The sequence below is a fragment of the Ambystoma mexicanum genome, chromosome 12 (genome assembly GCF_040938575.1).
Source record: "Ambystoma mexicanum isolate Mex_15411 chromosome 12, UKY_AmexF1_1, whole genome shotgun sequence".
Classification (NCBI taxonomy): Eukaryota; Metazoa; Chordata; class Amphibia; order Caudata; family Ambystomatidae; genus Ambystoma; species Ambystoma mexicanum.
Window position 1 is genome coordinate 939,859,734 of NC_090936.1, and position 288,358 is coordinate 940,148,091.

Genomic DNA, 288,358 nt, shown 5'->3' on the forward strand with positions numbered 1-288,358 from the left:
ATCAGTAAATACAAGTATCCAATTAAATACGTAGACACAAAGTTATATAATAAATATGTATTTATTTATACACTAAGCTATTTACAGAATATGACTTTCTGTGAGCGAGCAAAATGTCTACTTACATTGCATTTCTTAATAAAAGGAAAGTTCCTAAAAGTGATTGTATCGTAATTATCTACTGATATGAATATATAGTTCGATCTGGTAAGGCAATTAGTATTACTCCTCCATGTAGGTGTTATGCTCACCTGGTCTCTGTAGAGGCATTGGGGCATGGTTGCAGCCCTCCCGAGGGTGAGGTCGCTCGGGTCCAACTCCGCCCTCTGTGCTTATGTGGTGACTGGTGGTAATAGGTGATGCTGCTCGGGACTGCTCCTGTTGATTAGTTTTGGCGAGCACTCCATCCTGCTGCTTCTGGCAGGGGTGCTTGTATGATCAGCACTGAGTTCCTTCACTGGTCCCTTGCACGTGGTAGTCCAGTCCTGCTGCGACTAAGGCACTATACTTCAGGTAAGTGTTCCTGTTTGCCTTTGTCTTTTGTCTCCTCGTCTGTTTTTGTTGTATTGTAAAGTTTGTTGTCTTGCATTGCTGTCCGTTTCATTTTTGATGTTTGCTCTTTTGTTTTCTTCCCTTGCAGGTGATTTTGCCGGCCCAGCAGAAGCTGTGAAGCTCGAGGCAGCAGCCGGAGGGAATGAGGAACGAAGCTGCAGCGGTACAGTAGCTGGTAAGTTGTTAACTAGAGGGTGCACAAGTTGCAAATGCGGCACGGCCCTAGGACGGATGTTCTAACCTTGTCTTTCTTCTTCACAGGGTCTGAGTTCCTGGATGCAGAGTCCGGTTCTGTATCGTTGGGATGAACATCACTGGATGTCAGGAGATGAGTCTGCAGATGAAGCGATGAAGCACCGGTTTCCTGGAGGAGTGTATGCAGGAGAATGCCTGGATTCAAAGGTAAGTAAACTGGTCCAAGCGGCGGTGAGCATCAAGTTGCACGTGAGTGCACATTAACGCGAGGCACCAGCCTTAAGGGTGGAGCAGCTTATATAGCTGAGCTTCTGAAGCCACGCCCACCAGGTTCAGCCTGAATGCCACACCCTGCCACACCTGATGAGTCAGCACATGAAGACCAGGCCTAGGGAGCCCATCTGATGAGTCAGCACATGAAGATGTTCTCTGGAATAAAGGCTTTCAGCTCCTGGAAAGTTCTTGTAAAATAAAAGCACTCCTGCACTGAAATAAAGTAAAAGCACTCCTGCACTGAAATAAAGTGTTCCTGCTCACATCTCTATATGAGCCTGGCGCCAAAGGCACCAGGACTGAGTCCAGCCAGGGCCCCTGTCTTTATGGGTCCCAAAAAGACATAAGTGAGTCAAGTGACCCATTGCCCACATCACTAGATGGTGTGGATTTTGTGTTCTGGGGCCTATTGCCATGACAGTAAGGATATATTTGTGGCCTGAGACCTCCTGTTACTAAAAAAAGGTGTGTTGGGTTTGTATGCATTGACGTCACGTGACCAGTCCCTGATACATAGGTGCTGATTAATACGTTCAAACCCTATCAGCGGGCATCACCTAAATTGTTTGAGGTCAGGAAGCGTCATGCATTGTATTGATCAACCATACACTAATCACATTCCTATCAATTAAGATGCCGAAATAATTGTGGTCACTCTAATAAGGATGATGTACCATTCCTCTGTGAATGTTAGCCTATGATGGTTGGCAACACATTTTGTAATTGTAAGAATGTCACTAGATTGCTACCGTACAAAAAAGACCGATGACTAATCCTGCTATCAGGCACTGTGGGCTTTCAAGTCCTGTTAAATAATTACATCAATGTTGCATATAATATTGTTCATATATTTAGGTTGAGGGCAAAAAGAGCATTGCGAGAGTGCTGAATTACATATCAATGTGTAGTTCAAACTAGGTCAATCTACATTGGTTACCATATTTTAATCCTCCCTAGAATCCTAGGGGCAATGGCATTGTTCGGCTATACATAGTGCACATGTTAAATTCCGAAATCAGTCAGTCAATTTAAGACTGATTCAGTGTATCTTGAATTAGATTCATGAGAGTGGTAAAACGTTTAAGTTTAAATTATGATCGGGACCTTGCGGAAACAGTAATCACATAGTCAAGGAAAAAGTAATAACATAATCAAAGAAAACATGCATCTCATGGTCCTTGTTAAGGCTGTGTGTAATGCATGGCAATTTCAAATCGTCTTCGTTTCCATTTGCTTGCGGTGATCTCCACATCACCACCTCTTTTTCCACATGAAGCTTTCTGTAGGCCAATTTATTGCCCATATGGTGGTTTTCTTGCCAGTGGTTTGCCTAAGCTAATTTATGGTCCTGGCTGTTGAGGTTGAGGCTATACAGAGGCTGTACAGATGCTCTCTAATTCATACTCGAAGTTCCTGTATGGTGCTACCAAAGTAAACCTTATTGCAGATACAGATGATTCCATACACTATGTACTAGGCTCTACAATTAATGAACTCTGTTATATCAGTTTGAATTCCCCCATGACATGTAAACATAGTGGTGTTGCAGTGTTCACATTTGCAGACACAGCACGTTCCACAGTTATGAAAACCTTTGAGTCTCGGTTTTTGCCAATCAGTGCCACTGCCCTTGTGAGTGTTTGGTTTAAAATAGAAAGGACAACGTTTGTTTCTAATTGTGGGGGCATGTGTGTAGTTAAAGCTTGGTTTGTCCTCAATATCATTTTTAATATCTGTGTCTAGTTGTAATAAGTGCCAATTTGTTAGCACCATTCCATACATCAAATTGCTCTAACATGAATACTTAGTGACAAACTTAACCCGTTTCATGCAAATCTGTCCTCTTTCTTTGAACTGTTATCATATCTTCTTGCAAAACAGAATGTGAATAACTGACACTGTGGATAGCTCATGCACATTTACTTATCACATGCAACAAGAACTTTATACCTATAAATCAGTGCAAGCTTTGATATATTAAAAAAGCAACTTACTATCAACAAGGTCAGTTGCTTGAGAGTGGGCAGCCCTAATTTACTTTCTAATAGAGTATTCAAACAAGCACTAGATGTTTGGACCTGCAATCTGTACACCTGCTTTAATCACATGTTATCACAACAGAGGACCATAGACTAAAGGAAGATCGCTCACATAGTCCCGTTCTTCAAAAAAGAGGACAAAACTGACCCTCAAAACTATAGGCCTATCACCCTTCATGATGCAGACAGCAACATGTTTGCGTTGCTAATCATTAGGGAACTGGAGAATTGGCTTTCCTTTACTGGACAAAATACAGGAACCAACATCAATGGATTTGTCATCAATTGTCTACAGGAAGGTCCCTGGGCAAATTGCCTGTTCCCATGTTTATGGCATCACTCGATCTGTCTGCTGCCTTCGAGCTAATAGACAGACACATACTTTGGACAAAATTGTTACAATGGGGAATTCCTGTGGGTCTTAGCTTTCAAAAACATGTATATGTACACTGGGCTAAAACAAGGGTGTGCTTTAGACCTTTGTCTATTTCATTTATATGTATTTGACATTGACGAATTCTACGGCGATCAGTATTCATTTCCCCCATTGTGAGCCTGCACATATTTATGTGGTTAGCACATGCCAAAGATATTATACTGCTAGATTGCACTTAGGTAGGCCTACAATCCCTAGTAAAGCTTTCCATTCATATATGACCAAACATCACCTTAAAATAAATCCATCCCCAAAATAATTCTATGGTTTGGAAAAATAAAAAAGAATCCAAAATGTATAAGGAAGGTTTAGGATGTAAGATTACGGTCGACTGATCCAAAGCCCACATTATTGACTATTTGTGCAAAAATGTTGGCAGCGCAGATGAGAAACATCAATAGAAAATATGGGAGATTGTCCCTACTTCCCTTGATTAAATACAATATGGGAAACATGGTGCACAAAATAACTTATGAACTCAAGGTATTCCCCAATGGATTGCAGAAAGGCTGGATTATTTGGAGGCACTCATGTGGAGGAAAGCACTGTTTTTGCGTAATTGTGTTCTGTTACCCATAATATGCCATGCACTGGGGCTCCAGTCTCTGAAAGGTTGTGTTGAATCGAAATATTTGCTTTTCTTTCGGAAATTTTTAGAACCACTTGCTCATTCCCATTCACTATTCTCACAGAAATTGCAGAAGAGAGCATAGGAAATAGGGTTAGTGCTTATGGATGAATGTGATTTCTTCCAGCATATTTCACCTAATGGAGACTTCACTGAATCCATTTCACCAAAAAACAAAATTAACTTTTTGCTTTTTCATCTTTTATTTATAATGTGGAGGGAGTCCTCCCACCATCCCACTTAACCCCTCCCTACCCTAACCTATACCCTTACCCCACTCCCCACCTATTATGCATTACACATATACCATTTCACCTACCATTTACGGTTAAATCAATTCAGTGAAATCTCATTAGGTGAAATGGTATTCGATGAAATCTATGGCAATGAGTGCTTATATCTCAAATTGTAAAGATTTGATATTGGCCATGTACCACACTCATGATGGACTAATGCAAAACCCTGGCAGGGTGAAGCTGGCTGTGAGATGTAAAGATTGGATAGACACATGTGACACAGTCCAAAATGACACCTTACAGGGCCATTTTGAACTGGAACAAAAATGTGCAGGGGTTCCAGCAATTTATCTTATCAAGTTCCCGAATGTAGCATATCGAAATAAATGTATGTGCTTTAGATTTAACCTATTACAAACCAAAATAGGTTATTTGTATTTAAAGTGTTTTTCTTTTGCAATAATAATATGGGAATTGAAAATCTAAATCATCTACTCTTGTATTGTCCTGCTCTATTTTCTGCACGTAAAACACAATTTAGCTGTTTTTTAAATAATGCGGCCTTTGTTGAAACAGAGATTTTATGGCAGCGTAGTTTGCTTGGAAAGCATGTATCATTGGCTTTGGCTGCACTTATTTTTCTGGGAAAAAAATGATCTGATAAATGTTAAATTCCCCTGCACACATAGCACACTTTACTCGCTCAGTAAATAAGTAACACAGAAAATCTATGACTTGTAGGAACCACTGGTATGGGTAGTATTTCAAACCTTGTGGAATCTTGATCTGCTAAGCGGCCAATTTTATATGTTCTAATTTTAAATTTATGTAATCGTATATTGATCTGTGAAATGATGTGTGGAATGGAAATGTTTATATGAAATGTACTTTTAATCTATAAAAGGATACATTTTTAACCCTATACAAATAAAAAATAAAAGACATGACACATTTCCTAAAATGTTGAGAAGGTTAATATGGGTAGTGGAGGTATTGTTATTGATGAATAGTTGCTGTCAGAGATCACTATCCAAGAGGACCCCAAGTTGCAAGTCTTGAGCAAGGGAAAAGTTCAGGCAGGAAGGAGACAGGAGAGGAGATTGTAGGGATGGAACTGAAACTCAGAAGATAGATGATTTTCATTTTTAAAGTTTTAAACATGAGGTAGCCTAGAAGATCCAGTGATGGATTGCAGTGAGGCAGTTGGCGATTCACTTTGGGAAAGCTGGGGGGAAGAAGGCAAAGGAGTAAAAGATTAGACTATTGTCAGGTGGGACTGAAAGTCAAAGGATGAGTTAAGTCTACCTACAAGAGATGTATAGAGGATGAAGAGCAGAGGCCCAAGGACTGATCATTAAAGGAACACCAACAGGAAGAGGAGTGGGGTCAGAGATGTGTGCGTCCCAACGCATTTTTAGGGTGGTACCTTCTGAGTGAGGCAATTCAGGCCAGAGAAGATGTGCAAAACCCAAGTTCTTGGACAGTGAGGAGGAGGTAGGAGTGTCCAACAGTGTTGAAAGCTTCAAAGAGGTCCAAACGGATGAGTAAAGGCATGATTTAGAAGTAGTGTGTTTCAGAGAGAATGTTAGAGACGTTCATGAGTTCATGTGGATCTTCAAGGCCATTATTATACATGTTTTTAGTGTCTGTTTGAGAATCGAATTCCCCAGGACTTACGAATAATGAAGTATGAGCAAAACATGGTTATAAGTCACAGAGATGTTTTCATCAGAGGTTTTGTTCAAAAGTGGTAGGACAGATTTGAAGGAGGCAGGGAAGAGTCCAGTGGACAGGTAGAGGCTAAAGAGTTTAGAGACATGATTAGGAGTATGTTATTCACCCTCTGTAGAGTACATGGTTCAATCTGATGGGTGATGGTTCAGCAGGAGAGGTAGGTAATAAGTAGTCAAGAGTAAAATGGATATGGGGATATGTTGGACAGAAGAAGGTTAAGGAAAAGAGATGAAGGTTGTAAGAGAGCCACACATTTGAGAGATTTTATAGGAAAAATAGTGAGCACAATTATTGAAGATGATGCAATAGATATTGCAAACAAGGTAGCAGGCACTCCTCTCCAGAAAGAACATGGCATGATAACCTGTTCTGAGATGAGAGTTTGCCGCACACGCATTTTGCTCATAGATATTGGCTTGGAAGGTGGGGTAAAGCTTGATTGGTAAAATACGGTTTGTGGTAGTGATTGCAAAGTAAGGAGATTATGTTTCTGATGTAGGGGGATTTGCCAGGGTCCAGTGCAGAGAAGAGAGCTGCAAGGGACTTTTTGTAGGAGGGAGACGGATCAGGATTTTGCAATTTGCACAAGTATTGCTGGTCACGGCACATGTTTGTTTTCAGGGTTTGAATCTGTGAGGTGATCCAGGGATGAAACAGGGGGAGAAAGGTGTAAACATAGTGCAAGATAGTGTTGGTCAATGGGAGTAACAATTGAATAGTGAAAGTCAGAAAAAGCACAATAGAAGCCCATACAAGGGACATTAATACAGGAGAAAAACAGCCAAGAAGTACACACATCATCAAGATATGGTGCAAGACAGTCCTGCTTGAATGTCCTCTTCATCTTTAAAGATTGGGGAAGAGGAGTAGAATTTGCATGGACTGAAATGTTAAAGTGAACAATTGGGTGATTGGAGGGGGAGTGGTTAATTGAGAGGTCAGAGCAGGAGAGCAAAGCAGAGACAAACACAAGGTCCAGAGTAGGTGGGTAGCCATGGAGGGAAAATATGGAGTAATTAGGTAGTAGAATGTTAATTTCAAGGTGGGTGACAGCAGAAGGCTTGGGAAGGTTAAAGTCCCCCAACATGTCAATGGGAATGTCAGCAGGAAGTCACTCATGAAAAAGAGAAATGTTTGGCCAAACGTAGTTGAACAGGCCAGGCCGTTTATTAGAGAGCCAGAACAGTGAGTGGAATAGATGAATGAGCTGAACATTGCCATATTGAAAAAAAGATGAAGCAGTATAAGGGAGAATCTGTGACAGTGGTTATTGAAAAGGAATCCCACTCCATGCCCTTATCAACAAGTCTGTGTGAGTGGGAGAAGGTAGCAGGGTCAGTGAGGAGATAAGCTGGTGTAGCAGAGTCATGATCCCATGACAGTAAGAAGTGATTTTGAAAGTGATAGGAGTCAAATTCTTCATTGGTTTAGGAACATTTGTTGCTATGGGTTTTTGAATTCAAGAGGCCCGTGAAAGAGTCATAGGAGGTCGGGAGGAAAAGCCAGTGTTGTGCAGTAGGCAAATGAGATGTGTGGCGAATTGACTTCTGCCCTGCCGCAGTAAAAGGATGAGTAGAGGACGCGTTAGCGTCCATGTAGTTATGTTTAAATTGGTGTTTCCATAGGAAGAGCACTTTTTGGGTGGCTTATAACTTCGCTCCGTCTGCAAAAAAAGTATATGGCCCAGTCTGAATTTTTTTGCAAAGTTTGGAGAGGTTTGGTCCAGGGGGGGCAAAGTTATAGGGGGGTCCCAAAACTTGTGTTCTTTCCTATAGACATAATGGGAAAAAACTTTGCGCATGGCTACAGCCCGAACCGCTAGACAGATTTACACCAAATTTGCAGCAGGAGTGGCGGCTTAGTGTAAATCCGTCCAGTAGTTTTTTAAAAAAATGACCAAAATGTAAGGCAAAAAAATTAGTGATATCTGTGTTCGCTTCGCGGACGGACTTCCCTGTTCGCTCCGCGGACAGCGCCTCGATTGGCCCATGGGCTTGCGTCATGTCCGCGGACATGCGACTTGTTCGCTGATTGGACGGTGTGGGGCGTGGAGCGCGTCAGATTTTCCGTGGCGCCCTCCATCTTGTATTCACTGTCGACCGCGTACAGCGCAATTAAACTTGGATTAAAAATTGTATTTAGTGGAGTGTGTTGGTGTGTAAGAGTGTTTGGGGAGGGTGGGGGAGTATGAGATAAGTTCAATGTTTTGTTTTTTATGTGTTATATGCTTTTGTTGTGTTCGATTTGTCCGCGGAGAACAAGGCTGTTCTGACATTTTGTAAATAAACTAAATGGTGGGGTGTTCAGAGGACGGAGTATGTGTCCTGTTTGTTTACAAGGAAGGTAAAATTGAGCTAAAAACACTTGCGGTGTATTTAAATGTTCGTAAATACACAAACTGGGGGTGTCCTGAGGAGGCTGTCCGTATTGTAATCTGTCAAGTTGAATGTGTTCTAAGAACACTCGCGGTGTCCCGAAATGGTTGCAATTACACAAAATGGGGGTGTTCTGAGAACGTTGTTTGTATTGTTCGTTGTCAGGTTGAAAGTGTTCTACGAACCCTCCTTTTGTCCGCTGATAGTACAATTTCCTGTGGGCCTCACCCGACTTTTTGTCCACTAAAGAAACGATAAATCAGGCTGGTGTGCGCCAACATTATGTGATAATCCTATGACTGGCGCTATTGACCTGGCTGACTTGCTTTTGCGACACTAAATCATATCTCCCGCCCCTAAGCCTGATATTATCAAAGGCGGTCTCGGGCGGATAGCTCAGTAGGCAACGTGCTCGCCTTGGAAGCAAGACGATACGGAGCACCACAGGTTCGATCCCTGGGTCCGCGCTTAGAAACCTCTGGGTATTAAGCGCGTTATAAATAACCCATCATAAAGCATTCATATTCCCCGCCTCTCTCCGTGACGTTACAGGGTGCATAATGAAACGCGCCAAGTCGTCTCCAGTACTACGCGACTTTACACAGAACCTGGAAGACAACACACATTATGTCACAACACAGCGCGCCACAATTCGGAATATGAAACTGTGATTTAAAAGCAAACAGCAAGATTGTAAATGTTGTAAAGTACATTTATTTGACATCAAATGTTTAGAGAATATTCAGCAATTTGCATTTGTCTTTGTTGTCGATCCGCAAAAGTTCATGTTGAGACACGCGATGTTCCTTTGCGGTACAGAGAGTGTTAGATCAGCTTACAACTCAGTGCGCCACAATTCGGAATATGAAACTGTGGTTTAAAAGTAAACATCAGAATTGTACATTTGGTAAAGTACATTTATTTCACATGAAATGTTTAGTGAATATTCAGCGATTTGCTATTGTCTCTGTTGTCGATCAGCAAAAGTTTATTTGGAGCCACGCGTTGTTCCTTTGCGGTAGATAGGCTGTTGGTTTATGATAAAAGCAGTAAATGGTCGCTCTGATAATCGGAAGGTTGCTCCAACAACGAGCCATTAGACCACCCTATTGGTTGGTATGTTGTTTGTAGCCGCTAGTACTGCGTAAGGGCATATTGGTCCTTGGCAATTGTCCCATAAAATGGTGAGGGTCATGAAGTTGCATATTTGGACCTGCACCTGGCAGTTGAAGACCCCATCCGCTGGAGTCTGTAAATGGTGACATAGGCAAAATGGAGCCACATACCTGTTTTAAAAAACATAAATTAGTCTCACCAGCCGATCTTCATTAAAAATCATCATTTTATTTATTAGGGCGTGAAAATATTTGCTATTGAAGATAGTGCAACAGAGTAAGTTAATAATAAAATAATAATATTTTCCCATTCATATAGCGCTAAGAACCGTGAGGTATCTAAGCGGTGCTTATTATTAACCACGGTGTGTGGTGCTCATTTATCGACCACAGAAGGATGAAAGGCTGAGTTTGGCCTTGCCGGGATTCAAACTTGCGTTAGCAAGCTGTGCACGGATGTCAAAGCGAGCGCTGTACTCGCTGTGCCACTTGACAGGCTACAGTGAAGTGGCACAGCGAGTAGAGCGCTTGACCGCCTATAGACCGGTTAAATTATTTATATTAACCCACCCTGTGTCGTCTGCCTTTTTCAGAGCCCTCTTAACGACAGGGGATCAATTCGGCGGTGATAGTGCGCGGTAGAAAACATTATGCCACTTTCAACTAACAAGTTCAACTTGAGCGGTCTTTAATGCTACGCTATTGTAATTATATTTGGTATAAAGTAATCTAAAGGGTTACTTACAGTACAATTGCAATTTCCATTGTCCACGAGTGGTGCAGTCCCAAAATACGACTCTGCGTGTGCCAACGATCTTTCGCATAGTGATATAATATATAAAAGTGGTTTCGTTTCAGAAATTTCATCTTTATCTTCTCTTACGTTTTAGCAACACTCCTTCAAGAGAAGTCTTTCATCACAATCTCTGTCTGTCAAGGTCAAAACACAATACAACCTTATAGTCCGCTTCGTGAGCCTCTCCGGGGCCCGAGAAAAAAATGGAAGCAGCTGACCTTCACTGTGAACGAGCATAAATTCTTACTTTGCAACATTCTGTGTAAAGCCATCTGTAGAAGTTGTGGAAGCAGCTGACCTTCACTGTGAACGAGCATAAATTCTTACTTTGCAACATTCTGTGTAAAGCCATCTGTAGAAGTTGGTTTTTGCACGCCATGTTTGTATATTGTTTGCGTGATATTAAAAAAAGTTTGTTTAAAGGACGTTATGGTTCTAAGTACAGCCGAAAGACCCCTGAAAATCGCAAGTTATGGTAAGCTTTGAAAAATAACTGGCGCCACCACCGTGCACTGCTAAGACTAACACTCAGGACATCAAAGATGACATCACAAATGTCATTGATGAAATCACTGATGGCATCACGTGTGTATGTACTTTTCATGGAATTTGTGTACTAGGGATTTTTATTATAATGTTTCGAAAAAAGTGTCAAGGATATTGCAATAAATATCATACCGTTATTAGTGCTTTGAACGATGCATTGATATAAATAGCATTGTATTATGGGATTCTATCTAGTATACTGAGCTACTAATGGAGAAACATAGCATTGTGTGCAGAGTACAAGATGAAAGTATAATATGTGTAATGTTAATATGTTGAATAATGAAATAATAATTGTCCTGAAATGTTTGAAAAATCACAAAATGGGGTTGTTCTGAGGACGTTATTCGTATTGTGTGATTGCTTAGCTATATGCAATGAGAGAATGGCACAGAGAGTAAAGTGGAAACCGTCTGCGGACACCGCGGCTGTTCGTGGACAGGGCGTGCTACATCCGGGTTTTTCCAGGAAATCCAACATGGAAAGAAGACTGTACGGATCAGCCAATCAGATGTCGAGGTTGTGGATTGGTGTTGAAAGAGACTGTGTGTGGTGAAGATGGCAGAAGTGGAGAAAGTCAGGATGTTGGTGCTCGGAGATATGTTTGTGCATGGTTTACAGCAGTACGCTGAATGCAGGCATGTTGCAAAGAACTTTGATGTGAAAGGAGTGGAGGTGGTGTGGAGCAGTGTGCCTGATTGCAATGTACAGGGAATTGTACAAGTTTGTGAGGATATGGCCACCATGAACAATCCGCATGTGGTAGTTTTGCACTATGGTGCTTTCCATTTGGGCAACGTCAGTGCCCCTACTTTGTTGGCTGATTTGGAACGCTTGGTTCAAGCAGTAATGAAGATCCTTCCAAATGCAAAAGTATTTTTTTCTGGATTACTACCTAGGGCAATATGGGACAATAGTTCAGTTTTTTGTCCTCAGCAAAATATTGCTAGGTGTGTCATCAACCGAGGCATGTGTGCCTTCATGCTTAGAGCTGGTATGTTCTTCTGTAACAATGAGAATATTGATGCAAGTAATGCTGTTAATTTTAAAGAAGATGGCATTTCTTTATCTTTTACGGGAAATGCCTTTCTATTTTGGAATGTAAGGGTTGCTTTGGAGAAGGTTATGTGAAGATTTTAGGAGTAAAGTAAGAAAAAAAACAAGAAAAAAAATACAAAATAACAGGTGTCTGTCAAGCATCTGTAAAAAAAAAAAAAAAACACGGCTCTTTTCAGAGCCAACTTCAAAGGGGAAATGGGGTACACTATTTAAATTTACATTCACCACGCTCAGATTTTCGATGTGTCCCCGGACATGGCGGTAGTCCGCGGACATGAAAATCACTACGAAGGGGTTAGTATGTTCTATGTTACATGTATATGAAGTCAGGGATATTATGGTTAAGTTGTGCTACTAAAAACCTATGAAATTCAGTGAAAAACTTTGTTAAAGGGACGTTATGGTTAAGTTGCGCTTCTAAAAACCTATGAAATTCAGTGAAAAAACTTTGTTAAAGGGACGTTATGGCTCAAAGTAAAACCAAAAAACCCCTGAAATTCGGCAGTTATGGTAACATAAGCAACCATAACTTGCGCCACCGTGCACTGCTAACACTAACACCCAGGACATCAAAGATGACATCACAAATGTCATTGATGACATCACTGATGACGTCACATGGCTGGCTCTCCATTTTTATCCTTTACTGACATATCGAAGCCACATAGTTTTCTTCAGTAAAAGTCAGGAAATAAAAATTGAAAAGGTACTATATTTGTAGACTTAGGGTCCAGTCACATCATAAGAAACATATACATAGCGGAAGATACAGGCTTGAAAGAGAGCAATCCTTTCTGTGCATGAAGATAATCATTATGGTTATCAGCACTTTCTCATAGTTTTATTTTTATTACTCTACCTTCCCTCTATATGCTCATATTTGTATACATTATACTCACTCTCCATAGAGTGAATGGGAAAAAAATTTTGCTCGCGCCTACAGCCCAAACCGCTGGACGGATTTCCACCAAATTTGGACCAGGAGCAGCGGCTTGGTCCCGAAAGCGTGCTTTTGCAAATTTGGTGAAAATCCGTCCAGTAGTTTTTTTTAAAATGACCAAAAAGTAGGTAAAAAAAAATTAGTGATATCTGTGTTCGGTTTGCGGACACACTTCCCTGTTCACTCCGCGGAAAGTGTCCTGATTGGCCAATCGTCTTGCGTGATGTTCGCGGACAGGCAAAGTGTTCGCTGATTGGACGGCGTGCAGCGTGAAGCGCGTCAGATTTTTCGGTAGCGCCCGCCATCTTGGATTCGTGGACGTCCCCGGACAGCGCGGTGAAACTTGTGTATTTTGTAGAGTGTGTTGGTGTGTAGGAGTGTTTGGGGAGGGGGGAGTGTATGAGATAGGATGAAAGTTGTGTTTTTTATGTGTTAGACGTTCTTTTTGTGTTCGATTTGTTTGCGGCCATCACGGGTGTTCTGAAATGTTCTAAATAAATTGACTAGGGGGTGTTCTAAGGAGTCAATATGTGTCCGTTTTGTTCGCAAGCAAAGTGAAACTGTTCTAAGAACATTCGCGGTGTCCGGGGAGTGTTCGTAGGTGGTGTCCTGAGGACGCTGTCCGTATTGTTCTCTGTCAAGTTGAATGTGTTCTAAGAACACGCGCGGTGTACTGAAATGTTCGCAAATAAACAAGATGGTGGTGTTCTGAAGACGCTTCTAAGAACACTCGCGGTGTCCCGGGAGTGTTCGTAGGGGGTGTCCTGAAGACGCTGTCCATATTGTTCTCTGTCAAGTTGAATGTGTCCTAAAAACACTTGCGGTGTCCGGAAATGTTCGCAAATAAACAAGATGGTGGTGTTCTGAAGACACCTCTAAGAACACTCGCGGTGTCCTGGAATGTTCGTAGGGGGTGTCCTTAGGACGCTGTCCGTATTGTTCATTGTTAAGTTGAAAGTGTTCTAAGAACTATCGCGTTGTTCTGAAATGTTCGTAGGGGGTGTCCTGAAAACGGTGTCCGTATTGTTCGCTGGCAAGTTCAAAGTGTTCTAAGAACACTCACATTGTTCGCGGACATTAAAAGTTTCCCATAGATCATAGTTGAAATGTTTGACTCTATGGATGTGATATGCTGCGCTGGTTGTTGCCAGGGCATAGAGTCTTGGGTGCATGGCCATTTGGCCATGCATCCAAGATTGTATGCCCTGGCAACAACCACCGCAGCATATCACATTCATATTTGCTTATAACTTTGGGTGAAAAACAAATGTATAAGGAACAAAGGTATTAGATACTATGGATGTGATATGCTGCTATGGTTGTCCTTATTATTGTATACTTACTGTTTGGTCTAGTAATGGGAGTCCCTGTTTTTCTTCTTCATTTCTGTGATAAAAGAAAATAGCATGTTAGTATTAGTATTTTGTAATGACTTATTACATTGTATAAGCAATATACTTTTATTTTTTTTCGACCCTCATATTTAGTAGAGTACAAATCAGAGTACTGTGCAATTTGCTCAGTTTCTGTATTTGTTGCTAAAATCATTGGGTCTGTGGGAGAAGAAAAAATCCATGTTGGATTAAAAAAAAACCTTTTTCTGTTATGCTACAGTTTATTTGTTTGTTTGTTTTCAGTGTTCACTTGTTGTTTCTGGCTAATGCTTTATACTTTGCTTTGCTGTATTTTTTTTGGAGCAGTAACAGATTCTTCATTTGTTTTGATATTATAAAATTTCGGAGCAGTTAGATACCAATTGGCGTATTCTGTCTATTTTTTTAGTATATTTTAGTGGTTTTGATTTATCTATTTTGATATTGTAAAATTTTGGGACAGTTAGATACCAATTGGCGTATTCTAACTGTGTATTTCTTGGCCTAATTTAGTGGTAATCATTTATCTGATTAGTTGTTGTAGAATCTTTGAGCTGTTAGATAGCTTTTGGAGTATTCTAACAGTTTATATTATTTTAACACAAATGTATAATTTTGGGACAGTTAGATACCAATTGGCGTATTCTAACTGTGTATTCTTTGGTCTAATTTAGTGGTATTCATTTATCTGATTAGTTGTTGTAGAATTTTTTAGCAGTTAGATAGCTTTTGGGGTATTCTAACAGTTCATATTTTTTTAACACAAATTTATTTAAAGGTTTAAATACAGTTCATTTATCAAATTTTGGTTTTAAGAACATCAAATAAGCGTTTGTAAGATTTGCTGGTAATCTCTGCTTTAGAGTAATGGTACTATCATTACATTTTTATATATGCAGTGTAGTGCCCTGAATTGGTTGTGGCTCCTGCGTGGTAGATTATACCTATTGTTGTGAAGGTTTTCTTACCAAGTGATATTTGACCATGTGTGAATACAGTCAGCTTGCAGTTGTTTTTGGTACCATCTGCATTGTAACGTAGAAGCATTAGTATTACGTATTTACTATGTGTTTGTATTACTAATGTGGAGCGATTATCTGAATTGCAGGTAGAGCATAATGTACCATGGTTTGCATTTTGTACAAGTTGCTGAAATGGAATGGATTCACAATTTGGTATTGATATATATATGAAGCGTTCATTGGGGATTTCTTCTTGTGTCACATTGTTGCAGAGAGTGCATGTATGTTTCCACATGTATGAAATCGGAAAGATTTCATTTATAGGTATGTTTTTGTTTTCCAGTACTTGTAGTAAGTACATTAGAAATTCTTGTGGATCTTCCTGTGAGTTTATAGTGAATTTCACCATTCCAGCACAGTAGTCCAATTGTCGTCTTATTCCAAAAACACTATATGTGTTGTCAGGATTGTTTGCTGCATTTCTGTGAAGTACTAACATTTGCAAACACAATGGGTCTGTACTGTGTGAGTAAATGTTGTCAACAATTGGTGGTAATTGAAATAGAATATTCATTGCTACATTTGCATAGCAATTTACACCAACTATATTTGAGAATTTAAATGGTCCAGGTAGTTCTGTATCTAACTGCTTTTTTTGGAGTTTGTCTTCCTTCTTTAAAGAAGTACCTGGTTTACTTTCTCTAATTGATTCTTTTTTGTTTGTGGTACTTGATGAAGTATTAGTTTCTTTTACTCTCTTTGGAGGATTTGCAGTGACGTCCTGTTGCATTTCTCTTTGATTAAGTTTTCTTTTACAACGCTTTAGTTTTTGTGGAACAGAATATGTGTTTAGATCGGGAGTGTATAGTGAGCGAAGTCTATTATATTCTAAAATGCAAGGAATATCAGCGTTTACTTTACTTGCATCAAAGTTGATTAGAAATAGACCGTCAAGTGTACGTAAGCGTGAATGTGCTACGTAGCTCATGCCTTCTTTAAAGACTGTGTTACCAATATCTATCATTGCTTTGTCTAGGGTAAGACCTTGTGATTTATGAATCGTGACTGCGTATGCAAGAGTTAGAGAAAATTGTTCTCTGCGTACATACATATCTTTGAAGAGAAGGAATCTAGCTGTTGAGCGTCCTATCCGTTTTACTTCTGAAAGTTTGTCAAAGAGTATATTGACAAACTGAATTTTGTTGTCACGTCGGTATGTTTGAAAGCCAACAACTGTACCCAGTGCTCCATTAACTAGTCCTTGGCCCACGTCAAGGTTACGTTTAAGCATTACTCTGCAATTTAAGGATAATTTTAATATCTTTTCTAAGCCTGCTGTGTTTGAGATTGAGTTTTCTAAATTATTTAGTCTTGTTGTGGCTTGGTCACACATGGGTAGTGTCATACCATGTACATCTAGTTTGTCTGTGGCGCTATTTTCCATTATTGGTTGCATTTCTTTACTTAGCATGATTTCATTAAATTTGAAACAGCTTGCAAGAGTTGGCATTAAGGCCATACAATTGACATTTTTGTGGGCTAATTTTTCCATAACATCTGTAGCACATGCATTATCGCCATAAAGTGCATTAATGTGCCGGGTTTTCAATGTTGCTTCTGCTTCTTTAGAAAGTATACCAACTCTCAAACTTTTTAAAATGTTGGCATAAGTTAGATCTGCAGATTGGCGCATGTTTTCTGTTAATTCTCTGTATTGGAAATGTTGCCAAAGGTTGACATTTCCAATGCTGCCAACAGTTTTACAGCAGAGTTTGTGTCCTAATGTTTTAAAAATAGGTTCACCTTTTACTGGCGTTAATTGAAGCAGATCTCCAAAAACAATAATGTGTTTTCCTGCAAAGAGCTCTTCATAGTCTGTTTTGAGTACTTCTTGTAATCTGAGGTGAATCAAAGCTAACATCAGGTTGGAGACCATGCTCACTTCATCTATTAGTAGCATTTTCATTTGTTTCAATACTCTGCGTAATTCCATTGCAGCTTCTGCAGAACGTTTGTAATAGTATAATTTGTTCTGGTGTTCTACTGGTAATAGTAGTAATCTGTTTAATGTAACACCACCTATGTTGTAGGCAGCCAAACCTGTGGGGACAGTGACAACAGCTGACAGTTTGTTGTTTGTCAATTGTTGAAGGAACTTACTAATGATTTTGATTAGGAATGTTTTGCCAGAACCAGCTTCACCACTGACGTACAGTAGTATAGGTTTATAATTATGGCAGGAACATTCTTTATTTTCATGTTTTACACCATGTGCAATTTGTTTTGTTATTTCTTGAAAAATGCTACTTTGCTCATTGTTTAGTTTTGATTGTAGTATAGTTAAGTCTTCCTTATCTTCATACTGACACATGGTGTTTTCTACTTCTATCATAGCTAATTCTGCCTCATTTGTTATTAGTGGTTCTCCCAGTGGTTCTTGGCTTCCTGTTACAGAAGGTTGACTACTGTCAGGAGTATCCTTATCTAGTTGGGCTTGGAGTTCTTCTTCATGTTGCTGTTCATTGTGCAACATTGTTTTGTACTGTGTAAAGTTTACATCAGTTATAGTGCTTTCATTTGCTTTGAAAGCATCCTCATATGAGTCATAGTTATCTAGTAATTGTTCTTCTTTTCTCCATGGTTTGAAGAGTTGTAGCAGGGACATGTAATATACTTCTTTATGTTGAGGAGTCTTCATGACAATTTGATATGATTAATTAAATTTGGTTTAGTGAGTTTAACTAAGCTGCCTTCACAGTCTGTCACTCTATATTTACCTTTTTTTTCATCAGGTTTCATAATATTTTTGTATGTGTAGTTTTGGGCTATTTGGTATAGACACATGTTTTCCAAAGTATTACTTCTGTTTGGGTAGTATGTGTCCAATAAATTGTTTTTTAAAATGTCTTGGCTGTTGGGATCATGTTTGGCTATTGTTTCTATATGTTCATATGATTTTAGAACTCTTTTTCTAGATTTAGCTGGACCAAGACTTAGCCATACTATATTTTCAGATTTACCATACAATGAAGTACCAGTTAAACGATCAGCTGCTTCATAAAATCCACATTCTCTATGGGTGAGCATTTTTATGCCCAAGCTGTATAATTTCTGAGATACTGTTTTATCTGATGGCAGGTCATTACAGAGGTCTTGGAGCTCTGTCTTTTCTGCTTTAGTTAAGTATGCTGTGACATATCGTGCAACTGCAGTAGAATTGTCTGCAATGTACTGCACATCTATGTTTGCATTCCATAAGTGGGCAATGATTGCATTATAATCATTGATATATTTTTCTTCTTCTTTTCTTTTTATGTAATATGTATTTTTAGGTGACTTACCTTTAACACTATGTCTAACTGAAGACATGAGGTTGTTTACTTGACTTGTATTTGTAACTGGTGTAGGGAAACCAAATCGGCATTTGGTGTAGTATTTGCCTTTGTTTTTGTATTTGCGACGACAATATTTTCCACATTTGTGTCTTTGAAATTGTAAAATTTGTGCACGAAGATCACTATTTGTGGCTTCTGATGGAATTTCACAAGTGACATATTTTTCAATAAACTGTAAAACAGTGGCATCACTGTCTTGACCAAATTTAGGAGTATCTTTAATCCATAAAAGCATGTGGATATGTGGTGCTCCTCTGGCTTGGTATTCTTTTCTCCCAAAGAAGTGTTGCACTTCTCCAAGGGGAGGAACAGTTTTATTACAAATAAAATGTAGCATAGCAATGAAGCGATGGTGAAAATATCTTGAAACATTAACAGGATCCAAAGAACAAAGTTCTCCAGGTGTTAGAATATCTATGTTTGTTTTGTTTTTATTTGATATGCGTAGGAAATCATGTAAATCTTCCCATGCATATTCTGCACAACTTAATGTAACAAACCAAGTGGGTGGGCCAAGGTTTCTGATCATACAACGTACATCTCCATGACGTCGAAACCAGTACTCTTTAGTACCACGCATATTTGCTAATAGATTTGTAATATTTGATTGTAAAACCTCATCCTTTTGTTGCACTTTCTCTAATAATTGTGTAGCTGTCATATTTTGAAAGTGTGATTCTGATTTTAATATGTGTGCAACTCCGTAACATAAAGTTGCTAGTTCACTTTCAAAGAGTAGGTGGAATATGTATTCCACATTTTGTCTAAATCTGGGATCTTCAGAATACATCCGTAATGAGCGGTATTCTGAAGCTGATATTTGAATAGGTCTATCATCATACCTTCCTCCTTTGCCAGTAGGAAAGAGTAAAGGAAAAGCACGTGCTTCTATACCTTTTTTCCCATATACTGATTGGCGATCCTTTTGTTTGACGCATTTGGTAAGTTTCTAGTACATCTTGTACGGTGTCATTACAGTGCAAAGGATGAATTGTATAATGGTCTAAAGTATTTGATATTGTAGCAGGATCTAGTAGCTCAAATTGACCAGCTTCTTGTGTTTCTTGAATTATTTCAGTTGTATCTTTCAAGTTTTCTTCAATATTAATTTCTTTGTAATATTCATTATTCTCTTTAAGATATTGGAAGGCTTGTCTAACTTTATATAAATCTACCAGCTGTTGCCATATTTTTTTGTCTTTTGTAGATACTCCATTTGCTAATATAATTAAAGATTGCTGCATTGGACCTTGCACTCCTAGAGTATGCACATTTTCTTTTAGATTTAACGGTAAATAAACTACTTTTCCACGAATGCCTTTTACCAATTCAGAGGGAGGTAATTTTGCTGTTTTTGGTTGAAGGCGTATTATTGCTTGAAATGGGTGTACTGTTTGAATTATGATGCTCTCATATAAATTAAGTTGTTGTAGAGGTTTTGGTACTGGGTATAATTCCAAATTATTTGTGATAGAACGTGAAGGAGTTTGGTTGTTGTCAAGTTTTGTAGTGCAATAACTGCAAAGTATTAAGGGCTCAGTTATTTCATATTTGTTTTCTGCTAGAAGGTAGAGAGCTAATTCAAACCATTTAGAATCTTCATTGTCTTCTATTTTGTATGATAGGTCCACAGTTTTTGTGTTACTTTTATAAAAAATTTCTACGGCAACATACACATACATGGTTTGGTACTTCAGCTGATGTACTTTTAAATTTTAGTATTTCTTTTTTGTATGTGTTTAGCAAAAGGTTGCCATGTGTAGAATTGTTGCTTAATTGGTTTAAAGCTATTTCATTCTGTAAATGGCTTTCACTTCCAGAATATTTTTTCTGGATATAGTGAATTTCTTCAAGTAGGTCTTTTGCTGTACCATGTAGAAGGATGTTATTTAACTTTGCTAGTGCTAAAGCAGGACTTTTAGCATAGTACAGTTTATAGACTAGATTTCTTATAGTTGAATGATGTGTTGATATCCTTTTGATATCATGGAAAGTGGTTTTACAAGTAGGTCCTGTAATGCAGGCCAATGAATGTCCTTGTAGTCCTGTGTACTTGCGCACTGGACAGGTATCTATATTTTGCAGTAATTTAATTTTGATTTTGTCTTTGCTTTTTACATATTTATTGAGGAATTGGTGTAAAGATTTGAAACATTGTTTGGGAATGTTACACATTGACGTGCATGGCCATTTGTACACTAGACATTCTGATTCAGTTGAATGGAGGGGTAATTCTAAGTTTTCAGGGCATATTTTTGTAAGGAGTACTTCTTGTTCCATTATGGTATTATTCACTTTTTCATAACCTCGACCACTGCTATTTATGGCAATTGTATTCGATTGCTTTTGTTTGTACGCTTCTTCATTAAAATATGGTTCTGTGCTCGTAGTGTGATTCCATTCACCTCCGCAGATACTTAAGAAGTTCTTTCTGTTGACATTTCGCTTATTGAGAAGTCTTTTTTGTAATTTAGTTATTAGTTTTGTTAGTGGTTTCATTTTGTTTAACAGTAAAATAAATACATTTCTTTTGAGAAGAATTGCACTGTCCATCAATGCTTCTAAGATTAATTTCCTACGATAGGTTTTAAGCTTTGAACCTGATTTCTCTCCTGTTTTTATAAGATTTTGAAGGACTTTATGACGGTATATTTTGGCTAAAATACTTTTCTTGGTATACTTACTTTGCACTATATTAAAATTTGAAGAAGTAGTTTTATCTGTACTGATAGCTGATTTTCTGTTAATTGTTTTTTGGTTTGTTTTACATTTTGATACAGGAAGCAAAGTTGTGGTACTTGAAACTTCTTGTGTTTCACTAAAGGATTGTATTAGCTGTTTTGTTTCAACTTTGTTTTACAAATTCTGCTAGAGATGGATGCTTATGTTGGACACCTTTATGTTCATTTGCTCTAATTTTGCGTTGCTTTCTACGGAGTTGTCTTTTGGTAGGCATTTTTTAGGGTCTGTTGAAAAAAATAAAGAAGATATGGGTTGGGGTGTTCTGGAATGTATGTGTGCTGTGTGCATGAGTGTTTGAGTAAGATGATAAAGATGTATGTAATGGTGTGTGATTGTGCATTGGGAACTAAAACTAGTAGGGATAGGTATTCTTGAATGTATGTGTTACTAAACTGGGGTTCAGATGACAAAAAAAAGTAAGCTAGTGGTGTGGAAAAGTACAAATAGTAAATCTAATGTATACAATTAAAACAGTTGTTTGTTCTATAATATGAAAATTGTAGTGGTTCAGTTGGCTAATTTGTGTGTCCAAAAATAGAAATTTGTGGGCCCTTCTGGTTTTAAATCGCTGTTTAAGACATGGAAATTTTTGGACAAAATGGTACAAAATCTCTATTTTAAGAAACCAAAATAGCTCGTATTAATGTTATAGTATATTTGATTAATAATATAAATATTATGGTGATATTTTACTTATTTTTTTTTTAAATTAAAAGGTAACTTCTTAGTTTTTCTTTCTTCTTCGAATTCGGCTGCTTCTTTTCAGGAAACTGGTCTTCACTGCAACTGTAAAAGCTTCAAATTAGTAACTTTGTTTGTATATAGCACTGTTTTTAATTTAGATATTGATTTTTTTAATTGAAATCCTCAGTGCCTTCTGTAAAACCATTAAACTAATTTATTTACATAAGATACATTGCATCAGTTCAGTACATATGATATGTTCTTAATGAACAAATTGTATTGAATGACTAGCAAAAATAAAATATCTTTACTATGTCTTGTGAAATTTATAATATATTAGTGAATACCACTATTTCTGTAAGTAAACTGTTCTAGGTAATAGCGCCTCAATGTCATGTCTAATTTAAAGTAATTAAGTAAATAAATAAATAAAAACAAAAAATATGAAATTGTATACGTATTTTTATAAAGGTTTAAACATAGATTGTGTTTGCATGCAATTTTGTTTGAATATATGTAGTCTATATATTTCATTTAAAACATGTTAGTTTAACATGATTTGAGTGTGTGTATAAAGAAAGTAAAAAGTATAAAGGTGTATAAGTGACAGTTGATTTTAGGAAATTGAAAAAAGTACAGTAAATTCATTTTACAGATTTTACAAGGTAAAAGTCTGTTTGAAAATGTGTTCATCTACCATAGCTCTCAACTCGCACGCTTTTGGCGGGTGTCACACGCCTTGTAAAGGGCAGACTCACCCGCCAAGCCTCCTGCACGCCCATTCATTCCAATGGGCGTCTCACCCGCCAAAAACAAAATCGGGTGATTTCACCCGCCTGTAAAACAAAAATGGTTGAGAGCTATGTCATCTACTATACAGAAAATATGCATACCTGAAGTTTGTGTTCATGCATATGGATATGCATGGAGCTGCAAGTAGAAATCTTGAAGACTTGTACAGTATTTCTGGTAGATGCTGCTTGCCAATGATATGACACTTGTACTCAGAGAGATTCAGATTACATTTGCAGTGCTGATCTATGATGATGCAGTTAGATGTAGAGGTCTTGAATGTGATTGGTGCATGGTCATGTGATTTTTGAGGTACATCCAATGAGGGAATGGCAGAGAGAGTGTAGTGGAAATGGTAGAAGGGCTGTTCATGTTACGATATGTCCGCGGACATGGCGGTAGTTCGCGGACATCGGGAGTTACATCCGGGGATTTTTGGCTTCAGAAGTCATGCAAATGAAAATAAGCACTGAAAGGGATTGGTCAGGAATGTTTGGTGGGTGTGTTGTGCCAGGCGAGATTTTCTCAGATACTCTTTTTGCTGAGAGAACAAAAGATAGCTATGGCTGTGTGTTTCAGAAAACAGATTGTTTGGATTTTAGGAGATTTGTGGATACATTGGTTGAAGGTGCATGCAGAAAGCTGTGGAGTAGCTGTAGATCTTGGATTCCCACATGTGGAAGTACACTGGCATGGAGTACGTGGAATGAAGTGGTTGGACTTGCTACCTCTCTGTGCTACTTTGGAGACAGAGCAACATCCAGACATAATTGTAATTCATTGTGAAGGGAACAGTTTAGGACATGTGACTGGAATTTTTTTGCAATTTGCTATGAAAGAAGGACTGAGGAAGGTTATGGACATGTTTCCTAATTCTCAAGTGACATTTTCACCGATTGCGCAGAGACAAATGTGGCTTTGTTCTTCTTCATTTGGTCCACAAATGGAAAAAGCAAGGCGCAATGTTAATAAGGCTGTTTGTGGCTTTCTAAGAGATTTTGGCATGTCTTCTTTTCACAATGAAAATATTATGTTTTGTAGTACATACATTTTTCGCAGAGATGGAGTCCATCTTACTTATGCTGGCAATCAGATTTTTCTGAGAAATGTACAAAATGCATTGCGACCTTTTTTGGAATTACAACAACGATTTTGAAGTAGATGTTAAGCATTTACAATTTTTGACTTACAAACACCACCCAAAGGCTCTTTTCAGAGCCACCACTTCTTTCCAGAGAAAATTACAATGTTTGTGATGGAGTAGCAACCCAATTTTTTTAATGTTCGCGAACTGTCAGCGGACTTCTAAAAAATACAAAGAGCCCTGCTTCATTTATTTTCACTTCTATTTTTTAACTGGGAAAGGCGGCTCTGAAAAGAGCCTTATTTTTTTTTGATTTTTGTAATTTTGTATTTTTTTTTGGTTTTTCAGACACGACACACTAGGAGAGGAGGGTAAAGGAGGGTAAAGGGGGGGACACCAACCACAGGGATAAGAAAGGGCGAGCTGAGAGAGGAAGATGTAGAGTGGGTTTTATTTGGGTAGTGAGCAGGTCTTCTCGTGCTCTGAGTCTCAAAAGCACTCCGAAGTCGCTCCCCCCTGCAGAGTACTGTGTCACAGTACATACATACAACTGTGACCCTTGAAAGGTAAGGGTCATCAGCATTCTGTATGGCCTGTGAGGCAGCTTGAGAAAGACGCTGTCCCACAGAGGTGGTCCTTGTGGTGACAGGATCAGAAACAGAGGATGAAGTAGAGGAAATCAACCTGCTACGTTCTTCGCAAGGTACAACCCTGCGAATAGCCCCCGAGTGAAATGACCTCAGGTGTCGCTTCATAGTAGTGGTCCCAAAGCTGTAGTTACCGTGCTTCCCGCGACTGAGTATCATTTTGCACTCATTGCAGGTAACATGGTTCGCACGAGCCTTAGGACCATTCCCATGAATGGTAAATAACCGCCACACCCAAGACTCACGCCTAGTGCGGGTAGTAGGGATTTCCTCTACCTCATTCTCATCATCCTCTTCTTCCTCCTCCGCATCCTCAGTCCTGTTCCCCTCTTCAGGCCCTTGGGGAGGTGGTGGTGGTGGAGGGGGTGGTGGTGGTGGTGCTGAAGCAGGTGCAGCACCAAGTGGCAGTTCAGCAGCCAAGGATGCCATGTCGATGATGCTGTAGTCTGAAGGTGGCAGCAAAAATCACTGTGTTCTGAAGAATAGCCAGAAACACAATGGGAATAAGCTCTTGGGCGTGGTCTTTTATAGGGGTGCTTGTGCGAGGTCCGCGGACATGCGCACTGTGCGCGGACAGATCGAACACAAAAAAAGGATCGGAAAGTTTCAAAAGGTATATAGAAACTCAAGATTGCTATGTGGGACTTGTGGCATGGTGAGATTTTATTGAAAAATATTATGGATTAACTGAAAATGCACTTTTAAATTGTTCGGGGACACGAACAGTGTCTGCATTTCAGGACACACGATGAGCGTGGGCGCGGTCATATGATCTGTTTGCGAACTAGTCTGCGAAGGAAGTGCCTGTCCGCAGGACACCAAGTGCACGGAGATTGGTTAGCGCATGCGCATTGATGTCCTACGGACACTGTTCGGGTTCTGAAGTAATTAAAAGTGCGTCACACGTGAAACAAACATTTCAGGACACCGCGTGCGTTCTTAGAACAGTTTAAACTTGGTAGCAAACAGTAAGGACAGATATAGTGTTCTTCAGGACACGTGTAATTTAGTTTATGTACGAACATTTCAGGACACCAATTGTGTTCTTAGAACACTTTCAATTGGGTAGCGAACACTACGAACAGTTGTACTGTTGTTCAGGACACATCATTTTCGTTTATTTACGAACATTTCAGGACACCAATTGTGTTCTTAGGACAGTTTTAAGTTGATAGCGAACATTACGGACAGATATAGTGTTCTTTAGAACACTTTAATTTTTGTTTCTTTACGAACATTTCAGGACACTACGAGTGTTCTTAGAACATTTTGAACTTGCATGAGAACATTACGGACAGATGTAGTGTCCTCAGGACAGTTACATTTTCGTTTCTTTACGAACATTTCCGAACAACCGCGGTGTCCGTGGACACCTAAATTGGTTTTATCACAAGGAACTTAAAGTAATTACAACACAATATAAGAAAAGTAACTTTATTTCATATATATACAATTATGACTGGGAAGGTGGGGCAGAAACGGAAACAAAAACAGGAAAATTAGGGATTTCTAGATAACTGGGATCAGGTGAAGAAGGGAAGGAAATCTCATCGAAACGCTTTGGTCCGTAGACAGGGTTTGGGGTTAACTGCTTGGGATAGGGTGAGGGGGGACAAGTGCAGGTTGGACAATGGTGTGCTGTTGGGGGTTTCACATAATTTTCCACAAAGTTTTTCAAATCCATAAAATTTTGCATAAGGTCGTCCATTTTTTGATTAATCTGCTGTGATCTGATATCCTCTGATTGTTGTTGTGAGATGCTTGGAATTTTTGTATGGTCTGTAATTAAAAAAAATGTATATGTTAAAGGTATACAAAATAATATTTATGAATTGGTTTATATAGTAAAGTGTGTACCATTAGGTGGACTATTTTCTAACATTTCCTCTCCCTCTAGCCAGTCGAGAGTACTACACATTTCTGTGAGAAAACAAAAAAGTAATATGTTTTTTTTTCTAATATAGAAAGTTTATAAATATATGAGTAAAAAGAAGTGCACTTACTATTTCTGGTGAGATATGTAATCAGTAGTGTATACGTCTGGTCTTGCTGTTGGTTGTGGAGCGTCTGTGAGGTAATCATGGTGGAAGCCACTTTATCTTCTTTTGGTATATTCCATTTTAAAACATATTGTATTTACATGAATGGTTAGTGTGTTACATATACGGGTAACATTTTTTAAGTATTACTACATATACTTTGTATGTGTGCTGCTTTGTGAATTTGTTAAATGTTCCTATGTTATGATATAACTATTACATATACCTCCCCAGAGTTTTTAGGTGATGTCATCTTTGATGTCCTGGGTGTTAGTCTTAGCAGTGCACGGTGGTGGTGCGAGTTATGGTTGCTTAGCTTACCATAACTGGCGAATTTCAAGGGTTTTTCGGTTTTACAAAAGTTTTTTCACTGAATTTCATAGGTTTTTAGTAGCGCAACTTAACCATAACGTCCCTTTAACAAAGTTTGTTTACTGAATTTCATAGGTTTTTAGTAGCACAACTTAACCATAACGTCCCTTTAACAAAGTCTTTTTAGTGAATATATATATATATATATATACTTTCATTAGACACACCAGCTACAATAGCAACTAAATAGAAAACCATGTCAAAACCCATCCCTGTAGCCAAATAACAGAATATGTACAGGGTCTAGGGGGGCAGATATCAGTCAAATACCTTCTGCAAATGTCTTGGCGTTTTGACAGTGTTGAATCTGGCTTCTCCGCACTGACCGCAGTGTCGGGTCATGTTGCAGGTGCAGCAGTCAAGATGGTCCAGCGGCAACCTGGTGTCGAGGCAGAGTCGAACGTAGGGGAGCTACATTCTCGAAGCGTCTACTCAAGCTGTGCAGATCACGTGGTTACCAGGTCTGATCCAGCCGTTGAATATCGTCGGCGGTCGGGCTGGTACCAAGTGTAAGGAACTCATAGTGGCAACAGTAAAGACAGACACAAGTGATCACAGTTCAAGGGTGTTTATTAAAACAATAAAATGCAGGGTGGAAAAACACCTAACCTGAACCTAAATCTAAGATGGGAGCAAGTGTAAACCACCAAATGAAAAATCTGGCTGTCCTAGTGGTGTTGTGTCAAATAAAAGGGCCTATACTAAGAAAAAGCTATTTCCAAGTCCTTACAACTAATTAAAGAAAGAGTGTGGGATAGGGATTCAATAAAGAAAGATGTGTCCCCAAATCATAATCAGGATGTGATTGCCAGGTGTCTTGCTTCCCCTGTTTTCATCATGGGACAAGGTGGGACCGAGTAGCACATCACATGCTTGAGCTTTCTCAGCAGTAGCTGACAGTTCCAGACAAGCTATCAGGTTCTTCGATGGTAAAGTATCTTTTCAATAAAAAGTCTCTTGCTTTCGAGGGCCTGATGTATTCCACAACAAACAACCAAACAAAAAGTTTTTTTGCACAGTTCAAAATGGGTGATGGCTTCACCCCTGGGTCACACTCTTCCAGGCGCCGACCCCTCACGTATTGTTTTTAACCAATCAATTAAACAGTTATTTTCTAAATGAACTTTGGGTGATAGCTTTTCACCCCTGGATCTCCCTCGACCAGGCTTGGACCCACTTAACAAGGGGGACAATTCACTTCCCCCGGTCTTCCAATACCTGTTAAATTCACAAGTCTTAATGACTTTTTACACTTTCGGGTTCAGTCTCGCCAACTTTTACAACACACTGTTCATGCTCTCATTTCACCAAGCAGGATTCATTTCCCTTTGTTTCTCAATCGTCTGTAGGTCAAAGACTTTCAACGGTACAGAGGAGTTAACAAGATCCCTGAATGACCACTTTGACCTCTTTTCGCCTCTACCCAAGGGCTTCTGTTTCCAGTAGTTTCTACTATCGGGTAATCACCCAGTGTTTCCTGCATAAGCACCAGCATGGTGCCAGACTTCTCTATTGCTAGTTTTCCTCCTCTTTCCTCAATCATATCTTTTAGTTTTTCACAGTTCAAATTGGCTGTTGGTTAATTTCCATTCAACACAGTTTGGTTTCTTATTGATTCTCCCCTCGACTCACCAGCTGTGATGAACTGCTTGCCTTCTGTTATGCTTGGAGTCAAGGTTGGTACAACCGACAACAGAGTCCTTCCCCTGCTTGGTTATCAGCAGAGGAGGGTCTTGCGTACTGTAGACATCTGTTGCAACAAACGCTGGCTACTGTTCGTGGTCTTATTTTTCTATCTGCAGAGGTTTCACAGGCCTTGATCGGAAAGGGCAAGGTTACTTCTCTCCTTGTCACACTCTCGGTATTCACCGTCTTTTGCCTCCTCTTGAACTGCCGTTCTGAGTTAGCTCTCACGCATACGGTCTGCCTTGCTCCTCTTGTGCTCTGGTGCTCCACCTTTTATACCTGAGGAGAAGGGAAAGGGTCAATCAGGTGTGTGTGATTCTAGTCAATTGGCTAACTTTGCCTGATGCTTGTATTGGTATATGTCAGGTAAACGGCTCTGGTGTTAGTCCGTTGTCTCCTTTGCTGTGTGAAAGTGTTCATGTTGGAAGGGGGGCAGTGTTTTGTAATATCCTATGTGGTAGGATAGGAAAAAGGTGTTCAAAGGAGGGGGATACCACGTCTCACCCGTCAGTGTCCCACTCGGCAAAGACCCCCCCATCCAGGTGATCCTACCTCACTGGTCCACTCCCAGGAAATGGATCCAATAGCGATGTCCATGTCCTGGCCAACTGGATGACAGATCCCCGAGGACTAGCTAGGGAGACACCTTCAGGTTTCTCACATAAGAAGCAAGGCGAGTCGGTTTGATGCAAAGGCTGGGAGGTCGAAGTTCAGGGAACACCAGCATTGGGTCGCTATCTCACAAGAGCAGTGATGAAGAAGCTGATGTTTTTTTGGGACAGTGACTCAGGTAAGGCAGCTGTACTTTGTAGTTTGAGCCAAGGCAACAAAGCTCTTTTGCTAGCACTGTGCAGTGGCGAATAAGGTTGAACCATAGATGGCCGTTCTGAGAACAAAGGACACCAAAGGCAGTGTAGGTGGGTCCTGGTGGATCTCTCTGTGGCAAAGTGTGCTTGAATCACGGTTCGGAGCAGGTCATCATCAACAACAGGGATCTCGGCTGTTCTGGCTTCCAGGTGCTGTGAGACCCACTGCAGGGTCTCGAGGGCCAATGACTGTCCCTCCTCAGGATCCCAACCATGGGGGAGACACTTTTAGGGTACATACAGCACTGTGAGGTCCTAGGCACAGGCTGACTGGCAGATAGGCAGACTTCTGATCCAGCAGCAGTTTTCACCTCCAATGGTCCCTGGGGATGGGTATGGAGCAGATCTTGCTTCTGCCTTTGGAGCCTCTACCTTCACCTAACAACTGGAGGACTTTAGAAATGACTGCTCTCTCAGCAGGGTTTAACAGGATTGTTCAAGGTGAGTGCAGATGATTCAAAGAAGTGGTGAGAGACCCCTTCATTTATTGGTAAAGGTCCCCAGGTGAATGGACTAAAGCTAGTCTGCTTAAGGGGTCCTTTCCCTGCTCTTGTAATGAGTGGGCATTGCCCTTCTGATGTCACATCCAAAGTGCTTTGCTGCAGCGAAATATTGGAGGTGACAAAAAAGAGAAAGGAAGACAGAGAGAATCAAGATGGCAGGATCTTCCAAAAACTGTACAGATCCCTCTCTGTCTATCCTCGCTCTATCCACTCCCTTTTGCAGTGGGATCAATGACCCTTTAGAAATGCATCACCCCGGTGTGAGGCCTGGCTCTCTGTTATTGGGTGTGACTCTTGGTTTCAGTTCCCAGGCCAGCATCCTGTGGAATGACTGTTCTGGAGGAAAGAGTGTTACCTATCCTTACAAAGGAACAAAGAGAAGGAATCCCCCAAGAATGTTCCTGTCAGTGGACAGGAGTTGTGCCTTGTCTGGGCAGAATACACATATTCCTTCTACTGCTGAACTGGGCCTACAGGGCTGATACATGCGAGAAATTAATCTAATGTGGCTGCGATAACTCTGAAAGATGCTGGCTGTCATACACTAACTCAGGTATGGCTTATGTTTACAGTTGTATGTGCCACTGGGACATCTTCAGGGTTATGTCATTTTTGGAACAGGGGTGCATATTTTAAATGCAGCCCATGCACTGCAGAGACTTGGGTGTCACTGCAGCTGTCAAGAGGGCAGCTGTGCCTCTGAACCTGCCCTATGCCACTAGTAGATCAGGTGCTGCAAATCAGAATACTGAGGCAGCAAGGCAGAAAGAGCACACTATGCTTATGGCATGGAGCAAATGAAAGTGGAATATGATTAGCAGATTTCCCTTTCAGAGATGGAATTACCTGCATCATTGAAAGGGTGTCCACACCCTTGACAGTTGGCAATTCATCACTGATGCATGAGGTTGGCAATCCTGTGGAGAATCAGAGCATCAGGTATGAGAGGTGCAGGGGAGAGGAATGAGATAGGGAGCAGGGAGAATGAGGTAGAAGTTTGATTGAGTTGTGCCTGAAAATGGCTGAAATTGTGAGCAGAGGAGTTAGCATGGAAGAAGGGAGCAAAGTCAGGGTGCTTGATGGAAAGAAGTTGTCATGTGAAGACAGTGGAGGAAGGACTCATTCCAAAAGGTATGGGACAGGTGGGTTTGCATTAAGGAAAGAGTAGTGTCTGGCAAGGTTTGGCTAGAAAGGAGCGGGTATAGGTTCAGAGATGGACTAGAATGGGGCTATAGATGACCATTAAAAGCAGTTGCAAAACAGTTTAAAAGTAATAACATCTCCGGGGAGTGTCACTGGGTTGAAGGATCAATATCTCTGAAATCAGGATTCTGGTAAAGTTCTCTCTCAGAGGCAAATAAGTGTTTTTCAAAAAAGAATGCTAGCCTTGGCTTGAGCAGCAGCTCTGTCGCTAGGCCCTTTCAAACCTATAAGGCCCAAATCCAGTTATCTGGACTATTCTCATGGACCTGTGGGATCCAAACAGAATGCTCAAGATAGTTACTATCTTGCATTTGCTGCTGTGTTAGAAAAGGTTCATAGTGATTTGTTCGACAGTTATAGTGTCGAAATACAAAAGTTTTGACACAAAAGGATCGAAAACAATTTTTTTGAATGCATTTTTTTTTTGGGGGGGGGTCCCCCCAAACCCTCATTTTTTGTAAGAAAAACCAATAATTTTACTATACGAATCCAAAAAAATAAATATTTATATTTAAAAAATGCATTCAATTTTTTTTTTATCGTTTTGTTTCAAAACTATTGTATTTCAAAACTATGTTTTCGAAACTTTGACGGGACACCTTTAAAAAAAATAGGCTTTCCCTTTATCTTGGTTCTACCCTCTGTCCTGATAACTCGCTTCTAGGTGTCGTCCTTCCTGCTTTATGATGTAGCCTAGGACTTTTTCCCTCCCTGGACACTTGACTCTTGATTGTTGCATTGCTGTTGATTGGTGTTGTGCTCTGCAGTTCCTACCTCTGTCCCTCTCTCCCCCTCCTTCTCTCCTCACTCTCACTCAATGGTGCTCTTAATCTCCCCTATCTTCGCTAATTTCTATTCTATCACCTATCCTATCCCTCTGACAAAGTCTGGAAGGAAAAAGTTAAAGAAGGATCTCTTGGTCTCCAATCCAGGTCTCCCCATAGCTGACACCTAAGTCAACTCTTCTTCCAGGCAGACTTTCACCAACATCCTCTTTGTCATTCCTTCTCTGGACCTGTGGATTCTCCATATGTTCTCTGCACTCTCCCCTTTCGCTTCCTCCCCCATTAATGTTGGAACCCATTGGAGGTGCTTTTGGCATCCTTCCTCTCCTCTAGGGTCATCATCAATGTCTATCTAAATGGCACTGTCATGGTACAGGCTTCTCAGCCCAACCTCCTCCTTCTTGATAGGCATCTTCCGTCTCTCATCAACGTCCTCCCCTCACCTGCAACTCCTCTTTCTGCCACCCCACTGACCCCTCTGTCACCTCTGATGGGTGTACCACACTCCTCTACAACTCCTCGGAAGACCTCCAAAAGCGGCAACCTGCTTCACATGGCTATCCTCAACTCTCGCTCTGCTGCCAAACACTCCTCTGACCTCTGGCCTCTGCCACCTCCTTGAAGACCTCGAAGTAGACATCCTTGCTCTCACCAAGACTTGATTCATTTGATTAATTTGATTCACTGCCAGCTCTGTCAGCTTTGACACCCACCTCCCTGAGGGTTACAAGATCCTCTCTATGCCCAGGCCTTAATCGGCCCGGGGCAGAATTGACCTGTTCTTCCCTGAGTGTGTCCCTGCTACTATCATACCCACCTTGTCTGCAGGTTTGGTGTCTCTCATGCCCTCTCTCTGACTCTGGCCACCATCTGCAGGTCCCCTGGCCAGGTCTCCAACTTTTTTTCAGAATGGGCTGACCACACCTCTTCTCTACTGACCTCCTTCTCCAGGTTTGCCTCCTCTGAGAATTCAATATACACCTCGACTCCTCTGATGTGGCCTCTGTGACTGTCTTGTCCTTTCCATACTTCCCTCCAGTCTGACACACTCACCCAGACACACCTTGGATGCTCTCATCTCTTCAGACATCCCCATCTCCAACCGTCTAATTACTCCTCTCTTCTGGTCTGATCATGCTATCCTATCCTCTCACCTGGGCCTTCTTTATTCCCCTGACTAAGGCCCCACACTGCCAGTCTCCTTCTCTGTCATTCAATATAGTGAGTGTCAGTTGCCGCTTTTGTTGCCGCTTTTGCCGCCACCTTCATTCTCCTTCCTACACCTGCCACTGACTCTCATTCTGACACAGCCCTTACTAATGTTCAACTCTCCATCTCCAACACTCTAGACATCCTTGCCCCTGTCATGAGGATCCGCATGAAACCTGCCTCCAAGTGCAACTCCTGGTATGACTTCAACCTGGCCGCTCTGAAACACAAGTGCAGAGCAGCTGAGCGGAAGTGGCAGGTTTGAAGCATATCCTCTGACACAATGGCTGGCTGCATCCTCCAAAGGCAATACAGACTCTCCATATGCTCAAAGAAGAGGGCCTACATCCAAGCCTGCATCTCTGCGACCACTAAAAAAACGATTGAACTTTTCAGAATCTGCAAGGAATTCGCCAATCCTACTGCAGCCTCCACTTTTCCTCTGCCTTCCCTGGCCCTCTGCACTTCTCTGGCCTTTCACTTCATTCATAAAACTCAGGACATCTTGTCCCCTCACCTTCCTGAGAGACAAGAAATGTGCTGTCATCATTGACTCCTCTCTCTCCTTCTCTCTTCACATCACAGACCTTGCCAAGAAGACCCACTTTCAGCTCCACCTCCTCAGAGGCATTCTCCCTTTCCTCACCTTCCTCCGAAAACTCACTGTTTCCAGATCTCTGGTTCTCTCCAGACTGGACTACTGCAACAACCTCTTCCTCAATCTGCCTAACTCCTCCCTTCGCTCCCTACAAACAATACAGAACTGGACTGCGAGACTGTGATCCGGGTGGATAGCTCAGGGGCAAAGCGTTTGTCTTGGGAGCAAGACAACGCATAGCAACTCAAGTTTGATTCCCAGTCTTGTGCTAAGAAATCGGTCTCCGGTATCAAGCTAATTATAAAAGAACAAATATAATTAGAATCAATACTTGGCCTCAAGCCCAGGGACTGCATCTCTCTATCCCTAAAAATGATCCACTGGCTCCCAGACGCGGTGTGGATCAATTTCAGGACTATCTGCTTCATTTACAAGGCTTTCTGGAGCTGGGAACCCTCTAACATCCATCTCTCTCTTCCTAGACTCCTCCCAGCTAGAGCACTTCGGTCTTCTAGCTCTAACTCTCTGCAGATCAGACACTTTTCCAAGCAGAGAGTGGGGATATAATGCTGTCCTCAACAGGTGTCTCCCTCTGGAATGACCTGCATGCCCCTCTCAGACTTGAGCCAGATCTCCTTAAGTTGCAGAAGCTTAAGACCTTCCTTTTCTCCTCTTCCTTCCCTCCCTCCCTCAGTTGCAAATGTCCCCACCTGCTCTGTGTGACTTTCTGCCTGGTTCCTTCAGAGTCTTACAAGGCACCAGGTCCCCCTAATCCAGTCCACCGCTGCACTTGGTTTTCTCTGTCTGACCACCCCCTCAACCTGCCCTTCCCCTCCCAGGCGCACTCCCACCACACTAGGCTGGCTGGGCCTGCACCTTTGTAGCCCTTCTAGCCCCTTTTCTCACACTTAGCTCGGGGACCTTCCTTCCCCTGCACTCTCTGCTTCCCCTGGCTCTGTCCACCTGGCCTTCCCTGGCACTAGCTTTTTTCTCTCAGCCCTTCTGCCCTGACGGAACTTCCCCCCCTCACCCCCTCCCCTGCACTTCTCTTGCTGCACTTGCAGGATCCGAATGTCACAAGGCCAAGAAGGATGGTTTTGCTTTGTCCTCCCTGTTCCCCAACCCTCCTGTCTTGTTGCACCTCGAAACACGTTATGTATAGGCACATTATAAATACCTGATAAATAAATAAATAAATAAATAAATAAATAAATACTATCCTTCACTAACATGATACACACAGTCCGTGGGAGCTTTATTTTTTAGGCAGGAACCTATGATGTTGAGCAGAATCCTGTGGATACCTTCCGCTGTGGGGCACATTAGACAGTCGTTATATTGAAGCCATATATTTTTGCAATACATATCTCTTACTAAGCAAGTGAGTAAGATGGGACACGATATTACAGTGGTTTGTGCTAAGCGCAGGGAATGCACCTGCATTTATTTACATAATGATTATTAATTGGATCCTGTACTGTGATTTTGCACCATGTATTGAAGAACCGTTCTTAAGTGCACTGCTAAGCTGAGAAATACATAGTCTGCAGCTTTGGCTTGAGGGTGTAAAATTCTCTATGTGTGACCTTCTTTTAGTTGGCCTTTTTTGGATCCTACAGGTATGACCAGAAACAGCGGTAGGTTGTTGAATAATTAAAATCGGCTCATTGTAACATCTGGCACTAACACCTCGGGACTAAAAGAAATATGTGTGAGCAGGTCAGCACGAGGCACCGTCTGTTTCTTTCTTGCCTTTACTGCATTCTATAAAGTGCTGTAGATTGCAGTAATGGATTCTAAAACCCGGTCCTGCACGTCCACATTTCTCTAGCTGAAATACCGGAAATGCGTGGTGGGGTGAGAAACTCGAGTTACAGGACAGATCATTGCGCCGTTTGGACCCATTCTGAGTGGTTATGCCATGCATGTGAAAGGGGAACTCGGTATTACTTTAGAGGCCCCTGCGCGTGCGACCTCACTGGGGTACGTATTGCCTGTATGTATTATTTTGCCCTGGTGAAGTCTGAAAAGCATTTCAGACTGGACTCTGTGCCCATACATTTAATTTCATATGGCGCTGTTATCAGTAAGTGGTGCCACTTGGATAGTATAACGGCAGAATAATAATGGCGTCAAGCTGGGACACATTATTTCTTCTCATGCCCTTATTTGGTATTCCCCGGAGTCCTGATGAATCAATTGTTGTAGCATATGATTAACAATGGACATGTTCTCTGGGCACATGCGATTTCTGGTGTCCTCTTTATCTCTTGAAACATAAGGTATGATTGGTGTTATTTTACGTTTTTTATCTCTTCACATGGTGCTATTTGACAGGCATATAAGAGAAGATGAGAAATTGTTAGCCATGATTTTTAAGGTAGCAGAAACAATATTCTGGATTGGCTCTGGTCAGGCCCTGCACTGGCAATGAGGGGATCATGAGGGCCATGCATGTGGCTATGCATCAAAGAGATCTTGACAGCTGGGAGCATTCAGCATATTTTTGCATTTCTGTTGTTCTAGTTTGGCCAGGTCCTGACCTCTGGTGATAAACTGACCTCCAAAGACATTGGGCCTCATTACAATTATGGTGGTAAGGCAACAACAGTGACGGTATCGCTACCGGCACCCTTGCTACCATAACGCCATACTAGGAGTTCTGCTCACGGGTGCCCTTGCAGCCACCAGGTCTGACCTGGTGGCTGTACCGGCACCCCCGAGCAGAACATGATGGTTTTTAACGGTACCGGTGCTACCACCCTCCCCATTCCCATTGAGCCCTATGGGGCTCAAATCGGAATGGGATCTAACGGGCCTGGCACCCCCGAAAGGGCAATTACCGGGTCTGTCTGGGCCAGAATAGCCCGGTTATTGGCCATTCGCGTGTGCTGGACCCGGATGCTAGTTTGGAGGAAGCCTTGACGGTAAAACCGGCAAGGCTACCTCAAACCTCGTAATGAGGCCCATTGTCCTTCTCTGCCAAGTAGGCCCGAGCGTGCATGGTGACATCTTTCTATAAGATGCAGCTAACTTTGAAACGTATCCAGTGACAATCTCGTGGCAAAAAATCTGTGGTGGAAAAAAGACGATTTTTAAAAATGCATTTTCTGACACATATATATGTGGGGTTGAGTTATGGTTCTACATATATTAAGGCGATAATGGGGCGGTGATGCAGCGAATCTACCCCCGCGTATAAATGCGTGGAAAAATGCATTTAAAATGGAGGCATTTTCTGCCGCAGCATTTCCGGCCGTGACATTATCACATAGAACCCTTTGAAGGGGGTGTGTGCTTGTATGATTACTACTGTAGATTCCATATCAATAGCTGAATTGATATTATGTTCACTATGTACATTGTTAGCTTTTACACATATACATACATAAGGAAGTATTAGATACTATGGAACGGCTTACAGTTCCAACTAATATACCATGTCTGAAGTAGTCACTGGGCCACCAGCTCAGAGCTGGAGGGAAATCCACCAAAGCCATGATCTGGCGGACCCTTAAATGCGGCAGTAATAGCGCTACTGCCACATTTAAGGGTTACCGCCAGACTCGTGATGAGGCCCAGTATTGACTACTTGCTGGAATTTTTTCTTCATAGAGCCGAAAGTGCATTCATTTATTTAGCAATCAATTCATAAAACATTTTTCGCAAAATTATAAATGCATCATACATTGACCTTATACATTCATCACTATCCGGTTTACACTTCTAAAACATATAAGACAAACATACAATTCTGTGCTCAAACAATTTCCAAATGATTGATAATGGAAAAACATCCATTTGTGGCGTTTAATCCTTGAAGTGTTGCACAGAATTAGTATTGCTTGTCAAGCTAAATTTGGTATAGATGAAACACAAAGGTAGTTATTTCCTTGCTATTATTTCTGGAAATTCTTGTAGGCGGGGCTATACTGTCTTGAAATCACTTTTACATGGAATGCACATCTACCTCAAATAGAACAACATTCACACGAATGCAACTCTATTTTGATCTGTTGACTTTGAATATACCATGCTTTAAAAAAACCTCCTCATGTAAAAGTCCAGAACATTGATTGACTTGTTATCCTTTGTGCGGGTACATTTCAAATGTGGGTTGTGCATAGTGATTCATTATTCAAATTAATTCACAGATGTCCCATCTCTATATGAACATTGTATTGTTTATTTAACCATCTCCACTGAGTGATATGACCTCATGTGTACTTGTCTCTATATAGTTGACCCTATCGTCAAAATTATTATTGTATAGATTTACCACATTGGGAGTTCCCAATGAAATTCCAGTGACAGTGTTGGCTATGATCATGATTGTTTTATTTTTAATTCTTTATTGTGCGCTTAGATTATTTAAACTTTTTATCACATTTCCAAAAATCATGAATGATCCATGCAATGGTCACTTAAATGGTCAAAATGGATTTATCCTGAGAACATGTCAACCATGCTTTGAACAGTTCATGAGGATTCGGATACAATTGTTGTTTTATAGGAAACCAAATTAAATCAGAAAATCCATGATGATCTTAATCTTTGTTCTTCTGACCCACGCAATGGGCCTGTTGGAATTTCAAACAACGCTCCAGGAAACTCAATGAAAACAAGCTATTTAATATTACCACATGTAAATCGCATACAAAAGGAAAGCAAATGCTTGCTAGATTCCATTCCGTGGCATTTCTCTTGCATTAATGTGAACAAGTGTACATTTCTCATTTTAAAAGGGCAACTTAAAGGCTCAAAAATGGATGCCGAATAATCATCCTTCCCCGTTTTCTTGAATTATATATAACACTGGTAACAGGAATCTGCTTAGTGATGTTATGAGAAAATTACTTCAATGGCCTTTTTTCAAGGTATACACACAGGGAGATAGTCTTCTGTGTTTCATCATTATACAGAGAAGAAGTAATCAGATCTCCCAGTATATACACCATGCAACCTACTATATCAAATCTATAATTACAGAATCACACACACACTTCTAAAATATGTATTAATTATTTTTTTTTTATTCAATTGCATTGCAATTTTTGCCAAACATTTTTTTAAGATCTGACTCCTTATCATAAAACCAAGTTCCGATTTAGATAGATAGAGGTGTAATGGAGCAGTAGGTGTCAACAGATTTTCCCTCTCCAAATATATTAATTTCTCAGGATGTATAGTCCATTTATCCTCCATGGCCCCTCAGCACTTTCACTAAAAGAAAGGTCTGGGATTTAATCTATTCCCTTTAGAGTTTCGCTGCTGTAGAGGACTGGGCTGAAGCCTAATTGCTTTGTGCACTGATACACATTTTGTGAAGCTGTGGAAGATGGAGAGGCAGAGGCCCCACCCACTGGGATTTAAAAGTCCCCTCAGCACACATAGAATGTGCGCCTGGAGCAAGTGCTTGCCAAGTACAGTCTGCAGTGTGCAGACAGAAGATTTGGGAAGACCCAGAGAAAACCCTACGGTGAGTCACCATTCGTGGACCAGTAACGGAGCATAGGGTGGTGAAGCATTGGAGTCTGTATATGCATAATGCCTTACATTATACACAGTTCACTGTGGAGAAGCAAAAACAATCCAGGAAAATCAAAGTCTGCTAACAATAGCACCCTGATAGAGGCGTCTGGGAAAATAACATCTTTCTATAAAGTGAATCTGGTGGATTCGTCTTTGCTGCACACCACACCAGAGATAAGCTTGTCGACCGTAGAAAAAGACATAATGGCCATGAATACTTTGGCCACAGGGGTCGAAAATATGGCCCCCTTGGGAGCTGCCAAGGCAAAGGATGAAGAATTAGCAATTGACAATAACTCACTAATAAATCTACGCTACAATCTCCAAAATGAGGTAACCAATGGCAGTAAAGGCACAGGGGGCCAATGACATGGGGACAGGCAGACGTAAAGGTAGGTAAAGTACCCCAAAAAAATAAAAAAATAGCACAACAGTAATCCAATAAAAGAGTGCACAAATTGCAGGAAAAAACATTTTGACACACCCACTCGGGGCTACAATAGTTTAAGCAAGAAACCACAAAATTACCCTATTCTACAAATGCAATATCAATTCTAATTCTACAATTTCCATTGGCTATTCATCATTGAGCCCCTAAAGATGAATATGCATTAAACAATGTGATTGGAAGTTTCCTTTCTCATGATCATCGAATAACACATCTCCTCCAAGACACACATGGTTAAGAAAACTCAGACAGCTTGGTATCAGCTCTTCCTCCTATGAAAAGTCAAGCCCTTCCTCCCTCCTGACAGCTTTAGCTCTACAGTTCAAGCACTGATCCTATTTCACCTGAACGGGGGTGATGCACTTCTCAAAGGCCTCCTTTGATCCTCCCTTGTGCCCCTGAGAAGTGTCCTACACCAGGCTGCATGCCTATTCAAGGGTCTACGCAGATACAACCACTTTACCCCAGCCCTCATCGACTTTCACTGGCTCCCATTGGATGTACAAATCATCTTCAAGTCTCACTCTCAAGTCACCCAGCTACCTTGCAGAGAAACTCAGAATCTCCGGCAGACAGCACAGCAATAGAAGCCGGGACACGTGCAGACTTGAGATCTGCTGCTGCAAAAAGTAAAGGACCAGAAAACAAGTCTTCTCTGCCTACGCCCCAAGACTATGGAACTCCTCCCCATCAGCATCAGAATCTCCCCCATGCTTCTACAATTCTGAAAAGAAATCTAGGCTATCCTCCTGAACACCTCACTCATTAGATGCCGTCCGCACCTCCACTTCCCACCACCTTGTACAGCTGTACCCCTCCTCTGTATCCTACCCCCCACTGTATATCTGTTCTGTTGTTACCACTGAAAAGCACCCTGTTATGCATCTTTAATGTTGTACATCTCTTTAAAGTGTGTTGTTATGTATCTGTGTTGGTGTATGTTAGGGGGAATTCTCAAGAATGGCTAATTTCCCTTACCTACTGAGTCCCTCAGCAGCTTTGCTGGATTTCTAGGATTATTTTTTTTCACCTGGTAAGAGTGTGAGCCCTTTTTCCCACTCTTACATGTCTTTTGCTGTGTGTGTTTAACATTTTTGTGTTCATAGACTGTGGAGCCTCATCTACTCCACAGGCATCATCTTTTAACTGTGTGTTACACAGCACCTTCAGTGCAGTGACACAGGGTTGTCTTTTAGATTTCCCAACTCAGACTCCATGTTCTGGGACTGACTACTGTCTCCCAGACCAGAACATGTAAAGTTGCCATTGACTTTATTAGTCTTTTTTAAATCAACAGACCCAGTACAAACCATTTTACATGGAGTACTGAAAAGGGTTAATATTTTTCTCTTTTTGTCTGTTTCTCTTGGAGCATTGTTTTGCTCCCTTTTCATCAAGACTTGGCTGGTGGCAGTGGTAACTACCCTATTATTCCTACCACGGTTATCTGAAATAACCTTGGTATTGTTTTAGGGTATCTTGGTAGCCTCAAACTTAAACCCGCTGGGCCTTACACGTTTTTATACGGTTCTGGCTGGGTTTATTCACCATTTCTTTTTTAAAATGTCTTTCTTGTGTTTTTCTCTGCGCGCCAAACTAGGTTTGGTTCCTTTGTCCACCGTCTCTTTGCGGGCTTCTACACAGAAGCCCTCCTTATGCGCCTGAAAGTCTGGGTAAGCAGGATGTGAGGGAGGGGTTTTAGGACCCCCGCCATCGGTTCCCTTGGTAACCCAAGTCACACTCCTGTTTGATTGGTTAGGTGACTGTCTGGCCAGGACAGCCACCCTGCTGTGTGATTGACAGCCAGGCTGTGCGAATTTGGGAAAAAATCATAAAAAGCAGGTCTCTGGGCCTGGAAAGGCAGAGACGCCACTGGAACGAAAGAACCATCGAGGAGCTGATGGAAGAGGACCCCTACCATGACTGAACCACCCAGTGAAGCCCTACTGCAGGTCCGAATCCTCGAACACCAAAGACAGAGAAGCACCTCCAGGAAACTTCTTCCCCTGAGCTGGTGGGACCAACCAGTTCACCCAAACTGCGAGCCAGGACTCCCTTCTCTGGTCAAATTTGCTGTACAGATCTACAGTGGGCCGAATAGCCAGGAAGGTTGGACCCTGCTTGGGTTTTAAGGAGCGCACCTTCCATTTGTTGATTTGCTCTCCTGCTGGTTTCTTCCCTGGGCAGGGCAGGACCCTCCAGTCTTCCTACTTAATGTCAGTCCGACAGTCGCTTCAGGAACCGTGAGCCTGCAGGAACTGCCAGGAATGTCTGCCTCAGCTACAGCTTCTTCTCCATTTAAACATACTTTGCAAATCCGGTTGTTCATTTCATCTAGCCGCGGTGAAGGTGTATGAAACCTTTCGACAATCCGAGGGCTTGTTTTTCTCTACTCTTTAAACTAACTTTTCTGCCGACCAACTTCATCCGGAACTCTTATCAAAGACTTAACCGCAAACTACCCTGAACTTGTGATCTTGAGCAAAAGACTTTTGTCCTATTGACTTTGGCCCTAAGCCTATTTGGTTTGATTCCATCACTGTAGTTCTTCTTTGTAGATTGCCCTGATTACTTACCTGTTGGTGCTGAAAGTCCAAGGTTGGATGAGAATGCCAACCAATCAGTGCGTCTATGGGGCAACCTGCTACACAATGATGCATAGACTAATCTGCTGCCATCGTATTCGCTATAATCAGTACTACACGTATTTAGAGGTAGTTTGAGCCAATGAAGTACTACCCATATACATTCTATAAGTGGATAGGTTCCCCTAACCAGTCCCTCCTGCTAATAAGCTTTATGGTCTGTCACGTCACATAGGATGATGTTATAGATGACACATGTTTGGGTATAAGACCTCTGTGTAATCATGTTTGTGTGTGAGTGTGCAAGCATCCGTCTGATGTTTGCCAGTTGACCCTGCTTTATTAAACTGAGAATAAAGTAGTACTTTGCCATATTCCTTGAGTCTGTACGGTTAGCGGGTCTGAGATCTTTATTGGTAGTTCCAGCTAGCACAAGAGACACTTCAAGGTGCTAGAGAAATAATTGTTAATTTTACCACTGGAGTCGTCGGACAATTTTGCTACCAAAATAGAATCTGGATTTAATATAGTGGTTCACAAGCCAGCCCCAAATTGTTATTTATAGCCATCAAAAGTCCTCCTAAGGGGTGGCCTCTTACCTCCCATGTCATTTTCTGTATTGTGGTTGTGAATCAATCAATAATAGGAGATTCACGTAAGCATATTTCCTGTAGGAGCAAAATGTCATACTCATTGCAGAATTCCATCATCTTAACATTTAAAACATGGCTAAAACCTCATGTGTTCAAACATAAGAGACAACAATCGCAAATTAGAAGCCTGGACGGACACTGGGTGATAACATGGGTGGCATCCATGCCCAGTCATTAACATGTCCGATGGCGCAGGTAGTGACAGAGACCTGCCTCCGCCCCGCTGTATTCATTTTACATTGTATAGTAAAAGAGTTAAAATTATGAATACAACTTTTCACTTCTAAATTACTCCCATGCAAATCGATTGGAAGCGTATCATTATAGACCCCAGGTACATAAGTATCATAGCCTCTACGCAATAGATCCTACTAAGCAGCAATTCATCAGGCCCCAGATAAGATGTCGATAAAAGTGCACTGTGCATCTCTTAGTTTGATCAGACATATAGAATTCAATACATTTCAAATCTGCACAAGAGAGTACTGACAAGGAGGTAACACCCTTTGAATAGCATCAACATTCTTGACCTATTGACGGTTACTTCTTGGTCATCATGAAAGATGGCTTTTAACAGAATGCTGACAGGGTGTCTACAGACCACCCCCCCCCGCCCACTCATAGGAATATTTTGCAGACGGTTTGGACCATTCTCCCTCCTAATCAGTTGCTCCATGTTACAACAGGAATCAACTCTTCCCTCAGTCTGCAGCCTGCCTACTCCCCAACTGGCGTATCCTTATTATTCAAAGTTGAGAGTGTATAATTTCCTCTCATAGACTCTTATAGGAATCCAGTGTCACTGTGTTATGTCTCTGAGGAGTTGGCGCTAAAGTACTTGATATGATATGATTGTTTATTTATATAGCGCCTATACACAATGTGTTTCAAAGAGCTTCAAGGCAAGGGAGGGAACAAGGGAAAATACAACCACATTCTTACAGGCCATGAACAGTAAGGATGTGAAATTAACTATCGTACTCGGCCTGACGACATTTCAGATAGTGCAAGAGCTAAAATAAGGAAGGGAGGGGGAGAGTGGGAAGGAAATGGAAACAGACAGGCGACTGCCATACTAGGCCTGACGACCTTTCTGGTAGAGCCGGAGAAAAACAAAAGGTGAGGGAGAGGGGTGCAGAAAGGGAGGGGAGGAACAAAACAAGCAACTATCATACTAGGCCTGACAACATTTCAGATAGTGCTGGAGGCGTAGTGGGGAGGAAATAAACAGTAATGGGAGGGTGGAGGAAACAGACGAGGTTGCTATCATATTAAGTCCAGGGACAATTCTGATAGAGTAAGTGCATAGAAGAAAGTAAGGGGAGGAGATAGGAAAAGGAAGAAGGGAAAGGAGGAGAGAAAAGGGAGTAAGCAGTCAAAAAGAGTCGTGAAGCAAGAGTAGAGAGCGAATACAATTGCAGAAGTCAGTAGTAACACATAATGTTGCAAGCCAGGAAACAAGATGAAGATGGGAACAGCATGATTCAGGGCCACCATGAGTACAAGATGCAAAGGAAGTCCAGCATGAGAGTTGAGAAAGAGTGACGCAACGTGAATGAATGAAGTCCATAAAAGTCAAATCCAGCATGGGTCACAAGACAGTGATGGTGAAGGAAGGCACCAGGTGGGCGGGGAGTGCTAATTGGTAAAAAAGAGCAGCAGGCAGGAAGGTACAAGGTGGGCGGGATTTAGGCCAGGTGACATACTTCCTTATGTCTTTACTTTATTTTCATTTTCTTCTTTTTCTTTTCCTGCTTCCTCCTGTCAGAAGGACAATTTAGGCTCACAGCAGGGTCACAGTTACCTGTGACATGGAATGAGTATTCTGAATTATTATGATCTCTTGTTCCGAGCAATTACTTGAAACAGAGACACAATCACGATATACTTGAGATTGGGAAGCACTTAGGGTACTCCTTAAATTTTTTCTGCATCTCACTCTACTGTAGGATTGGCCCCCTCTTTTGATGTTTTGTTTCCTTTTGTTGTAAAATGGAAGGACTATGGTTTTCCCACCTATCTTTTTTTGTATGGTGGACCACCTTTTCCATAGAGGTTTGAGTATCCAGACTGGGTAGTTCAAATGTACCCATGGCAGTGTTTTGTGCTGTAAAGTCGGCTCATTGCCCCAGTTGGACCAGATAACTAATTACGTCATTTAGAGATGACTAGATGTCCATCAACAATGCTGAATGGGATTTTACTTCAAGCCTGATATTGTCATAGAGTCTGACAAGAACATGGAGAACTAGATTCAGGGCAGAAAGTTAACTGTCCCCCAACACAGAAGAATCAGAATAGGTTGACTCTTCACTGCTAAATGGTACGGAGGGTCCCATGGCTGAGTTAGATCTTTCAGATTTGCTCCCATTCAAGTCCTCCTCAGGAGCCCTTGGTGAGGTTTTGGAACTGCAGGAGGAGGCACAGGCGGCACTAATGTTGGTGGAGGGCATACCTAACTCTAAGATTTCCCCCTCAAGACTCAAGCATGCATTCAGTAGGCATGTATTCGATTGGTTTAGCAAATCTTTTGCTGGCAAAGTCATCAAAGGGTGAGCAGGCTGATCCCTAGCATGGCCTTCAGAGTGATCATCAAAGGCAGGTCTTGCACCAACTGGCTATACAATTTTCGGGTAGTTCATGGGAAGAAGGCTGTGATTTTGGAATGTGAGTCAGTCAGCACTCCAATCGTGGAGTCTGCCTCTTCAAGAACTTGGTTCACTTCTTTATCTCGAGGAGTGACCCCCTTACTTCTCAGATTGTACTGCTTTCTTCTCCCCTTGAAACTGAGAACAAACAAACGAGTAGTCACATATTCTGAAGCCCCTTTTCGCACAAGAGTGAGTTAAACTCCTTATTCTGGATGCCAGGGAACACAATCCAATGTCCATGAGCACAAAACAATGCAGGGCAATCCACCGACCCTCTTTATGAAAATAAATCTTTCACCTACATGCAGCCTGCACGAGACGCGGCAGGGAAAGCAGGGAGAGGAGGCGGCAGGAGAGAATGATATTAAAGTCATTCACGGACTGACCAGTAGCCTACTTTAGTGGCATCAAGATATAAGACCTCAGTCAACGTACTGAGTACGGCAGAAGCGGAGCTCATGTCTCACTAAATTCAAAAGTCACAGGGATCTTATCTATCCAGAACGACGTCCGACATCAAACGAAAGTCAAACTGCACTTTCCTCTGCACTTTGCTCCAGTACGCTGTGCCACTCAGTGATTTGATATCATGGCTCCCCCTCTTCCCCTCCTCATGGTCAGGCAGGCAAACAAATGGGACAACATGTTCGACCGCCAAGTATGCAATCAAACTGCACTTTCCTCTGCACTTCGCGGGGAAAATTAATTACTAGCTTTTTTGCGAAACATGTTTCGACATGCTATGATTTTAATTTTAGTACATCAGTGTAAATACATAATGCCTTCATGAAATCACTTTACTACTTTTTTAAAAATCATTTTCCAGCAAAGATCAACATGAACAAAAGATAGTAGAAGACACGTTTAAGCCATTCTCTCAAACATTGCATAGTCAAGAATTCAAACATATGAAGAAACGAAACACATTACCAAAAAAGCAAGTACACTTGTTGGGCTTATTGTCAGGAAAGCCAATTAAATATTTCCGGATAATAAATGTCTGAACTTCCAGCAGTGGCTGGTCACTGATGTCAGCACTGTCAAGAGCTCGCTTATGAAAACCTGAATTTATTACCAGGTGTCATCTTTCCTGTTGTCACTTGTATTAAATACTTCAACCAGCAGCACAAGCGAAACTATTTTGACTTTATTGACCATTTTTATTGAAGCATTTTTCAGAATGTTGACATCTCTAAATTATTACCTGCTTTTCTCACATAGTATTAAAAGCGCCTGTTTTATGTGATGCTGCTGATGGAATATTTCACTGCCAAAACAATATGTGTGTCGCAATATATAAAGTAAAATGCAATATTATATAGAAGGCTAGGAGGTGCATGAACATCAGAGTTTACATTTATAATGGTTTATTTTCGTTTCTGAAATGTGTTAGAACTCTATTCCATGTTAATGCATACTACATACTCCCTTTGGAGTATTTGCTTGTACATTCTCGACCAAACCCCTTGTAGTTCTTGAAATGAGCCACACAATCAGTTTGCAGCATGTAGACAATACCAGTGGATACTGGTGATAATATATCAGATGAAGGATGGAGGAAAGCACTTGAAAAACCTGTGCCTCCATTGGCACCCTGGTGCGAGTGCTGGGCCAATCAGTAGTGTGGGGGAGGGATATTTTCTTTAACAATCCAAGCCTGCAATCTCCTTCCTCTGAAGGACTTGGCCCCCGTGCGGCATCGCCCCTTGCCTCCATCTCCTTCTCTGCCCCCCTTGACCCGCTGTGCTTGCCTGTACCCATGTTGTCCACTATACCCCTTTACTCACCTGCGCCACTCCACCAGTTGGCAGCCCCACCTTCATGCCCCCACCTCTCCACATTCCTTGTTCGCCATGGAAGGTGAGAAGGCACTCCAGTCCCTCTCACTTCACCCATTAGTGTCATCTTGACTGGAACATCTTTTCCTTTGGTACAATGTTGAGCCCTGTGTGCTACTTCGTATCAAAGGAAACCTTGTCTTAACTGGCCCTTATAGCCCCAGTACAATTTCAAGGGTGCTAATGGTAAAATTGTCTGCCGCTGCATGCTGTACCGATGGGTAATGGGCAATGCCCTCAGTATTTACGCTTGCTTCACTCCTGCCATTACTTTGTGCAGAAGGCCAATGTCAGCCGACACGTCATGCAGTCGCAATAATGGCCATAATCCAGTGACGCTTTATAAAACAACTCTCTCTTTCTATTACTTTTTTATGTGAGGTGGGCATTCTTTAAAGGTCCTATAGACCACATCATTTTACTTATCCTTGCCCAGTCTGTGACATAACAGATATACATGGAGGAGGACTAATGCTACCAGAGGCCTCAATTAATTTTAAGTTATTGCAAACTTAATCAATGTGTACTTCAATCCTGGGAACAGACCATGGGAGAGGACATAACTTGTGCAGATATGCTGTGAAGAGAGTATCCTCTGTTAGCAGTCACTGGAGGTAGACCTAGTTAAAATCACTGGTTGGTGTATTTCCTCTATAGATATGAAGAGAAAAAACTAATTTTAACGAGGTAAGGATGTCTGTGAACCATGAAATGAGCTGGGGGTAGGTCTCTGTCTTCGCTGATGCCTCCCTTTGGAACAGCCTCCCGGCCACCTTGAAACTTGAGGAAAAACATCTTTGGTTCCGGAAGCATCTCAAGACCTTCCTCTTTGCCTCTGCCTTTTCCCCCCTGCTCCCCTGTTGATCTGTTTCTTTTCTTGGCATCATGCACCTGACCACTCTCTGTTCATTCGGGCCCAGGTACCTGCTCACCCTGCCATCCTCCTGCACTGCTTCTAGGCCACCATCTGCACTAGGGTTCTGTATCTGTACCCATACAGTCCCCCTCCCACTTTTCTTCTGCATTTATCAGATGTACCTTTCTGACTAACTTTCACCTGCCACTTGCTAGCTGCACTTCCATGGTTTATCGCCTGTATTTATTTTTTATTCTATTTAATATTTATTTATGTTTTCTTTCCTCTGCCTTGCACATTCCACCCCCCTCTTCCATGCACTTTTCCCCCGTTTTCCTTTTCCATGCACTTGCGCTTTCTTAAATGTCAATGGGCCTAGTAAGATCTCAGTTTTTTCTGTTTTTTTCTCCCTTGTTCCCCTCCCTTTTTTGCCTGGTCGCGCTCTGAAACACTTGTGTACGAGTGCAATATGAATAAAATATCATTTAATTTCACGTAATTTCATTTAATTTCATCATCTAATACAGATAACAAGTAAAGTGTTCGAATAAGCTGTAAAACAAAGAAATATGGAGGTTGATAATGCAGCAGGTGATCGAATGACAAGGGCAATAAGCTCTCATGGTGCCCAATTATTCTGGAAACTAGTTTCTAAGAATACTATGAGAAGACGATGTAGTGGGCATCAATGTGTACATCCATAGAAGTCAGCGGATGGCATATTATTTGTACACCCTCTACAATGGGGAACATTTGGATCAGCTAAGAGAGGGTGGCTTTATAAACGTCAATAGTTCTGTGCCCCTGAGAAATGTGATGGGCGTCTAATACCATTTTATGTCTTTGAAAGTATGATTGTACTCTGACGCGCATCATCAAAAAGAAGTCAGGAATGTGAAGCTTACCAGAAAATTGTTAAAATAAAATGAAATGTTCTGGGGCTCATTCATTGTTGATATTCTTAATGATATAATGCAATTGGGGACACCACCACAGTGGTGGTTGGATAAATGGCTGTGACAATATTCAAAAAATGAGAGAGGAGCAGTCCTTCTAGTTATCTATGTATCCCCATCTTAAACTCACCAGTTCAACTAACTGGGAAACTGAAATGACATCATCGGTTTCTGGGGTAGGTGGATGCCTTTGTCCCTCCTCCAGGGTGGGTTTAGACAGGGCCTCGTACCATCAGGTAACTTTTCAAACCTCATCTCTGGGCAAAAGCTCCTGGGGTAGATGCCCCCTTTTCCCAACTGTAGCCTTCAGTGATATAAATAGGTAACTGTGATGGAACTTTGCGGCACAGATAGGTATGCCTTTGTCTTTATAAAGCTTCTTATCAGATGTGAAAACAGATTTGAAGGCTACTATGAGATTTGGATCGCCAAAGAACATTTCTCCTTTCTTTCCCCCAAACTGAGGACTGCCTGTCTGCTTGCTGGAGCTTGGAGAAAACGAGACTGATTTGAATTATGACCATTGTGGGGTTTTAATTATTAATTCATAGCTTTATTTTGGATTTATCTCTGTAAAAGCTAAACATACAACATAGCGGTAATAAATACAAGTTATAAAACCATTACAATATTAAAAGGTTTCTAGTCACCCAAAAAATTGAAGCATCTGTTTAAATTCTCACATTGTGCAGAAAGATGAAGCATCTCATTATAAGTTGGCCAGTGTGGTAATAAAGTGCCCGTATTAATGTACATCTGTGCGTTACTGCACCAGCCACCAACAAGTTTGCCTTTGGGGCACCTGATTTACCTCCAGAAGTCAGGTGCCTTACCAGCAAAAATCGCTGATATTACCGGCACCGGTATTAACACTACCATTAATACTGGCAAATCCTCCCATGCAGTCGAATAGGACTGCATGGAAAGGGGATTTATATCTGTTTCCAGCACTCGTAATCTGGCAGCAATACCAGAAGACAGAGTGCCAGTAACGGTAATACAGTTTGCTGGTATCCTGACAGATTTACCGCAAGGATGCTAAACTTGCAATAAAGCCTAAGGTTTCTTAAAATGAGGAAATATAATCAATATGGACATCAGAAATGCAATTAACGTGACGTCATCGAAATTCACAGAGCTAGCACATATTAGCGCTCTGGTTTTACATTACTTATCTTCTAGTTCCTTAAGGATACTTCCAAATTTCAGAAGCATTCTGATGGTCTCGGTTGGTACAATCTGAACAACGTAAGCTTTGGGACCCAGTTTTATGCCTGGAGGCTGTAGAAATCTGTGTCTGTTATGCCACAATGAAAATACCATCACCTGTAATGAGACGGAAAGTCACCTACCCGGTCCAGTAGATGATGAGATGAAATGATAATCTTCCTGGTTTCCCCTCTGCGATCCGGCGAAATCAGGATCAGAGAGAGGTTTCCAGGAAAACCCTCCTGGGGAAAATAAAACCTGGGATGAGCTGCTAGGGTGCATAGGATCTGAGCCTCGCACAATGGATCTGATGTATCGGTGCTCGATGTGAAGAACCAATCCCTTAACAACTATCAATCCTACTATGGTAAAATAGATGGGACAGGTTACAAAAGTCCCCGAGAAGCGGGGCTGGAATCAGCTGAAAGGAGGCGAGTCAGTAATAAGGAAAGAAACCCTATAAACAGGCTCAAAGATTTGTGCCATTTTGGTATTCCAGGTAATGGAATACTAATGTGCCAATTTGGTGAAGGCGTCAACTGTGACCATGATACTGTGCGTGTAGGTACTCGCAATAGTGTAGCAAAGCCAAGCTGCTTCTCTGGCTCGCTGGGAAGTACTGTTTCCTGCTTTGGGGCGTGGCTCGCCATGGAAGCAAGACTAGACCATCACTGAATAGACCTGGATCTACCAAGTTGTTGCTTCCTCCAGTCAATGCAGCCAATGCAGTGTGCAGTGTCTTTCGTGTCCTTCGAGGGTGAGGGTGCCGCAAGTACGTTGGTCTCAACACACCCAGATTCGTTTTATACTTACAGTATTCATTGTTCATTTTAGTATTCAGGATTTGTGTTATAGTCATTTTGATATTAAAGTCTAATGCTTCTCATTAGAAGATTTAATTGGTATAGCACATAACATAATTAGGATACATATTACAGTTCAGAATAACATTCAGAATCTGAACAGTTGATACGAGAAGAAGAAAAGAAAGAGAAATAAAATTAATTTCACAACGTTATGCATTGATCTTCCTAGTCAGATATTACATAAGCATGCGGTATGATTATCAGCATAATAGTAGCTTCAGTGTAACGCATAGATGGTCTAAGATGAGAGGCTGATATTTCGGTGATACAGTTTTTATCAGCTGGTTGGAAACAAGTTAACCATATGTCTCCATTAAGGGACTCCAGATTGCTTTGAACGTATCAAGGTCTTCTCTGCATTTGTATACGATCCGTTCAAAAGTAGAGGATCAGCAGGTCTTGAACCCAGTCCTCTATGCTCTTATAGTTCATTGATTTTCAATCAAGTAGAATTATTTTTTTCGGCAGCATGCATCGTCTGAACCCTTAGGCTTTATTTGATTTTGGCACCAGCTTGTCATCACTCATGATGAAAATTGAAGCTTTCATTGAAATATTGGTTTCCAGCACTCTGTTCCTCTCTGGCACCTCATTCCAAAATTCATTTGTCTTAAGACACAACCAGATCATGTGAGCCAACGTGTCCTTTTCTTTTTTTACATTTCCAACATCAGTCACTATCACACAAATGCCTTTGACACATCTGATTAGGTGTCCAGTAAACATGGTGCAAATCGAATATTATTGCGGCACCTTGACAAACGGCCAAGTCTCAAGTTTTCAGCAAGTTCTTTGATACTTAGCGGCAAAACGCCTGTGTTTTTCCTACATGGCGTCGCTAGATGCTGCCATTAAAGTCTATTGCTTGTTCTTTTAACCAGGCACCTATCTTATTTTTAATAGACTCCTCTGATGACCAAACTGTGACTGTATTTAACATTGTGGACATATACCTAACATGGGAACCCAATATAAAGCATTGGCCCTTTTGCATTTTAGGAAGATTACCATGAAACAACAACTAATTTCAAGGAACGGGTTAGACCATCGCCTGTTCCAGTAGAATTAGGGTCCTAGAGTAGCTCCCTGCTCATTGCTGGTCCAGCCAAGTCCTAAGTGCAGATGAGCTCTAGTGGTACAGCTTGGGATGCAGAGTGTCCCCAAACATCAGACCTATAAAGGGCAGCTTGTCATGCTTTAGATTTCTATATCTCTAAACAGGTCTAGTCTTTGGTAATTCTTAATGGACTGTCGGAGTCACACATCTGATGACCACCTCTTGCTTTAGTAAGTGCACCTTTTTGAATTTGGCTACACCAATTGCCTCTCCCATTAATCCTAATTCGTAAGTAATCAAAAGAACCAACTAATTCGATACTATCCTTCAAATACGAGATATGTTTCATGTAATGCTTCTTTCTCATTTTCCCTATGCACATCATTGCTTTGGTTTCCATCTGTTTGATTAACCAACCCATATGCAGTACATAGTTCCTCACAGTTCACATACTGTGTGTGTGAACATGTCAGAGTTTTGGAGATGGTGACTGCATTGTCTGCAAAAAGAAGTATTAATACTTTCTCACCAGCCAAGATAGTAGCATCAGAGGACAGAGCAAATCGGTTTGGCAGTTCCATCAATATAAATTGAAAAGAAGCATGGGGCTAAGATGCATTCTTGCCGGACGCCTTTCTGGATGTTGATATTAGTCATTTTTTCTCCATTCCCATCTCGCAATTGGCGAATTCTCATTGTACAGCATCATTATGTCTCGTAAGAGAGACAGGGAGCGAGGGATGTTCAAAATCAGCAAGCAAGTCAACAATGCTGTTCTATGAACGCCATCAAAGATGTTTTTTTAGATCGATACATACCAGATAGAATGGTTGTTTTTTTAATATTGTAACCTTCTGTAATAGAATGTTAATCAAAAGCCTTGGTCGATAGTACTAGCATTCTTTGGAATCCTTCCTGGTAATGGTCTATGATGTTATTTTCCTGCAGCTATTGTTCAAGACGATTTAAAAGGGCGCTACCGGAGATTTTTCCAGATATTGCTAATAGGGATATCGGTCTGTAATTCCCTGGATCTTTTCTGCGCCTTTCTATAAATAGGTATTATTTTTGCTTAACGTCCTGTCAGATGGTGTTTTATTTATTTGGCAAATTGCATTTATAATGTGAGTCAAGGTTGGAACAATTCTGCTGGAATGGCATCAAGGCCTGCTGCCTTGTTTGGTTTCTGGCTATTTACGGCCGCAGTGATTTCCATATAAGTAAACGCTAAAGTATTTTCTAATGGTATGTTAGCCAACATGGGTTTTATCCCCTCTTCCACATCGATGTAAAGCACTCTCTAATCTTGAAACAAATGGCTGAAATAGTAGGGCCAGTCATTCTCCATAATACACATTTCTGTAGTTTTAGATACTCTGGACATACCACATACAACAGCCATCCAAAAAGTGCTTGTGCTTTTTTGATTAAGTGAGTTAGTATTAATATGAATATGGTATTTATTGTGCACAGATTTATCTTCGGTGGGCAATGGAGTGCTTTACAAGCATGGGGGTAGAACAAACACTTTGAGGGAAGCAGAGAGCAGGGAGAGGGAGGTAACAGCAGGGGAAGGTGGGCAGTTTGCAGTAAGGTATCTGCACAGGTAGTATAGATCAGTGACAATGCTCTTGTCTTGGAAGCAAGACGGCCAGAGCAACACAGGTTTGAATCCCAGGTCTGTGCTTAGAATCCTCTTCGGTATTAAGCATCTTATAAATAACCTATTATATTATATTATATTATATTATATTATATTATATTAAAGTACAAGTAACAAAGCGAGGAATCAGGGAGGAGCAGATCACCAAGTCTCAGGTAGGGTGGAGAAGGGAGGGTGTGCGGAGGACCCAGGTGTTAGAATGGAGCCATTCCATGAAGATGAGGGTTTGAGCTCCTTCCTGAACTGTCAAAGTGACCGGGTGAGCCTGATGTGGATGGGGAGGAGGTTCCAGAGTCTGTGACATGGACAGTCAAGGTCTGTCTTCTTGTTTCCTTCCTGCTCCCATGGAGTTCAAGTTTGAACATGCCCTTACTTTTTGTGGATCACAGGCCTCCAGAGATGCTGCGTTTCTCATTGAGTTAAGGACATCAGAGTGACAGCCTCAGAGATGATGCAACAGGATTTAAAGATTGTACAGGCTTTCAGTGGGAGCCAGTGCAGTTCAATGAGGGTCGGGTGATGTGGTTGAATTTGCAGAGTCCTTTGTTAAGTCATGCTGCTGCATGTAGGACACAGCATAAGGGTGCCAGAGTAGTGGTAAAAAGGACTTCCAAAAGGGCATTGCCACCATCTAGGTGGGAGAGTGCCAAAGTTTGGACAGCAAAACTGATGTTGTTTTTCTGGGATGAAGGGCTTGATGTTCCACATTAGGGAAAGTTGGCACCAAGCCGTTTGTGAGACTTGGCTTATATGGACAGCTGAGGGATGAAGCCCTCAAGGTTCATAACAGAGAGCCAGGTCTGGATTTCAGGGTGTTCAGTGTTGTTGGTCAATAGTACGAAGTCAGTCTTGAAGGGGCTGAGCTTCAGGTAAGCACTGGACATCCATGACTGGATGAATGTGAGGCAGGCCTTGAGCTTGTGGATGTCATCAATCGAGGATATTTTGAGGTAGATCAACGTGTCATCTGCATATTGGTGGATGTGGATGATGTTTGGAGCGAGAACGGTTCAGAGCGGTTCCATGTAAAGATTGAAGATCACAGGGGGCATGATGGATCCTGGCGGGACTCCACAGGTGATTGGTAGAGTTGATGATCCGGAGGATTCCATTTGTATGAACTATTGGTGATTAGCAAGGTAGGCTTTGAACTAGCTGAGGACGATCTCTTTTATCCCTAAGCAACTATGTAGATTATCAGTGAGAGTCTGGTGGTTTACTGTGTCAAATGCTGCTGAGAGGCCATGGAGGACCAGAAGGAAAATATGGCCTACATGAAGGATTTTCAGGTCATCATCGAACACCTTGACTGGCGTTAATGTGTTGGAGGAGTTGACCTTCCTAGGTAACAAAGATGTTACCTAGGAAGGCCAAATGGGTGATGGGGTATGATATTATCTAATATGATGTCATTCATAACGTGTCTGTACACAAGTGTGTCTAGGTGCCACATGACAAGGGAGGGAAGACATAGGGAAGACAAGACAAACAAACCTACTAGGCCTGCTGTCATTCGGATCAATCATGCACGTGTGACAATGAGAAGTGCAGGCGGTAAGGGAGAGGTGGAAAGTGCAAGGTAGAGGGTAGGGGGAAGTGCGGTCAGGGCAGCGTGGCTCTGGGTTAGTGCAAGGTGGCAGGGAGGTGGTAGGGGTTACAGTTACAGCCCATAAGTGCACGGTAGGCCAGACGGCAGTGCAAGGAAGACCGGTCCACCTCACCCAGTGAGAGCCTTAGGGTTCCAAGCAACCGTTTGGTGTAGCAGACAGGTATGTAAGCAAGGAAGCAAGAGAGAGCAGGCAGCAGAGAAAAGGAGGGTGTGAGCTGCTTGCAGAACTTCAGGTGGTCTGGCTCAAGTCTGAGAGGGGTAAGTAGGCCATTCCAGAGAGAGGCACCTGCAGAAGAGAGAGATCTAACCCCGACTCTCTGCCTGGAGAAGCATCAGACCTCAGAGAGTTAAAGGTAGCTGAGCGGAGGGCTCTAGAAGGAAGGTATTTCGGAAGAGAGAGGTGGATATAGTGCAGGCCTGACCCCAGAAAGCATTGTGGGCAAATCCGAGGGTCTTGAACGTAATCCTTACAGCCACTGGGAGCCAGTGGAGAAATTTTAGGGCTGGTCAGATACGGTCCATGTGCTTGAGGCTAAGGATAAGAATCGCAGTCCTGTTCTGGATTAGTTGCAGGGGCCAAAGAGTAGAGGTAAGCAGATTGAGAATGAGGCTGTTACAGTAGTCCAGCCTGGAGAGGACAGGGCTCTGGAGACAGTGAGCTACATGGGGAAAGTGAGAAATTGTAGAATAGAGTGCTGAGGTTGTCATGGTTCAGTGCTGACTTTTTGAGAAGTGCAAGGATTGGTCCGGTCTTGAGGGTCAAGGGGAAAGTGCCTTTAAAAAGGGAACTGTTGATGAATGTCAGTTAATGGGGAAATGCTTCAGTCGGAAGGGTCTTGAGTACGGAGGCAGGGAGGATGTCACCTGAATACTATATGGCCTTAACCAATGCTAGGATGTCAGTGAGGTCTTCCATAGATAATGTCTTGAATGTTTTCCAGGTGGTTGTTGTTTGGTGAGCTGGGATGTGTAGTGTGCTGTCAGTTGTGGCATTGGTGTTTTATGTGTTGGAAGATCATGCTGATCTCAATGACGAAGAAAGAGTCGATGGCTGCGGATTCTTTGATGGAGCATGGTGTGGGTGGGTCAAGCAGAGAGTTGATGCAGTGCTTGATAGCTTTGAAGAGGGCTCTGCTTTCATTGTTGCCCTCAGCTCTGGTGTTTTGGTAGTAGGTGGCCTTAGCAGTGGTGATCAGTTGTTTGCATGTAGCACAGAGTTCTTTGAGCAGGGCGAAGTCAGATTGGCTGCAGAATTTTCACCAATTTCTTTCTTGCTGATGATTTGTATGTATAGGTTCAGTTCTTAAGTGTACCATGCTGCAGAAGGCTTAGGCCTGAAGGTGTGTTGTTTCACTGGTGCATGGAGGTTGATGTTGTTTTTGAGGATGATGTTGAGTTCTTGGAGAAGTGAGTCACTGTCCTGGTTCATTAGAGGTAGATCAGCCCATCTGAGGTGAGGTCTTCCCTGAGTGCCTCCACTGGAAATTCTAGAAGGCTGTGAAGGCTTGTTTTCTTGGTTTTGAATGGGTCTGCTTGAAAGGTGTAGTGTCGCTAATTTCAAATGGGATTGCCAGGAGGTCGGCCAGTTGGGTGTGATAGGATGGCTGTGATGGAGGGTGGGAAAGGTAGTGATCAGAAGGTTGAGGATATTACCTTTCCTGTGAGCTGGGTCTTTTGTATGCTGAGTGAGGTTCAGAGTGTCAAGTAGGCATTGGAGATCTTCCTTTATTGACTTGGTTGCTGGGTTACCAAGGATGTTGAAATCACTGAGGAAGATGTTTGCATGCCTTAGAGACATGGGGGTGATAATGTCTGTGAAATCTTTGATAAAGGAGGTCTTGTGCCTGGGCCATCTGTAGATGAGATGAAAAGTGACTAAATCCATTGGGAAGAGCCGAAAGTGGCAGGATAGGTTTTAGAGTGATCCAATAGTGGTAATATAAATTTGGGTGCATGTCCATTATGTCGAGGCCTCCACCGGTCTTGTTTGTTCAGTCTTGTTGTAGAATTCTGTAGCCGTTGGGGATGAGTATATCTATGATGTGGGTGGAGGTTGATGTCATCCAGGTCTCTGTAATGAAGGTGGCCTCCAAGTCGAGTGTGGTGATGAGGTTGGAAGTCTGCTGCATGGTTGATTGTTGAGCAGACTTTATCGAGCATCAGTTTTCATGTAGTGGTGGATGATGGAGTGCTGATGGGGTGTGTGATGACATGAGTGATGTTGCTGCAATATAGTGCCCATGATGTTTGCTGGTGAGCAGTGTGGTTGGCGATGAATGGTGGTAGTAGGGAGGGCTCACAGAATAAGTGGGTGAAACACATTTTGCAGTGAGCTTTCCTGATGTTAGGGGAGCAGGGGTTCTTGTCCTGTGTTCTTGCAGTTGCAACAGGGTTTCCCCTTTTCTTTGACTGCCCTTCACATTGCACGCCTAGGCAAGAAACACCCTTGATCCTTGTGAATGGAGGATAGCACTGGGGCAACGTGTTGTTCTTGGAAGTAAGACCATGCAAAGCAACACAGATTCGAATCTCAGATCCATGCTTAGGAACCGAATTCAGTTATTAAGCATGTTATAAAAAAACAAATAAATACATACATGAATAAAGTTGAGAAAGTCAAGGAAGCGGCATAGCTAAGAAAGTGGATTGGTCCTAGGTCATGGGACCTAAGTCCACTTCACCTACTCATCAACTGCAAAGGAAAGGAGGCTGGAGAGCTGCTTAAGTAGAGAGCACATGTACCAAAGATAACCATTGGGCTTCATCAAAGGATTTTTACTTGTGGGTCAGCAGAGATTTGTAGGAGCTTCGACGCCTTCTAATTTCCTACCTATTTTTCATCTCTGCTTTTTTAATAGATCTTAACAATGATTTCTTAGCTTTAGAGCACTCAGTATCATACCAGTGTGGGCTCGAACAAATCAGTGGCCTACATTAATCTGTTATCTAGTGATTATCAATTTTATCATTATCATTTATAATAATGTTGTGCTAGAGTGGTGAGTCTTGTCACATGATCACCCAACATCACTTCCACAAAGGGTAAGATCTGTGCACCAACTTTGGTGTATCATTCATTTCAATTATATTTTTCCATCAGCTATATCTTCTGTTATTAGAGAGGGCCACTGGGGATGTTTTAGTTCCACTGGGTGCAAGCCAGAATTTCCATTTTTAATGTTAAACACATTGGATTATAATCACATTTTGGTCTTTTGCAAACACAATCCTTTTCCATCATGTGCCAATGTTCTATATCAAGAATGGCTTGGATGATATGACTATGTATGTCTCTTTTATTATAGGTGGGTTTAGCTGGACTATCATCATTAAAATGGACATCACAAGCCTGGAACCCTAATTTCATCCACATTTCTATGGTCTTCAGAGCTAATTCATGGGGTTTCTTAAGCCAATCCATGACTAGCACAGGAATGTTCCATATGATATCTTCTTCAACAGTGCATCCAGCTAACTCTGTCAGTGGTTCTATTTGCACTTTAAGGTCCTTGTTATTAGCTTTAGGGCTTTCTCATGGCCTTGAAGTTGTGTAAACCATTTAGAAAAATGATCATCCAAGATTGTCATTGATTGCATGGCAGTTTTACTATCAGGCCACTTGTATACATTCACCATTAAAATAGTTGACCCCGAAGGCAAACATATCTTTGAAGCTTGGATCTCTAATGTATTAGTGGTTAGTGGTGTACCTTTCAAATTCAGATTTGTATTCTCCCAGATGGATAATACACCATTAGGTTGACCTCTATCTCCTTCACTGTCAATACATGGTAGTCTGTGAACCTCTCAATTGAAATCTCTTCAGTCACCCATATTTACTGAAACAAAAGTATAGAGAAATCACTAACCAATCTTATCCGGTTTAAGTCATCCACATATTTCTTTAATCCTGTTATATTCCAACAAAAATATGTCACTTGGCCATTGCCATTCATGGTAGCTTGTGGTGATAGAGGGGGTGATAGAGGGTGGAAACTAGTGGTGGATGAAATATGTTAATGGATATCATCTACATCAACCTTTTTTTCATCTTCACCACCTTGATGTCCAAACCATTATTTTACCTGGCTCTGGGAATAACTAAGGGGGGATAGATGGACTGGTCTGATAGCTCTGTATGCACCCTTTCTATGTGTTTATTTCTGATCTAGTTACCACATGTTCCTCTCTCACCCCTTGCTTCACTATATTTCTATTCACTGACAATGGTGGAAATGGTTTCAATTGGATGGCGGTGCCTTTAGTGGGAATTGACCTATACTCAATTCACAACTGGCAAAAGGTCAATTCTAATATTTGAGTTCAGTACGGAGGTGATTTAAATTAGGCTTCATTATTAGGAGAGATATAAATTCATGTGAGCCGGGGGTGCAAGGGTGGTTTCCGTGAACAATTGCCTCCCCCCTGGCTCATGGCTTATAGCAGATTGATGAAATGAGGTGACCGACACTTTGTAAATACTCAGCCTATCTTCATGTATAGTCCACTAGCAGAAGTAACTGTTCTCCGAACGGGTTCTGTAGACCATTACTTTACAGCATGTGTATAGCACAAACCATGGACCCATGGGCATCAGGTTGCAGACAAGACATTGAACAAACAATACAAGAAAGCCTGAGTAGGAATGACCGACATGATAACACTGATCCTGTAGGTCGCTGTTCCAATTCGCTTAATGTGCTTTGCACCCTTAAGTAAACTGCACTGAGAATGGGTATGTGTGGGTGGCTGACAAATCCCGGAGGAGACATTGGGGGGAGGTGAGAGTTGGTGTGTTGCTGAATACTGGGACCTTCTGTGCTCTGTAGCCACCTGTGACCTCACCCTGGAGTGGTGCAGTTTGTTGCGGTGCATTGCAGTGCAAATATCTTGGAAACCGTGCATCCTAGGGCCTGGACCTCGAGTTTTGTTCCTGGTGTCAGAACCGGTCCTACTACGACCACATTGATGTTTTGCCGATTTCAGGCAATCGTCTCATGCGTGAAGGTGAGGTTTCCAAAAGTCATGTACCTTGTAATGTCCAAAGGGTCCTAACAGGTACCTATTCACAATTTGCTGCACATTGGTGAAACAGTGTGGAAGCGTAGAAGGAACAACTCCTCGCCAAGCCACGAACCCAGAAACAAACGTTGACTTCCAGGGACCGGGGTGAGGTGTCCCAGTGTCATGTAGCCAGTAATGTCTGAAGGGTCCTAACAGGTAACTATGCAAATTTTGGTGCAGATTAGTGAAACAGTGTAAAATTGTATTAGGAACAACACTTCGCCAAGCCTCAAACCCACAAACAAGTTCTGACTTGTGCTGAAATCCAGGAAACGGAATGTGGTGTGCAAATATCAGGTAACCGGTAATGTTCAGAGGGTCCTAAAGATAACTATGCAAAATCTGGTGCAGATTTGTGAAATGGTGTGCAATTTTATAAGGAACACATCTTTGCCACAAATCCAGCCACAAACACATTTTGACTTTTGTATATGTATAGATAATGTTTGTATTTTAGTGGCAGGGCCGTTGTTGTTGTAATGCTCTTATTTGAATTTAATTGCATTCCTTTTTCCATTTTCTTTTTTGTCACAAAAGGAAAACGTGCTATTAAATATAACCTAAATCCCTCAATCAGGGTGTGATTTCATACTTGTATTTTTAATTATGTATTAATAACCTGTATGAGACATTACTAATGGTAAACGTTGATTCCCCTGCCTACTGGAGAGCTTCAAATACCAACATGGCTGTCTAATTGCCAGGACCCTGTTGGTATCCAGATACATGGTTGAGCAGTACTTGAAAGTGAACATCTCCAAATCCAACGGCATGCATCTGTCTAACAAGTCAAGCAAGTGCAAATTGGTCTATTACGAGGGAGTGAAGCTCAGTTAGGTGTCTCTGAATAACATCTTTGGTGCATGCTTTGCTAACCCTGGAAGTATTATGCCACTTATGAAACTAGAGTGTTCTCAGAAATGTCCAGGTTAGCCAAAATCGTTGGTGGTTATATGACACTGGTCCTGCCAATTGCTGCGTACTGTGCATCTATGTGTATTTATGTATACATCCTAGGACTTGGTGAGAGCAAACCTGTGTTTACTGACACTTTCCCATATTTACATGCTCCATCCACTGGACTTGAGTCTTCATATCTGACAGACGAAATACATATCAAACCATTGATTCTGTGAATCACTATTTGGAAAAGCCCTTTCCATTCCTATAAACTAATTTCTATAATGATGTATAGTGACGTTTACACTAGCATAACTTGGTTATCATATATGAAAGCATAAGGGGTTAAACTTGGCCTGTCTGCTTGGTTTGTCACTGGAAATAAAATTAAAACGCTACTGACCAAGTCGGTTTTCACTAGTGGGAGATGATTGCACTTGTACAACCTCAAACCTATCCCACTTTCAAAACAGATATTCGTAGAAAATCATATTTGACATGGGGACATACACTTATCGGCTTCTTTTCGTTTCATTTAGTCCCTATAAATACTGCAACAAGAAAATGGAGGGTAAAATACTGCATGTGTGTTTCTATTACTGTGATTGTTTAGCACAGGAAGACTTTGTACACTTACTCTGTTTTGTCCTTAGTATAGTTCCGGAGGAAGAAGCATCATGTTCTCATATTGGAAGCAAGGCAATTGTGTCAACATGAATCACCGTTTGTTTACGTACTGCCAGTAAAAGAACACTTGGTAGACTTATAGTCTTATGGTTGCAATGACTATGAAACAATCAAAAATAAATAATTGGCATTCAAATTGCTGTACGTAGTAACTTTGAATTTGTACTCACTTGAGAGTATACAAGAATGTATAAGCTACGGTGTATGTTGGAATGGCCTTCTTATGCACTTTTGGGGCATGGACAGCGTTGGGGCCCCCTCCAAAAAAAAACAAAGGAATAAAGGGATCTAGAATATCTGTTTGGGCCCCGCTCATCGTGATCATAACCCATAGCTTGATATGTTGCCTCGCAGAGATCAAAATGAGCATGGTGAACTCCATTTCAGTCCCCTTACCCTCTTTAGTCGTGTTGTGATCAGATTGACATTAGCAGTGCATGGCAAGGGTATCCGTGTTCAAGCATAGGTACAGGAAACATTTAATCAGCAGCAGCCACAATTAAGGTATATCGGACATAGTATAAATGTAGGACACAGGGTATGAAAAAGGTGCACATAATTCAGAATAGACAAACAACTCAGATTACCTGCCTCACAGAATGCAAGGCATGGATACAGGCAACTAATTGGCTGCAAACTAAACATTCCATAGCGTAGACAGTGGATGAAAATTAGAAGCTTCTAGGAAAGTGTCAGTATCTAGGCAGTCTGGGATTAGAAGAGGGACATGGTTTTCAAGTAGTGTTGCCATTAGAAAGCAAATAAACAGGGGTCGTGGTGTGCAATATATCAATGCTCGGTAATATTATATATATAGTCAGGGAGACCATGAGCAATTCTTTTTTAAGGACAAAATCACTCAGAACGGCTGACCATTTTGAAGGGTTTAGGGACTGGTATCGTTGACAGGTAAGGCAATACAAGATTAAATGAGATGCCCAGGATCACCCATTGGTTAAGAGGTGAAACTGGGATTCTCACCCACTTTGCAATATCTGAGCTTTAAAACATTACTATTTCTTAACATTAACTAAAATAATCCTATTTCATAGAACTGACTTGGAACATATATAAATCACATAACCCAACATGAACATGTTTTAAAACAAAACAAGCACATGCATATTATGATTCTAGCTCCATTGTCTTCATCATCATGGGAAGCATATAAGTAGCAGCATACTAATTTATGTCCTCTTAAAATATTTAATTTAGTTTTCTCTTTTGTATTTTAAAGCTTTCAGTACACACAGGACACAAGCGTATGAAATGGTTATTTAAAATTGTGCTGAAAAATGATTGAATTGTACAAAAAAGCAAACTGTTTCGGTGTCACATAAGCAGATCTTAAAATATGCTTGCCAGAAGCCTGCAATATCTGGACTGCACTCTTCTGTCTAGAACCCCTTCAACTCAAGTGGCCTACATAATAGGAAATATCAGGTAATGGGCTAAACAATGCCGTCAGCATGTGAGAAGGCAAACCTTTTCACAGAAGACAGCACAGTACTGTCAGTGAAATAAGACGATTTATCCAGGATCACTTTATCATCTGTTGAAAAAGCCAGGATACAAGTATGAATGATGTGGTTACAGGGTGTTGAATTTGAATACATAATCACCTCTCTGCACTAACACATTATGCTCATCATCAGAGGTGCCTGCCTAGGTTTTACAACTCCCCATCTGAACAAACCAATTTCTAGACCATAACCACACTGATGCTATGTTAGTTTTTATAGCAACCACTATCTGGTGCATGTACATTAGGGGCTCAAATGCATCAAAATGCAATTCAACTATGTCTATTGCACATGATCAATATAACCCCCACAGAAAGGTGAGAATGCTAGAGGAGTTGTGTTGTAGTGAACGCACAAACTATGTATACCAGAGTGAACAGAGAATGCATCACAGGATGAATTGATCAGAGCAGAATATATGTGTCAACAACAGACAGGAAACAGGTTTTGAACCTCATCAGCACACCATAACATATCTTGATATGTGTTATTTAAGTTTGGTGACTAATGATCTGACTTCTTTTCATCAGGCTGACTTCGGGCCCCTTTCAAGGTGGGGCCAGGGCCAAATGCCCCTTTTACCCTCCCATAGAGACCTCTCATAATAGCTAGGATCCACTATTGCAACATTATTATTCACACATGCATTGTATTGCACAGCACACATGATTTTATTTTTTTATTATGACTACTAGAGATCATAGTTCTATTGTGGGAGCATTGGTGGAATGGTATTGGACCATTTACAGTTTTAAATGTTTTATATATTTTAAATTGTATGTGTCAGTGCACTTTTATGGAGACGATTTGCTAAAACTATGATACTTATACTTTTGGACAAGAGAAAAGGTCAAACCTGCATAGCCTCCCTCCGAGGTTCATCGAACCTCATGTTGTTTGATCCCTGTGTTCAATGCCAAGGATCTGGACCATGTTGACCCAGAGGCGGTTTGCTGTGTTTTTATTGCATTCTTTTGTGGGGAGGGGCAATCCCTGTGCCCCCTTCTATGCCCCTGAGCCCTCCCACAGCTGCACTCATCAAAGAAAATCATCAATATACAATCCCTTAAGCCGCCCCCACCCCCAAAATGATGTAGCAGAACATGTGGCAAATAGGCCTTTTGACCAAAGGTGGTGAAACGGCTGTGATCAAGTGGGTGAGTCTTTCAGAAAGTTGATTTTTTTAATCTTCGGAAGGTGGCCTGTGGACAATGGTCACGCACCAGTTGAAAATAGGTTATACATACGATGACAAATTGATATTGTTTGATTATAAAAGAGCAATTTGGATTGAAAAGCTGAGATCCTTCTCATGTCACCACCATCTATATAATCTTCTTTATACCATTGCTCGGTAATGTAATTCTCTGTTCAGGTTTATGTTCCTACTAAAGCAAATAGAGATGTATGTGTAACAACCAGGTTTGGTCTGTTTTTCAGAGATGTTATCAGCACCAGCAGAAGAGCAATCATAACTGATAAGGTATATAGATCAGAGTAGCTTGATCATGAAATGCCAGTTCTCAATATGATTAGCATCTCTTTAATGACTGATACTACGATGTTTTGCTTAAGTACCTCACATAAGGAGAGTTCCCATGATCAGACCATCTCAGAGGAGCTGCCCTTCACCACGGAAAACCATTCTACCAATGCAAGAGGCCCTCTTCATTCAAGCTGTGAAGCAATTCTGTTGCTTTCTGCACTTTCCTCAGCAAACCTCAACACCTTGCATGTTGTCTTGTGGGCCTGCTCTGGGCCGGTTGGGTCAGGGACTTGCAGTATGTCACAGGCATTAGGCAACCCCAGGACCAAACACTTCCGGACCCAGTCTGAGCAAATGGCCTTCAGAAGGGTGCAGCTGCTCCGAGCATTTTTTGATTTGAGTCACACATCTTCCTCCACACTCCAATGCTTCCAGGATCCTAGTCCATAATCACCAATGGTCCAGATCTGGTCCACCAGAGAGAGCTTTGTAGGACAGAGGAACACCGTAGCTTTAGGTCCAAGTGTCAATATGGCCAATTGGTTTACTCATAGCCACAGCCCAACACGACATGACATCTGGAGAGAGACTTAAGTAATTCCTACCTGCATTGTAAGACATTAAAAGAACAAAATAGAAGGACAATGTTGACACCATTAGGGCACACCAGGGCTCAGGTGTCATAATCTATAGACATTGTGAGATTTGAAACACTATTGAAACACAAGGGTGTTAAAATGCGGAGACTAACACCCTTTGCTTCCAACATTCCAGAATGCTCTCTCACCATCATAGCCCACTAAAGATTTATCTGGAGGCGATCTACTAGAGAAACATTTCTAGAAGTATCTCAGATGGAGTACGTAGAGCCTGTAAGGGAAAATCAATAGGATTGTTTACTACTACCAAACCAGCACTTCCATAAGCTTCTTTCCAAAATGTACAATATATCCTTAAAGTGGATAATTGTACTTTTTGAATATTATTGGCCATTTGACGAGATTTTGCAAAACATGTTGAATCCCCCTTCCTCTCACTGCCCTTCAGTTTCTGTGTTCTCTGCCTTGCATGCACAGGTAGTGTTTTATCCGATATTACCTGTAACAACCTACAGACGGTTTTATCATTCTTTCTGGGCTCTGATTAAATAAGGGAGATACATAGGTTCTCTTAGTACACTAATTTGGTTAATGAGGCAACTTTCTCAAAGTCCATTTCACATAGTTGTTCATCCGATTTATTAAAAAAATATGTATGTGTGTAAATGTATGTAACATGTATTTACAGAATCAAATATGACAGACCAAGACGACCAAAGATGATTTGCATATGTCTGATCCCATTCTGCATATGCGTAGATAGACTAAAATACAATTAAATGGAAACTGCACAGAGCAATGCAGTGATTATTTTAAGTCATATCTTTCCATTCATCACTATTGTGTGCCTAATGTGAAGGAGACAAGTCTTGGGGCTTGATCGCTGGGCCCTCATTTTTCCACTGTTCTACTTTGTTAACATGAACAAAGTAGTAGAATGGGAAATGTTAAAGGACTGTCAATTTAATTTTTTCGCAATTTCGTGAGACTATAAACAATACTAATAACAGGTTGGATGTCAATATTTTAAATGCCTTTTTACAGTTTAAAAAAAAGTCTTATTTAGAGCATATTCAGTGGAATAGAATGACAGAGACGTATGTCTGGCTTTCCTCTGGGCAACTTATAATTCTGAAGCCTGGCAAAAGAGGTGAAGGCTCAGGGGGCAATCACCTGCCTCTCACATAGTTCCAGCGAGTATCCAGAGACCCAACCAAAGTTGGGGAAGCATGATGCTGATAAAAGCTGCCCCTTGCTCTGCAGTAGGGGCAATTTGCTATGCTCCGCTTGCTGTCCATCAATTTTCAGTGCCTTTGGACGAACACTGCTGTGACAAAAAAGCAGTGTTAAGCAGCCCTCCATTCTGTCTCCTATTACCTATGGGAAGCTCGTATGCCACAACAACAACAACAAAAGTGCACTACTCTTTATCGGGTTAGGATATTATGGCCATGAATCAAAAGGAAAGAAATGACGTATGTACTAATGTTTCTGTTCATTAAGCAATAATACCTGTGCCGGTGGCCTGGATCGACCGGTAATGGGACAGAGCCAAAATTACAAGGCAGAGTGAATCAAGTATTTTAATAATGCGCCCAGGGCCATTGCCTGGCCTATCAAGCCTGCCAGCCTGAGCATTATTGCTATTAACATTCCGGTTTGAGATCCAGGGTGCTGAAAACAATGTATTTGGTTCAATTAACAAGTTGTGTGTTCTCTGCAACTTGTACATTGAAACAAATAGTCAAGATGGGCATCGTGGAAACGGAAGGCGAGGCTCAGCCTGGAGTCCCTTTTGCATTTCCCTTGTGGTCTGGGAGTGAAGGAGGAGCAGTGTGCAGCCCACAGAAAGGAAAGATTAGTTGGTGTTAAGGCGGGAGGTGATGGGTTGTGGTTGCCCACTCGAGCAGAGGGAAGCGGGTGGCAAGATAGAAGGGAGGATGCTCGCAGCTTCCATTTGGCTCGGAACGTGGGCTTCGATCACATGATTCAGCTAACAATCCGAGCAACCTGATTGGCACACACCTCAGGAACTAATTTGGATTGTAATATAATAACCCGTTTGTGTCTTATCCTCCTATATTGTTTTGTGTTGACTTTAGCTTGAGGTAGTGCAAAAGTGTAGCCAGCATGTGGCTCAGTGCAGGTAAAAAAAGAAGTTCAGCCATCAGTGGCTCATAAGTGTAGAGGGAAGGCTCGCAGGATGCATGATAAATTCAATATTTCCATTCCATTTCTACTAGGAAAATTCTAGAGGTGTGTTTGATAAGAATGTGCAACAGTGGTGTACTTCACTCTGGCACTTTTAAAAAAGCATAATTCATTTGAATTTGCAAGAGGAAACCTGCCACTTTCAAACTAATGCTCAAAACTCCTTAATACATTCCTGCAAGACTTTAAAACAGGTTTGTACAGTCTGAATTGAAACATTGTGTGTATGTATCCTGTATGTTCATTATATACAATGGGCTCTCGGAAAAGCAGTTTTCCGGGCAGATGGCACAGCAACTATGACTTATACAAGAAGGAGAAAACATATATGCCATTTGGATCAATCTCGACATACCATCCTGCAAATGAGAGGATTTTTGGGGGAAATGTCCAGCACACTGATGGAAAACAGGTCAACACAATAATATAAAGTGTAACTATTTGGGTATTCATTCTTGAGCAGCTCACACGCCCAGGCGAAGACTAGCTCACAGGTTCATGTGTTGGGTGGGCGGGCATCACAAAGGCTCAAGTGGGGGACGTGGTCAGATGAGTTCACCTCACAGCCACTGGTGGGAGCAGCAGAGATGGTCAGGTGTGGAGCAATTTACTGGGTTTTTTTTAGGTCATAGACCCATCTATTCTAAAGAGAATATTTATCACACCATAAAAAGTGTGGGTGTTGTGACACTCTCACTAAGTTGTTCAGTAGATTGCGCATTAAAAGGCAAGGATATGGTGATGTGTCCAGGGGGTCTGTGCCATCGCTCAGTGTGTCCGCTCCATCACGCTTGATAGGTCACGTTAAGGAAGGATCTTATAATGCAACACTGTTACTATATTAATAGTCACTCCATGTAATAAGTGAGCCACTACAGGACTTCTTTGAAGTCCATGCAATGGAAGGCAGATTGTCCCTGAGGATGCATCAGTTATCCAGAAACACTGGACACACCGTTTTGCCTCATCAATGAAATGTAGAGAGACCACAAACATGATTTTTAAATGCAAATTTGAAGAACTGGAGTGTATTACAGGGGCATCTGTACATTCTGAATGGTGACTGGTGCCATATGGGAGTATCCAGTGAAAGGGAGGATTTCCTTGACATTGAATGGATATTGATTCATGCCCTGGTAGTGCATGGCGTTTACATGAATTATAGTGGCATCCACTATCACATTTGAATGTTAATGGGACGGTCTGAAACCTCAATGTTACTACACTGCAATGGCAATGGGAGGTATGGTGGATGAACGTAGTGGATATACTACTCAGCCTCAATCACTGGTGTGCTCACGATTCAAGAAGCCGCTGAAAGGATAGGGGGAATAGAAACATAACACACAGAATGTCAGAAGATGACTGAATCCCTTGTGATGGATATCCTTAGGTTTTCTAAGGAATTTTGGATGCTCTGCACCTGCATGTGCTCTCAGCCAGAGCAGGCGAGTGCCTCCATCCATTTTACCCCAACTTGGAGCATTAAGTTTCTTCTTAATTAGTAAGTCTTGGCATTTCATTTGAAATCTGCTGCTTTGGACTTTGTGTGCACTCCAGCTGCCTGTCCTGCCTGCCTTCTTTGTCCTTCTCTGCTGTCTGGCCCCCAGCCCGCCCCCGACTGTTGATTGGGCTGCATATCCCAGTTAAGGTGATCTATCAGGGCAGCCTCTGCCTGGGCACTTCTCGGTTAAGGCCCCTGGGTCAAAAGGCTGCTCCTGAAGAAGCAGCTCCAGTCCTTGTTTGCCCATTTTCACCTGAGTAGCCTGTAGCACTCAATAAGCTGCAACGAAGGAGGTAAGTGTGTTCTGGGTGGAGAGTGAAGTCATTCCTGAACTCCAGTAAATCCCCACCACTCGTATTACCAACCAGAACATAGCCCACTCGTGCTAGTGAGCCATATCTCACATTTAGACCATTTGTGCTAGTCAGCAATACCTCACATTTAGACTTTCTGTGTTAGACATCTGTAAAGGAGCCAGTTGATGCATTTGCCCTAGCTCCTGCCCCCTGACTGCTGTCATACTGGAACAGTAGGAGAAGGGGTGTATGTGGGACACCATGTATTGTTCCTATATCACATTGAGATATTATGCACTCACACAGTCATATAGAATGTGCCTTTGCACTGAAAGTGTGGAAGGTTGCCGCATGGAACGATGTCAGCCCGCGTCTATGGACATCATGGAACATTGAAGAGAAATCTGACGAGGACATAGTGATGTCATAAAGAGGATATATGAACCTATGCTGAAACGATATGAAAATACTTAAGAAGTACCAATGTAACTGAAGCACCAAGAGAAATATGTATCTAAAGTTAAAGCAATCATGAATACAGAGAAGATGAATTAACTTTCTGGTCAATAACTGTAAATATGCAGTAACGCAAGGTAGAAAGGAAACATATAGAGGTTTGCTACAGAGGAATATATACCGTTGCAAGGATGGCCATGATAGGAAAATGGATGCTGGCTCATGTTGAATTCAACCAAGCTACCTCAGAGACAGACCAAGGTTGCAGAATCAGGAGAGGCTATAAAGCTCTGCGTGCAAAACAACAGGAAGGCTATGTCAGCCAAGGATGCTTTTTTAAGGAATAAATGCAAGACACCAAGGGAGCTAACCAAGATAAGTTAAGAACAAAGGACATATTTCTCTTAGACTAAAGAAGAAAACATCTGCAATGGCCAAAGTATTGGACAATTAGTATATGAAATCTATACAAGGTAGAGTGTGGAATTCTATAGAGGCCAAGAGGTGTAACAGCACCTTGCATAATTTAATCAAACAGCAAAAAATAGAAGGTTGAAATGGACAAATGTGTGGCCTCTTCACACGTGACTCAAAAGTAAAAAACAAGGGCTATTTATTAGAGTCTCAGACGAAGAAAGCAGCGTGCTCACACTCCCTTGAATGTTCCAGTACAGTGAGCGGGCTTCAAGGTCAACTACAGATGCAAGACGTTCGCTTATGGCCGACCAATGAGTGATGGACTAATTGGGAAGACGGGGAGTAGTCTGACGGGATTTAAACACATAAGTTTGTTTCACGTACATGCTGCTAAAGAGCCAAAAGTCCAAGGTTGGGATAACAAGCCAACCAATCCGTGCTTCTAAGGGGCAACCTAACATACAATGTTGCATAGAGCAATCCACTACCATTTTGTCTGCTATAATTAGTACCATACCTATTTAGAGGAAATTCAAGGTGTGCCTACAGATAACGGCTAGTCAATGATGCACTAATTCATATATGTTCTATACACAGATATGTTCCCTTAACCAATCCCTTCCCTCAATAGTTTTTATAGTTTACCATCTTGAATGATGTCATATATGACACATATTGGGGCATAAGTCCTCTAAGTAATCAAGCTACTGTCTGAGTGTACATGCATCAGTCTGATGTCTGTCAGTTCTCCCTGCTTTATTAAATGAGAATAAAGTAGTACTTCTCCATATTGCTTGAGTCTGTCCTAATATGTGGTCTGAGATTATTATTTGTAATTCCATCTAGCACAAAAGGTGCTTTAAGGTGCTAGAGCACACAGCCATATCTCGCATTTAGCCCATTTGTGTTAGTCAGCCATGTCTCGCATTTAGCCCATTCAACATAGTCAGCCATATCTCGCATTTAGCTATTTCTCTTAGTTAGCCATATCTTGCATTTAGCCTAATTGTATAAGGTAGCCTCGCCTTGCTAGTAGCCCATATCTGTTACTCAGCCATATCTCGTATTTTGCCTAATTGTATAAGGTAGCCTCACCTTGCTACTAGCCCATATGTACTTGTCGGGGGGGAATTCTCCCGGGGTCGGCTGGGCCGTCCGCGGACCTCCGGGCAGGGAGGCCCCAACTCCTCCCGTATATCCCAAAAAGAGATAGAGTATGAGACACACGCCAGAAGCAAGGTGGTTCTGCTGTTTATTAAACAAAACGGCAGGGATGGGTCAAGGATCGTATGCGTCCGTCCTGACACTCTCTCTCATCGTGGGGCTCGCAGGCCCTTTTTACCTTGGTATGACGCGCTACTTGCGTCGCCTGGGAAAGTTAGCAAAAAACCTATCGCCACTCTGGATTGGTTCCCCGAGTGGTAGGGTTAGTATAGCATACGTATAGAGAACGTTGTTAGTGGTTAAGGGTCAGTCAGGTGGTATACTTGGGTTGTCCCTTCAATTTGATACATACAAATTGTTACATGAAGACCCCTGAGGATTGGTCAATGTTAATGGCGTCAGTGATACGAGCCCCATGTTCTGATTGGTCCACCCGCGAGCCCACCAGTCTGGGACCATCGCTGTTCCCAGCTCGCGGTGCACCTGTCATTTGCAACAATGTTTCACTATGGGTATGTGCAGACAATGTGAGGATTTATTCATATGCTGGTAGGCCGACTACTCCCACCGCCGCAGATGTCCATTGAGTCGCTTAATTGTATCTGCCTGTGTCTTGAGACGGGGGATCCAGGCGCCTCCCTTCTCCTGGGCTTGGCACCCTATCAGGTTCAGCTTGGTCACGTGAGGTGGGACCGTGGCTGAGGCAGAATTCTGCACAATTAATATTGCATTTCCCACTGTGTGCCTGGCTTAATTTGCAGGTGTGACCTTGGCGTCGGCTTGCGGTATGCAAGTTTGCAACGTTGTGCCCTTGACTGTCTGCTTTCGCCGGGCTCATTCTGCAAGGTCAGCAACCGAACTCTTGCTCATTCAATGTTCATGGAAGCTTTTGCTTGCGGCCTACTTGGGTCTGGTGCATAGGTGGAGCCATTTGATACACAGGCTCTTTAGGTTATGGTATCATATTGCTTCATCCCCAGTATCGTGTCTTTGTTATATTTCTCATTATGGAGCGTGAGCAAGCTTTTTAGATGAGTTCATTATGCATCTTGCGTTTCTGCATTTTGAAAAGCCTATGTGAAAAATAATAAAGATGCACGTCCGTGGGTGTGTCCGTCGCCTACGTCATAGCACTGAGTATGTTCTTCGTGTGGATTAGTGTGGGAGTGTCCAGTGTGCATGTTTGCACGGGTGTGCTGACCGTTGGCTAGGTCGTCATGGCATCTCTAACGATGTGTTGATTTAGTGCTGGATGGTTCAGTCGAGTCCATCCATGCCGCAGGTGTCGGCATGTGCAGGGCAGGCTGGTGGGCAGGCGGGTGGGCACGCGAGTGGGCACATCCGTATGTTCCTGTACCAGGGTATTTGGTTGTCTGGTAGATGGGCAAACTCCTCTCGTGGCGGATGTCTGGGCCGTGATCCTCTAGGCCAGGGGTGAGAGGGATTGGTGGGAGCCTTTTGTTTACTTTTCCCACTTCAGTCACCCCTCTGGTCGACTTGTCGACCACAAACATATCCTTTTCCTTATCTCCTCTCACTCTCCATCTTTTAGTTACTCCTCCCAAATGCCCATAGTGGTTAACATGGTCTTCAAATGACCAATACATATATACACAGGTTCCTCCAGGTGTGCAGTATACCCATTTCCCTATGTAGCTCCTTGGGTTTCTTGGGTTTTCGAGCTTCACAGATGGTGGGTCCAGGTGGTTGGTGATGATCTGGTTGCGCAACCTCTCTCTCTCTTTTATTATTGTGCCTGTGTGTTGGCCGTCATCTGCTGGCATCAAGGGGTGCATACCGACCATTTCGATCATCTCCTCTGTGGTGCGTGCCTTCCGGGCCTTCCAAAATCTTATTATGATAAGTGCAGCTCCAGCCAAAATAATGCATCCAACTATAATCTTCAGTCCATCTGACAGCCAAGATGGCATCCATGACCATAACATCGAAAACCAGCTCTCATCCTTTTTCACACCTTTACTTTCATCCATCATTTTGAAGTGCATCTGGGCCAATTGTGACACTGCTTCTGTCAGTGTACCATTGTCAGCGTCATTAGCAGGGCTGAATGTGCAGCATGATTGACCTATCTTTGCGCAAACCCCTCCTTCCATTGCTATGAGGAGGTCCAGTACGTATCTTTTCTGTAGTGCTACCATCCTCACTGCTCGCAGTTCCTCTTTTATTGCGTTGAATCCATTTACTGTAGAGTTGATTGTCATCATTAGTTCCCATCTAGTTATCTGGAGCCATTTTGCATTTGCGTAAGCCTGTAGTCCCGGATGTATTATTGAGGAGAAGAACATTGCTGCTCTGCTGAACAGTCTGTGTTCTGGCGGAATTGAAGTGAGTGCTGTTTCCGACCTTCCCAATAGGTAATTTCCTGTCAGAGGTTCTCCTTGTCTTTTCTTCCTATTCAGGACAGTGTTGTTGCCATTGTTTTGGTTCTCTGGCCCCTTCTGAAGCTGTACAGATCTCTTCTTCCTCTTGTTTCCTTCATCCATTTTGGGGATGTTCGTCACATTCACATGTTTCTGGGGCACCACTAGTGATGGTACATTAACGTGTACCATTGTGCATATACCATTCCACAGAGGGGGCAGTGTGTGGTACGCCTTGTCTCCACAGGCCCAGTAATGGCCCATTACTACTGCTGTTCCTGCTCCCCCCTCAGGTAACTCTGTCACGCTTGCACAGTTGGTGTTGTATCCCACGTCCACTTCTCCTTTATGTTGGTAGCATACCTTGGGTGCAGTCATCGGCAGTATTGTTATTGGGTCTTCATCCTTCTCTATCCACGTTAGCATGGGTACGTACTTGACCCAAGTCATCCAACATCTGTTGTTGTGTTCAGCAATAGTTGTAGTATCCTCTCTCATTACCATGTTGCTGCCAACCACTCCTGTGTCCCATTTGTCACCCAGGTACACCTTCCCTGTTATTATTATCAGTGGTCTTTCCCAACATTCTTGTTTACCAGGAACTTCAGCGGCGTACCAATCACATGGTAGGTACTGTAGTGTTACTTTCTTTGTTTCTCCTTTTTCAGGGCCACTTGTTATGTATCTGAATGCTTCAGCATGTAAACTGGGCTTGTGGTAACTCAAATAACCCTTGAGGAAGTTATTTTCGTACGTGTATGTGTCTCGTGTTTTCCATACCAGGTGCACCGTGTTCCCTTGAAATCTCCCTTTCGTTTGGAACAGTGGCAGGTATATTATACATTGTGCTGTTTTTTCATCTATTTCCGTGGCAGCGAAAGTTCGGGAAGCGCTCATGGTGTATGGGATCAATGAGCAGACGTAGCAGCTGTCTTCTGTTGTTTGTTTACCTATTTGAGTCAAGTGTTGGTACCACATGTTGTTCGAGACGTGTGCTGAATTTTGTATGTAGTTGTCAATATCTTTATTGTCTGAGTATGTGCTGCGTTTAACTCTATTTCCCTTGTGTGGAATTTTGCTAGTACCACCTGACGTAACACCTGTTGCAGCCGGGGGTGGGGGTATATTAGGTTTGGGTACAGCAAAAATATTGATAGCATAACTGTTCTGCCATACAGAGGCAGCCAAAAACCCGGTGATCATCAAAATCCCTATCATCTTTATTACAGAGGCTAGTCTCACCGGCATTTTGCTCTTACCTTGCTGCAGTCCGGCAGCTAATTCTTGCGACGTTAAAGTTGCCCGCCTGAAAATTCTCAATATGCTTGTTATTAGTGTTAGTTGTTGTTTTGAAGCTCTCCTTATCAAGTAGTCGTTCAGTGCCCAGGCGAAGAGCTGTTCCCACGCCAATCTTAGCGATCTATCTCTTAGGACAGGCAAGTATGGGTGGAGGTGGGGCATTGATTGTTCTATGGCCAAGAGAAGTGCTGTGTAGTAGACACGTACCCTCCTCCTTTTCAGGTACTTTGGCCTTTTTATGTAATAGACAAATTGGTGTGATAATTCTTCAGGGTAGTTATTGTCTGAGGGTATCATCTACTCCTGGGCAGTGAACTTTGTTAGTTATCTGTTTTCTTAGCAGTACAATAATACCTGCATGTGCGAGAGAAAAAAAAGAGAACATTCAAGTGTTTACATGTGTATGTGCAAAACAATGTCCTTCAGTTGGGTTATTACTGCAGTGGGTAGGGGGTCGATGGGCAGAGGGTTTGGGGCTCAACTGGCAGAGGTCTCTTTACTCTTTTATCGTGTGACCATGGGGTGGGCGGTATGGTAATTACCCCTTTCTATTTCAGTAGTTGTCTCTGGGGAATCAGGGGGGTGGCAATGTGTGGGGACACTTTGGCCGTTAGCTGCGGTAGAAGTCCCTTCCTCCGTTGGTGACGCTGTTGCTGTTCTTCCAAAGGTCCTGTCGGTGACGCTAGGGCGGGTCTGGAGTTTGCAGATCTTTACGTCGTGTAGGTGATTCCAGGCACGTTTGTCCTGTAGTTTTACTGCTCTCGTTGATACTTCCTCTACCAGGTGGGGGCCAGTGAAGCGTGGGCTGTTCCACTTTCTGTTGAAATTGCGGAGTAGTACGTGGTCACCTTTAGCAATTTTGCACAGTTTTCCCTTTTCCAATTCTTCATCCGCGTCTTCTTGTTGATCACTCTTAGACCCGCCCCGCGTGCGCTCGAGCTGTTGAGACACAAACACTACACTAGTAATCAAAGAAGACACATATTGCTACATTTCATCACCAAGGACAGTTGCAGTGTTTTCATAGTCAGTAAATGCTCTTGATGTTGGCGTCAGAGGAAGGCGCATTTGACTTCCGGTCACCACCTCGTGAGGGGTGAGGTGGTGGTCCGAGCCTGGTCTATTCCTTAGCTCAAATAGGGCTAGCGGAAGGCAATACAGCCAACTCTTCTTTGTTGTTTGCTGTATTTTTGCAATTGCCTCCTTTAATAGGCCATTCAGGCGTTCACATATACCGTTGGCCTGCGGGTGGTATGCGCATGCAAATTTATGCTTGATGTTCAGTAAGGATTTGATGTGCTGGAACATTTCATTGGCGAAATGCGGGCCATTATCTGACCGCAGTATTTCGCACACTCCCCACCTGGGGAAGACCTCCCTCACTAGGAATTTAGCTGCTCTGAATGCATCTGGGTGTCAGCTGGGCCCTGCCTCAATCCACCTCGAGAATGGGCATACAACTACAATCATATACCTATTTCCTTGACATACGTTGATCATATCAACATAGTCAATATGGATGTGTCGGAAGGGTCCCTCTGGCTGGGGTATAGTACCTTTTATCACCTTCAGCGTGTGACCGGCCGTGAACTGTTCACATGTGAGACAATTGCTGATAAAATTTGACACATGGGAATTTAACTCGGGGCAGAACCAATCTTCCCTAATTCGTGCTGCAATGACTTCCTTGACTCTGTGTGGGCTGGGTGGTGTAGTTGGCTCAGGGCGGTGTTCAATAGTGCCAGTGGCATTACCATCTTTCCAGTGCTACCCTGGCACCATAGTGCGTCAGTTGGTGACATTGTACATCCTCTTTTTACCCATATTTCTTTTTCTGCCATTGGTGCAGCCGCTTGTAGCTCCATTATCTGTGTGGCTGGGAGATGGGTGTACCCTTCTCTTATCAACATCTCCTTAGCTATTCCCCTCCCTCTCCCTCTCTCTGACTCTGGGGGGTTCCATATCTCGCCAAAGTATGCAGCATACTTCGCGTGTGTGTCTGCTGCTGCATTCCCTTTTGAGATATGATCTTCTCCATTAGTGTGTGTGTCATGATCTCTGATTCCAAAAGATCAGGACTTGCCCGACTCCCTTGGAAGCAGACCCATAACCCCGGTTCCGAGTGCCAGCCAGTCCCAATTGGGACCTTTTGGACCCTGTCCTGGCGCTAGTGGCACCAGGCTCATAAAGATGCCCAGTCCCAGCGCTGGAAGCGCCGGGCTCATAATGCTTGGGTGGACTTACCTGCAGCAGACCATGCTGCTTACTTACCTGCCAATTGAACCCCTGATCCTCTTCTGTTTGGGACTACTTTTCCTGTTGGGTGGGGCAGGAGCCACTCCCTAGGTTCAGAACACTGGAACTCTTCTGGAAAGCAGGGACTCTTTTCTTAGGCGTGGCTGTGGAAGGAGACACCTAAGCACTACAGGAGGCTATTTAAACCACACCCGATGGATGAATCTTGCTTTGCTTTATTCTGCATTCTCTGCAGCAGAACGCTCATCGTGTCTTCTGCTTCTGATCCTGGGCCTAAGGGAACAAAGGCTTACCATCCTGGAATCCAGTCTTCAGCAGCACCTGTAAAGACAAAGAAAGAACAGGTTAGCAGTACGGTCTTCAGTGGCAGCGCATCTCTTACCTGGTCCATCGGCTATCACCAACGCCTCGCGCTGCATTCCGGCATCTGAAAGACAAAGGCTTACCTACTCTTCGCATGCTCCGGAGGTCTTCGCACTGCATTCCGGCATCTGAAAGACAAAAGCTTACCAGCTCTTCGCACGCTCCGGAGGCCTTCGGCGCTGCATCCCGCATCTGAAAGACAAAAGAAGGTGCGTTTAAAGACATTGGGCAACTTTATTACTCACGTGCCATTACTCCTTCCCACGCCGAATCCAGTGGGTATTCCAGCACCCTTCAGCTTCTCTAAAGCTCCGAACTTGTACCTGCAAGATAAAAGGGACAGTTAGTGCGCATCGTGAAGCAGGCTACAAGCGCTTACTTACGTGCTTCCAGGCGCTGCTATTCCTCAAACGGGTTCGATCCTCAACTCTCATCAGCCCGCCATCCGCCATCGCCGGAACCCTGCAAAACAAGAGATATCATTACAAAAGACTTTTAAGACATTTGAAGTGCCCAGAACTTACCGTTCGTGCAGTTAACGACGGACAGCAGTCCTCTGAGGTCAAGAGGCCTGCACACTTATCCAGTGAAGAAACTGGTTACGGCACCCTGCACCGAGGCAGATGGAGAGCTCGGCGTTCACTTACCTAAGGTGAGGGTGTTAACCTTTGGGGTTCTACAGGAGAAGAGAAAGGGAAGAGGAGAGAGGCACCCAATAACCCCAGTTCATTAATCCCATATTTTCTATCTGCAGACATCTTACTCTTCGAGTCAGACATACAGTGCACAGAGGTCCAGCCAAAGAACCAACCGTGTGTTACACATCACCTTTGAAGATACGGCATTCACCCAGTCAAGACCGGTGCCTCTGCGGGAATCAGGTGAGCGTTACAGTGTGCGGTACATTTGACCAAGGCTAATTCTTGGGGGTCATTTATTACTTCAATTAGTTCAGCCAATAAGAGAGCATGTTGCACTGGAGTGCCGTCAGCTCTCCTAAACCCTCTTCTCCTCCATTTGGATAAACCTGAGTGGACAGTAGACGTGACATATGCACTGTCGGAATATATGGTCACTCGTTTGTCAAAGCTTTCCTTCAACGCCAAGATCAGTGCAACTAATTCAGCAGCTTGAGCAGAGTAATGCTTTGGTAATTGTACGCATTTCATCGACACACACACCGGTACCTCCGTCATTTTTACCACTGCTGCCCCAGTTCTCCTTATCCCATCACTTTGGTCAATTGTTGATGACCCATCAATGAACAAGAGCTCAACTCCATCTAGTGCGTTCTCTTCAACCTTTCTAGTACATGAGTACATTTCAGTAGTCTTTGTACAATTGTGTGCATAGTCTCCTTCCTGAATTACTTCTGCTGTAAACCTTGCAGGGGTGACCGTGCTGCATCTAACAATCGATAGTTCAGCTCTAGATAAGATGGTCTCATAACCTGACTCCCTCTGCGTGGTTAGTGTGGACTTAGGCTTGTTCAATATTGCAAATAGTGCATGTTCCACAAATAGTGTGGTTGGGCACCCCATGGTGATTGCTGATGCTTTCTCTACCGCAAAGGCAGTTGCGGCGAGACCTTGTTCGCAAGGGAAATGACCTAACATCACAGGATCCAAGTGGCCGCTGTAAAACGCTACTGGTTTGTAGCCCATGCTTGTTTTTTGAGCCAACACTGCTTTCATTACTGCTGAGTCACAATGTGAAAATATAAAGAATTGTCGTTCATAATCTGGGGTGGCCAGTACCGGAGCAGTTGATATTGCATCTTTCAGTTCATCAAAAGCCTCTTTCATTTCCATTGTCCACCCCAACTTTTTCTCCCCTTTGTTAGCTTCTTTTAACGCCTCAAGTAGGGGTCCTATGTATGAGCTGTAATCAAATACCCATGCTCTGCAGTAGTTGCACAGACCCAGGAACTGCTGTAATTCTTTCACTGTTTGTGGCAATGGCGTTTTTGAAATGGCCTATGCTCTTTGTGGTGCAATCTTTCTTCCATATTGGGATATGAGCTGACCAATGTAAAGTACCTGTTCCTGACAGTACTGTAACTTTTCCTTGTCTACCTTGTAACCTTTTTCAGCTAATATTGTCAGCATCTTTAATGAGTCCTCTCTGCATCTTCTTTCGTTTGTGCTGCAAATTATTATGTCGTCAACATACTGCAACACTGTGCTTTCCACTTCAATGTTTCCCAAATCCATCTGTATTACTCTGTTGAATATTGAGGGTGACTCGCAGTACCCTTGTGGCAATCTGGTGTGTTTCCACTTTGTGTTTCTGTAAGTGAAGCTTGTCAGATCTTGTGAGTCTGGGTGCAGTGGTATTGAGAAAAAGGCACTTTTAAGGTCGATCACTGTAAACCGTGATGCCTCTGCTGGAATGCCGCACAATATTGTGGCCGGGTTTGCTGTTATGGGGTATTCTGCTTCCACTATGTTGTTCAAAGGCCTGAGGTCCTGTAGGAAGCGCCAAGACCCCCCTTTAGCCTTGCGCACTGGGTATACAGCTGTGTTGCATGGTGATTCTGATGGGACCAATATGCCATTATTTATAAGGGCCGTTATTGTTTCATATATGCCCTCATCTGCTTCTTTTGATAGTGGGTACTGTTTCACTCTGGGGAGTATTGCACCCTTTTTCAATTTTATTCTTACTCCCCCTATGCTTTTTATGCACCCCACGTCATAGGGGCTAGTAGTCCATAATGATGTGGGTACTTTTGCCATATCCTCCTCAAAGAAGGGAACTGGGGTGGATGTGGGTGCCTCAAGTGCCATTGCAATTTTCTGTGCCACTTGTTTGTACGTTACCCTTAGCCATATTTCCACACTCATCATAAATACCATTTCACCTTCTTCCTTTTCTCCTGAGAAGATCTCCTCATCTGACACCTGGGTGAGTCTACATCCCTCTGCTAGTGCTATCACTGCCCTCCATGCTCTTCCTTCTCTGTCTTGGGCATGTACTGCAATGTAATCAGCGGTTGCTATAATGCTCTCTATGTCCACTGACATCACCTTTCCTTCTGGTTCATTTGCTGGTGTTTCTGGTCTAAACAAATAGGCTGCTGGCCTCCTCCAGATCTTTCCTTCTACCCCTGGCATCCATGCAAATGCCATGTCTGTCCCGTACTGGAACAGTTCACCATCTACTGGCTCAGCCCTAATCACTGTCTGTCCAGAGTATGCTTGCATAATCTGTCGTGCAGCGAGCATATTAATTCCTGGAGTGGAGCAAATTATGCCGTCCTCCGTAAATGAGATCGTCATATTCAACCTGCACATTATGTCTCTCCCCAGTATATTTACTGGTGAGGCCCTAGAATATAAAGGTGGGACTGACATGTCATAATCCCCTATTGATAAGGGAATGTTATGAGTAAAGGGAACCAACCCCCTAGCCCCAGAGAATCCTTGGGTGTTCATGGCTTCACCTGACATCTTAAATTTACCTTCCCTTATACAAGACCGGGTCGCCCCGGTGTCAACAAGGAACGATATTTTTTTGTCACCTATCGTTACCTCTATGCATGGTTCCTCCGCACTATTAGGTGTTACCGACAGGATGGGACACACCAAGGTCGTTTGTGTGCTGTCCTAATGGGGGTATAATGATTGACCACTTCCTGTGTAAGGGTTGTGTCCCAGGACCGTCACCCTACCCAGTTGTGTTTGCTGTAGTTGGGTATTGGTAGAGGTTATGTTATGGTCTTGGACTGTACTGCAGGTTGCTGTACTTGCTGTGCTTGGGGTTGTTGTGTTATCGCTACCTGTTGTTGAGGCGGTGAATATGTCTGTGGCTGTTGTTGTGTTACTAGTTGTTGCTGTTCATTTCCCTGTTGCAATGTCTGCTGTTGCTGGATGCCCTGCTGTTCCTGTGTGGGCCTTTGTTGTCCCTGTTCACTCCATGATGGTGTGCCTGGTCTCACTCTACACGTGCGTGACATGTGTCCTACTAATCCACAAATCCAACACACCAGAGGTTCCCTGTTCTGCCATGGAAAGCGTCCTGTGTTGTCCTGGTATACTGGTTGCCCGGTGGGGTAGGAATTTCTAAGTCCCCCCACCTGCTGTTGTGTGTTATATCCGTATCCTCTCCCTCTCATTATTCCTCCCCTTCCCCTGTTGTAATTATAATACCCAGCACCTGGCGTTGAGTATCCTCCTCCCATGTTAGTCGTGTATGGTTGGAGTGGCGGCATCTGTTGTGTTACAGTCTGCGATGATTGTATTTGGGAGGGATCTTGTGCAGCCACTACTTGTGTGGGGCTTTGAGTCATTGTTGTAGGTGTAGTTATTAGTGCGCCTTCCATTGTGTATTTAGTAAGTTTTTTCTGTACTAGTTTAGCCTCTTCCGTTTTCCTATCCTCTTCCTTTTTTTCATTTTTTCTTGCCATGTCCTACAATGATGCACTATTGTCAGTTGTATTTCTGGCCATGCTTTTGCTTCCATCCCCACTACCTTCTTCAGTTGCTTCTGAACTGCTTCTGGGAGCCCCTGTACTAGTATATGATAGAATATTGCTGGTGTTTTGTCCCATTGTTCTCTAGTTTCCATACGCCACTTCTCTTGAATTTCCTGGATATAATCAACAGGATCTTCGTTCTCACGCATCTTGCGCAAGGTAATTGCTCCTATGTCTGATGTGTCTGGATACTGTACCCTCAGTGCCTGCCATAATGCATGTCTGCAGTTTGCGAATGGTGCCCCGTCGTGTGATGTGTTTGTTATTGTGACCCCGGGGAAGCCCGCTCTCTTCCAGATGTCATCCGCTGCATCCCCTAATATTGATATTAGAAGGCCCTTTACATCTCCCACTGCCAATTTCTGTCCTGTGGTGTGTTTTTCCATTTCATATATCCATTTACCCGCACCTCCACTTAATGATGGGAGTCTGCACTTTATAGTTTCTTTGTCTGCATGCTTCCAAGGGACGTATTGTGGTCTAACCCCTCCCCTCTCCAGAAGTGGCATTAAGTTGTGTCCCGTTTGACCCCCTGGGTTCCACAAAATCGAGTCCGCACACCCCTCCTCTTTTTCCGTCTCTTCTACATCGTCAATTTCGTCCATATTTCTCCTGCTCTTAACTCTTTCTCCTCCATCACTTCCCCTTCTTTCACCATTTCCTTTATTTAATGTAGGCATGTGTATTCGTTCTCCCTGCCTGCGTCCAGGGAGGTCTCTAAGCCTTCCTGCATAGGGTGTCAGTTCGTTTGTGAAGGGCGCGAGTTTAGATGGGCATGTTGCACGTAATGAGCGTGAGGTGGTGGAGCATGTAGGACGGGATGGTGACGGTGTGGCTTCACGTGTCTGCCTTTCCGCTATTCCTTGCTCTTCCTCCTCACTTCTCTCCAGTTCTTCCTTTCTCCTGCAGATCCATGGGGAGTCTCTATTTGTCCGGGTGGTGTATAATTTATCTAGGCTTTCCCTTTCACTATTTCTTCCTTCCTTCTCCATTCCTTCTTCTTCCTCACTACAAAAGTCATTCATAAATGGCAACCCCCAATCTGTCTTTTTCCCCCTAATCGTTACTGTTCTTAAGTCAATTAGGTCCGTTCCTCCCTTTTCTTCTTTACCAATCGCTCCCCTTTGTGCTGATGTTGTTGCTACTTCTGTACCTCTATATACATGCCTCCTTACTTCACTCTCCCCTCTCCTATCTTCTCTTTCACCTTCATTTCTCTCCGCTATTTCTCTATCAATTTCCTCTCTTTTCTTTTTTTAATTCTTCCATTACTTCACTACTCATCTTTTCCAATATCCTTTCATCTTCTTTCTTCCTTTCCCATCTCTCCCTCTCCCGTTCTAATATACTCTCTATCATCCTCCCTTCTCCGTATTTCCTTGTCGTTTCTGATAGTAGTCTCTTATTCCATATTGCCATTTCTTTTTCTTTCTCCTCTTCCTCTCTTTTCCTGTCACGCAGTGCTGCTCTTGATACCCTTTCTGCTACTGCCTTTACCCTTTCGGCTTCTCTCCTTTGCTCCTCAGTTCGTTCTCTCATTTTTTCCAACTCATTCTTACCTTCTTTCCTTTCCTGTGCTCTCTCTCTTTCCCCCTTCTCGAGCTGCTTGATCAGTGCATTCTGCTCATCCCTTAATTCTGCTAATCGTTCCTCCAAAATCTCTTCCTTTTGTCGTAACAGCTCTTCCCCCTTTCTTTTCCCCTCTTCCCCTTTCATTTCACTCTCCCTGGTATTATCCTCGTCCATTTTCCTTACTACCTCCTTCTCTTCTCCTGTTAATGAACCTCGTAATTTTAATAGTATCTGCGCAGCTACCCACTCATCATGTCCTACGTCCGTAGTCTGCTCTTCTCCAGTTCTCCCCTCCCTTGCTATCATCATCCTATGAGCTGATCCCGTCGTACTAGTCCGCTCCCCTCCCGTGTGGCCACCTGTAGCTGTATATGGAGGCGGTCTGTATGCCGGGTTCGAGTACCCCTCAGCCGCCCTTAATTGTTCTCTTGCTATTTCTCCTAGTTCTCTTAAAGGATACAACCCCCCTCCCTCTGTTTTCACTACCTTCGCTAGGGGTATATCGTCGCTCTGTTCCTTTTTTATTTCATTTTCGTTGGAGTTGTCACTCTTTTCTCCTCCCTTTTGTCCGTTCCCCGTGTTCTGTGTGCCTTCACTCTCTTTTTCCCCATTCTCTCCCTCCTCCTTAATCTCCTTATCTCCCGTTGTTTCCCCCACAATGAACATTCCGTTTTGTCCTGGTCGGGACCCTTGGAACATCCTCCATAAGTTGAACACCTCCACGTGGTGTGTCAACTTCTTCCCCTTGTATGTATTATGCAGGTGGTTTAATAGTGAATGTTGGGTATATGGATCGAAGCTACCATTAGGCGGCCATGGTGTCGTCATTTTGTTGTCCGTCCCCTGTGTCCATTCTATGCTATATTTGATCAGTTTCTCCCTATGGGGTGACAGTGTTTTACATATGTGTTTATGTGTTGCAGCGGGGTAGTGAGTGTGTTCGCCCACCCTCCCGATCCTGCCCCGTATGACATAGTAGCGCTCCACTTGTTATCCTTCCCCTATTTGGTAGCGGTTATCTTACTAACAGTTTACAATTTACAGCCTTATATCTTTATCTGGCCCCGTAAGTTTGGGGACTTGCGATAGTCAGCTAAGGAAAGTTAGTAAAATATAGTATTTACATTTGTATATTCTTTTCTTTCTTTTCTTCCTTTATACAACACCCTTACGGCCCCCTGCGGCCAAGGCGCACGTAGCCCCCTGCGGCTGCGTGCCTCTTGTGACGTTCTTATACAGACGTCTTACTTTCATTTGCTCCTCCTCCCTCTTCTATACCTGCCGTGGCCGGCGTTCTCCGTGCACAGCCACGTCCCCATTTTCGCCTTCCCCCCGATAAACTCATTAACGTTTACTTCTGTTTCCACGCCCTTACCACAGCTCTCCTCCCCACCACTCTCAAAAATAAAGATGCCTTGTGCTCGAGATATCCTATGAAAGCCCTACTGGTGACATCACCGATCTCTTCAAATTACTGGTAAGTTCTTCATATATTCTTTAAGTCCAAAATACACTTGCAATCTACCCCCGTTAACCCCACAGCTGTCTTCCTGTCACTCCTGGAACAAGGTAATCAATAATGTAATCGGACTGCGCACAATGCGTCGCCTCGCGTGTGATACGCCCCTCGACAGGAGGGCTTAACCAGCCAATTATCTTCCGTATTGGGCAACTAGCTAGCTACCGCCTACAGGGAAACGTCATCTATCTATTGAGTTTCCTGCTCGATCAATAGGGATCCTCATCTACTCATTGATCAATAATTGCCAAATCGTAGGAAACCGCGCACACACACACACCCTTACACATGGTCGCGACCTAGGCCAATTAGTGTCTACGAGCGGCCACACATGATGTTTCCGTGCTCCGCCCCCTTCTCTCCCCTAACGTAGCGGACTGCTCTCGCACTCGTCCGGCTACCATTCATTTCATTCCCAACACTAAATTATCAAACCTTCGCCTCGCACCTGTGCAACACCTCCCACCTCCCGTATTCAATTCCTCCCTCCTCCCTCACAATTTCACATTGCTTGTTGGGCATGGCATACTCACCAAGTTCTCTTGATGCGGGGTCGCTTGACTGCGTGCACCCCTCCAAGCGGCTCGCCACCTCCCCTCGTCTGGACTACGTCTGGACACTCACCAACCGCGGGCGGGATACTTCTCAACCGGCTCCCGAGGGCCAATATCCGGATTGCGCTGTCCGGTCGTCTCGCAGTTCTGCAATGGTCCTGTAGTCCTCAAAAGGGGGCAGCGGCAGAGGGGGCTGCGCCGCCGGGCCTCCTCGCAACGGGAGCACTCGGAAAAATAAAATAAAAGCAGATCTTAAACAGATCTCAGCAGTGCCTCCAACTTGTCGGGGGGGAATTCTCCCGGGGTCGGCTGGGCCGTCCGCGGACCTCCGGGCAGGGAGGCCCCAACTCCTCCCGTATATCCCAAAAAGAGATAGAGTATGAGACACACGCAAGAAGCAAGGTGGTTCTGCTGTTTATTAAACAAAATGGCAGGGATGGGTCAAGGATCGCACGCGTCCGTCCTGGCACTCTCTCTCATCGTGGGGCTCGCAGGCCCTTTTTACCTTGGTATGACGCGCTACTTGCGTCACCTGGGAAAGTTAGCAAAAAACACATCGCCACTCTGGATTGGTTCCCCGAGTGGCAGGGTTAGTATAGCATACGTATAGAGAACGTTGTTAGTGGTTAAGGGTCAGTCAGGTGGTATACTTGGGTTGTCCCTTCAATTTGATACATAAAAATTGTTACATGAAGACCCCTGAGGATTGGTCAATGTTAATGGCGTCAGTGATAAGAGCCCCATGTTCTGATTGGTCCACCCGCGAGCCCCCCAGTCTGGGACCATCGCTGTTCCCAGCTCGCGGTGCACCTGTCATTTGCAACAATGTTTCACTATGGGTATGTGCAGACAATGTGAGGATTTATTCATATGCTGGAAGGCCGACTACTCCCACCGCCGCAGATGTCCATTGAGTCGCTTAGTTTTTCTGCCTGTGTCTTGAGACGGGGGATCCAGGCGCCTCCTTTCTCCTGGGCTTGGCACCCTATCAGGTTCGGCTTGGTCACGTGAGGTGGGACCGTGGTTGAGGCAGAATTCTGCACAATTAATATTGCATTTCCCACTTTGTGCCTGGCTTAATTTGCAGGTGTTACCTTGGCGTCGGCTTGCGGTATGCGAGTTTGCAACGTTGTGCCCTTGACTGTCTGCTTTCGCCGGGCTCATTCTGCAGGGTCAGCAACCGAACTCTTGCTCATTCAATGTTCATGGAAGCTTTTGCTTGCGGCCTACTTGGGTCTGGTGCATAGGTGGAGTCATTTGATACACAGGCTCTTTAGGTTATGGTATCATATTGCTTCATCCCCAGTATTGTGTCTTCGTTATATTTCTCATTATGGAGCGTGAGCAAGCTTTTTAGATGAGTTCATTATGCGTCTTGCGTTTCTGCATTTTGTGCATGTGAAAAATAATAAAGATGCACGTCCGTGGGTGTGTCCGTCGCCTAGTTCATAGCACTGAGTATGTTCTTCGTGTGGATTGGTGTGGGAGTGTCCAGTGTGCATGTTTGCACGGGTGTGCTGACCGTTGGCTAAGTCGTCATGGCATCTCTAACGATGTGTTGATTTAGTGCTGGATGGTTCAGTCAAGTCCATCCATGCCGCAGGTGTCGGCATGTGCAAGGCAGGCTGGTTGGCAGGCGGGTGGGCACGCGAGTGGGCACATCCGTATGTTCCTGTACCAGGGTATTTGGTCGTCTGGTAGATGGGCAAACTCCTCTCGTGGCGGATGTCTGGGCCGTGATCCTCTAGGCCAGGGGTGAGAGGGGATTGGTGGGAGCCTTTTGTTCACTTTTCCCACTTCATGTTACTCGGCTATATCTCGCATTTAGCCCATTTGTGTTAGTCAGCCATATCTCATATTTAGCCCATTTATCTTAGCCAGCCATATCTCACATTTAGCCTATTTGTCTTAGTCAGCCATATCTCACATTAAGCCTAATTGTAAAAGGTAGCCCTGCCTTGCTAATAGCCCATTTGTGTTAGTGAGCAATATCACATGCTTAGCTCATTTGTGTTAGTGAGCTATGTCTTGCATTTAGCCTAATTTCATAAGGGAGCCTCTCCTTGTTATTAGGTCATTTGTGTTAGTCAGCCATATCTTGCATTTAGCCCATTTGTGTTAGTCAACCATATCTCACATTTAGCACATTTTTGTTAGTCAGCCATATCTCACATTTAGCCTAATTGTATAGGGCAGTCTCACCTTGCCACCATCCCATTTGTGTTAGTCAGACATACTTTGCATTTAGCCTAATTATAAAAGGTAGCATCACCTTACTACGAGCCCATTTGTGTTAGTCAGCCATACCTTGCGTTTAGCCCATTTGTGTTAGTGAGCTATATATCGCGTACCGCGCAGCGCCCGCAGAGTTGCAGCACAGTTAGTACTGCAGTCTGTGCAGACTGAATGGACCGTGAGGAAGTGAGCGCAAGCTAGGACCCACTGGACATCTTAAATCACTATTATCCTTGCGGTCCTTTGAGAATTGGAATAACATTGACATTTTATTCTCGAGTCTCCTTGCATACCATCTTGGATTTCAAAGTTGTGGCTGCTTTTCGGAAGTGACTGAGGGCTTTGCCTTGGAACTCCCATTCACTGCTGAAACATACTCTCTGCTGCAGTGATTTAACAACTAAGAGTCTTAAACTTGATTATCTCCTTTCCTCCTATTGTGTCTGCTATTTTTAAACACCTTTTACAAAGAACGACTGTGCCTTTGAGCTCCATCTATACACAGTTCCTTTTTTACTGATTTTTATTGTTACTTTGATTTTATCTTATATTTATTGAAGTGATTGTTATGTTTCTATCAATTAACCAATGCTCGAGGAGTACCTTGTATTTGGACTTCTGGTGGCTATTTAGATTGTCTTCTATACAGCAATTTTGAATCATGACCTGTCAAAAGAGACACAAATGCTTGGGTCTGAGGAGTGACATGTCTAGACCCAGCAAGAGAATGAGGAGCACTCTAAAACCAAAGGACATTTTGAAAAATGCCCCAAGATTTAAAAAAGAAGGCCATTGATAATTTGGCTTGCCCCATCACAGGTTTTTTTAGACCGGAGGCTCCACTGATTACTACAGTTTCAGATCACTTTGGAATTAATTTGCAGAACAATACTCCCAGTAATGTAACCATGAATGACACTTTACACTCTTTTACAATTGCTAACAATCGTTCACTCTTAAATGTACATAACAACTTAAAGAGGAACTCCCTAGGACCACCCTACACTGATGTGGATTACATTAAACCAACAATTCCATCTGCAAGTGCCAATATGACTGGTTTAGTATCTGAACCAGATGACACTGACTATGAAACTGAATAGGAGCCAATTAATGAGAGTCTTCAAGCATCAGTAATGAATGATAAGGACAAATTGACTGACTTACATTCAATCATATCATTGATGCCTGTAAAAATTGATGCCTTATTCCAACTGTGCACAAGACTGGTGGAGGACCAGCAGGACTTTAAATCTTTGGCAACCAGAATGGTGGATGGTATGGGCCCAATTGGTGTTTATGTACCTTTAACATCAAATACTGGTAACTTTATTGATGTTCCTGCCAAAGATACCTTTGTAACTAATGATCTCCAGTTCATACAGAATTTAGTCAATTCCAGATAATATGAATTTAATATGTCTGACTGGAATGACTAGGACTGCTGAAGATCAGGTTGTAGTCTATGAAGCCAATGAACTAGATGCCATTGAGATTCTATGTCAGGAAATATCTATGATGGAAAAAGCAAAGTCATATAACCCTAGTATTTCCAATGGGGAAAAAAACGAATTTACCATTGCCCCATAAAAACCTACCTACTTTACAAAGAATGAAATACAGTATGAAAGGTCATGTGGTAGACGAGGCTAGTGATACAGTTGACTCACTAACATCACTGAAATCTTCCAACACAAATATCACACAAGTTAACGATGATGGGGAAATTAGGCAGGTGGACCTTAGGAGCCTTATGGATGAATGGGTTACAAATTATTCTGTGTCTGGTAGATCCACACATCCTTTACAAGGGACAGTGGACAACAGTATATAACAGCAACAGTTGAAAGCTGATCCTAAGTCAACCCCTGCTACCGTTAAAACATCTCTTGCTAAAATAATGCATGTAAGAGAAGATGGTTTTATTAAAACATCTGTAACCAACACTATTAGGTGTACTAATGTCATGTCTGGAATAAGTTGAGCCTGTTTGCTAAACTTGAGGAAATGAATCCCTTTCCTAAACAGAACCCAATTGTTAGCCTTAATGAACTCCATCCATGGTCTCTATAGGCTCAGAAATAATGACATTTTGAGATGGAACAGCCAGAATTGGCCAGTGCTACCAATTGGGATCTAATGGAATTTTCTTCCAAGCCAGTTACAGCGCTATTACACTCATCCTCTGCTTGCTATTGGTCTTTGGTTTTCACCTCTCCACTAGTTATAGCGAATCATGTTATAAGGTGCATTCGAACAACACCAAACTTCATAGTTTAAAACAGAAAGCTGGGGCTACATACAATATAAATATCAAGTATATGGGAGCTTGCCCTCCTCTTTTACTAATTGACCTCTTAGTACTATCAATTGAATCAAATGGTTGAGTCAGAACACTATTGGACATAGGTCATTTCTTAATCAGAAGGAAGGACAGGATCTTATCTTTGCTACAAGAAACATGGGCTACAAATGATTTTATAGTTGATGGTTACATGGTCATATGTCGGCATGCAATCAAAGGCTCTCATGGTAGAGCAATGGCTGGACTTGGCATTGGTGCTCAATAATTTGTATCTATTAGCCCCTATGACTTGGAAGTAAATTCACTATATTTATTATCTGTTGTGTTATGATTTCCTGCATTTTTAAAAGATATTTTGATTATTAATATATACTCTGCTCCTGGTGACGTCAAAGTCAATGAAATCCTGCATATTTTTGATACAATAATTAATGCTTGGCACACGGATCACCCGAGAGATAACATTTTAATTGGAGGTGACGTAAATGTCTCTAGTTTGGAAAAAACATAATTCTATTCAAAACGCACAGCACGACTCCACGAGATCAGTTTCTCCGGTATTGAGGGTGAACGATCACGGGACTAAATGTGCTCAACTTCTTTTACACTTGGGACATTTCATGCCTTAATCATAAAGGAAGTATTCCTAACAATTAGGAATACATGGACCAATGATATCAGCACATCTACTCTGGACTATGCATAAATGGACCAGGAATTATGGAACGGATGTGATCCTATGATGATCTCTTTCAATGCTTTAAGTGACCATGCAGTCTTGACATGGTCATTGGAAATGTCCCAAGAATATAGGATGATTCATTATAATGAACCAATCTATGTCAATTTAGCAGGGAACACCATCAAATGGAATAATTAAAACTTGGAGAAACTGAGTTTGGTTGTTCAGGAGAATAGTACATTGCTTTATTTCTGGCTTCATAATAATCACTGGAACACGAGTGATATGAGGAGGTTATTGAAAACCCATCTCAAACTAAATACAATACAGGGTAGGGGTACTCATGTACAGGATGTGTCTTTTGATAGAGAGATTAAAGTGACTAAGCAGCTCTACCAACGTCAATGTAGAACTATTGACAAGAACCCTTTACTCCCTAGAGAAGCAAAGCAGCAATAAAAAATCTCGCCAATAACGAGATATAAGCATTGGTTGAATCTCCATGAATCTTCTATTAAAAATGCTAACTGGATTTGCATTTTGAAATTGTTTAACCTGAGGGATGAAAATATATTTTGGACTATGATTAGAACTAATAGTCACACCCGGTACAAAATGGAAACTAATTCAATTATCATAAATGACTGGACCCAAACTTTGAGTGAGCTCTATTATACAAATCATCCCATACTTAATAACACTTATCCTTATTCACTGTCTAGTACTTTCATAGAAGGATTTGATACGGACAAAATGATTGCCATTTTAATGGCAATTAATAGCTCACGAGCCCCGGTGTGGATATGATTCCTAATAAGATATTTAAAGATAATCCACACTTTTATGCATCCATATTAGAACAAGTTATTTAAGCAAATATTACGAGAAGGTAATATTCCAGTCAGCTGGCAACAATCTATTATGGTAACTGTCTGTAAAGAGGGGACCATACAAATACGGCCAACTATCGACTTTTGGCAATGGTAGATGCCAGCCAGAAAGTATTTGCTGCTTTGCTTCTGAAAAAGTTAAATGCATGGATTTGAGAAAAGGCTATTTTAACACTGTTCCAAATGTGTTTTCGCAGTGGTTTGAATACTATTATAATATTATTTCATTGCTGCCTCTAAGCAGAAGAAATATGATCAATTTTACGTGTGCTTTATAGACTTTACTAAAGCCTTTGATATGGTATCTAGACCTTGTCTATGGAAAAACTTAAGAAATTGGGGATTGATCCTCCATAATTGCACTTTATTACTGCTCTCTATTCTGACACTACTGCCAGGATTAAAGTTAACAACAAGGGTGTTCTCACACCAGACATTATTACTAACACTGGCACCAAACAAGGATGTGTATTGCCAACATTATATAATTTAAATGTGTCAGATGTGGACCATTACATTAAGACTGTCTGAAATTTCCCTCCAATTATAGGGACCAGTGTGGTACCATGGATCAACTATGCTGATGATACCATTATTATGGATCGTACCCCAATTTCACTACAAAGATCATTCAATTCATTAGCAAGGGAGGGGAAACAGAGTAGAGACAAAGACACTCCTACTAGGCCAGGTGACATTGAGATCCCGCAAGTTCAGAGGATGTGGGGAAGCGGAAAAAGTGTGGGGGGAAGGAGAGGGGTCAGTGCAGTACATAGGATAACAGTAGAATAAATAAAGACAACAAATAAAGTGCGGCCAGCTGGTGGCAAGTGCAGGGTAAGTGCAGACATCAGGTGTTGTCAAGTGCTAATAGTGGCTATAGGCATACAGAAACAGTCCCTGAGTGCATGGGTTGCCAGGGGGGCAGTGCAGGTGTGCAACTGGCGGGGAGGGTATCTGGGCCAGAGATCAGAGGGTAGCCAGGTAACCAGTGCAGATTCAGATTCAGCCAGGAGATCTGCAGGGGAGAGGAGGGAGAAGGCAGAAGCAAAGAGGAAAGTTTTGAGGTGCTTCCGGAACCGGAGATGGTTCTCCACAAGTTTCAGAGAGGCGCGGTGGCTGTTCCAGAGGGAGACCCTAGCAGAAGAAAGAGATCTACTACCAACGCGCTGCTTGGAGAAGCAAACACCAGAGGTGCCTGGAGGTTTCACTGATTGAAACCTCCAGATTAGGCTATGTTAATTTTGTAACTAACATTATACACATGGAAGCAAATCAGATTTGGGCTGTAATTATTTCTGCAGAATCTATTGTTATATCTGGTGCTGCCTGCTATGTACGGAAGAAGGCCACATCCCGAATAATTCTGCAATAACTGAATTATCTCACGCACCCTAATTTTCTTATCTGTCATACCTGATCAGACTTTTTAATCTGTAGGGTAAAAGAACCTTTTCTTCTCCCTAATTTTGTGTGATGAAGTCATAATATGATCTTATTGAAGGCATGAATTATTAAGGTTGTGTTTTACTTGGGTTCACAGTGGCTTCTTTTTTGTTTTAACAATGAGCAATCATTTTATATAATATTATTATGGATGTTATTAACATTTCAATCAAATGTATGTTTATTTTAATTGTGTATAGGTTTGTATTAACCATCAACACAAATAAATAAATAAAAACATATATTGTATTTAGCCTAATTGTATGTAGGTTGCCTCGCCTTGCTATTAGCCCATTGGTGTGAGTTAGCCTTATCTTGCATTTAGCCTAATTGCATAAGGTACCCTCACCTTGCTGTTAGCCCATTGGTGTCAGTCAGCCATACCTTTCATTTAGCCCATTTCTGTTAGTCAGCCATATCTTGCATTTAGCCCATTTCTGTTAGTCAGCCATATCTCGCATGTAGCCCATTTATGTTAGTCAGCTATATCTTGCATTTAGACTAATTGTATAAAGCAGCCTCACCTTGCCATTAGCCCATTTGTGTTAGTCAGCCTATCTCAGATGTAGCCCATTTTTATTAGTCAGACCTTTTTGGCATTTAGCCTAATTGGGTAGGGTAGCCTTATCCTGCGTTTGATCCATTTGTGTCAGTCAGCCATATCTTGCATGCGGCCCAATCGGGTGTATTACCCAGATGGAACCCAGGATGTAGCATTGTTATTTGGATAACTAGCCCATGTTCTCCTCCCATACACCACACCTTCCTAATTTAGTGGAAGGCACAGACCCACCCCACACACGTTGCACTCACATATAACACAAACATTATTCCACAACACTTCAACCATAAGAATTAAGCTACCTTAATGACAAATTCGAATTGCAGCTTCCCACCTAATTCTCTGTCACCTTAAACACAATCCACAACTCATTAGTGCATAATATACCCTGTCATATCCATCCTTCAGACATGGGTGACTAGCAGGGTCCTGCCCATCGCCACATTAATTGTAATTATTAAAATGTACACATGCATATTAGGACCACCAATTTTCCCAAACTTGGACTCCAGTCCCTCCAAGGTCATTCGACCAACAGCACATCAGGACCATAGTTATGGTGGAAGGTGCTACACAAATGACAGATGAATGAATTCACCACCGAAGCTGATAGGTACATATAACACACCACTTCAGTGGTCACCACCCACAGGCATGGCTACACGCACGCATCAGAATACAGCAAGGACTATGACAAAATGTGGTTGTGCTGGTCACATAATTTTCTGCCTACTTATACCAGACTATGCCTCAACACCTGTGACATCAGCATGGAGCGCAGACCTATGGCAAATCCCCTGACTCTTTTCCTCAGCACCCATCCACATGCCTGACCTATTGGGTTGCTATATACCGGTGCCTGGCCAGCCTCGATAAGCCTTATAGGGCTAAATTGTAAATGCAGACACGCATTGTAATCTTACTCCGTGATCTGAGACATTCTGGACTTCGGTCCCAGAGGGTGCTCCCACCACAAGCATGTTGAGACTATAATATTGGTAAAAGGCACTATATAAATGACAAGTACAATACAATACAATATTTCTAGTGCCAACCAACCTAGTATTAAATATGGCAGGAGTTTGGTCTGGCAGAAAGTAAGCAGACACTAATTCCTTGCTACCCAATGGGAAATATTTTTCAAATAATGAGACTGGACAAGAAGGATTTTCCCAAAGACGTGGAGTGGACCAGGGTCTTCCAGATTGATTGGATAATTTAAGATCAGGGTGCTGGTGCAGTCAGAGAGCCTTTAGAAAAGAGCTCTCCAAAATTAGCAATCATGTAATCACGTCCTGCAGGCATTTGACAGACCTTTAATAGCCAATTCACCTGGTCTCATATGCTTTCAGGGCTGTTGTATCAATCTGCTAGCTTAGCAGCTGACCTTAGGTACTGTTTGAGGCAGCTCACGTCCAGGTGGCAGAGTGACATGGTGTATCCAAGCAGATGCTCACAGTCTCAAAAACGAATGGGCCCTCGGATGTCAAGAGGCTCAAAGATTTGCAGAGTGCTATTGGGTGCCAGAGGCAATCCTGAATACAAGAATATTCACTGGAGGATGCAACTCAGTGCAAACATGAACCGACATGTGCATTTAGTGGTGCACTGTAAGAAGTGACACAGTGAAGCATTCGAAGCAGATGGTGAGCCAATCACACTTAAAGGCAGCCACATACATTTACTAGATGTAAGTAGCATACCCGTTTGTTACACTGGAAGCCATTTGGATCTTTAGAGTGATATTTTGATACAGTGTTCATTCTATCATTAGTAAAGGCCCCTTCATCCACACATCTCTACCCTGCTATAGCCCCAAATTGTCCTTAAATCCATGGACAATAAGATTGTATGAGATATTGGATTCTGTTTTCCTACTAGGGGCCTCCAGCACATAATTGTTCTGTCTACAACACACACAGGCACATCATTCTCCAGCCCATAAGAATTCTGATGAGAATAACAAAATTCACCCTGTGATAAAATTAGCAGCCATGAGTCCTAGGCTTGAGTCACTTATACAAGGTTTTCGTTGCTCTGCACACTTGGGGATTCAAAATGGTAATTCCCAGGTGAGGATGGGGAAGCAGTGGAAGTAAGAAAATAGATGCAGCGGGTGGGGTGATAGAGTGAAGGTGTGAGCAAGAGAGTTGACGGAGACAGAATCTGCCAAAATAGATTTCTTGACTAGAAGTAGATATTTGCAGAGGGGCCAGATGTTAATAGTGTTGAAGGGCACGCCAGGATGGTATTGGTAAGGAGGGATCGGGGATAAGGGGAGGAGATTGTAGAGAGTGCAGTTGGAGAATTTTTTCAAGATGAAAAAAGAATAAAAAGGGTGTGCCAGAAGAATATGTGAGCAGTAGTCAAGATGACTGAGTACAAATGAGGAAGTAATCGATTTAGTGAAATTGGAGCTGAGAAGGGGGTGGATATTCCTGGTGTTAATCAGGTGAATACTTTTAGCAATAGCTGTTAAGGTGATGAAGTTTTGAACCTTCATATGGCTGTTAAATAATTCCCCATACTGTTAAGGTGGTCTCAAAATCCCAAATAGACCCAGAGGAATAAGAATCAGTCCAAACCAAACTCAGTGGCAGAGTATAAAAAGGGCCTGGGAAAATTATTCACATCAAGACAAATCCATGACAGCATACAAGCATTGGAATCTCCCCTCTCTCAAAGTGTTACTAAACAACAATTGCTTAAGCATTTAAACAATGACGGCACAACATGATATCAGTTCACAAACTTATGGGGACTGGGGAAAAGTTAATGGGTTTGGCTACATGTAGATTATATATGGGTTAAACATTTCATTGGGTTACAAGTATCTGATGGCTCCACCTGGGACCACCCCATATTGATACAGTTTAACACACATCGTCACCATGGCAAGAGGTTGGTTGGTATTTTACCTCATGGGCAGTGTGACACCAAGGATGTTAATAGGTTGGCTCTTTACTAACCAACAATAGACAATTGACAGGTCATCAAGCTATGAGCCAGATGTAGAGTAGGTGGAGACAGGCCCATGGAGCATTCTTCCTTCTATTAAAAGTTACAATTCCTCATTCTAAGGCCATTAAACATGGAAACCCCTTTGTACTTGGCTTTGTGTGGCACCTTGTGTCTACGTGTGCATGTATGGAGCATTGCAGGTGTCCTATCTATGTTTGTTTCAAATGAATAGCCAGTGCTCTCCAATTATAGGTTATGTTCAATGAGTCCATGTTTGGAATAGATGTACCTCCTATATATTGACTGTTTAGCTAATATTAATGTGTGTGTTGTGTTTTCTGTTGCCACCAGGGACACTCTTGAGTTATTTTTCATGGAGCCTGTTGGTTTATAATTATACTGCACCTGGCTAACAAAGGCTGGTTGTGTTCTTATAAAACCTTAATTAAGTTGGGAGTTTACTGCTTGTGTCTTGGGAATTGTTATGTTGAGCCTTTATTCCATTGTTCCAATCCACTCTTACTTCACTCTAACCATGGCACTAGATGCCAGCCACTATCTGAGCTCTTCACAGAAATGTATTTCTGTGGATTCAGTCTTTTGAGTTTTCTCAAGGTCTTGAGGGCAATGCTCATTCAAAGACATGGTGTGGATTCAATGTTTAAAATGATGGCTTCCCAATTACAGTCTTGCTTATTTGTTTAACAAGCTATATTTGTGTGTTGTTCATGTTGCATTCGCCTTATACATTGGTCCTATTAGTGTTATTCATGTCTGTGGATGCCATGTTAGATTTCGACATGTCTACACGCATATATTACCTATTGTATGTGTTCTTCATGTGGAGTGCATGTTCACTTCATGTCTAATGCATGCACTTTTACTGTTACGTTAGTTTGAATGCTTTACCATCTTCAGCTCACATTATCTCAAAATGCTGGTGCACCAGTGGGGAATAATGGTGGAATGGTAGTCTCAGTGAGTAATGTCTCACACCGTTGCGCTATTGGTGCTGGGGAGGGGCAGAGCTATGGATGATGCATTGATATGCCTCCCAACAATACCTTTGCAACAGTAGTAAGAATGTCTGGGTCAAACTATATTGTCAAGGAGGGAAACAGTGAAGCATTGAGGGTGAGAAGAACAGTGAGTTTGATCTTAGAACAGAAAAGTGCCTTCAAATGTGGATGCATGAGTTTTAGTTGGAGATCTTTGGTGAGAGGTCATGGTTAATGGAAGGAAAGTTGAAGAATGTTTGGGTATCATAGTAAACAATGTGGAAACCAAAAGGGGGAGATAGGTTTGCAAAGGGAGGACATGTAGAGAGTAAAGAGCAATGGAACCAGGACAGGAGCGTAGGAGACTCCAAAGGGATCCAGAGGTTCCAGTGTTACATAAGATAAAGAAAAAACAGCTAGGACAGAGGTTATCCAGTAGAGTATAATTCCTTGGATTCTGCATTTAAAGAGGGTTTTAATGAAAGGAAGTTTGATTACAGTTATTTAGTTATTTATTTATTTAATATGATTTAGTTTTAGTATACAACTTTACACATACACAATAAATAATACAAAGAAAATACGAAATTCATTTTTATCATCAAATTACACTCATAAAATCACTATATCCAAACAGTCCAGCCAATTAATCAGTATCAAAGTCGAAGTCATTACAATAATTTAAAACTCTTAGATTATCGATGAAGATAACGTTACAATAAAATGTGGAAAGAGATAAGAAAAAAGAGAAGCAAACAAAAGGAAGGAGACAGCAAACGTTGCAAACCAATTTCTTATAGACAAGATAGTACAACGTAAGATACAACAAGGTGGAATACAGTGAAATGTAGCAAGATGGCAAAGCAAAGTAGCAAAGTATGGTAGATTTATAATGGTTTTACACTTGTATTATGCCAGGATCAACAGCCCCCCTTATTTTGAGGCAGGGCACAAGTATGTTCATTGCCTCTTTGTCCTGTGACATAGTTAGAAGCTTGTCCACCACTGTCCAAATTCTAAATAGGGGAATGTGCAGTAACCTATTATTGGTATTGACACATTGCTTCCAAAATAGGGGATCCTTTATAGTGTCTAGATGGTGTACAAATGTATCCAGGTGATACCACTCCTTTGCCACTGGAGTCTTTCCCTCCCCCCTGAAGCACTCCCTTGTGCACCATCTTCTTAAGAAATCCTATGCAAACCCTTCCTGCCCGGCTAACTATCACACAATCCCCATCACTCCTTTCCTGGGCAAAAACCTGGAAAAGCTGGCCATCTCCCAGCTTAATCTTCACACTGAATCTGTTGGTTGTCTCCATGACAATCAGTCTGGCTTTGCAGCTGCCAGAAGCACAGAAACTGCTCTTCTGAACATCCATGATGACCTGCTGTCCAAATTTGATTCCATCACCCCCTGTGTCTTCATCTTACTTTATCTCTTTTCTGCCTTTGACATGGTCAACCATGCCATCCTGCTCAATCGTCTCCATGATAACCTGGGTATCACTGATCGGACTGATCTTTGCTGACATCTTTCCTCTCCGATCGACCTTCCCAGGTCCAGCTTGGGTCCATCCTCTCCTCTCCTCTATCTCTATCTCTACCTGTGGTGTTCCCCTTGGGTCTAACCTCTCTCCCTGGCTGTTCAACCAATATCTGGCACTTCTTTCCCACCGCATTGCCGCTCTCTGCCCCAACTTTCAGTGCTATGTGGATGACACTCAACTCATCTTCAGGCTACTTTGCGCCACCTCTTCTCCTTCTCTCATCTCTGACTCTCTGTATCTTATTATGCTTGTCATCAGTAGGAATGGTCACCTCTACCGCTAACAGATGTTCATGTTGGGGATAGAGACTTTTTTTAAATTTAAACTATGCATCACCCCCGTGACAAGGCCCCTAAAGGGTCTACCCTTGGTTCCTTTCTTAGCAAGTGATTGATGTATCATATAACCATCCATAATAATAGGTGTTGTTAACCATGTTTCCTGTAATAAGAAAAACGTGTGCTGGGTATGTAGGGGGGCGACCCAGATGATAATAGCAGATGCGCAAAGCCCCGGATATTCCAAGACATGAGTGACCAATCTCATTGTTTGCTCATAGCCATAGGCAAGGAATCTGCCAGCTATTTCAACAATGTTTGAATGTCTGAGAGTTGAACCTTATCCTTGGCCAGGAGATGAGCCGCTGTTACTGATGGACTATCACTAGCTCCAGTATTAATAGGTAGTTTTTGATCCTTCCAATCCACGTCAACGTCCAGCTCAACCCCCCAGCCGGAAGATGTGCACAGATTCTTATAGTTTGAAAGACAGCAGAGAGATCTATAATGATGAGGATGGATTATGGAGCTTGAAACATAGTTCATAAAGACATGTATTTGTGTGGTTTCAGTGGAGTAATAGATATGGAACTTAGATTGCACAGGGTCACAAAGGCAATTCTTCTTCAGGTTACTCGTTATCTTGTTGAATAAAACTTGCTGCAGGATTTCAGAGTAATGAGGTTGGAGATAGACAGAGGAGTAATTGTCTAGACAATGCAGGTCTGCAGAGGGCTTCAGAAGGATCGGTAGTAAAATAACTAACTAGATTCAGGTGGGAAAAAGTTCAAGGGAGAACAAGAGGTTAAAGTCAGATCTGAGATAGGATCAAATGAACAGTGCTAGCTCTTTGATAGTTTGTGGAGGAATCAGGTGCACAAGAGTTTGGCTATCCAAAGGATGGGTGGCAACTCTGAAGGTAATGTATGGTACAGGTATCTGGTATAGGAATCAGGAGACAGTAACCAGGCAGGAGGCAGTGAGTATCAAACGGGAAAGATATGTTATCCTTCAGTTCCAGATAAGGCTTGGATGGGAGCACAGAGAGTATACTTCTTCTCAGCTCACAGTCGCCTGCAGATGAGAGTCACAGAGGTTTGTCTTGTAGATCTTTGGGCTGGCCCTCAAGCTCTCTTGGCCATCTTGGAGGAATTAACAAAATTAGCAAAGTTTCTTGAAGCGTGGCAAGGCATGGGGTTAATAAAGATTCGGTCACCACCATAACCACAATAACTGAGAGTTGAGGATAGACTTAGGTGAGATTAATATGGGTGGATACGAGATAAGGTGCAGAGCAAAGAAAAGGAGGCAAGAGGTCCAGATGAGGTTGGAGAGCAGTTGGCGAACTGGTTAGCTCTAATAAGTGATGTCACTAATGGGGATTGGATAAGAGTGGGGCTAAGGGCAGCAAAAGGATCAGGTTTGTCAGAGGGGATGGAGTCACTGGGAGGAGAAGAGGAAGTAGAGAGTAGTGAGAGGCAGTATGGGGAGATGGGGCTGCATGGTACAATATGGAAGTGGAAGTGGAAGAGGGAGAAGGAACTGCAGAGGTCAATAGCAACCAAAACGGCAATGCTACAGGGCTGGTGGAATAGAATAAGAGCAGTTCCAGAGGGAGGTTAACCTGTTTGGTAGTAGTGTGCCAGCACGTTACCCGGGTGCAAGGAGTGCGAGCCAGGTGAACAAGAAGATAAGTTTTACCTTTGGACATGCGGGTCTCCTCTTGACTACCTAATTGGATGGATATTCTTACTGTCACAATACCACGACAGTGAAGTAAAATACAGTATATTATATTAGTAGGGCAACATACAACAATAAGTGTTATTGGGGTCTCTCCTTTAAGATATTAATAAAAATCACAGCCCCTTCTTTAAATCACACGTTCCAGGAAAATCACAACAAAACCAGAGTTTTCAGTAAGAGCTACATCAAAACTGACAGAGCATAATCTTATATTTCCCTTGCTGTATGTTAAAACAACCTGGGATATTATTTGAAACTTTCAGCAGGAACTAAGATGACCTTCTTTTTGATGGCTGTCATGGCCACCACCCATGGCTGACCACCCCTCATCCACACACTCTCACCATCCGGGGCCAAGCCCACACAGTCATTGCACTTCCATGCCATGGGCACTTAGGAGGCAAACTTCGCCATTTGACCAGTCAGTGGTTTGGGGGCAGGTTTCACCCCTTTACTCTAGATCGTGCACTACTGGTTCCCTGAGCACCAACAACCTCCGAAACTAAATGAACTAGGAAATCATGTGCAACTACAAAATCTTGTACGATTACGAACACTCTCAAGAACAGCTTGGCCAGAAACAGCCTATTTAAGGCCCCACCCAAAAGGGATCCCAAAACAATCATTCTCAGGCAACTGCCTAATTGCATTACCAACTTAGGATTCACCTTCCGGTACCATTCTACCGAATCAAGGAAAGAGCAGCTAGCACATGCAAGAAAACCACAAACTATCCCGCGTTGAAGCATGCATCCACATGCATGGCATTACTCAACTGGGAGAGGAAAATCTATTCTTTATATTTGCTTCTCCTCAGGCCACAAAATATCTTATTGAAGACACCTTATGCCTCCAGGTGAAGAAACTCAGGCAGGTTAGTCTTATGCGAGTTCAAAGCCATTAATCATTGACCCTTGGCATTAAGAACTCACTATCAGGATAACAAACATAATTGAGTCTTTAAACAGCAAACATTTGGTTTTTGTCAGACTAATTCACTACAGGCACTCATAGTTACACTAAGTGGTCCACTGGACTATAGCTGATGTGTGGAGTGAGGCTAACTATGACCTGTCAGTCAGCTCCACAAACCAAGGCCAGAGCTCACACAACTTTCAAGTGGGGGCCCAGCTGATGCAGGTCATAGCGGGAAGGTGGAAGGTGACTACATAGCTGTGGGAGATACACTATTTAATCTCTGGTACCATTTCTGCACACAGGGGCTCAGAGGATAGATGAGAAACAAACAAGAACAGGCACTAAAGCTCTCCCAATTGTCTTTGCAGGAACACTGAGACACTGCACCCGATCCTCACCCAAGAAAAAAAACCCAGTCAAAGTTTCTACCACTGATATAACTCCCCCTCCTCTGTGGTGCACTTCATCGGCTGTAGCATGTCAGCAACCGGAGAGCTCTCCAAGGAGACAGGGTCTCAGCTATGGGCTCCATGATGCCTCTGTAAGTTTCAGGAGGAGGGAGCCTTAAAAAATCCTATGCCTGAACCGAAGGCTCTGATGGAAGAACTGCCATGCAGAGACTGCCATGAAGATGAAGAAGTAGTATGCTCAAAACCTCCTGTAAAAAACAAGGGAGATCACTAATGAAAACAGGGTATGCTGAGGACTAAGTGGTATAGGAACTAACTGGAACATAAAAACAAATATTAGTAATTGGGTTTGGAGGAGCTGATAAGTGTAAAGGGCCCACTCAAATAGGAATACAATTAATTGCACGTTAAGCATTTAACTGTGGGAAAGGAAGGCAAACAGTGGAAAGGGGATTGAAAAGAGAATGACATAGAACAAAGTCTTGAGATGTTCAAACACATGCCACCATTATGTTCCTATCACCTGATTATTAATGTCTGCATTTGAAAAAGAGATGAGTTTTAATAGCGGCCCCCTTTATCTATGAATAGAATAATGCCCTTATGCCTGCGGGCTACGATATGTGATAAATACATAAATAATGTCTGATCCCAAAACAACAGCAAAGCTCTGACTGGGTTAACGCAGGAATACTATTTTCCTTACCAACGAGGTGCATATTTCACCCCAAAACAATTACATGTAGTGAAATAAAGAACTTGGATATCAAATGAAGTTGAAATTAGGTGCAGAAAAAGTAAAATGTATAGTGGTTAGCACAGAGTCAGATCGAATATAGAATTGGAAAGGGAATGCTAGCGAAAGTGGTCAAGATGTACCTCAATGAGATCATTTCAGTTGAAGATAGGACTAAAGGAAGAACGAGTGGAGATGAATTGCATCAGAGAGAAGAGCAAAAAAGACAAACATTTAACAGATACTATTTGAAGGTTGCTCTTCAGTGTCAAGAATACATGACAGCTGATCACGGCAGCAGTGAAGGAGAGAACATGTTTTAATATAGGGATCCTAGCATAAGCAGGCTGATCATGCTGAACATTGAAAATATGTGTTTCCTAGTTTGAGAGCAACCAGGCCCTCCCATGATATACCTGGAACATGTTTTCTATTTCTGCAGAAGCAAACCGAAGGAGGAAGGCTAAAAAACGTTTGTCTGGATGGATGCCCACAGGCAGTGGTTTTCATTCCTTCAAAAGCTTCCATCCATCAGTCTTCTTTTTGCCTAAGTCACCAGACGCGGGTCCCAAACTTACCATCCATGGAGATCAAAGCTACACCAAGAGGCTGAGACATGTCTGGGGCTATCTGTGGTTGTGTGCACGAAGGTTGTTACTAAGCAGTTTGGGCTGTACTGCCCATTTTGGGAGTGGGGACAAGCATCTTTTCATATGATCTTTCCACTTCTATAATGGCATGGCAGGATAAAAAACAATGGTCTGGGGGTTGTCCAGGGCAATGTCAGTGGTTATGATTCATTCAATACATTCCAGTCATAACTCTTCTTCGTTTCTACCATTTTACAGCACCATGAGCATGCTCCTGCTGAACATTGGAAACCTTTGTTCATAACAAGTGGGCTCATTAACACTATAAATAGAAAAAGCATATGATTTCTATTTCCCACATGAGCACATTGGAAAAATACATCTTTGCCATGCCTAACAGCACTACAGGTGTCTCCCAGGCAGGACATTGGAACATGTGACCCTGTGACGGATGGCCGCCTGCCCTCCTTTGCAGGGCCCTGTCTTGGATGCAAATGGAACCTAGTTTGTAGAATCAACACAAAGGTTTAAATATGTATTACTTGATTATTGGTTGAGATACACTATGTCACCTTCATATAAATTGACATATTTGTTAATGTTAATATTAAATGCAGTCTTCATTGGCACCAGTTCACTATAAAAAAAACATTGTTTTCTAACTATCAAATAAAGGGGTGGGGATGATTATTCAAAATCATGATTTCACCTGTACTGATATGCACACAATTTGCTACCTTGTTTATCTGTTACTCAGTGGGTTCCATTCTACCTCCCACTGCAGCAGGGGATTTAAATACGTTTTTGACACAGGGTTGTAATTACTATTTTCCTACCCAATCACCAGAAAAATGCAAATTGGGGTGGGGTGTTCTACTAGGTGGTTTACGGGCTCACCAAATGCTGTGATACCAAAAGAAATTGTTAATCAATTGTTTTTGTGTGTTCACCTCCCATTTTTCCCTACTTAACTCGAGTCTCTGTACTTCCTGCAAACACACTCTGAAGGGTCTTTTGTGTTGCTTCCTCTGTGTGTGTTTGTGTGCCTGCTCTTCTCCTGTGGAATTGAGCATAAAATAATACAATATTAAAATTATGGATTTGCAGAAATCACTTCAGAAGGACATCAACCATGGCTGCTTCCCACCACACGTTTACTTCCTCTCTCTCTCTCTAGGTTGCAGAGCTCTACCCTGGGATCCTCATCTGGCTGTGTCTGTTCTCTCCTCACACACAGAAATCATCTTATAGTACTGGACAATTGACCAGTTATCTCTGATCCTCCCATAAACCCCTCCCTCTGCCTCTGACATACTCGTCCCAGCAGTGAAACGTTCTTTCCCATTTGTAGCCCTTAACCTAATTTATATACACCCATCATTGCCTTTTCAATCCCATCACTTCCCCTGCCTCTTATCCCGCTCTCACCACTTTAATTCATGTAATTCCTACTTTTATTCCTGCACATACTGTAACACTGGCTGGGCATCCCCTCCATCATTACACTTCACAATCTTTGACTCGGGGTTCTCATCCTCCATCTACCGCTCCTTCGCTAATAAAACCTGACCTGAGATCCTAAAACCTCACTCTCAGCTGGGATTTCATGTGAGGTAGAAACAACCTTTATTTAATGCTCCCAACTGTCTAAATGTCACCACTCCCTCTTTTGCTCCTTTCTTCCCAATTTAATTATGTTTATTCCTTTTCAACATGGCACACTCTCCATCCAGAGATATTATAATCTTTCTGCTACTTCTCTCTTTAGGAGCTGGGCCCCAAATCTACTCCTCAAACCCTGCCAAAAAGTGTGCACCACTTATTCATTCTCCAGATTTGCTGTAGTTTGCTCCCACACCACCCACTGGAGTTTCCCACTTTCATTACAATGCCCATCCTCATTCGGTTCTAACTACATATCCATCAGGATCACAGACCCATCAACATATTGGCATTCTTCCAGTTACTGTGCCTGCCTTAAGACAAATTCCCCATTTCTTCATATTGTTCATTACTACTTATTTCCAAAACCCATTCCTTCAATTAAAGTCATCAAAAGTCAATGGCGACTCTTCTCCCGGGGTTACCTAATCCTCCACCAACAGATACCCCCATTAATTTTCAGACACACAAAGGCAAAAAGGTCCTTTGTCCAACATCTAAACAACGCTATTTGCAAGGCGGTACCATTACTGATCCTTATATCTCTGATGCTTTCTGATCTTTCTTGGTTTGGAATCACTAGATTTGAAGGACTAGTGCAACATTTCTAGGCCTGTATGTATTCATCAATGTGGCTTCCCTTATTAACACAATGGTGCCTTTTCTTATTTTCTCCCCAACAACAAAATAATTCTCCTGTCTCTCTTCCAGGGCGTTGAAGGGTCCTGACATAGGGGAAAACCCAGATAATAATACCTTTTTATTGTTTCTTCCCTAATCTGCATGGGTATGGAGTAGGTTGTTCCTGGAGTAACTTATTGAGACGTTGATGAGTCTCTAGACACTCACCCTCCAAACTTTATAAACCAAGGTGTACTAGCCCCTTTTAATGTCCCCACATATTCCCAAGCAACATCCTCTATAACTTTGAGGAGAAGTAATTAGTTGATCACTCACAATCTTGGATCCTCTTGCTTCAGAATTGTGGCACTCTTCTCAGCAAACAAGCAACAGAGAAGTCAGTCACCCACTCATGATTTCTCCCAGTACCCATCTCAGGCATATCCCATTGCCTTTGCTTTTTCCACCCATCAAATCGCAAACTCCTCAATGTATATTCCCACCCCAAATAAACATGTGAGGTCCTATATTTTATTTCAGAACACTAGCCAGATCTGGTCCTTCTTACAGAGATCTTGCTTAGACAAAACCATACGCTGGCAATAAACTAAACTATACTAGACTTGAGGGCTAAAAAACGAATCTTCAAAAACAGAACTGAAATAGCAGGAGGGATTTCTCTATTTTTTGATGACTCAAACTTTATAATCTCCTACCTGGAGAAAGTCATTCCTCTGTGTGAATCTATGCTCTATAGGTGGAACATTTCCCACTACTTCTCCATTTCTTTTGTCCTGGTGCACAGACTCTATTAGCTACAAGCCGACATTTGGGTAAGTAGTAGCAGATATTATTGTAGGTTTGATTTTGGGTCATCCTAATTCATGTATTGTAGGTGAATTCAAGATATGGATGGAGTTACTTTTAAATAAGCTTACATATACATTAACTCAAAAAGGCTTAGACCATCACTGTTTTCAGCTCTCTCTCTCTCTCTCTCTCTCTCTCTCTCTCTCTCTCTCTCTCTCTCTCTCTTTCTCTCTCTCTCTCTCTCTCTGGACCATACTCAGGATACTTTATCTGTTGCAACAGTCTTTTGAGGGAACTACAGTGCTGATTCTCCCTTGGATGGGTCATTCAGCTTTGTTCTTGTAAGAACATATGCCACCTCTACCACTAAATTAACTTCCTGAAATGAATGCCCCATATAGAAACTGGAAAGCTTAAGTAAAAATGGATCCACGTCTGTAGAGAATTCCTTACTATTCCTTCAAAACTCTTTAACAGTTATATCCAGAGGCACACCCCTCTGGACCAGAGCATAATTTTAAAAAGATGGATAATTCATAGTACGGACTTGTCAAAATTATATAATTAATATCATTATTGTTGTGATTTTTCTGTGCACATTTTAAGAGGTGTTAGGACTCTGTGGTATGTTCTTGGGGATAGTAGCGGAAAATAGGTTGTTACTCCAAATGTATGTATGTTAAAAATCTGACACTTTATCATCTGATGCCCATATTCCTTGTGCATGTTTGTGTAAATTCTGGAAAAGTTTAGAGGTTGTGTTCTTGATGAAAAGGGCAGAATTCTGTCATAAGTGGACACGACATCTTACAAAGACAGGGATCAGATGGTTTGGTGCTACAGAAAATATGTTAACTGGACATATAATATTAGAAAAATTGTACGTAGATAAATATGTATTTCGATCAAAAATAGATTTGTGTGCAAATTGACCAGGGGTGGATCCTCTGAACCATAAACTACCTCATCACGATGACACTCCATTTCCTTCCCCCAATCAAGGGAGAGAGGAAAACTTGGCCAATGATAAGTTGCGAGGGGAAGGCTTAGCTATGCCAACACACACCCATTTTCTAAAGACATAAAAAGAGCCACTGGAAGCCAGACAGGGACATTCATTTTCCAACCTTCAACTGAATTCCTGTGCAGCACGCTGACGGAAAACTCCAGAATCCAGAACTCCAGAGATCCAGGCTAACTCCAGAACAAAAACTCCAAAGAGCTGAACTCTTCAGCAGGCCTCAAAATCTTTTGCAAACTATTCAACCGCCGGGCTGTGCGGTTTGCTGCTTGCTAAGAGTCCTGTGTATCCAGAACAGAACCAGTACCCAGAAAGCAGTGCTATATCCAGAATCCATTTGATCCAGACCAGCAGAACCAGAGATCTGTGCAGTGCCGAGTGCCAGACCAGACCGCTGTATCCAGAACCGCAGACCAGACCCAGACCGCTGTGAGCAGAACTGGTGCCTGATTGACCCGCCGAGCAGAGAGAACCGCAGCTAAACCTATTGACCAGATCCGTGACGAGGCTATTCCGTTTAAATTTATAGTGTGAGTATCTCGCCAGAACTGTGCAGAACCAATCTCTTAGTTTAAAATAATCTAATTCAAACTATTTTAACCTATTGAGAACTGTATCATAGGAATCGTGTGTTCATTCTGTCATTTCAAAGCTGCAAAACTGTCATCTGTCATTCTGAGCTTGACTTTAATTTGAGAATCTACCTTCACAAAATCGTCCGTATCTCTTGAACCGTTAGTGATAGAAGCGAGATTTAACTTTTGTTTTAAAGCTGAGATTCTAAGCTTTCCAACAAGCTCTAAACCATGCTACTCCTTATAGTTCTTCCGTAATTGCGCTCGATGCACGCGACCAAATTGCCACGATTTGACATTTTGCTTCATTTCAGCCACATGTACAAATATTTGTCTTTTGCTTCCATTACAGAATTCCGTTTTCAACCTGATAACCATCCCTGAATCTTTGATAGGGCTGGCCTGAACTGATTTAAAGTATCTCTCACTCACCCTGAACCTCTAGAGGGAATTGAAAGCATTTTTAGCATATTTTTCACTTCATTGCCACCACATTAAAGTATTTTGGGCCTGTGTTTAAAAATCATCCCTGGTGCTCTCAGCTTGCTGGGGGGGAATTGGAACTTTGTATTGCATTTTTGTTGGTATTCTTGAAGACTGTGTGCTCTCCTTCCATTTCCTTATATTGCATAAAGGGGGGGAGTGAATTGTCGAAAGAAAAAGTGATCACATTATCTCTTGTTGAAATCATATCAAATAATTTCTGTGTTGCATTCTGTCCCACCTTGCATTTCCTTGAACCATATAAAGCATTCTCTGCTACCTTAGTCCTCTGTTCTTATTCATAAGTAACCAAGAACTGTGCTACTGTAGGATTACCTATTGCTGATTACTGCTCATATTCACAAGTGTGCTATCAATTATCAATTTATTTATAAAAATGTGATATATATCTATTGTTTAATTTTTCAAATAAACCTTTTTAATTTGCAAAACAAACCTACTTCTTGGCTCAGTGGGGTCAGGGGGATTCTAAGAGAGGGGCGTTATACAAGAGTTCATCATCCAGATTATAACTTGTCATAAAAATATATAAATAAGGGTTTCCATCAGCATCCCAGACTAGGCATTGACTTAGCTGTAGTGTTGAATTGAAGCCGTTAACAGTACAACTTAGTCCAGACACATACGAAGTCTTCCAACAATATAAAGTCCACCTGGGAAGAAGACATGGGTACAACAATAGAGAAAGTAACGTGGTCGAGGTACTGCCTCCTTACAAAGAAGGTCTCCCTGAACGCGGGGCTCAGACTCATACAATTCAAAATACTCAATAAACTCCACTATACCCCTGTTAAAATGGCTAAAATCAAGGTGTCCACAAGCACGAACTGTCCCAAATGCAATAACCCTCAAGCTGACTCATACCATATGTACTGGGCCTGCCCTGAAATAATTGGATTCTGGAAGATAGTAGCGAATATACTGGAAGACATTACGCAAATTCCCGAACAACTTACCCCCAAGAAATATCTGTTTGGCGACATCGGTAAATTCCCAGAAAAAACCAGGAGGCTATTCAACGTCGCTTGTGTGGTGGCTAAAAAATGTATCTTGTAAAAATGGAAGAGTCCCCATGCCCCCTGTGCAGAACAATTCTTAAAATCACTGGCATATGTGCACGAATGTGAAGAAACGTACATAGGTCTGGTCCCCTCTCCTTGCAGACCTAAAGACATTTGGTCAGCGTTCAGGTCTTACCTTCGCACCACCCCACCTAATTCGGAAGAGGACGATGCCGATTGAAATGTGTGCCTTCATCCCACCAACAAATGTTTAATATCTTTAATTGGGATGTTGTTTTATATAGGTATATGTATGGGAGAAAACAAAGTGTATAACATGTATATCCAGTGCCACGGAGTAGTTCATGCGTGTGTATTGTGAAATGCAACCGAAAAATAAAGTTTTTTAAAGCTCTTTAACAGTTGGTTAGGAACAAAAGTCTAAGATCACTGGATTTCTGGGACCCTTTACTGTTTCACTCATCTGAAAAGGTGAAAACCACAGAAATTCAGGAACAGACCTTGTTGGTTTTCCAAGAATATAAAGAAGCTACAAGTTACCTATCAATGCACAAGCAATAGCAGGTTAAGAGAAAAATCAGCACCCCTAAAACATAGAAGAGGCAATCATTTACAAATCTGAAAAGCCACATTTTGCTAATACCTCAAAAACACAATAACATCCCAAACCAACATAAAGGCTTTAAAATGACTTTTGATGTCCATTTTCTCTGTCTACTAATATCTTTGCAACTCTTTGGCTAAACACGTCTTCCAAAAACAAATCGCCATTAATGCACATAATAAAGCAAATATCACTGCCTCCTCCTTCCCTAATCTTTCCCCTCCCTCTCTTCACTTAAAACCTCTCTTTTCTCTTATCCTCCTTTCTCAAGGGTGGATGTTGGCATGATTGTGGCAGGGAGTGCTGATGCATTCTCCCAAGTACACTCTTGTCCCCCAGCTTTCTTTAAAGCCCTACTTGATTTCCCTCCTGTAGCTCAGACAACTGAATCCCTCATCCATGCATCCTTCACTAACAGGATAGTTCACAGAGAATTCAAGAGAGCATTATGTAAATATCTACTGGATTTGATCATTTGAACTCTACGAATTTCTGAGCTACCTCAACTGCAGATTCTTGCACAATTTAGTATATAAGGCAGATTACTCCAACCTCCAGAGATTCTCAGAAGACCACAGACAATATACTGGAACTATTAGAAATTGGTTTTATGCCAGCACACAACATTGACACTGAACCAGTTTTTCTTTCGATTTGGTATGACCTCAAAGTTAACAGGGTCCAGTACTGTGCTTCCACTTTGGTCTTTCTTGATCTGTCAGCCAATTTCAAATTAGTTGTTCTCAACATACTAAAAGGCTTCCTATTTTTTTATTTTGTTATTATTATAGTAAACGGTATACAAATGAAACCTTTCAGCTTTTACAAAACTTACAATTGATCAATTTTAAGAAATTAAGCAAAAGAATAAAACAAAAAGGTAAGGGCTAATTGCATTTCTGCCATCATAAACAGTGTAAACTTTGAGATCCATCAATCAGGTTCTAAGGTCCTTTCTGGCTTCGATGTTCTGGAAAATCACTGACACAAATTCTAGGAAGACATATGTAAGAGATAGTTTAGAGACCTGCATTAGCTGAAGCCAGGTGTCCTTCTCTGTTAAGGTTTGATTACCACAGAAAAATGTCTTTATTAAGTTGGATCGAATAGTGTCAACTCCTGGACAAGTCATAATCAGATGGTACAAGGATTCCAGCATATGACTACATAACTGCAGCGATAATCTCTAAGTGCCTTGACTCTACTGGCCTCAAGCACTTCCTTTGTAGGAGGTAGATTGAAGCGCACTCTTAAAATTTGATGTTGTGAATTATCCAATGGGAATCTGCTCAAATATCATAGGGTTGTTCCATGCCTTTTAATCTCTGAGCAGAGCTTCCCATGCAATTTCAACCCCGTGACTGACTCCAGAGTGTCTATCCAGTCTTGATCATAGAGTCATCTTTTTACGCACTCATGATTTTTCTTAAGTGATTTTTCTGTTAGGCCTATCAATGCCAATGTTTCTTTGCATTTGTCACTCCATTCCACCAATGTATGTTCCCTTTTCTCTAGGAGAACCTGACCAAGTATACTAAAGCCTCCTTCAGACGGAGGTAGTAGGCACTTTCGAAAAAAGGAGAGACTCTTCCAAATCATTAGAGTGATCAAAGATGTTAAGCCCTACTCCTTTCTGATCGCAGCAACTGGCGTTGATTTTGGCAAGGAAAGAACACATCTCTAAAAGAGACACTCTATGATTGGACACATTTTCCAGCATAGTGATAGTGATGCTTCTGCCCCATAGTTCAGAATAGCGGTAACTTTCATTCGATAGAACGTGATTATTGGCATAAACGAGAATTTACAGTAATGGAATCTGATGATTTTGGCCTGGGCTGTCAATATTTTTGCTTTTCTTCTCAAGTTAGCCTCTCTGGGAGCGTCAACAGAGCTGTCATTTATTAGGATTCCCAAGTATGTCATCTTGGTAATCTCGACAATCTTTGATCCATTATGGACCAACCAAAGGGCTTAGTTTTCCTTCTTGCTGTTCTGCCAAATGTTAGGACTCCCGATTTAGAGGCATTAATCCGCAGGTCTTTTGCAGATAGATAAATAGCCACGGCGTCCAGCTGTCATTGGAGTACAATTGGTGTTTCATCCAACAGCACCACGTCATCCCCATATAGGATTCTGTTTACCAGTCTTACGGATATGCAAGGTGGAAAGCACCTGATATTCTTAAATGCCTCTTACATATAAGATGTATACAGATTAAAGATCACTGGTGCCAAACAACATCCTTGTTTGAGGCCAATTGTTGTCTTGATGGGGTCCGTTATGTCACCCAGTTTGTGCATCCTTATTCAAATAGATGTGTCTGTATGAAGAGCTTCTATGGCTTCACGTAAGTCAATGGGACAGCCCCAAGAGCTTAGCTTAGACCACAGAATTTGTCGGTTGACTGAATCAAAAGCCTGCGATAGATCCAATGAGGCCAAATACAGCTTTTTGCTGTTCTTTAATGTAGTACTTGTTTTTAAAAAGTTAATCACAAACAAGTTCAGGGCCGTTCCGATTCCTTTTTCGAAACCGGCTTGCCATCGATCGCAGTGTTTCGTTATCTTGGTCCAAAAAATAAGATGTTTTAGGACAAGGGCTGAAAATACCTTTCCAATGACGTCAAGAAGGGCAATAGGCCTGTAATTATTTGGTAGCAACCTATCGCCCTTCATGAAGATCGGAACCACAATTGAGCTCGTCCAGGAGGGTGATATTTTCTGCTTCAACTTTATTAAGGTCAGCAAATCAAAGATGAAATTTGCCCATTCTTCAGGGTTCTTCTTTAGAATAATATTTGTGAGCCCGTCGGGTCCAGCAGCCCTCGAGGTCTTGAGATCTTGATATCTCTAGCATGTCTTCCTTTCCAGTTGTGAAAGGCCATAAGGGTGGATTCAACTCTTGACCATCCCCATGCTCTGCTGTTGAACTAGAGAAGAGGGTGTGTTATCCACACTGCTGCTGAGATCATGAAAATCAGCATCTTAGAACTTACCTGGATCAGTACCTGGTGAACGGTTTCATCCGCCCATACATGTCACCTGCCTACTCGCCCTTATTCTTCGTGCCTATAAGAACTTGCATCGACTATAGATCCATCAATCAGATCACAGTAAAAATTGATATCCTTTACCACTTATACCAGAGCTCCTCGACCAAGTGAAACATGCTCAAATCTACACAAAACTGGATATAAGAGGAGCATACCATCTTGTAAGAGTAAAAGAGGGAGACGAGTGGAAAACGGCCTTCCGAACGAAGTACAGCCTCTTTGAATACCAGGTCATGCCCTTCGGGCTATGCAATGCCCCTGCAGCGTTCCAATTCTTTATAAATGATGTACTCCGTGAACTACTGAACGTTTGTGCTCTTGTTTACATTGACGACATTCTTATCTACTCAAATTCCATGGAGGAACATGTAAGCCATGTCCGGGCAGTCTTAGAGAAGCATCGACAACACCAATTGTATGCCAAGTTGGAAAAAAGTTTTTTCCATGTAACCAAGGTCGAGTTTCTCGGTTTCATGCTCACACCACAAGGCGTACATATGGATACACCAAAGGTGGATGCAATCCTCCAATGGCCCTCACCAACATCCATGAAAGGAATGCAAAGCGTGCTCGGATTCGCCAACTTTTACCGTCGGTTTATACCTGGGTTTTCACAAATTGTACATCCAATTACCTCCTTGTTAAAGAAAAATCAAAAGTTCCATTGGTCGACAGAAGCTGAAAAAGCCTTTCAGAAGTTGAAACTAGCATTCACTACATCACCAGTTCTTCGACACCCACGACCAGACCTACCTTACATAGTTGAGACAGATGCTTCAAAAATAGCCATGGGAGCAGTATTGTCACAACAAGACCCTGAAACAGGACAACTACATCCAGTTGCATTCTGGTTCCACAAATTTTCAGCCCCCGAGTTGAACTACGCAATCACAGATAAGGAATTACTGGTGATTAAAGCAGAATTCAATGCCTGGAGTCATTACCTTCTTGGGGCGAGACATACGATTACTGTCATCACAGACCACCGTAACTTGCAGTACTTGAAAACCGGCAAAGCATAATCCTCGCGTCAACTTTGTTGGGGTCTCTTTTTCACGCAATACAATTTTATTATCACTTATAGTCCTGGAGTATGCAATGGGAAAGCAGACACTCTATCACTCTATCACGCATGAGTGAAGAAAAAGAGGCTTTTACAGCATCCAACTCTGTGGCCATAATTCCTGAGGAAAGGATTCAAACCAGAATAACTGCCACCACGTGTGTGGATGACCAAAGAACCAGTTTGCAATCCCCGATGGCTCAATCAATACAACAGGAATGGCTGTTAAAAGGTGACCAGTATACCATGAAAGACAATCTACCGTATTTCCAAGGATGATTATATGTCCAAGACCAAGAACTGCAAAAGCAAATCATCACAGATTACCACGATTCATTAGTGGAAGGACACCCAGGAATAGCCAAAACTCAGCCTAAGGTAAAACAAAACTACTGGTGGCCAACCTGGCGGAAAGACATTGCCCAATGTATTGAAACCTGCTGTGTCTGAAACAGAACCCCGCTGGCATACTACATACCCTAACAGTACTGCAGCACCTTGGCCTACCCTGTCGATGGACTTCATCAAGGATCGTCCACCCTGCAATGATTACAACACCATATTAGTTGTTCTGGATTTATTATCCAAAATGGCCCATTTCATCCCTCTGAAGCAGCTCCCAACTGCGTCAACTCTCGCTTCTGTGTTCCTAGAGAAAATTGTTCGATTGCATGGATTTCCATCAATATTAGTGTATGATTGTGGAACTCAATTTGTTTCTGACTTTTGGAGAATGTGGTGTACGATTGCCAAAATCGATCTCCGGTTGTCCACAAGTCATCACCCTCAAACTGATGGGCAAAATGAACGAACCAACCAAACTTTAGAGCAATATCTCTGGTGTATGTTGCAACAGTCTGAAGATTCTTGGAAAAATATACTCTGGATAGCTGAGTATGCATACAACAACTCAGTTCACAGAAACACAGGGCAAACACCATTCTAACTGTGCATGGAAGACATCCAAGGACATCAGTATTTGATCCACCCAATACCCTGGAAATGCCAGCCATAAAAAAACTTGCATAGAACCATCACTCAGGTTCTTAAGGAGGCGACAGAGCATCTGACCAAGGCTATGGAAAGACAAAAACTGTTTGCTGATCGACTTCGGAAGGAAGCTCCCGCCTGCCAGATTGGAGAAAAGGTGTGGTTAGCATCCAAATATATTCCCCTGAAGGGGCCAAGAGCTTTCTGCCCAAGATACCTGGTCCCCTATACTGTAAAGTCCATAATCAATCCTGTCGCCATGAAATTGGAGTTACCATCTCACATGAAAATTCACCTTGTATTTCATGTCTCTCTCCTCAAACCAAAGAAATCCAATACATGGCTTAGTTCTCCGCCAGAGCCCGAAGTCATAGATGGAGAACCAGAATATGAAGTCAAATCCATCCTGGACTCCAACGTGGTTCGATCAAAATTGTATTACCTAACTGACTGGAAAGGTTACGGACCTCAAGACCGAACTTGGGAACCCAGTGAACACGTCCATGCTCTGCGTTTAATCGGACAGTTCCACCGCAATAATCGCACCAAACCAGGACCGGGAGGAGAACCACCCTTGAGAGCGGCCTTGAGAGGAAGTGCTGTCATGGTCATTAAATCAGGGGCACAGGCATGTAGGGGTCGCACACACAGGAGACCTGGGTGGACACTGTCCTGGTGCCTTTGGCACCAGGCTCATGAACAAAAGTAAACAAGAACATCCATTTAACACCAACAAGTTTTTATTATGGACATAGCACTTCAGATGCATTAACCTTGAACATTCCATCCATTAAGAAGGATGCATTAACCTTGTACATTCCATCCATTAAGCAGCCTCAAGTGTATTCTTCGGCGTGGCTGCTAATGGATTGCCTTTGCACGTGCTCACTCTCTAGGAGTGGCAGGGTGTGGCTGGTAAGCCGGCCCTAATGGGTGTGCCCACGATCTCAGCTATATAAGCTGCCCCAATCCTCAAGACAGACACTTCACGTTATTCTGCACTTGCAAGCAGCATAACGCTCACCGTCGCCTGAGGTCGGACTTACCTTTGAAGATCCTGCTTCCTGGACATCCTGCTTCATGTCAGCATACTTACCAATTGGGGGAAGCTGTTCTTACCTGTACATCTCTTCGGCGAACCAAGTATTCATCTTTACACTCGCCGGAAAACGCTGAAATCTTCATCTTGGCACCGCAGCACGACACACTCTATCGTCGACAGCAGCGCCTGCAAGGAAAAACAGAAGACAAGGTTAGACATCGGAAAAACAGTCTGTTTAAGGTTGCGCTTCGCCATACTTCATGCTTTTCCTTAAACCATCACTTACCTGCCGTCGAACATTGCGGCAGCACCCATCTTCCATCCGGCCACGTCTCGCTTCTCACAGCTGCATTGAGGCCGCATTTCCATCTAAGGGAAGAAAACAGAAGAGAGACATTATTGCAGGCATAAATAGAAGCAACATATAAAGACATTATACAGAACAAACAGCGTCACAAGAGCTCAAGAAAGACTTACCTATCATAAGGAGACGCATAGTTGCAGCTGGACTGGACTAATCCTTATCAGGGGTCAGTGAAGGAACTAGATCCCATTCGACGCACCCCTGCCAGAAGTAGAAGGACGGAGAGCTTATCTTCAATAATTCACAGGTGAGCTTTATGGGCTGGCGTATGCTCACAGTAACCGTACTTTGTGGTGAAGGGTTTGAGAGGTACAACAATCACAGATTGGCACACTCGCACACGCTTATCTCCACGCAGGAGCAGTATCACCATGTACCACCGCTCACAGCTTTTCTACTGAGGGAGAGGCCAGAAGGGGGTGATTCAAGTTCAGGGAGGGCTGCAACTGAGACCAGGTGAGCGTAAAATATGAATCCTTCAACAAAGACCATTTTTGAGTGTAACATAGCTATAAGCGTGGTTTGGTCTTTGAGTTGGTCTGAGACATTCTCATAAAGCTTCATAAAGGGAGCCATTGTAAGAAAGAAAGCCGTAATCATGCTTGCATCTACAGATGGATTTGGCAAAGATTTTTCTTCAGAATGTGAGGCGACAAGGTCCAACATGTCCTCGTCCGAAACAGTTGTAGGTTCCGATGTGTTAAGGTTGGTCATGCAAGTTGTTAGTCTACACCGCTTAATGGCTGCAGTCGAGCGATTTGAGGCGTTCGTGTGAGGCAGGCCAGGCCTCAGTGTCCAAATGTAGTGTGATTGGTTTGTTTGTCAAGAAGATCTTAACAGGGTTATTTCCTAGAGGTTCAGTCACACTGGGCTTAGTAGGAACATGGTTTGGCCCTGAACAGAAGAAGCATTGTCTAGTTTGCAGCGTGACAGGTGTCAACCCCCTTGCTTTCCAAGTTTACGAGTTGGACAAGGTGCAGTTAAAGCTCTTTGCTTTATTTCGGTATGGAGCTTCAAATGTATAGATCTTGGATATTACATTCAGCCCATCTTCGTTCAAAGAAGTACTGTCCTCAGAATTTGTGGTGTCGTTATTTGTGCCCCCTTCACGCTGTTTTGAGCAGATGTCGCTTTCGACGATTGAGGTAGCCCATCCCCATCCTTACTAACGCTTTCAGCTGCGTCGGAAGTCAAATGAGGTACATTGGTAACTGAAGGGCACTCTAAGATGTTCCGTGAGGAGGACGTCTTCAACCAAATTTCTACCCGTGCATCAAACGGGCAAAAGGGTTTTTCTTCTTTCGACAAAAAGGCTTGCTTGTTTGTTGAGATTTTCATTTCAGGGGTCACGTTGATGATTGTGCATGTGAATTTTTAAGTATGAGATATTAGTCACAGGATACTTACAAGTGCTTCACTCGTGTGGGTACTACCGTAATGGTGTTGGTTAGAAGGCAGATCAAAGGGTCTGAGCCCTGCAGTCTCTGTGTGGTGCCAATGAGTGAATTTTGCAGACGTTCTCCTTCTGGGGCGAAGGTAGAGAAATCCTGATTACAAATGTTTAGGCGACAGACAGGTAAACCACAAGCCCAGTTGGAATGCACTCCTCCCTCCACTTGTTTGATGCACAGGGAGCGACAAAATGCTTCGTGTTAAGTCACAGAATTGACTCCAGAAATGTAATTGGATACATATGCGTACAGGCATTTAGAAAGTCAAAAGAAAATGAAACTCACCCTCGCCTGTAGCCTGCTTGACTGCCTGACTGCAGCCACTTGTCCACTTTGCTGCCGCTATGCGGTCCTGCAGGAGTTTTGCTAGTTGAGGAGTTGGATCCCTTCATGCTCAATCCGTTGAAATTAAAGCACAGATGCCTATGGTGTCTCCTGACACAGCGGCAAGATAGCAGCAAAGTAACAAGACCGTTAGAATGAAGAGAGTGACTGACTGCCTGACTGCAGCCACTTGTCGTCCACTTATTTTGGAAGTAGAGATAAGGCCTTTGATTGGATGATGCAATTTCTAAACAAGTTTTTCCAATGTATCATTATGGAACTTTTCTAATTGGATTTCAGAAAATGTTTTTGGGTGCATCTGCCTACCCTATTTATTAACCAGTGTGTTTCACCTAATTACAGGCAAATTGGCTCTTGAAGCTCTCCCCGTAATGATCTTAAAGCATCACTGCTTGAAAACCTTTCAGCATCATTACATTGAATGCAGACCATCCTCTTGGTTCCCAAATTGTGTTTTTCACAAAACAAGCATTTTCAAATGTGAAAGTCCATAGAAAAAGACGTCCTTTCCTAGTTTCCCCCAAAGTAATATACATGCAGCATTACCGTTGTTCTTTCCAGACAAGCGTAAGCTAATAGCCACTCATTTGGTGCACAGGATAACCTCATTGCTGGTCTTCATAACGTCTTAAATGGAGCTGCCCAGACCTTGCTTCGCCTTGGACACAAAGAACATATTTCTTCTCCTCTCAAGTATCTGCAACAGCTCCCTGTAAGCAGATCACTTTGCATTAACGCCAAAGTGCCTAATGGAAATGGCCTCAAGTTGTGCAATCATAATTTAAGAAACATTCCTAACGTTAATCTCAGTTCGTCGTTGCACCTGACCCAGGTGGACCCAACCGAGATACAAAGAAACTCTGAGACTCAACTTTCTCCACACTTGCTCTCCTTCTATGGAATTCCCTCCCTTGGAACAAGTATTTTAGAAACATCTCAGCTGGACGATTTCTATTCGTTTTGCGTAGAGATTACATGGTGACAGCTGATCATTTTCTCATGATGAATTGCTAGGTATGACACAAAAGAGCTTTCCTTGCGGCTATAGGTGTTTATTACTAGCAACATTGGTAGCTGACCGTGCCTGAATTTAATATGCATTCATGCCACCTTTTCTCATCTGGGAATGGATTGTATATAACTCTGCATTGTATGTCAATTTCACTAAAATGTATGAATGATTTTACTAAAAACTAAGAATGCGATATGTAGTACATTTCACCAAGCTCCTAATATAACTTGTTTTTAGCTCCTTACTTTGGCATGTTTTCAGAGATCATTGAATAAACATTTGTTTACTTGTATGTATTTTCTGTCTTCAGGTTGATCTCATCACCCAGGTAAAAGCTTCCCTGGTCTCTGAGTACAATCACATCTTTATGCAGAGGTGTGGGATGTCATCCTAAAACAACTCTCCCCAAGAATTTTTAACACATAAAGGCAGAGCCTTGGCTCCTGTTTTATACTAAATGAGCTTCAGTTTCAGGGTAATGTACATAGCTACATACAGCACAGAATGGTATTATATCACTTTCTGGATCTCTCAGTCCCTTTTTCTTCTACTGTGCATGCAGACAGGGTACTCATTCTCACTTCTCCACCAGTGTCCGATTAAGTTTGGCTCGGGTGGTTGAAATTTTCATTGCTGATTTTTGGTGTTGTAACTGGTCCATTTGTTCATGACCTGATGTTTCTTTTCCATATAGTTCTTTTGAAAGTCTAATTTCTAAGGTTGTTTTAGCATGCTCATAAAGCACACCAACTCTGATGGCCTTTAATATTTGAGTATAGGTAAGAGAAAACCAAATGCAATGATATATTTTCTTCCAAATACATATTCAAGTCCAATGTTAGGGACTTCCTGTATTCTGAGGTGAATAAGTTAGAAACCATGCTTAGCTTATCAATTATGAAACTTTATTGGACATAGAATACTGCCAACTTCAAAATATGTCTCTGCAGGAAATGAATGATAGTTTATCTTGCATTGATGCTCAGCTGGTTGCATTAAAAATGTATGTAAAGTAAGACATCTTACGGTCTAAGCACCTAGTCACAAAATAGTGCATGAGACGCTGTTGCTTGCTTCTCTAGTAAAAATGTCCGAAATGTGCATTAGGAAACTCGACTTATTGTTGTCTCCCTGTATTCATTTGACATAGAGTACATTCTTTGCATTGACACTTCCGTCAGCAAACTCAGCATTACCATATCCCCTTGAGGTTTTACTCAAGTGGGCATTCTCTATGCTTATCTGGTTAGAAGCCTCCACAATTCGTAGGCACTCTTGAGCATATCTCAGCCATCACACATCCATAACATAATGAATACTAGTAGCAATATTTCATTGTACTAATAACTGCCTTAATGAAGGTTTCTTGCCAATAAGGGCAGTTTTCTTTGTCTCTCTGAATCAATACAATATTCTTCATTTTCACTGCTTTCTCATTTACATTGCTCTACGTTTCTGACTAAAACTTAGGAAAATGTGTAAATCTTTAAGTTAAAAACAAACTTAATATTGTTACTAGTAAATTAAAGACCTACCGTGGAGGTACAATATGATACCCATAGCTCTAAATACAATTTTTAAGACATGCTATTGTTGAGAACACACTCTGAACTATACCATTTTCATGATGTTAACTGGTAGGAGATTTGGTTTTCAAGACATGTAATGTTAATTGTTAATGGTACATATTTCAATCATTTCCTTTTAAAGGAAAAGGCTTCAATCCCTTCGGTGTAAAATATGTTGTCGCGTAAAGTGAGCAGACCCGTCTTTATGTTGCACTTTTTTAATGGCGATGGAAGTATTTCCCTCTCCATCAGGCCATCTGGCAATTTTTCAAAGACTCTTTACTCCAGACATTACAAACATACGAGCAACTGCTTAGTGTTTGGGTTGGCAAGCGCTACTTAAACAGTTGTAATGGCTTGCCCATTTAGGCATCAACTTTAGAAGTCAACAAATAACTGCACATTTGGTTTGAATGAGCTGCCCACGCACATTCTTTACGTGGAAGGATATTAATATTGATTTTGGAAAAGCCAACCTTATAGGAGTTCAAGCCTAAACCATGCTCAGTGTGGTTTACAATAACATTGTTGTCTGCTCCATTATTAAAGGCTGCTTCAGGGAGGTGTGTTCATGTCCATAGCTTTGCCCCCCCTAAAATGTTTAACTCGGTTGCTCCTGTTGTCAATTCATATCTGTTATTGACATGGAAACAGGACATTTTTTTTATAACAAAGCTGTTGGTTTCAATTACTCCTGAAGTCAGTATAAGGCAAGCATTGCAGTCACCTTCACTGACAGTTGCTTCTGAGCAACAAATGCACAATTTATCGCGTTAGATGTGTCAGTGAAGGATTATCTTTTCACAGCTCCAAAACAAGCCCAGTTGTCTCTAGGTGCTGCACCGTTATACATTGGTAGATGGCAATAATGACGACTTTTTCCAGAAAGAGATTATGACACATCCTGCTTGAAGCTCACTGACTAGTGAATGTTCACGGACAGACTTGTACAATTTGGATTACCTGCGAATATGCTCTTTTTTTCTATTGCGATTACAGGTGGGAAGGAAGCACGTGCTGGAACAGAATACATTCTATTTTTAGCATTAGCAAGTCCCTGCTACGAATACTATTTATTTCTACTTGTAATAGAGGGAGCACTCACGTTAGACATAGAAGCAAAACAATAACAACAATAAACAGGGCCTTGCACTACAAAAGCAACAGCGCTGGAAATAGAAAACAACATGAGCAATTTGCGCATGCCTCACAGTAATAATTGTATGTTTTTTTTGTTGTTTCTATTTCAAGTGGATTCAGCATACCTGGTAGAATTATTTTGTTTTTTCTATTTCCGCGATCACCCAGCTAGAAATACGTTTTTGACTATTTTCAGTCCAATTCCGCTAACAGCAGTTTTTTCCTATTTCTAGTGTGAGGCCGAACCATTCAACGCATATTTTTGTCTACATTGAGCACATGCAAGCCTCATGTTACTGTATATTTTTCTTTTTCCGTTGTGATACCCTGTACGATAGACATATTTTCGTTTTACCAGCTTGGCATGGGCTCCTACTAGAAAAAGTATTTTCTGTTTCTTATGGAAAGCGTGCCAACACTACTAATATCTTTGCATAAAGAGGTCTGGGAAAACCTCTACCGTTACGAACACAGCCCAATGACCTGTCATCGAGTGGACGGCCCCCGGGAGGGCCTCAAACACGCTTTAGCTCACTATGGTTTTCACAGAAGAGACATGTCCATACACATATTAGTCTTTGTCCCACCCATAGGTAGTCCAGCCCCGAAACGGTAGGCAATTCTCCTCTGAACAAGAGTACCAACTGCAACCCCAGACACATGTTTCTGCCTAGTTGGGCCTCATCAGTGAGGTGGAGCTGTGCCTCTCTAAGCACAGTGAGCAAGGGGTCCACCTCTGGATTCCCCTGGTAACTTAGGGTGAGAACCCAAAGTACACAAAATTTGCATAAATAGGTCTGGGAAACCCTCTACCGGTACAAACACAGCCCATTGACCTGTTCTTGGGTGGATGGCCCCCAGGAGGTGCACGCTTTAGCTTACTATGGGCCTCATTACGACCCAGGCGGTAAGTTACCGCCTGGGTCGTTCCTTTACCACCATGGCGTAAACTACGTTTACGCCATGGTGGTTGGCGGACTTACCGCCCCACTCCGAGGTGAGTGGGGCGGTAAGTCCCCATTAACCCATTTATCCTTCCCCATTCCCATTTTTGCCCCATAGGGCATAATGGGAGTGGGGAAGGCGTTAATTACGCCACCGTAAATTACGGTGGCGTAATTAACAACAAGGTCCCTTAGCGCCATGGATTTTAACACCTGCGGTGTTAAAACCTCCATGGCGCTAAGGGACCTCGGAATCAGGCGGTAAGGGTCGGCGCTGTTTACGCCGCCGTAAACCCCTTACCGCCTGGGTCCTAATGAGGCCCAATGTGTTTCGCAGAGGAGAAATGTCCATACACATATCATATAGGTAGTCCAGCACCGAAATGGTAGGCAATTCTGCTCTGAACAAGAGTACCAACTGCAACCCCAGACACGTGTTTTGGCCTAGTCGGGCCTCATCAGTGAGGTGGAGCTGTGCCTCTCTAAACACAGTGAGCAAGGGGTCCACGTCCGGGTTCCCCTGGTAACTTAGGGTGAGAAACCAAAGTACCCCAAATGTGCATAGACTCAATTTGGGCCTCATTATAACTCAGGCGGTCCGGAAATAACGGTGGCGGTAAACCCACCGCCACCGTTGTTTCCGGAATGCCTGATCCCGACTTCTGCAGGCGGGAGGTGATGTTCCCGCCAGGTCTGACCTGGCGGGTTTAACACCGCCCGCCTGCAGGTGGACGAGGAAACACCAGCAGCATTACGAGATGCTGCCGGTGTTTCCATGATCCCTATTCCCATCGAGTCCCATAGGACTCAATGGGAATGGGGATTAACACCATTCCGCCTCCGTGATTCCCGGAAAACCGGGGTTGTAATGCCCTGGTAATTCCGGGAATCACAGAGGCTGAATGGTGATACAAGTCCGGCGGTAACCAGGCGAATTTACCACCGCGGTTACCGCCGGACTCGTAATAAGGCCCAATTTGTCTACCATTAAAGCAGCACTTGAAGCTGTGTATTATCTATTCTTTGATTTTATACACACAACCAGATAGGTCAATGTGTTTGGTTTCCCCATGTACAGTTGGACCAGGATCTGGGTGCCTTTTGCATATAGTTGGAATCGGTGAAGGGTTATGAAAGATTCTAGTAAAGAGTTGAAAGACCTAATGCACACATTCAGTATTCAGGGAGATGGGACAGGGGCCTGGGAGATGGCAAATGGTTGGTGAAGGGAAGTGGAGGATTGGTGTCCCATGCTTATGCTTCCCAATCATCTTTGAGCAATTATGGTATCCAAGCAAGGGCCGTTTCAGTTATCCCACTACAAAGTTTCTAGCTGTGAATCTACAGTGTTTTCATATACAGGTTTCACATACAGTGTTGTATGCTGATGAGAGAACCAATAAAATGAAAGCTGCAGGATGGTTCTGATCTTCTGTCTTCTTCCATGATGCTCAATGTTAGGCAGAAACCTGTGCAGTTCCCTCTGGGACCACTGCAAAAAGTTTAAGTCTACAGGAGTTAGCAGTAAACCCAATTGGTAGCAGTCTGCACCACCCAGATTTACCTGGTAGCTGTGGCTGAGCAGTCAGACTTCTCTCAAGACGAGTTAGGCCGTATTTGGAGTATACAGGATAGGGCACTTTACACAGTAGAACAAGCAGACACTGATCAGAGCTTGGGTGTAAAGATATATAATTATTTATTTAAAAACACATCTATGAAAAACATACTGGCACTAATATGGCAAACAACTTCAATCACAATTACTATAAGTATATATCAATCCCCTAACAATATTTCGACAAGTCTAGGTTCAACGGCACCACTTATTTGCAGACAGAGGTGAATGCTTTAACCTAGATGGCACTCTAGTATTCGTTAGAAAGGGAGAGAAAAAGGCAGGGTATGAAACCAACTCAGTTCCAACACTTTTACGAAACAAATGCAAGGTGAGCAAGGCAGGGTCTACTGTAAATCACAAAGTTCAGAGGCCATGCCCACTCAGAGAGAGGCAAGGCTGTATGTCCCAAAAGTATCACAGTGGAAATGCACTTCAAGTCTTTGTAGCAAAATGTCACAGAAAGGTTGGACCAGTTTTAGAACAAACGTTTAAGAAGGTCTGGAGGCGACCCAATGGAAAGGTAAGGATTTAAGACACCTCCCGCTAACCGTTTCAAGGGCAGCCAGGCGGACACAGTACCTTGTAAGTGAAGAGACAGCTCCGGCGGGGCAGTTGTTCCTGGTGGTGGATGCAAGTCGGGGCTTTGCTAGAAGATGAGAGGATCTCGACGTCAAGGAAAAGTTGAAGATCGTTGCACCACCAGGGAAGAGACCAGCCGCGGAGTGCTCCGTCACAAGGCACCACCTTTTGGTCGCGGTACAGTGGTTAGTGGCTATCCGGTTGCCGGGGTGCTCAGCACGGGCAATTCAACCACTATGTCCTGGCAGCGAAGAAAAAGCAAGGGACTGGTTGTTCCCACCAGTTAGGGGAAGAAGACTCTCCAGCAGGGAGATCTCCTCTGTCGTTGGGAAGTGGTGAATCAGTTCAGCAGGGCTCCACCGGAGGTGTCGTCGTTGCAGGTTGGCTCAGCTTTACCCTCGTCGGATTCATAGGTCCTGTGGCGACTTCTGAAGTTCCAGTCCCAAAAGCCCTGCTTTTATGCAGAAAACCCCCATTCATTCAGCCTAGCTGTCAATCAAACATGCTAAGTGGTGAGCGGGGCGGCTCACCACTCGGGCCAATCACACCAGAGTGCGGCTTGAGTTGGCAAGGCAACTCAGTCCAGGGTGCCCAAACCCCCTCCCACACCCCCTGTGGTACCCAGACAGAATGGCACCACTCTGGGGGGCTTCTGTGCAGAAGCCCGCCAAAAGTGGAACAAAGGGCTCAACCTTTGGTTCGGAGTTACAGAGGCGAACACATACACCATTTTAAAAACCGAGTTCTGGCAGAAAATACCAACCGGTGGATTTATTTAAGACAAATAAACCGGCGGTATGTTAGAGACTAATGTGAAAAAGTATTAGCCTCCAACAATGGGAAGAATCCCACAGGAATATATTTGCGGTCGAATATAAAAAGTAGTATCCACTGCCACCAGCCAAAACTCGACGAGGGAGGACGAGACAGTGCCCCCTCGAACAACAGACCCAGGGGTAATCGAATTACCCCTACCAGTACGTCCACAATAGGGTGGTTTGTACTGGTTCTGTTAGTAAATTTAAATCTAGTAAAGCCAATGGTGACTTTACATGCCCTCGGATACAGTAGTCAGTCCCAGGGTATGGAGTCTATGGTGGAGATCCTCTAGGACACCCCAGTGTTACGGCACGGAGGGTGCGGTGTAACACACTTAGCAAAACAGATGAGGCCCTATGGAGTAAAAGACCCCATAGCCCATAGAACACATTGATATTCAAAGAAATCAACCACATTCATGTCCAAGAGTGGGAGAAAAAGAGTCTCACTCTTGGCAGGATGAAATAAACAAACTGCAGAAATCCAGCAAAGCTGCTGGGGGACTCACTAGGTTAGGAAATTCAGCCTAAACAGAGAATTCTCCCTAACACTCAGAAGGATAGATTAAGAGACTAAAAAGAGTTTGAATCTATATAAATTGTTATGTCTTGCGAGGGATAAGAAGGAAGTGATTTTGATCCATCCCATGGATGATAACTGGTTGTGTTTCACGACTAGGGGCCGCCATGTTGGGCATTCCGCACATGCATTGGGGACTGGGCGCTGCATTCTGCGTATGCTCAGTGAGTGCAGCAAGGACTGTTGCCATGGGCAACAGGTACCTCTGTGCTCGGCCCCCATTGCCCACATTACAACATATAAACGTGGCAGTCATGGAGCTGGGTGCATCACAACATTTTTTGATAAGATTACACACTTGTTGCTGGAGGTCTTTCCTTATTCTTTGTTGTTAGCGGCCCTGTGGCTCACCTCCTGTTTCCCTTGCTGACCTGCTTGCTTTGTTGCCGGTCTCTTGTTACTCCTGCTGGCCAGCTTATTTCTTTCCTTCTACCTGTCCTGGGCTCCTGGCTTGGCTAACCTGCAGTACTCTCCTGGTCTTCTGACCCCCTCTCTTCTGCCTTGCCCTGGGCTCCTTCTTTTCCGTATTTCCTTACCTACCTGAGTTTCTCTTGACATCCCACTTTCAGTGCTTGCACTCCTTGGCACCACGTTAATAGTGGGACAGTCATTCTACTGTGGTATTGGAGAATTGCCCCCTGTTCCAGGCTGGTTATTCACCCCTAGCTTGGCTCACAAGGTAGAATTCCCCACTGCTCTCCCACCAAGTCCAGAGGGATACCTGTGTACATCATTTCCACTGGACTGGATAGATGCCTCCTGTTTGAGCTATCCTGGATCATCAGCTAAATCGCTCAACAGGTATTCGGGAATCATGGGGGGTTCATCTTGACAGCAACCTTCAGTCATATGGCCAGGTAAAGGGGGAAGGATTTAGCCATCTTGTGAACAATTTGCATGTTGATTTTGCAGTCATCGATGTCAATTTGAGCGATCTCCTTAGTGTGGCCTATAAGCCCAGGTACAGCAAGAGCTGAGAGGATTCCTCATGTGTCGCATTTAACACTGGGTGAAGTTGTGAGCAGTAGAGTGGTGCAAAGGCATTGCTTCAGCCGAGATTCTTGAAAGATCCAGGAGGATAGTATTAAGTGGTCTAGTCAATCAAAGGCTGCTAATAGTTCAAGGAGACTAGTGTGCATGCACATTGAGCATCTACCTGACTCTTGAGGTCATCAAGTAGACAATAGAAGATTCTGTCACTTTGTGGGAACATGAAAATGGCTTGGGTGTGGCCCAAACATTATTCTTTCCAATTTATGGGTGGAATGAGTTGTAGCTTAACTGCAAGATCAGCCAATTTGTGTGAATAGTTAGTGTTTTGCAATAGTTAGGTTTGTCTGCAATAGTTAGTGTTTATGGTATCCAGAGTAGATTTATTTAGGGGGGTTTATCCTGTGGATCCTGAACTGTGGGGGTTGCCTAAGCAGAAAATACAGTTGAGGATGGTCCAGAAGGCCTTTCGCAATTAGGATGGTTATCATAATTTCCTTGAGTGAGGATTGCGGATAAACATATGCAGGAGTGCTTTTCAGTATGGGTGATAAGAGCTTGACAATGAGAAAAGTGTTGTGTCGGTTAGGCAAACAATGGAGGAAGGGGCTAGAATAAATGAGAATTTGATGGACGATTCCAATTCCACTAACAATCGATGATGAAGTGCGTGGGCTTTGAGGATGCAATGCTTGGAGAGCAAGTCACAGAGAGACTGGAAAGGCGGATAGAGGTTCTATATAATGTTGGGTTGGAGAATTTGGAGATTGGCCTCAAGACGTTTGTTTTAGGGCACCATCCAGTGTAGTAGGTTTTATTTGCTGCACTTATATTGGGTTGGTAGGATACATTTTTGGTGGTAGGGTGGCTGGAACATTTCCAATCCAAAGTGTGGATTATGGTTTTATGTTCTTGTAGGCAGTGATCGAACTATTTGGCCTGATGTATATTGATAGCCTCGAGCCCCCTGTTTTAGGGCACCATGCAAAGCCCATCATATCAATGTAGGAGGTTTTATTTGCTTTGCTTATATTGGGTTGGTATTATCTCAGTTGGGTCTTGTAGGCCAAATTGTTGGTGCTAGGGTGGCTGGATAATTTCCGTTCCAAAGCGAGGTTTATGGTTTTTTGTTCCTGGAGGCAGTGCTTAAACTATTTGGCCAATCTGTCTTGTTAGAGATGTAAACCTTAACGTAAGCCCCATAATCATATGCAATATTTAATGCTTCTTAGATGAATAAGGCATTTTCTTTCCCAACATCATTGTTCCATTCTGGCTGAGCTGCATGTATGCAGGATCTTCTTCATCTTCTCTTTGCAAATTCCAGGTCTCAAAAAATTCTCTGGGTAGGATTGTATTTAATACTCCCAGATATGCTCGTGCCACTCCTGCCCTTCTGAGTCTTCACTGGGTGCCTGTCAGGAATAGAATTTTTATTCAATTGCTCACATTGGCATATGAACCCCCCAATGGATCTTCCACTTTGTACATAAAATGATGATATCATTGGCTGCTCTCTGCATGACCCCAAAATTGCTCTACCAGCTACTCAATGATCATTCACCAATTTAAATGATCCAGAGGATACAGCAGAGCCAGTGTACTTTCGTCCATCAAACTCTGGAATCGGCTCCCAATAGATTTTTGTAAGATAGACACAATCCTTTCGTTTGGGAAAAAGCTGACATGCTGTATCTTTAATACCCAATCTCTTGTTTGTTTCTTTTCTGTTATTGGTGGAGCACTGTGTAACCTTTGGATAGTAGTGTCTGAATGCTGAAAGAAAGAAATAGAACTATGATGCAGTAAAACATAAACCTGCAACCAAATGTTCAGACATACTGTATCACTTAAAGCCAAAGAACCTGGTATTTAAGTCTCATAATTAATTCATTTGTTGAAGATTACCCACATACACACTTCATTAAAAAAAATGGTGAGTAATACATACAACATGTAGATTACAAATATTCAGAGGAAGACAGGAGGAAATGATATATTGGGGCACGAACATGCATGTCGATGTTTTTTTTAATGTAGCAATGATTATGCAAAGTCGTTTTTAATTTGTTTCATTTTCCTTTCTGCTATGATTTTCTGCATTGTGGAGATTTATGACTAAGCATGGCACTGCTAATTTATTTAGAAGTGTGTGAGCAGAGTATTAATGATGGAGTCAACCAGTGCTGGGGGCGAGCTTGGCTCTTAGAGACAAATACAAAGCGAGCCAGAAAAAGATACATACCTGGCCGTATTCTCTCCCCATTCTCAAAAACAAAACCCATACCTGTAATCCTGCCTCCTCAACGCCTACAACAAAAATCAATATCTACCATTGTCTCCCTTCTTTCCCCCACTACACAAACTCTTGCCTCTTGCCTCATGTCTTGCCTCCAATCCCCAATGAAAGGAAGCTTGTACCTGGAATCCCAATTTTGAAAGATAAGGCACAATTAAAATAAGAAATGTGTTCAGGATCCCATCATTTGTGTAAAATGGAATTTGATCCTAGTCTGCACTTTAGACATTTGACACCATATCTTGTCATCTCTAGCTCATACAAATGTGTGTTAATGTACAATTTAAGGAGCTAAAATAATTCCTTCTTACATAATAAGTACACAAATCACAATCTAAACAAACCCGACAAATATATAAAACCTTATGTTAAACAAAATAAGTGGTTTTAGCTTTGTTTCACTATCCTGAATCAGAAAGGAACGCTACAAGTAAAATAATGCAAAGTAATGCAAAGCAATTTTCGCCTAAACACCCCCCTGGGTTTTTCAAGTAGATTTTCTAAACCTGAAAACACAACAACCAAACTGTTTGAACAGATTAGCTGCTTGTAGTCATTTTTCCCCACAGACTTCGAGCTGGTTATTGTGCACATCTAGCAGACTTGCACCCTTAAACTCAAGGGGAACTAGACTAGCATGGTTAAAGCATTGGGGAGCTATCCTAAGTCTTCAGGAGGCACACATGAAAGCAACAGGCAGGGCACACCTGTCCTGAATGGTGGCAGAATAATGACACACGTTAAAGGGCTGTGGGACAGCATCTTACCTAAGACCTATGTGACCTCTCACCACATCATTAACAAAGTGGATAAAAAGTGCAGACCCAGTGGCCACTTCCCATAGCCCATAAGAATGCAATGCACATTGGGTCTCATTCCGAGTCAGGCGGTCTGGTAAAAAAGTGCCGGTATCTCTACATACTGGCACTTTAGCGGACCGCCTGACTACGGGTTTGCCGCTTGGGCACCTTGGTTACCTCCAGCAAAAAGCTGGAGGTAGGTCAGGTGCCCTATGGGCCACAAAAGCCCTCTCTCACCATCCCGGCGGTACTTTTAATACGGCGGCTATGCCACCGGACCAAGTGCTGGTAAAGGTAAGTACAAATGCCAGTATCCTGGCAGCTCTACCGCCAGGATACCCACATGCTTAATATTGCTCATAAATAACAGATCAATGTGCAAGTTAAAGGATATTTCATGTTGCGTTATTTGAAATTATCAATACAATATATTTATCATCTTTGGAGCAAACACTGTAGTTTAATACACTATATATAACTATATGAGTGAAGCCTTGCGCGCAGTGCACATTTAATCAAATCTTCTAAGTGATCCGAATTGTGGCAGCCAAAGGAACTAAGGCCCACTTAAGTAGAGTGATTCGTCCAGGATTGCATAGGTTGGTCAAGTGTAGAAGCAGGGTTATATGGTTGCACGGTTTGCAATTTTGCAGGCTTCAGACCACAAATAATGTCATTGCATGTTTAGTTTTGCCCCAAAATGCAATTCGTGGCAAGGGAATAAAAGGTTCTGTGTTCATGTAGATGAATACGTGCAGTTATTTTTAGCTTTCACAGGTTGGCTGTGTCACTTTAAATGACTCTGTAAATGTAACAAAGACGGAGGTAATGCTTGGCTCAGCTCAGTAGGGCTCTTCTTTCACAAAGTCTCCTGAGCTGAGCCAGAGCTAAGCCATTTGGCTGTAAGCAGCATTGAGTCAGATCTGGCTCCCCCACCTTTACATTCAATCATGCCCATCTTTCATTACTGATAGCGTGACCACTACCACCACTACTGCCTTCTCATCAACTGATTCCAATGAGAAGGATTCTAACGCAATGAATAATAATGGGTCGTGATGTTTTTTGTTGCTGTTACATTGCAGACTTCCATTGGGTTACATTGCAGACTTCGTGAAAATCTTTACTCCAATGTAGACTCCTATTGCTTTAGTCAAGTTATTTTGATTGAGTGCAGAAATCACTCCAAAGAGCAGCAGTGCCCTTTTCAGGGCATATTTTATCAGGTGCCTCTCGAACAAGTGGCACTGTACGTAGAATAGTACAGTGTGTGGGGTCCTATTAAGGCCAGATTACATAATCCATCATGTGAGGGACAGTGGGGGGATATATACTTAGACATTGGTGGGCATCACACTGTGGATGTATGCATTATAGGAAGTGGCATATATTGTGACACAAGGAGTTAGTTATTAACCCATAACCACATAATGTATGGGTCGAGTGTTCATGACAGGACTCCAAACGCAGCATCGGTCCTTTTTCTCTATCTAGATACTTGATCTAATGCACCGAGGTGCCTGTGCTCTTCCACTGTCCCCATGTCCCCGCCCTACTTCTCATTCCCTGCTCATCAGAGCCCTACGTGATTTCATAGATAATGCATCCTTCACGTAACAGATCACCCCCATTAACGTTGCACTAATGTTCACTTAATAGCATGTTAGGTTTTCCGCTGCACCATAATGTATGTTATTTCTCTGCTGCATCTTCATTAGGCTGGCATTTCTGAAGCGTGTAGAGCATGTTTTATTTATATCATTATTAATGCAATAAAGATAGAAATTAGAACAGAACAGTCTGGTACACTGTCGGGAAGAGACTCATACCAGCTCTGAAATATGTCTAATGTTCTTTGCTAGTTTCAAACATAGCTGAACAGTTAAAAGTGATGTGATGATGTCTCCCAATGTCCGTAATTTCATTAAATGTATAATAAGATGTGTGCGGTTTAGGTCTGTCAATGATGGGATTAGTGTCGCAGGGCATTGTGTTTCGCTTTTAATAATAACGATATCATAAATTGCATACATTTCCATATTATGAACGGTGCACTTTTCATATTGAAGTGTTTATGGCCATTGCCAATTATCTGGTTTCATTATACGTGAAAGAATGATCAAAATCGTAATTGTCTTCATTTTAATAAAATCCTTAAATAGACTTTCTCATTTGGCTAATTATATAAATGTGTTGCTGGGTTGTGATAATATTGTGTTAGGATCATTTAAACTAAGATGCTAATTAGAGTCCAACTAATTAACTGCAACATCTATTAATTTTACATATAGCATTACAACGCACTGTAATATAATCCATGCATTGACTTTAGTTTCATAGGTTACATTTTTAATATTTGTGGAAAGAAGATACACACACACTGCGAAGTCAGAACAAATTATAACATTAGACCCTGGAAAACTAAATGAAAGGAACATTATCCCAATTTGCTAATATTGTAGGAACTTTGCGGATAACTTTGGTTGTGAAGGATGCAAAACTTACTTGACTTTTTACACAATGCTGAGAGGCAGATGAATGCGTCATCTGTAGCTTCTGCCCCTCCCCCAGACGAATACCGCACAGGTGAGAAACGCTACTCAGGCAACCGTACTGCCCATATCCCAGGCAGGCTCAGCAGACATATAGACAATTTAGGCTAAAGATGGCAAAATCAGTCAAAATACTGTTGTAACAATACATGTGCATGCATTAGACACAAAGCAAATGTGCACTCAACATGAAAGACACACACACTTGGTACACTATGCATTTACACATGAAGAATATTAACATAGCATCTAAAAGACATGAATAATACTAACATGCCTAATGTAAAAGGGTAATGTAACATAAACAATATGTAAATATAGCTCACTAGCATAGTAATGAGTGTAATTGGGCAGCCAGCTTCTTTAAAATAGAAGCCACAGCATGCTTTTAATAAACGAAAGGCTGCAAGACTTTGAGAGAACTCAAAATGCCGAATCCATAAAATGACATATCCATGCAGAGCTCAGACAGGAGTTGGCAACTTGTGCCAAGGCTATGAGAAAATAAAGGAGGGTCGGAGCAGAAGAACAAAGGCACAAGATAGTACTTCCAAGGTCATAGGCCTGATACTCCCAGATTAATTAAAAGTTATAAGAGCACAACTAGACATTGTAGGTTAGGTGCAGTAACACGGCAAGCCAAAAGACACCATGAAGAATAACACAAGAGTGTCACCAGTGGCAACAGAAAAACACAACAAAAGCATAAATAATAGCTGAATTCCTAATAAATAGGCGATCATTCCATTTCATACACGGTCCCATCATTTGTGACCCAGGATTTAAGAAAACTGCCTATTCATTAGAAACAAACACAGATAGGACACCTGCCATACGCCCTACTTGCACACACACACACAAGGTGTCACACAAGGTCATATACAAAGAGATTGTCTGGTCTCATGGCCTAGGAATGAGGGATGGTAACTTATTTAATTAAACAGTGAACAGTCCATGGGCCTCTCTCCCTTAACTAGCTGTCTGACTAATGCCTTAACGACCAGTCAATTGTTGGTTATCAAGGAGCAACCTATCAAAACCCTCAGTGTTATGCCGCCCATGAAGTAAGGTGCCAACCAATTACCTCTTGTAGAGATGACATAGTAGAACCTTTATCAATATAGGGATGGTCTCAGAAGGATCCATCAGACAAGTATAATCCAATTAAATGTTTGAACCCTATAGAGTGTATATGTAGCCACCACCACTACCCAATGCCCATTTCCATAGGTTTTTGTAAAATGATAATATATGATGATGTAAGTTATGATAAAGTGGTACCACTTAAATTGTTGTTTGTAATGGACGCGCTGAGAGTGGCAAGATCTTAATGCTGGTATGCTGCCCATGCTTTATTTGGATGATAATAAGGCTGGATTTTGCCTTAAACTTTGTCTACTTCGTTTTTGAGTCCGGTTTGGATTGCCTCTGAGTACTCTGGGTAATTTAAGACTTTTCTGGCCCGTCTTAATAACTATAATAACAAATGTATGAATGGAGCATGATAGATGGGCTGAGGTAGCTGAAGCCACCAGTATTATGTAAGGATTGTACACATCAGTGGCAAGATCACATAAACTTTGCTCAGGTGCAAGTGCAAAGTTGCACTGTATTAGCACTAGGGCAAAGTTTGCCCTAGTGCAAACAATATTAAAGCCACAAATGTCACTTGTCATTGTGCAAAGGTTTTATAAAAATGGCCTTAATGTTTTTGCACTAGGGCAAATGTTACCCTAATGCTAATATTGTGCAATTGTTCACTTGCACCTGTGCAAACTTTCTTTATTCTGTCCGCAGGAGGTGTGATTATATATCAGAATGGCTTAACAAACAGTAAGATGCAACCAGATTTTCTCGTAAGAGGAGGCTCAGTAACCTCATGCACCTATCAAATATTTTTCAGGCAAAAGTAGACGGTGTGTCAGTCTTTGGTCTAGGATATTGATGGGTCACAGTCAGTTGCAAAGGTGCAGCCTGAGGCAAAGAAATGTCACATTTTGCAACTAAGGCCTGCTAGGCCCAAGCAGGGCTGGGTGGTAGTGGGGATGTGTTAGGGCTCAGAAGGGTATGACAAACTGTCCTTCTTTTACAAGAGTCGTTCATGGGACCACATTTTACAATTGCTCATCTAACGTACACCCAAGGTTCAACATGGGTCCCAACACTCAAAGTCATTCAAATGGCAGAACGTTAGGGATTGATTCAAGAAGGCAGACATTGTTTTTAGGTGTAAGTCAATGCTTATTTTGGTTCCTCCATGCTTGCAAGTTTAAAAAATGACAGTAATTGATGTAGAGCTAGCTGTAGCTGTGTATCCTTAACAATGACAAGGTAGCCAGTGTTGTATGACATGATGAAGTTTTTGAGTGAGCAGATTATGTGAATTCTGCTTGACTTTAAGATCATACTTGTACTTGGGGTACAACAAATGTGATGTTTTCTTCTACAAGTGGAAGGTACTGAGCTTTACCTGAAAGGTGAGGTTGTGAAGGAGCATGAAAACTATGATGGGTGTGCATCTGATCAAAGGTACTTTGGTCAGCCAATTAATCAGGGCTGATGTCAATGGTACCAAACACAGCAGAGAGTCAAAAGAAAAGGAGAGTGTATGCTTGACTTTGACCCTTGATGTAGATTATTCTTCCTGCATGTGTTGGGTGCTGTTTCTACCTACTTGCTGGAGAAATAGTTGAACTGGAAGTCACTTGAATAGTGTTTGATTAGCAGTTACTTGCAGTCATTTGCTTAATTGCCACTGTCTCAATGTTCTTAGTTATACAACATTGCTCTGATATTTGTCAGTAGTCGGAGAAGATTGACAGGGTTTTCAAAAGGGGTGTAATCCGCATCTGGTTGTAATTCCTGGGGCAAGCCAACTAAGGTGGATGGTGGTGGTAACCAGGGATACATCATGATCATGTGAATGCAAGTTGTGATCCCGGCTGCAGGTTTACATGGCAGATTTACATGTGCCCAGTGAGACCAGTCCTTGTTCTCCTTCATGCTACAAATGGAAGAGCATATGTAACAAAAGGAATCCTGCACAGATTTTGATAAGGCATGAAGTCTCCTGAAAATAAAAAGGGGGGGAAAGTGGGTGGAGGACTAAAACAAAAATAGCAAACCATTTGGGAAGCAGTAGCATGCAGGTGGTACTCTTGCACAGTAGATCTTGAGGTAGTAGATTTGAGCTGTGCACAGGCAGTATGCATCTAACAAAACTTTGACACTGTCAGAACCTAGATGATGAGGAATGCATCTTGTGATATTAATTGTGTCTCAGCACTCCTTCCAAGCCTATTATGTGTATTTGATATTCTGTTGGGGTTTAATTGTGGTGTTGTACGTGACTGATGTATTTATGCACCTCCATCCACGCCCCTGTCTTCCTCCACTGTCTTTCTATGTATCTACTGTGCTGCTGACCTTCCTTCATGGAAAGTGAAGACGGGATTACCAATTATTAGCCTGTTTTCTTAACTCTTAGTACACCAATCAGAATCGCTCTGGGGCACGTTGCCACATCAAACAAATCATGTATTCTTCCTAGACAACTTGGTCAATGGAGTCACATACATAGAATAACTTGCAAGTAATAATCTATAAATGCTAACAAAAGAAACCCCTCACTTCTTCCTCTTTACTTGGTGTTGCCCCAACCGCAAGTGTGAGTCGTTTCGTTCACTCAATGGGCACTGTCACATAGAAGTACATGTTGCAGAAATTCCACTATTTTGACATAAAATAACAATTTCTCTAATTTGGCATATATACTATAATTTCAAACTGACTTTAAAACTAGATTTACATGCTGCTAATGTTCTTCCAAATGACTGGTACAAAGTTATGCTTCATGAATATGAATTACCATACATTATCCAAAGTTCCCAAAAACATGATTAATAAAATATGTTTTCCGGAAATGTGGATCCCTAATTAAGAACATATTGTAAAATGTGGTGACCGCTCATACTTGTACTTAAATAGCAACTGTATCATTACTGGTGATGTATAAAGTTATTGGATTGTAATCTCAATTACTGCCTGATATCCAAAACAGATGGGAAGTTCACCAATTCCCCTAGATTGACAGCACCCAACAAGGGAATGAGGGAGTGTGATTGAAGTACTTGTTTGTAAAATGAATATATTGTTTCAATGACATTTGCCATGGTGTACCTCACAGACCAATATTTCATGGCTCTCAATATCATATCCTTATCTAACACCCCCAAAAGGGGCTTCAACTGGGCTGGGAGCAACACAGAGCTCACCCCGAAACCCCCATAATCACTCTTTCCATTTACCTGAGTCTGCCAGCAGAGGTCTGGGGACGTACAAGAAGCATCCAGGATTGATCTAGGGACTGCACCCATGAACTCTGACCCCATAACATCTATCTTTGAAAGGTCTGTCCACCTCCACAAGAGGCTTCATCTGGCTGGACTGGGAACAATACAGTCCTTATCCCAACACCACCTGTAGCACTCTTTCCATCTGTCTGAGGTTGCTTGCAGAGGTCAAGGGACTTGCAAGAATAATCCAAGATCGATTTAGGGATTGCCCCATTACCTATGACCCCAAAACCACCAACTTTCAAATGTCTTTGAACCTCCAATGGGGGCTTAAACTCAGCTGGTAGCAGCACATAGCTCACCCCAACACCACCAGAATCTCTCTTTCCATCTCCCTGAGGATTCCTGAAGAGGTCAGGAGACCTACACAAAACATCCAGGATTGATCTAGGGACTGCCCTTGTGACCTATGACAAAGTTACATCTTGGTTACTTTGGGTATATAAGCACTGTCGTTTGGGTGACCATAGCAAAGGGAAGACAGAGCTAAGGGTTGCTACTATATCCTTCCCTATTTCATTTTGTGTTCCCTGTTAGCTCCACTTTGCCACAGGTTATCACAAAAATGCCTCACATACAGCACACAAGCAACATCCAATTCAAACTCCAGCACAAAACTCCAATAAAACAACAAATTGCATACACTTGCATTCTTCCCAACTGCCATTTGGAACCTGCTCACACACACACAATTAATGAACTCATTAGCACACACTCCTCAGATATACTATTCCTTCCTAAAACATGTCTCAAACCCCACCAGTGACCTAATATACATGACATGTTTCCCCCGCACTATCTCATCCACCAAAGACACTGCTCACAGTGGCGCTCACACTTAGTAAACCCCAACATCCCCCAATCATATTCTTTGAAGCACTCTCTCTCACTTTCTCCCATTCATCACACCCTGACCCCACCTTTCTCCATCTCATTTATGACCCTGCTACACACAATCCCAACTTCCACACCTACTACACTAACTTCACTACTAACAGCCACTCCCCCCCTGCAACAACGTCTACCTTGGTGACTCCAAGCTTGCAGGCACCAATCCCATATTAAAAACTATACTCACTCCAGTCACTGACAAAGACTAATATGCACATGAAATTTCCCATCTGTGAAAGGTACAGTGAGCAAAAAGCGTGTGCTGCAAACTCTCATCTCAGAATAGGTTATCATGCCATGTTCTTTCTGGAGAGGAGGGCCTGCTACCTTTTTTCACTCCAGTCACCCCTTATGACCTCACATCACCTATCCCACACACGTTTCTGGCAACACCCTAGAACATTTGATCGCAAGCAAAAATCATGTTTCTGTGGAAAATCACATCTGGGTATGGTGGTCTGACCACTTTGCTATCCCCTTCATGCCCAGACTACAACACAAAATCCTACCACCTGCCACACATCTCCCTCAGCCCCCCAGCCAGACACATTACAGGCATAGCCTTACCACCACACATACTATCACAATCTGCCCCACATGCACATCTCCCCATCCTACTCCACCAATACAAAACCATCATCACGCAGGCAGTTGACAAAATTCCACCCCTCAAATTACAAAAAATCCACAACCACCACCACAAACAAACCATAGTTCAACAGTTCCCACCTCTCTATCAAGCAGGAAGCCATAAACCTATTAAGAGCCTGGCAAAAGAACCCATGCCACTCAACCAGGACACCCCTCAGACACTGCTGATACAAATATAAAACAGCCATACACAATGCCAAAGCCACCCATTACTTCCAAGAACACCAATCCGTACACAGAAATTTATCAGCATCATCAAATCCCTCTCTAAAACACCATCCACATCTTGCGACACATTCACTGCAGTATCCAACTCCCTCATGAGTCACTTCAAAATATCGAACATTAGGACAGCCCTGCCCTCAGCTCTCCAACTCACACTCCTTAATCCCAAACATTCCAACACATGGAACATCCTCACCTCATTGACACCCTCATCTCCCTCACTGACAAAACATAACCCGCACACTTCCTGGATAATCCATGCCCACCTTAAGCTGTATCCAATTGCATGACTACCCTAGCTCCCCACTAGCTCAACATCATCAACTCCTGTCTCTCAAATGGTACTATCCCCACTGCACTCAAAATGGGACAAATCTCACCCTTCCTAAAAAATAAAATAAAAATATCTCGACCCCACACTCACTATTGCCTCATCACTATCCTATCATACATTGCCAGAATCCTGGAATGCTTTGTAGCTACTGAACTTCAACAATGCAATAACACAAACAACCTACTCAACCCCTTCCAATCTGGCTTTCAACCTGGATACAGCACTGAGACCACTACTCTTCACATCCTCGATGACCTCCACAGCATCACAGACAATTGACACACAGCACTACTTATAATCCTTGACCTCTCTGCAGTCTTTAACACCATCGACAACACCATTCTACTAGACATCCTATCCCACAAGATTAATTTCTCTGGCACTGTACTCGACTGGTTTACCTCCTTTCACACTGACAGGAAACACTGTGTCCCCATGCACCCTTATCGATCAGACACCACCTCTGTAAAGTATGGGGTCCTGGAAGGCTCTGCCCTATCTCCACACCTCCTGGACAGACCGTTAGCAAACACATAGTACATTTTTATCAATACGTAGATGATACACAAATATACTTCCGAATGTGATCCCCTTCACAACTGCACACCCTCAACACCTGTCTTTCAATCATCACCAACTCGATTACTTCACACTTCCTGAAACTCAACCCTTCCAAAACAAAATACCTCCTCATGTGGCCCATAAAATGCAAACCCGACCTCTCTCCCTGGATCCATGAACTCACACATATCCCTCTACACACCTGTTAAATCCATTGGCTTCACTATCAACCCCCATCTTTCATTCACACACAGCATAGCTGCTGTCACTAAAACATGCAATCTACAATTACATATCCTTAACACAATCACATATATCCTTCCTCCTGATGACTTCTGCACAGCAGTCCAGGCACTGGTCTCTCTAAACTGGAAAATCGACATGCTCTCCTCACTGGACTCCCTAACAACACTGTTGCCCTCCTGCAAGCCATTCAGAAGGCAGCAGCCAGACTCATCCTCCACCTTCCCAAACATTCACACATCACCCTTGCTCTTGCCCAGCTACACTGGATCCCCATACCCCAGAGAATCACCTTCAAAGGACGCTGCATTATATTTAAAGCCATCCACCTCAAAACTCCATCTTACCTTCATAACAAACTCAAAACCATTACCCACAAAATTCCAGAGAAGCCATCCAACACCTTCTACACATTCCATTCTGAAAACTCATATAAACACAAAAACAAACATTGGGAGCACTGGGAACACAGGGCATGAACACTCTCCCTCTTCACATACACACTGTATCCTAAATCACTATGTTCAGAAAGAGCCTCAAAACATACTGGTTTCCCCTTACATAACCGTGCCTCCCTTCACTGCTATCACTTGTCCATCCTAATCATCTTCATATTCTTTCCTGAAAACATGTTGAAATTTCTTTTTTTTCAGCTTCCTCTTTTTCATTATTTGCACCATGAATGTCGCTCAAGACATTCTAGGTAGGGCCAGCGCTCAACAAAAAAATTCAAATAAATAAAGAACACTTCCCTTAAAGCGTACTTAGACAATAATGGTTTTGAGGACAGGCTCTACCATCTAGTAATGGCCCACCATCTCGAGGTAAACATGAGAGCGAAGCACGTGTGCAAGCTGCTACCAGATGATACAGCCTTTACACAGTACCATTGCAGGTATAAAAATGGACATAAAAAGAATGTTGCATCCACAAGGTATACATTGTTTGCTTTGTCCTACTGTACCATCAGTGAGATGAGGTGGGCGGGACAATGATGTCACAGGATATGAGGTGTGCGTGTGGGCTCTGCCAGATGAAGGGGAAAGTGGGAGAATGGAGCAATCCAAGCCGAAGGGCGGGGTGGGGCAGAGTGGGTGTGTGTGTAACCATGGAGTGGCAAGGCAGGCACAGGATAAAGAGCAGGGACAAATACAATGTCATCTGGGAGGCACTGGTGATAAATTGCAGGGAGCAACGTTTTTTCCTGGATAATACCTGCATCCCTTTGTACATTCACGAATTTCTGTAAATATTCCAATTAATTAATTTGCATTGCACAATCTCTTCTGTGAATCAAAGGGTCACGAAGGCCAGGTCATCCCAGGAGAGCATCAAATGCATGGACATTATTTGTAACCCATTGTATTAGGGAAGTTCTAAACAAAACACCCCATTCCTCATAATACAAGTGCTGTTGTTGAATCTAGCCTCTCTTCTATTCCACAAGGGTCTATGGACCTCTACATTCTATACCTACATATTTCCTAATTCATCTGGATCATTTCCCGAGTTCTGCTCCTGTAAAGGTAACACCTACCCATGTCTTCTGAAATTCTTTCACTCCAAACGTCTTTGTTTACAATGTCAATTCAGTCCTTTTATCCACTTTATCTGAAATAATTCAACATTGTAACATTCCAATTTAACCTAACAAGACTTCTGGATTAATGGTCTGCTAATGTACCTAATGGCTCCATTTTGATTGGGGAATGGGGTTTAAAGCCAAGTGAAGGATTGTTGAGGCCTCTCAACTGGATTTAAATGTTCAGCGTTTTCTTCCAGGAAAATCAGTGGGTCATTGTTGGTCAGCTTTTATTAGAAATATTGGCCTAATCATGCTCAACGGAAATGCGGTTAGTGAGTTAGAATGGTCTATATTTGACCGTATTTCTATCAAAAAAGGAAAATTGAGCTCTTTAAGCAGAGGTATAAGACATGGATGTAATTGTTTGTTTGCTCGTTAAGATTTATTTCGACCAATAAGTTATAAAAGTCATGCAATTACATATAAAACATGGGAATAAATTAATGATTAAAAATATATTTAACCAACCTAAATTAAAATGGAAAAATAACAGAGGTGCAATCTATGCAGGCAATTCCAAAGTTAAAATATGGACACAGAAGTGTTTGTCGACAGCATTCAAGAAGGTTAAACAAGACCTATAACTTCTTTAAAAAAAAAAGTTAAAATACAATACCAAGAGATCAGTCTCCAAATTGGAGGAGAGCAAAGCTTGCAGCCTCCATTGTTATCTGTGACTAATCTTCTATTGATATGGTCTTCAGGCCACATTGCTTTGTTAAATTGTTTGCATAACATGTAAAACATACAGTCCTGGGGTACGATTAGGGCTCCCTTTCAACTAAACTTAATGCAGTTTAAGTTAGTGACCAACATTCACAGATACACTAACCATCTCGAACCCTTGCCACGCCACTTACATGTTGCAGATGCTATCGGCAATGTGCCAAATTTGTGTATAGTGATCTTTCATACTTCGGGTTTACGTAGTCGAGGTAATCCTCAAATCCCCCCTGTGTTTTAATGTGTACATATCATGCCAAGAGTGAGGAGCCAAGGGCTTTTATGGCTACATCATACTGTGATTTTGCGAGGGCAGCACTTTTCACTCCATCTTTCGATTGTCTGTTAATTAGACTTGGCTCAGTCCAATAGACTCCAAGATCAAAGGCTTTAAGGGACAGTTTGACATGCAAGGCCCATTTCAAGGATGATTTTCCTAGCTGCAAAATAACATCCATAAAGGCATCCCTATGTTTGGCCAAGTTTACATTAGACCACAATCGGACCCAGAACAACACTGGACGAAGCCCACAATCAGACACAATCCCTTGCATGTCTGTCACCAAAAGCACCAGCGAATTTGGCGTACTGGAGGGAAGGCCAAGTATGTTCTTTAAGTACCTGTTTTCCACAGTTGCCAGTGCGTGGGTATCTAGCTGCAACCACAGCTCAGCCCTCATATATGTCAGCCTGTCTCGCTTGGGCCTTGTAGGCTTCCAGAGAGACACATACTGCCCCATTGACATATTCATCTGTAAACTTGGCCAAGAAGTCACCATATCTACCCAGGGTAACCCTTGCCTTCTCCAGCTGCATAGACCAGCTGCACAAGGCCATACCTCCAACCCCCAGATAATCATAAAATGCTACTTGCTCAATCTCGCCCTCTAACAAAATCCACATTTTGTTTCCCTTGGCATTAGTTTTAAAGACCATCAATTTCGTATTCGCTACATTCAATGCCAAGCCATTATCCTTGCAAAAGCCAAAAAAATACGCCCAGTTGCCTGCACATGCCAAAAGGTGCTAGAGAAAACAACACTGCATCGCCAGCAAAGATAAAGATCGGTATCTTGTCTACTGCTAAAACTGGTGCATGTAATTGAGAGGCCAGCAGCTCTTTGATGATGCCATTAATAAATATACAAAATAGCTTAGGGTCCAAGACACACCCCTGGCGCACACCCTTTTCCACAATCATCCAACTTGAAGTCTGCTGCTATGTTACCTGTATACAGACTCTGGATGGCTCTCAGATGGGCCTCTGGAATTCCAAGCCCCTGAAGGACCTCCCAGAGTCACTGTCGGGGCACTGTATATGTGAAAAAAGTGATGTATCTTCTGCTGTTTCCCGCGGTCACTGTTTGTGTCCGCAGACACAAAGAGTGACCGTGTACACGGTGGCAGCTGCACCACTTTTTTCCCCTATGAAAACACCTCCCTATCAACTTTTGTAACTCCCCCACCCTTTCCAGGCCCTCTTTCGGCCACCTAATAACCCAAAATCTGTTTTACAGACTTTTTTCCTCACAGCGCTATCCGCAACCACCAGATTCTGTTCACGGATCCAATATAGCGACTGTTTCAAAAATTCAGATGCATTCACGCTTTTGAGCCTCCAATCAATGGGCGTGTATGATGTCTGCGAACCTTACACCACCCCCTGATTGGCCGAGATGTTTGCGAATTTCGAATCAGAAAATGAGTCAGCGGACCGGACCCAGATATCACACATTATTTTGTAACTACTTTTTGACCTTTTTTTCAAATTATTGGACGACTTACACCAAATTTCCAAAAGCACTCTTTCAGGTCATGCTGCCGCTCCTGGTGTAAATTTGGTAAAAATCCATCCACCGGTTTGGGCTATAGGCGTGAGCGAAAAAATAAATTTCCATTGCGTCTATTTGGATTTTAAAAATGTTGGTACCCCCTATAACTTTGTTCTCCATGGTTGAAACTGCACCAAACTTTGAAATATCGTTCTGATCTGACCATACATTTTTTTACAGAATTTGGTGAGGATTCGTTGAATGGCGACAAAGTTATAAGCTACCCAAAAAGTGCTTTTTCTATGGGATGAGTAACCAGAACTACAGGGCGCGACTGCAGGGCCTGTAATACATATATACATACAGTAAAACAAATTCATGCAGTCAGGTTAAGTAAAAATCTATTCTGGTCTTGGTCAACTAATTTGAAATACTTTAAAAACGTATTGCAGTTAGTGATAATGAGGTGTTTGAACCTGAGTTGATCGGTCTCCACCCGCGTAACTTCTTGACCAAAGTGGATCGTTCTCCACCCATGCCATATTACATACACTTTTTCCAAAATATTTGATTTGAGCATCTAAAGGAGCAGTACAAGATAAAATAAGATGCTTTAAATGTTCGATGGTATCAGTCTCACAGAAGCAGCAAGATGGGTAAGGGTGTGTTTCATTATTTTTAATATGTCGGATCTCCTTAGTCTGTATAAAGTTAAGGTGACCTCTCAGGAATGTTTGTCTCCAGTTAGCATTGGGAAATTTCATGAGCAAACTGTGCAAAGGACATCTTTATTATGTTTGCGTGCCAAATCAGGATATAATGTGTGATTCCATGTGTTGGGTTTAGCCAATCATGTTCCCCGAGACATTTATTTACTATTTCTGGGGTATGGATCAATGTTTCTTTAGTATCCAGATTATCTGTATTTACTGTATTCCAGATCTCAAGCACATCTCCGCACCCATCCACAATCTGTTTGACTCCTAAAGCCCCTATGAAATTAGTTCAGATCTACATTTAGTGAATTTGTGGGTGGGATAGTGTCTCCTATTTCACCCATAGAAGGTTCCATAAAACTCGAGCCTTTAGAAAGGGGAATGACCCAAAATGTCACCCTCACAATTATGACGGCTGAAAATGGGGACTTTTTTAAAATTTGTTCCACCCCCCTTACACCACATATATGTGTGGGGGGCATGCAATATAATGGTAATATGGGTAGGTGTGGGGGTCTGCCCCTGCATATGTATGTGGTGTAAGAGGGTAAAACATAATATATTTTTTAATGTCGCCATTTCCGGGCGTCATAATAGTAGTGATCACAATAATCACATAGATCCTTTAGAAAGCAGACCCAATATATATTAGAGACTACTCTCGCAATTCCATTTGGGAGCTACATCACCACATTTCTGCTTCTACGGATCCACATTATTAAAATTAAATGATAACACGGTTCTATAACATATACGATTGTGGGTACAACTTTGCAAGTGTAAAATTGTATTACTTATAGGATTGAAATGAGACCATTTTTAGACTTCAACTTTTTAATTTTAGGGATCATTTTGTAAGTGTTAACATCCATCAGTGTAATCTTGATTTCAATAGACACCAAGGTAGGCCCAGGTAAGTAAAATGTGACACAGCCTCCAAAGCTACCCCATCCAGTGAATAGTTACATTTCTGCCTAGTGGAAAGACTCTAATTATCTTAGTTTTGTTTTTGTTAATGATTGAGTCATTGGTTTTCACCTAGTTATTCAAGGCATCTAAAAGTGTCTGCAATCAATTGGAGCGTGGTCCATAAGAACCACACCATCAATATAAGATAACCATGATAGTGATAAGTTGCACAATTGAGGCGTAGCAGACTTAGATCGTGCCAGGGCTTCACCTATATCTGAAATATATTTATTAAAAAGTCAGGGATCTAGTATGCATCCCTGTGTTAACCCACAAAACGTTGAAATGTCATCTGTATTGGGTCCTAATAAATCTTGTACAATTCTTGTTTGTGAGTACATATAAACTAGTATACTTAGGAGACCTTTCGGAAGACCTCAGGCCAACAATTTTGCTAGCTGTGGATTGAAGCTAACAGTATCAAATGCTAAATGAAGTCTGCAAAACCAATGTAGATGGGAAGTGAGTTGTTAGCTATTTTTTCTTTATGAAATGTATAACTAACCCAATGGATTGCTATTTTATTCAAGTGACCTGATGCAGCAGTCCAATTTTCCAACTCCCCCAGGAGAAGGGCAGCAAAGATTTTACTCTCTGTATCTAGTAATGCTGTAGGTCTGTAGTTGCTCAGGTTTAGGTTGTACCCACATTTGTAAATGGTAACCACTATGACTTCAATAGTTCTGTGGTTTCGGCTGTTGCAATGATATTGGGGAACAATATAAAAAGAATTGTGAACCACAGCTCAGGAGCATTTTTCAACATTGTGCTAGAAAGGCCATTCAGGCCTGGAGCTCTATAATTGAAACACTGTTTAATTATTAGTAAAATGTCCTGTCTCAAAGGAAAGTGACCAATTAAGTCTGCAACAGATGGGGGGATGGTATCAGTAATAAATCCAGGCAGGTAAATTGCTGAAAGTGCACTGTCCACGTAGATATACAAATGGGGTTAAGTTGAACTCTCAGCTGATTGCACTTCATTTTGTTTATTAGCAGTCAGAATTGCTCATCAAATTTTGCTCTATGTATACCCAGTATATCGTTGCTGTCAAGCTACAGCATTAAGCTGCGATGATATATCAGCTATTGGTCATTGTAATCTGGTGGTAGTCCATGGCTTCTGGGAGGGCTCCCAATATGCCGTGGTGAGAGGGTGGCAGGGTTGGCCATTTTCCAAATGTGGGCATCCAACGAAGATTAATACAACTGAGCAGAGGGTCAGCTCAGCCTTACTGCAAGTGATGGAACAGGCACCCTAGGGAAGATCAGAGACTATCCTGCCCCCTATTGGACTTGGAGCATGATAGGGAGACTCTTATGGTCTGGCAGGACCTGGACTCTACCAGTTAAAATTTGGACTGGAGTCGGGTATAGGGGTAGTCTTCATTACGCCGATTAAATCTTTTGTCACATGTCCTGAGCAGGACAATCCTGGGGTGCGGGTCCTTTCATGGAACATCGCTGGGATACAGAAATATATGAATGACAGTGATTAGCTAACCTTTGTCAGGGGCTATGAGGGTTTTAGTCTCCAGAAGACGTGGGCTGTCAGGGATACACCATCTTTGCCATTCCGGCATCCAAAGGAGGAAAGGCTGTCCTAGTGGGTGTTTGATCACATGGGTTGATGTTGAAGGCCATCGCCCTTGAGACACGTAATATCCAATACACAAAAATAATGGACACACCCTAATGGGGAATAAGACCAGGAGATAAGTTGCAAAGATAGACACATTTTATATAAAATAATATTAGCAAGTAAAGAACTCTGCTGCCGAGAGCACTCTGCCAAACAATATGCAGGCAGCACATTAAAATGACACACAGTGTCAGTGATAATGTATCATATACAGCACATATCATAAAATCGGATTGCGAGAAGCCTATGGCACAGTTGATACTATAAGGGAGGCAGGATGCTAGTTGGTCATTGCTTTGAGTCGCTCTTGGCACACGTGGGTCTGCTGGGCTCATCTCTGCAGTGTGAAGGTTGGGTCAGTTGCACAATATAACTATCTGACTGAACTAAACAATAGAAACTGATAATAAAAAAATAATGACCCACATAAAATCTTGCATGAGTAGGGCTGGTTAGGTCGAATGAGCGAATATATTAGCATTCCAACCTTTTCACTCGAGGTTCTCGTTGATATCTTTATGCCAGCACCGAGGTGCCCACCCCAGAGTATTGGCCTGCCAGCGGTTTTGTTTGAATTCTCTTGATATAGGTAGGCATGTGTTGCTGTTTAGAGGATATACTGCGATTTTCAGATTAGGCCTGTGGTGGGTGTTCTGGAATGGCCAATGTGCAGTGGCCTGTTGGGTCTCAGCATGAAAGAGGGTGTGGGGTTGAGGACTGGTGGAACTTGGCCTGTCTGGTGGGGGTGGTAAGGGCATGGGCAGTTCAGTGGAGATGGATGGGCACTTGTGTCAAAGGCTGGCTATGATCTCATGCTCTGCAGTGAGCATAATCTAGGTAAGTGATGCAGGACAATTGCAACAATAAATGATTGGACTTCGCGCAGAGCAGGCAAGGCAGGGTGACGGTGGGGGTTTGAGCTTTCAGTGCTGTGTGAGGCGCTGGGGATGGGGAGAGCTGGATTTTACAGAGGGATGATTTTCTGGGCCTAGTTAAAAGATGGCGTCTTCTCTAATACAAAATGGTGTTCATTAGTTGGCTTTCGGTTAGGTATTACAGGTAAAATTCTATGTTACATCATGAGATCAGGTACCGTGGGGGTGGGGGCCTCTTCCCCCTTAGCTTACATGTAGTTTAGACACAGTGTGAATGGTGAGGAGGGTGGGATTTGACCACCTTATCCCCAACATTCTCCCTTTCGTTACTCCTAAAGTAACAAATCACCTTTCCTAGTATATCTCCATTCTTCAGCCTTTTTTACTGCTTCATCCCAGGCAGGGGTACATTTTATGCTCTAAAGGCACTTTTCAGACTTTCCCCACGCCATGCATATTCTTCAGCAGTACATGTCATATAAATACATCCCACATCCCCGTCCAGGTCCACCCACACTTCCTTATAGTTTTCAAGATGTTGGGGTTGCTTAGTAGTAGTGTGATAAAGGTTATCTACCACGTCTCCTGTTTTGAATATTGCCACCAGACGATATTTGGGCTCATTTATTTCACCTGTCTGCCCTTGGGCTTCATTGGTATCATGAGACACTTTATTGGTTACATTTCTGTTGCTAATTGTCACCATCATCGTCGCACTACTCGGCACTGCCTTTGTGCAGCACCTGAGGCCTAACTGGCACACACAGAAGATCAGTAAGAAGAACAACGATGGGCACCACCATCTTTATGATTGTTCTAAGCTACAAGGGTACCCAGCTGAAGGCCATGCTGAACCAGTCTTTGCTCCTGATTCCCCCTTCTTTCCTCATTTTCACTCCCATTTCATGTACTGTGGCAATCACATGTGACAATGTCCCAAATTCAGCATCTGACAAAGGTTCGAATGTGCAACATGAACTCCCAATTTTCTTGCAAACACCACCTTCCAGAGCGGTTAGAAAGTCGAGCACGTACTGATTCAGCATCGTCATGAGCTGGAGTGCTCGGAGTTCCATTTTGATGACGTTGAATCCTTCTTCAGTGTCATTTCCCAATTGGATGAGCTCCCAGCACATTATTTGGAGGCACTTGGCATTGGTTCTTGTCTGGATACTGGGGATGAATGATGCAAAGAAGGTTTCTGCTGAGCTGAAGAGTTTGTATGTGTCCGGTATTTGTGCCAGAAGATCAGAAGAGTCTTAAGATGTATAATTGGAGGCACGCTTCTTTCGGGAGATTTGATGTTGTGGCTCATAGTCAGAAAATATTTGATAGATGGGAGCTGTGCTTGGGTTGGTTGAGGTGTCTTTTATCATTCTTGCAGCACTTCTCCCCCCTTGATGTGTTCTTCAGGTATCATCAGCAGTGCAGAATGAAGTGTTGCAAGCAACCAATAATCCCTACATGATGGCGGGAGGAGCAAGTACACTTGTTTACCACACACCCAGTAATAGCCCATGGGGGCAGCTGTGCCTTTCCGCAGATCTGGAAAGACAAGGGTTCTGTTGCAGTGTGTGTTAGAACCCATTAGCACCTTCCCATCACTATAGAAACACAGTTCATAACTTTCTTCTTGACGGACCTGGATTGGTTGCTCGAGGGCTGTGACCCATGTTAGCTTGGTGATGTGGCTTGTCCAGGTTTATGCACAGGTGCTGTCCATCCATCCTAGTCTTTCATCCTAAAAACCACACAGCACCTCTGCCTTGTACATGTATGTCGACTGTAGTCATGGTTTTCTGCAAAGTTTGTGCCTTCAATTTGCAGAAACTGTTCTTTAAAGCAGTTTGGACCGACTTACCCTTCCTTGCATGGTTTTTCATTTGGTGGACGGAGTTTCAATTTAACTGTGCATGCCTGGAAGGAATGTTTTATTCTACAAAGTGCGAGATGGAGGAGGCATTAGGCTTCTACCAGGGGAGCCTCTTGATGTACTAGAACTTGTGGTGTTCCAGAAGCATGGAGGATTAATGAACACACGTAACAACTGCCGTTGGTTGTTTTTTTCCCAGTTTCACTCATATCAGAATAGCAGCTGTTAGATTGCCCAGGGTGACGTAGGTCTTCAACTGTATCTAACCCCAGCCCATGGTATGCATCATATCACTGTTGGTGTGCCTGCCCCCTTCGTCTTCTATTAGACGTAAAAGATTGTGGTGGTTTTGCAATCTTTCTACACATATCATTATTAGTAGATAGTAGTCCCTGAGCCGTTATAGTGTGTTCGCTATACATTGGAAAAATATCATCTTTACATTTTCATCAGTACTAGCAGCAACAGTATGCCTGTACATAATAGGAGAAGGCGACATGCTTTTGAGAATAGAGGCTGGGATCTGAAGCACACTGTTTTTTCTGCTGAACGATGCGGTAGGTATCGTGGTCGGTTGCGAGGTAACTTGTGTGTCTGTAAATATAATGGGGGTTGGTCATAATGCCTTTTCTAAATTTGATACACTCTCAATTTTGTTAGCTACAAATGCCCCATATCTGTGGTCACTCTTGTTACGTTCTGTGAGGTTTGAGAACACTTTGTCATCCCAGGTCAGTTTTACCATCTCCCCCTTCTTTTAGATAAAAGATGCACTCCAATAAATTCCCAGACCCAACATTGTTATAGTAAATACGATAAATATGAAGTAAATGCCACAGTCATAACTGTATGCTCTAGTGGCACTTATTCTATTCCTACTGCTATCTGACTCAGCTGACTCAGTGTTTGCTGTTGCAAGTGGTGTTGAGGGAGCTAAAATGGAACAGGTGTTAATGAAGTTTTGAAACAGAATAAGCTGTGAGAGAAGAGGATAGCGAGAACGCATGGAAGGGGGACAATAAGAAAGAAGAAAAAACACTTCACATTTCAAAATATGTAATACTTTGTCATAATATATTTATGTTGATATTCAGTTTATAGGTACATCAGTTTTAACTTTTATTTGTTGCATTCTGAAATCCTTTTTAAGGTAATGCCACCTCTCTGTCATTACTGTGTGACCTCCATGGTACTACGCTTTTATGTGCTTTTCTAACATCAGAGAAGTGATTCAAGTGGATCAAGTACCTCAATTACAGCCAATGGGGTCCAATAGATGACCTCTTAGGGTCTGTGGAATCTTGCAGAGTTCCCCTTTCTCACAAAACTCCAGACATACACTAATTCTCCGGGCATTAGAGGTTGCATGGGACTGTCTGCTGCTACAGTCATTGTATTTGTTTCTTTTTCCTTCGTAAATGGCGGTGCAATTTGTTTGGCTATGCATATCACTGCTCTAGTGAGCTGGGTAAGGTATTCTTTAAACTCCTCTCCTAGTACTGCCGCTGTTCTGTGGGCATCAGACATTTTCCTTACTGGGGATATGGGCGTTTGCATTCGTCGACCAGTTACTATTTCATGGGGGGACAGGTGGTGGTCCTTGCTAGGCTGAGGGTGCAGTTGAAACAGAGCTATGGGCAAGCAGCGCACACCCAATTATTTTTGAGGGTGTGGCATAGTTTTAATAATCAACTCTTCAGAAGGCTGTTCATTTTCTCGACCACCCCTTTCACTTGCGGGTGGTAAATCGAGCACATTTTATGCTTTATACCTAAAAATGCAGTTACTTCTTTGAAGAGATCATTTACAAAAGGTGTTCCGTTGTCGGACCTTATGACATCACATATTCCCCAATGCGGAACACTTCTCATTCAAAGAATTTGAATGTGCACTTTACGTCAGGGAGGCACAGGGCCCTGCTTCCACCCATCCCGAAAAGGGACAGACCACTGCTATCAGGTAACGTGCCCCATTGGATCGCTCTCCCATGTCTGTGCAATCAATGTGCAGTTCACAAAATGGTCCAATGGGGCAGCGCAAAGTTCCTCTCAATGATCTAAGAGTCATTCCTGAGTTAAACACTTGACATGTACATTGTACCACTATTTTATTCAGATGTTCCTGGACATTTGGTATAAACCAATCTTCCTGGAGATCGGCTGTTATGTGCTGTTTGGAAGTATGGGCCAGGAAGTGCAATTGTTCAAATGCCACACTTAATAGATTAGTGGGAGATTGGGTGCACCCTCGTTTAATCCACAACTCTTGTTCAGTGGGTGGAGCCCTTTTCTGAAGTTCTATTACTTGTGTGATGGGTAATGAGTTGTATCCTTCCTTTTTAACTTCTTCCTGCTTGTTTACCATTATGCACAGAGTGGCCATTGGGATGGGCAGAAATGCTGCTTCATTGGCTGCTGTTATTGCTGCAGCATTTCCTAAAGATATGTTGTCATTGTTATAGGTATGTGCTTGGCATTTGACTAGTGCTACTACAGAGGGTTCTGCCAATGCTTCTATTAATATGTTCAGTAGTTCTGCATGTTGTACTGGGACCTGTCTGCTCTGCTGAACCACCTCCTTCTCCATCTGGACAATCCGGCATGAACCGTGGTGGTTACATATGCCAAATCAGAGTATATTGTTACAGCACACCCCTTTGCAGCATGGAGTGCCTCAATCAGCGCCACTTATTCTTCAGCTTGGGTGGAATAATGCATGGGCAATTGTTTCTTCACTAGGACCTCATATTCCCCTTCTTCCAATCTCACTGCTGCTGCCCCCACATACCTTTCTCCTCTTTCTGGGCATATTGATGCTGATCCATCTACAAAGTACACTTTCTTCCCCTAATGCATTTCCCCGTGCTTGTGGGATGTCATCCCCTTCACCTTCGTATGTGGCACAATCATGTTCTTGCATATCTTTAACAGTACAGGGCTCTGTCAGGATGTGCTGGGGTTCACTGTTTTGCAGCATACCACATGATATAATTATAGGGGGATGAGGGACAAGTCCCCCCAACTTTTGTGGAATGACTTTTTGTCCACCCATCATTTGTTGGGAGGGCCGGGGGGCTGTCTCATTACATAATGCCAAGCTGAGCACAGCAGCGTGTATGTTTGTTGGAGGGCTGGGATGCAGGCTCACCCTTGTGAGGGGGCACACTTGGAAAATCACATTTGGTGTCAGGGGAGAATCCTGCATTGCAAGAGTGAGGGGTGAGGTGAGCCATGAAATGCAGTGTGTGTAATAGTGTCATTCACACCCCCAAACCACCCAACCCTGCCTCAATCTGCTTTCTTGTTAGCATTAGTGGCACATAAAAAAATAAAACTGCAGGATCATTGCAGATGCAGGAAAGTTATCTCTTAGAGTTCTGTCCAGGCGCTCTGGGGCAAAATACATGGAAACCTCCTAATTTGCATATGGATTGCACCAACCGTAGTGACACAGAAAATGACATTTCAAGGAGCATCATTAGTCCTTGATACGTGGAGGCACCATGGAAGTGACTTTAGAATAAGTTGCCATGAGTAAGCCACTTGGCAAATAACTTTGGGGTCCACAATACCTGCATTGCACTATTGTTTTATATGTTATATATGGAGCAGCTCTATAGTCATTAGGTTTTTTATTATAATAGCATGATATATTAACATTAGCTTTAAATCTTGATCACGTACAGAGCTTCAGATAAGACACAATGTGATTAAATGAATTGCCCAGGATCACACACTTTGGTTAAATGGTGAAACTGGTTTAAGCAACTGTGCACAACTTCCCAGGTATAGTTGATAGGGATTTTTATTAAGGTTTTGCTTTACATTTCATGTGCTTAAATAGTTATTTCTGGCAATGCCTTGGAAGCAAACCACATTACATAATAAACTAGCGTTTCTTACTAAACTAACTGTACACTATATACGTTGTCATAGAAATATGTTAAGGAATGAAAGTATGGCTTTCACTTTACTCTCCCCATCCTGCATGCAAAGTCACAATAGCATCATGCAGATTAATGTGAGCCTAACAAATCCCCGTTGTGTTTTAAATCCTTAGTCATTATTTAATAAAACATGCAACATTATGTACCATTCTCACTTCTGATCACTCCCTCCCATACACTTTTCGAAAGGGAAACAAATCCCTGCTAATAGTCACACCCTCCCTCTCATCAGTGCCTAATGCCTCACAGTGTAATGCTCTGTTGACACAGAGCAGTGTGAGGACCCTCTGCTTCCCAGAGCTCCTTGGAACATTGTCCTAGCAGCGGGACACCTGTATCATTCGGAAAGGGTAAGGTGTCCTGTTGCCAGGACAATAAGCCTGCTGAGCAGGAATTGTTTGGCACACATTGTCCTACCAGTGGGGCATCTTTTCAGTTGGGCACTCTCTTTGAGGTGCCAAAAGGGTTGTGACATTCCACTGACAAATGTCCCGGCATGACCCCCCTCTCGGTGCGCTACTGCTTGGGTTCATTTGAACACAGGAACAAATAGCTTCATTTTAAGGAGTCAGACTGTTGCAAGTAATTAATGAAATCAGAATAAGCAACCTAATGTGCTGTTTTAAAATCTTGCAGGCACCCATTTTGTAGTATGTTTATATGCTTGTTTGAGTCAGTGCCCTGTTGGCAATAATCAAACACCAGCTCCCTTCAGGCTGCTTGCATGCCCACTTTAGGTAGAGGGGGCACAGGCTTTTTAACTGTTGTCAATGCAGTGAATTCTAAAGACCAACTGTAGTGTTATATGTTTCAGAAGACTGGAGTGTCTTTAGAATTGAATTTTAAAGATACGTCACCAGCCTAATGAAAGTTATAACAGAGCGTTGGCAATGGACTCTTGCAGTGTAATAGTTTAGTGTTCTCCCTCAGAGCCACCGTCCGCCCTTCCTCCAACCTGCCCCTTTCTTTCAGTTGTCATGTCCCTGCCAATATTTTCAGCAAAGTTACTCCACTGTGTGGCTCTTTGAGTCATTAGGGCAGATTTTGATCTTTCTAATATAGCAAACATTGAGTGCTCGATGAACAAAGTTACTGGACATCCCATGACAATTGTTGAGCTCTTTTCAACAGCAAAGGCAGCGGCTGTGAGGGCTTGTTCACACGTGAAGTTTCCTTGCATTACTGAATCAAGCGTGCCACTGTAGTATGCCAATGGTTTGTAACCCACAGATGTTTTTTTTTGTGTCAACACTGCTGTCATGAGTGTTCCATTGGAGTGTGAGAATAGATAAAATTCCCTGTCATAGTCAGGTGTAGCTGAGATGGGGGCGGTGCTGATCAATTCTTTCAAGTACTCGAATGCTTGTTGCATCTCAGGTGTCCACGTTATGTGCATTTTATCCTTCTCTTCTTTTTTTAGACCTTGCAAAAAGGGGCCGTGTGCATGCTGCATAATGAAGTATTTCACACCCTGCAGTAATTGCATATTCCGAGGAACTTCTGCATATTTTTAACTGTGTGAGGTCTGGCTGAGGTGTGCAATGTTGCCACTCTGTTGGGTATTATTCGTTTACCATCTTTTGAAATCAATTGGCCTAAGTACAGGACCTCAATCAGACATTACTGCAACTTATTCTTGTCTACTGTATACCCCTTGTGGGCTAATAACTGGAATAATTCAATAGAGTCTCTTCAACAATTTTCCTTGTTCTCACTGGAGACGAGGAGTTTGGCTATGTACTATATGATTGTGCTTCAGACTTGAATATTGCCTAAGTTTTCATGCAATATTCTATTGAATATGCTTGGGCTTTCGCAGTAGCCTTGAGGCAACCGGCAGTGTTCATATCTCCTCCTACCCAGTGTGAAGGCCGTAAAATATTGTGAGTCAGGTTCAAGTAGTACCGAAAATAATGCGTTCTTCAGGTCACTACTGTAAAATGAGTGGGCTGCTTTGGAATGCTGCACAAAATGGAAGCAGGGTTCGGGACACTACATTATTATGGGGGCGGAGGTCTTGAACCATACGCCTCCCATCCCCCCTGCCACTTTCTTGATCAGATACACTGCGGTATTACATGGAGGTGTTGAGGGGACAATTATGCCTTGCTGAAGCAATGAATGTACATATTGGGCCTCATTACGAGGTGGGCGGTAAGAGATTACCAGCACTGGTAAGGGCACCGGTGCCGGTAATCCCTTACCGCCTTACTACGAGTTCCCTTTGCGGGTCCTTCCTTAACGCCTGGTCTTTTCAGGTGTTAAGGCCGGGACCCGCAAAGGGACTCTAGAGCTAATAACGGTACCACAATGTGCGTACCATTATTAGCGCCTTCCCCATTCCCATTGAGCCCTATGGGGGCTCAAATGGGAATGGGGAATGGCCCTGGTGAATGTGGAATTACTGGTCCCGCCAACCTTGGAATGGACCGGTAATTGCTCCATTCACCAGGGCGGAGTCGGAAGGAGTTTGGAGGCATCCATGGCGCTAATAGCACCAGGGCTACCTCCAACCTCGTAATGAAGCCCATTGTTTCTTGTATCCCTTCCTCCGCCTCTCGGGACAATGGGTATTGTTTAACCCTGGGTAAAAGTGCTCCTGGTTTTAGGGTAATTTTCACTGGTGTTACCTCCCTTCGCAATCCCGCATCATGGGGGTTTGTGGTCCACAAGTGAGGGGGCACTTGTTGCATGTCTTGGTCATAGTAGGGATTTGTGCACTGACAACGTCCATGAGGGGGCTTGGAACCTTTTGGTATTGTACCATTACTTCACAAGGGATACTTATTTCCAGAATAATCTCCCCATCATTGTCGTCATCAGTGAACAATTCCTCATCTGATAATTCATGTACTGGTACGTTTGAATCTATGCATAACACTGTATGCCACTTGCATCATGCATGTCCAATCCTATTGCCACTATTCTTTTGGCAGATACTTGCACTCCCTGTAAGTCTAGTGATAGTATTGTGCCAGCAATGATCTCCACTGGTCGGTCCACTGGTCGGAACACAAAATCTGAGGGTACTCTCCATTTTTGTCTAGTCAATTCAGGAATGGCCCTGACCAAAACTCTGATCCCCTACACAAACATGTCAGGATCTACTGGTACCCCTCTTACCTTAAGTTCACTAGCCACATAGTGTATTAACAACATCGCTCTAAGGGGGCACATACCAGGAGTGAAAAAAAACCCTCGGTCAGTAAATTATATTGTCATGTTCAGCTTGCTGAGCAGATCTCGGCCTGGTAAATTGACAGGTGAGCTTTCATAATATAGTAGGGGAGCACATACGGGTTCCCCTCTATTTTAACATCCAAATCCTCTGAAAAAACAACCGTAACTACAGCCCCAGAGAACCCTTGCGGTTCAAGATTTTTGTCAGATAATGGAAAAAACCTTCATGCATACATGATTTTTCTGCCCCTGAGTCCACCATAAAGATTAACTGTTTATTTCCTATCTCTGCCCCCATCAGTGGTTCCTCTTCTGGACTTAATGTAGTGGATAGGACAAGTGCTCTCTGTGGGCTGTCCCAATCTAGGTGGGTTTTGGTGCCAGGACAGGAGAACACATTTTTGCATGTTCCCTGGTATCGAGCCAGTGCACCGTTTTGGGTAGTGGCAAAAGAGTTGTTATGCCGATGGGTGCTTTGGTTAGGGCCATTTGGCTGTGACTGCATGGCATGTGGAGGGCGTCTGAGGGTGTGGTAACCTGGTATAAGTCTACTATTGGGCTAATCGTCTTGCTCGTAATTTCTTTGGGGAAGGCTGTATGGGTTACCCGGTTGTGCATGCCCATATTGAGGTTTATTGTGGTATGCTGGTTGTATTGATAATTGCCCCCTTGCCTGTTGCAGCATTCCCACGAGAAATGCACCCACCTCCCGCACAACCAACACTGTCTGAACCCTCCCCCCTATATACTTGCCTTCCATATCCCCTACCCTCTGTCCCCGAAAACCACTTTGTCCTCTTGCAGTTCTTTCTTGCCATTGGGGTTCCACGTATTGCTGCTCTCCTCCTCACTGCTCCTGACTGTTGTCTGTCCACATTGCAGCCATTCTAGCTTGTGTAGCCACAGAGATACCTCCTTCCTCCCCGTTTGGCTCCGAGGGCAGTGCTACTGTTACTGCAGCACCATCACCAGTTTACTCTGTACTAGTTTTGCTTCTTTGTCTAATCTTCTCTGGGCTGTTTCCTTTGCTCTTTCTTTGATCCTCCTACAATGGGGCACTGTGATGCTTTGAATCTCAAGCCAGCCTTTGGCTTCTAACCCAGCTGTTTTATCAAGGGCCTTCTGTACTTCCTTCCGGAGCCTCCCCCTTAATTATAAAGTGAAATAGGGACCTGGACTGGTCCCACATGGTGCCCATGTCTGACCTCCACATCTCCTGCACCCGAAGAATGAACTGCACAGCATCATCCTCATCCCCCACAGTGCACTGCATTATAGAATGTAAATCAGGGGTATCTGGAAAGGTTCTCCACAAGGCATCCCACACCTGTGCTCTTGCATTATTAAACAATGCCCCATCATGAATGTCATTGCTTGTGGTCACCCCAGAACCCTGCTTTCACACACACTGAGCCTGCTTGATCACCCACTGCAGAAACTAGGAGGCTCTTGATATCACGAATGGCCAGCAGGACGCCCGCCGTGTTCTTTGCAAATGAGTAAATCCATTTTTCCGTGCCCCCTGTAAACAGGTGAGATGGATTTAAGAAGATTGTTTTTATCCATCTGTGCACAAAGTACATAGTTGGGTCATCCTGCCCCTTTTTGAATGAGGGGCATTCACTGATTTTACCATTCCATTATTTACTTTTGTTCCTTTCTTTTTCGCTTGGGATATTCTTCCCATCCTATTTTGGAGCCTTCCTTCCCACCCTTCACTCACTCTTGGGGATGTCCACTGCACTTGCTGTATCCCTCCCACAGCCCTGTCAAAATCACTCCAGTATTCTTCATCATGTATTAATACTACTGTGTCGTATCCTACACTATCTACTTCCCCTTCCCTCTCTACTTGTACCATTTTTATGGCGGCACTGTCTAAGAAACGGAAGTCCCGGGATTTCCCTTCCTCCTCTGGTAGGAGAGAGAAACTTTTTAGAAGTGGCTGACCTACCCCTGATGTTTGTGTTTGCTTGCATATCGCTCTTAGATGTGCTAATTCCATTCTAGTGGATGTCAATGCTATTTCAAGATCCTGAGTAGTTGGCCCTGTGGGGCCCAGGGTGGGGCCTAATGGATCGTAAGGTGGCAGGGGGGCAGTGCTAGGTGTTGGTGGTGCACTGCCTCCAGGTACATAGACTGGGTCCGCGTATCCCTCTGCTGGCCTTGCAAGCAAAGGATATATCTTTTTGGGTTCTTCTTCCCCTTTCTTTTTCCCCCCTTCCTCACTTTTCGTTACCTCGGAGGACCCTGACCCCGCCTCCCTCTTATTTATGGTTGCTGTTTCCTCAAACATTCTCCACAAATCCAACACCTCACATCTGTTTTGGAGTTGTTTCCCCTTGTATTTTGCTATCAAATATGTGGATAGGTGTTCTATTGTTCCCCTATCAAAGGACCCCTCTTCTGGACATGCATGAGTTAATCCCTCCCCCTTTGTTTCGTTTAACCCACTGTTCATGAAGCTTTTTGATTTGTTCACTATACAGGGGGAGATACTTACAAATATGCGACAGTGGGGAATCCATTCCCCTGTCTTCTAGTAGCACTTCTTTTTCAATCCTTTATAGGGCCTTCTCTTCGCCTTCCCCTTCCCGGTGTTACCTCTCCTTTCATTTCCAAGGTATTCAATAATATCTTAATACCTTTGTCTTCTCCAACACAATGTACAATATTCTTTGCACAAAAAAAAACATTGAACGTTTAAAAGACCCACAGAGACGTACCAAATATAATAGCAAAAAGACATACATTGAACATATGGAACAAAATAAACAAGAATACATATACCCACAAACCTTCTACCCAGCCCTTCTCCCTTAGAGCATGTTCATTATCTCATTCACTACAACACTCACATTACCTCTGCCCCTCCTGGGTCTACCTCCTCAGATTAAAAAAGCACTTGAAAATAACTTAAAACAACAACCACTACTTATTCCCAAGCCCACTACCTATATGGGGCTCCGACTTTTTTTTTTCTCTTCCTTATTTATCCTCTGCACTGGTCAGGACAGTGCACCGCGGTGCCGCCTTCCACCCCTTTTGAAGCTAGGTTCCCACATCACCTCTAATTTTCACCTTATTTCTCTTCATAGAAAAAAAACTAATGGCCATGAAAAAAGAAAGCTCTTCACTTCAAACAATCACTCTATTTATCCACATCCGACCTGTGCGTGTTCTCTTCAATCATTCTGCTCTAAATACCCCACATTCCCCAAATGTATCTAATCTTTGCAATTTTATGCTCACATGCCCGTGTTCTTCCAATAGCCTCCATTCACGGTCTATCCACAATGTGTGGGCCTCTCCCTAGGGGCCACACCTGGCTCAGGCGAGCAGCAGGTTGTTCACAAAGCCGGAACCCACAAGAACTGTTCTCTTCTGCGTATGCGTTTTTTGGGGACTGGTCAGCTGTAGGTGTGGGTGGCACTGCCAGAAGAAGCCCTGTATCTCACTGCAAGCATGGGTGTCTCCTGGAACATCAGGCAAAGGGGTCACCAAATGAAGGCTGTCACCCTTGAGACACACAATATCCAATAGACCAAAATAATGGACAAACACCGCTGGGAAAAAAGACCAGGAGATAAGTTGCAGAGATGGACACATTTTATATAAAATAATATTAGCAAGCAAAGAACTCTGCTGCCGGAGCACTCTGCCAAACAATACACAGCCAGCAGATTAAAAGGACACACAGTGTCAGTGATGATGTAGCATATGCAGCACAAAATCTAACATCAGATTGGGGGAAGCCTATGGCACAGTTGACACTATAAAGGAGGCAGGATGCTAATTGGTCGTTGCTTTTAGTCGCTTGTGGCCAATTTGGGTCCGCTGGGCTCATCTCTGTGGTGTGAATTTCGGGTTGGGTGCACAATATAATTATCTGACTAAACTAAACAACAGAAAGTGATAATAAGAAAATAATGGCCCACATAAAATATTACATGAGTAGGGGTGGTTAGGTCGAATGAGGGAATATATTGGCATTCCAACCTTTTCACTTGTTTCTCTTTGAAATCTTTATCCCAGCACCCAGGTGCCCACCCCAGAGGATTAGCCTGTCAGCGGCTCTGTTTGAATTTTCTTGATATAGGTAGGCATGTTTTGCTGTTAAGAGGATATACTGAAGTTTTAGGATTAGGCCTGCAGTGGCTGTTTTGGATTGGCCACCGTGTGGTGGTCTGTTGGGTCTCAGCATGAAAGAGGGTGAGGGGTTGAGGACTGGTGGGAGTTGGCCTGTCATGTGGGGGTGGAAAGGGCATGGGCAGTTTAGTGGAGATGGATGGGCACTTGTGTTAAATGCTGGCTAGGATCTCACGTTCGGTGAGCATAATCCGGGGAAATGATGCCGGACAATTGCAACAATAAATGACTGGACTTTCGTGGGACTTCCGTGGGAACAGGTGTCGCAGAGAGCAGGCAAGGCAGGGAGACCGTGGAGGTTTGGGCTTTTTTTGATACCCGTGTGAGGCGCTGGTGACGGGGACAGCTGGATTTTACAGAGGGATGTGTTTTTGGACCTAGTTAAAAGATGGCATGTGCTCTAATACAAAATGGCATTGATTAATTGGCTGTGGGTCAGGTGTTACAGGTACATTTCCATGTTACATCATGCAATCAGGTACAGCAGGGGTGGTGGCCTCTCCCCCCTTAGGTTTACACTCAGTGGGAATGGTGAGGAGGATGGGATTTGACCACGTCGTCCCCAAAAATTTCTCACTCTTTACTTCAGCAAAAATAGTGGCAACAGGCTTACTTGATCTCTTGGATTTACAGCATACTCTGAGGGACAACTCTGTATTGTTATTGTTTAATTTCTATAACAGGAATCTTCCCGGGCAGGGGTGCAGACTTGATTAGCATGATGGTAGACTGGATCTCCGTTTGGAGGTTGTCTTCAACTGGTGTACCAAGGAATGCGGTTAATGGGGACCTTAACCCCCATTTTGAGCCCGTACATGCCTTATCTGATAAAATGGAGGAGGAGGACAGTCATTGGGGCATAGCTCCATCGATAAAACATATCCACTCGGGCAGCATAGGAACACAGAAGAGGTCGCTATGTTCTCATTGCAGCCAACCAGAGGGCCTGTAATGGCTGATTCTCTGGGGATGCCCCTGCTGGACCTAATTTTGAAAATAATTAAGGGAGTAGTATGATTGATTACATTCTTGTGAACTTAGAGGTCTGGGATTGTCTAAAAATCTTCCAGGTTATTAATAGGAGTGAGAGTTATCATCATCCTCTAGCTTTTGTGTTTAGTGAACACCAATGGGTGCCCCAGGCGAGGGAAGCACATATCCCTGGGACTGGAGCTGACACTTGGAAGTACATTGACAATCAAGATGTAATTTAAGGTGGAGGACGTTAGCTCTGGAACAGCTAGTACCTCATGTGTATTGTGACATTGGGCCTCATTCCGAGTACGGCGCTAACCAATGGCGCTATTAATGCCTTGGTTGATGCCGTACCCGGACCAGCAGCGCCTTGGTGGATGGCGGAATTACCGCCCCATTCCAAGGTTGGCGGGGCGGTAATTCCCCATTCACCAAAGCTCTTCCCCATTCCCAAATGAGCCCCCATAGGGCTCAATGGGAATGGGGAAGATGCAAATAACGGTGACCGTTCATTACGGTCACCGTTATTGGCTTGGAGGCCCCTTTGCGCCCTCGACTTTAACACCTGCTCAAAGCAGGCGTTAAGGGCGAGGGCGCAAAGGGAACTCGGAGTATGGCGGTAAGGGATTACCGCCACCGGTCTCGTTACCGGTGGCCGCGATCCCTTACCGCCATACTCGGAATGAGGCCCATAGTTTCCCTTCTGGCAAAAGTGGCAATGCTGAATCCTAATGATGACACTGCATTGGTACGTTTGCATGAAAACATAGTGGTTCTTGTTGGGTCTAGACTATCGAAGCTATGCAGGGTTATTCATTAAAAAAAAAGAGTGTTCTACCCCTTGGTGCAACAAAGAGTGCAGGCTGGCCAAGGGGTGTTTGATTATAGAAGTAGGTTGTGAGGAAGGGACCAAAAGCCTAGAGTTGATGTCAGCAAGGACTATCTACCATAGGCTACTGAGGTAGAAAAAGAGCTCCTGGCATGGGGACACTTGGGGTGCACTACTCAGTGCCATCAAAAATGGGGATTCAAGAGGTTTTTGGGGCCTGATTGGGACAGGGCAAAACATAGACAGAAACACCCTTCAGTGCTGTATCCCGGAGCAAGAATGGGTGGACTACTATGGTAGCCTCAATTTAGACAGAGGGCAAATGGTAGCAAGGATCTTGCTCTGAGTGGAATTGGCAGTAGGCAGTGTGTAAATTATCCACCTTTGATATTAACCAACGAGGAGGTTAGTAGAGCATAGGCATGCCAAAAAAAATGTAAGGTGTCAGGTCCTGACGTGGTTCCCCATAGATATTTATGCAAGTGAACCCAATTTGTGGGCACCATATCTACCAAAAGTATTTAATGCTGCCCTGAATCTGAACGAGGTTCTTGAATCATGGACAAAAGCAGAGATGGTACCGATTTAAAAGAAAGTCCCTAGAGACCATCCCTGCAACTACAGGCCAATTTCTGTATTAGACTCTGGTGGTAAAACTTTTGACAGGGCCTTATTGTTTAATTTGGGGTCTTGGGCAACCAATACGCAAATTTACCATTGACAAGCTTGATTCTGTGAGTGATTGAGCACGGTGGACCAGAGCATGCGACTGTGATTGATTGATACATATGCAGTTCTTAGGAAGATGTGTGTTTACACAGTCTACGTTGATCTCTTTTCATAGATGAAAACAAGATGCAGCTGCTGCCGTGCACATGGTCACTCATCGTGTACGCAGACACAAACAGTGACTGCGGACACAACAGCAGCTACACCACTTTTTTTCACCTATGATTGAAGGTGTTCTGTACGTACTTGTTATATGGTTTCATTGTATTGTGGTGGTTGTGTACAGTGGGCAGATTCTTGGGGGCATGGCCCTGGGCCATGCCCCAAAATATCAGGCCACCTGTAAGACTCACTATAGTAATATGTGCATAGTAATTATAGGTAATGTAAGGGATGATATAATTGAAGTGTATATGGTATTTATGATTGTAGTAGAATTGAAAAGAGTGCTTATGGAATCTGTAGGTGAATAAAAAAAAGATAACACGTGTTATGGATTCTTAGTTGCATATGGAAATAAAGCTGGAGTCTGTGGTTCATTTTCTGTAGAAAGAAATAGTATAATTTGTTAAACAAAATAGTTAACATGTATTTGCATTCAATTGTACATATACATTTAATGTTTCGACCCTCATAAACAGTACATTGGAAATACTATGTTTGGTACAACATTAGTGTGTGTTACACTGTTATTGTGTTGTCTTGAAATAATCATTGGGTCACTGGGAAAATAAATCCATAGTGGATTAAAAAACTACTTCATTTTAAAGAATATATATGTTTCAGAGTACATGTATGTGATAGCATTGATGTATGTTGTGAGTGTAAGTGTGATAGGATGTTTGTTTGAAGTGTGTTGTAAGGATATGTTTAAAGTAGTTAGACACCCGTTGGTGTATTCTAACTATATTGGATTATAGACTATATTGGATTATAGATGAAGTATTGCAGTTACAATAAGTGTTACGCATATTTGAAATGTATTAGAAAGAAAGGGATACTATTGTAGTATTATGGATGTAGTTAGATACTCATTAGCATATTCTACCTGTTTATTGAACTATAGTTTAGTGAGCAGATTTGGGTAGAAGGAATATTAAGTAGGCATTTGTTAGATTTTGCTGGTAACCTATGTTTTTGAGTAACAGATGTGTCTTTACATTCAAACCAACCACTTGTATCTTAGAAGCATTAATATGACATATTGGCCATGTGAGTATATGTGTATGTTAGAACGATTGTCTGAATTACAAAAAGGGCATAATATGCCATGATTTGCATTCTGGAGAAGGTATTCAAATGGAATGGATTCAGAATTTGGTATGGATACATACAGAAATTGTTTGTTAGGGATGTGCTCTTGTAAAACATAGTTGCAGAGAGTATATGTATGTTTCCACATGTAGTAAATCTGGAAGATTTTATTAATAGAGATGTTTATGGTTTATAGTAGCATTCCTGTAAAATGGTCCAATTCTTGCCTTTTACCTGAGACACGATAAGCGGTGTCAGGATAATTTGTGGCATTTCTATGAAGGATCAGCATTTGCAAATAAAACTGTTCCAAGCCATTTAAGTACATGTTGTAAACCATCAGTGGCAATTGGAAGAGAAGATTGATTACTTCATTTGCACAGCAATTTACTCCAGTTGTGTTTTTGAAATTAAATGGACCAGAGAGTTTTACCTCTGTATCATTTGATGGGCTGGCTTATTTTTTTACAAGAGCCACTTATCTCTTTGTTTTCTGCTGTACATGCTGTTGTTTTTGGACTAGACTGTTTTGTAGTTGTAGTATGTGATGGAGTAGTAGCTGTTCTTTCTTTTAGTGGTGTTGCTGGGAGATCTGCTATGGGTTCTGTTTGTATTACTACAGGGTACATAGGTAGGTGGGGGTTCAGTGCATGCATGCACGTAGCATGTAGTATTCTAGGATGCAAGGAATGTCAGCATTGACTTTGTTTGCATCAAAGTTAACTAGGAATACACCATTGAGTGTACAGAGACATGAATGTGCAACATAACTCATACTTTCTTTGAAGACTGTGCTCCCAATGTCAATGTCAATCAATGTGTGATCTAGGGTTAGACCTTGCGATGTCTGAATAGTAATAGCATATGCAAGAGATAGAGAAAAAAAATTCTGCGTACGTGCATGCTTTGAAAAGAGGGACACATGCTATTGTACGGCCTATTTTCTTAATTTCTGCAAGTCTGTCAAAGTTGATGTTGACAAACTGAATGTTGTTCTCATGTGGATATGTTTGGAAGCCAAGAACTGTACCAATTTCTCCACGAACAAAACCTTGCTTTACGTCAAGGTTATGTTTTAGGATTACTCTGCAGTTTAGACATAGTTAATACTTTTTCTAATCCAGCTGTGTTGGAGATACATTTGTCTAAGCTATTTAGTTCTGTTGTTGCTTGTTCACACATAGTGAGTGTCATGCCATGCACTTCTAGTGTGCCTGTGTAGCTGCTATGCATTATGGTTTGGATTGCTTTTCCGTTTTCAACATTGTATCACTGAATTGACTACAGATTGCAAGGGTTTACATTAAGGACATGTATTTTATATTATGTTGAGTTCATTGTTCCATGGCATCGGGGGCAGATGTGTTTTGCCCATATAGCTCATCCATTAGTATAGTTTTAAGGTGGATTTGGCATCCTTAGTAAGCAGTGCAGTTCCAATGCTTTTTAAAATGTTAGCATAGGTACAATCTACAGACTGAGACATGTTTTGAGTTGGTTCTCTGTAGCGAGATTATTGTGTGTTACAGCATTTTTTGTGTCCTTATGTTTTAAACATGGGTTGACCTTTTTCTGGTGTTAACTGTAGGAGGTCTACGAAAACAATTACGTATTTTCCTCCAAAGGGTTCTTTGCAGAAGTTTTTCAGGGCTTCTTGCATTCTGAGATGAATTAAAGCCAACATGTGGTTGGAAGCCATACTTACTACATCTATCGGGAGCACTTTCATTTGTTCCAGAATGCTGCATACTTCAGTAGCAGCTTCTGTTGATAATATGTAGTAGTCTAATTTGTTTGTTTTACTGGGAGCAGCAGTAGTCGGTTTAAAGTTACACCCCCTATGTTGTAGGCAGCTAATCCCGTGGTGGCTGTTATAACATCTGAAAGGTTGTTGTTTGTTAACTCTTATAGATATTAGTGGATTATTTTAATTAAGAACGTTTTACCAGAACCAGCTTCACAACTTACATACAGGAGAAGAGGTTTATAATGTTTACATCTGCAAGTTTTAGTTCCACGTGTAAGACCATGTTCAATTCTTTCAGTGACTTCTAGATAAATGTTAGGTTTTTTATCATTTAGCTCTGGTTCGAGCACTGACAAGTCTTTCTTCAGATTGTTTAGATTGATATTTGTAGTAATGGCTATTTCTGCTTCATTTAGAATGAGTGGTTCTCCCAGTGGTTCTTGGCTTTCTGTAAAGGAAGGTTGACTGCCCTCATGAGTGTCTTTATCTAGTATAGCTTAAATGTCTTCATCTTGTTGGAGTTCATTGTCCAACATTTGTTTGTATTGTTTGAAATTGACTTTTGTTATAATGCTTTCATTTGCCTTGACTGCAGCTTCAAATGAGACATGGTACCTAATAATGCTTCTTCTTTTCTCCAAGGTTTAAAATGTAGTAGGGCCATATAATAATGTCCTCCACATTGCAGAGATTTAAATGCTAACTTTATATAATTAATTAGGCTGGGTTTCATACGTTTGTCTAGTCTTCCTTCAGAAGCTGAGACTGAATATTTACCAGTTGACTCATCTGATGTGACATTGTTTTTGTAGGAGTTGATGTGGGCTATGTCGTACAGACAGATGTTTTCCAAACTAGAACTTTTGTTTGGGTAGTTTGTGTCAATTAAATTGTGTTTTTTGTAAGATGTCCTGGCTGTTGGGATAATTTGGGATCATTTGTGGCTATTATTTCTATCTTTTGGTAGGATTTTAGTACTCTTTTTCAGGATTAAGCTGGACCAATATTTAGCCAAACAATATGTTCAGATTTGCCTTATAAGCCTGTACCTGTTGAAGGGGCTGCAGCTTCATATCACCCGTATTCTCTATGGGGATGCATTTTTTTACCAAAGCTGTACAACTTTTGTGACAGTGTTTCGTCAGATAAGATGTCATCTAAGACATCTTTTAGCTCTGTTTTCCCTGCTTTGGTGATATATATGCTGTGACATATCTTGCAACCACAGTGGAACTGTCTGCCTATGTCTGCATTCCACAAGAGGGCAATAATTGCATTGTAATCATTAAGATACTTCAATGTTTTGTCCCTTTTAAGGTTGTAGGCGTTTTTAGGGGGTTTCCCTTTTAAACTGTGTCTGACAGAAGACATTAAGCTATTTACTTGTCATGTTGTGCCAACTGGTCTAGGGAAACCAAAGTGACATTTGGTATAGTATTTACCTCTGCTTTTATGTCAACGTCAGCAGTATTTGTCACACTTATGTTTTTGAAAGTGTAAGATTTGTGTACATAGGTAACTATCTGTGGTTTCTGAAGGGATGTCACAGGTAATGTATTTTTGAATACATTGTAAAACAGTGGTATCACTGGCATGGCCACATTTTGAGGCATCCTTTATCCACAAAAGCATGTGGAGGTGTGGTGGTCCTCTGGATTGATATTCTTTTCTCCAAAAGAAGTGTTCCACTTCTCCGAGTGGAGGGGTAGTTTTATTGCAGATGAAGTACAGCATGGCAATGAACCGATGGTGAAAGTACCTTGACACATTAACAGGTTCAAGAGAACACAGTTCTTCTGGTGTTTTTATATCTATTCCTTCTTTACTGGTTTGCAGTTCATAAGAGGTTGTGCAAGTTATCCTGTGCATATTATGCACAACTTAAAGTAACAAACAACGTGGTGTGCCTAGGTTCCTTAGCATGAAGCATACATCAGCATGACATTGGAACCAGTATTCTTTTGTACCAGGCATGTTTTCCAAGAGATTTGTGATACCTGCCTGCAAAACTACATCTTTGTCTTTTATCTTTTGGCACAGTTGGGTAGCAGATATGTTTAAAAAAGTAGAGCCTGCTTTTAATGTGTGTGCAACTCCATAATATAGAGTTTCTAGTTCACTTTCAAACAGGAGGTGGAAAATGTATTCTGAATTTTGTTTAAATCTGGCGTCTTCAGAATACGTTCGTAAAGAGCGATATTCTGATGCACTAATTTGTGTGGATCGTTCATTATATATTTCTCATTTTCCTGTAGGAAAGAGTACAGGAGAAGAACTTGCTTCTACACTTTTCTCCCATATGCTCATTGGGGAGCCTTTGGCTTCACACTTTTTATATGGTTCTAATGTATCCTCTATGGTGTCTTTGGAGTGTAGTGGGTGCATTATATACTGGTCTAAAATGGTGACTGCAGTAACAGTAGCTACATGTTTGAATTGGGCAGTTTGTGGTGAATCTTGATTTATTCTGTGGTTTCTTTAGAATTTTCCTCTATGGTTATATCTTTTTAGTATTCATTGTTTTCTTTAAGGTATTGTAGAGCTTGTCTAACTTTGTTTACATCATCTACACAGAAGCATATGAGCTGGGAGTTGTACCCAGCAGCCTGTGGGAAGCCACTATCATATCAATCCCTAAACCAGATAAATCACTGCAGTGCTGCACATCCTACAGGTTCCTCTCTATGGTGAACCAAGACTGTAAAATACTGGTGGCGGTGTTGGCAAACTGACTGTGGAGAGTAATATTGGACCATGTATACACAGACCAAACTGGGTATGTCCCAGGGCGGAACCCCACTTGTAATCTGTAGAAACAACACCATGTTGTAGACAGCAATAATCTTTTGACGGACAAAAGTGCAGGGGCCTCGTAAGATGCAGTCAAGGCCTTTGACTCGGTCTGCTGAGAGTGGATGTTTGCAGCCCTGGCACATTTTGGCATTACCAGAGATTTCTTGAGATGGGTAATGCTGATCTACACAGCACCCAGAGTCTGTGTGAAGACAGGCAGACAGACCTCTGAGGTGTTGGAGCACAGACGGGCACCAACCAGGGCTGTCCACTATCACTGATGCTGTATATTCTAGTACTGGAACCACTGACTGTGTTCCTCAGTAAGGAGTATGAGTAGGCAGGGATAAAGCTAGACAAACTGGTTCAACTAATCTCTTTGTACGCAGATGACATGCTGTTGTATGTAAGCAGGCATGACAATAACTTACTGCACTTGTTGGAATTTATTGACCAGTTTGCTGAGTTGTCGGTGATCAAGGTGAAGTCATGCCTTTTCCCACTCACAGGGCTTAGGTGCCTTGATGAACACATCTGCCCTGACTGAGACTCTGGTAGGAGATGAAGACATTTTGTTATTTATGTATTAATGTCTGGCATGACCCAACGGCCTCACACCAGAGTGGATCTACGTGCTTTTCCCGCAACGGAAATCACTGCATGCATAAGGTCAGCATGGGAAATGTACGCAATACAAAAATGTTCGTACATTTCCCATACAGACATCCATTAAAAAAACCACAAACCTGCTCACTATACTGTATAGTATGTTGAGCAGGGTGTTGCGGGCGACACCCCTGCAGGCCCCGCAGTCTTTGTTTTTTTTGTTACCTACCAAAAAAGCATACCAAACAAGGTTCAAACTTTTGGTGTTCGAACTTTTGGTGGCATGCATTTTCTGACTTTTTGTAAGGTCAGAACTTTAGGTGCAGTCATTTTGGCCGAAACCCACAAGAATAATCTGCAGATGGCCATGGATAACGTGTCCGGATCCAAGAGGTTCTGGAGGAGGTTGCCCCTGGGAGGACCGGGAAGAGTGGTCTTCTTGAACACGGTTGTACCCCTGTCTCCTGTATTATTTCACTAATATCCCTTATAACATACCTGCTATTTTCTTTCAGAGGCTGAACGTGTTGGTGAGAGACTTCCTGTGGGTGGGGGCAGAATAAGAATTGCCTTGACCACCCTACAGAGGGACTATGTGGCGGGCGGAATGAAAAATATCCCAATTCAAGTGCAACTAGCTGGTAGGGCAGCTGCAACATGTGGTGCGCTGGCTGGGGGGACGAAGCTTTACAGGACACTGCTATTACAATTGCTGCTGAAGCAATATTTTTTGAGGGAAGAATTGTGGCTTAAGGAGCTTGCTATAGAGAGACCATGCCTGCTGTTAATTTTGAGCAAAGACATATCACGGAGAAGCTGGAAACTCATAGGTGACTCAGATCCTTGCTCTGAGCTTGCTCCCCTGGTAGGAATCGTAAGTGAACTGCAGGGGACACTGGCACAATACAGAAGACACTGGGAGGACAAGGGGATAGCTACAATTGGGGACCTAGTCATAGGAGATATATTATAGCTTTCCAGGCCCTGGTTAGTGAATATGGTATACACAAACGTAAATTCCGGCTATACTTAAGCATGGTCAAGAGAATTGGGGAAAAATTAATTGGTCCGCAGAGTGAAGTGGGGACCAATGAGATGATGTGCCAGAAAGGAGACACCTGGGCCCTCTTTACAAGGTGGGCGCAAAGGGATACCGGGCACCGGTAATGACACCTTCCCTTAACGCCTGGTTTTACCAGGCGTTAAAGACGGGACCCGCAAAGGGATACCGGGGTCAATAACGGTACCACAATTTGTGGTACCATTTTTGACGCCTTCGCCCTTCCTATTGAGCCCTATGGTGGCTCAAATGGGAACAGGGAATGGCTTTACTAATGGGGACATACCGGTCCTGCCAAGATCGGACTGGACCAGTAAGTCCCCATACCACCAAGTCGGTGGCGGTACCAGTATTGGTGCTAATCATGGCGCTAATAGAGCCATGACTAGCACCAACCTCGCCATGAGGGCCATGGTCTCTAGACTATATGATCTGCTCCTGGGCAAGTTGGGTGCATCAGAGCTGAAGGTATACAGCAAGTGGGAAACAGACATAGGGAGAGCACCTACAGATGTGGAATGGGAAAGGGCACTGCTCTACACCAAGCGAGTATTCAGGAATGCCAGGCTCAAACTCACCCAATTGTATGTCACTCACAGAGTGTGTATGACTCCTTAGAGGGTGTCCCTTATGGCAAAACGTGGTGACCAGGCCTGTCCAAGATGCACACAGGGGAGAGTGGACTAGATACGCATTTTTTGGGTGTGCACAGTAATACAGACATGTTAGGTGGAGGTAGCAGCTAGGGTAGCATAGGGGTAATCCAGATGCAGTCGTGGTTCATTGAGTACTTTTTGTTGGGATTGTTCCCCAGGGGTGAGTGACAAAAGGCTCACTTGACCAAAATGAAGGATTTGGTTTGTGTACTAGCGAAATGCAGAATTGCCATGGTGTGGAATTTGCCAGAGGGCCCTAAAGTAGAAGCTTGGTGGGCGGACCTAAGGCGATGTTCATTAGCAGAGTCTGTGGTATGGTATAAAGCACTTCAGAGGGGCATGTATTAAGGTAATGAGGGAAGTGAGACATGGAACGCCCTTTTACAGCATATGTTCAACCCAGGTGAAGATGAGATTTAGAGGCTGTACGCTTCCGGGTGGAGGTTGATGCATGAGCTCGGCGGAACTGATGCGATGGGCACATGAAGTCTGGTGTTTAGGAATTTTTGTGGAAGGTAGTGGACCTGCCAGAAAGCTGAAATGAAGGAGGAATGACTACAACCCTGGGGAAATGCCTGAATTGATATATGCCTCTATCACTGAAATGATATGGTGAAGCTTATCTGTATTTGCGTGTTTGTTTGTTGAATAAAATAAAACATGTTTTAAAAAAACTTTCTTTAAGTCGACTAGTTGTTGCCCCATTGTTTTGTCTTTTGTTTTTACACCTCTAACTAATACAATCAATGATTGATCTATTGGCTGTTGTACTCCTAGAGTTTCTACATTTTCTTTAAGATAAAATGGCAAAAATACTCTTTTGCCACAAATGCCTGTTAGCAACTCAGATGGGGGAAATTTGGGTGTTTTCAGTTGAAGGCATATTCTAGCTTGAAATGGATGTACAGTTTGGATTATAATGCTCTCATACAAATTAAGTTGTTGGAGAGCTTTTGGACGTGGGAAGATTTCTAAGTTATTAGTAATAGCAGGTGATGGCATTTGGTTATTGTCGAGCTTTGTATTGCAGTATGTGCACACTATTGAGGGGCAGATATTTTGTATTTATTTTCTGCTGTTAGATATAAAGCTAATTGGAACCATAGGGATTCCTCATTGTCTTCTATTGTGAAGGCCATATCCACTATATTGGTGCTCTTTTTACAACAAAGAAAAACATACTTTGGCCTCATCACAAGTTTGGCGGTAGCCCTTAAATCCGGCGGTAGCGCTGTTACTGCCGGATTTAAGGGGCTGCCAAGTCAGAGCTTCAGCTGATTTCCCCCCAGCTTTGAGCTGGGGGGAAATCCGCTAAGATTTTGCCAATTTTCTGCGTGTTTACCGCCGGGGGGAAATTCGCTGGCGGTAAAAGCACAAAATGTCCCCATTGAGCCCAATGTGCTCAATCGGGAATGGGCAATACCTGTTCCGCCAAACCCGTGATCCGGCGCTAATAGAACCAGTGGGTTTGGCGGTAGGGCTAATAACACCAGCGCTTTTAGCACCAGCGTTACCGCCCAACTCATGATGAGGCCCCAGTATTTCAGCAGATGTCTTTTGAAACTTAGCTATTTCTTTTTTGTATGTGGTTGTAAGGTGGCTGTTGTTTGTTAGGTTTTTGCAAATGTTTTCAAAAGTTACTGAAGTTTCTAAGTGAATTTAAGTTCCCAAATATTTACTTTGGATCTGCTCCATTTCTCGAAAGAGTTAATATTGCAGTGCCATTTAGGAGAATGCTATTTAAATGTTGCAGTTCTAGAGCAGGACTTTTGGCATAGTATAGTGTATGCACAAGATTTAGTATAGCGGAATGGTGTGCTGCAAACATTTTTATATTATGGATCATGCTTTTTCTAGCAGTTCCTGAAAGACAGGCTAATGAAAGTCCATGGTTTACAAATTTTGATTCTACTTTTGTCTTTTAGTTTCACACAGTGATTCAGGAATTGTCATAAAAATTTGAAGGATTGTTGTTGTATATTACATATTGAGCTGCACGTCCATTTGTACAATCGACAGTTTTGTTGGGTAAGAGGAAAATTGAGTTGAAAGTTTTTTTCTATAACAGTTTCTTTTGCCATAATGTTGTCTCCTATCATTTCATAGCCTTGGCCATTATTGTTTATGGAAATTAGGTTTATTTGTTCTTGTTTGTATGCGTCTTTATTGAAATGTGGTTCTATGCTGCTTGTGTGAATCCATTCACCATCACAGAAGTTTGAAAATGTATCTATGTTGACATTGAACATGTTTAATAGTACTTTTTTGTAATTTATTGATACATTTAGTTAGTGTTTTCATTCTGTTTAATATTGAAATGAACAACTTTCTCTGTAACGCGTTGTAAATTGAGCTTCAAGGATTACTTTTCTGCTGTAATTTTTAAGGGTAGATTGTGACTTGTTAGCTGTCTTTGTAAGATTCTTAAACACTCTAGGGTGGACTTTGTTTGCAAAATCTATTTTTCAGATTGATTTACTGTGTCTATGTTAACATTGGTTGATATAGTGTTAGGTTAATTACTCGGTCTGCTTTTGATTGTACATGTTTTTTTTTACTTTTACATTTTTCAAGAGGGACCTTTGTTGTTTTAGTGGTGGCTGGTTTACTTTTGTTGAGTGAGGTTACTAACTGCTTTGTTTTAATGTTTTCCATACATTGTTTTAGAGGAGGAGGAGTATATGGCTTATTACTTTATTTTCAAAGGAGTTGTTTTTTAGTAGGAATTGTGTTTTGCCTGTTTGGAAAAAAAGAAGGTTTGTGTTTGAAAGTTGTGGAATATTTACGCATGTATTATGCATGGGTGTGTGTGTGATTGTACAGTGGGATGAAAGGTGTGGTTGGGAAGGTTGCACGAGTAAGCGGCTGTACAGGTGTGATAGGTTTAGGTTTGTGTGTAAGGGAGTGGTGGAATAAGTAGGGACAAGTGGTTCTTATAATGGTGTGATGTACTGCATAAGTATGAGGGTTGTGTGGGTGTAAGGGAAAGTGGTGGTGAAGAAATGTGTGTGTTTTAATGTGTGGGTTCTAATGTGTGGTTGTGATTTGAAATGCAATGTGTTTGAAAGTTGTTGCATTTGAATTAGGACCGTATGTGCAGATGGGTATGGTATATTAAGGAAGTAAATAACACAGTTGTTGAGGGATAGATGTTTTGTAAGGTAGTAAGGAATGGGCAGTGTTTTGAATAAAGGACAGGGATCAGATAGGAATCAAAAGAGTTTGAATGTTGCAATATAATGGGTAAGAGTGAAATACAGTGTTGGTGAGTAGAACAGAATATTCTAGGCTAATATGTATTGAAAGTACATTGTTACAATTAGAGCGATGTACATGCTATACTAATGTACTTACTTTCTAGGATGTGAAGAGTGTGCTTTCTTTGGTAGCTGTTTTCTTCAATCTTCTTTTTTCCTGTAATTGTAAAAGAAAATTAGTGGGTATATGCGCTAAAGGTGATGTACTTTCAGTAAGATATTTTGTTATATATTGAGGTAGTAGAAGTTGTTGGGAAAAAAGTTAATAAAGGTGGGTTATTGGTGGTGTAGTAAAGTATGTTTAGTATTTTGTTAGCAAAACTGGACTATGACTTTCCTTATGAATGAGCTAGTCTGCAATTAAAGGTACCGGTTCAAAGTTACAGGCACCTTTTCTGGACCAGCTCACTCTGTGTTTAGTGGTAGGGGCATGCACTCCCAGCAGGTCTGACCTGCTAGGATATGAGACCGCTACCGGCAGGCCTTACATTGAAGCAACAGCATTGTTACTTATGGTGCTGGTGCTCCATGGTTCCCATTCCCATGGAGTCATGGAAAAAAAGGGAGAGCCAGCCACGTGATGTCATCAGTGATGTCATCAATGACATTTGTGATGTCATCTTTGATGTCCTGGGTGTTATTGTTAGCAGTGCACGGTGGCGGCGCGAGTTATGGTTGCTTATCTTACCATAACTGCCGAATTTCAGGGGTTTTTCGGTTTTACTTTGAACCATAATGTCCCTTTAACAAAGTTTTTTCACTGAATTTCATAGGTTTTTAGTAGCGCAACTTAACCATAACGTCCCTTTAACAAAGTTTAGTTACTGAATTTCATAGCTTTTTAGTAGCGCAACTTAACCATAACGTCCCTTTAACAAAGTTTTTTCACTGAATTTCATAGGTTTTTAGTAGCACAACTTAACCATAATATCCCTGACTTCATATACATGTAACATAGAACATACTAATCCCCTCGTAGTGATTTTCATGTCCGCGGACTACCGCCATGTCCGCGGACATATAGAAAATCTGAGCGTGGTTAATGTAAATTTAAATAGTGTGCCCCATTTCCCCTTTGAAGTTGGCTCTGAAAAGAGCCGTTTTTTTTTTTACAGATGCTTGACAGACACCTATTTTGTATTTTTTTTCTTTTTTTTTTCTTACTTTACTCCTAAAATCTTTACATAACCTTCTCCAAAGCAACCCTTACATTCCAAAATAGAAAGGCATTTCCCGTAAAAGATAAAGAAATGCCATCTTCTTTAAAATGAACAGCATTGCTGGCATACTGTTAGACGCTCCTCTGCACACCAGAACACTGCTAACATCTTCACAACACCTTCCCCGGGTTCCCACACTACTCCTTCCAGGGTTCGAGACTCACATGATGTGGTTACCCCAAAGGACCGAAAGCTCCGTACCAGGTACAATGTACGTGCCCGGTTGCAGCCCTTCCTGCATTGGCAGTTGCCATGGAGAACATACAGCAGAAGGGGCGGTGGAACACCTCCGCATCGATCATTCATTTGCTCACGTGGTTCAGAGCGGCGTTTCCCACGTGACCATGGTGGACGTCACATGACTCAGAAGCGCACAGTATATAAAGCTTGATGCACGGAGCACTCACCGCTTCTCAGCTGTCTTTCGACTCTGTTTGGCGCTACGTTTGATATACTCTGTTGCTTTACCTTGATCTTGGATCTATCACCTGGACTCCCTCGGATTACCCTTTTGTACCTTTGCTTGGAACTGTTTACCCATTGCTGAACCTCGACACGTCCCTTGCCTGTCTTCGGATCATCCCTTGGTACTTTGTTGGACTTCTACGCCATTGCCCTTTGGGAACTCAAGCTACGTCTTCAGCTCTACAGGTGGGCTATCCTGTGTCCACGCTTGACTCCATTCCCTGTTGTTCTGGGGACCGCTTCTCATCTGAGTCTCGAACCTCCTTCACTAGGTTTCCCGGGTTTTCCAAGCACCGGATAGGTAAGATTATTCAGATCCTCTGATTGTGTTATATTGTATTTGCCTGGTATTTGCCTGGTACTTAACCTCGTTCTTTTTGCAGCAGCATCGGTGTTCCAGAGGTTCTGTGGATCCACGAAGTAACATCTCCCACCTGTGGCTCCAAAGGTCGCACAGCGGGGTTCTTTTGGTTCCCCTGTGCGTCACTTGGGGACAGAGGTCTCAACGGTCTACACGACATTCAAGTCAGAACACATCAATATTCTCATTGTTACAGAAGAACATACCAGCTCTAAGCATGAAGGCACACATGCCTCGGTTGATGACACACCTAGCAATGTTTTGCTGAGGACAAAAAACTGAACTATTGTCCCATATTGCCCTAGGTAGTAATCCCAAAAAAAATACTTTTGCATTTGGAAGGATCTTCATTACGGCTTGAAGCAAGCGTTCCAAATCAGCCAACAAAGTAGAGAAACTGACGTTGCCCAAATGGAAAGCACCATAGTGCAAAACTACCACATGGGGACTGTTCATCGTGGCCATATCCTCACAACCTTGTACAATTCCCTGTACATTGCAATTAGGCACAGTGCTCCACACCACCTCCACTCCTTTCACATCAAAGTTCTTTGCAACATGCCTGCATTCAGCGTACTGCTGTAAACCATGCACAAACATATCTCTGAGCACCAACACCCTGACTTTCTCCACTTCTGCCATCTTCACCACACACAGTCTCTTTCAACACAAATCCACAACCTCAACATCTGGTTGGCTGATCCGTACAGTCTTCTTTCCATGTTGGATTTCCTGGAAAAACCGGATGTAGCACGCCTTGTCCACGAACAGCCGCGGTGTCAGCGGACGGCGTCCACTTTACTCTCTGTGCCATTCCCTCATTGCATACAGCTAAGCAATCACACAATACGAGTAACGTCCTCAGCATACTCCCATTTTGTGAATTTTCGAACATTTCAGGACAATTATCATTTCATTATTCAACATATTAACATTACACATATTATACTTTCATCTTGTACTCTGCACACAATGCTATGTTTCTCCATTAGTAGCTCAGTATACTAGATAGAATCCCATAATACAATGCTATTTATATCAATGCATCGTTCAAAGCACTAATAACGGTATGATATTTATTGCAATATCCTTGACACTTTTTTCGCAACATTATAATTAAAATCCCTAGTACACAAATTCCATGAAAAGTACATACACATGTGATGTCATGAGTGATTTCATCAATGACATTTGTGATGTCATCTTTGATGTCCTGGGTGTTAGTCTTAGCAGTGCACGGTGGTGGCGCGAGTTATTTTTCATAGCTTACCATAACTTGCGATTTTCAGGGGTCTTTCGGCTGTACTTTAAACAAACTTTTTTTAATATCACGCAAAAAATATACAAACATGGCGTGCAAAAACCAACTTCTACAGATGGCCTTACACTGAATGTTGCAAAGTAAGAATTTATGCTCGTTCACAGTGAAGGTCAGCTGCTTCCATTTTTTTCTCGAGAGAGACAGAGATTGTGATGAAAGACTTCTCTTGAAGGAGTGTTGCTAAAACGTAAGAGAAGATAAGGATGAAATTTATGAAACGAAACCACTTTTATATATTATATCACTATGCGAAAGATCGTTGGCACACGCAGAGTCGTATTTTGGGACTGCACCACCCGTAGACAATGGAAATTGCAATTGTACTGTAAGTAACCCTTTAGATTATTTTATACCAAATATAATTACAATAGCGTAGCATTAAAGACCGCTCAAGTTGAACTTGTTCGTTGAAAGTGGCATAATGTTTTCTACCGCGCACTATCACCGCCGAATTGATCCCATGTTGTTTAGAGGGCTCTGAAAAAGGCAGACGACACAGGGTGGGTTAATAGAAATAATTTAACTGGTCTATAGGCGGTCAAGCGCTCTACTCGCTGTGCCACTTCACTGTAGCCTGTCAAATGGCACAGCGAGTACAACGCTCGCTTTGACATCCGTGCACAGCTTGCTAACGCAAGTTCGAATCCCGGCAAGGCCAAACTCAGCCTTTCATCCTTCCGTGGTCGATAAATGACCACCACACACCGTGGTTAATAATAAGCACCGCTTACATACCTCACGGTTCTTAGCGCTATATGAATGGGAAAATATTATTATTTTATTATTAACATACTCCATTGCACTATCTTCGATAGCAAATAGTTTCACGCCCTAATAAATAAAATGATGATTTTTAATGAAGATCGGCTGGCGAGACTAATTTATGCTTTTTAAAACAGGTATGTAGCCCCATTTTGCCTATGTCACAATTTACAGACTCCAGCGGATAGGGTCTTCAACTACCAGGTGCAGGTCCAAATATGCAACTTCATGACCCTCACCATTTTATGGGACAATCGCCAAGGACCAATATGCCCTTACGCAGTACTAGCGGCTACAAACAACATACCAACCAATAGGGTGAATAGACAACACATATTATGTCACAACACAGCGCGCCACAATTCGGAATATGAAACAGTGATTTAAAAGCAAACAGCAAGATTGTAAATTTTGTAAAGTACATTTATTTGACATCAAATGTTTAGAGAATATTCAGCAATTTGCATTTGTCTTTGTTGTCGATCCGCAAAAGTTCATGTTGAGGCACGCGATATTCCTTTGCGGTACAGAGGGTGTTAGATCAGCTTACAACTCAGTGCGCCATAATTCGGAATATGAAACTGCGGTTTAAAAGTAAACAGCAGGATTGTACATTTGGTAAAGTACATTTATTTCACATGAAATGTTTAGTGAATATTCAGCAATTTGCTATTGTCTCTGCTGTCGATCAGCAAAAGTTTATTTGGAGCCACGCGTTGTTCCTTTGCGGTAGATAGGCTGTTGGTTTATGATAAAAGCAGTAAATGGTCGCTCTGATAATTAGAAGGTTGCTCCAAAAACGAGCCATTAGACCACCCATTTGTGATGTCATCTTTGATGTCCTGGGTGTTAGTCTTAGCAGGGCACGGTGGTGGCGTGAGTTATGGTTGCTTAGCTTACCATAACTGGCGAATTTCAAGGTTTTTTTCGGTTTTACTTGGAACCATAACATCCCTTTGACAAAGATTTTTCACTGAATTTCAAAGGTTTTTAGTAGCGCAACTTAACCATAACGTCCCTTTAACAAAGTTTTTTCACTGAATTTCATAGGTATTTAGTAGCGCAACTTAACCATAACGTCCCTTTAACAACGTTTTTTCACTGAATTTCATAGGTTTTTAGTAGTGCAACTTAATCATAACGTCCCTTTAACAAAGATTTTTCATAGAATTTCGTAGGTTTTTAGTAGTGCAACTTAACAATAATGACTTTCACTTTATATACATATCATATGGACCTGACTGAATCTCTTATACTGTACTTGATATCCGCAAACTCATTTAATGTTCGCGGACATGTTCGAAGAACAGTACCACTACCTAAAAAACTCTGGGGGGGTATGTTTGATTGTTATATCATAACAGAGGAACATTTAACAAATTCAAAAAAAGCACACAAACACATTATATGTACTAATACATAAGAAATGTAACCCATATATACAACACACTAACCATTCATTTAAATGCACTATGTTCTAAAATGGAATATACCACAGGAAAATAAATTGGCTTCCAACATAATTACCTCACAAACACAACAGAACTGAGAACAAGAGCAGACCCACTGAGTACATAGGACATATCTTACCTGAAATAGTAAGTGTACTTAATTGTATTCATATATTTATAAACTTTCTGTATTAGATAAAAAATATATTATCCTTTTTCTTTTCTCTCACAGAAATGTCTAGTACTCTGGAATGGCTAGAGGAACATTTCCCACATGAAGAAATGTCACAAGATAGTGAAACTAATGGTAAACACTTTATAATATAAACCATTTAATTATTATTATGTTGTATACATTTAACATATATATATATTTTTTGTACAGTGCATAACAAAATAGAAACTACCTCTGAAGAAGCTGTTATGGAAAACACGCTTGACCGCAGAAAAGAAAAAATTGATTCATTGTTGACCAATTTTAATAATTTGAAAACTTTTGATGAAGATCATTTTAAAACAAAAACGTCATACCATTGCCCCACATGTACTTGTCCCCCCTCACCATATCCCGGTCAATTATCCCCAAACCCTCTCCATAACCCAAAACGTTTTGATGAGACTTCCATCCCTTCTTCACCTAATAACAATCATGATGAAACCCCTAATTCTCCTGTTTTTGTTTCTGTTTCTGCCTCACCTTCTCTGTCATAAATTATTAATATATGCTAAATAAAGTTTAATTTTTGTATTGTGTTGTAAATAGTTTCGTTTTTTTTTTTTAAAAAAAACAATGTAGCTGTCCGCGGACAGTGCAGGTGTTCTAAAATGTTCGTAAATAAACGAAAATGGAGGTGTCCTGAAGAACACTATACCTGTTTATACTGTTCGCTAGCAAGATGAAACTATTCTAAGAACACACGCGGTGTCCTGAAATGTTCGTAAAAAAAAAATAAAGTGTCCTAAAGAACACTATATCTGTCCGTAGTGTTCGCTAGCAAGTTCAAACTGTTCTAAGAACACACGCGGTGTCCTGAATTGTTCATAATTAAACGAAAATGGAGGTGTCCTGAAGAACACTATACCTGTTCGTACTGTTCGCTAGCAACTTGAAAATGTTCTAAGAACACAATTGGTGTCCTGAAATGTTCGTACATAAACGAAATTGAACGTGTCCTGAAGAACAGTATATCTGTCCTTACTGTTCGCTAGCAAATTTAAACTGTTCTAAGAACACACGCAGTGTCCTGAAATGTTCGTTTCACGTGTGACGCAATTTTAATTAGTTCAGGACCCGAACCGTAACACGCATGCGCTAGCCAATCTCTGTGCATTTGGTGTCCTGCGGACATGCGCTTCCTTCGCTGACTTGTTCGTGAACGGATCATATGACCGTGCCCACACTGATCGCGTGTTCTGAATGAGGACACTGTTCGGGTCCCCGAACAAATTTAAAGTACATTTTCAATTAATCCATAATATTTTTCAAAGAAATCTCACCATGGCACAAGTCCCACATAGTAAACCTGAGTTTCTACATACCTTTTGAAACTTTTAAAACTTTTTTTTGTGTTTGGTCTGTCCGCGGACAGCGTGCATGTCCGCGAACCGCGCACAAGCACCCCTATAAAAGACCATGCCCTGGAGCTTATTCTCATTGTGTTTCTGGCTATTCTTCAGAACACAGCTATTTCTCCAGCAACTTGCTGATTACACCATCGAGATGGCATCCCTGGCTGCAGAACTGCCACCTGGTGCTACACCTGCTTTAGCACCACCCCTAGCCCCTCCACCACCACCTCCCAAAGGGCCTGAAGAGGGGAACAGGAGTGAGGATGCGGAGGAGGAAGAAGAGGATGATGAGAATGAGGTAGAGGAAAACCCTACTGCCCGCACTAGGCGTGAGTCTTGGGTGTGGCGGTTATTTACCATTCATGGTAATGTTCCTAAGGCTCGTGCGAACCGTGTTACCTGCAATGAGTGCAAAATGATACTCAGTCGTGGGAAGCACGGTAAGTACAGCTTTGGGACCACTACTATGAAGCGACACCTGAGGTCATTTCACTCTGGGGCTATTTGCAGGGTTGTACCTTGCGAAGAACGGAGCAGGTTGATTTCTTCTACTTCATCCTCTGTTTCTGATCCTGTCACAACAAGGACCACCTGTGTGGGACAGCGTCTTCCTCAAGCTGCCTCACAGGCCATACAGAATGCTGATGACCCTTACCTTTCGAGGGTCACAGTTGTATGTATGTATTGTGACACAGTACTCTGCAGGGGGGAGCGACTTCGTAGTGCTTTTGAGACTATCGTCTCAGAGCACGAGAAGATCTGCTCACTACCCAAATAAAACCCACTCTACATCTTCCTCTCTCAGCTCACCCTTTCTTATCCCTGTGGTTGGTGTCCCCCCCTTTACCTTCCTTTACCCTCCTCTCCTAGTGTGTCATGTATAAAAACCCAAAGAAATACAAAATATATAAAAAAAAAAAAAAAGGCTCTTTTCAGAGCCGCCTTTCACAGTTAAAATATAGAAGTGAAAATAAATGAAGCAGGGCCCTTTGTATTTTTTAGAAGTCCGCGGACAGTTCACGAACATTTAAAAAATTGGGTTGCTACCCCATCACAAACATTGCAATTTTCTCTGCGAAGAAGTGGTGGCTCTGAAAAGAGCCTTTGGGTGTTGTTTGTAAATCAAAAATTATAAATGCTTAATACCTACTTCAAAATGGTTGTTGTAATTCCAAAAAAGATTGCAATGCATTTTGTACATTTCTTAGAAAAATCTGATTGCCAGCATAAGTAAGATGGACTCCATCTCTGCGAAAAATGTATGTACTACGAAACATAATATTTTCATTGTGAAAAGAGGAAATGCCAAAATCTCTTAGAAAGGCACAAACAGCCTTATTAACATTGCGCCTTGCTTTTTCCATTTGTGGACCAAATGAAGAAGAACGAAGCCACATTTGTCTCTGCGCAATCCGTGAAAATATGACTTGAGAATTAGGAAACATGTCCATAACCTTCCCAAGTCCTTCTTTCATAGCAAATTGCAAAAAAATTCCAGTCACATGTCCTAAACCTTTCCCTCCACAATGAATTACAATTATGTCTGGATGTTGCTCTGTCTCCAAAGTAGCACAGAGAGGTAGCAATTCCAACTACTTTATTGCACGTACTCCATGCCAGTGTACTTCCACATGTGGGAATCCAAGATCTACAGCTACTCCACAGCTTTCTGCATGCACTTTCAACCAATGTATCCACGAATCTCCCAAAATCCAAACAATCTGTTTTCTGAAACACACAGCCATAGCTATCTTTTGTTCCCTCAGCAAAAAGAGTATTTGAGAAACTCTCTCCTGGCACAACACACCTACTAAACTTTCCTGACCAATCCCTTTCAGTGCTTATTCTCATTTGCATGACTTAAACAAATGTATAAGGAACAAAGGTGTTAGATACTATGGATGTGATATGCTGCTATGGTTCTCCTTATTATTGTATACTTACTGTTTGGTCTAGTAACGGGAGTCCATGTTTTTCTTGTTAATTTCTGTGATAAAAGAAAATAGCATGTTAGTATTAGTATTTTGTATTGACTTATTACATTGTATAATCAATACACTTTTTTTTTTTGGACCCTCATATTTAGTAGATTACAAATCAGAGTACTGTGCAATTTGCTCAGTTTCTGTATTTGTTTGCTTGTTTTCAGTGTTCACTTTTTGTTTCTGGCTAATGCTTTATACTTTGGCTTGTTGTATCTTTTTGGAGCAGTAACATATTATTTATTTGTTTTGATATTATAAAATTTTGGAGCAGTTAGATACCAATTGGCGTATTCTAACTGTGTATTTTTTGGTCTAATTTAGTGGTATTCATTTATCTGATTAGTTGTTGTGGAATCTTTGAGCAGTTAGATAGCTTTTGGAATATTCTAACAGTTTATATTTTTTTAACACAAGTTTACTTAGGGTTTAAATACAGTTTAGTGATCAAATTCTGGTTTTAAGAACATCAAATAAGCATTTGTAAGATGTGCTGGTAATCTCTGCTTTAGAGTAATGGTACAATCATTACATTCAAAACATCCACATTTATTTTGTATATATGCAGTGTAGTGCCCTGAATTGGTTGTGGCTCATTCGTGGTAGATTATACCTATTGTTGTGAAGGTTTTCTTACCAAGTGATATTTGACCATGTGTGAATCCAGTCAGCTTGCAGTTGTTTTTGGTACCATCTGCATTGTAATGTAGAAGCATTAGTATTACGTATTTACTATGTGTTTGTATTACTAACATGGAGCGATTATCTGAATTGCAGGTAGAGCATAATCTACGATGGTTTGCATTTTGTACAAGTTGCTGAAATGGAATGGATTCACAATTTGGTATTGATATATATATGAAGCGTGCATTGGGGATTTCTTCTTGTGTCACATTGTTGCAGAGAGTGCATATATGTTTCCACATGTATGAAATCTGAAAGATTTCATTTATAGGTATGTTTTTGTTTTCCAGTACTTGTAGTAAGTACATTAGAAATTCTTGTGGATCTTCCTGTGAGTTTATAGTGAATTTCACCATTCCAGCACAGTAGTCCAATTGTCGTCTTATTCCAAAAACACTATATGTGTTGTCAGGATTGTTTGCTGCATTTCTGTGAAGTACTAACATTTGCAAACACAATGGGTCTGTACTGTGTAAGTAAATTTTGTCAACAATTGGTGGTAATTGAAATAGAATATTCATTGCTACATTTGTATAGCAACTTACACCAACTATATTTGAGAATTTAAATGGTCCAGGTAGTTCTGTATCTAACTGCTTTTTTTGGAGTTTGTCTTCCTTCTTTAAAGAAGTACCTGGTTTACTTTCTCTAATTGATTCTTTTTTGTTTGTGGTACTTGATGAAGTATTAGTTTCTTTTACTCTTTGGAGGATTTGCAGTGACGTCCTGTTGCATTTCTGTTTGATTTAGTTTTCTTTTACAACGTTTTAGTTTTTGTGGAACAGAATATGTGTTTAGATGGGGAGTGTATAGTAAGCGAAGTCTATTATATTCTAAAATGCAAGGAATATCAGCGTTTACTTTACTTGCATCAAAGTTGATTAGAAATAGACCGTCAAGTGTACGTAAGCGTGATAGTGCTACGTAGCTCATGCCTTCTTTAAAGACTGTGTTACCAATATCTATCATTGCTTTGTCTAGGATAAGACCTTGTGATTTATGAATCGTGACTGCGTATGCAAGAGTTAGAGAAAATTGTTCTCTGCGTACATACATATCTTTGAAAAGAAGGAATCTAGCTGTTGAGCGTCCTATCCGTTTTACTTCTGAAAGTTTGTCAAAGAGTATATTGACAAACTGAATTTTGTTGTCACGTGGGTATGATTGAAAGCCAACAACTGTACCTAGTGCTCCATTAACTAGTCCTTGGTCCACGTCAATGTTACGTTTAAGCATTACTCTGCAATTTAAGGATAATTTTAACATCTTTTCTAAGCCTGGAGTGTTTGATATTGATTTTTCGAAAGTCTTGTTGTGGCTTGGTCACACATGGGTAGTGTCATACCATGTACATCTAGTTTGTCTGTGGCGCTAATTTCCATTATTGGTTGCATTTCTTTACTTAGCATGATTTCATTGAATTTGAGACAGCTTGCAAGAGTTGGCATTAAGGCCATACAATTGACATTTTTGTGGGCTAATTGTTCCATAACATCTGTAGCACATGCATTATCGCCATAAAGTGCATTAATGTGCCGGGTTTTCGATGTTGCTTCTGCTTCTTTAGAAAGTATACCAACTCTCAAACTTTTTAAAATGTTGGCATAAGTTAGATCTGCAGATTGGCGCATGTTTTCTGTTAATTCTCTGTATTGGAAATGTTGCCAAAGGTTGACATTTCCAATGCTGCCAACAGTTTTACGGCAGAGTTTGTGCCCTAATATTTTAAAAATAGGTTCACCTTTTACTGGTGTTAATTGAAGCAGATCTCCAAAAACAATAATGTGTTTTCCTGCAAAGAGCTCTTCATAGTCTGTTTTGAGTACTTCTTGTAATCTGAGGTGAATCAAAGCTAACATCAGGTTGGAGACCATGCTCACTTCATCTATTAGTAGCATTTTCATTTGTTTCAATACTCTGCGTAATTCCATTGCAGCTTCTGCAGAACGTTTGTAATAGTCTAATTTGTTCTGGTGTTCTACTGGTAATAGTAGTAATCGGTGTAATGTAACACCACCTATGTTGTAGGCAGCTAAACCTGTGGGGGCAGTGACAACAGCTGACAGTTTGTTGTTTGTCAATTGTTGAAGGAACTTACTAATGATTTTGATTAGGAATGTTTTGCCAGAACCAGCTTCACCACTGACGTACAGTAGTATAGGTTTATAATTATGGCAGGAACATTCTTTATTTTCATGTTTTACACCATGTGCAATTTGTTTTGTTACTTCTTGAAAAATGCTACTTTGCTCATTGTTTAGTTTTGATTGTAGTATAGTTAAGTCTTCCTTATCTTCATACTGACACATGGTGTTTTCTACTTCTATCATAGCTAATTCTGCCTCATTTGTTATTAGTGGTTCTCGCAGTGGTTCTTGGCTTCCTGTTACAGAAGGTTGACTACTGTCAAGAGTATCCTTATCTAGTTGGCTTGCAGTTCTTCTTCATGTTGCTGTTCATTGTGCAACATTGTTTTGTACTGTGTAAAGTTTACACCAGTTATAGTGCTTTCATTTGCTTTGAAAGCATCCTCATATGAGTCATAGTTATCTAGTAATTGTTCTTCTTTTCTCCATGGTTTGAAGAGTTGTAGCAGGGACATGTAATATACTTCTTTATGTTGAGGTGTCTTCAATGACAATTTTATATGATTAATTAAATTTGGTTTAGTGAGTTTAACTAAGCTGCCTTCACAGTCTGTCACTCTATATTTACCTTTTTTTTCATCAGGTTTCATATTATTTTTGTATGTGTAGTTTTGGGCTATTTGGTATAGACACATGTTTTCCAAAGTATTACTTCTGTTTGGGTAGTATGTGTCCAATAAATTGTTTTTTAAAATGTCTTGGCTGTTGGGATCATGTTTGGCTATTGTTTCTATATCTTCATATGATTTTAGAACTCTTTTTCTCGATTTAGCTGGACCAAGACTTAGCCATACTATATTTTCAGATTTACCATACAATGAAGTACCAGTTAAACGATCAGCTGCTTCATAAGATCCACATTCTCTATGGGTGAGCATTTTTATGCCCAAGCTGTATAATTTCTGAGATACTGTTTTATCTGATGACAGGTTATTCTAGAGGTCTTGGAGCTCTGTCTTTTTTGCTTTAGTTAAGTATGCTGTGACATATCGTGCAACTGCAGTAGAATTGTCTGCAATGTACTGCACATCTATGTTTGCATTCCATAAGTGGGCAATGATTGCATTATAATCATTGATATATTTTTCTTCTTCTTTTCTTTTTATGTAATATGTATTTTTAGGTGACTTACCTTAAACACTATGTCTAACTGAAGACATGAGGTTGTTTACTTGACCTGTATTTGTAACTGGTCTAGGGAAACCAAATTGGCATTTGGTGTAGTATTTGCCTTTGTTTTTGTATTTACGACGACAATATTTTCCACATTTGTGTCTTTGAAATTGTAAAATTTGTGCACGAAGATCACTATTTGTGGCTTCTGATAGAATTTCACAAGTGACTTATTTTTCAATAAACTGTAAAACAGTGGCATCACTGTCTTGACCAAAATTAGGAGCATCTTTAATCCATAAAAGCATGTGGATATGTGGTGCTCCTCTGGCTTGATATTCTTTTCTCCAAAAGAAGTGTTGCACTTCTCCAAGGGGAGGAACAGTTTTATTACAAATAAAATGTAGCATAGCAAAGAAGCGATGGTGAAAATATCTTGAAACATTAACAGGATCCAAAGAACAAAGTTCTCCAGGTGTTAGAATATCTATGTTTGTTTTGTTTTTATTTGATATGCGTAGGAAATCATGTAAATCTTCCCATGCATATTCTGCACAACTTAATGTAACAAACCAAGTGGGTGGGCCAAGGTTTCTGATCATACAACGTACATCTCCATGACGTCGAAACCAGTACTCTTTAGTACCACGCATATTTGCTAATAGATTTGCAATATTTGATTGTAAACCTCATCCTTTTGTTGCACTTTCTCTAATAATTGTGTAGCTGTCATATTTTGAAAGTGTGATCCTGATTTTAATATGTGTGCAACTCCTTAACATAAAGTTGCTAGTTCACTTTCAAAGAGTAGGTGGAATATGTATTCCACATTTTGTCTAAATCTAGGATCTTCAGAATACATCCGTAATGAGCTTCTGAAGCTGATATTTGAATAGGTCTATCATCATACCTTCCTCCTTTGCCAGTAGGAAAGAGTAGAGGAAAAGCACGTGCTTCTATACTTTTTTCCCATATACTGATTGGCGATCCTTTTGTTTGACGCATTTGGTAAGTTTCCAGTACATCTTGTATGGTGTCATTACAGTGCAAAGGATGAATTGTATAATGGTCTAAAGTATTTGATATTGTAGCAGGATCTAGTAGCTCAAATTGACCAGCTTCTTGTGTTTCTTGAATTATTTCAGTTGTATCTTTCAAGTTTTCGTCAATATTAATTTCTTTGTAATATTCATTATTCTCTTTAAGATATTGGAAGGCTTGTCTAACTTTATATAAGTCTACCAGCTGTTGCCATATTTTTTGTCTTTTGTAGGTACTCCATTTACTAATATAATTAAAGATTGCTGCATTGGACGTTGCACTCCTAGAGTATGCACATTTTCTTTTAGATTTAATGGTAAATAAACTACTTTTCCACGAATGCCTTTTACCAATTCAGAGGGAGGTAATTTTGCTGTTTTTGGTTGAAGGCGTTTTATTGCTTGAAATGGGTGTACTGTTTGAATTATGATGCTCTCATATAAATTAAGTTGTTGTAGGGGTTTTGGTACTGGGTATAATTCCAAATTATTTGTGATAGAACGTGAAGGAGTTTGGTTGTTGTCAAGTTTTGTAGTGCAATAACTGCAAAGTATTAAGGGCTCAGATATTTCATATTTGTTTTCTGCTAGAAGGTAGAGAGCTAATTCAAACCATTTAGAATCTTCATTGTCTTCTATTTTGTATGATAGGTCCACAGTTTTTGTGTTACTTTTTTAAAAAATTCTACGGCAACATACACATACATGGTTTGGTACTTCAGCTGATGTACTTTTAAATTTTAGTATTTCTTTTTTGTATGTGTTTAGCAAAAGGTTGCCATGTGTAGAATTGTTGCTTAATTGGTTTAAAGCTATTTCATTCTGTAAATGGCTTTCACTTCCAAAATATTTTTTCTGGATATAGTGAATTTCTTCAAGTAGGTCTTTTGCTGTACCATGTAGAAGGATGTTATTTAACTTTGCTAGTGCTAAAGCAGGACTTTTAGCATAGTACAGTTTATAGACTAGATTTCTTATAGTTGAATGATGTGTTGATATCCTTTTGATATCATGGAAAGTGGTTTTACAAGTAGGTCCTGTAATGCAGGCCAATGAATGTCCTTGTAGTCCTGTGTACTTGCGCACTGGACAGGTATCTATATTTTGCAGTAATTTAATTTTGATTTTCTTTGCTTTTTACATATTTATTGAGGAATTGGTGTAACGATTTCAAACATTGTTTGGGAATGTTACACATTGACGTGCATGGCCATTTGTACACTAGACGTTCTGATTCAGTTGAATGGAGGGGTAATTCTAAGTTTTCAGGGCATATTTTTGTAAGGAGTACTTCTTGTTCCATTATGGTATTATTCACTTTTTCATAATCTCGACCACTGCTATTTATGGCAATTGTATTCGTTTCCTTTTGTTTGTACGCTTCTTCAATAAAATATGGTTCTGTGCTCGTAGTGTGATTCCATTCACCTCCGCAGATACTTAAGAAGTTCTTTCTGTTGACATTTCGATTATTGAGAAGTCTTTTTTGTAATTTAGTCATTAGTTTTGTTAGTGGTTTCATTTTGTTTAACAGTAAAATAAATAAATTTCTTTTGAGAAGAATTGCACTGTCCATCAATGCTTCTAAGATTAATTTCCTACGATAGGTTTTAAGCTTTGAACCTGATTTCTCTCCTGTTTTTATAAGATTTTGAAGGACTTTGTGACGGTATATTTTGGCTAAAATACTTTTCTTGGTATGCTTACTTTGCACTATATTAAAATTTGAAGAAGTAGTTTTATCTGTACTGATAGCTGATTTTCTGTTAATTGTTTTTTGGTTTGTTTTACATTTTGATAGAGGAAACGAAGTTGTTGTACTTGAAACTTCTTGTGTTTCACTAAATGATTGTATTAGCTGTTTTGTTTCAACTTTTTTTACAAATTCTGCTAGAAATGGATGCTTATGTTGGACACCTTTATTTTCATTTGCTCTAATTTTGCGTTGCTTTCTATGGAGTTGTCTTTTGGTAGGCATTCTTTAGGGTCTGTTGAAAAAAATAAAGAAGATATGGGTTGGGGTGTTCTGGAATGTATGTGTGCTGTGTGCATGAGTGTTTGAGTAAGATGATAAAGATGTATGTAATGGTGTGTGATTGTGCATTGGGAACTAAAACTAGTAAGTATAGGTATTCTTGAATGTATGTGTTACTAAACTGGGGTTCAGATGACAAAAAAGTAAGCTAGTGGTGTGGAAAAGTACAAATAGTAAATCTAATGTATACAATTAAAACAGGTGTTTGTTCTATAATATGAAAATTGTAGTGGTTCAGTTGGCTAATTTGTGTGTCCAAAAATAGAAATTTGTGGGCCGTTCTGGCTGTAAATCGCTGTTTAAGACATGGACATTTTTGGACAAAATGGTACAAAATCTCTATTTTAAGAAACCAAAATAGCTCGTATTAATGTTATAGTATATTTGATTAATAATATAAATATTATGGTGATATTTTACTTACTTTTTTTAAAATTAACAGGTAACTTCTTAGTTTTTCTTTCTTCTTCGAATTCGGCTGCTTCTTTTCAGGAAACTGGTCTTCACTGCAATTGTAAAAGCTTCAAATTAGTAACTTTGTTTGTATATAGCACTGTTTTTAATTTAGATATTGATTTTTTTAATTGAAATCCTCAGTGCCTTCTGTAAAACCATTAAACTAATTTATTTACATAAGATGCATTGCATCAGTTCAGTACATATGATATGTTCTTAATGAACAAATTGTATTGAATGACTAACTGTAGCAAAAAAAAAATATCTTTACTATGTCTTGTGAAATTTATAATATATTAGTGAATACCACTATTTCTGTAAGTAAACTGTTCTAGGTAATAGCGCCTCAATGTCATGTCTAATTTAAAGTAATTAAGTAAATAAATGAATATAAACTAAAAATATGAAATTGTATAAGTATGTTTATAAAGGTTTAAACATAGATTGTGTTTGCATGCAATTTTGTTTGAATATATGTAGTCTATATATTTCATTTAAAAAAATTTAGTTTAACATGATTTGAGTGTGTGTGTATAAAAAAAGTAAAAAGTATAAAGGTTTATAAGTGATAGTTGATTTTAGGAAATTGAAAAAAGTACAGTAAATTCATTTTACAGATTTTACAAGGTAAAAGTCTGTTTGAAATGTGTTCATCTACTATACAGAAAATATGCATACCTGAAGTTTGTGTTCATGCATATGGATATGCATGGAGCTGCAAGTAGAAATCTTGAAGACTTGTACAGTATTTCTGGTAGATGCTGCTTGCCAATGATATGACACAGAGAGATTCAGAGTACATTTGCAGTGCTGATCTATGATGATGCAGTTAGATGTAGAGGTCTTGAATGTTACGATATGTCCGCGGACATGGCGGTAGTTCGCGGACATCGGGAGTTACATCCGGGGATTTTTGGGTTCAGAAGTAATGTAAATGAGAATAAGCACTGAAAGGGATTGGTCAGGAAAGTTTGGTGGGTGTGTTGTGCCAGGAGAGATTTTCTCAGATACTCTTTTTGCTGAGAGAACTAAAGATAGCTATGGCTGTGTGTTTCAGAAAACAGATTGTTTCGATTTTAGGAGATTTGTGGATACATTGGTTGAAGGTGCATGCAGAAAGCTGTGGAGTAGCTGTAGATCTTGGATTCACACATGTGGAAGTACACTGGCATGGAGTACGTGGAATGAAGTGGTTGGACTTGCTACCTCTCTGTGCTACTTTGGAGACAGAGCAACATCCAGACATAATTGTAATTCATTGTGCAGGGAACAGTTTAGGACATGTGACTGGAATTTTTTTGCAATTTGCTATGAAAGAAGGACTTAGGAAGGTTATGGACATGTTTCCTTTCCTAATTCTCAAGTGATATTTTCACGGATTGCGCAGAGACAAATGTGGCTTCGTTCTTCTTCATTTGGTCCACAAATGGAAAAAGCAAGGCGCAATGTTAATAAGGCTGTTTGTGGCTTTCTAAGAGATTTTGGCATGTCTTCTTTTCACAATGAAAATATTATGTTTTGTAGTACATACATTTTTCGCAGAGATGGAGTCCAACTTACTTATGCAGGCAATCAGATTTTTCTGAGAAATGTACAAAATGCATTGCGAACTTTTTTGGAATTACAACAACGATTTTGAAGTAGATGTTAAGCATTTACAATTTTTGACTTACAAACACCACCCAAAGGCTCTTTTCAGAGCCACCACTTCTTTCCAGAGAAAATTACAATGTTTGTGATGGAGTAGCAACCCAATTTTTTTAATGTTCGCGAACAGTCCGCGGACTTCTAAAAAATACAAAGAGCCCCGCTTCATTTATTTTCACTTCTATTTTTTAACTGGGAAAGGCGGCTCTGAAAAGAGCCTTATTTTTTTTTAATTTTTGTAATTTTGTATTTTTTTTGGTTTTTCAGACACGACACACTAGGAGAGGAGGGTAAAGGAGGGTAAAGGGGGGGACCAACCACAGGGATAAGAAAGGGCGAGCTGAGAGAGGAAGATGTAGAGTGGGTTTTATTTGGGTAGTGAGCAGGTCTGCTCGTGCTCTGAGACGATAGTCTCAAAAGCACTCAGAAGTCGCTCCCCCGTGCAGAGTACTGTGTCACAGAACATACATACAACTGTGACCCTCGAAAGGTAAGGGTCATCAGCATTCTGTATGGCCTGTGAGGCAGCTTGAGAAAGATGCTGTCCCACAGAGGTGGTCCTTGTGGTGACAGGATCAGAAACAGAGGATGAAGTAGAGGAAATCAACCTGCTACGTTCTTCGCAAGGTACAACCCTGCGAATAGCCCCAGAGTGAAATGATCTCAGGTGTCGCTTCATAGTAGTGGTCCCAAAGCTGTAGTTACTGTGCTTCCCACGACTGAGTATCATTTTGCACTCATTGCAGGTAAAATGGTTCGCACGAGCCTTAGGACCATTCCCATGAATGGTAAATAACCGCCACACCCAAGACTCACGCCTAGTGCGGGTAGTAGGGATTTCCTCTGCCTCATTCTCATCATCCTCTTCTTCCTCCTCTGCATCCTCAGTCCTGTTCCCCTCTTCAGGCCCTTGGGGAGGTGGTGGTGGTGGAGGGGGTGGTGGTGGTGCTGAAGCAGGTGCAGCACCAAGTGGCAGTTCAGCAGTCAAGGATGCCATCTCGATGATGGTGTAGTCTGCAGGTGGCAGCAAAAATCACTGTGTTCTGAAGAATAGCCAGAAACACAATGGGAATAAGCTCTTGGGCGTGGTCTTTTATAGGGGTGCTTGTGCGCGGTCCGCGGACATGCACACTGTGCGCAGACAGATCAAACACAAAAAAAGGATCGGAAAGTTTCAAAATGTATATAGAAACTCAAGATTGCTATGTGGGACTGGGGCATGGTGAGATTTTATTAAAAAATATTATGGATTAACTGAAAATGTACTTTTAAATTGTTCGGGGACACGAACAGTGTCCGCATTTCAGGACACACGATGAGCATGGGCGTGGTCATATGATCCATTTGCGAACTAGTCTGCGAAGGAAGCGCCTGTCCGCAGGACACCAAGTGCACAGAGATTGGTTAGCGCATGCGCATTGATGTCCTACGGACACTGTTCGGGTTCTGAAGTAATTAAAAGTGCGTCACACGTGAAACGAACATTTCAGGACACCGCGTGTGTTCTTAGAACAGTTTAAACTTGGTAGCAAACAGTAAGGACAGATATAGTGTTCTTCAGGACATGTGTAAATTAGTTTATGTACGAACATTTCAGGACACCAATTGTGTTCTTAGAACAGTTTCAATTGGGTAGCGAACACTACGAACAGGTATAGTGTTCTTCAGGACACCTCCATTTTCGTTTACATACGAACATTTCAGGACACCAATAGCGTTCTTAGAACAGTTTGAACTTGCTAGCGAACAGTGCCGGACAGGTATAGAGTTCTTTAGGACACTTTAATTTTTGTTTATTTACGAACATTTCAGGACACCAATTGTGTTCTTAGGACAGTTTTAAGTTGATAGCGAACATTACGGACAGATATAGTGTTCTTTAGAACACTGTAATTTTTGTTCCTTTACGAACAATTCAGGACACCACGTGTGTTCTTAGAACAGTTTCAACTTGCTAGCGAACAGTACAAACAGGTGTGGTGTTGTTCAGGACACCTCCATTTTCATTTATGTAGGAACATTTCAGAACACCCACACTGTCCGCGGACACTTTTATTGTTTTTAAAAAAAAAAAACGGAAACTATTCGAAATACAATATAAAAATTAAACTTCATTTAACATATATTAATAATTTATGAAAATAAAGGTGTCCAACATAAGCATCCATCTCTAGCAGAATTTGTAAAAAAAGTTGAAACAAAACAGCTAATACAATCATTTAGTGAAACACAAGAAGTTTCAAGTACAACAACTTCGCTTATTCTATCACAATGTAAAACAAACCAAAAAACAATTAACAGAAAATCAGCTATCAGTACAGATAAAACTACTTCAAATTTTAATATAGTGCAAAGTAAGCATACCAAGAAAAATATTTTAGCCAAAATATACCATCACAAAGTCCTTCAAAATCTTATAAAAACAGGAGAGAAATCAGGTTCAAAGCTTAAAATCTATCGTAGGAAATTAATCTTAGAAGCATTGATGGACAGTGCAATTCTTCTCAAAAGAAATGTATTTATTTTACTGTTAAACAAAATGAAACCACTAACAAAACTAATAACTAAATTACAAAAAAGACTTCTCAAAAAGCGAAATGTCAACAGAAAGAACTTCTTAAGTATCTGCGGAGGTGAATGGAATCACACTACGAGCACAGAACCATATTTTAATGAAGAAGCGTACAAACAAAAGCAAACGAATACAATTGCCATAAATAGCAGTGGTCGAGGTTATGAAAAAGTGAATAATACCATAATGAAACAAGAAGTACTCCTTACAAAAATATGCCCTGAAAACTTAGAATTACCCCTCCATTCAACTGAATCAGAACGTCTAGTGTACAAATGGCCATGCACGTCAATGTGTAACATTCCCAAACAATGTTTCAAATCTTTACACCAATTCCTCAATAAATATGTAAAAAGCAAAGACAAAATCAAAATTAAATTACTGCAAAATATAGATACCTGTCCAGTGTGCAAGTACACAGGACTACAAGGACATTCATTGGCCTGCATTACAGGACCTACTTGTAAAACCACTTTCCATGATATCAAAAGGATATCAACACATCATTCAACTATAAGAAATCTAGTCTATAAACTGTACTATGCTAAAAATCCTGCTTTAGCACTAGCGACGTTAAATAACATCCTTCTACATGGTACAGCAAAAGACCTACTTGAAGAAATTCACTATATCCAGAAAAAATATTTTGGAAGTGAAAGCCATTTACAGAATGAAATAGCTTTAAACCAAATAAGCAACGATTCTACACATGGCAACCTTTTGCTAAACACATACAAAAAAAGAAAGGCTAAAATTTAAAAGTACATCAGCTGAAGTATCAAACCATATATGTGTATGTTGCCGTAGAATGTTTTATAAAAGTAACACAAAAACTGTGGACCTATCATACAAAATAGAAGACAATGAAGATTCTAAATGGTTTGAATTAGCTCTCTACCTTCTAGCAGAAAACAAATATGAAATAACTGAGCCCTTAATACTTTGCAGTTATTGCACTACAAAACTTGACAACAACCAAACTCCTTCACGTTCTATCACAAATAATTTGGAATTATACCCAGTACCAAAACCTCTACAACAACTTAATTTATATGAGAGCATCATAATTCAAACAGTACACCCATTTCAAGCAATAATACGCCTTCAACCAAAAACAGCAAAATTACCTCCCTCTGAATTGGTAAAAGGCATTTGTGCAAAAGTAGTTTATTTACCATTAAATCTAAAAGAAAATGTGCATACTCTAGGAGTGCAACGTCCAATGCAGCAATCTTTAATTATATTAGTAAATGGAGTACCTACAAAAGACAAAATAATATGGCAACAGCTGGTAGATTTATATAAAGTTAGACAAGCCTTCCAATATCTTAAAGAGAATAATGAATATTACAAAGAAATTAATATTGAAGAAAACTTGAAAGATACAACTGAAATAATTCAAGAAACACAGGAAGCTAGTCAATTTGAGCTACTAGATCCTGCTACAATATCAAATACTTTACCATTATACAATTCATCCTTTGCACTGTAATGACACCGTACAAGATGTACTGGAAACTTACCAAATGCATCAAACAAAAGGATTGCCAATCAGTATATGGGAAAAAAGTATAGGAGCACGTGCTTTTCCTCTACTCTTTCCTACTGGCAAAGGAGGAAGGTATGTTGATAGACCTATTCAAATATCAGCTTCAGAATACCGCTCATTACGGATGTATTCTGAAGATCCCAGATTTAGACAAAATGTGGAATACATATTCCACCTACTCTTTGAATGTGCACTAACAACTTTATGTTACGGAGTTGCACACATATTAAAATCAGGATCACACTTTCAAAATATGACAGCTACACAATTATTAGAGAAAGTGCAACAAAAGGATGAGGTTTTACAATCAAATATTACAAATCTATTAGCAAATATGCGTGTTACTAAAGAGTACTGGTTTCGACGTCATGGAGATGTACGTTGTATGATCAGAAACCTTGGCCCACCCACTTGGTTTGTTACATTAAGTTGTGCAGAATATGCATGTGAAGATTTACATGATTTCCTAGCATATCAAATAAAAACAAAACAAACATAGATATTCTAACACCTGGAGAACTTTGTTCTTTGGATCCTGTTAATGTTTCAAGATATTTTCACCATCGCTTCATTGCTATGCTACATTTTATTTGTAATAAAACTGTTCCTCCCCTTGGAGAAGTGCAACACTTCTTTTGGAGAAAAGAATACCAAGCCAGAGGAGCACCACATATCCACATGCTTTTATGGATTAAAGATGCTCCTAAATTTGGTCAAGACAGTGATGCCACTGTTTTACAGTTTATTGAAAAATATGTCACTTGTGAAATTCCATCAGAAGCCACAAATAGTGATCTTCGTGCACAAATTTTACAATTTCAAAGACACAAATGTGGAATATAGTGTCATCGCAAATACAAAAACAAAGGCAAATACTACACCAAATGCCGATTTGGTTTCCCTAGACCAGTTACAAATACAGGTCAAGCAAACAACCTCATGTCTTCAGTTAGACATAGTGTTAAAGGTAAGTCACCTAAAAATACATATTACATAAAAAGAAAAGAAGAAAAAAAATATATCAATGATAATAATGCAATCATTGCCCACTTATGGAATGCAAACATAGATGTGCAGTACATTGCAGACAATTCTACTGCAGTTGCACGATATGTCACAGCATACTTAACTAAAGCAGAAAAGACAGAGCTCCAAGACCTCTGGAATGACCTGTCATCAGATAAAACAGTATCTCAGAAATTATACAGCTTGGGCATAAAAATGCTCACCCATAGAGAATGTGGATCTTATGAAGCAGCTGATCGTTTAACTGGTACTTCATTGTATGGTAAATCTGAAAATATAGTATGGCTAAGTCTTGGTCCAGCTAAATCTAGAAAAAGAGTTCTAAAATCATATGAAGATATATAAACAATAGCCAAACATGATCCCAACAGCCAAGACATTTTAAAAAACAATTTATTGGACACATACTACCCAAACAGAAGTAATACTTTGGAAAACATGTGTCTATACCAAATAGCCCAAAACTACACATACAAATATAAATGAAACCTGATGAAAAAAAGGAAAATATAGAGTGACAGACTGTGAAGGCAGCTTAGTTAAACTCACTAAACCAAATTTAATGAATCATATCAAATTGTCATTGAAGACTCCTCAACATAAAGAAGTATATTACATGTCCCTGCTACAACTCTTCAAACCATGGAGAAAAGAAGAACAATTACTAGATAACTATGACTCATATGAGGATGCTTTCAAAGCAAATGAAAGCACTATAACTGATGTAAACTTTACACAGTACAAAACAATGTTGCACAATGAACAGCAACATGAAGAAGAACTCCAAGCCCAATTAGATAAGGATACTCCTGACAGTAGTCAACCTTCTGTAACAGGAAGCCAAGAACCACTGGGAGAACCACTGATAACAAATGAGGCAGAATTAGCTATGATAGAAGTAGAAAACACCATGTGTCAGTATGAAGATAAGGAAGACTTAACTATACTACAATCAAAACTAAACAATGAGCAAAGTAGCATTTTTCAAGAAGTAACAAAACAAATTGCACATGGTGTAAAACATGAAAATAAAGAATGTTCCTGCCATAATTATAAACCTATACTACTGTACGTCATTGGTGAAGCTGGTTCTGGCAAAACATTCCTAATCAAAATCATTAGTAAATTCCTTCAACAATTGACAAACAACAAACTGTCAGCTGTTGTCACTGCCCCCTCAGGTTTAGCTGCCTACAACATAGGTGGTGTTACATTACACCGATTACTACTATTACCAGTAGAACACCAGAACAAATTAGACTATTACAAACTTTCTGCAGAAGCTGCAATGGAATTACGCAGAGTATTGAAACAAATGAACATGCTACTAATAGATGAAGTGAGCATGGTCTCCAACCTGATGTTAGCTTTGATTCACCTCAGATTACAAGAAGTACTCAAAACAGACTATGAAGAGCTCTTTGCAGGAAAACACATTATTGTTTTTGGAGATCTGCTTCAATTAACACCAGTAAAAGGTGAACCTATTTTTAAAACATTAGGGCACAAACTCTGCCGTAAAACTGTTGGCAGCATTGGAAATGTCAACCTTTGGCAACATTTCCAATACAGAGAATTAACAGAAAACATGCGCCAATCTGCAGATCTAACTTATGCCAACATTTTAAAAAGTTTGAGAGTTGGTAAACTTTCTAAAGAAGCAGAAGCAACATTGAAAACCCTGCACATTAATGCACTTTATGGCGATAATGCATGTGCTACAGATGTTATGGAACAATTAGCCCACAAAAATGTCAATTGTATGGCCTTAATGCCAACTCTTGCAAGCTGCCTCAAATTCAATGAAATAATGTTAAGTAAAGAAATGCAACCAATAATGGAAATTAGCGCCACAGGCAAACTAGATGTACATGGTATGACACTACCCATGTGTGACCAAGCCACAACAAGACTAAATAATTTAGAAAACTCAATCTCAAACACAGCAGGCTTAGAAAAGATATTAAAATTATCCTTAAATTGCAGAGTAATGCTTAAACGTAACCTTGACGTGGACCAAGGACTAGTTAATGGAGCACTGGGTACAGTTGTTGGCTTTCAAACATACCTACGTGACAACAAAATTCAGTTTGTCAATATACTCTTTGACAAACTTTCAGAAGTAAAACGGATAGGACGCTCAACAGCTAGATTCCTTCTTTTCAAAGATATGTATGTACGCAGAGAACAATTTTCTCTAACTCTTGCATACGCAGTCACGATTCATAAATCAAAAGGTCTTACCCTAGACAAAGCAATGATAGATATTGGTAACACAGTCTTTAAAGAAGGCATGAGCTACGTAGCACTATCACGCTTACGTACACTTGACGGTCTATTTCTAATCAACTTTGATGCAAGTAAAGTAAACGCTGATATTCCTTGCATTTTAGAATATAATAGACTTCGCTCACTATACACTCCCCATCTAAACACATATTCTGTTCCACAAAAACTAAATCGTTGTAAAAGAAAACTAAATCAAACAGAAATGCAACAGGACGTCACTGCAAATCCTCCAAAGAGAGTAAAAGAAACTAATACTTCATCAAGTACCACAAACAAAAAAGAATCAATTAGAGAAAGTAAACCAGGTACTTCTTTAAAGAAGGAAGACAAACTCCAAAAAAAGCAGTTAGATATAGAACTACCTGGACCATTTAAATTCTCAAATATAGTTGGTGTAAGTTGCTATGCAAATGTAGCAATGAATATTCTATTTCAATTACCACCAATTGTTGACAACATTTACTTACACAGTACAGACCTATTGTGTTTGCAAATGTTAGTACTTCACAGAAATGCAGCAAACAATCCTGACAACACATATAGTGTTTTTGGAATAAGACGACAATTTGACTACTGTGCTGGAATGGTGAAATTCACTATAAACTCACAGGAAGATCCACAAGAATTTCTAATGTACTTACTACAAGTACTGGAAAACAAAAACATACCTATAAATGAAATCTTTCAGATTTCATACATGTGGAAACATACATGCACTCTCTGCAATAATGTGACACAAGAAGATATCCCCAATCTACACTTCATATATATATATATATCAATACCAAATTGTGAATCCATTCCATTTCAGCAACTTGTACAAAATGCAAACCATGGTAGATTATGCTCTACCTGCAATTCAGATAATCGCTCCACGTCAGTAATACAAACACATAGTAAATACGTAATACTAATGCTTCTACGTTACAATGCAGATGGTACCAAAAACAACTGCAAGCTGACTGGATTCACACATGGTCAAATATCACTTGGTAAGAAAACCTTCACAACAATAGGTATAATCTACCACGCAGGAGCCACAACCAATTCAGGGCACTACACTGCATATATAAAAAAGAAATATGGATGGTTTGAATGTAATGATAGTACCATTACTCTAAAGCAGAGATTACCAACAAATCTTACAAACGCTTATTTGATGTTCTTAAAACCAAAATTTGATAAATAAACTGTATTTAAACCTTTAAGTAAATTTGTGTTAAAAAAATATAAACTGCTAGAATACTCCAAAAGCTATCTAACTGCTCAAATATTCTAATCAGATAAATGAATACCACTAAATTAGACCAAAAAATACACAGTTAGAATACGCCAATTGGTATCTAACTGTCCCAAAATTATAAATTTGTGTTAAAATTATATAAACTGTTAGAATACTCCAAAAGCTATCTTACAGCTCAAAGATTCTACAACAACTAATCAGATAAATGAATACCACTAAATTAGGCCAAAAAATACACAGTTAGAATACGCCAATTGGTATCTAACTGTCCCAAAATTTAACAATATCCAAATAGATAAATCAAAACCACTAAAATATATTAAAAAAAAATAGACAGTTAGAATACGCCAGTTGGTATCTAACTGCTCCACAATTTTATAATATCAAAACAAATGAAGAATCTGTTACTGCTCCAAAAAAAAATACAACAAAGCAAAGTATAAAGCATTAGCCAGAAACAACAAGTGAACACTGAAAACAAACAAACAAATAAACTGTAGCATAACAGAAAAAGGTTTTTTTTTTAATCCAACATGGATTTTTTTTTTCTCCCACAGACCCAATGATTTTAGCAACAAATACAGAAACTGAGCAAATTGCACAGTACTCTGATTTGTACTCTACTAAATATGAGGGTCGAAAAAAAATAAAAGTATATTGCTTATACAATGTAATAAGTCATTACAAAATACTAATACTAACATGCTATTTTCTTTTATCACAGAAATGAAGAAGAAAAACATGGACTCCCATTACTAGACCAAACAGTAAGTATACAATAATAAGGACAACCATGGCAGCATATCACATCCATAGAATCTAATACCTTTGTTCCTTATACATTTGATTTTCACCCAAAGTTATAAGCAAATATGAATGTGATATGCTGCGGTGGTTGTTTCCAGGGCATAGAGTCTTGGGTGCATGGCCGAATGGCCATGCACCCAAGACTCTATGCCCTGGCAACAACCACCGCAGCATATCACATCCATAGAGTCAAACATTTCAGCTATGATCTATGGGAAACGTTTAATGTCCGCGAACAATGTGAGTGTTCTTAGAACACTTTGAACTTGCCAGCGAACAATACGGACACCGTTTTCAGGACAGCCCCTACGAACATTTCAGAACAACGCGATAGTTCTTAGAACACTTTCAACTTAACAACGAACAATACGGACAGCGTCCTAAGGACACCCCCTACGAACATTCCAGGACACCGGGAGTTTTCTTAGAAGCGTCTTCAGAACACCACCATCTTGTTTATTTGCGAACATTTCAGGACACCGCGAGTGTTCTTAGGACACATTCAACTTGACAAAGAACAATACGGACAGCGTCCTCAGGACACCCCCTACAAACACTCCCCGGACACCGGGAGTGTTCTTAGAAGCGTCTTCAGAACACCACCATCTTGTTTATTTGCGAACATTTCAGGACTCCGCGAGTGTTCTTAGGACACATTCAACTTGACAAAGAACAGTACGGACAGCGTCCTCAGGATACCCCCTACAAACACTCCCCGGACACCGCGAGTGTTCTTAGAAGCGTCTTCAGAACACCCCCATTTTGTTTATTTGCGAACATTTCAGGACACCGCGAGTGTTCTTAGGACAAATTCAACTTGACAGAGAACAATACGGACAGCGTCCTCAGAACACCCCCTACGAACAATCCCCGAACACCAGGAGTGTTCTTAGAAGCGTCTTCAGAACACAACCATCTTGTTTATTTGCGAACATTTCAGTACACCGCGAGTGTTCTTAGGACACATTCAACTTGACAGAGAACAATACGGACAGCGTCCTCAGTGCACCCCCTACGAACACTCCCCGGACACCGCGAGTGTTCTTAGAAGCGTCTTCAGAACACCCCCATTTTGTTTATTTGCGAACATTTCAGGACACCGTGTGTGTTCTTAGAACACATTCAACTTGACAGAGAACAATACGGACAGCGTCCTCAGAACACCCCCTACAAACATTTCAGGACACCAGGAGTGTTCTCAAAAACGTCTTCAGAACACCCCCATTTTGTTTATTTGCGAACATTTCAGGACACCGCGTGTGTTCTTAGAACACATTCAACTTGACAGAGAACAATACGGACAGCGTCCTCAGGACACCCCCTACGAACACTCCCCGGACACCGCGAGTGTTCTTAGAACAGTTTCACTTTGCTTGCGAACAAAACGAACACATATTGACTCCTTTGAACACCCCCTAGTCAGTTTATTTAGAACATTTCAGAACACCCGTGATGGCCGCAAACAAATCGAACACAAAAAGAACGTCTAACACATAAAAAACACAACTTTCATCCTATCTCATACACTCCCACCCTCCCCAAACACTCCTACTCACCAACACACTCTACAAAATACACATTTTGAACAAAGTTTCACCGCGCTGTCCGGGGACGTCCGCGAATCCAAGATGGCAGGCGCTACCGAAAAATCTGACACGCTTCACGCTCCACGCCGTCCAATCAGCGAACACTTTGCATGTCTGCGAACATCACGCAAGACGATTGGCAAATCAGTACACTTTTCGTGGAGCGAACAGGGAAGTGTGTCCGCAAACCGAACACAGATATCACTAATTTTTTTTACCTACTTTTTGGTCATTTTAAAAAAAACTACTGGACGGATTTTCACCAAATTCGCAAAAGCACGCTTTCGGGATCAAGTCGCTGCTCCTGGTCCAAATTTGGTGGAAATCCGTCCAGCAGTTTGGGCTGTAGGCGCGAGCAAAATTTTTTTCCCATTCACTCTATGGAGAGTGAGTATAATGTATACAAATATGAGCATATAGAGGGAAGGTAGAGTAATAAAAATAAAACTATGAGAAAGTGCTGATAACCATAATGATTATCTTCATGCACAGAAAGGATTGCTCTCTTTCAAGCCTGTATCTTCCGCTATGTATATGTTTCATATGATGTGACTGGACCCTAAGTCTACAAATATAGTACCTTTTCAATTTTTACTTCCTGACTGTTACTGAAGAAAACTATGTGGCTTCGATATGTCAGTAAAGGATAAAAAGGGAGAGTCAGCCATGTGATGTCATCAGTGATGTCATCATTGACATTTGTGATGTCATCTTTGATGTCCTGGGTGTTAGTGTTAGCAGTGCACGGTGGCGCGAGTTATGGTTGCTTAGGTTACCATAACTGCCGAATTTCAGGGGTTTTTCGGTTTTACTTTGAGCCATAACGTCCCTTTAACAAAGTTTTTTCACTGAATTTCATAGGTTTTTAGTAGCGCAACTTAACCATCACGTCCCTTTAACAAAGTTTTTTCACTGAATTTCATAGGTTTTTAGTGCACAACTTAACCATAATATCCCTGACTTCATATACATGTAACATAGAACATACTAACCGCCTCGTAGTGATTTTCATGTCCGCGGACTACCGCCATGTCCGCAGACACATCGAAAATCTGAGCGTGGTGAATGTAAATTTAAATAGTGTGCCCCATTTCCCCTTTGAAGTTGGCTCTGAAAAGAGCCGTTTTCTTTTCTTTTTTTTTACAGATGCTTGACAGACACCTGTTATTTTGTATTTTTTTTCTTGTTTTTTTTTCTTACTTTACTCCTAAAATCTTCACATAACCTTCTCCAAAGCAACCCTTACATTCCAAAATAGAAAGGCATTTCCCGTAAAAGATAAAGAAATGCCATCTTCTTTAAAATTAACAGCATTACTGGCATCAATATTCTCATTGTTACAGAAGACCATACCAGCTCTAAGCATGAAGGCACACATGCCTCGGTTGATGACACACCTAGCAATATTTTGCTGAGGACAGAAAACTGAAATATTGTCCCATATTGCCCTAGGTAGTAATCCAGAAAAAATTACTTTTGCATTTGGAAGGATCTTCATTACTGCTTGAACCAAGCGTTCCAAATCAGCCAACAAAGTAGGGGCACTGACGTTGCCCAAATGGAAAGCACCATAGTGCAAAACTACCACATTCGGACTGTTCATCGTGGCCATATCCTCACAAACTTGTACAATTCCCTGTAGATTGCAATCCGGCACACTGCTCCATACCACCTCCACTCCTTTCACATCAAAGTTCTTTGCAACATGCCTGCATTTAGCGTACTGCTGTAAACCATGCACAAATATATCTCCGAGCACCAACATCCTGACTTTCTCTACTTCTGCCACCTTCACCACACACAGTCTCTTTCAACACAAATCCACAACCTCGACATCTGATTGGCTGATCCGTACAGTCTTCTTTCCATGTTGGATTTCCTGGAAAAACCCGGATGTAGCACGCCCTGTCCACGAACAGCCGCGGTGTCCGCGGACGGCGTCCACTTTACTCTCTGTGCCATTCCCTCATTGCATACAGCTAAGCAATCACACAATACGAATAACGTCCTCAGAACAACCCCATTTTGTGATTTTTCGAACATTTCAGGACAATTATTATTTCATTATTCAACATATTAACATTACACATATTATACTTTCATCTTGTACTCTGCACACAATGCTATGTTTCTCCATTAGTAGCTCAGTATACTGGATAGAATCCCATAATACAATGCTATTTATATCAATGCATTGTTCAAAGCACTAATAACGGTATGATATTTATTGCAATATCCTTGACACTTTTTTCGCAACATTATAATAAAAATCCCTAGTACACAAATTCCATGAAAAGTACATACACACGTGATGTCATCAGTGATTTCATCAATGACATTTGTGATGTCATCTTTGATGTTCTGGGTGTTAGTCTTAGCAGTGCACGGTGGTGGCGCCAGTTATTTTTCAAAGCTTACCATAACTTGCGATTTTCAGGGGTGTTTCGGCTGTACTTAGAACCATAACGTCCTTTAAACAAACTTTTTTTAATATCACGCAAACAATATACAAACATGTTGTGCAAAAACCAACTTCTACAGATGGCTTTACACAGAATGTTGCAAAGTAAGAATTTATGCTTGTTCACAGTGAAGGTCAGCTGCTTCCACATCTTCTACAGATGGCTTTACACAGAATGTTGCAAAGTAAGAATTTATGCTCGTTCACAGTGAAGGTCAGCTGCTTCAATTGTTTTCTCGGGCCCCGGAGAGGCTCACGAAGCGGACTATAAGGTTGTATTGTGTTTTGACCTTGACAGACAGAGATTGTTCAAAGCACTAATAACGGTATGATATTTATTGCAATATCCTTGACACTTTTTTCGCAACATTATAATAAAAATCCCTAGTACACAAATTCCATGAAAAGTACATACACACGTGATGTCATCAGTGATTTCATCAATGACATTTGTGATGTCATCTTTGATGTTCTGGGTGTTAGTCTTAGCAGTGCACGGTGGTGGCGCCAGTTATTTTTCAAAGCTTACCATAACTTGCGATTTTCAGGGGTGTTTCGGCTGTACTTAGAACCATAACGTCCTTTAAACAAACTTTTTTTAATATCACGCAAACAATATACAAACATGTTGTGCAAAAACCAACTTCTACAGATGGCTTTACACAGAATGTTGCAAAGTAAGAATTTATGCTTGTTCACAGTGAAGGTCAGCTGCTTCCACATCTTCTACAGATGGCTTTACACAGAATGTTGCAAAGTAAGAATTTATGCTCGTTCACAGTGAAGGTCAGCTGCTTCAATTGTTTTCTCGGGCCCCGGAGAGGCTCACGAAGCGGACTATAAGGTTGTATTGTGTTTTGACCTTGACAGACAGAGATTGTGATGAAAGACTTCTCTTGAAGGAGTGTTGCTAAAACGTAAGAGAAGATAAAGATGAAATTTCTGAAACGAAACCACTTTTATATATTATATCACTATGCGAAAGATCGTTGGCACACACGGAGTCGTATTTTGGGACTGCACCACTCGTAGACAATGGAAATTGCAATTGTACTGTTAGTAACCCTTTACATTACTTTATACCAAATATAATTACAATAGCGTAGCATTAAAGACCGTTCAAATTGAACTTGTTCGTTGAAAGTGGCATAATGTTTTCTACCGCGCACTATCACCGCCGAATTGATCCCCTGTCGTTTAGAGGGCTCTGAAAAAGGCAGATGACACAGGGTGGGTTAATAGAAATAATTTAACCGGTCTATAGGCGGTCAAGCACTCTACTCGCTGTGCCACTTCACTGTAGCCTGTCAAGTGGCACAGCGAGTACAGCGCTCGCTTTGACATCCGTGCACAGCTTGCTAACGCAAGTTTGAATCCCGGCAAGGCCAAACTCAGCCTTTCATCCTTCCGTGGTCGATAAGTGAGCACCACACACCGTGGTTAATAATAAGCACCGCTTAGATGCCTCACGGTTCTTAGCGCTATATGAATGGGAAAATATTATTATTTTATTATTAACATACTCTGTTGCACTATCTTCGATAGCAAATATTTTCACGCCCTAATAAATAAAATGATGATTTTTAATGAAGATCGGCTGGTGAGACTAATTTATGTTTTTTAAAACAGGTATGTGGCTCCATTTTGCCTATGTCACGATTTACAGACTCCAGCGGATGGGGTCTTCAACTGCCAGGTGCAGGTCCAAATATGCAACTTCATGACCCTCATCATTTTATGGGACAATCGCCAAGGACCAATATGCCCTTACGCAGTACTAGCGGCTACAAACAACATACCAACCAATAGGGTGCTCTTATGGCTCTTTGTGGGAGCAACCTTCCGATTATCAGAGCGACCATTTACTGCTTTTATCATAAACCAACAGCCTATCTACCGGAAAGGAACAACGCGTGGCTCCAAATAAACTTTTGCTGATCGACAATAGAGACAATAGCAAATCGCTGAATATTCACTAAACATTTCATGTGAAATAAATGTACTTTACCAAATGTACAATCCTGCTGTTTACTTTTAAACCACAGTTTCATATTCCGAATTGTGGCGCACTGAGTTGTAAGCTGATCTAACACTCTCTGTACCGCAAAGGAACAACGCGTGTCTCAACATGAACTTTTGCGGATCGACAACAAAGACAAATGCAAATTGCTGAATATTCTCTAAACATTTGATGTCAAATAAATGTACTTTACAACATTTACAATCTTGCTGTTTGCTTTTAAATCACAGTTTCATATTCCGAATTGTGGCGCGCTGTGTTGTGACATAATGTGTGTTGTCTTCCGGGTTCTGTGTAAAGTCACGTAGTACTGGAGACGACTGGGCGCGTTTGATTACGCACCCTGTAACGTCACGGAGAGAGGCGGGGAATATGAATGCTTTGATAATATCAGGCTTAGGGGCGGGAGATATGATTTAGTGTCGCAAAAGCAAGTCAGCCAGGTCAATAGCACCAGTCATAGGATTATCACAAAATGTCAGCGCACACCAGCCGGATTTATCGTTTCTTTAGTGGACAAAAAGTCAGTTGACGCCCCTAGGAAATTGTACTATTAGCGGACACATGGAATGCTCGTAAAACACTTTCACCCTGACAACGAACAATACAAACAACGTTCTCAGAACACCCCCATTTTGTGTAATTGCAACCATTTCGGGACACTGCCAGTGTTCTTAGAACACATTCAACTAGACAGATTACAATACGGACAGCGTCCTGAGGACACCCCCAGTTTGTGTATTTACGAACAATTAAGTACACCACGAGTGTTCATAGCTCATGTTTACCTTCCTTGCGAACAAAAATGACACATACTTCGTCCTCTAAACACCCCACCATTTAGTTTATTTACAAAATGTCAGAACAGCCGTGTTCTCCGCGGACAAATCGAACGCAACAAAAAAGTCAAGCACATAAAAAAAAAACAATGAACCTATCTCATACTCCCCCACCCTCCCCAAACACTCTTGCACACCAACACACGGGACTAAATACAATTTTTTATCCACGTTTCACTGCGCTGTACGCGGTCGACTGCGAATACAAGACGGCGGGCGCCACAGAAAATCTGACGCGGTCCACGCCCCTCGCCGTCCAATCAGCGAACACGTCGCATGTCCGCGGACATGATGCAAGGCCATGGGCCAATCGCGGTGCTGTCCGCAGAGCGAACAGGGAAGTCCGTCCGTGAAGCGAACACAGATATCACTAATTTTTTTGCCTTACATTTTGGTCATTTTTTAAAAAACTACTGGACAGATTTACACCAAATTTACAAAAGCACGCTTTTGGGACCAGACTGCCGCTCCTGCAGCAAACTTGGTGTAAATCCGTCCAGCGGTTCGGGCTGTAGCCGTGCGCAAAGTGTTTTCCCATTCAGTCTATGGCAAAAAAGTGTAGAAAAAATACTCAAACAAATATAAGCATACCTGTACTATTATCTCTTCTTAGATGCAGATGTTGTTAAATCTGCAAACAGAAATCTTGGAAAGTTTCATAGTAGTTTGTGATGCCGTTGGCTGTGATTACCAGGAGATAGGTACACTCAGAGTTCAAGCGTACATCTGAAGTGTTGAACTGAGATGACAGTGTTAAGTGTAGAGTTTGTGGATGTGATTGGTGGATGTATGCGTTACTGTTTGAAAGCAGCCAATAAGGGAGTGTTACAAACATGAAAATAGAAAGGGTAGAAGGGCTTCTTTGTGATATGCCATCCACTGACACAGCAGTCATTTATAGACATCTGGCATGCCATCCTGTTCCTTTGAGGATGCCTAGCATGGAAAGGGAACTGCAGAGACTGCAGGCAGTCGTGGATGTCCGCAGACATCAGGGATTAGACAATCAGGTTTCGTGGGTGTGGTGTACAGGAAGTCAGGGTAGCAGGAGTTCTGTTCACTAGGTCTTTGAGATAGCAGAATGTATGCATTCTGGGAGACCCTTGGATATACTGTCTGAAGGTATATTCTGAGCACTGTGGATTGTCTGAGAATCTTGGATTAGAACAATTCGATGTTTTATGGCATGGAGTTCATAGAATGAAGTGGGCGGAATTGCTCCCGTTTTGTGAGAGTATGGTTAATTGGAAGCATCCGGACATCGTTGTTGTTCACCATATAGGCAATAGTTTGGGCTATGTCACCGGATTTCATTACAGTTTGCCATGAAGGATACATTGGGAAAGTTGATGGAACTATTTCCACATTCAAAAATTGTTTGTTCATGGATCACTCAGAGACAAATGTGGAAGCGTTCAAATTAATTTTGTGCACAAATTGAGAAAGCAAGGTGCAATGTTAACATTGTTGCATGTGCTTTTTTGCAGGATGCTGGCATGACATCTTTTGATTGCAAATATCAAATTTGATAGTGTCTACATTTTACAAAGAGATGGAGTGCATCATACTGATGCTGACAATCATATTATTCTAGAAAATTTGCAAAAATTGAAGCAGTGTGTGTGAACATATGGATTCAGGTATGCATTAGTAGTTGAAGTAAACAAAAAGGAAAAAAACAGAAAATAAATTAGAAGCACTTCTTGTGAAAGTTAGAAAATGTTCAGTAGAACATTTGTTTGTTTAGTATAAAAAACAAATACACCAGCCAAAATATAAACCTCCCCAAAAAATTAAAAAAAAGGTTTTTATAAGAGCCACCATTTTTAACAAAAATCAAGTTAATTGATTTTTATTTCCCCCATCCCACGACTGGAATTTTGGAGATGTTGGTGGTCTACCGTACTGTCTGCGGACTATACATGATGCAAAGAGTGCTGTGATTTTTAAATGACTTCTATTTTTTAACTGTGAAAGGTGGCTCCTAAAGGGAATGGACACCAACCACAGATATAGAGGGGCAGGTGGGCAGGGGAAGGTGCTGGGCGGGCCTTAAATTTAAGGTATGTGGCACAGCTTCTTGTTCTCTTTAACTGCAACCTCGAAAGCACTATGAAACCGCTTACCCCCTGCATATCGGTTTGTCGCATTACAAATATAGTACTGTGACCCTCAAAAGGTAAGGGCCACAGGAGTAGTCTGTTTGATGGCCAGAGTGGTTGAGGAAGATGGGCTAGCAATTATCAACCTGCTTCTCCCTGAGAAAGGAACAAACTTTCTCAGAGAACGCAGGTGGTTGGATCTGGTGTGGCCGCACATGGAGGTGGTTTCCTAAGAGTACAGCCAAGGTTTTCTATGACTGAGTACGATGTGACCCCTTGGCTGCCCGAACCATCGGTACACCCCCAACATTGGTGAAAAACCACTACACCGATGGCTCAATCCAGGAAGGCACTTCCTCTACCTCATCTCTACCTCATCTTGCTCTTCCTTTTCATCCTCTTCTGCATCTCCATGCCTGCTCCCCTCCCCAGGCCATCCAGCTTTTTTATATGGTGGCGGTGGCTGGGGAGGAGGAGTGGCCATGACTAAAGCCATAGATGCGGGTATGAATAGGCTGCAAAGCAGGTGCTCCGTGCTGGTGCTCTGTCCTGGTCTGCCAGATTGACAATGACTAAAATGAATGGGTGGGTCCCTTGAGAGGAACAGCCCACAGACCACACAAATGTCTGTGGACTTCCGCCTCAGAAATAGGCCTTGGAAAGTTGTATACAGTTGACAGATCAACAAAGAAAGGGTCTAGGAGCTCTGAAAGGGGAAACTTTTAACTTCAAACATCCTAGATTGGCCAAAAATGTGGTTTCAAATTGTATGCGTTGACGGACAGCGTCCGTTGACCCACCGTCATGCCGCATTGGTGCAGTCACATTATGACATCACCAGATGTCGGCGGAGGGGACTGCCGCTCACAGACACCATTGGGCGGGAGACTGCCAGGCACATGTGCATGGATGTCTCCACATGGGCGTGCTCTCTGCTGAATAATTCAAAGTGCAGCATGCAAGAACGGACATTTCTAGACATGGTGCGATGTCTGCAGACACCCTATTTCATAAACAGACACCCCAGACAGCCTAATAGTGCATGGACTACTAATTGGGGTTTTAAAAATAACATGATGACAGACTAATATACAAGATATTTATAGTATATAGGATCCAGTCCTGTGCCGTGTGGTGTCCAGAGCGCCTTGACGCTGCCCAAATCCGATGTGCCCAGCAGCCTGTCCTGACCACAATCACTGACCAGAATCATGACGGTTCTGTTTTAAACATATCCAGTGAATATCTATAGATAGAACTGTGTCACTAGCATATGTACCTTGCTTAGTACAATCCCTATCTTAAATCCATCCTATCTTGTCTTCAGAACCTGCATTGTTAGGAGTACTTTGAATTGTCTGAACTGTCTATCCAATCCCTCCTATCTTCCTCCTGTGCTAGTTTTGTTAAAACTATCTCTGCGCTGATCTTTTCTCATCTGAAGAAGGCGGGACCACTGCAGGCAGTCGCCCTGATTAAGTGGCTATGTTCCTGTGTGGTATTCGTTGTCTTCATAGTTATCCTGTAGTGTGAGAAATCCTTTTTGTCATTTTAAAAGTGCATCCTCGCTTTTTCCTTCTTGCGTCTATCTCAAAAACATGACCTCCACTAAAACGTCCATAACTTCCTTAGTTTTTGTGCTAGAAACAACATTTCAACTTCTGCTTGTAGCTAACATCCACATGTTTAAATTGCATCTAAAACGGCAACCCAAATCCATACACTTCTCCCGTTATTGCGATTATCGCGCAGTGAAAAGTTTGCCATGAATTTCGTTTTTGGGAAATTCTGACACGTGTAAGACAGCTTTTGATTGCTCCCGACTTGAATTTTAAGATTTCAAATTGTTTCTTGCTATTAAATCATTTCTTGTGTTTGTGTGCAACTATCCAAAGTGGCTTCCATAAGAATGTATAGTAATTTCAGAATGTTAAACCATATTTAGTGTTTTTACCCAATCCATTCTAAGATAACTTTAAAAACCATTCTGACAGCCTGCCAATCAATTTCGTTTTTCTCTTGTGTTGCTGGGTGAAATTGGGATTGATATTCTGTTTGAATTCTGCCATTCCTGAATACCTGCTCTCTCCTCCTATCTCTTCACATTGCCTACTGGGGGGGTAGAGGGGTATGCAGGGGGAACCTTTAACCACAGTGTGATTTGATCTACACACACACACACAAAATAATTATTTCTGTGCTGAATTTTTTTGCTCACTATTACTCCTTGTGTATTAAAGATATTATTCACTGTTACATCACCCCATTGGTGACTATTGTGTACCCATAAAAACATAGTGTGATTAAATTGTAAATACATAAATAAATATTTTAACTTTGCAAACCAGCCTGATTCCTGGATCAGTGTGACCGGGGGTGGGGGGGCGTTCAAGGAGAGGGGCGTGATATGAGTGGTATATCGTTCAGAATAAAATAACTTTTAGACAAAAATAAAGAAGGATTTCAGTTGTACATTACATACTAGGCGTTGACTTAGGTGTGTGCCGGGTTGAAATCACTTGCAAACGAGAGAGGACAGGATGTCCTGAGTTTTGGTTGTGTGGTGGGAGGCCAGAGCCATGCAGAGGGCCTGAGAAGGAAGAGGAGAAGTAGAGACTGCGCTAGGGTTGGTTAATTCCTTACAGGTTTTGAGCCGTGTTGTTGGTGGCCCCATAGATGCGGACTTGAATATGGGCCTGCTTCTTTTACCAGATGGAGAGTCTGTAAAGGCTTTGGAGCAGGCGACAGGCCAGTTTGTCAGAGGATATGCGAGAACCCGACCATTTCCGTCCCACAAATCTGCACTTGCTTTTAAGTGAGGATAGGTCAGAATCTGCACTTGGAGGCAGGCTTCATTCAGATCCTCATGGCAGGGACAAGGCTGAGATGGATAGGTGAAGGATAGCAAGGGCTGAGTCAGAGTAAGAGTCAATAGCAGAGGTAGAGGGGGAAATAAAAGAGGCAGCAAAAGCAGCTACTGACACTCGCTTCATGTGTCGGATGACGGAGAAGGAGTCTGGTAGTGCAGACAGAAGCTTAGCCGGGGAGCTCAGGAGCTCAAGGTGAGAGGAGAGGAGTGAATGATCAGAACAATAGAGAGGGTTAGAGAGAGAGAGAGGTCCGCTGAGATGAGTGCATCCAGAGTCTGCCCGGCTGAGGGAGTTGGCCCAGAGGGAAGAATGATGAGCAAAAAAGAGTCAACGATGTTGATGCACAGGTTGAGTCACAGAGGTTGAGGTCCACATAAGTAGATTAGAGGAGGGATTGTTACTGTGCAAAGTTGAAAAGAGATTACCTGTTAAGAAGGACTGATCAATCTTAGATCTTAAGTTCAGTATTCGTCCTTTGTAAGTTTTCAACTGCCTTGATCTAGTATGGTATCTAGCATTTGCACCTTATTTGAGCCCTGAATACTGCTGTATATATCTTTGTACTTGGACTTTATTATGAATTCTTTTGGGAAATGTACTGTATCATGCCTTGAACTGGTGTTGCATCTTGCACTTGTACTTTAATGGAGTCCTGGTTGCTTCTCAACTACATTTTGTATTTTGCTTTTTATGAGCTAATGACTGATCGGAAAGAAAATGTTGATTTGTATTATTTCCTTTGTATGTATGTTTTATGCAACTTGTGTGGCTCCATGCTGAAATAAAGTATATGAATTGAACTGACAATTATATAACGTGCCCCTATGTACTGTACGGTTCGTGACATGCCATTTCCTACATTTCTTGGATGTGTTTGCCTGGAGAACAACTGTAAATTGTATGGATTGTATCACTTATTTCAGAAATTGTGCTGCAAAATGCATTATTTCAGCACATTATTTTAAAACATTGTCCAAACTTAATTTGTCTGGGCGCCTTCGCTATGTTCGGTCGCTTGCACTCATATGGGGAAATATTTACGGTTATTCAGCATGCATGACTGCCTGTGAATCACAATATGTGTGTGGTTTCTTTAGAGAAACAATTATAAATTGTATCGCTTTTCATCCATTTTTCTTAGTAATTGTGTTGAAAAAGGCATCATTTCAATGCATTATTTAAAAAAAAGAAATATGGAAGGGATCCCCCTCTGAACTCACCTTAATTGTTTAATTCTTCCTCCCTGTTTGTTCTAATTTGAGGAAAACTGTAGGACCCTGCACTGAAACATTCATAACACCGTGAGGGCTCACCCATAAATAGTTTATACTCTTGGTGCCCCTTCAGAAGCTAAGCGCCCGCCCCACTCCCCGGCACCAAAACTGCCGCTGCCACTGCTCACCCTTATATGGTCTCAATCTCAGCACAGTGTAAGCATCGCACAATTTACTTTCATTTTGCACATGTTTTACACCAGTTGTGAGGGCTTTGTAGTATTGTCTCCAGTTCTTAAAATTGGACAGTGTTTCTGCTTGTAACACTAACATTCGAGCTAACAACAATGTCCTTTTCATGGTATTTGCTTGCCAAGCTGATTCAAATAAAATATTTTTTTTTAATGCCTCACTCAAAAAGTGGTCCTTCGTGAAAGCAATGATAGCACATGTCATCTAATGTGGATTGTTTGTGTCTTAGAACTTGATTTAGGGATTGCCGAAGGAAGCTTCAGCTTTCTTCCCCATCCACCTGGACAACATGCCAGCATGACACAATCTACAGGCTTCTTGCCTGCCCCACCTTCTGTCTTCCTTCACTATGCCTAGTGGCGGTATCCCCAATAGGAGTGCATAGTGGTCATTCCCAAGGCATGGGAGGAGGGTACCAGAGGGGCTGCACCTGACATGCCACAGACTGTGGATCATTGCCAAGTGTCCACCAGTGGCCACCTGATGGTGCAGGTAATCCTCCTGATGGAGGTCTTTCTGCCATGCTGATTGCATTCTCCGAGATGGTGGCCCGATTCCAATATCAGGTAGTAGCTCTGCCTCTTACCACTGCGGTGTGAAGTAGGATTGGTGACCTGGCGATGCTGTTGCCAGATCTTCAGTCAGCATGTCAGTATAAATACTCAGTTGAAAAACAATGTATTCTGTCATGTAAAATCTAATAATACCATGATTGCTTGACATTCATTACCTCAATTTACCAACATTGCATGTATTATTGGTATTGGCAGTAAATACTGACGAAACATGGCTATTAGAAAATGACAGCATTATAAGAAAATGTAACTAACCTACTTTGAAACCAAGGTGCGTTGGACCTCGTCCACCTCCTGCCTGCATGGCACAAAACCTTAGATTTCAGGAAAATAGTTGACTCTCTTTCACTCCCCAATGTAATACCCTGCTTCCACATGACTGTATCAACTCAAAATGCCCAATCAGATTCGTCCTTTCTTGCTCCTCTGCTGTTTCCCCTGTTACAGCCCCTGCTTAGTCCCATCTTGACTATGGAAACACTTCCCCAATATTCATCCCCATGCTCGCTTCTCGCCAGTCCCTTAGGGCCATGATGAAATGATGAACCGCAACCTCCAATTCAAGAGCCACTATTTAATGCATTGCTTCTTCTGCAAATGTAGCTGTACTTTTCTTCGTACAAACATGGTATCACCCCCTGGGGCAGTGATAGAATTGAGTGTGAACGGGTGGGAGCAGTGTTTCACTACTTTTTTCTGTTTACCAGTCCTCTACTTTTTACAACCATACTGACCATTCTATATAGAGGATTTGCCCATTCATGTCCCTGTGCAAGGGTAAAGTTGTAATAGGAGCCTTAGTTACTAGTCACTCAGACTATTGGATTGCCCTGGCCGCAACACTTGTCACATGTTGCACTATGCTTCCACATACCCTCTCCTCTGCCGAGACCACAGGTCCACAACTTTGTTCCGTTCACTTCTATCGCTGCCTGTGGTTTTCTGCAATGTATCTCCCGCCAGACATCTGAGATCATGCAAGCCAGGGAAGGTGGTCATGCTCTTTCTGCCCTACCTCTAGTCTGCTAAACGTGCTCCCTCTTTCAAATCGAGGTATGTCTAATGATCTACCTTTTCGCCGCCAGCAGAAACACTTCGAGCTTTCAGCGCCAGGAAATGGGCCGGGTAGCGTAGATGCTCTGTATAAAAATGCAACAGACATAGCAAAGACATCAACACTTGCATGTAACTGATCTGTCCGTACTGCTAGATAAGTTTAGACGTAGGACAATAACGCGTTAAGAAATGGAAATTCCCATATTGTTGAGCTCCCGAATAAACACCAATCTCTCCAAAAGTAACACAGCTGCCCACGCCATTGTTTTGATGGACGACAGAAGTTCGAACATGGAATCGGATAGATGGCAGCTCAATGGCAGCCGTGTCAGCTCTTTGAATAACTGTATCAGAACCTCATCTGAATTCAGGAACAGACAACAAATTGTGTGTCTTCTTGCAGAAAACAAATAGAGACAGGAACAGCTCTCTGAATACATTATCCAGACACACACGGTCGTCTGCTGCATAAAATCAGCCTTCAACAGTCTTTCCCATCACAGCACAATTAACTGAATTGGTAACCGCTAGACTGTCCCTGTCCCTAAAAATCCCATAAACCTTTATGACAGACTTATAAATGTGCCCAGAAAGAAACCCCGTCTGTGGTTCTAACATGTTTTCGAAAAAATAAATTGCTTCAGTGTCAATAATAGAAATGTTACATTTTCTCTGCTAAGGGAAACAGGTCTGGGTTACTTGTAAAAATGCAAGCAGCAGAGGTATTGTGCATATTTAGCTTTAAACTAGATAAATACACATGAGCATGCCTTATATTGGGTTGCTTGGATTCATATATTGCCAACGGTAAAGCCCAACTAAGTATTGCATTAAAGAAAGATGCCTCCTACACACAAAAAAAAACCTCTCAGCTCCCTTCTCAGGGCAGGACATTATTGTTGATACTACAGGATGTGCCTCAAGGACTTTTCTGTGCCACTAAATTCCGGAAGCTGTTCTATTGTTATAGCATTTCAAATAGGACATGCCTGTTTTGCATGGAGGCACAGTTTACCCAAACATGGGAGTTTTCCTTTCGTCCCTCCTAGTTTCCAAGCAGATATTATGTGCTCGGCCGGAATTTAACCAGAGGATAGTTGAGATTTGCAGCACCCTAAGGTGTTATTTTATTGTGTACGGTCCTCACTAGATGAGATCTTTGGGAGTGGACAGGAAGACTCCCAATTTTCTTTGTCCCCGGGTTGACCCCAGGGTGTCCAATAAAGGGAATTTTTCTCTCAAAGTCAGGTCTGAGTTTACAGAGGCAGAGCCAATAAGAAAGAACATCTAGGTCTGGACAGACAGGAGTTGCACCACAGAAAACTGCATGCACCCTTTGCAATGAGTTCAGGAGCTCACTCAACTGAGTCTGTAGCCAGGTACTGCACTCATTCCCATGGCTAACTTCAGCTCCATTTGACAAAAGGCTGGTGTCCACATATACATCCAGGTGAAATTCCACCAATATATCCCAGTCCGCATTTCTGGTTGTGGTTCCCCGATTCAGACTGACGCATACTGGTAGACGTGCCTTTTCGGTTGCTGCCGCTAAGGCATGGAGCGACCTTCCTCTTGCGCTGCGTAAGATTATTGACCACCTTACTTTTCGACGTCTGCTGAAAAATTGTGTGTTTTAATGCTGCTGTCAACCTACTCTGCTCGCGTTTAGCGCCATGGTGCCTTCGGGCATTTGTGAGCTCTACAAAGCTTTACAAATTCGCATAACATAACATAACATACCCCAACGACTGAACTGCATGTGAGAACTGCCCTAGTGTGCAGGGTTCATCACCCTTCACAGGTTAGCACTTGTAGGTTTTGTAATCAAACTCAAATCGTTGTTGTGCACCTCCTGCTGGGTGGCTATACTTCTATGGGAAGGAATGGGGAACTGCTTCACACGTTATCTGATGTTTTTTCAAAGGTTTGGAAATTAAACTCAATTTTGTGTAGCTTCTTCTAAGTCTGTGGTCTGGTGTCTCGTAATGAGTTTTCCCAGTTGTTTTCACCCTGTTTAGCAGGCCAGAGCTTTAATCGGGTGTGTAGGGCTGGATTCAGTTCTTTGGGAGTTGAGTGGTATTTTATGGACCACATTAATGTAAATTGAAGCTGACCTTACATACACTGGCAGCCAATAGAATATGTTTTACATTTGTGGTTGAAGTCTATGCTACACTATGATCTTGATTCAACATGCTGAAGCTTAGAGCAGCTCAGAGTTTATTGGGAGTGGTCTGCAAACGGTATGCAGCTTATAAACTACTCATCCTCACGTTTTATTTCACAACACTATGGAAATGATTGGAATGCATTTACCTTCAGGATCTGTAACAACACTTCTGGTAGCAGTTTGCAGCATATTTCAAATGTGAGACCTCCTTCATACCTGACCATTATGTTCATGTCGTCTGAATTTTTTCATACTTTCCTAGTTGTGCCTCCCCAATCCAGGAGCCCACACCCCACTTGGCAGATGGCTTGCCGCAGTGTATTATATTGTGTTGTGCCTGAACCAGCTACTAAGCTAATCTCTTGTCACGTAAATGGTTTCAAACTAATGCTTTATGTGGCATATGCACAGTGAACCTCGTATTCTGAACGCTATGGGGGTCATTCCGACCTTGGCGCTAAGGGTTTAACGGTGCCGTAAAAGGCTGCGGTGCCGTTAACCCCTTAGCACCTAGTTACGAGGTCCCTTTGCGGAACCCGACCTGAACGCCTGGTCTGGACCAGCCGTTAAAGTAGGGACCCACAAAGGGACCTTCGAGGTAATTACGGTACCGCAATTTGCGGTACCGTAATTACCGCCTTCCCCAGTCCCATTGAGCCTTATGGGGCAAAAATGGGAATGGGAATGGGGAAGGGCCAATGTTCAATGGGGAATTACCGCCCGCCAACCTTGAAATGGGGTGGTAATTCCCCATTGAACATTGGCGGACTCGTTACAACACCGGCAGCAACCATGGTGCTAATAACGCCATGGGTTACCGCCAGTGTTGTAATGAGGGCCTATGTCTTCTATTTCCCTCCAACCAACACTGACTATCCTCCCTACGTAGGGTTAATTTGGCCCTTGAGAGCACTGATGCACATCTTATCTAGGGTGAGGGGATAGACAAGAAGCTGGGCCTATATCTCTTCAGCTAATATCTACAAGGGATAATGTCACGGAAACCATTAGTGAAGACATATTAAAAGATCCAGAAGGAGAATCTGTAGTGTGGGCACGGGAGGGAGTGAACAGACTTCAATACTCCCCGCTCATCTGCTCATAATATATAATAATATTGATTTAATATGATATGATAGGTTATTAATAATGATCCTGTACACACAACAAGGAAGGGGAAGACGAAGGGGAACAAAACAAACACTCTTACTAGGTTTTGTGTCATTCAGATTGTGCAAGGGGAAGGGAGAGGAGAAGTCCCAGGCGGAGGGAAAGGGAGAGTGCAATAGCAAAGCTCAAGTAAGTGCCACTGGGGTGGCCGGTTCTAATTAAGTGCAAGGAGGCAGGGGACTCTAGGGTTGCAGATACAGTCCCCAGAGCATGGTAGGCCTGGAGACAGTGCATGGGGCGACTGGTCATGAAGGATCCTGGTCCCCGTAAAGTTCACAGAGAGGCCAGGTAATCAGTTTGTGCAGCAGACTAGAAGATCAGCAGGGGAGAGAGAGAGGGAATATCTACAATGTCCAAATGATAAATGTTCATTGATTTTAATAATCGGTCAACCGGTTTCAGTGGGATATTTAATTTCTTGTGCCACACTTTCTTCATATTTATAGAATTTCTCCAGTATATAAAGGCGTATGCTTCCAAGTTAGAGATTATCACTGCTTTGGGACAACAACCACCTCAGTTCTGGCTGCTCAATTCACCCCTGCATGTCTTCTTTCATTTTTACAGCTGCATTTATCCTGTTCTGTTATTTCTGGGACCTATACCTGTGTGTTAATCAATTAGGATTTTTATGAGGTCCAGTAGCCCTAACTGGTCCCCCCTGTGTCATAACAGTGAACACCCTGCTAGTTATATCTGTCCGTGAGATTTTAGGAAGCTTGCTCTGCCTCCTTCTATATGTCTGCTCATTGGTGTGAGTGACAATGACTGTGATTGTCAGAAGTGAGCAAGTTACTGTCCCATGAAAATTACAGGCCCACTTTCTCCACGCTAGACCACTTTTTAAGGTAGCTTACATTTGTTTTGCAAATCTTACTGCAGATCTCACAAATGACCACATTATGACTGTTTGGGGATCCAATGACAAGGAAGCCATATTTCCCTGCTCACGCATCAGTGAAGCTGGGCGTGTCCCTGGGATAAGGACATTAGATATGTTTAGATTTTTGTTTTAACACAAATGTGTAGGTATGATATGATAGGTTATGATATGATAGGTTAATTATAACGCGCTTAATACCCAGAGGTTTCTAAGCGCAGACCTGGGGATCGAACCTGTGGTGCTCTGTGGCCTCTTGCTTCCAAGGCGAGCATGTTTCCCCTGAGCTATCCTCCCAAGAAGATTAGGTATTGTGCTAATCTTCTGCGAGAAGCTTCTCAGAGGACATCTGCTGAGAGGTATGATGGTCTAAATGGCCACATCCTTAGTTCAGAAGAAGCACACCAGCAATAAGGTTTATCAAGGTTCCAGCATCGGGATGTGAAAGCTATGAAGTGGTTGTGTGGCAATAAGGAACTTTTCTTTCAGTCCCACACCCAACAATAGCAACAGTGCATTTATGTCATGGTCATAATCCAGCATGGTTTGTAGTTACCAAGGTGTGATTCCCTCCTCTGAAGACTCTACAGGGATAAGCATTATTCCTACCTCAATGTAGGACAGCCTTCCTCACCAGTTAAAAGCTTCCATAAGTTTTATTTTCCTTGTTGCAAGAACAGCCAAGGAAATCCCACTGGTTCCTCTGCAGGCAGGGAATTAAGGACCAATCCTGGAGCAGTGTTTTGTTTGCTAGCTGATGAGAGGCCAGCACTGAAGTAGCCCCCACAACATGGAAGCAACAACAGAGCAGAACGGATCAATAGCCAAGCAACATTCAAATTGGTCAATGTGTCTACCAGCTCCCAGATCATCAGGAACATGATTTAGCCAATGTTAAACTAATCATCCTCTTCATCATGTTTAACTTTCTTTCTTAAGTGTACAATTGTGGCATAACCCCCAGCCCCCATCTTGACTGGGAGACTACCAATACCAGAATGCAATTCAGCAAAAGGCAAAAGATTGTCTCTCAGAGATCTCAGAGAGCACTGCACTGGGAACAGAATATTTGTAAACCATATTTGGGCATATTATATATAGCAAAATGTTATTCTAGTATGCCTCACATGTGCAAGCTGGATTTGCAATTCTGCTTCCCAGCTCCTTACCCAGAAATAGAAGCTCTTTTCAAGTGGGCTTTATCGCTGAAGCCTTCTCTTTGGCATCATCTTGAGGGCCTACCATGGAGGAGGAAGGTATCAGCCTTCTCGATTCACCACTGTGTTCTGTGTGCAGTAATTAGGTTTGAAACGGGCCTTATGTCCATTGCGCCCAAGAATAAATGGCAAAATACCCTTTTATTTCAAAACATTCGGGATTGCCCAAAAGACTCTTTATTTCCCTTACTACAAACCTCAGTCATGAATGGTGACTCTCTACTCTTAATGGCTTGGGCTAATAATTGTGATAATATTTTGTTTGACATTAGCATGACCACAGAGACTCTGACTATTAACCCTTTGGGTGTAAGGAAGGCCCTCGATTGGTGTTCAACCTGTCAAATGTTGGCAACCTTTAGGTTATTTTGTAATTTGGCAATGGAAGAGAAGAAAATAAATATTGTTCCTGCATACTTAGTTAAGTGTCCTTCCAAGCCCATTCAAGATACCTTTATGAGAATCCGATTAAATCTGAAAATATTTATGAAGTAGGTAGCAGATTGGAGCTAAATTATGAATTACGGACTTGTAGATCACCATTCCCCCTATTACATGCATGACTTAAGAAGCACAACATTTGGGCATTTCATCGCTTGACAGTTTATCTTTATATACCAACAATTTCTGGCATCAAATTCTTAACGGGCAAAAGATCTCCTTGATCATTGATGTATTACACTCTCACTATGACACAAAGTGTATATGATATGATAGGTTATTTATAACGCGCTCAATACCCAGAGGTTTCTAAGCGCTGACCCGGGGATCGACCTTGTGGTGCTCTGTGTCATCTTGCTTTCAAGGCGAGGACGTTGCCCCTGAGCTATCCTCCCAAGACTCTAATGTGCTTAGTAGAAAGAAAAGAAAACTGCTTCTGCATCAATTTTAAGATGAATTAAAAGCAATTACTGTTTTCCTAGATGTTTCTTATCTGGTCATTTTTTAATCTTTGTTGAAGACCTTTTGTCAACATTGTGATACATTCACTCAACTTTAAGAAGTGAGAGCAGTGTGAAAATACTCCACCCCATGATTTTCATTGCATTGTAGACATTTAAAAAGTAAACCTAATATTGAGGAAAGAAGCTGGAGAAAGTGTAAACAACTGATTCCTTGATTAGGCTTAAGATTTTCTGCACTGATTATAAGAAAGCAATATGTTTGAGGCAAAGAAGCTATTTTTACAGAAAAAAGCAATTCTGACAATATTTCCAGGAAAAGTGTTCCATGTCATTCAGAATTTTCTAAAACCGAATTGTGGTATACTATCTGCTGAAGTTTTCTGATTTTAGTCATATAATGCCTTTTTTTTATTTACAAGATTGCTGATATTTAATTGAATATTATGAATCAAACTATAGGATGACCAAAGCCTTTTCTCCATTTATGCTGCAGTTTAACAGTTCACAAGCTTCACCTTTCAGCCTGCCTCAATTTTAGACAATCTCCCTTTAATTAAAATGTTGGGTATGGTCTAGCTGCCATAACAGCAAAGCATTATATGGATTCCATAGTCAATCTTATGGGTGACTTTATTAAAATATTAGTTTTCAAAGGTGTCATTCCCCATCCTCATAATGCGCCCATAATAACTCCACTTCTGAAGAAACGATCAATGTTCGCTGCTATCCATATCAATTTCCATTCGATAGCTGCATACCTTGACTTTCCAAAATCCTAGAGCAATCAATTCAATCTAACTTCAACAATTTATTGAATCTCATTTTCTGCTTGATAAGTATCACTCTGGATTTCAGAGACAGAGACTTCTTTGACCATTTGGGATGATATTCTCTGTAATACTGAGCTAGTGCATTTCACCATTTTGCTGAGGCTCATTTCATCTGCAGCATTTAACACAGTAGATCATGAGATTCTTCTCTCCTGCTAAGCAAATCTAGTGGGTGTCTCAGAGAAACCTCTGGAATAATTTCAGTCTTTTTTGAAGGGAAGATATCAACAGCTAAGCTTTGGTATTACAAACAAATTCCAGAAAACTGTGCAATCCTGTCCATCTCTTCAATATTTTGTTTTCCATTAAACGTTCTTAATATGATAACAAATGCATGGGTGCATTGGCAAGTGAACTTGGAAATGGATCACCAAATTGCGGAATTAACTAAAATCTAATTCCATAAAATGTGTCTGTTTAGAAAATAGCTCTCCTACTTTTAACTTAGATCTCCGTCTCACAGTTGTGGGTTCTCTTACCACAGTTCACAATTTGTAATTTAAAGTAAATAGACATGGTAAAAAAGTAAAATAGATAATCAATGATTTTAAATAAACATTAAGGATAAGGTACACCAAACTCAGGGCCAAAACACCTATTGCACAATGTAGCCAATAAAAATAACACATATTTCCAATGATATCCAAAGTTAAATACAAATACAGAATACAAATATGACCAACCTTTAAATGATAGTATATGACATTGTTTTCATGAATCCACATATAATGTTCAATGCCTGGTTGACAAATTCATTTTCAGTTGCCCAAAAATAAATAGCAATTTCTTAAGAACTGGATTCAACTTGTTTGCCTGACCTAGTTATATTTGTTAGAAAATAGCAAGAAATGCATAATTGTTTCTTGTCCAATGGGGCAAAATGGAGAGAAATTTGTTTTCAACTTGCTGCTAATACTTTTGTAACAGGACCATATGGCAACAGTAAAGGTTAGAGGGATACAATTACAATGCAATTTGGTGATTCAAATATGATATTTTAAAAACAAGACCATATAAGCTATTCCTGCCTATCAAAAGTGAAATGTTGGCATCATAATATGTATTCATTTGTTTGCAGAACTCCTGTGTTTCTCTCAATCTTTGGAAATGTGCTGAAACCAAACTCTTCACATAAATGGAGACCTCCTTGTCCAGTGAAGGCAGATTTCTAAAAAGCTGGAGGATATAAAAATTGGCAATTATCTTCTTATGTATGCAACCCATGACACATGGCCCGTTCTATCACTCATCCAAACTTCAGAGATTATTATCTTAAAGAGCATGACATGAATACTCTTAAGAATTTTAAAGAGTAAGTCAATGGGAACCAAATGAAAATGACCTACTAAAAGTTCCATACTCAACTCAATATGGCAGGAATAGTTTGAACACAACAATGGTAAACTTAAATTGTAATATACAAAAAACATTTTCAGTAGTTTGTAAATAAGGTTCACATTATTAAAAGGCCAAATATCGTCCCTAAAGCAAGATTTTGCTTTGTATACCTGACATATGTGCTCACCTGGATGGACCCATAAGCTTCAAACAAATTTAAAAATGCCTCTGATTGCCTGGCTGCTTTTGCTTGCCTGTTTGGCAACGTGGGAGGACAAGAACAAAGAACGGCAAAACCTTATACCTAAATAATCAAAATTATCTTCAAATGGAATGGACGGATCCCCAATCATAAACGTTCTGTGGCCTTTTGAAGATTTCAATGAAATGTGCATGATTGCAGATTCATCAACAATTACAGACCTAGTAATCTCAAATAATTAGATTCAACTTCAAGATAATTCTGTAATGAATTAGGGGTACTTGAAAGAAATACACTGTCATCTGCATATGATAAAATACGAGCTGGAATACCACCAACCTTCAGAGGGCCTGTCCTACAATTACATAAGACCTTGCACATCTGTTTTTTATATAAATAGAATACAATTGGGGCTAGCAGATACCGTTTTCAAACTTCTCAACTTATCTGAAGTGGTTTCCTTACTTTCTTATCCATAACAAAATGAAAATTAGCAGAATTATAGGCAAGTAGACCCAGATTATTTGAAGTTTCCCATAATTTCACTCTGTTCGCTCACTGAGTCAAATACAGCTGACAGCTTGTTGACTCCAATGTATAATGGTTCTTGTTTAATAAAATATTACGTGGCACATAACAAATAACAATTGAGGGACTTGTGTTGTGTGACTACCCCTTGATGTATCCCTAAGGGAAGATAAGATGTGTGATTCAACACAGTGAATGCGCTTGTTCAGTAGGACTTGCCCAAACATTTTAAAAGAGAAATGAATATAGGTAACTAGCTTACAGACACCAGCTGATAGGATTTACAGGACTTTGTCTATTGCCCTTTAATTAACTGGGAGAATCACTTATTTATCAAAGGAACTAAGAAAGCAATTGGGTTTGCTATGGTGGTGCCAGCATCACACAATAATTCAATATTATATTCAATGATAGAGGACGCAGGTGCAGATCAAAACCCAGCTTTATTCAAACAAGTAATCTAAGCCAGGACAGTGTACAAGCATTTCATCTCATAGCTCTCCTGTTTCCAACAATTACAAACAAGGTTTGCTTCAAAAATACATCCAAAATGACATCACATAAGACTATCAGTTTACAAAACCTATGGGCAAATGGGGTTGATTAATGGCTCAAAGTATGTATGGTATGTTTAGGGGTTAGTCAATACATTGGTGGGATGGCTCCCCCTGGCACCAAAAACCGCTGCTCACAATCCAGACCCCTTCTCCGGGTCCACAACACCAAATCACTTCTCTACCAACTGAAAAGTAAACACCTCTGCCATTCTATATTTCCCCACAACAGAAGGCTTCTTATCCATAAGAGTTTCAAGACAGTGCTATTCTACTAATGCATCCATTTGTTAGTTATAATATCAGGCTGGTGGAGATTCGCGCCTTGAAGCGGTTAAGTCTAATATGTGGCACATCGCAAATTCATTCAGAAATTCTGAAATATTTAATAGCAATAGCATGCACAACTTGAACTCATGTTTTCTAGCTCTACCCAGCACCTTTTTAATAGGCAGATTAAGCACTCAAATGACACAAAGCCCACTTTTAAATTAAGTCGAGTCATCTTACTTTTTCTCAATGCTTTGACAATTTGTCAGCCTACTTTTCCTTATTTGAGGAATGTCTATTTCCTTCCATCACGATGGCAAACATGCGTCTACATTTATGATGCTTTGCAATAATCTACATGTTTATGATACAGTCAGAGATTGCCACCCAAAAGGGTTTGAAAGCCAAATCATTTTTATTTTTATTTTTATGATTATAAAATGATGCAGATAATTCTGGTTCTGGAAGGGGACTCTGCTTTTTATAAACCCCCATGCCAAAAATAAGTCCCTTCACTGCACCAGACATCTGATAACTGAAGCACCTGCTCTTTAGTGGGACAGGACAGATTCAAAGGTCACATTTACATTCCTGACAGCTGCTGTGACCTAAAGTCACGGCTGCCAGAGGTGCCGTTTTTTATATCAGGAACTCTGATCTAAAATTTAATAAGGGTTGCCTTAACAGTCTGGTGGCATTGTAATGTGTATTCATGGCCAGTCTTTCTTTCTACACTGCTCCCATTCTGACAATAGCCTGGAAGATGTTTTCGGTTGATTCCCTGGGAGGATGGGTAACAACTCCCCTCAAGCCACAAAATGTTTCACTGGGAAAATTCATGGAAATTCTGCTTCAAGGGGCACTCACATAACAAAGGCCAGACTCAAATCAGGGTGCTGCAACATAGAGGGCCTTTGAAGTAAGCATGCATGGAAAAGGGATTGAAGTCAGAAAAGCCAAAGAGGGAAAGCTGGTGCCATTATTTTACTTTTCTGTTTGGGCTCTTTCCCTTTGAGCTCTAGTACAAAGCACTCTAGCAAGGGCCACTTGTTACAGCAGCATGAACAGGACCCCTTTCAGTAGGGTTGCTTTTGTAGTGTCTCCAGTGCAATGTGCATTTATAATGGATGTAGATGACGGAACAGTTCATGTAGATGAACGATCTAATGATAGATTGAATGGAATGACTAGTAAACCAAATGAAGAACCACGCAAAATGTATGAACGCACAGAGCCGATTGAACAGAATGAGTGAATAAAACAGATTGAATAAATGGCTCAGATGTGCGGTCAATCTAAAGCACCTTACAGAAAACCATCATATCACATCACCATGCTTACACTCTCCTATACACCACCACTCAACTAGAGCACAGTGATACTATGACACATTCGGTATAGCTGTTCTCAAACTAACACCCGCCTCATACTTCTCATCATCCTATTTAAACACAGCTGGCTCAGCACCCGCTAGCCTATGCGTCTCCTCAGGCCTAATGCAGCCAGGAATCAGTCTGGGTATCTCCCCCCCAGAATGAACACATACTCCTGATCACTCAACCACCACACCTACCGCTAAGAAGCAGCTATCATACGAGTGCCACACCAGCTGCACACATAGACGGTGCTCCCATGCACCTTATGACTCACTCCCTCTCTCTCTCGACTGACTTGAACTACGGTTCCCGAGAGCGTTTAACCTACCAGCGCCTTGAGATCATACCAATGATACATAAGGCGCTATATAAATGCAAAGTAACATAACATAACATAATGTAGGGGTCTTACACGCCTCCTTTGATTTGAATTGGACCTCTATTGGGAATGCAGTCCATCCAGTGGTCGAAGTCTACGAAAAGAAGTAATGGAACTATGCTCCCTGCCTGGCTGCCCTCGCTGCTCCCCACAAACTCCATCACCACGCCCCCTCCCAATCCAAACCCCCAAACAAACACACCTGCTATTTAAGGGAATGTTCAGTGCAGTGCACTAAAGTGCAAGCTTCAACTTCTTCCTACACTTTTATTTTAAAACAAAACCATTCCAGAATGTTTCTTTTTAAAATAAAAGTGTAGAAACAGTGAAACTTTAAAATAAAAAGTATAGGAGCACCGTTCCCGACCGCTCCAGCCCCCTTCGACCTCTGAGTCCATCACAAAGTCCTCCAACAGTAAAGTGAGAATGGAAGGCATCCAATTCTGAATAGTACTGGGTCCCCTAAACATCTGCAAGGGACAGTGGGAGTGAATGCTGTTTGGACCAAGGCCTGTGCCTCAGTGGAGGTGAAGGATTATCTGTAGGTGCCAGCCACACTCCCAGGATTGGGAGTGGAGTACAGAAAGACGTGTACTGAAAGGCCAGTCCTGGAGCAACTGGATTGGGACTCCCAGAAACTAGAAAGCCCAATAGCAGATGGAATCCTCTTCATTCAGCTTTGAGCGTTTGAACCGCCCCCATGCCGTTTGATCAAAGGGACCTTCGGAGCTGCATCATCACTCTTTGCATTGTCAAACTGCTCACCAGCATATTCAAACTGGCTCAAGGTTGCTTCACACCATCAGGGCACATCACTGCCTTGACTTGGAAGCATTCCACTTGCTGCATCTGTGTGCACCTCAATGCACCAACAGGACCTTACCGCCACCCAACTTGAACATAGGCTCGAACCACTGTGAAGCCATCAGGTCATGCACTGACTTGACCCAGCCATAACATCATCTTGAGCCCATTCAACCAGTGAATGGAGTTTGTTGTAACCTTTGACCCACTTTGCCTTGAACGCCAACACAGAACCTCATTCCAAAGCTGGTTCTACGTCGACATGCTGCTGGATCAACATGACTCGATGTATCTCAAACCTAATTTTACCACAAGGAAAGTGCAGAGAAGCCCAGTTCGATGCTGTCAAACCACCGAAGATCAAGGTATTGTCAGCAGGACCTGTCCCATTGGTCCACTTTTAGGATCATAATTATTTATAAGCCCCCTTTGAATCTTTTTCTTGTAAGACATATTTGTTGAAGAGTACAAGAACATTGCTGCAGCTACTTACCTGATCACCCCTGGGTACCCAGAGTGCTATTTAATATCAGTTCTGCATTTAATTTTTTTGAGTTTTTGTTAGTGCTTTTAGTTAGTTTGTTGCATTTGGATTGTTTAATTGAAGTATACATATTTGTATATAAACCTCAGTGGACATGCTTTTATTTTGGTGTCTCTGTACTATTGCCCTTTGGGCTGCTACTGTTATCCCTTCACAGCCCTCCTCATAGGATAGCTTGCTCTCGGCCTACATTACCACAAAAGGTGAAGGAGGTATAGCCTTTGGGCTGTGTCTGTTTTACCTTTATGATTGGGATAACTGCTGGTTTCGTAGTAGTGTGGGGTTGGGTAATGTGCTTAGCCATTACTCATCACTGTAATACAGAGCAGTAATGATTTCATCACAATTCCACAGCCACTTATTCCTCAATAGTTGTGACAGCTATTCCTTCCCAACACTTTGTGTTCTAGTCCTCTGCATACAATGAGAATTGAAACCCCAGCAAAGAACAATGGTGACACAAATAGGAACATCATGATTTAGGAAATTACTATGCTTTATGCATGGTGTGATACCAATAAGATTACACAGAAGGCTCCACCCATTCTTCTTTAACATACAGAAAATCCTCCAGAGATCATGAAAATGGATTTGTAATGCAAATCCCCCTATCATATTTCTTATCACCTAGTTTTGGGACATAGGATAGTGAACACATTTACCAAAGGATGATATACATTGCTTCCACTGGGATTGAATTTCCTACAAGTGATTTTGATTCCTATAGTATTCAAGAACTGATGGGTCTTTTCCTCTTATTTTTGGCCATAAGAGACAAAGTAGCACTAGCCGTCCTGAGCACTACTTTAGGGTAGCACTTTAATTGTCGTATTTAGTACAGCGTTGCCTTTCTCTTCCAACACATTTTATATATAACCCTACAAGAAGTGTAGCCAACATGATGACAAGTATTCAGCTGCTCACCCTGTCTACACTGAGTCATCTATATTAGGTGATTTTTAAATTTAAATAACCACTGTATTAAGATAAGGTATACACATTTCCCATGCTTGGTTGCCAATACAATGGGCCTCATTACAAGGTTTCCGGTCCGGTAATAACGATACTGGTAAGGGAATACCGGCATCGTTTACCAGACCGGTGCATTACGACCCACAATGCCGGTGCTACCGGCATCTGCGAGACCCGTTGTGACTGCGTAGCACCTTCCCAGAATGAGCGCGGGGACGCGGCAGCCGTGCTAGTAACACCGGCATGCCGTAAGGAAGTGCACATTACGAGGTTCACGGACATACACTTAAGCCGGTAAGAATGGGTACCATGATGCCATTAACACCGGCATCTCAGGGCAGCCATAAAGAGCAATCTGCTGTGTTGAAACCTGCAACAGGTGCACACAATCAGCACAGGTGGAGGCAATGGAGTCTGGCACAGCACAAAAGGATCACCCCCACACACCAGACCCCTTCCAAACCCAAAATTCTACCATTAGCAGTTGAATTACTGGAGCTGGAGGACATGCCTGCACTGCTACTCCTCCAGCAGAATGAACCAGGGAATGCGGCGGAGGAGCATGAGGGTGAGACAAGGCCAGCACATACCACCAGTACAGGCAGTTGTACCCCGCAAGCAGCCAGCAATCCCTCACCTAAGGGCCGGTCCATTTGACGTAACCCCTGCACAGCTCCACACCCTGTAATGCCTGGACAGGGACACCTCATGCACAATAGTGGACCTCATCCATGACGACCTGGTAAGCCGCATCAACATCCGGACAGGCATCCCCCTTGTTGAAGGTAGTTTCTGTGCTTCACGTCCTTGCCACAGGCACCTACCAGCACACAGTGGGGCAGTTGCATGGCATCTCACAACCATGTATCTCCCGTGTCCTCATCCAGGTGCTAGATGCCCCCCTGAAACATGGAAGGGCCTACATATATTTACCACGGACTGTGGATGAGGAGAATGTCTCTGAAACAGCATACTATGCACTGGCAGGCATGCCAAACGTCAAGCATTGATTGCAAATTATTACTGATGAAATGTGGGCCACATTGAAATGGGGGTGGATCAGACTGGAGGCTGGACACTGCGCATGATTAAATTATGACACACTCAAGAGTGAATGTCCAGATAATTGATTTGCTGGTACACCAGATTACAGAAACTTTGCACCGGTGCAAGGGCAAAGTTGCACGGTATTAGCACTAGGGCAAAATTTGCCCTATTTTTAAAAACACTAGGACATATTAGAAAACTATTGCACTATGACAAATGCACCTTGGCATTGTATAAGCACCTGGGAAAAAATGGCCCTAGTGCAAAAAAGATACATTTTGGATGCGTTTTTTCACCAGGGCAAAGTTTGCCCTAGTGCTAATACCATTCCGTATTAGCACTAGGGCAAACTTTGCCCTGTTGCAATAATGCTGTTAAAATCTATCTTTTTTGCCCAAGAGCAATTTTTGCCCTATGCCTACACCATGCCAAATTGCACTTGTCATGGTGCAATCGTTTTCTAATATGTCCCAGTGTTTTAAGAAATAGGGCAAACTTTTCCCTAGTGCTAATACCGTGCAACTTTGCACTTGCACCAGTGCAAAGTTCTGTAATCTGGCCCTGGGGGTGTATTGAAGGTTTGTGAACTATGTACAGAAGATAACTGACAAAACGTAGACATCTAGCCCCCTGATAGTTGGCCAAACTACCCCCTGCCATGTCCCCACACACAATACCCCAACACACCCTCCCCCAGTAAACTCTGCCACATTTCAAACACCACCCCAATGTCCACTGCCACCTCCACCATGACACCCACATCCCTTCCCTAACGACAACTTCCACACATGCACTGGTGACTATGGGTTATTTGCAGCCCCTTTTTGGTGCGTGGGGTTGAGGCCCCTGCAACCGAATCCGTTTCTGCGAGCGGGTCACAGGGCTTCCCTGGGTGGGGCTGCTTTGCGTTGCGCTGGCAGATTGAGCCGGTGGTGTAATGATGTGCCTTTGCTCAGCTATTGCAGTCAAAAGGATGTTTAATGACTCCGCCATTGTGGACATCACCTCATTGCCCTCATGCACACGCCTTGCCAGTTGTTATATGGCCTCAGTTGCCCTGCCAAGCATGCGCGCAGTGTTACAGGTGTTGTCTTGCATCGTCTGCCGTGTCAGCTCTGCCTCGGTGAGGTAGCGGCTGACCAGGGCATGCAAAACCTCCTGCCGCTCCTCCGTTCGGCTGAGGCGGCCCTCAATGTCACAAATGTGGTGCAGTCTGGGCTGTGGCAAGGGTGGTGGGCTGTGGGGGCCTGGTGGACTGAACACAGGCTCTTCATCCTAGGGCACCTTGCCCTGTGTGCCTGACCCAGTGGTCTCAACGGTGCTGCGTGCCCCTGCGTCATCCATTGGACTCCCTGGGAGGCGGAGATGGCTGGGTGTGGATGAATCCAGATGTACGGTCATGATCCGAACAGGGGATAGTGGCTCTCCGGGCGTGCTCAGGACAGGGGATTGTGGGTCTTCGGGCAGGCTCATGACTGTTGACATAGGATCTGCATGTTAATGTGCTGACTTGTGAACGGGTGTATTCTGCTGACATGCCGGCTTGGACACTGCTGAAGTCATTTTGCAGGGATGCTTGTCTGCGGGTGTATTGAACTTGCTGTAATGCTGCTGGCTGGCAGGCGTTTGGTGTTGGTGGGGGGGTGAGTGGTCGATGTTGAGCTATGCTCTGGTCTAGTGCTGCTGGTGCATGGCTCCTGGCTGCTGGTTGTAGATTTGGTGCCCCGGCCACATGCTGCATTGGAGGTGGGTGTTGTGGCTAGCTCGCCCTCGCTTCCTGATGAGGTGCCTGTGGGGGACAGTGCAGCAGCCCATTACTGATGTGTGTGAACCCATGTAACATGCATCAAAGCTGGTACATTCATGTTCATCTGCATTGTCATGCTCATGGTATAGGACAAGGCATGGTGCACACATGAGTGTGGGGGAGCACTGTGGGGACATCTTGCAGTGTGGACATGGATGGTGCAGTGTCTGTTGGCTGGAGTGCTGCTCTTTTGTGGCATGAGTGTTTTGGCCATGCGGCCATGGCTCGGGGACATGTGCAGTTTCAATTTGATGGGGATGTGGTCGACTTGTGTACGTTGCTACATTGATGTGGAGTCTGTGGGAAGTGACATGGTGGGGCTGACATGTGGGCAAATGGTGGCAATGATGCATGCGTCTTGTCCTGGGTGGATTTGACCATGTGTTGGTACGGCGCTGAGGGCAGGTTGTGGACAGTCATGCATGTGTGTGCATGCTGATGGTTGTGTGCATTACAGGGGACATGTGGGGTGTGTCTGTAGGGTGTGTTACCAGTCGTCCTGCCAGGGACATGTTTGCGTGCTATGGGGCTGTCGGTGTGTGGCAAGGCAGCAGGTATCTGGTGGCACTGACTTGTCATTTGGAAAACACCATCGACATTGGGGGGACATTTGTGTGATTTGGGATCTAAGTCATGGTCACTCACTGGCATCTCCAGACAATGCTTTCCATGTTTATGATTGTGTTTCTTCCCAGAGCTGGAATTTGATTGGGGAATGTGCACCTCCTCCTGTGGCCTGCCCCTGGCTGCGCTCGGCTGCAAGGAGGTTCCGGACGCGGAGACGCAAGTCATCCCACCTTGTACAGCAGTCTTTCACAGTCCTGGGTGTTGTACCCACTGCAGACACTTTTGACTTTTGTCCATATTGCCTTCTTCTGGATCTGTGCTGGGCGGCGCAAGTCCCCACCAAACACTACATCTGCATGCTCCAGCAGAGTGTCCACAAGCATGGTAAGCTCTACCTCACTGAAGCGGGGTTTACGGCGTCTGACAGTTTCTCATGTCCCTGACATGGTCCTCAGTGTAGCTGGGCACTTTGCAGTTCAGTTCCACTCTTGTCGTTCGGGGATTGCAATGGATTCTGATTGTAAAGATGGCCACCAGTGGATTTCCTGTTCTGGTGCTGTGATGTTGGTTCTGGTGCTGGTATTGCTGGTACTGGTGTTTATGGCTTCATCAGTGCCAGAGTCGGTGACTGCGGCATTGAGGATGCCACTATCGGGGGTTTGGGGGCCATTTCCGGCATGCCGGCACTGCCTTACCGGCATGCCGGTGTGCGCAGGCACACTGACTCGGAATCTACCGTAGATGCTGGTAATTTGCTTTTTCTTTTTACTGGCCAACTCGTAATTAGGCCCCATGAAATGTATTTCCCTTTTTGCCTCCCATAGGCCACAGACAGGTGAAGATGTATTTGCTCGGTTTGGTAGCTTAATTTTTCCAATTCGTCCTCCTCCATCCAAAATGTTATGACTCTTTCTGTGCAAATAGCATATTGTATCACCAAACAAATGACACACTCAGTTATAGCCACTGCATCATCTCTCTTGCTACAAAAGACTTCTATGTTTTGTATTTGTAACTAGCAAGTTTGTCTGGCCACAAAAAGATGTTATATTGAGTGCAGCCACAGAACATACCGTTTTCCTGTCTCTAAATAATTATGGCATTCTCTCTTCAACTAGTACTTTAGTCATACCACAGAAGGATGGCGCATTCAGTCAAAGTCAATGAATGCACTGACTTGCCATAATAGAATTCTAAGTATTTTTTCACAACTAGCAACTAGTAGTTTTTTCTGACTGACAGATTTAAAGCCATTGACCATAATCTTCCGCCTTGGAAAAAAAACCTGTTATTTTTCTGCACAACTTGTATTTTCCCACCAAAAAGGCACACACATATGCAACCCTTGGATGCACTCTCTTACCGCCAAATAATTGTAATATTTTGTATTCCCAACTAGTAACAAGTATTTTGTCTCGTCAAAACAAAAACGAGAATGCGTTCAATTACAGCTACTGAACAGACTTTATTGCATTAATTAAATTCCAAAATTTAAAAATTACAACCAGCACTAAGTATTCTTTTGCCCACATAAATATAATGCACGTTGTTACAATGATATCATTTTTCTCCAGCCTGCTTTCAAGCATCCTCACACTGATAAATATGTCACATTCATTTATTGCATACAAGGGTGTTACAGGGATGTAGTAACTGTAGTCACAAACATTGCCTACTTTATGTTAAGTTTCCTGCCACTCCCTAACTAAATCTGTTCTTATTTGTCTTCCTCAGCTAAATCATATTTTAATATTCACCCTCAATTCAATCTGATTAATGTTTTACTCCTCCCTCAACTAAAGACTGTTCCCTCAACTTCTCTAGCAACCTTTTGCCTCTCCTTCAGCCTAACAACACTGATCCTGAAGTCGAACCATCAATGCTTTATTTGTACTTTTTTAGCATTAACTACCCCAAATATTGCTCCAGAACCACTGATAAAGTTCCGGAAATCTTGATTTTACTGAAACACCCAATATTTATGTGTTTTAGAAAATTGTTAAAAACATTTGTACATGCTAAAAATAGTGATGTAAGTGAAATAGAACGTCAAATGCACACCTCAGCAATGTTGTGAAAATGTGCATATGTATATATTCACTGAAAAAACTGCAGTTAAGCTGACCAGAGTTAACGCAACAAAACTCTTGAAATTCATCAGATGTGGAAAGTCATGACTAGCTTAACTCAGTGTGCTCCTGTTGATCCCTAATGCCATTTTTATGTCATTGTGAATCTCTTCTGATATAATATGTTTGTGCTCATGGGCTTTGCCACAGGAATGCACTAAGTTAAGCTTGTCAGGACTTCCCACATCCACAGAATTTCAAGGGTTATGTTGTGTTAAATCTGGTCAACATAATTGCACTTTAACTAACGTTTTTGGTATTGTTATACCATTGTTTTTTTATGGGCCACTAGCTGTGTTTACTATACACCAAGTAGGTGGCCATGGCCTTCCTCTGGATATATATTTCTTTTGGGCCCACTAGCCAGGGCATGCAGCACTGGCCTGTGAGCATGACCTTTGGTCGTGCCCACTGTATATTTTGAAACACTACTGAACCACTAAGCATGGCCTTCGACCATGGCCTGTGGCCCCACCTTTGGCCGTGTCCACTGTACATGTTCCCCCAATATGTTTCTTTTGGAGCCCCTATGTGGCCATGGCCAGTGCTTTGGCCACTATACACTAGTCAATTAGTTTAAAAAATATCATCCAAATCCAGGTCAAAAGGTATTGGCCTCTCTCAGCCTCTCTGCGGCAAAGCATCAATACTGATATAACGCTTAAGACATAGGGGACACTCCGTTCTCTGTTGAAAATTCAAAAAACATCTTGATGAATTTAGCCTAAATCAGTTAAGAAAATTAATTCAATGTTTGGTGCCCAAATTGTTTCTCATTTGGTCCAAATCTGCCAAGCAGTTTTCCCACTACAGCTGTTCAAAAACCGCACCTTTTCTCTACTGGAAAATGAATGTGAGTGGGCTGAAAATTGTGTTTTATGTTTTTTAACACCTTTTTCATTTTCTAACAAATCATTTCCAAAATGTCCAGTTTAGTTTGGTTTAGTTCATCCACATCCATCCAGCAAGTCAAACGTTATTAGACTCAGGCAGCCTCTCTTCTGTAAAGAGCACCATTGCCAATATAAAGGTTTTAAGAAATGAGGGCACCCTCTTCTTTGTCAAATATTATAAAAACTACTGGATGGATTTACCCCATAACAGTTAAGAATTTAAGTCAAGTCTTTCTGCCCAATTTTTCTCTATGGGAAAATGGATGGGCTCAAAACTGTGAAACTGTGGTGTTTTGTTTTCTTGATAACGTTTTTAATTTCATATTGTATTATTCTCAGAATTTGCTGTTTAGGGGGCCCTTGACAAACATATTGTTTTGAAAATGTCTTCCAAATACATCCAGCAAGTCAATGGTTATTGGCAAGTTTGGGGGGCGAATTACTGCTTTTTCATTTCTGAAAATCCTGTCAGCCTCTCTGCTGCAATGCAACATGGGAGAAATAACTTTAATTTTGGGAGAAGGGTAGAAATCGAGTCAACACTTTGTGCCCAAGTTGTTTCGTATCTGGTCCAATTCCATCCAGCAGTTTTGGCTGTGATCTTGAGCAAATATGTGACATTTTCTCAATGGGAAAATTAATGGTGACTAGGTTGAAATAATAAGTGTTTTATTTTTTAACAGATCCTTCCCAAAATGTTCAGTCTTGTGGGGGGGACAGGAGTGAGTTCCATTTAGTTTACATAATTTCAGCCAAATCTGTTCTACAAGTCAAACGTTATTGGCAATTCATTTTTCGGGTCTCCTATCCAACTCAATTATCAACTTAATTATATTATGCATCATTAAGGTTGACATGAACTTTCTAAGGTGTTTCAGAAAATTAATTTTGCCAATAACCTCTGAACACTTGCATGAAAAAATCAGAGAGTATTTTGAATCAGCCCCCCTGTGCATACAGCTTATCAGAATCGTACATTAATGGCTTCATATTCTAAATATTTTACTTTTTACACATTTTTAACTGCTTTTAACATTGTGTTTCCCGTAGGGGGAAAAAATGTGACCCAAATAACTAAAAATTGTCTGCTTCGATTCTCACAGTTTTTTGCAGGAACCTAGATCTCATCTGGAATTGAAAAAATCGACTCATTCAATTTAGAGATATTAACGTTTGAAATGTATCTATAAATGACGCACAAGCAGAATGAATGTGCCTTTTTCATACAATCTGTACAGAGAGCGTATGAGTTTTACAGGCTGTCCTTTAGACAATTAACATCTAAAAACTCACATCAAAGACAAGTCGCAGGTGACTTTGGTGTCAGTTTTAAGGTGATGGAATAAATGTACACTTTCAATGCGAACTGTTCACATAGAGTATGAGTTTTACAATCCGTACATTACACAATTAGCATCTCCTAAAATGTCATATAAAAGGCAAGTCTGACAAGTCCACAGAGACTTTGTTGACAATTTTAAGGTGATGGAATACATGTACACTTTTCATGTGAACTGTACACAGAAAGTGCACCTGTGACACATGCACCTGCAACACATGTGCCTTCCACACATGCTCCTACTATACATGATCCTACCACACACAATACCACACACACTTTTACTACTCACACTGTTATGACACACTCTTAAAACAGACACTCTAATGACTCACACACAATGAATCATGCACAATGTATGCTCCTACAAAACACCCTCTCATGACACAAACTTACTCTACACTATTTTAACACACACTGCAATGACACACATTCCTATGACACATACTATGACACATACTCCTAGGGCACGTGCTCCTATAACACTGCTATAACAAGTGCTCCTACAACACACACTCCTATGATATATGTTCCTATAACATGCATACCTACTACATACATGCCTACTACACATAACATATGGACATACAACATATGCTCTCACTTGCACCTAGGACACATGCTCCTATGACACATGTTCTGACAAATGCTCCTACTGCACATGCTTCTATCACTCACACTCTTATGACACACACTGTGATGACAAACTCCACTGTCACATACACCCACAACACACAATGCTATAACACATGCGCCTCCAACACACGCTCCTACAACACATGCTCCAAAAACACATGCTGCTACAAGACACACCACACACTTTTTTACAACACCACACGGTCTCACAAAACAGAAAGTTACAACACTTGCACTTACAAAACATATACTTGTGCCACAATCTATGTTGCACCATGCTCCTACCATACATGCTCCTACCACACACACTCCTACCACACACAATCTTACTACTCACACTGTTATGACACACTCTTACAACAGACACTCTAATGACTCACACTCCTTTGACATGTGGTACTACAACACACACAATCCTATAATGCATGCTCCTGTAATACACTACTGCACACACATTTACTACACATAACAGATGGGCATATGGCATGTGCTCTTACCACTCATGCTCCAACCACACTCTTGGATACATTCTTATGACACACACTCCTACAACACGCAGCCCTAAAACACATGTTCCTATGACACATGCAGCTAAAACATACACCTACCACACACACAGGCTCCTACAAAATACTCCAATGGCCTGCGCTCTGAGTAAATGCAGTCCTTTAACACATGTTAATATGGCACACACTCTTTCAACACAAACTCCTACTACATGTGTGCCTTCTACTCATGACATGTGGATGTAAGACACATGTTCGCACATGCACCTACGGCACATGCACATACAACACATGCTCCTATGACACGCACAATGCACGCTCCTACAAAACACCCTCTCACGACACACACTTACTACACACTATTTTAACACACACTGCAATGACACACATTCCCTTGACAAGTACTCCTAGGGCACGTGCTCCTATGACACTGCTATAACAAGTGCTCCTACAACACACACTCCTATGATATATGTTCCTATAACATGCGTACCTACTACATACATGCCTACTACACATAACATATGGACATGCAACACATGCTCTCACTTGCACCTAGGACACATGCTCCTATGACACATGTTCTGACAAATGCTCCTACTGCACATGCTTCTATCACTCACACTCTTATGACACACACTGTGATGACAAACTCCACTGTCACATACACCCACAACACACAATGCTATAAGACATGCGCCTCCAACACACGCTCCTACAACACATGCTCCAAAAACACATGCTGCTACAAGACACACCACACACATTTTTTACGACACCACACGGTCTCACAAAACAGAAAGTTACAACACTTGCACTTACAAAACATATACTTGCGCCACATTCTATGTTGCACCATGCTCTTATGCCACACACATACACTTCTACTACATGCTCTTACAATAAAGGCTACTAGTACAGCAAACACTTGGAATCAATAATCATCTAACAATATAAACATGTTCATAAAAGAGTTACGGTTAAACCAATCAAAAGTTTGTCTACAAACATCAGAAATAATAAAGTTAAGGTAAAAACATAATAAACGTTATTAATAACAAAAAATATATATTTTAATCAAATATCATGGTAACCTTAATTCAGTTAATTAATTTGGTTTTGAAATATTTTATAGTCACAGTAATGTAATGGGTAATATGTATATTTGTTTGTTTTTTATAAAAATATTTAATTGTTTTAATGTTTTCAATGTGCATTACATTTGTGCTGATTGTGTTAGTATTTACAGTTTGCATTATTTACTGAATTTTCATTTAGCACACATATTAAATGTTTGCATTGGGTAATGCGCGCATTTCGGGTAAGAGCTTTTTTTGTCAAGAGCTGTTGTGGCTGGATCATGCTGCAACTCTTATCTTTCCATGGACTCCTACGGACTTTGCTACTGGTGGATAACACTGCTCAGTTCAGCCTATTTCCCCAAGCTCCACCTTCCTTACCCAGGATTCAATATTGCTAAGACGCTTGCGCATTTCACACATGCGCATTTTGCGCATGCGCATTTTGGGTAAGAGCTTTTTTGTCAAGAGCTATTGTGGCTGGATCACGCTGCAACTGTTACCTTTCCTAAGGACTCCTACGGACTTTGCTACTGGTACGTCCATTGAAGAATAGAGCAGACAGACGTTGCACTCTGTGAAAGGACCGCTGACAACTATACTCAAGTATACTCAAGTACTTATTCCTGTTACTTTTCTCCCCGTCATTAGGAAGATAACACTGCTCACTTCAGCCTGTTTCCCCAAGCTCTACCTTCCTTACCCAGGATTCAATATTGCTAAGACGCCCGCGCATTTCGCGCGCACGCATTTTGGGTAACAGATTTTTTGTCAAGAGCTGTTGTGGCTGTTAGGGCTGTGACGGGCATTTACGGCGGTAAACTTGGTAAGTTAATTTAGCTTGATTGGCGACTCTTTTGACTCTACTTTACCATAGTTTATCGCCGACATATCAGTACGCAGCATGTCGGCAGACTTTAAAACTGATTCAAATTTTGAAAAAGCCATAAATACGAACCATTCTTTGTCTTCTCATAAAATACCAACTGTAAGTGAGCGCCTTCACCCACAGCCACCTAAGGTGGTTGATATTTGATTGTTTTATCCACCTATGAATGCTAAATCAAGTACCATGGATATACATCTTAACTAAAGGGTCTGGTTGGCTCTAGGATTGGAACCTGCCCATGCTAAGCACCATTTATAGGTTGGAAGGTTTGTTCTGGTGCCGCAAGATCACAGGAGTGGTTAGGGGTTTAGCCAGGACCCCAATTTGGTGCGTATGAGAAGTGGGTTTACTCCTGGTTATCTTGTCTGATTTTCGGTATCAATAATCCTTCTAACACGGTAGTTAGTGCGATACAGGTTCGCTTTTATTGATGGTTTTTGAAAGATTCCACTTGATACAATGATTAGTGTGTAGAACACTGTTATGGCATTTTGTGCCTTGGTGCGGTCAGCCGACACGTGTTTCAACCCATAAGGGTCTTTCTCAAGGCTGAACAATATTCAAAGGTGCAAGGTGATATGTGGTAAAAGACATTTTGGGACCAGCATGTTTAATTAACAACCATTAAACGTGGTGGGTGATGTGTGGTGGTGGTAGGAAATTTAAAAACATTGCATAATTGTACATTGCATTTACAAGTTGGATTATTAACACAGTAGACAGAAGAAAAATGGGAAGAGAGAAAAGAGAGAGGTTTAGCAAGAGCGGTGGGGAGGAGGATGGACGGAAGGAGGATTGGAGAGATAGGTGGTCTTCTTACCAGGTATGTCATGCTGCGATCCCTAGGTGGGGTTCTTATTGTGTTGTGGGTGGCTGTCCTTATGGCAGTCTAGCTCCTATTGGGCTCTGAAAATAATTCATGAAATAGTCCGTTGTTACAATTGGTAGATGATTTAGAATTGTATAGTTCGAAGGAGGTGGGCTGAGCCCTTCCTTAGGCATGGCGAGTTGCAGCGAGGGTTGGACCGAGGTGGCATTGCTTACCTTCGTCAGAGTAGTGTCTGTGATGAGTTGCTCCCTGCGGCTTCAGTGGTGAATGAATGCCGCCATGATTATTATACTTGCGCATGCGCCTACCAGCCGTGGTTGGACTGGCGGCGCATGCGTGAGCGTGTAGTGTCCCAGCGGGTGCTACTGCGCGTGCGCGAAGAGATAGTGTTCTTAGGAGGCAATTGCGCATGCACGAGTGCGAGTTCGCGATACTGGCGTGTGCACAATTTGATGTTTATCTGATTGGGCCATGGCCCGGTGGATTGGGGTGGTGTGGTTGGAGCCCAGGAGGGCAATTCAAGGGGGATCAGAATGGAAATGTATCAAGTGGAATCTTTCAAAAACCATCAATAAAAGCGAACCTGTATCGCACTAACTACCGTGTTAGAAGGATTATTGATACCGAAAATCAGACAAGATAACCAGGAGTAAACCCACTTCTCATATACATCTTAACTAGTTTGGGTCGTGCATGCCAGATGTAACCCAGACACTGAATCCTTTTGTCAGCGATACAACGATGGCTTCTGTGCCGATCATAGGAGCGGTGCACCAGGCCTGTGGTAATAACTTGGTTACATATATGGTAAACAATAACCCACAAGCTATAAATGGTTGCTTAACTGCCTATTTACCAACTCAGTTTGTCCCTTGCTCTAATATTGATATGCTATCTGAATTGTCAAAAAATCATATAAAATGGACCTCTCGCTTAAAGATACTTGTTTTGATGCTTTAGCGGAGGATTTCCATTTTGCAAATATTTCAATGCAGGCTGTTACCTCCTTCTAGGCATCTGAAAAGAACTTCAGAAATCAGGAAATTCCACAATTCAATTTATCACCGTCTCCGGTCATGTTTTGAACTGCCTCAAAAAACTCATCTGTTTCAATACCCTGTTCTCCTTGTCCCTTAAATTTAGGAGACTGTGGTTCTCATAATTTAACCCTCTCTCCTCTTACTTTTCCAGTTGTTCAGGTTCATGCAGTTTCGCCCTTAATGCAAAATACGTTATCGCCTTTGAATATAGTTTTGTCTTCTTTATTGAAACTATACGAAACTATTGATACAAGATTAACAATGCAAAATAATTTAATTGAAAATGTATTAAAACAACAACAAATATTGACCTCCGATGCTTTGAAATCTTTATTAGCTAAGCAGCCTAATATTGCACCAGTTACCGAATGTCCTCTGTTCAATACCTCTGATCTGAAATTCTTTATCCAAACCTGTATCGCTGAGACATTTAGCCACTTAGAGACACACTTACTATAAGTAGTATGGCCTGCTACGGAACTGCTAATTACTTCAGAACCAGTGAAAATCACCCTCCCACAATCGATGGCCCCACAGTCTTCGATCGGTACTTCGATCAGCTCTGAACCTGTCATAATTGATTTTACGTTACCTAGTAATACAGGAAATGGTATTGAACAGGCTGTTCGGACAAAGAAGCACGTGAAATCGCTGAAACCGAATCTGGGTCAAGACATCAGTATATTTTGAAAATCTATCCTTAAAAAAAGTGTCTCTTTTGCACTGCCTACGCACCTAAAAAAAGTAAAAATATAAAATTGACTAAAGTAATGGAACAGGCTGCAACTAGGACTTTTCTTAAAAATCTATCTTAACCAACAAGAGGCCTAAATTCTATTAGTGCTGCTATAACAAACAAATATGCAAACTTGTATAAAGCTGCAATCCAATCTCGACTTCCTATACAAAAAGCACACATTCTGACTGTGCATGAACCTCTCGATGATCTTATTGAGGAAATTGATGTTCAAGCTAAACGGGCCAGAGGCCCTGTAGAAATAATAATTTGCTCAGATCAACGACTCCATTCCCAACTCCAAACAATTGATATTTCAAGACCCAAATTTCATGCTATTGAGCAACGGATTGCACAATTGGAAAAATCATTGACTTTACAAACCTCAAAAATGATTCTTCTGTGAAATCCACAAGAGCACCAATCTGTAACCCAACCAATTCAATCTCAACAATCTTATTGTTCTGATTTGAATGTAAATGATTCGCAATTGAGAACACTTCAAGGTCCGCAGAATGTAATACACCAGGCAAACTCGTTAGTTTCATCTCAATCGCCCACATTTGATGCATGCAGTTCAGAATCTCTTACTACACATGGAAGACTCTCACAAATAGAAAAAGCATTGATTACACAAAATCTCAGTATGCAAAATACTCTAACAAAAATTCCTGTTCAGAACCCCTCATCTGAATCACTTCCGCTAACCAATGTAAACCATAAATTCAAGTCCTTGGACGCCAGAAAGGGCTCTGGCTCACAAGCAGGTCCTAGTTATGACACCCTTATAATTCAATGTAGACCGGGCCCATATGAAATATATGATTTAAACTGTGCCTCAGTCTTTAACATCTTCTCAGACATTCAAACTATGGAGGATCTTTCTACCTCCAATATAGACCAAGTAGAGTTCCTCGATGATACAAATCTTATGTGTGATAGATTATGGATCAAATCTGGGGTGATCTTAAATCTGATATGGCAAGCCAGACGTGCAATTTTTGACTTAGGTTTTACAATTTCATTTGAAACATATCAGAGCAAACCATTGAATCAGAAGATAAAAACAAATCTTTATCAGAGAAATTCCAATTCCAATTAATTAACCGCGGAATCCATTCTGAACAAAACATCCCATATCTCAACATGACCTACTATGGACATTTAACCATTAATGGAAAATTCAACATGTGAACTGAATTTAATTAGCTGGAATACCCAAGACCATGCCCATCTCATAAATAGCAGCACAAGTGACTTGCATCAATATGATATTATTGCAATGCAAGAGACTTGGCTGAAAGAACCTCCAGTCTGGGATAACTTTGACCTATTAACTGTTCCAGCTATACAAAGTTTTAAGGGTAGACCAATGGCAGGGATGCGCATAGCGATAAAAAAGTCATCAGGTTTGACAAACTCTAATTGGGCAGTTCCACATTTCTACACCCATTTGGTAAAAATTAACTCTAAGTCCTACACAATTGCTTTAATAAATATTTACTGGAACTGTGCAGCAAGACTTTTTTTACTGATATTGACCACCTATTGAACTCAATAGCCCAAGACTGCTCCATCAATTTGGCCTTTCTTGTGGGTGATCTTAATATTCATTGCTTTCAAAGGAATTCCACCTATGAAACTGCATTAATCCACAGATGGTTGATACTTATGACAAATTACCAATTACATATGATAAATGGATCAGTAGAGGGTGATGTGCCACATAGACCTACCTGGCATTGGTTAAACCAGGAATCCACTATAGATTGTATTTATACCGACCCTAACACATTTATGCTTATTAAGAATGTTTGATGTTCGCACTCATTCCTTTAGTGATCATGACCAACTTATACTAACTTGGACATGGGACACTGTGGTCACCCCGGTTCAATATCTAAAAACCTCTGAATTAGTAAATGGTAGGTGTAATAGATTACGACTCCAAGAGGACCATCTTTATAGCCTGTATTACTGTTTGAAATGTAATGCTATAGAAAATCTACCTATTGCACTTTCCGAGGGACCGTATGTGGCTGTGCTTCAATTATTTTCTGAACATGATAGAAGATCAAAAAACCCATCTTTTAGGCATATACATTCATTTGATGTAGATCTAAAACAACGCAAAACTACACTGCGGAAAGCAATAAGAGAACAAAGAAAGTTGAAACATCCTGAGTATCTGAGAGGGATTAGACGTGGATTACAAAAACTGGCTAATAGGAAGAAAGTCACTCATGTTTAACAATGACAGTGAGGACATGTTAAGAGCTCTGGCCTTGGAAAATGTGAGATCAATATGGCAGTTACTCACCTATTCCTCTCTGACCACCAAGCTGGCACTGCAGTCTAATCCAGTGAGCGAACAAAAATGGATAAATATTTTTCAACATTATACACTGCACACAACATATTACCTCAAGTAACAAAAGTTCAACAGATATCGATCATTAAGCTGAAACTTACCTTTGACATTGAGGATATCGAATATTACATTTTGGATAGCGAAGAGATTAGCTTTGTGATTCAGTTGTTTCAAGATAACTGCTTTACTTGGGGCTACAAGTTGAAACCAAATATTGAAAGTTCAGCACCATTTACTGACCATCTAAAGTTAAAAGGCTTTCTCCCATAACTACTAAGGCAGAACAAACTGTTTTTTTTTCATTGATGACAAGGTCATTCCCTTTTGCATAAATTGCAATAGCATTAATGAGGCGTTGAAGTCCAAGTTGAGTATGATCTGCTAAGATGACATTGCCTACATATGCCAACCATGGCACACGCAGGATCTGAAGTCTTGTGCTAGCAAAGGACACAGGCGATAAGCAATCTCCTATATCTGAAATGTGCAGACTGAAGAGACATGGTGAGAGAACACATTCCTGACGAAGGCCCTGATGAACCCTTCAATCTGAACTGGAGTGATGTATCTTCATTGAGATATACTAAGATCACTAGTAAAGAATCCAAAATCCCCAAGACTTCAGCTTGGACCAGAACAATGAGCGGATAACCATTTCAAAGGCCTGGGAGAAGTCAACCACAGCCAAGTATATCGGGTGGGAATCCCAGTCAAAAGCCTTCTCTTGTAAACAGCTCATAAGGAGCCCTTTGAGGAGGTTACTAGTACCTCTTCTAAATACTGTTTGATGTTTATGCAGTCTCGCTGTTGAATTTTTTGCCCGGGCTTCCAGCTCTTTTAATTCCACTGACGCAACCAGTTTACTATCAGCGTCAAGAAGGGTGAATGGCCTATAATTTGAAGGATTATGCCGGTCACCCTTCTTGAAGATGGGAATTGTAATTGATAGTTTCCAGGTGTTCAGTGTGTGTTTGGTGGCTAATATATCAATAATCAATTAATACAGATTATTTGCACATAATTAAGTATCAAGTCTTAAAATGTAGTTGCTCAAGCCGTTTGAACCAGGAGACCATGACTGCAACTATTTTTGAATATGTCTTTTAATATCTTGAATATCAACGTTGAGGTGACAGTCTGTATTTACACTAGAGTGTATTTATGATCTTTCAGGCATCGTATATAGTTCCCAAAGCTAAGTCTCTTAGAAATTAGAAGAACATTGTTCCCACACAAATCTGCCAAATATTTTTTCAAACAGCATTGTCAATATAGCCAACAAATCATTAACTTTGGAACTGGAGGGTTTCCAGTATATATTTATTAAGAACAGAGATTGAAGGGGATAATCCCCTTTTAGGGAGAGCATGACTGCTAATATCCTTGGAGTGTCTGACAACATCAGGTCAAATTTGTCCAACATGGTATTTTTTAAACTAATATGCCGCCAGAGGTGTGACCACGGCTAGACCAAGCTGCTAATTGTTGGATAGATGTGTATCCATCAAAAACAGTTTTGGGATTCAGCCATACTTCTTGTAGACATAAAATATAATTCTCTGTATCTCTTCATTATTAAGGAATCTATTATGACCCCTTCAGTTCCAACTTAACAATGTACATTTCTAAGTCAACTGCAGTTAAATATCAGTTCCTTTAGCACCTAACTTGTTAAATTCTTTTTGCAAGGCACCATCAAGCCAAAAGCAATCCTCATCGATCTCTTGGCACTTCGCCACTAAAGGGATTTCCAAAGAGACCAATCAGCCAGCAGAGTCTACATTTTGACAGGTACCGTTTAATGATTCTCCTTGCCAGTTATTAAACCAAGTCAATTGTTTGCTATAGTGATTACTAGCCCTGTTGTAATTGGACAATTGACCTGACAATATATCATATCCCATCTGTCGGATAGCATCAGCCTCATTCGTCAGAATGTAAATAACCAATTTAGATGATATACCAAGATCGACCAAGTCAGTTCTCCTATTGCCGGGAAAGTATACCAACTCAATATCTTTGCAAGTCAAAGGTCGTAGTCGCAGTACTTTGTGAAATAATTGTAGGACATTAGACCTGTTCAGGACCTCCTCCCCATATGAATGAACAAGTAACTCCAAAATAAGTTTGTTAGTAAAGGGATCACCTTGGGAGAAATGATCTTGCAAGGCGGTCTGTAAATCCATGTGTTTTAACAGTTTTGAATTGCACTCTCAATGATTAAGAGCAGTTGGAAATGGAAAGTCCTTTAATCTGATCTGTGTAGTTTATGTTTGTACCATGAGCAAAGGTCCTGTGAATTGTGTTTCCTTATCTTCCTTGGACACCTTTAACTGTGTGCTAGAGTTGCACATTGTTAAGATAGGTAATGACTCGGCAGCCCTCACATGCTCCCACCCAGAGACCAAGTGGGACTACCTTCTAAACCATTGTGTGGAAATCCAGGGAATCGGACTGCTCGCTAATATTCATGAGTAATAACTCATGAGACACCTCTTTGGTTGTTTGAGACCATCCCACTTTTTGCCCATTCTTTGGCGAGTCATTCATGACCACCACTTTATCAGGCAAAGGAGGAGGCTTCAGTGAAAGCAATTTACCAGATTGCTTATCAGTGGTAGTCCGAGCCTCAGTTGCCACAGATTTGGTAATGTGCGAATTGTGTAAAAATGTCCTTAAACTTTGATTATTTTGATTATGCCTACGTCCATTGTTTTCATTTTTTTCTTTGCCTTAATTGGGGGGGTTTGGTTTTTGATGTCATAGTTTCATTAGAATTTAACTCGTGGTTTTTGCCTCTGGGCATCTGTGGAGTGTGCCATGTGCTCAAGTCAATGAAATTTTAACAATTATTGTATCTACCCTGCTCTTGCAGTGCTTTTTGCACCAATTCAAGATACAATTCAAGACACCACTGTACTAGAGCCTGCAGCAGAAAAAAAATCACCAATTGTTCTTTGGGTTGTAGCCTAATTTAGAATATGTTTGACAATTAAGTTTGAAACAGGTGCGGTTGGAGCATCAGTCATTACTAGACAACAAGGAACGTTAACGACTCTGTCATGCTGAGAGTCCAGCTTGTTACCAGTAATGAGCTGTTTGTTAGTTAATACCACTGTCTGCGGTGAGCACAGGGGAAGTGTTGAGGCTGAGTTGACGATAAAGACATCATTGTCTTTATCAGCCTATGGTAATTCATGCACCTTGTGGCCCTAGCAGCCCCCTCTAGGATTGGTAGAGGTCACAGTAGTGGTAACTGAACCTAAAACCAGTGATCTAGCAGAGGTAACAATTAGGATGCAATCGTCCGGAACAGACTTGCTTCTTAAACCATATATTTAATCTGTGAGGAACAATATCCGCACTAACACAGAAGTGCATTAGTAAGTTTTAAATTACTCAGTGTTGCCCAGTGGCTGCCCAGCCCAAGTACAGTCAGCCCCTGAACCCAGCAAGCTTCCCCAGTGCAGATGCCAGAGGAGCTTGGTACCCCACATCTCACCTCTGACTTTCCCAGGGAGAGATGGGCCTGGGTGATTAGCAAAGGGTGTTGTACAGCTAAGCCGTGGCGCACAACTGGACCTGTGTTTATAATGAAAACTTACATTTTTTGTTTGTTTTCGGGGGACTAGTTTTACAATGAGAAGAGGCTTAAATTATTTTCAGAACACAGCAACTGATTACCCCTCTCTTACCTACACACCTATTAGCGGTGATACTCTTCCAATGCTATATTAGATCAAGCATTGTACATTCCAGAAACCACTACTTACAAATATATAAATGTATTCATAATGTTCACATAGTCAAATAAAACCGAATAATGGTATTTGCACATAAACCATTGACTCAATACCAAAATTAATTCATATCAACAAATGGCATTTATGAACAGTATACATATAAAAAACGTTTGTGTCATAGGGTTAGAAAGTGGAGTGATTTTGTCATGTATAACACATTCGCTTTGTAAATACAGTTCTTCTATTCCTGTTTTTCCAATTTGATTGAGATTAAAAAAAACATGTGAAAGAACCCCAGGGTCCACTTATTATACACGGGAAATCCTAATGGAACTAATAGACAACTTGTCATTCAAGTTGTCTGATTTGTCTACACGTGTTTCAGCCCTTTTATCTGAATACATACTTTAAAATGTTTCTGATGGATGTTGACTGGTCCTTCTTCAGGACAGTATTTCTTATATATGCAATGGGATCAATTCCAATTTGAATGAGATTTAAAAAAAACATGTGAAAGAACCCCAGGGTGTCATGACCTACAGAACGCGCCCCTTCTGGACTTCCTGGTCCTTGTCACGGCAGGGCTTGCATTCATTGTTTCTCCCAACATGACCGTATCACGTGACACGCCTCGCACCAGCCTTCACGGCAGATGTAGTACATTCCATAAATATGCCACGCCCCCACGGCCCCACGCATCTCAATGCTATTGCAAAGTAGCGACCAGACGTGTGCTCCGTAGCTCGCGGTATTGTTTCCCTTGCTTCTTCCACTCTAACCCAATTCTAGTCCCTTTCCTTCCTTTCTTTATTCCTGGACTTGTGTGCTAGTTGCGCACCCTGTTATTTCCTGGAATCCTGGACCCATGCATCCCGGTACTTGAACGCACACTGGAGTCGGAAGAGACTCGTGCAGCCTTATTCAAGACTCGAGCAGCACGCAAGAAGGCATCGATCAAGAAATCCAGCAAAGATCGAACGCAGGTGAGAAGGGGGGAACTCCTTGACAGTTTGAGACGCCAACCGACCGAACTCGATATGGACATGGAAGCGGCCGTCCAGGACCTGATGCGTGGCATGCAAGAGCTATCAACCGAGGTGCAGAATCTAAAGGCGGAAAACGCTGCTCTCAAACAACTAGTTCTATCCCGCGATTCTGCCACAAAAGAAAGTGTATTGCTGGGCGGTATAGTGGACAAATATGATGGCTCACCAGAAGCCCTTCGAGGATTCCTGGATTCATGTTTGGTTCACTTTACTTTTAAGCCCTACTACTTTTCAACTCCCAGGGCTAAAGTGGGCTTCATAATTTCCCACCTTTCAGGAAACACCTTAACCTGGGCCACGCCCCTCGTTAATTCCAGCAACGTTCTTCTAGATGACTATGATGGCTTCATACAAGCCCTTAAGACCATGTTTGGCCGTCCAGAACGGGTCTATAGTGCCCAGGAAAGCCTGTTAGACTTTCAGCAAGGATCCCAGGATATGCTCACCTATGTTACCCGATTCAAGCAGTTAGTCAAGGAAGCTGATTGGTCCCCGGAGGCGAGTTTCACTCTTTTCAGGAGAGGACTGAATGAGGAGATTACGGATGAGTTGACCAGAGTGGCTCGCCCAAACTCATTCCAGGCACTAATGGACCTTGCCATGCAAATATATTTTCGTATCCATAAAAGAAAGGCAGACAAGAAGAAATCCAAAGCTAATCCTCCAAAGCCGTCCTTTGAGAGTACCACCAAGGCGGACACAAACCCAGGCTCAATCTCTGAACCAGAACCCATGCAGATAGGAGCCTTCCGTGGACCTATATCCCCGCAAGAAAGAATGAGAAGGAGTCATACGGGGTTGTGCATGTATTGTGCCTCAGACAAACACCTGGGTAGGGAGTGTCCTCTGGCCCCTCCTCGGGGTTCGGGAAATGCCAGCTCCCGATCCTAGATGGAGCAGAGCTTCGGGAGAGAGATGTTTGCTCCACATCAATTCCATCCTTGAACTCTCCTGGACCAAAACAATTTGCTGATACTACAAGCCTTCCTGTCACCCTCCAAGAGTGAGACCTATCCATTCTGGCCTTGGTGGACTGCGGAGCTATGGGAATTTTCATTGATCAAGACTGGGTTGTTAGTCATCATATTCCGTACGAGACATGAAGCACCATGCAGCCGGTGGAAGCAATCGACGGAAGACCCCTCTCTTCAGGACCCATAAGCCTGCAGACAAAAGAGATCCAACTTTCCATAAACCATCACCAAGAGCGGATTACATTCGACATCATTAAGTCAGCCCATTACCCCATGGTATTGGGTATGCCCTGGTTACAGAAGCACAATCCGTATATCAGTTGGACAGCAGGATCACTATTCCTAGGCTCAGAGTTTTGTATGTCCCACTGTCTAATCCTGGATCCCTCCTCGACACCCCTTAAAGAACCACCAAGAGACCTGAAAACACCACTCATGGTTTCTAATATCATACAAGTCCCAGAGGCCTATAAGGGATATGCTGATGTATTTTCAACTGCCATAGTCCAGGCCTTACCCCCTCACAGACCTGAAGACTGTGCCATAGATACATATCCCTCAGCAGTGATTCCCTTCGGCAGAATGTTCATCCTTTCCGAACCTGAGAAAAAGGCCCTCAGAGAATACCTGGATACCAACTTTGAAAACGGCACCATTTGACCCTCAAAATCTCCAGCGGGTTCTTCATTTTTCTTTGTTCCCAAGAAGGACACCAAGGAACTCAGACCTTGCCTCGACTATCGTGGCTTAAATCAATGCACCCTCAAAGATCAGTACCCACTACCCCTGATCTCGGATATCCTGGAAGCTGTGAGAGGCGCCGTAGTATTCACGAAGTTGGATCTCCGGGGTGCCTATCATTTGATCCATGTCCGGGAAGGAGACGAATGTAAAACAGCCTTTAGAACACCCTTTGGTCACTATGAATATCTAGTCATGCCCTTTGGATTAGCTAATGCCCCCGCGGTTTTTCAACGTTTTATGGACAGGGTGTTTTCTGACATGCTATTCCTTTTTGTCACTGTCTATCTGGATGACATATTGATCTTTTCCAAGGATCCTCTAAAGCATGAAGAGCATGTAAAGGCAGCACTGCAACAACTCCATGAACACAAACTTTTAGCCAAACCCAAAAAATGCTAGTTTCACGTTACTTCTGTTCACTACCTTTGGATTCATCTTTAGCCCAGAAGGAATTGGTATGGATCCTTCAAAGGTAAAGGCCATACTGGCATGGCCTGCTCCCACCTCCGTGAAACAAGTTCAATCCTTCCTGGGGCTTGCCAACTTCTACTGGAAGTTCATTTCTACCTTTTCCGAGATCGTCCAGCCGATTGTTGCTCTCTTGAAGAAAGACACTCCCTTTATCTGGTCCACACCGCAAGACAAAGCATTCCAACGATTGAAGACAGAGTTCACGCAAGCCCCCATCCTGGCCCAACCAGACATAAATTGCCCATTCCTAGTGGAAACGGATGCCTCCAACTACGCCATAGGAGCGGTCTTGAAAGAGGAACTTAAGGATAAACTGGAACACCCCATTGCTTACCTCTCACAAACCCTGACACCCAGTGAGACACACTATTCCATCCTGGAAAAGGAACTGTTAGCCATCCGTCAGGCCTTCACTGACTGGCGACATCTACTTCTGGGTGCTAGATATCCAGTTCAGGTCCGCACGGACCATCGGAATCTTTAAATTCTACAATCATTGGAGTACAGGAACAGTCGTCAGGTGCGTTGGGCCTACTTCTTAGCCCGATACCAATTCCAAATCACTCATGTTCCTGGATCACAAAACATGATTGCTGATGCCTTATCTCAACGTCCTGACTATGTAACTACTGAAGACAAGGCCTATCCTAAGATGTTTCCCCACACGATCTTTGTAGCTCAAGCAGTCAACCTCCTGGAAGAAATTCGAGTACAAACCCAATCCTCTGACCTCTGGAAGGATATTTCAAGGAAGAATCCATGGAACCTAAGACTTAAGGAAGGATACTTATTCAAGGACAATGCACTGGTCATTCCTACACAGAAATTACAACAAAGAATGATAAACCTCTGTCATGTCAAGGGTTTCGACCCATGTTGAATCAATAGACTGGGTAGATGTGGGGATGAGCTGTCGCCGCCCATTATTCTATCCCAGAACAAACTAAATCAATAGACTGGGTGGATGTGGGGATGAGCTATCGCCGCCCACATTCACGCCAGAATAGGAGAACTGCGCAGTTGGCACAAGACCACTCCAAAGATACAACCTTCTTGTGGGGGGTTCCACGTCACCACTCTACTGTAAGGATGCCATCAAAACAATGTTAAGCAAGGGTCCTATACTATCAAGCAAAAGACCACTCTATTGAAATGCAGTAATTCAAGACAACTCAAAAATGGATGCTGTACCGACAAATTCCCCAAGGTGGCGCTAGCGGTCTAAACTCTGACAGGGAAACTGTATTTAAGAGTTGCAAGAGGGGCAGGAACTTCAAAGCTTGTTAGTTAATTGAAAATCTAGCCACCTGCTGTTCCCAGAGGCCAAGAGGCTGGGAAACCTTAACACCTCAGAGATTCCACACTAGGAGGCAGGATATCACATGACCCTGTTGATTGATTGAGGAGAGACTTCCAGGCAGCCTGCTGGAGCCCACACAAAAGGCTCTTTCTGTTGAATGGGATATGTTAATTTTGAGTGTTTCCTGTCAACAGCCCTCTGCCAGCAAGGAGAGACATGTGATCACTGACCCACCCAGACTCCTGGAGGTGGACCCAAACACTTGGGGGGGTTGAATTGCAACAAATATATATTTTATAGAAACAATGATAATTTATCGTAACCAAATGACAGGAATGTACAACTTTGAGAGTCTTAGTTTGAAAAATGCCCTGACGATTTGAGTCCAAACTCCAATTTGTACCATGTTCTGGGGCAAAACCCTGTTAATTATGATTATTGTAGACAATGTGTTTAAGCTAGAGACATGGAAAGTTACTGGGATATATGTGGAAGGGAAATGTACCTTTGTATAATTTTTGATGAAAAACCAATGTTGCAAAACCCACTAAAATCGAAAATAAGTTGCCATTTTTGAATGCAAGCTCCTAGAAACGCCAGAGTCGGGACAGGGGCTATCTTTAGTAATATATGATGTGTGTATGTGATGTCAAACAACTGTGTACCTGGGAAATTCCTCTCTGACTATAGCTGTCTGATCCTGGCTAGAGCTCTTATACTCTCCAGAATCGACTATTGCAATGCCCTCTACATTGGGGCTAACAAATCCACCACTAATAAGCTCCAAACGTTACAGAATAATGCCTTAAGAGCAGCCCTTGGCATAAATAAGAAAACCCACATCTCTGCCTTGAGACATCAACACAAATGGCTCTCCACATCCAATAAAATACTTCTAAAAACACTCTCTCTGACACACAAAGCCTTGAACAACGCGGCCCCCAGTTACCTTATAGACAAACTTCAGAGAAGAACTTCTCTCAGACCCACTAGAACGGGGAACACTAACTGCCTAAATATCCCCAAATACAAATTTACCACCATCGGGGGCAACAGCTTCACTGTTAAGGCAGCCAGAAGCTGGAACTCACTGCCCCAGGAGTTGAGAGCTGACCAACCATATCCACTTTTCAGGAAAAACTTAATAAAGCATATCACTGCCACCAATCCTTAGCTCCCTATCACCCTCTCCCTGAGGACACTATCCTGCAATCAAGAAACAGCATATCTTGCTATACTATTTCTTTATGTAAATACTGCAGCCCATGCATTTGTAACCATATAAGTTTTATATCCTAGTGCTTGCACCCTTGCTCCAGCCCTATTGTTCATATTGTATATATCCTGTAATCATGCAATATTGCTTCAGTCCTATTGTTCATATTGTATATATCCTGTAATCATGCAAACTTGCCACAGTCCTATTGTTCATATTGTATATATCCTGTCTGTAACCTGTGTATACGTAATCATGTAAGCCTTGCATTTCCTTGTCATTGCGCCCTTTTACTTACGAGTCTGGTGCGCTTAACAAATGAATAAACAAACAAACAAACAAACAAATATGTATTTGGATCAGGAATAGATTTGTGTGCACATTGACCAGGGGAGTGTCATTTCTGCAGGTCATAAAAATGACATCACTCTGACACACTATCCTTTCCCAAATCAGGGACCAAAGAATCTATTGACCTATCAAATCAAGAGAGGGGCAGGCTTAGGGATGCTAGCCTCTCCACCCACTTTTTAAAACACATAAAAAGAGACTGCTGGGACAGGTAGGGACATTCAATTCCATTTGCTGCGGAGCATGCTGACCGACGACTTCACATCCAGAGATCCAGACTTCAAATCCATCAATCTCCAGAACCTGTAGCAGAAATTAACTCCAGAATTTGTAGCAGAGAGGCCTGAATCCACCAGCTGAATCCTCTTCAGCAGGCCTCAAAACCAACCAAACTATTCAACAGCCGGGCAAGCTGTTTGAATTTTTGCCAAGAATTTTTGCAAGAACCTGTAGCAGCATCCAGAAAGCAGTGCTGTATCCGGAACCCGAGAGAACCACAAACCAGACCATTGTGAGCAGATCCGGTGCTTGACAGACCCAGAGAGCAGAGCTGACCCAGATAGCCGGGACTTCAGAACCACCCGCCGGAAGTCCCGTCCAACCTGACCAGACCGTGACGAGGCCTATTTCAAATTGACATTGTGAGTACCTAGCAGAACTGTGCAGAACCAATCTCTTAGTTAAAATAATCTAATCCAAACAATGACGGGGGCAGCACCCCGATAACCCACCGGTTCCCAGGGAGGAGGCACAAGGGAAAGGGGGGTGTAAAACCTGGGAGGAAGCTTCCTTCCCAACTTATAAACAGCCCCTGGAAAACCAGGAACCGGAAACAAAATCTCCTGCCCCTGAAAGCCTGCCTCCCAAGGAGCAGAGGGGGGGTTAGGAGAAACAAAGGACCCAAAAAGACCCACTTTGTGGAGGAGGTACAGGTCTTCCAATTTGAGGGAGAGGGATCCTCAGAAGATCCTGGGAAAAGGATCTTCTCCTTCAGAGATGGGGGAACTCCTCCCAAGGAAAAATGGGTCCCCAGGGATGCCAATTCAGACTGGGGAGATGTGGAGACTGAGCTACCGCCGCCCATCATCTCATCCCAGAACCGACAATACCAAAATCCCAAGGGTGAAACCCATCCTGAAGACTGCCTCCAAAAAGGGGGGGCGGCCCAGAACCCGAAACCATTTCCAGTTGCCAACTTTTTCTTTCAGATTCCCAAGGCTCTCCACAGAATTCTGCCCAAATCTCTTCGCTAGCAATGTCCAAATACAGAAAGTTAGCACACCAGTTGTCCAAAAATGTGCATTATCTGTGCCCCCTTGAGGGGAAGGAGGGAAGATACTATGCCCCGGTACAAGTACAGGGGCAGGGTACAATTTCGGCACTGGTGGACACTGGATCCCAAGCTACCCTTCTGTCCAAAAGGGCCTTTGATGAACTAAATGCAGGAAGGGGGGAGAATTACGGTATTCCTCTCACCTCTCTTCTTGAACAACTGCAGAACTTTGACGGGAAGGAAATTCCTGTCGAGGGGGCTGCAGCTTCACTGTTAAGGCAGCCAGAAGCTGGAACTCACTGCCCCAGGAGTTGAGAGCTGACCAACCATATCCACTTTTCAGGAAAAACTTAATAAAGCATATCACTGCCACCAATCCTTAGCTCCCTATCACCCTCTCCCTGAGGACACTATCCTGCAATCAAGAAACAGCATATCTTGCTATACTATTTCTTTATGTAAATACTGCAGCCCATGCATTTGTAACCATATAAGTTTTATATCCTAGTGCTTGCACCCTTGCTCCAGCCCTATTGTTCATATTGTATATATCCTGTAATCATGCAATATTGCTTCAGTCCTATTGTTCATATTGTATATATCCCGTAATCATGCAAACTTGCCACAGTCCTATTGTTCATATTGTATATATCCTGTCTGTAACCTGTGTATACGTAATCATGTAAGCCTTGCATTTCCTTGTCATTGCGCCCTTTTACTTACGAGTCTGGTGCGCTTAACAAATGAATAAACAAACAAACAAACAAACAAATATGTATTTGGATCAGGAATAGATTTGTGTGCACATTGACCAGGGGAGTGTCATTTCTGCAGGTCATAAAAATGACATCACTCTGACACACTATCCTTTCCCAAATCAGGGACCAAAGAATCTATTGACCTATCAAATCAAGAGAGAGGCAGGCTTAGGGATGCTAGCCTCTCCACCCACTTTTTAAAACACATAAAAAGAGACTGCTGGGACAGTTAGGGACATTCAATTCCATTTGCTGCGGAGCATGCTGACCGACGACTTCACATCCAGAGATCCAGACTTCAAATCCATCAATCTCCAGAACCTGTAGCAGAAATTAACTCCAGAATTTGTAGCAGAGAGGCCTGAATCCACCAGCTGAATCCTCTTCAGCAGGCCTCAAAACCAACCAAACTATTCAACAGCCGGGCGAGCTGTTTGAATTTTTGCCAAGAATTTTTGCAAGAACCTGTAGCAGTATCCAGAAAGCAGTGCTGTATCCGGAACCCGAGAGAACCACAAACCAGACCGTTGTGAGCAGATCCGGTGCTTGACAGACCCAGAGAGCAGAGCTGACCCAGATAGCCGGGACTTCAGAACCACCCGCCGGAAGTCCCGTCCAACCTGACCAGACCGTGACGAGGCCTATTTCAAATTGACATTGTGAGTACCTAGCAGAACTGTGCAGAACCAATCTCTTAGTTAAAATAATCTAATCCAAACAATGACGGGGGCAGCACCCCGATAACCCACCGGTTCCCAGGGAGGAGGCACAAGGGAAAGGGGGGTGTAAAACCTGGGAGGAAGCTTCCTTCCCAACTTATAAACAGCCCCTGGAAAACCAGGAACCGGAAACAAAATCTCCTGCCCCTGAAAGCCTGCCTCCCAAGGAGCAGAGGGGGGGTTAGGAGAAACAAAGGACCCAAAAAGACCCACTTTGTGGAGGAGGTACAGGTCTTCCAATTTGAGGGAGAGGGATCCTCAGAAGATCCTGGGAAAAGGATCTTCTCCTTCAGAGATGGGGGAACTCCTCCCAAGGAAAAATGGGTCCCCAGGGATGCCAATTCAGACTGGGGAGATGTGGAGACTGAGCTACCGCCGCCCATCATCTCATCCCAGAACCGACAATACCAAAATCCCAAGGGTGAAACCCATCCTGAAGACTGCCTCCAAAAAGGGGGGGCGGCCCAGAACCCGAAACCATTTCCAGTTGCCAACTTTTTCTTTCAGATTCCCAAGGCTCTCCACAGAATTCTGCCCAAATCTCTTCGCTAGCAATGTCCAAATACAGAAAGTTAGCACACCAGTTGTCCAAATATGTGCATTATCTGTGCCCCCTTGAGGGGAAGGAGGGAAGATACTATGCCCCGGTACAAGTACAGGGGCAGGGTACAATTTCGGCACTGGTGGACACTGGATCCCAAGCTACCCTTCTGTCCAAAAGGGCCTTTGATGAACTAAATGCAGGAAGGGGGGAGAATTACGGTATTCCTCTCACCTCTCTTCTTGAACAACTGCAGAACTTTGACGGGAAGGAAATTCCTGTCGAGGGGGCTGCAGATTTGGGCATCAAAATTGGGTGACACAAGGTGAAACACCCGGTCATAGTAGTGACTCCAGAGGGCACCCCTTGTTTACTAGGGAATGACGTCCTGAGAAGGTTGTCACCCCTAATAGATTGCGTAAACAAGGTCCTCTGGACCCAGACTTGTCGACCAATAAAATTAAAACAGAGTGTCAACCATGTTAGTTTTAATGGCACCTGGCACATGGTTGAACAAAAATCTGACCAAGTAGAATTTCACTTCCAGAACAACCAAATTCCAGACGTGACAGTAATAGCAGTAGGACAACAGACTGGTGATGGGGGGTCCTCTCTATTTCTGAAAATCAACCTTCCTTCCAGTTTAAGGTGGTATTCCACACTGGAAGGAAACACTCTGAAATTCTTTACCAATCCAAAATCAGACACTCCCACTCCTATAGTCCAGAAAGATGTGAAATCAGCTCAGAGCCTGGCTGATATTCAGAAAATTGGAGAGCAGTTGTTCATCCCTGTTCAGTCAAATGATGGCAAGGACTCTGTTGTGGCCCGAGTGTGTGTGAACAACGGTAAGAGCTTCATCAGCGAAGCCATGTTCCGCCAACTCCCAAAAGATCCAGCCATTCCCACATTCAAACTGATAGACAAATGGGAAATGGACCTGGAAGCACCCAATTCGAAACATCTCCTGCCAAGCAGGTGTATGCTCAAAATCTCCATTGGCAACAAGAGCATAGTCCATAATTGTTGGGTCGTGCGAGATGTCACTGCCGCCTTTTACTTAGGCAGTGACATTCTCAATCGCTTCGCCATTAGTTTGGACCTAATAAACTTCAAAGCTTGGTCCCGATTAGCGGATAATCCCATGGGCTTTGATGATCCAGAAAAAGCATTTAGGTCAGCTCAATTGCCACCTTATGCAGTTGAAATTCAGATTAAAGAGGAAGTCACCATCCCAGGAAGGACCCGACAATTTTCCCTGGAAGTGAAAGTTAAAAGAGGACAAAAATTGAAAAACCCTGATGCTTATATTCATCTAAATGCTTCTCTCCAACAGCAAGGGTTGGGGGTAAACCCAACTCCATTAGTCAACATAGAACATGACACCATTCCAATAGAGGGGGATAACAGCGACTTAAAGAATATTACTCTAGCCGCAGGCACCATTATTGGAATGGCGGTTGATGACCGACATTTCTCCATTGATTTAGGAAATGAACTGTTAGGACCAATCCCCAAGGACTGTTTTGACAGTGACAGTGAGGACAATACAACACCAGACAGGATTTTCACCCGGCATGGGGGGAACTTCCTGCTGTACACTTCTTGCCCTTATGGTAAGGAAGATATGACTTGTGACTTCAGGAGGGATGAGGTGATTGTTCAGGTCCATGAGGGCTGCCTTTCCCACCTGAAGACTCCAGTCCAAATCAGCACTCTGACCAGGGACTTCTCCACCAAGCTGGAGGAGGCCGCTGAGATAGCAAAACCAGAAGTCTTTCCAGGCTTCAGGCAGATGGTGGAAGAGAGAGTCAACCTAGCTGATGCCTGCGTGACTCTGGAACAGAAGCAAAAGTTGAAACAAGTTTTCTTGGATTTCCAAGATCTCTTTGCGGTAGACTCATATGACTGTGGTCGCACCGACATCCACACCACAACAATTCCCACACACCCTGGAATGACTCCAGTGTTTGTGAAGCAATATCGTTTGCCTCTCGCATCCATGGAGTACCTTACTGAAATAATTAAGAACCTTGAGTTCCGGGGAATAATCCATCCAGTACACAGCACCTTCAATAACCCGGTGCTGGGAATATTGAAGCCAAACGGCCAGTGGAGACTCTGTGCCGACCTTAGGGAGCTCAACAAACGGGTCCATACTTCCCGATGGCCTCTTCCCTACATTGACCAAGGGCTGGCCCAGATCCAGGGGTCACTGGTATTCACTGCAATAGACCTGACCAATGGGTACTGGACCGTGCCTGTCAGTAGGGAGGACCAATACAAACTAGCTTTTACCTTTGGGGGCCAGCAGTACACCTGGACCCGGACTCCCTTCGGATACCTCAACTCCGGCAATTAATTCAACATTTTCCTACATAAGGCCATGCCCGACCTGGGTGCGAGGGGTAACCTGGCTTATGTAGATGATGTCCTCATCAAAAGTTCATCTGTGGAGGAACACATAGCGGAGATCCGTTATGTTCTGACACAGTTGAGGGCCGCTGGAGCAAAACTTTCCTTTCAGAAAGCACAGTGGTGTAGAACCCGTGTTAATTTCTTGGGGCATGAGATTACTCCTCAGGGTCTCTGTCCCCAGGAAAAGAAAGTGGAAGCACTTCAGAAACTGAAAGACCCCACAACTCTGCGGGAACTAAGGAGCCTCCTTGGACTGACTAATTACAGCAGAAAGTTCATTGAAGGCTACGCAGAGATCACTCGACCCCTGATTCATCTCTTGAAGGGGGGGGTCAAGTGGGAATGGGGTCCAGAACAATCTGAGGCAGTAAGACAACTCAAGAGAAGCCTCTCACAAGCGCCTTGCCTAGCTTACCCTGTCAGAAACAAGGAGTTCTTCCTGGAGACAGGGTTCTCTAATACGTGCTTGACAGCAATATTATACCAAAAGCATGACAAGGTCAATAAAGTAATCTCCTATGCGAGCAAAAATGTATCCTCTGTGGAGGAAAAATTCAACGATTGTGACAAGGCACTCCTGGCAACGGTGTGGGCATTGAAGAATTACTGCCCGTTTATCCAGGGGGAACACATCATAGTGGAGACTCCACACCAGCCTCTGCAATATCTCCAAAGTGACAGAATCCGGGCCTGAAATGTGAGTAATTCCCGAATTACTTCCTGGATTCTGTCAATGCAAGGCTTTCCTGTAGAGGTCAGATATGGCCAAAACAAGAAGAGTCCCCTTGCGCAAGGTCTGGCTGACTTGCATGATTGTGCCAGAGAAAACTGTCTCGAGGACGAAAGTCTAAAAATCAAGCAAAACATGGAGGCATCCCTTAATTCCCCACACAAAGTCTTTGAAGAAGACAAGTGTGAAGGAATGCCCACTGTCTATGTGTATGGATGCTCGTACCATGTTGACAACAACGGGGAGAAAGAACTGGTGGCCGGCGTAGGGAATGCATGGGTGAATGAGTCCCCAGAACCCTCTGCTGGATACAAAATTGGTCTCCGAAGTAGTCAGGTGGCAGAATTGATGGCTGTGCATCAGGCCATCCTCACTGCTGTCCAACATCAACTCCACGAACTGGTCATAATCACAGATTCGAATTATGTACGGAACGGGTTCGTGGAGCACCTGGTTAATTGGAAAACCAGAGGCATGTTATGTGCTAATAAACCCTTGAAACATGGGAAGTTAATCCAAAATATTGATGATCTGGTCGCATCGAATGGGAGGACCATCTACTGGAAAAAGATCAAGGGTCATTCCAAAGTAGAGGGACCAGACAAAACTGGAAATGACTTAGCTGATCAGCTGGCCAAAACCAGGGCCATCCAAGGGGATCTAATAGAAATAGAGTCTCTGTTGGGGGAAATCCAGGTCACTGCCATCACTAGGTCCCAGACCAATGCTCACAATGATCTTTCAACTGCACAATGGAGTAAGGAGACCCCTGATGCTGATTTAATTACAGCTCAGAAGGGGGATCCAATTATTGGTAAGTTTTACCAACACCTTGAGGACCCTGAGAACTGTCCCTTGACGGATACCGATTACATTGGGAAAGAGGACCTAAGAGTGTTGATGAAATGTCCAAAAAGGTTCTGAATCCAAGACGGTTTGTTGGTAAGGAAATCCCAAGCTGGCCATGATTAGTGGGTGGTTCCTACCTCATTCCGAAGCCTGATGTTAACTCACGCCCATGATGCGGCCACCGCCGGTCATAGGGGGTTTCACACAACACTGGAAATCTTAAGAGAAGTTGCATACTGGCCACACATGGGGCAAGACCTCGACCAATACTTGAAGGGGTGTCTTGTGTGTGCACAATTTCAGCCATCATCCCTCACACACCGTGCGCCTCTCCAAAAGAGGGGGATGACACTGCCATGGTCAGATTTGCAAATCGACTTTGTAGGCCCTGTAATCCGCTCGTTTAGAGGAAACAAGTACATGTTGACCGTTACATGCTTGTTTACCAAGTGGGTGGAATATCTCCCAGCCCCAAACTGCAAGGCGGAAACAGCAGTTGCCCTGATGATTAAACACATCTTTTCCCGTTTTGGTCTACCTCAAAGGATTGAGTCAGACAGAGGTAGCCACTTCACCAGTGAAGTAATGACAAAGATGTGGGAAATACTGGGGGTTAAAAGGGAGCTACACATTGCTTACAGGCCAGCTTCTTCTGGAGCAGTAGAGAGATACAACCGAACCATTGTGACCATATTAAAAAAATTTGTGGCAGATTCTGGGCCAAGTTGGGATATCCGATTACCTCTGGTCCTAATGGCCATCAGATCTACCCCTTCATCTGCAACTAAAATGTCACCATTTGAGTTGATGACCGGACGCAAGATGGTGCTTCCTCAGCATTTGCTCTACAGGACCCAAGAGCAGACACTGATAAATGCCTCCACAACTCATGAGTATGTGGAGAATTTAAGGACACACCTTCAGCATGCTTTTGCCTATGCTCAGCGGAATCTAGAAAGATCAGCCGAGAGCATGAAGACCCACTATGATTTAAAAACTACCTGAAAGGAATATGATGTGGGAGACCGGGTCTATCTATACAATTTCCAAAGGAACCAGGCCAAACAGCGAAAATTCTTGCCTACATGGAAGGGACCGTTTGAAATTATAGACAAGATCTCCCCTGTTGCATACAAGATCCGCATCCCGAAAGGCAGTTCGGCAGAGGGGGAAGACAAGTGGGTCCATATAAATCAGCTAAAGTGTTGCAATCCCAGGCACACTCTGCAACAACTGGAGGAGTCCTCTGCAATACCAGAGGGGGCCGCTCCAGAGTAATTCAATTCCAACCCTAAAATATCCCACATATAGTCTCTAAAATATTATGATTTGGAAAAAAAATGTCTTATAATTGTATCTTGTTTTTTGTTAAAATAAGAACGCAAATGTTTTGACTATAAAATGTATATGCCACCCCACTATATCAATTGTGGGGAAGAAATGTCTACGAATAGGTATTGCCGCTTTCCTTTGTCGTCCTAGGAGAAAGAAAACCTGGAGACTGGCCAAGGAGGACGATCCGGGGACCGGGAGCAGAGACCCGAGGGGCCCGGGGTACCACCCAAAATTCCCATAAGGACCGGCGAGGAGAACCGATCGATCCAACTGGGTGGAGGAAAAGATGCTGAACTGTGCCATCTACAGAATTGAAAGAAGATAATGCGGACATACCAGCGACAGGGCTCAAAACCTCCTTTGCACCCGACTTCCCCTCGACTTGAATCAAAGCGCAGTCGGGCGGGGGGATTTGTCAAGGGTTTCGACCCATGTTGAATCAATAGACTGGGTAGATGTGGGGATGAGCTGTCGCCGCCCATTATTCTATCCCAGAACAAACTAAATCAATAGACTGGGTGGATGTGGGGATGAGCTATCGCCGCCCACATTCACGCCAGAATAGGAGAACTGCGCAGTTGGCACGGGACCACTCCAAAGATACAACCTTCTTGTGGGGGGTTCCACATCACCACTCTACTGTAAGGATGCCATCAAAACAATGTTAAGCAAGGGTCCTATACTATCAAGCAAAAGACCACTCTATTGAAATGCATTAATTCAAGACAACTCAAAAATGGATGCAGTACCGACAAATTCTCCAAGGTGGCGCTAGCGGTCTAAACTCTGACAGGGAAACTGTATTTAGGAGTTGCAAGAGGGGCAGGAACTTCAAAGCTTGTTAGTTAATTGAAAATCTAGCCACCTGCTGTTCCCAGAGGCCAAGAGGCTGGGAAACCTTAACACCTCAGAGATTCCACACTAGGAGGCAGGATATCACATGACCCTGTTGATTGATTGATGAGAGACTTCCAGGCAGCCTACTTGAGCCCACACAAAAGGCTCTTTCTGTTGAATGGGATATGTTAATTTTGAGTGTTTCCTGTCAACAGCCCTCTGCCAGCAAGGAGAGACATGTGATCACTGACCCACCCAGACTCCTGGAGGCGGACCCAAACACTTGAGTGGGTTGAAGTGCAACAAATATATATTTTATAGAAACAGTGATAATTTATCGTAACCAAATGACAGGAATGTACTACTTTGAGAGTCTTACTTTGAAAAATGCCCTCACGATTTGAGTCCAAACTCCAATTTGTACCATGTTCTAGGGCAAAACCCCGCTAATTATGATTATTGTAGACAATGTGTTTAAGCTAGAGACATGGAAAGTTACTGGGATATATGTGGAAGGGAAATGTACCTTTGTATAATTTTTGATGAAAAACCAATGTTGCAAAACCCACTAAAATAAGTTGCCATTTTTTATTGCAAGCTCCTAGAAACGCCAGAGTCGGGACAGGGGATATCTTTAGTAATATATGATGTGTGTATGTGATGTCAAACAACTGTGTACCTGGGAAATATGTATTTGGATCAGGAATAGATTTGTGTGCACATTGACCAGGGGAGTGTTATTTTTGCAGGTCATAAAAATGACATCACTCTGACACACTATCCCTTTCCAAATCAGGGACCAAAGAATCTATTGACCTATCAAATCAAGAGAGGGGCAGGCTTAGGGATGCTAGCCTCTCCACCCACTTTTTAAAAGACATAAAAAGAGAGTGCTGGGACAGGTAGGGACATTCAATTCCATTTGCTGCGGAGCATGCTGACCGACGACTTCACATCCAGAGATCCAGACTTCAAATCCATCAATCTCCAGAACCTGTAGCAGAAATTAACTCCAGAATTTGTAGCAGAGAGGCCTGAATCCACCAGCTGAATCCTCTTCAGCAGGCCTCAAAACCAACCAAACTATTCAACAGCAAGGCGAGCTGTTTGAATTTTTGCCAAGAATTTTTGCAAGAACCTGTAGCAGTATCCAGAAAGCAGTGCTGTATCCGGAACCCGAGAGAACCACAAACCAGACCGTTGTGAGCAGATCCGGTGCTTGACAGACCCAGAGAGCAGAGCTGACCCAGATAGCTGGGACTTCAGAACCACCCGCCGGAAGTCCCGTCCAACCAGACCGTGACGAGGCCTATTTCAAATTGACATTGTGAGTACCTGGCAGAACTGTGCAGAACCAATCTCTTAGTTAAAATAATCTAATCCAAACTATTTTAACCTAAGTAGAACAGCCTCCTAGAAATAGTGTCACCTGTCAATTCTGCAGCTGCAAGCTGTCACCTGTCATTTTGAGTTTTACTTTAAATCCGAAAATCTACCTTTATTAAATCGTCCGTATCTCTTGAAACGTTTGGACTAGGAACAAAATTTAACTTTCATGTTAAAGCTGTGATTCTACGCTTTCCAACGAACCAAATTCCTACTCCTATACTTTTTCCGCACTCGCGAAATTTACTGCGATTTGCGATTTGGCCCGATTTCTTCATCTGTAGAAATCAGCAGCTTTTTGCTTCTCTTTGCTAAAATTCGTTTGCAATCTGCTGATCATTCATAGAGTATTGTTAAAGTGAGCCTGAACTAATATAAAGTAGCCATCACCTACCCTGAACCTCTAGAGGGAATTAAAAGCAATTTTAGCACTTTTTCACTTCCTTGCAAACCACATTAAAGTAATTCACCTGTGTTTAAAACTCATCCCTGTTTTCCCTAAGCTTGCTGGGAGAACTGGAACTGTGTATTGCATTATAAAGTGTGATTTGTTGGGATTCTTGAAGACTGTGTGCTCTCCTTCCATTTCTTGTATTGCCTAGGGGGGGAGTGAATTGTCAAAAGAAAAAGTGATCATATTAACTTTTGCTAAAATCATAACAAGTTATTTCTGTACTGCATTTTATTCCACCTTGCATTTCATTGAAACCATCAAGCATTTTCAGCTACCACATCCTCTACACTACTCCTAAGTAACCAAATCAGGGTACCCCTGTAACATTATCCATTGTTGATCATGGTCGTATTCTGAAGTGTGATATCAGTTATCAATTTATTTATAAAGTGTGATAGATATATATTGTTGAATTGTCCAAATAAACCTTTTAAATTTGCAAAACAAACCTACTTCTTGGCTCAGTGAGGTCAGGGGGATTCTAAGAGGGGGGTGTGATACAAGGGTTGTCATCCAGAGTACTGAACTGGATATAAAAATACATCAATAAGGGTTTTCCTCAGCATCCCAGACTAGGCATTGACTTAGCTGTAGTGTTGATTGAATATCGCGTACAGTCATGATACCATTAACTCCGGACATCGTGACATTACCAACACCCTCTTATACAAAGACAGTTTTGGTGGCCTGGAATGAAGACCGACGTACAGCAGTACATCAAAGCTTGTGCTGTCTGCAGTCAAAACAAACATGATAACAAGAGACCGGCGGGTCTTCTAATGCAACCATCGCTGCCAACAAGGCCATGGGAATTCATTGCTACAGACTTCATTGTGGAATTACCACCTTCCCGAGTGTACACGACCATCATGGTTACCATAGATTTGTTCACTCATATGGCTCATTTTACACCCATGTGTAAGTTACCATCCTCGTCCGAACTTGCTGGAATCTTCCTGGAACACATATTTCGTTTACATGGACTCCCTTCCAAGATCATAACTGATCGAGGACCTCAGTAAGTCTCTCAATTCTGGAAACATCTATGTCGCATTTTGGGAATCCAACGCACCCTCTCATCTGGTTATCATCACCAGACCAATGGGGCCACAGAACGTGCTAATCAGACCCTGGAACAGTATCTTCGATGTTGCGCCACCAAGGTTCAGGATGACTGGTCGCTCCTGATACCCGTGGCTGAATTCGCTGACAACAATTCTGACCATTCATCAATTAAGACCAGCCCCTTTTATTGTAGCCAAGGTTTCCATCCATCAGTTCTACCCTCTGTTCTCCCTCATCCTACACCAGTACCTACTGTCGACTCCTGGATTGAAACCCTCATCAATGTACACCAAGAGGCCAAAGAAAATTTAGCGAAGGCCAGAACACAGACTAAGAGGTATGCAGATTTAAAAAGGAGACCAGGTCCTCCTTATGCAATCGGTGAACAAGTCTGGTTGTCCTCGAAATTACTACCCCGGCATCTACGGCCAAACAAGTTGGCCCCTCGGTACTATGGTCCATTTCCCATCAAGGAAATTATCAACCCGGTTTCATACCGGATTAGTCTACCAGACTCTTGGAAGAAAATTCACCCAGTATTCCACACATCCTTATTAAAACCCTACCACCAATCCTCCCGGAAATCCTACCGAACTCCTCCTCTACTGGTCAACAACCAATTGGAATATGAAGTATCTCGAATATGTGACTCCAGGTATAAACGGGGTCAGCTTCAATACCTGGTTAAATGGAAAGGATATCCTCCTAGTGAAAGAACCTGGGAACCACTTTCTAATCTCAAGACCCCTCGACTACTCAGAAGGTTTCACCTTATACTCCCGGGCAAACCTTGTGGAACAGGTTTTCGGAGGAGGCATGCTGTCATGACCCACAGAACGCCCCCCTTCTGGACTTCCTGGTCCTTATCATGGAGGGGCTTGCATTCATTGTTTCTCTCAACATGGCCGTATCACGTGACATGCCTCGCACCAGCCTTCACAGCGGACGTAGTATGTTCCATAAATATGCCACGGCCCCGCGTATCTCAATGCTATTGTGAAGTAGCGACGAGACGTGTGCTCCGTAGCTCGCGGTATTGTTTCCCTTGCTTCTTCCATTCTAACCCAATTCTAGTCCCTTTCCTTCCTTTCTTGATTCCTGGACTCATGCGCTAGTTGCGCACCCTGGTATTTCCTGGAATCCTGGACCCCTGCATCCCGGGACTTGAACGCACGCTGGAGTCGAAAGAGACTCGTGCAGCCTTATTCAAAACTCGAGCAGTACGCAAGAAGGCATTAATCAAGAAATCCAGCAAAGATTGAACGTAGGTGAGAAGGGGGGAACTCCTTGACACAGGGTCCACTTATTATACACTGGACACTCTAATGGAACTAATAGACAACTTGTCATTCAAGTTGTCTAATTTGTCTACACGTGTTTCAGCCCTTTTATCTGAATACATACATTTAAATGTTTCTGATGGATGTTGACTGGTCCTTCTTCAGGACAGTATTTCTTATATATGCAATGGGATCAATGAACTCCACTATTTTCAAATTTTAAACAATACAATGCAAGAAATAAAAGGAAACTTCGTGAGACTATGGGATTTTCTGGAATATGCATCACAAAACAAATTGTGGAAAGTTTTGCTCTTGAGTAATCACTACTGACCTTATTCTTGAGAAGGGTAAAGGTGGGCAGTGTGAACCAATTTCTTCTTTCTATTACTGAAGTACACCTAAATAGGAAGAAAGATTGCCTACATTTACCACATTAATTGCTGACTCAGATTATTGGGACACATATGTCTAAAACAACTTTCTTTGTAACTAACTTCAGTGAGAATGGCACTTCTTTGTTGCATGTCACACCACTATAACAACATATTTAGTCATTAACTACTTTTGTGCCATCGCGTGTCTATTCACCTGTGTGCTTTTATTTTGATCTATTCATTACATAAAAGAACACTGAGCATTTCTAATGCAATTACAGTGAATCTTTATGGCTTTCTCGGCAAGACAGGAAACCTACTTTCATACTGTTAGTTGCGCCAGCATGTGATGTGATTTTTCAAGCCACAAAGTGTGATTTTATAAACATAAAACCAACAAAATGAGCAGCAGACCTCTATTCTTACCTTTCCTTTCAGTGCACGGATTAATCATGCCATCTTGTAAAACTGTTGCTGTGTAATCCTGCTCTATGGAGCCAAACGTACTTGTGTTATAACAACTAACATGATTTACTCTCTGCGTGCTTAATGCAGCATGTTCCTGTGTTATTTCTCAGCACCATGCTGGGTGAGAGTCACAGCATTTTCGTGTTGACTTACACATGTGTTCTAAATGTTCTTTCCGAAACACGGGCTGCTAGCTGTTATCATACATATTAAAGCATTCAAAATTCAGAAGCCTTCGCATCTCGGCACAGTTAGCATCTGTTGAAAACATAACATTCACCCTCAAGCTACAACATTAGTATTATGAAGACTTTTGTATTTTGTCAGCCTATTTTGTCAGTCTACACCACACTTGTGTTCCTGACATTTTTTTTTATTTCTTTTATAAAAAATAGATCTATGTTTAAAAACTCATTGGTCTCAGAAAATATAGCAGTTATACATTTTGAAAACCAAATTTAATCAACCGTAGTTGCACATCATTAATATTTGACAAATGCCACAAAAGGTTATGGGTTTCAAAAAGGTAGCTATATACATACTTTCCCTTCATGTTTTCACAGAGGTTCATTGTGGATAAGTGCACAAGAATGTTTTACTACTTCCAACAATCGATTGTTCAATCAGAATATATTTCTCTGGTCTACAACCCACAAGTATGGTTCCAGACATTAACACATACATAGATCCCATTCAATGTTGGTATTCAGGCCAATTTAAAAATCAATTTTCCACAAAATGAGGTCTCTGTGCCCTCATTTTATTGGTGCTTCAATGGTTTTTATTACAACCCAAAATATTTCAGATGGTTTGTGGTTGAGTCTCTGATACCATCGGTTTATCCTTGATTTTCTTCTTTATACACGATCTGTATTCAGAGATCCTTTGTCTGACCTGGTGATCTTGTCCATTCAACGAAGGTAGGAAAGAGATTAGTTGTGCTTGCGTGCCCTTCAAAATTAGAAAAACATTGTCTAGATAGCGATACCAACCTCCAATCATCTCACCAAATGAGTTGTCAGTGCTGTAAATGGACTTCTGTTCCAAATCATCCATATAAAGATTGGCTATATCAGGTGCAAACATTGCACCCATGCTCGTGCCATTTGTTGGTTGTAGAATTGGCCCTCAAAGAGGAAGTAGTTCTCAGTAAGGGCAATTCCAATACATACTACGACAAATTGCGTGTTAACTCGGTCAGGTGTTTCGACCCTTCCATCTAGGTATTCTATTCCACCGGGCAGACCCATTGTTTCCATAATAGGGTCCATCTTAGAACCTTTGTCCATATATTCAGATGTCTTTTTCATACCATTTGTGAGAGAAATGTGCTCATTCATAAAGGACACCACCACTATGATTAACATTTTATCAGACGTGATGATTGGTACAAATGATCTTCTTGTGTCTCTAGACATGGAGTCTTTGTACATCAGCATTCAACAAATGTGAAGTATAATGGTACTGGAGGAATACTTAGATAGAAGGGTTGAAACACCTGGAGTTCATACACAATTTGTCCTAGAATGTATTAGAATTGTCCTCACTCAGAACTACTTCCTCTTTGAGGGCCAATTCTACAACCAGCAACATGGCACAAGCATGGGTGCAATCTTTGCACCTGATACAGCTAATCTTTATATGGATAATTTGGAACAGGAGACATGAGTCAATTTACAGGGTTGACAACCCATTTGGTCAGGGACACAAAAGATTTTTTTTATATGTACTGTTTGTAAATGCAATTTTTTATATGAATTAATTTTGGTATTGAGTCAGTGTTTTATGTACGAATACCGCTATTCAGTTTTATTTGACTATTTGGAGACCTTATGAATAAATGTATATATTTCTAACACGTGGTTTCTGTTAGGGAGAATTCTCCAGAATGGCTATTTTTCCTTACCTACTGAATCCCTCAGCAGCTTTGCTGGATTTCTAGGATTCATTTTTTTCACCTGGTAAGAGTGTGAGCCTTTTTTTCCCACTCTTACATGTGTTTTGCTGTGTGTGTTTAACATTTTCTTGTGTTAATAGACTGTGGAGCCTCACCTACTCCATGGGTATCATCTTTTTACTGTGTGTTACACAGCAACTTCAGTGCAGTGACACAGGGTTTTCTTTTAGACTTCCCAACTCAGACTCCATTTTCTGCGACTGACTACTGTTTCCCAGAACATATAAAATTGCCATTAACTTTATTAGTCTTTTAAATCCACATACCCAGTACAAACTATCTTACAGAGAGTACTGGAAAGGGTTAATACTAATCCCTTTTTGTCTGTTTCTCTTGGAGCATTGTTTCGCTCCCCTTTCATCAAGACTTGGATGGTGGCAGTGGTAACTACCCTATTTTTCCTACCGCAGTTATCTTAAATAACCTTGGTATTGTTTTAGGCTATCTTGGTAGCCTCGAGCTTAAACCTGCTAGACCATGTACGTTTTTATACAGTTCCGGCTGGGTTTATTCGCCATTTCTTTTCGATAATGTCTTTCTCGTGTTTCACTTCGTGCACCAAACCAGGTTTGGTTCCTTTGTTCACTGTCTTTTCGCGGGTTTCTACACAGAAGCGCTCCTTAGGCGCCTGAAAGTCTGGGTAGGCAGGATGTGAGGGAGATGTTTTAGGACCCGTGCCATGGGTTCCCTTGGTAACCCAAGTCGCACTCCTGTTTGATTGGCTAGGTGACTGTCTCGCCAGGACAGCCACCCTGCTGTGTGATTGACAGCCACACTGTGTGAATGGGGGAAAACTGCATAGAAAGCAGGTCTCTGGGATTAGAACGGCAGAGTTGCCACTGGAACGAAAGAACTGGCAAGGGCTGATGGAAGAGGACCCCTACTACGACTAAACTGCCCGGTGAAGCGCTGCTGGAGGTCCGAATCTTCAAACTCCAACGACCGAGAAGATCTACCAGGAATCTTCTTCCCCTGAGCTGGTGTGACCAACCAGGTCGCCCAAACTGCAAGCCAGGACTCCCTCCTATGGTCGAATTTGCTGTAAAGAGCTACAGTTAACCGGATAGCCAGGAAGGTCAGACCCTGCTTGGGTTTTAAGGAGCACACCTTTTATTTGTTTCTTTGCTCTGCTACTGGTTTCTTCCCTGGCCAGTGCAGGACCCTCCAGTCTTCCTACTTTGTGTCAGTCTGACAGTCGCTTCAGGAACCATGAGCCTGCAGGACCTGCCAGGAAGAACGTCCGCCTCAGCTACAGCTTCTTCTTCATTTAAAGGTACTGTGCAAATCCGGTTGTGCGTTTCGTCCAGCTGCGGTGAAGGTGTGTGAAACCTTTCGCCAATCCGAGGGCTTGTCCTTCTATACTCTTTAAACTAACTTTTCTGCCAACCAACTTCGTCTGGAACTCTTGACAAAGACTTAACCGCAAACTACCCTGAACTGTGTGATCTTGAGCAAAAGACTTTTGTCCTATTGACTTTGGCCCTAAGCCTTTTTGATCTGATTCCATCACTGTAGTTCCTCTTTCTAGATTGCCCTGCTTACTTACCTGTTGGTGCTACTCAATTTTAGTCTAACTTTGTTTTTCCCTCCCTTTTTAAATTGCTGGAGTGCCATTTTGCTCACACTTCGTTTTGAGTTTAACTTGTCCAGAATCTATTGGGAGTGGTGTGGTGTATAAGAGTATGATTTTTCAACTGTTTTACTTTAGTGAAATGTTTTACAACTGATGTGTAAATAAATGTATATTCTTTTACTAAGAAACCTTGAGTCAGTGTTTGTTTGAATCATAGTAATTGCTGTCCTTTGTGTAACTATTGATACTGCTCACTTGCTCTTGAGATAAGTCTGGCTGCTCAGCCATCGCTACCACTTTACTGTGTAGTACAGTCTTGTACCAAAGGTGAATTTGTACTGTCATTTGAAGTCTTACTTGTGTCTGGTGTTCCAAAAGGGTACTGCATATAATTCTGCCTAACAGTTTCTGGAATGTATAATGCTTAATCTAATATAACATTGGAAAAGTATCACTGCTAATAGTTGTGTAGGTAAGGGGGGAGTAATCAGTTGTAGTGTTTTGAAAATAACCACAGCTGAACCTGCCACTGGCTTCTTCTATGTCACGGCACACCACTTTCCAAACTCCCTAGGCTTTGTAGGCTCCTAAGGCGAGGCAGAACTGCACAGAATCACGCTGGATCACTTGCTCACCGGAAGAATGAGTGAAGAGGAAAGAACCTCGTTATGTGCCAAATGCACCAAACATGTTAAACGTGTCAAGCCGCACCTTGTCACAGAATCTGAAGCTTTTTTCTGTGCGTTATCATTCCTTCCACATCATCATCATCTCTGTCTGTCTCTCTCTCGCTCTCTCTCTCTCTCTCGTTTTGAAAACCCTTTTCTATTTCTAGTTCTTGTTTTTTTAACAGTCTATGTTCTCCCTGTCTCTTTTTATCCATATCTGTCTAGCCTCTTTCTCCCACGCTGTATCTTCCACTTTCTGCTCCTCTCCAGTTTTCCAATCTCTCTCTCTCCTCTCTAAGCATACCTATTAAAAAACAAACATGATGGCTTTGCTATTGACATCCAGAGGTAATTACACCATGAAAGTATTGTGCCACCAATGCACTCACACACTGCACATACACCGAGATCCTACACACACAAGGCACAATCACTTCACATTTAACATGCACCGACGCACTACACAGACACTTCCCCAGTAGTAATCCATGCACACACTGAATATACTTTCTCCTACGGAAAAGTCTCCAACACCCTCTCACTGCACATTCACCTACACAGTATGTACACACTTACACACTACACATACATCCACTGAATGCACACAGGCTCTTACATTGTGCGTACACATATGACATACGTCACAGACTTTCCCTCCCCAGCAGACATTGCACATACATGCTCCCACTGCCCATGAACCAACTATATGCTGCCTGTGCACTATGCATAAGGATGCATGCTGCATTTATACCACATGCTGCTATAAAACTGTACACTCCACACAGACACACGCACACGCCATAAAATACCAATGTGGTTTTATAAAGGTGTAGGTTTCTGTGCACATGTGTCTTTCTGCTCAAAACAAGCAGAACATGTTGGAAAATGTACAAAAGTGTGAAACAGGTAGGTCGCCAACCAGGAATATTTAAGTGTTTCGTTCACTTTCTACATCTTAACTAGAGGATGCCCTAATCAAGATGTGAAATACTTCCTCTGTGTACACAGATTGTCAGTTCTATTCATTCATCTTTGCAGCAGTGCCCCTGTCTTATAATATTATTTTCTCACAAGACTAGAAACGGGGCTGCCTATAGTGATGTTCTTATCTGTCAGCGCCACATGCTTGCTAAAGGTTCAGTCTAGTGTTTATTTTCCAAAATCCTGCGACTGCTGAAATAGATAGAAACATGCATGGCTTCTTCAATTGAATCGCCCTTAGTAATATATATGTTGTTTAGTATGAAAGGTTTATGGCAACATGGCCTTGGACAGACATTGCAAAGCCGCTTTTATGATCATTAAAAGATAATGGATATTCTATCTGTGTGCAATGTATGTGATTTCTGTGCAGCGTTTTTTCGTCCCTGATGAGGTGAAAAAAGAATATTTAACTCTGTATCTCAGGTACCTTGTTCTCTAGTAAAGTGGTTCTGCAGAATGCAATGACATTGTTTAAAGCACTTATCATTCTGGTATTTTTATTCGGGTACATTTATTTTTCCAAAACATACTGATTGAAAATCATAAGAAATACTGATGGGTTTTAGAGTTGCCGATAACACATACATTCTCAAAGAAAGCGTCTATATTGGTGATCCTAATGCAGCACTGAGGACTATGTCCTTGTGGTAGTTGTGTATGGGCTGTAAACAAAGCCTTCCTTTTTCATCTTTCTTTCACCCAGAAAATTAGATGTTACTGTACCACATATTTTAAGTGTTTTTATAACACTTTAGGCCATCGTAAAATGTTTCTTTTTTCCATTTGTATTGACGTCTGATGTTATTCAATGCTATAGAAAATTTCAAAATATATAAATGTTCAGGCTGTAGCATTTAAGAATGGCTTTGTATATAGTCTCTTTGCTAGCACTTACATCGACAGTGTGACAAAACAATGCTGTACATTGCATTACATGTATTTTCAAAGACATGCAGCACTTACAAGCAGATATATGAATATCTGTGTGACAACACACATCCAATTGGCTAGCACATACAGTTGCATTGCCAGTCTCCTGCTCAAAGGAGCAGAAGTGTATGATGTCAATTCTTTCTGCCTGTCTCTGTGGCTACTGAGAGACACCTCCTTTTCTTTTTGTTTGATTTCCCAGATGTAAAGGGCTGCTCGTTGGGGAGTTATGTAGAACTTAGATATTGCAAGGACATTTTATTCCAGAGCTTTACTCTGCTACCACCCTCCACTCTACCATGCACTCTGCCAATATGAGTAAGCTGTTAGAGCTAGGTGGATTGAGGGAAACTGAGGGAGAATGCACGTCTTTCCCATAGTCAATTTATTTATTAATCCAGGAATGTACTGCTGCATTCATGTACACTATTGCATGCATGTTACCAACCTTGTTCCTGCATAGGTATGGGAATGCAGCCTATGTGGGCTCAGGTGGTTGGCACAACCACCTAAGAATAACTCAGCATTCTGACTACAGGGATCAGTTTGGATAGATCAGGGTAAGTACAGCTGCCTCAGATTTCCCTGTTCTTTATAGGTAGTATGAATGAGGTCAGTTGTACATGGGTGGTTGTAGAAAACTGATAAAAGGGCCCTGAAGGGAGAGGCATCTCTCCTTGATCAGAAGGCCAGTGCCCATACCCTGATTGGTCAGGGTGCCTCAAGGCCAGTTTATATTTCACAATTTAATTTGTTAAACTCTCACACCTGATTCTCTCAGTCCTAATTTCTTTTTGGTATTCAGAGAGATGAATTTTTAACTCTAACACCAAGACGTGACTGGCCTTGAGCACTCTGCTCTGAGCCGCTAATCGATCCTTTATTTACCATACTTCCTCCTGAAATGCTTCATTTTCTCTCTGGAGTTCTTTATTATGTGGGTATATTAAAGGCACTTTTCTTTCAAGAGACCGATCTCTTTCTCTTGAGTGTCCCTAGAATGTGCTGCCTGTGACAGGTCAGTTTCTGCTTGCTTCACACGCTCCACAGGTGCTATAGATTCTTCCCTAATTCTGGTCAGTACCTGAGAACCTGAGTGACCCTTTCCGGCATCCATTTTCAACCTTAATGCATCTTGGTCTTTAATCAGCTGTGATTTTGGTTGCTTCAAGATATTTCAATCCTGACTCATTGTATCAGACTCCTATTGTGAGTCACTCTCTTTGATGATGAACTGACTGTTTTCCCTTTCCAATTTGGCTATGGTCTGTTTAAAGGCCATAATGCTACCCAACAGCGCTATATTGTGAATAGTCTGATCCTTTAATTGGCCATGAACATGGCTTACAATTTCTGCACTCTTTGTGCATGTATCTTGCAGTGCAGCAAACTCTAGCTCTCGCTTTGCACTGGCCTTTGGGTGGGTTTCCGCCTCATTTTGAAGTTGCTCAATTAGGATTTCCTGTTTTAATAAAAAATGTCACTATGCTGTGCTTTATATTCTAACTGTGTGAGTGATTTCTGGGCCTCTTTATTTTGCAATCACTCTTCCACTAAGTGCAAATGGAAATATAAATGAGCTGTAGCTGAGCCATCTCAATATGTGTTTCACAAAGAGTTTGGGTAATGTAAAATGCCTCTAAAGCTTTGTGTAACATCCCAACTGCAAGTCAAATGTCAGTGCTTACTGAGGTAACCTCCTGCATCATTCTAGTTTTCCAGCTCCCAGCTTTGCCCTCCAGCCATTCTCCTCAAATAAATAAATCAGCCAGGAGATGCTTCCTGGCCTCATCATTTTGTAAGAGAGTCATTTTAAGAATGGATTTCATTTCATTTGTTTTGCACCCTTCTACACTTTCCCTGCAAAGGGGCAAAACTCACCCTATTCCTGCTTGATTTCCACACTCAATGCCAAATCAAAAGTCAATTAAAATCAATGTACTTTCACATTGGTACTCTGCACAATCTTAGTTCTCTATACACCTCCCTGGCTCTCAGGTCAAGTGACAGTGGTACTTTAACAAAGCATGAACAACCTTCTATCCACCTCAATGAGGTTACACCAGAATTAATAGTCTGTCACAGTGTACTTGTCATGTGTCAAAGACAGTAAGCTAGATAGCGGATGAGCCACCACTTTCTAATGATATATAGGGGACAGCCCTTATCATGGGAAGTCCCCCCCAATTAAGAGGACAGACAACAAATTGATTATTTTTGTTCAGCTAGCCCAGTCGATGACTCATATAGAGCTACTTAGATCCCACCCACTGTGCCAACTATGAGCCAAGAACCACACCCAGGTACAGAAAGAATAGATATTTATTTAAATTAGAGGTCCGATTAATATTTTGACTCAATGGTTACAAACACCACCTTCTCTGTGGCACAAAATAAAACTTCAATAAAAAATGCACTTTTTCCTTTCTGTCTCAGGTACGTGGGACACAGGCCAAATAAAAAGGTCAAAACTCTTTTCCCATAAATCTCTTTGATGTCAACATTAAATAATACCTTGGAACATTACAAAAATATGAGCCTTAGCAGTTCTTGATACGGTTTAAATGTAAAACAACTGCAACAGTTTCAGTGTTAAAATGCAAATTCACACATGCAGTGCTTTGTACATTGAGTTTCCCTGAGCACTAAAAAATGCTAGCGGTTTTGAAATCACACAGACCTTTGACAATACTTTTGATTGATTGAACCCTTCTTCCTTCTTCACCCAAAAGCAATACAATTGATCTTAAGACAAACACAGACACATGAGCTCCCCTCATTGGCCAGATCTTTCAGAAGTGTAACTTAAACACCACTGTCCCGCCATCATAGAAGACTGCAAATGTCGTCCCCATCTTTAAAAAAGGAGCCAAGGAAGACCCAAGGCACTACCACCCGATAGTGCTCCTGACCATCATAGGAAAGGTCATTGGATCATGTGTTTTGGAGGATCTACAGAGCTGGCTAAAAGAAACAAAATGTATAGACTAGTTTCAGACAGTCTTTGTTAAAGGCATCAGCACAACAGTGAACATTCTGTTGTTATTCTCCTTAAAAACCAAAGTTCAACAAGGCAGACCCAGAATCTTTATGGCTTTCATCGACCGCATACAAGCCTTCAACTGAGTGAACCTGGACAAGCTGTGGGCCAAATTATCGCGCAAGAAATGCCCAGAAAAAATACTGGCTCCAATAATGGCCTTGTACGAAAGTACATCAATGCGAGTTCGACTAAATGGGGCTGGGATCTATCTAAAGAAATCTGCACCAGTCGCAGAGTGAAACAAGGCTGTCCTTTGACACTGGCGTTGTATAATGCGTACACAGCAGATTACGAAGAGGAGATAATTAACAACACATGCTTTCCTCCCACTGTAGGGGGAGTGAAAGCCCAGAGAATCTTGTATGCGGATGACATCATCCTGGTAGATCAAACCATAGTGGGCCTCCAAAGACAACTGAACAACTTGTTAGAATATCTGGAGAAAAACAACCTTGAATTAAGCAAGAACAAAACCAAGGTTATGACATTCGAAACAGCTACCAGGACATCGACCAAGGGAAACTGGTACGTGGACGAGGAAAAAATCAAAAAGGCGAAGTGCTTTAAATACCTAGGAGTTACTTTAAGTAATAGTAGCATCAAACTACCTATGCAAGAATCCATAATAGCCAAATTGAAGATGCTGACAAGTCAAGCGAGGGTGGTTGACAAGAAGTTTGGGAGATACTCTCTGATCCCGATGATATCTTTCTTTAAGGCCAAGGTGGTCCCCGCCATAACGTACGGCACCGAAGCAATGCCCTAAATTCCGAGCCAGCTGTGGGACAGACTCGAAGGGGCATTTTGGAGGAAAGTACTGGGCCTCCCGCATTCAATACCGATCCCCCTAATCAGGTTAGAGCTATGCCTTACATCGCTGAAGGGGACCGTTGCAAGGATTGCGATGATGCTCTTCAGGAAAATCATCATGGAACCTAGAGCCAAAAATACACGAGATCCTAAAAGATGTGCTCATGAGCGGAAAGAATAAAACATTAGCAATGTGGGCAGAGGGGAGTACAAACCTCCTTGAAGAAATAGCCTTGACAAAGGACCACTGATAGGGAATCCAGCAAAGGTGGCCAAAAAATTGAAAGACCTGGAATGTATTAAAACACAAGGAAAAGCAGCATCTTACAAATTAACTAACAACACAACTACGCATTTAATGAAATATTGAGAGGCTACTTGAAAGGTTCCCAGATAAGAAGCTGGGTTGAACCTTCCTGAGAATCAGATTAAATCTGTTACGGACAAACAAGGGCATGGCCATCAGAGTGGAGTCCAACACAAGTGAATGCCGATTCTGCAAGACTAATCAGGTTGAGTCAATTTGACACTTACTGCTGAAATGCAGATGAATGCAAGGAGCTTGAGATACCAACTTAAGTAGAATCCTGGGTAAAACAAGCACGGTAGAGTAAGAAGAGTGGTGGACACGATTGATGAGTGGCGAGAAAACAAGTTGGGCAGTGGCAGTTGTCCTTTTCTTCAAACAAATTGGGCTGACTTAAGAGTCGGAGACGGACAGAAAAGCGAATGAATAGAGCAATTGTAGGAGGTTAAGAATAGGGACTAATGAAACGGAGTGGAGGATCTGTGGAAACACACCGTCTTTGTAAAAATTGCTATACAATTAAATACAAATAAAACAAAAAACAAGCAATGCAAATCATTTCTGTCATCAGGGTCACTTACTTAGACAAGGTCTGCGGAGTGGTGACAGTTAGGAATTTTGTTTTTGGACAAAGACACTTCTTTTCTTTAGAGAATTCGGGGGTTGACAGGAACAATAGATGTATCCAATTACTTTAAATGACTATAACTTAATTTCCAGATTAAAAAAACGGCAGAGGTTTCAAACTTCCCTTAGCTCCCCCTTCATCAATCTATATGGGAGATAATTCAATTAATATTCAGTCAAATATGTTAAGGGCCTATGCAGTTTGTCCCCCAACCACTATGAATGGAACATATTAAAGCGGGAAGAACCCCTACACACTTAGTTTCATTTAGATTACTCTACTTACATTGGAAAGCTTAATAATAATAATAATAATAATAATAATAATAATAATAATAATAATTAGGCTTTTATATAGCGCTACAAACCCTCAGGTATCTGAGCGCTGCTTATTATTACCCACGGTGTGTGGTGCTCATTTATCGACCTCGGAAGGATGAAAGGCTGAGATTGGCCCCGCCGGGATTCGAACCTGCGTCAGCAGGCTCTGCACAGATGTCAAAGCGAGCGCTCTACTCGCTGTGCCACTTGACCGGCATAGGAAAAGACTCCAGCATTTCAGGACCCTCTCTTGGAAAAGCAAAGAGATCAGGTCAGGGACTTCAGTGAAAGATAGCCACCAGCATGCATCCCTCTGTTCCTGCTCTCCTTGTAAAAATACCAGCTACATGTGTCTTTTTCAATTGCTGTCTCCCATCCAAGGTTAAATATCCATTAAGATTTTAATAGTTGCACCCAGATTATATTTTGGCAGCTATCCTGATAAGGTTAAGTTCTGCCACCAGCCTTCAGTAGTCCATCCAGCTGATATTAGGCAAATCCTTCAATAGTTTTAGGCAGCTCTCTCCTTCTGGCTTGTGCAGCCACTTTTTAACCGCAAAGTCCCACCCCCGAAATATGGTGATCAGGAGGTATTAACTTATTAACACTGAATTTTCATTGGATCTTTGTGGTACGCTCCTCCTCCAATGTTCAACCCTCCTCTACCGGTAGGCCCTTGGAGTTCTATGAGTGAAATGATGGGAAATATGGATACACTCACCTGCATAACATTTTTTACACATTGAATTTTGCACCGTAAAAGTCCTAAGTGACAATTTTCTTCATTTTACACATAAACTAAAGAACATCACTATTTTTAGACTCCTCTCCTACCTGCCATAGTCATGAAAATTATTCCCATTTTGGCAAGATACTGCATGTCTGAACTGTGATGTTTCGCCATTCATGAAATAATTATAATAGTTAAGAATGTGACATGTTCTACCCTGAATAAGCCACTAGCTGCCCAACTTTCAGATTCAGAACATTTTCAGGCAAGCTAGAAACGCATTTGAGATTGTTACAGAGTTTTCAAAAAATCAAACAAATGACATAAAAATAACATTGTCATCGGATTTAAAATCATACCGAAATGGACTTGGTGCGACTTATCGTTGCTGAGAAAATGACCAGTTATGATAGTCCATTTAACCCTTTAAGTGCCAAGGGCGAGGTATCTCGTCCTTCACAGTGCACACACAGTGCCAAGGACGAGATAGCTCGTCCTTTTCGGCACCTTGTTTTGAGCGATCCCTGCAAAGCAGGGATCGCTCAAATCTGTAATCCAACCCCCGGGCTATGTGAGGGGGCTGGATTACCTTCAGTTTCACGTCGGCGTGCGTAACGCACGTCGGCGTGAAACTGAAAGTAAATCCACCACAGCAGCCATTTTCGGCTGCTCCGGTGGATAAAGAAGGTGAGTTCCCTTCTTTGTCAGCCTCGATCTCCGGCTGTATTTCAAGTCAGAGATCGAGGCCGGTATCGTTGGAGATTCTCCCCTTTCCAACAATACCAATTGTGTGGCATTGCTGCCCGCGGATCGGGCGCAGAGCGCCTCGATCCGCGGGCAGCAACTTCACGGATCAAATGAAGATCCGTTTGTGACGCGGGGGAGGGGGAGCTGCTTACTAGGTAAGCAGCCCCCTTCCCCCGTGGCCCCAAAGCATGGGGCCACAGCGCCAGGGACCCCTGGGGGCAGATGATCACTGCCCCCAGGGGTGAAAATAAAAATAAAAAAACACAACAAAAAATCGAGGGGAGGTGGGAGGGGGTTTGGGGCCCTGGGGCCCACTGGACCACCAGGGATGGATCAAAAAGTGGTGTCCCTAGAAAGGGGACTTTCTCCCCTTTCCAAGGACACCACATATGAGGCATTGCTGGTCACGGATCGGGCACAGGGCGCGCAATCCTAGGAAGGGGCATCTGACCCCAGGGAGGGTTGCATGAGGTGGGGCCCTCCATTTGGGGTGGGGGGGATGAGGGCCACCCTCCGTTGCAGTACATCATTCGCTGCCAATTTAGGGTGCCCCTCAGCCCCCCCTAAAAAGCAGCCTATGAATTTGTATTTTTTTTTTGTTTACCCAACTTCGCTTGGTGCAGATGGCCATATTAGTGTGGCAATCTGCCCCCAGGGTGCCCAAACCCTACTGCCCCATCTATTGGGGGTCCTGCCCCACCTTTTGTGGTGGCCCTCTCCCCCCTCACCCCAAATGGAGATGGGGTGTACCTCACGCAGCCGTTTGTAGGAGGCCCGGGGAGGCCTGCATGAGGTGTTCCTGCCACCCATTTGGGGTGGGGGGGGAGAGGGCCACCATAAAAGGTGGGGCAGGACCCCCAATAGATGGGGCCGTAGGGTTTGGGCACCCTGGGGGCAGATTGCCACACTAATGTGGCCATCTGCACCAAGCGAAGTTGGGTAAACAAAAAAAATAATACAAATTCATAGGCTGCTTTTTAGGGGGGGCTGAGGGGCACCCTAAATTGGCAGCGAATTATGTACTGCAACGGGGGGTGGCCCTCAGCCCTCCCCCACCCCAAATGGAGGGCCCCACCTCATGCAACCCTCCCTGGCGGAAGATAGGGGGGCCACCTCTTGCATCCCTCCCTGAGGTCAGATGCCCCTTCCTAGGAGC